At 44.0% G+C, this 235,504-nt stretch overlaps 2 protein-coding genes and 1 long non-coding RNA gene across 15 annotated transcripts; 2 read left to right on the forward strand and 1 right to left on the reverse strand.

Annotated features, from left to right (window-relative positions):
• The first annotated feature begins 42,838 nt into the window (after nt 1-42,838).
• NUAK2 (NUAK family kinase 2) lies at nt 42,839-61,940 on the forward strand. Its single transcript, XM_083745581.1, has 7 exons — nt 42,839-43,149; nt 50,636-50,756; nt 52,479-52,630; nt 55,347-55,412; nt 57,565-57,684; nt 58,191-58,323; nt 58,735-61,940. The coding sequence occupies exons 1-7, from the start codon at nt 42,940-42,942 to the stop codon at nt 59,889-59,891; spliced, it is 1,959 nt and encodes a 652-aa protein (XP_083601707.1). The 5' UTR covers nt 42,839-42,939; the 3' UTR covers nt 59,892-61,940.
• A 31,493-nt stretch (nt 61,941-93,433) lies between these two features.
• Nucleotides 93,434-108,133, forward strand: LOC310847664. Its single transcript, XR_014565953.1, has 4 exons — nt 93,434-93,637; nt 94,428-94,512; nt 105,111-105,344; nt 108,023-108,133. It is a non-coding gene; the product is annotated as an uncharacterized lncRNA (long non-coding RNA).
• Nucleotides 108,134-135,613: 27,480 nt separating this feature from the next.
• On the reverse strand, nt 135,614-230,887 carry TMCC2 (transmembrane and coiled-coil domain family 2). 13 transcript variants are annotated; one of them, XM_083745481.1, is made up of 7 exons: nt 173,361-173,678; nt 165,590-165,732; nt 153,826-154,042; nt 153,462-153,542; nt 149,960-150,894; nt 141,515-141,650; nt 135,614-140,298 (listed from the first exon to the last, which is right to left on the reverse strand). In XM_083745481.1, the coding sequence occupies exons 4-7, from the start codon at nt 153,480-153,482 to the stop codon at nt 139,987-139,989; spliced, it is 1,404 nt and encodes a 467-aa protein (XP_083601607.1). In that variant the 5' UTR covers nt 153,483-153,542; nt 153,826-154,042; nt 165,590-165,732; nt 173,361-173,678; the 3' UTR covers nt 135,614-139,986. The 13 variants fall into 13 exon arrangements, with proteins under 13 accessions (XP_083601607.1, XP_083601610.1, XP_083601605.1 ...); XM_083745484.1 differs by lacking the exons at nt 153,462-153,542; nt 153,826-154,042; nt 165,590-165,732; nt 173,361-173,678 and adding exons at nt 207,194-207,715; nt 228,677-228,895; nt 229,285-230,887; XM_083745479.1 differs by lacking the exons at nt 153,462-153,542; nt 153,826-154,042; nt 165,590-165,732; nt 173,361-173,678 and adding exons at nt 207,194-207,715; nt 228,677-228,898; nt 229,285-230,886.
• Nucleotides 230,888-235,504: the final 4,617 nt, after the last annotated feature.

The raw sequence follows: 235,504 nt of genomic DNA on the forward strand, positions 1-235,504 counted from the left end.
TTTTGGCAGTTTCTCTTTCCGTGCCAACTCTTCATTTCACTTTAGTAAGCGATTGTGTGAACTTCTGGCTTGCTGCTTTCGGAACCCCTTTCCTCCTCTCAGGCAAGAGGGTGAAAACTTTGGGAAATGGTTCCCCCAACCAGTTTCTCTTTGCCAGTACCATGGGGAGGGGGAGGGGTTGTGGGTGTAGGGTGGGACAACTGTTTCACCCTCTTGCCCCATCCATACTTCAGCTTAATGTGGATTGTGAGCCCCTTTTCCCTTCCTAAATCCTCAGATTCCCTATGCTTTGAAAATCTTCGTAGGAGAACCACATCTTTGGATCCAGGAAATCTTGGGAACTGGATCTGGCTGGTAGGCCAGATTCTTACCTCTCCCAAATGCTGTGAATCAATTTACAGATTAGTGGGGTCACCCACCTGTCAATCAACTGCTGCTGCTGTTTTATTAAGCCATTTGCCAGCTGACTGCAGAAGAGAGTAGCGGAATAAGAGTAGCTTCAAATAGTTACAACCCCTAGTCTCTATAATGCAGAAGCTACATCCCATCCTGCAGGTGATAACACTGGTCTAGTGTGCTTACTTCTGCCAAAATTACACACTTGGAACTCCCACTAGTTTCAAATGTAAAAATAATCACATGCTTAAATCTTGCATTGAAATAAATGGGACTTATAAGTGCTTAACTGTGTTTGAATTGTGCCATGTATGATAATGGGGACCAGATGCATATGTACCCCAGGGAGTACACATAGCCGAGAAGTAAGTTAACAAAAAAATGTGTTGTGTAACCATATCATTGGCACAGGGGAAAAACCTTCATGCTTTCCCAAGTGGCAGCATTCAGTCTTCTTATCATGTTGTACATGTAATAGTAAAGTCACTTGGTCTAGAAGGAAAATAGGATTTAGCACACTGCAGTCTCAGCCCATGTTGTTCAGAACAAGTTGCGGAGGTGAAAGGGGTGGAGGAAGCTGCGCGGTGGCTTAGCAAGAACCGATCTGGAGTGTAAATGGTCTAAGCCTCTTGCCGCCTTTAGAATGCTGTTGCTTTTAATCCGTGTTTCTAATATGGCAGGAGCTGTAGTGAGAGCTTCTGATGTGGCATACAAAGGCCGGCTTTCCTCTGGTGCACTGATAGAACCATCTGTGCTAATCCTCTGCCCATCCTGAACTGGCAGGTGATGCAAATGCTGGCAGCGAATACCTCTGAAAAACCTATTCCCGTGGCACAGAACTCCCCAGCAAGCAAGCCATCCCTCTGCTTTCCTGCTGCGATTCAATAGCACCCCAAACAGAGGGAGAGATGGGAGGAAATATCAGATATACTTATCTTGGAGAAAGAAGATTAAAGGATGCTTTGTACAGAAGAAAATTTCCCTACCAAAATGTTGGAGGGGTGTGTGAATATTAGCGGTTTGTATCCAATGTTAATCCTACACAGGGTATACCCACTGAAATGAATTGAAACAACTAACTTAGGCCCATTAATTTAAATGGATCTACCCTGAGTATGTTGGACACAACTCAGTGTGAGAATATTGTGTTTTTTTATACTGCACATGCACATGTTGGTTGCACTATGATCCTGCTATATTTCTGCAGTCTGCTGAAGGTACCAACTAAGACCTTAACAGATTTTAGCTGTGGATAAACTGATGATGCCCCACATAGCCCCATTTGCTTCAGAGAGCAGTGAAGCACCACCAGGGTTTTCTAGGACCAACTCCTAAACTAGTCTGTTTCCTGTTACCCGCAGGTGTGATAAAGGATACTGTTCTGTCTTGAAGTAAGATTCAACAGACAATCCAGCCATGGCTGAGGGGAGGGGGACGTTGTTCTGTGCCTGAGGCAGGAACAGGTATTGAGTGAGCGGTGCAAATAAGGCATTGTTTCAGCCCTTCAGCTACTCATTAGCTGTGCTTTGTATAGTTACTCAGCTGACCCTCCACACAAAGACTACTCTGAGATTGTCTCCTGTTCCATAATGTACCTTTTGGCTATAGGTGAGTGGCACTGGAGCGTTGCCTATTGGGCTGTACAGAAATGTAGTAGACAAACAAACAAACAGACTATGCAATACTCCCCATCCCCCAAAGGTAAATTAAAATTATGGAAGCAAGATGGAGCAGTAATTCTAGGCAATAGCAGAGGAAAATTGCAGATGGCGGATTTGGCCTCAACAAGGAGATCGAAAAGCCTATCATGGGACGACAACTTGCATAGTTGGGCTGGAAAGAGAAACCTTCCCAAGTCTGGAGGAACTGACTCAAGGCTTGCAAGACTCTAAATATTGCTGTAAGTTTGAGGAATTAGAATTTCTATATTGCAAGCTACTAGTTTAGTAGAGGGATGGGGAACATTTGCATATCCTCCAACATTTCTCTAATGAAATCCTATTCCATAATAATAATTTTATTATTTGTACCCCCCCCACACACATCTTACTGGGTTGCCCCAACCACTCTGGGCAGCTTCCAACATACAGTGGTACCTTGGGTTACATACGCTTCAGGTTACATACACTTCAGGTTACACACTCCACTAAGCCAGAACTTTGCTTCAGGATAAGAACAGAAATTGGGCTCTGGCGGCGCCGCAGCAGCAGGAGGCCCCATTAGCTAAAGTGGTGCTTCAGGTTAAGAACAGTTTCAGGTTAAGAACGGACCTCCGAAACAAATTAAGTACTTAACCCGAGGTAAGGTAAAGGTAAAGGTACCCCTGCCCGTACGGGCCAGTCTTGACAGACTCTGGGGTTGTGCGCCCATCTCACTCAAGAGGCCAGGGGCCAGCGCTGTCCGCAGACACTTCCGGGTCACGTGGCCAGCGTGACAAAGCTGCATCTGGCGAGCCAGATCTGCACACGGAAACGCCATTTACCTTCCCGCTGGTAAGCGGTCCCTATTTATCTACTTGCACCCGGAGGTGCTTTCGAACTGCTAGGTTGGCAGGCGCTGGGACCGAGCAGCGGGAGCGCACCCCGCCGCAGGGATTCGAACCGCCGACCTTTCGATCGGCAAGTCCTAGGCGCTGAGGCTTTAACCCACAGCGCCACCTGCGTCCCTAACCCGAGGTACCATTGTATATAAAAACACAACAAAACATTAAGCATTAAAAAACTTCCCTATATAAGGCTGCCTTCAGATGTCTTCGAAAGGTTGTATAGTTCCTTAACGCCTTGGCTTGGGGGTCGCATAACTCCATACGCTCCAACATTTATCTGATGGAAATAGGGACATCCTAAGGGAACCAGCATGAGTTTGACCAAACTGCGGGAGGCAGTGGAGGACAGAGGTGCCTGGCGTTCTCTGGTCCATGGGGTCACAAAGAGTCGGACACGACTAAACGACTAAACAACAACAAAGGGAAAGCGGGACATTCAGGATCAAATCAGAAACAGGGATGGTTTCTGCAAATCCAGGACTGTCCCTGGAAAATAGGGACATTTGCCCTGCTCCCCAAGATGTTGCTGAGCTCCAACTCTCATCAGCCCCAGGCAACTTGGCCAACAGTCAGGGATGATGGGAGTTGTAGTCCAGGAACATCAGGCCCTCCAGCCCTGTTTCAGTGCCTCCTCATTTCTATTGCAGCTTTATAGCCTGAACTTCACAATTGCTAAAGAAACAAATACATAAACTAACCAGAACCCAAATGGAGATTTTTCATTGTCCCCCACCCCCCACCCCAAATTCAGACTGGTAGCTAAAAATATCCAGGGCTGTAAGAAACTAATGTGTCTCTGAGGTGGCATTCTTGTGAAGCTCTGAGGACATCTTGTGGAGTTTCTCGCAAACAACAACTGAAAGCTTAGTTCAGGATATTTGCAGTTCAAGCAACGGTGGATAACTAGGAGCCCCCCCTGCATCCCTTAATCAGAAGTGGACAGTAGGACTCAATCCAGTTCCAGAGTGAAGAATCCAGTCTTCACCTGGAGATTTGATAGCTTTGACTAAGTTAGAATTGCCTTCCCATGTAATTTTCCTGTGATACATGGTGGATCCGTTTCATTGTTATTTATTAGCAAAATAACCATCATTATGAGAATCATAGAACTGTAGAGTTGGAAGGGACCCTGAGGCTAAGTCAGGAATATGCAGCTACCCCATAGGGGGATCAAACCTGCAAACTTGACATTGTCAGCACTAGGCTCTAATCAACTGAGTTCTCTAGGCTGTCAGCAGCATTTAATCTCTACAACAACCCTGTCAGGTAGGTTAGGCCGAGGGATTGGCCCAAGGTAACCCAGTGAGCTTCATGGCTGAGCGGGGGTTTGAACCCTAGTCTCCCAGGTCCTAGTCCAGCACTCTAACTGCTACACCATCCTGGCACCAGGATCAGCAACTCATGGGGTGGAGGCAGAGCCAGTGATGTCCAACCAGCAATGGCAGGATTGTGGTCACTGGGAAGGAGCAGGGCAGCAGTGAAGGTCAGTGGCGTAGCGTGGGGGGTGCAGGGGGGGCCGGTCGCACCGGTCGCAACATCTGGGGGTTAGGGTTAGGGGGCGCAAATCCACGGGTTAGGGGGCACAAATTACTTGCCTTGCAAAGAGACTGAAGGTACATTCTTTCACCTTTGGTGGACGTGCCCAAGGATTAAGACTTTCTGGGAGATGATCTATAATAAAATGAAAAAGGTATTTAAATATACCTTTCTGAAGAAACCAGAGGCCTTTCTCCTGGGCATGGTCGGCCAATTGGTGCCAAAGAAGGATAGAATTTTCTTTATGTATGCTACAACAGCAGCAAGAATACTTATTGCAAAGTACTGGAAGACACAAGATCTACCCACCTGGGAAGAATGTCAGATGAAGGTGATGGACTATATGGAACTGGCAGAAATGACCGGCAGAATCCGAGACCAGGGAGAAGAGTCGGTGGAGGAAGATTTGAAGAAATTTAAAGACTATTTACAGAAACATTGTAAAATTAATGAATGTTAGAAGGATGTGGGAATGAACTTATGTGGTTTTAGCAGAAATGCCATAAAGGATTAGGAAAAAACAGACTGTTACCGTAATTGGTGAAAGGAGGGAAAGTAAAGTTACATTATATTAAGATAAATTACAGGACAAAAATTGGAAAAGATGGAAAGGATTTGCTGAAATAGTTAACTGAACTAGAATACAAAAAAGGGAGGTGTGAGGAGGTCAAGGAAATAAGCAAATGAAAGATAAGTTATGGGAAGATTCGCCGTGTTTTTGTTTTTTTTAATGGATTTTATTTTTCTGTTTTCTTTTTCTTTTTCTTTCTCCCCCCCCCCCCTTATTGTGATGTGTTGTATTGTATTTGTTTAATATGGTGTTTTTACTTTTTCTTTTTGTAACCTTTAAAACCTTAATAAATATTATTTTTTTAAAAAAAGATCTTCAGCCAACTTTAGCCTTTTATGTAGAAATGCACAACAACTTGCAAAGAAGTATTGCCATTTAAATGTGATATAGGAATCCCACTGAAGTACAGGAAAGAATTATCCAGCCTCTGCTTGATGATCTTCCTCAGCCTCTGACTTTCACCATGCTAAACTGTCACAAACTTGAAAGCCTTGTTATCGCCTCATTCAGTTACCAGAGCAAGAAGATTCCATCAACTTCCACAATGTACCAGTTGATTATATCACACCAGCTCTGGGGGGGAAAGCCCCCCGGAGCTGGACTTCTCTACATACTCCCTCCACTACACTGTCTATATCCCGCTTGGACTACTGTAATGCGCTCTATGTGGGGCTACGTTTGAAGGCTACCCAGAAACTACAATTAATCCAGAATGCAGCAGCTAGACTGGTGACTGGGAGCAGCTGCTGAGACCATATAACACTGCTCTTGAAAGACCTACGTTGGCTCCCAGTATGTTTCTGAGCACAATTCAAAGTGTTGGTGATGACCTTTAAAGCCCTAAACAGCCTTGGCCCAGTACACCTGAAGGAGCGTCTCCACCCCCATCATTCAGCCCAGACACTGAGGTCCAGCTCCGAGAGCCTTCTGGCAGTTACCTTACTTTGAGAAGCAAAGTTACAGGGAACCAGGCAGAGGGCCTTCTCAGCAGTGGCACCCGCCCTGTGGAACCTGTGGATTCCTGTGGAATCCCTCCCATCAGATGTCAAGTGAATAAACAACTACCTGACTTTTAGAAGACATCTGAAGGCAGCCCTGTTTAGAGAAGTTTTTAATGTTTGATGTTTTATTGTGTTTTTAATATTCTGTTGGAAGCAGCCCAGAGTAGCTGGGGAAACCCAGCCAGATGGGTGGGGAATAAACAAATAAAATAATAATAATAATAATAATAATAATAATGATAATAATAATAATAATAATAATAATCCCTACCCAATCAATGCTGTGTTGTTTTTCAATATCCAGTGCTTGTGGACTAGCACTAAGTTGCTAGTCCTCTTGGAGCTCATGACTGCCTAAAGAAGCAGACTGTGGCAGCATTAATTTCTAACTGCTTCTGTGGAGCACATGCTCTAATTGGGAATCCAGAAGGTGAAGTGACAGGAGTAAGTAGACAGTGGGCTGAGAAAACAGGACCTGATTTCCCTTTTATAAATAAGTTTTCTGACATACCAAATCCCCATGAGCATCAGTTAGCTTGATGAGAGCTGCTTTAATTGGGTTTTCCAGCTCAGTCAGTCCAACAAACCAACTGAGACACTGAAACAGCCAGTGGAAGCAGAAGTTAGCTTTGCTAGTTTCCATCTCCTGAACCACAATTCAGAGCAAGGGGGAAAGTATCACGGTCTGTTTGTTTTTGCCACCAAAAAATAAAATAAAATAAATCTCCACAGTGTGCTGCTGCAGCTGGTATATCTGTCTGATCTTAACCCAACACCTCAGATGGATAAAGGGCAAAAGAGGTTTGCTCTGCAACTGGCAACATCATTATTCATTATTAATTCCCCACCTGTTCTGCTTTGGTTTAAATCAACTGACAGCAGACATGGCCTCTGTTTTCACACCTGGTGTGACATGCTCTCAGACATTTAATCTACTGGAGATTTTAGAGAGCCATCTCCTTAAGCACCAGAAAAGATGTCTTCGTAGCAGCAGGATAAAAAAAGGATGCTGCAGTCCTTTAGGTTTAGGCGTCTCAAAAGTATAGGACAGGACACCTGGAGTTGATCCTTGAGGTCCTTCAAAGGAGTAGGCAGATTTCAGGCCTGTTTCATTTTTTTTCTAGAACCCCAAGATCCATCAACCTGAGCCAGGTGCAAAATAATGGCTCAGGCAGGTGAACATGTACTAAAGTTGGAAGAGCAGGATGCCTCTGAGCACATGCTCAGCCCAGGAATTTGTGATCCATACTAAGACCAAGTCCGATCAAGCAAAAACCCACTATTCATCTGCAACCTAATTTAGGGGGAAAGCTTTTTAGTGGCTGTGATCTTTAGACAACTAGAAGTCGGAAACCGTGGTTGGTCTCTTGCGATTCATCCAGAGATGCAGTTCCTGATCGCCCTACAGCCCACTTTGGACTTGAATGATACATCCTATCTTGATAATTCTCTGAATGAAACCAAAGGAAATTAAAATTCTATCACATTAATGTGCCTTAAGCTTTTCTAAAGTGCCAAGAAACATGAGTGCTCAGAATGAAAGGATATTGCCAACACCACACCTTATAGCACCCCTTGAATGAGCATCAGTTTCAGAGGAGCTTTGGTTTGTCTGTGGACCAGAGACAGGGAATCCCCGGGCCTCCAGTTGCTGGGGGTTTTTTGGTCCTCCAGTTGTTTGACTCCATCAGCCCAGCCTGCGTGGCAAATGGTTGGGAATTATTGGAGTTACATCCAACTGGATATATCTGGAAGGCATCAGGTTCTCCATCCTTGCCCAAGACAATTACGTATTCTCAAAGGTTGCAATCCTAAACATAGTTACTTGGCACCTAGTCCTCAGTGGGACTTTCCATCTGAGAACTCAGTGGGATTTCCCTCCTGAGAAAATTTCCATAGGACTGAGCTGTATGTTCTGAGCAGGCACAGTTTTTGCTTATCACAAGAGGAATGATGAGCTTCTAAGCTGTGCTGGTCACAAGCAGAATCAAAGGGAAGGGGAGGGAAATGTCAACTAATTATTCAAGCTGAAAAGGTCTGTGAGGTAGCAAGAAGGAAATGGCAGCAGTGTTTGCAAAAGGACAGTGGATTAGGGCTGGTGCTGGGTGCTTGGGCTTCTAATTTGCTAAGTCGTATGTGAAACTAATTAGATGCCTTCTCTAAACATATCCTGGGAAGATCTGTGGATTGCCTCTCCCAGGTCAACAACAGCTTACCAGTTGGGAACACGGTGGACTCATTTCCCTGGCATTTTGTCACTGGGTGAATTAAATGCATGTTAGTTTCAGTGGATTTGTTAACACGAATGAACAAACATTGAATAACCCTGGATGGCACCAAGGAGTAGGGGGTGGAAGAAACATTCATTATCCATTTTCTCAGGAAGGAGTTTTGAAAAGATGCAGATGAGACAGTGTTCTCCCTGAATCACAATCCAAGAGTCTGGAGAGATTGTTAGCTGTTAGGCATTCCAGACTGTATGCAACTGAATAATAAGGAAGAACACTGAGAGAGGACTATTGCCGTCAGTTGTCAATTATGAGTTTTCCAGGGACCTCTTGTTGGCCACACGTGAAGCAGCATGTTTGACAGAACAGGCCTTTATTCAGATTCAACAGAATTCTTCTTCAGTTCTTATGAAAGTGGATGTGAGGCAAAGATTCACTGTATTCATAACAAGGCCAGTTCACACATCTGTGATAATATGGCTACATTCACACTGTACATTTAAAGCACCATTATACCAATTTAAATAATCATGGCTTTCCCCCCTGAAGAATCTTGGGAACTGTACTTTATTAAGGGTGCTGAAAAGTTATTAAAGGTAAAGGTACCCCTGCCCGTACGGGCCAGTCTTGACAGACTCTGGGGTTGTGCGCCCATCTCACTCAAGAGGCCAGGGGCCAGCGCTGTCCGGAGACACTTCCGGGTCACGTGGCCAGCGTGACATCGCTGCTCTGGCGAGCCAGAGCCGCACACGGAAACGCCGTTTACCTTCCCGCTGGTAAGCGGTCCCTATTTATCTACTTGCACCCGGAGGTGCTTTCGAACTGCTAGGTTGGCAGGCGCTGGGACCGAGCAGCGGGAGCGCACCCCGCCGCAGGGATTCGAACCGTCGACCTTTCGATCGGCAAGTCCTAGGCGCTGAGGCTTTAGCCCACAGCGCCACCTGCGTCCCACGAAAAGTTATTAGGAGACCTCTATTCTCCTCACAGAGCTACAATTTCCAGGGTGGTTTAAAAAAAAGTGTTTGCTCTTCACAGGGAACTCTGGGAATCGTAGCTCTGTGAGGTGAATGGTCTCCTAACAACTCTTAGCACACTTAAGAGCACCCAACAGCTTCTAGAATTCTTTGGGGGAAACCATGACTGTTCAAAGTGGTACCATAGTGCTTTAAATCTATGTTATGAATGTGGCTTAAGAGGGACTCTAGGCTGAACCTGAAATCAACTTGATGTGTGCATGGCAGAACAGACAGATGAGGGAGGTTCAAAAAGTGGTCAACTTATCACAGACTCGTGATAAGAGGGTGGAGGGTAGGGAGTTGAGTAATGCCAGATGATTCTTTGAGTAAAGCCAGAGGTTTTTTGTTTGTTTTTAGAAAAGTTAGCAGCAGCATTTTTACCTAATGTACATGTTTGGAGGAACTATGGAGCCCACACACTAAGGCAGGGCCAGCCAGCTCAAGACACTTGGCTGCCTGGGGTGAGAAATAAGATGGCACCTCACTGCAATCCATGTATAAAAGCCAACCATGCTAGTCAACTGACAAAGCAAAATGGTGGCAGTAGACATTGTTCTCATACCTACTTCCTGTGTGGCCCTGCCAGGGAATTTTTTTCAGCTGGAATTCACTGGAACTCAGTTCTGGCATCTCTCAGGTGGGCACCATTGCCCTTATAATAGAACAAAGGAGGTGTTCGTGGTGAGTTCCGGCACCTTTTTCTAGAGAAAAATAGGCTAGATGTCAGATTTCCATTTTTTAAAAACAACATTGGCAATCCTGCCTCTGTCGTGCCCATTTTTATTTCATATATGATGCAATAGGTTGCTGTGTTAATACTGTGTTGCCTTGGCTGATAAGACATTATTAGTTTTTTTTTAAAATAACGGTTCTGCTTAGCAAAACTGTTATTTTGTCATCTTCCTTCCCACACCCCAGAAGAGCAAAGCATCTCTTCTCATCCATTTCTATTTATCTGCACATAATGAAATGCTTCCCTTTGTCCTGAAAGGACCTTGTCCCCAGGAGGACGCAACCTCGGCGCCAGTGACTCTTCTCATTAGCACCAAGCTACAGTCCTGACAATGGGACCCGTCTGCTGGCATGAAGCTCCAGGGTGCCATTCTCCCTTTACTTGCATCAGTGCAGGGTCTGTCAGCATCATCAGGGCTGCACACTCCGCATTCAGGAGAGGAAAACCCAGGTCTCCTGATGGAATGCCAAGGCAGAAGAACGCAGGCTGGATTCTCCTCTTGTTGAAAAATTAGAGAAGTATTCAAGAAGTTCCAAAAACCAACAACCCAGAGTCACAGCGCATTCCCCCTAAGCTAGGGGAAAAGCCAGCCTCCCTCTCTTTTTGAAATGCAAATGACAGATTGAAAGACAAATTGAATGCTGAATCAGACACCCTCCCCCTTTTTTTGCCCTTCTCTCACACTCATTCTCTCTCCCTTACTTACATCCACTGTGTTTATTATATTAAATTAAATGGACATCCATCCACTTAAATAAAAAAGCACAGTAAATTTTAAAATAGAAAAAGAAAGAAAGAAAACCTGTCTGGGGAAGGAGAGATGGTTTCGTTTGTAGTGATTTGGTTTGGTTTTATTTGCAGTTTAATTTCTGTGGGGATTTCCCTCTCCATTTTGTTAGTCTATATTGTGCAATTAATTGTCAGCATTTGCAGATAGGATTTGTGGTAAAGTGCTACAAGGATCAGAACTTTGTTAAGGTGGAGTGCACCTCCAGGGGTATTAGCAGCATATGCAGAAAGAGCAGGCTACCAAAGTTCTCCTGGTCTGTCCATCAAGGAACAGCCTTCCCAGCCTTCTAATGAGACTGAATCCCAAGAGATTTATCTCTTTCCCCTCAAGAGCTTGGCTGGCTCTGTGGCTTTCTTATTAACATTAGTTTTGCAAGGAGAGAGGTAGATTGATCCGAAAGAGGTTCACACCATGTTATTTACTGAGATGTGCAGGGCAAAGCCTGAGCTCCGCAAGTTATAAATAGCTGCAAATGCCTCTGGCAGAGCAATCCTGATGCTTGATGAATGCTAACTAGAGGACAGAGAAATCCAATTGCACCTCTTGGGTAGAAGGACATATGCAATGCCATCACAGGATGCTTGTGTGCATTGTGCAAAAATGCCCAATTTCCAGTGCTGCAGGTATGCATTGAGTCTGAGGAAGCACAGGGAGAAAAGTCTGCTCACACATACTGTTTTTCTCTCATTCAGATCTTCTACAGAATCTTCTTCCTTGGAAAGGGTAATAGTCCCTCATCACATTTATTAGGGAAACCAAGTGTATCTACTTTCTGATCATTCTGTGTTTATGCCCAAGAAATATTCCAGGCGTTTCCACACTTTTCCTATCCAAGGCTGACTCAAGACGAACTGTTCATTAATCAATGTGTGGGAGATGTAATTAATACATTGCTGAGAGAGCTGACAGCAACTTAAATTGCAGCAACAGTTCATCAAGCACCTGTGACTCAGCTCTTCACTTGCTGCTATGGTGGTTGGTCGGGTTCAATACAGGGCAAAGCTCTTTTGCTGTTGCATAGCTACATAACTTCACTCAGAAGGATGAAGTAGTGAGAGAAGCTTTGCAGGCAAATGTCAAACAGATGAAGCTGCTTGTGGCAGCTGGTCACTACTGGTCCTCATGGGGCACCAGTGCAGCTAAGGATAGGTGGAGCCAACACCTTCTGGTTTTCTTCCCTCCACCCTTCTCCCTTGGACACTTTTGCAATGCAGCAGTACAGCTCCTTAGCATCTAACAGTGCGACTCTAACCTTGTCTTCTCAGAAGGAAATCCCACTGAGTTTAGTAAGTTTGAATCTGCATGAAGGGGTGAGCTCCTGTTGCTTCGTCCCAGCTTCTGCCAAACTAGCAGTTTGAAAGCACGCTATTGTAAGTAGATAAAGAGGTACCACTGCAGCGGGAAGGTAAATGGCATTTCCATGTGCTCTGGCACTCATCACGGTCCTCCGTGCACCAGTAACGCCGGCTCCCTCAGCCTGAAAAGCAAGATGAGCGCTGCACCCCATAGTCACCTTTGACTGGACTTAACCATCCAGGGATCCTTTACCTTACCTTTTACTCCAGTGTAAGTGGGGTTAGAGTTGCAGTCGAAGTAAACTGGACCATGGCTTGTTTGCTTTGGTTGCCTGCTGACCCACTTGGTTCTGCGCTGCAGCGAAAGGTGTGTGGCCTCTAACTGTTCTCATTTTCTTTCCATCCCTCCTCCCTTGCAGATGTACAGTGGACAGTTAAACAAGTCACAAAGTGCTTCCCAGAACTCTTCTTTAGGATGTTTATTAATGTATTAATTTATTAAATTTCCTCAAGGTGGCATACATGTTTCCTGGGAGGGCATGAACACCTCTGCGTAAGCCAATGCTTTGGCCAGTGAGCATGCACAAATGACATTGACTATGGGGAAGGTAAAAAACCCCCCACCAAAAACCCACTGACTATCTGATGTGAACATTCACAGAAATGAATCAAGCATGGACCAGCATCAGTTAATCTATGGTAGTGTGGACAGACAGTGGATTTGTGTTGGGCAGAACTGGAGTAAGACTCTTCCATGCAGAGAGGCAGAACTGAATATTTTTCTTGCTATGGCATTTTCAAGCCAAGAAAAAAATTTCACCTGTTAACCGGATTGCTGTGATTTATGTCTGTGTTAAAGATGCAGCTGCCAGAACATAAAAGTGGCACGTCTGGCAGCAGGGCATGATGTCACTTTGCAATCTTCCATTTGCTACTATTCCTGCTGTCTTGTGGAGAACTTTGCAGCTGCAATTCTGTCCTGGGTTTGAAGGACACCACCCCTTTCTCCTTCTGCCCTCCTGTTTTCTCCAGGCCTAGTGCTAGTTTTTGACTCTGCTGTGTGCTTCAGCACAGATCATGGTAGTGTGTTCACTCAAAGGAGACAGGAATGTGGTGAAGCCATCAGATGTGTTGAAAACTAGGGAGAACTGGTGTCAGTTGCCACTGTGCTGGACAGGTGCAAATTGCACCTCTTTGAAGAGAAGAAGTTCCCTCTGCTATACATAAGAGGAGGGGGGGGGGAATCAAGAATCCACAGTTGGTCAGTGTCTTTATTACACCCATAAATTGCCGCCAAATAGCGAGGAAGCTTTTCACTTCTCTGAAGTTCTTCATCAGGTTAAGAGAATGGGGAAAGGCAGGGGTGGGTGGGAGGAAAAAGTTGTGGGTGTTAAAGTAATAAAGTCCGTACTGGCATCAGTCTTAAGAAGGAGTGTGGGAAGAAGGAGCAGACTTAATAGATTAGGTGCTATGTTGGTTTCGGGTTACACCTAGGGTTGCTGTGATGGGAAAAAAAGACACAACGGTTAATTCCTCATTTAAAAAAAATATAAAATCCAGCAGCCCTGTAGCTCTAGATAAAAAGCCCACACTAATCTTCAATGTGTGTGGGCTGTGTCTGGCGTTCTTTGTGCTGCCGGGTTCCTTTGTCCAAACCCCAGCATGAATGGCAAGATGAATCTGCCAAGATGAATCTAGTTTCTATCTAAGAGATGTATGTGCTTTGGCACAAGTATCCCATTTACAGTACTGCATTATTAGAATATTTATTATATGGAAATTACGTATTGATAGAGCCATGGAGTCAAGTCATAAAGATGGCTTTCATTAAAATGATTAAAACAAAACGAAGCAGAACATGAAAACTAAGTTCTTAATTTACACAGGGGGCAGAATGGTGGTGACCTGAGAGGGCCCAAGAGACAAAAATCTGTTCAGAAAGATTTATTTTACAGAAGAGCAGTGAATGCATTTCAGCTTATGAAAAATATGAGTGTCAATATATGAGTATAATAGCAAATATAGATCAAGTACGTTATACATGGATAAATCTCAGGGAATGGTCACAAGTAGGTTTGCCTGAGTAAAGCAGCAGATCTTTAAAATGGATCAACTCTTTTTAATGTACAGTGGTACTTCTAGTTACGAACTTGATTCATCCCAGAGGTCTGTTCTTAACCTGAAACTGTTCTTAACTAGAGGCATGCTTTCGCTAATGGGGCCTCTTGCTGCCTCTGCATCGCCGGCACATGATTTCCGTTCTCATCCTGGGGCAAAGTTCTCAACCTGAGGTAACTCTTCCAGGTTAGTGGAGTTTGTAACTGAAGCATTTGTAACCCAGACATTTGTAACTCGAGGTACCACTGTACAGTGGTACCTTGGGTTAAGTACTTAATTCGTTCCGGAGGTCCATTCTTAACCTGAAACTGTTCTTAACCTGAAGCACCACTTTAGCTAATGGGGCCTCCCGCTGCTGCCGCACCACCGGAGCATGATTTCTGTTCTCATCCTGAAGCAAAGTTCTTAACCTGAAGCACTATTTCTGGGTTAGCGGTTTCTGGGTTAGCGGAGTCTGTAACCTGAAGCATATGTAACCCGAGGTACCACTGTATATGGCTTTTTAAGTGTACAACTGCTAGAAAATCAGTAGGAGAAGCTTTTTTCCTCACTCTAGCTGTGTCAGAAACTGGTTTGCCTGCTTATTTACTGTTGGGCAGCTGGAGTAACTGTTCTGTTTGCCTTTAAAAAAAGAAAAAGGTACCAGCCCTAGCAGCATGAATTTGCATCTGACACTGTTACAGTGTGATCAGAAGGTGTGTTCCTCCCAAGATAGGCAACATAAAGTGTGGTGTAGTGAAAACAAAAAAAATTCCTTCCAGTAGCACCTTAAAGACCAACTAAGTCAGTTCTTGGTATGAGCTTTCGTGTGCATGCACACTTCTTCAGATACAGTGGTGTAGTGGTTAGAGTGCTGGACTGGCTAGGGAGGGGGCACCCCGGATTCAAATTCCTGCTCAGATATGAAGCTCATTGTGTGTGACCTTGGGGTACTATTCAACTACGTTTTCTCAGAGTATACCCATTGAAATCAACAAACAACTAATTTAGGGGCATTAATTTCAATGGCTATACAACTAAGTAAAACACAGTTGAATGCCACCCTCGGAGTCTGGACCAGTCTCTACCTCAAGGACTGCTTAATCCCTTATATCCCTGCCCACTCACTCACTGAGGTCTTCTGGGGAACAGCTGTTTGTGGATGCAGGACTCGTATCTACGAAGAGCTGTGCATTTATACTGTGGGTTCAATTTCCACTTGAGGCCAGGCATCTCCCCTCCCCACCGAACTTTCAGTGCCTGCTGAATGCTTTCTTGTTCCAGCAGCATTTTAATTATAGTTTTAACTGGTTTTAAATTTTTGGTATTGTACGTTTGTAAACTGCTTAGAGACTCCTGTAGTTAAAGTGGTACATGAACTGTTTCAATAAATAAATAATATCTCAAACTAACCTACCGTACAGAAGTCTTCTGGGGATAAAAGAGGGGTGAGTACAAACACTGCCCTGAAGAGGAGGGAAATCAACCAAATAGAAAATAAAGGAATAACCAGAGACATCCAATGAAAGCATCCCCTTTCTCCCACCCAGTAGGATCCCAGTGCCTTATAACAGGGGTATGTCCAGCAAAAACCCAGCAGCTGAGTTCCTTCTGCTACCTCATCTTTGTGGATGCTGACAAAAGCGAAGCATCATTGGCTGAATTTCTGCTAGTCCTACGGCTGTTAAATGCAACAGCAGGAATCCTTGGGGAGCACCCAGAAAAGGAGCAAGGAAGGTTCAGGATGACATGGCCAAAGGCCAGACTCTTAGGCAACTTGTAGACATGAGTTCAGCAAGCAAGGTGGGTGGGCACCAGGGATAGGGTTTTTTGCCTGGAAATTAGAGAATGAAAGGAAAGACTGAAAAATGAGACAAAAGAGAGGAAAGATCAGAGGCTGCAAACCACAGGAATGTTGCTGGATTAAGGAATGTGTCAAAATGTTTCCCTCAATAAACTTATATGAAGGGTAAGCCACTGGCAGCAAATTGGCAACGCGATCAAAAGTTGTCTTTAAAGAGCTGGGGACGGGGAGGTGGGGTCTGTAATCAAGGTCTGTAAGGAACTGCAGTGATATGTTTTTATAAAGAACAATGCATTAGGAGAGGAGGTGAGCAAACTATTTATCCTGCCCCCCCAGCTTGCTAAAGAATGCTGCTGTTTATCTCACAGCAGTTCCTCCCCCCCCCCATACAAAGCTATCCACTACAAAAATAAATAAGGCCACAGTCTCAGTATGCTCTTTGTGGAATGCAGAGTTGTTGTTTATGCTGTAGTACTCTGGGTGTCCACAGCAGCTGTCTCTGGAAACATGGGCTAGCCAGGGGGGTGCAGAAAGGGCAGCTGCCCCCACCAGTAGAAGTAAATAAATAGAAATACCTAACTAACTAACCGGGACGCAGGTGGCGCTGTGGGTTAAAGCCTCAGCGCCTAGGACTTGCCGACTGAAAGGTCGGCGGTTCGAATCCCTGCGGCGGGGTGCGCTCCCGCTGCTCGGTCCCAGCGCCTGCCAACCTAGCAGTTCGAAAGCACCTCCGGGTGCAAGTAGATAAATAGGGACCGCTTACCAGCGGGAAGGTAAACGGCGTTTCCGTGTGCAGCTCTGGCTTGCCAGATGCAGCTTTGTCACGCTGGCCACGTGACCCGGAAGTGTCTCCGGACAGCGCTGGCCCCTGGCCTCTTAAGTGAGATGGGCGCACAACCCCAGAGTCTGTCAAGACTGGCCCGTACGGGCAGGGGTACCTTTACCTTTACCTTTAACTAACTGACCAATTGTGTTGCAGATAACTTGGTTCTGCCCCCCAAAACATAATGTCTGCCCCCCGCAAAAAAAATCCTGGCTATGCCCATGTCTGAAAAGGACCCTAACATGGAGAAAGGCAATATTGAAGTCATGAAGGAAGACTTGCTATCATTCTGATATCTTGGGTGGATATGGGACTTTGTTACCTAGGGAAGGTGAGGCCCCAATGAAGCCCCTACAGTTATTGCACCCTTGTCTGTCTTGTTGGCAACTGGGGCTCACATTGGGTGAGATTCCTCCATGGTTCATGGGGCATTTGAAGTGCCACTCCCTTAAGATAGGCTCACGGGAGTGAGGGGGTGGAATACCAATATTTCCAGCACAGCATTTTGCATTTATAACTAATATAGCTAATATGTACACACACCTTACTTAGAAATGCAGGTACTTTCTATTTTGTACTACAGTATTGTCTAATTCTAATTCAAAGATCTAATATGCTTCCTCCACTTACTTCCTTACCTAAATTTTACAAATCTGTAAGTTCAGCCATGGGCAGTGTGCTTCATATAGTTTAAGCCAACCATCAATAACATATTATTAAAGGTAAAGGGACCCCTGACAATTACGGTAAGTCCAGTCAGGAACGACTCTGGGGTTGCGGCACTCATCTCGCTTTACAGGCTGAGGGAGCTGGCGTTTGTCCGCTTCCGCAGACAGTTTTTCCGGGTCATGTGGCCAGCATGACTAAGCTGCTTCTGGCGAAACCAGAGCAGCGCACGGAAATGCCGTTTACCTTCCTGCCGCAGTGGTACCTATTTATCTACTTGCACTTTGATGTGCTTTCGAACTGCTAGGTTGGCAGGAGCAGGGACCGAGCAACGGGAGCTCACCCCGTTGCAGGGATTTGAACCGCTGACCTTTCAATCGGCAAGTCCAAGCGGCACAGTGGTTTAACCCACAGTGCTACCCACGCCCTAACATATTATTAGTCTTAAATATTAACTCTTGATTAAGTTAACTGCATTTTTTAAAGTGCTCATATCCCCACTTTTTAAAAACACCATCCATAATTGGGAATACAGAAATTCTCAAGAATTTCCCCTTCCAAATTGATGGCAGATTTCTCTCTGGCATTAATACTAATTTACAAACAAAGTAGCATTAAGTGTTGTATAGGTCGCTTGTGTACAAAGTGCTGGAGAGCTTAAGCATCCATCTTTGCAGTAGGTCCTCTTCAGTAGGTCCTTAATGCTGCCATGTTTGCAGAGGGGGAACTGATAAGAGTAACTTTCCTGAAGCCAATGGATATTCCTCCTGGCTATTCTTCCATCCTGAGGTTTCCACCTTCCTCTCCCCACCACTTGCAGGGTTCTGACAACTTTTAACAATTGCATGGCCATCAACACTGCCCAGCATGGTAGAGCAGCACTGGGAAATGCTTTTTTTCCTTGTAGGATGAATACTCCGACTGTATTTTTTTAGCAGAACAAAAAGTACTGACAGTAACGGAAAAGAAGTATCATTCTGCAGGGAGCCATTAGCAGAGAAGATGGGAGCTGTAAATGCTTAGGAGAGGTCTTATGCAAAGACCTAATCCCAGCATGAAGCATTCTCTTGGGGTATATCACCAACCAATGATACTGGTACGGCCACATCAACTTCAGTGCCATGATGTCACTGACATGAGTGACCCTGGAATTACCTCCACAATGTTGTTTTTGAGAGTTGTGTAACAGTCGTATCTTTCGTAGGAGATTTTCTGTGACCTGTGCTAAGTAGTAGCGTACCTGGTCCCTGCTAACTTCAAAGTAAAAACGTACTCTTTGATCCTACCTCTATAAATCTGACAGGGTCAATTTATATGGAGGGCCAGCGCTGAGAGGCTGTGTGGTCTAGCAGACAGAGCATTGGATTTGGGGTTCAGGTTCCCTTGAACTCTGTGGGTGGCCTTTGACAAATCACACCCGCACAACCTCAGTTCCATATCTGGAAAAGAGGAGAGATATAACATACTTTTTCTGCCTGTATATTATGAAGGAAGGGAAAAAATGTCATGTGGTTTCCACCTCCTCTTCAAAGACCTTCCAGATGAATACTAAATACCCAGAGTGGCATCAGTTCTCCTTGCTCCCTGCACCAGCTTGACCTCAGTTCTGCATGGCACCCAGTTGGGTTAAAAAGGAGAGTGCAGAATTTGGAAAAAGCTTAGAAAAGGGCAACCCAAATGAGCCAGGGAATGGAGCAACTCCCTATCAGGAAAAGTTACAGCACTTAGGGGTTTTTAGTTTAGAGAAAAGAAAAGTAAGAGGCAATATGATAGATGTATGCACAATTAGGCATGGTATGAAGAGAGTAGGTTAAGAAGCATTTTTCTCCCTCTCTCATAACACTGGAACTCAGGCACGTCTAATGAAACTGAATGTTGGAAAATTCAGGACGGATGAACAAAAGTACTTCTTCACACAGCACATAGTTAAACTATGGAACTCACTGCCACATGAAGCAGTGATGGCCATAAACTTTAAAATAGAGTTGTTTTATTTCATAAAATTTATACACCGCTTAGTTGTAAACAACAACAACCCTCAAAGTGGTTTACAAAAAGCAAGAGGATAAAACAAATTTAAAAGAGGATTAGACAAATTCTTAGAGGACAAGGCAATCATTGACTCCTACCCCTGATGACTATGTCTGACTTCCAGTGTTGGAGACAGGATGCTCCTGAATACCAGTTGTTGGAAATTCAAGAGGGAAAAATGCTCTTGTGTTTGGATTCTGTTTGTGGGCGTCTCAAAGCATCTGGCTGGCTAATACAAGAAGAGCAAGATACTGAACTCAGTGATCTAGAAGGGTCTTCCTATGTTCTTAGGTTTCCTCTTGCTTCTCTGGCTACCTGACACAGTTGTAAAGCTGGTATATCCTTGGGTCTAGTCTTCTTTGCTACCTGTAAAACCTGCAGTTGGCACTGATTGAAAATGAAGACAAGTCACTTTGGTAGTTTCTCGAAGTAGAGGGTACTGTTAGATGTGGATATGGGAGACCCAAGATCTAATCCTTTAAGAAAGCTGACTGGGTGTACTTGCTGCCCCTTAGAGTTGTGCTTGTTTTTTGCTTGTTAAATTCAATAGGGAGAGATAAGTTGTTATATATTTTCAATAAACCATTAACAAAAACAGAGCCAGCATGCAACCCAGCCAGAGGAACTGTTTGCAAATATTTTCACAAAGAGGATTTGCTTTCCTCTGAAATTCTGTCTAGTATTTTTCCACCGAGGGATTCTAAGATCTTACTTGGAAGTTTAGAAGTGTCTGCAATCTCCAAGAAACACCACAGCACAACTGAGTTGGGGAGGAAGATTAGATGGGGTGAGATAACAAAGCAGAATTTGTGAAGGACAAGACCAGCCAGACCATTCTCTTTAGTGGCACTGAATAAATCCACTGGGATTTGCTGTCTGCATACTTTCTTGCCTCCCAGATACTAAACAAGAGTTCTTCTATTTTATTGTAATGGTCATATTAAAAAGGATATTCTACTGTCCCATTGCTTCTAATATTTTTTCAACACCAAATTAAAACCGTCCTTTTCTCTGGGGCATATGATGGTATATCCTGTTCTGATTGCAATGCCTTAATTGAAGATTTGTGATTTGGATAACATGTAGTACTGTTATAAAGTTGTGTTGTGTTTTTGTTTTTAAAATATGTATGTTTTTAAATTGCTGTGAGTCACTGAGAGACCGTCTGGTTTTGGGTAACTAGCAACTGCAATGAATAATAATAATATTAGGAGAACAAATTTGCTGTTAGTACTTCAGGGCATCCATTTTATATACATAGGGGTGGGGTGGCTTGAGTTTTCACTGAACTCCCACCTGACTTGGTTAAAGTGGGCAGGAAGAGACACGTACAGAGAGATTATGAAATTTAATCAAAACACTTCATGCATGTTCATTTCTGAACCTAACCAGGAAAACATTACGGACACCTGCAAAGAGTTATAATCGACTTGCATCCAAGGTTGCCACATTTGTTATGCCCAGAGGCTCTGTGCCTTAGCAGCTACGTTACAGGCATAATTCAACAGGTGATACTTGCAGTGATGGAAAGAAACTGCACTGGTTGATTTCTGCCTACCATTAAGGCAAAGAGCCTTTGACCACTGAAACAAATGGCAATCTTGTTTTCCTCACTGACCATTGATCTGCTCAGCAGACAAGGGACCACTGGCAGATCAGCAGGGTCTGTACAATTCCCATGGCTGGTTTTCCGCTTGCCTCACTCTCTTACCAGTGAAAATTTGCTCTTTAGTGCTAAATCGGAGCAAACAATCCAGAGAGAACCAAAATTGCCATTTGTTCCAACTGAGTGCTAAAGAGTGGTTTTCCCTGGGGGAAAGCAGAGGGATAAAATGAAGTGTGGATGAGCCCAGAGTTCACCTTTCCTGGTCTATATAAAGGTTTGCATCCTTGAAGTTCTTCTAGCTCCTTTCCTTTATGAATCACAGATAATATGGACAGCAGAGGGCACCAGAGCTCTGAAACGAACAGGAAAACCAGAAACCTCAGGTCTGTGTGTAATTTTCAGACAATTCTCCTGCATCTTAATGGCCTTTGCCAGTATTTCTTTGTCTCACATTCAAGAGTGTGGGATTCATGTGGTCTACGACCCTCAAAAACAGATGAATACTGAGAATACCATCACTACTCTCATATATGCTAAAAGAAGAATAAGTGTAGTCGTTTATGGCTCCCACCTGGTTAAAGTGACTGCCGTGATCCAAGTTTACACAGCAGCTTGCTGTGGTGCCACACACACTTGACACGGAAGTTCATCCCAGCAAATTCAGCCAAACTTAACAGTAAACATATTTAAGGTCAAGTTGCAAGAAACACTTGGCAGGGTTCCATTGTTAATTTTTAAAAAGAGGCAAGTGGCTAAAGCCTGTCTGATTTAGGAACTCCAACTCTTACTTTCAGATCTGGGATTGCTCAACAGGGAAGCAAAGTTACTCTGCACATGTTCAGAGCTGCTGCCATTTATTCTGGGACCAACCCTAGGCGGGAAAACCACTTGATGGCCCATGGCTCAGATTAAGGATGCTTCTAGTTGAGTGTCTCTTGGAGGACTGATGTCCCTCATACATGCAAGCTTTTCATAGTCTCCACATGGCATCATTTAAACTGAGGCTGGATGACCATCGGTCTTGGATGCTTTAGTTGAGATTTCTAGATGACCCTCAGTGACCCTTCCAGCTCTACAATTCTATAATTCCATGATCAGCCTCAAAATGTCGGTCCACATTTTTCCTCATCCAGATTTACCCTCCCCATGGAACCCCACTCCTTTTTAAACAACCTCACCATTCTGTTGCTAGTTTTACAGTATATAAATGACATGTTTGTGACATTAAGCCCCAGGCTGGAAGCAACCGAAGTCCCAGCAGTATTTAATTATAGCAGTGTTAATTGCCTTTGTTCATGAAGCTCTGAGTTCCAGGCCTTTATCTCAAGCACAAGGAAGGAAAGAAACATCCAAGGTACACTATCGAAGTGTACAGCATGTATATTTGTTAATGTTCAGATCATTCCGTAGAATGGTTGGTTGGTTGGTTACCATTCTACCATTCCGTAGAATGGTTTAGTTGGTTTACCATGAAGTAATACCTAGGTGGCTCTACTTGGCAAAAGACAGCATTTTTGCTAGATCTTCCTTGCTTCTTCTGCTTAGGAATCTCATGGAAGAGGACAAAGGATGTAGGGTCTGGCGATAGAGTGAGGCAGAAAAACCAGGGGAACAGGCAAGGGACCAAACTAGACATGATGCTAAATGGCTCATTAGAAACCACATTTAAATAACTGGATAGCAGGTGTGCATGGGGGGGGGGGGTAAGAAGATGCTCATTAGGACTGCAGCATGTGAGGAGAGGCATTTAACCCTTCACTCCCCAACCACAATTCTGATGAAAACTGGTACCTACTGTCTACATGCAACACAGATGCTCTGCGACTGAACTATATCTAGCCCTTCCCACGGAGGTCTGTAGTGTCACAACGGCATCCATTATGGTCCCTACTGCTCTTTATGGAGGGAGGGTTACTCATATAACACCCATTTCTCAGAAGGGAAAAGTAAGGCACAAAACAGGGAAATGACATTCACAAAAAGGAGTGGGTGCCTTGAGGCCCGTTACAGAGGCCTTTTCTGAAACAGAGAAGATGACATGAATGGTTGTTGCAGCCATCGCACAACCTGTCACCTGCTTGTGATCTCTAAGGAAATGAGCTTGGAGTCCTATTGCAAGCCCACAAGCAGCATGTGGAGTATATTTTTCAACAGTGGATCTGAGAACTTTTCCATCTTTGAGAGCGATACTTGATGGATCTCACTGCCCAAGGCGACAAGAGAAAACATAAACCAGGCAATTTAAGCCGGTGATCAAACCAGCTCTGTTTCATAGGGTCTTTGATCGTAATTACCAATTGTGGCAGAGTTCTTTACCTTTTGCTGAGGGTGATGGGAAACTGCTTGTCAGGATGAAACATTACAATGAAGCCGTCTGTCTGCCAAAAAAATATGTTTGGCTCCTTCTGAAAACTTGGCCTCAAAGTCCCAGGACATGATAAAGAGATAGATTGCACTGTCTACGTGTGCTTCTGCAGAGACACAGTACACCTCATATGTGCATTGCAATCATGCCACATTATCTTGTCTGTCTATGCATACAACTGTATGTATGGATGTATATTTCTGCACGCTGACAGCTACCTGCGTAATATTCCATATCTACGTACATGAACGAAGTTATATCCCACGCTCCATAGATAAAGTTACCTGTGTTTCTGAATTACATTTGCACTGAAATATATAATGCACTTTGTGCCTGATTGCATTTTCAAACCTGTGTTTACTTTTACAGAATACACATATTTTTCATTTGTTAATTAAGAGCCAGTGTGGCATAAAGGTTAGAGTGTTGGACTATGACCTGGGAGACCAGGGTTCGAATCCCCACTCAGCCAGGAAGATCACTGGGTGAGCTTGGACCATTCATCATCTCTCAGCCTAGCCTACCTCACAGGGTTGCTGTGAAGATGAAATGGGGAGGGGGAGAACCACGTACGTACACCACCTTAAGCTCCTTGGAGTAAAAAAGTGTATATAAATGTAACAAATAAATAAAATAAGTAAATTAAATACCTCTTTGAAATAAAAATATGTAGTTGATCATATATCCGGTCTTTCCCTTTCCTAATTTACCCAATCCTTTCTCATAAAGCTGGGGGCTCCCTTTGAGAGTCTTTCCAGTCTCCCAGAGCTCCACCCCAGGATGCCCAAATTCCACAAAGGCACCCTTAACTAAATTAACAAATAGGTAAACAAGAGAGGAGTGAAAGAACGAAGGGGGGATGAAAAGGGTGGGATTTTCTGAGATTCTCCATCAGTTTCCTCAGGTAATCAGAAATTGCCCACACATTCAATCACCAAAGAATGTCAGGGAAGCCCTATCAGATGCCTTCAGGCTTATCAGACTTTCTCTTCATATTGTATCACTTTTTTCATTGGCTACAAGGTTCAAGAGGTCACAAGACCAGTGATCTATGTCTGGTCCAACTCAGGCCTTCCATTTTGGCAAGATCAGCCCCTTGGCAGCCAGCAAGGTGCTATCTGATTTCATCTCAGTCCCTATATGAGAGGAATATATTGTCCAGTATTAGGGTAGAACTTCAGATCAGTGAATGTTTATATTTCGACCCATAGATCCAAAAGGCAACTGGCAAGCCTACCACGCAAAGCAAATATCCGTCTGCGTGCACTTATTCAAGTAAGGTTCCATTTAGCTCAGTATGACTTACTTCTGAGTCAACATGCAAAGGACCGAGCCATGTGCGTTCAGTGGTACACCACTACAGTTGTGCTTCAGGAGTGAAAGAGCATACATTTGTTTGCATGTAGGAATGACCATGCATGTTATGCACAAGATGTATACGAACGTGGGTGTGTTGCACAGTGACTTAGGATGGATTATCAGTGCCCAGGCCAGCGCAGAGTGGGTAGAGGCAAATGGACAGAGTACACATGCACATTCAACTGCCTAGGAGAGGCATGTCCAAAGTCCAGCTCGGAGGCCTAATCGGGCCCGCCAGTCTATTTAATCCGGCAGTATATGTCCTGTGGTAAAATCCTTAAAAAAGCTCAGCAACTTCAATCCCCCCCCCAAAAAAGCTCAACAACTTGGTCGACCCTCACACATGTTCACTTCATCGAATCACCCAGGAGATTGCAGCCACAGAGATAAGAAAAGAGTTGTTCCTTTGTCTGGAGAGGTCACTTCTTGGTTCACATAGAGAAACTGTTTTCATTGGAGCCCAGCAACGGAAGTGCATAGCTGTATTGAGGCAGCACTGAGAGTTGAAATTTTGTGCCTGGGGCGACCGCCTCCATGGCCCCCACATGCTATACCACTGGTGTTGCACACTTACTCTGACTGGTGGTTATATTTCAAATAAAATAAACCCTTTGTGCAAGTCTTTTGGGCTTCAGTTTTCTCAGTTAGCATGTGGCCACACGGAAGCCACTCCACCCTCATTTTCAGAGTTGTCCACAAGGGAACATAAGGAGTGTTTGCAGGAGGGGAACAAGTAACTCTCTCTCTCCCACCACACTGTGAACACACCAAACTCTCAAGTCTGCCATGTCAGGGCTGGCCCACCCATGAGGCAAGGTGAGGCAACTGTTTCAGGTGGCAGAATCCACAGGAGTAACAGATCTTTGTTTCTCCCTTGTTGCTAGTGTAGATCTTCATTCACCCATTCATCTCTGGCATGGGAGTGGATTATGTGGTTCATCTCAGGTGCCAAAATGTCTTGGGCCAGCCCTGGGTGCTGTAGTCCAAGAACATGCAGAGGGCAACGTGTTGGTTACCCCTGCAGTTAGTCAACCTGTACAGACCGATCCCTTGGAATGGGTTGTACAGTCTGGATGTACTGCCCAGGCATATGCCCTCCCCAAAATAAGCACCATGCAGATGTGTCATTAGTGAAGCACCAGAGTTAAAGCTATGAGGCAGCACTTCAAAGGCTTACCATGCTTGGGTCTGGCCTTTCCTCTGGTAAAAAAAATTGGGGGGGGGGGTGCTGAGCGGGGAACAAGGGACAGTTCACAAAATAAGGAATCAGTTTGGGGTTTCCATTCTGAAGAACTGCAGCTGCAGTGCCTGGGGTTTGATGCAAAACCTGGTTTCTTTTAGCTCATCACTTGAAGGAGACAGGGGAGCTGTAAAATTTGATTAGGCAAACACAATTAGAGCCTAAACAGGCTCCAAATATTAATCTCAGCACAGCCAAGTCAAGAAGCAACTTGTCATTGGTAATTGCATCCAAAGACTCCATTTTCAAGAGCTGGTTTGTTATTCTGACTGCACCAGTCGCACTGGGCCTGGGAGCAGATGGTACCAGATGGAGTGTTTGTTTGTTTTTCTACCTCAGTCTGCCAGTGTAACCCATCCCTAATGGGACACAGGTGCTGCCCCTTTGAAGTTTCATTTTATATAACTACCAGAATTAGCTATTCCATTTTTATTATAGCCTAGTTGCCTCAAAAGAAAGGAATTTTGCCAGGGATTTAGATCAGGCAGTGGTTCCTGCTTTGGAGAAGAGAGGGTTGTCCTCCCCCCGCCCCCGGGCTGAAGAACTCAGTTCTGGAATCCAGAAGAAACAGACATGGGTACCCCACCCAGACCTTAAAAGAAAAAAAGACAAAAACAATGGAGATCAGTGCGCAGTTCGCAGACCCATAATGTATACAGAGAGCACTCAATACTCATCTTGCTTCAGGGTGGTCAAGGCATCCTGAGCATGACTAACTTTATGCATCATTCCGTGCAGACAAAGAGGTGTCTCCTTAGGAGGGAGTCTTGATCGAGATCACATGCTGCAGTCGCTCACTGTGCTGCTTCCATGTGGCAGAAACCAGAAAGATTGCCACAGTCACACATCACTTCCCTGACACCCCTCAAGCTTCAGGTCCATCTAGCCCAATGATGTCTGTAGTAGCTGGCAATAATTCTTCCGATCTCAAGCAGGACCCATTCATAGCATCTCCCAAGATCTTTATGGCTGGCAATGCCAGGGATTGAACTCAGACTTGCCCCATGCAATGCATGTTCTCTGTCACCGAACTATAATCCCCCCAGTATGACTGGTTTACTCCCTTTTCAACTAAATCAGTCTGTGTGAGATCTACACAGCACACAGCCCTTTATTAATCAAACATTGTACATTTTCAAAATGGCACAAACATGAAAGGGGAGGGGAAATTATGTTGCTGATTACGCAAAACATCATAGACAACCTCCAGTAGGTGCCCACGACACCTACGCAGTCTAGAGTGAATAACTGCATTTTCCCAGCTGCACAATGTCATGCTTTGAGTACTGGGGAAGTGCGATAACCCCCAGAACAATGACGCAAGAGATGTGCAAATGAGGAACCAGTGTGCATGTATTGCATGAGGAAAGGCACAGTTGAAAGTTGAATCCTTTCTTCCTCTTTCTATTTCCTGTGTGCAGAATGACAAGGTTTGCCCTCCAGCAAAGGTAATGACTCTGTCCTGTAGGTCTAGGGAAGCACAGCTTACACAGAGGCAAACTGTCAAAAGAATCTAGCACACAGAATGGAGGAGGGATGAGCTTTCTGAATCGGTCCAGCCTGCTTACCTGCCCTGAAAATCTAGCCAGAAGGGGCAGCACAGAAAATGATGGAGGATGCTCAGTGCAGACCCATAATGCAGCCTCAGTGGGTCCACTGGATCTGAAGCTGACCCCATTGCAATCACATGGTGGCATTGGGTTTGATCCAGGGTGGTGCAGTGATTTGCCTGCCTCCCACATTATTATCCCAGATGCCATTCCATTAAGCCCTGCCAGGTAGAAGCCAGGATTTAGATTGTGTCTGTAAGGCTGCAATCCTATGCACACTATTGACATGGTGTCCCAATGAGCACAGAGAGTCTTACTTCGCTTTGCAATCCTTTGCATGCGTACCCAGAAATAAGTCCTAGGTGGAATCTACACACATATAAAAAAAACATTATGAAAATGCTTTTTTAAAAAGTGTTTTTAAAAATACATTGAAGTTTCCATAAGGCTCCCCATCCTCATCGAGTGTCACATTATTATTGTTGTTGCACTTAAAATATACTTAAAACATTTTATTTTCAGCTGTATAGCTGAGTCCCTAATCATCTCAGTTTGCTTCCAAGTAAGTGCACTCAGTATTGTGCTAAGTGACAACTGGAATGTGTGAAACAGCCGCCACTGATCTCTACAGGCAGAGTCATCACCTCGGACAACAACATTTACATTTCCCAGATTCGTTAAAAGAAAGAAACACAGATCTTCAGTCAAATATTGTTCAAGGAAGCCCTCATCTCTTCTGAGACCCAACTCTGCTAAGCTGGTTGTTGGATGAGATGTCAGACTGAGGCATAATTGACTTTAATTAGTTTTCATACCAGATAGTAACACTCCTTGCCTACAGCTTAAAAAAATAAAATCAAACAAGGTGTGAAATTCACCCTTCCTTTGAAGAACAGGGACAATAGCAAATAATCTAATCCTGCCAGTTTCAGTGATAAATAAAAAAAGGGGGAGGCAAGCACATTAGCACCATTAGGGAAAGCATTAGGAGAGTAATTTATGGTCTAGGAGATGTCATGATTGCTAACCCTTGTTGCAGAAGAATTTCACCATAGTCGTCTGTCCGTGAAGCCATTTCTAATCAGTCTTGCTGAATTCTTTTTATCCGTTTGTTATGGACAAAAGATTCTGTGACTAATGGACAGGTTGAATGTAATGTGATTACTCCGTTCCCCGGGTTCAGGTATTTATAAAAGCTCTGTTATTATTGTTGTTATGCCTGAATACTTTGTCGGGGTGGGGGCAGTGAGAGCAAAACCATTCTTGGAGGCCATATTGGTGATGGCAAGCACAGTTCCACCCTCTGCTCTGTGTTGCCTTCCACTCTGTTATAAAAAATAAAATAATACATAGACTTGCTCACTGAGATTTCTTTCTTGATGCACGGCTCCCGTCCACTCTAAGTCCCCTCTCACACAAACAGTCTTCAGGCAAGATCTTAACAAAGTTATAAATGTAAAGGCAAGCTGCTGCCTGCCACTCTCTCTGTCTGGTTTTTTCCTCTCTCTTTGAGCATGGCTGCTCTGCTCTCTGAATGGGCAAAAGGTAAAGACTGAGGAACCTCTCAGCTAACAACAACCAAGGAAGGCTGGTGTGGTGCAGCAATACTGCAGGGCTGACTTTCTGACACCCGTGACACTGCTGCTGTGGGCCAGGACAGTGAGAACTAGCAATGCATAGAGATAGAGGGATTGAATGCATTTTTATGCCTCTTTTCATTCAAATGAATCCTGAAGTGGCTTCCAAACAATAGCTATTGCTATCACCACCGCTGCACATAGGCAGGCAGAGATAAATTTGCAGGGCAGTCCTCTACATGCCTTCTCAGAAGTCACTCCCATTGAGTTCAGTTAAGCTTCCTATCCCAGTTAAGTGGGATAGAGGCCTGCAATCTCTCAGCCTAACCAGAGCTGTTAAGTGGAAATGTATGTAAATACAATATTTTCTCATTGCTGAGCTATGAAAAAGCTGATCCAGAAGCAGAAAGATTAGTGAGCCAGCAAGGAAAGTGCCCAGATGCTAATCTCCCCGCAAAATGAAAAAGATGAAAGAGTCTTGGGGCACTTTATTTTTTTTAAAAAATAATTTTTATTAAGATTTTCCAAATTAAAACAAATTAAATCCAATTTATACACTTCTTCCAATAACCAGGACTTCCCCCTCCCCCCCTCTTGTGTTCCAAATCTTCTAAATAAACAATTAAATTCAACAAGTTCTTATCCCCAAATTACACTCATCGTCAATAACCCAATTTTTTCAAATTCCCATCCCCTAAGATCTGTCTTCCCTTCCACGAGTTCCCCCCTTTCAGATATAATGCAGATGAAAAGAAAATACAAAAAGAAAGAAAAAATAATTTTACAGCCTTTGGATTCCAAATTTCCCTCCCCTCTTTCCCTGTTGCATTCCTTATATCCCTTCAATTCTAATATCTTCCTGGTGTTCCCACATTTCACTAAACCCATATCTCTCTGATTATTTACCAGTCATTTTTAATCACAAGTGTCCAGTCTTAGAAGGAGTCTATCTCAAAAAGGGGCTCATTTCTTCTATCCAGATTTTTGTATCCAGGAGTAAGAACTCCAATTTTATTTCCATAAGCTTGTCAAATCTGGATATCCCAAATGTCCCCACTTCCAGTTCTGTCCAGTTCTTGTTGTTTCCTTATTCTTGTCGGTCACTCTCCTCCTTTTTGTTTCCCTGTTCTCCCGCAGAAAGGTTCTTTTTCCAAAAGCTTCTAATTCCTCTGCAGAGGCTTGTTATTCAGGAGCAAAACATTACGTCATGTCCCTTTCATTTTCCAACAGATAAATCCATTGTTTCTTGTAGTATGTAGACCTCTGTAGACAAAATAATGTCCCATTTCTGCAGTTTCCCAGGAGGTTGAAAGTTCTGTTCAACTGTTCAAGTTTCCTAGCAAAAACACATGCAATATCCCTCAGCTCCTCTAGATGGATTACAGTAACTGAGTTCCCTTCCAGATCACATCCACCAGTCCAAATAGCTTGTTAATCCTTATTTGAAACAATTTGTATCCAATTTATATCCAAATGTAACTGGCAAAGTCCTCAAAACACCGTCTCTATTTTGTTCTTCCGTTTTGACAGCTCTTTGACAGCTGTCAAAACCTCCATTACTCTTCTCCAGGTATTCTCGCAGATCGCTCCAGGGATTCGGGGGGGGGGGGTTGCTTTTTAATGCAAATTCTCCTTTTCTCCTCCAGCTCAAACTTATAGTTTTCCCTCGCGAAGTTGTTAGTTCATCAAGATAGGGTTACACTCGATCTTAGTTGTCAAGTCCTTTGTTTTGTCTTTTCTACAATAAAGGGGGGGCTGACTTCCTTTTTCCACCTCCCCCGTTCGCATCAAATTTTAAAAATTTATCCCTCTTTTTAATCCATAGTCCAATTACTCACGGGTTTTTCTTTTGGATCCAAATTTTCAATAGAAGAAGCTAGCGCTCTCCACCGAATGGCATGCGGCTTCGCTCGGCAGGGGAAGCGGCGGACTCAAAGCACCACCCCCCCCCAGGCGCCCGTTCCTTAGCCTTTAAAAAGGCTCTTTCGCGGGCCGGGGAGGGGCGCAAAGGTGCCAGCCGAGTCACCATGTCCATGGGGCTCCGTGCCCATGGCTTTTGAGGGTCCCCGCGTCGCCGGCGCGGTAGAACCCAACCCCTGCCGAGCCGGCTCCCTCCGGAGCACGAAGGGAGCCCGCCATTCGGCGATGGCGCCAACCCGGAAGTCGAGTCTTGGGGCACTTTAAAGGCTAACAAATGTATTATGGCATCAACTTTTGTGGACTGGAGTACACTTTATCAGATGGAACAAGGCCCATGATGCTCTGCAGATGTACAGCCAAACCCTTTGCATCTTTATGCAGAAGCAAGTCCAGCTGTGTTCAGTGGGGCTTATTCCTAGATAGGTGTGGAATGGATCACAGCTTTTAAATGTTGTGGAAGAGAGTGTGTAAGGCACCACTGGCATTATGCATTTATTTATTTATGCATAAAAGATAGGTACTGTAAAGGTAAAAGATAAGGTAAAGGACCCCAGACGGTTAAGTCCAGTCAAAGGCGATGATGGGGTGTGGTGCTCATCTCGCTTCAGGCCGAGAGAGCCAGTGTTTATCTGGAGACAGCTTTCCAGGTCATGACTAAACCGCTTCTGGTGCAACAGAACACCGTGATGGAAGCCAGAGTGCATGTAAATGCTGTTTACCTTCCTGCAAGGTAAAAATTAAAATCAGAGACCACCAGCTAACTATTATGGAAAGATTACCTGCATAAAACTGGTGCATAAAAGAGTTTTTAGCAAAGTTATAGATGCTGGAATAGAAGGTGTACATCTGTAACATTTTGGTTGGCCTTATAAAAAGATTGCCCTGATACGGATTTTGGAATTATCACTATTGACTCCTAATGACGCAATTCAATGCTTCTCCAATCTGCCATTCTGCTAGCACAGCGTTGCAGGGTGAGGCCCTGGGCCCCACAGTCACCACATTTTAAACAGCCAGTGGCCATGCCCCCCAGGCAACCCAATTGGTCGGCCAGGGGGAACGACGTGGCTGGGTGCCCTAGTGATGTGAGCAGCATCCTTCTGCCCACTGCTGGGTCACCACAAGGTCCTAAAGCCCCTCCCGCAATGCAGTTCCCCAGAAAAGGGGAACTGTCATCCCAAAACAGAGCTTCTGGGGAGGTGCTAAACCCCCCCTCCACCCCCATCCAGTATGAGCAGCAGGGCTAAAGATGTGGCCGCAACTCCATCACGCCTTGTCACTGCTCAGCTGGAGTTTGGATTGGTCTGCCAATTCATACAATCAAATATGCTGATAAATTCTAGTTCAGCAATTTTACACAGAGATCTTCCTTGATTGGTGCCATCCAGGTCAGCAGCTATGAGCCCGGGATGTTCTTCCACTGTTTTTTGACCATTGCCATCTTTTAATGTCAAATGAATGTTCACGTATTGTTGACCTCTTTGTCCCATGGTCACTGTATTAATCTAGTGTGCATTTGAGCTTTACACAGAAGTGTCACAGACTGTTCCTCCTGCTTTGAGTTTACCATTTCCCCTTGCTATGTCCCAGTTGCAACACTTTATGTTGCAAAAGAACCCTTGGTTTGTTTTCTAAAAGGAAGGAGATAAAATTAACAATGACCTCATCCATTTCCACATTTCTGTATATATTTAGACATCTTATCTTGGGCCAAACTACAGTGGTAGGTATTTACATCTGAAATGCATTAAAAGCAGGGTGCCAACCCCTGTAGGCCTGGAGGAGGAATGCAACTCTTTTCTCCCCTACTGTGGTGCTGAGGAAAACCCCTCTTCTGGTGCTAGGACTTGATTCAGCAGAAAACCCATTAGCACCAATGGGGAATCCCCCCTCCCACTCCAAGCAAATAATAGCTTCAGAAACACAGCAGGGGAGAAAAGGGGGTTAAATTCCTCCCCCATGGCTGCTCTGATTTTATTATCAGTCCTCTCAGCTGATACTAATCACACCACAAAACAAACAAACAACAACCTTTTAGGCTGGGTGCAGAGGCTGCATTTAATGTAATGTCAAGCATACTAGTTTCCTCCTTGAAATTCATGGTAAGAGTGGTCATTTCCCCCTTCAGTATTTTTCTCCTACGCCAGCGTGTGCTGGCATCTGTCCTCAGATACCACTATTGCCCTGTAGGGCTGAGATCACCTGGAAGCACAACTATGAATATATAGGAATGACACCCACAGCAATGTATTGGAGCTGGCAGTAATTCCCATGGTGAGTCAAGGCCATTTAGCTATGTCTCCCAACAATGGGCAACAATAAATACTTCTAAGGACAGAGAAGACACAATGCAGCTCTGTTTACTTTTAGCTTCCTGCGTTCAGAAATGTTGAGGGACCTTGGAATGTCTTACACAACCGGAAACTGAGACACCACCCCCTGCCTAGCTGTCCCCTCTATCCTTGCGAACTATTCCATTCTTCCTCTATTTATCACCCAGATAAAGCCTGGCAAATAGATGCTCTGCTTCGGCTACAACATTCTTGGGATGTTTTTTCCCCCAAGGCTAAGCTAGACGATTGCATCATGTTGACAGGGAGCTGCAAATGTTTTGGGGAAGTTTGATTAGTGTGAAGTGTTTATAAAATGATCATAGAATCTGCCCCTGTGTTTGCCTGGCTGCATCTTCTGAGACAGGAAACCCTGTTTGAATAAAGGAAGAAGAATGATGCATACATGACCCCTCCAATGCTTTCTATTCAGTTGGCTTTCAACCAATCTCTTATGGCTACTGGCTAGCAGCTCCTTCTTCTGCATTTGTGGCTGCTTTGCTATGAGGCCATGTTCAAGGTACTTGTGTCAATTCACAAATCCCTAATTTATTTTTTTTAATGGGCACAAAGTCCCTTAAGGGGCATCCGATTCCTTATATTCCACCTCCACCACTGAGGTCCTCTGGTGTGGCATTTCTGGTGGTTCCCCACTAGGGACTTACAGTGGCAAACCTACATTTTGGGGGGCCCTGAAGTTTGAGCTGTTATGGGGGCTCCTTTGCAACTAGCAATGTGGCCTGAGTAACCACTGTTACCTTCTTCCATGGAGTTGTTCCGTAACAGATCATACCATTAAAAAATAAAAATTAACCACTACATTCCAGCTTTTGCTTAAAGGTGCTGTACCATGACACTCCATTTTTACATCTTCTGTTCTGCTGACTCTCAAGCTTGTTGTGTAACTCAAATTGGGTCGACTATTTTTTAAGCTTTTATTTTTTTTAATTTTAATTGCTTTTAATTTGTAAGCAATGTAAAGTTCCTCTGGGGTCTCTCCGGGATTAAGGGTCCTGAATCTTAAGCTTCATTCGTTTCATAGTAGATCTGTCACTGGGAACCTAGTCTCTATTGATGAGTACATGGCCTTGAGGAAATAACAATCCCCCTTCTCACAGTTTACTGCTAATATCTACTTAGCATCTATTGCCTTCTGAATAGTTGAGAAGATTATTTATTCACATATAAAAGCAAGCTAACAAATAAGGAAAGGGAAGGAGGTGGCTTACAAACCTAGGGCATTTTACATACTAAGGCTGCAATACTAACCCCACTTACCTGGGAGTAAGCTCCCACTGAATTTGCAAATGCTTACTTCTGAGTAGACCTGGTTAGGATTGCCCTGTAATCTGATACTCATTTTTGGTATCAGGAGAGGTTTTTTCCCCACACACCTTTCACAAGGAAATGTGTTAAGAGCTGATACTCATTAACAAGTTGAGATAAACAAGGTGCCTTTCATGCAGAACTAGTAGCTAGTATGTGTAAAACTCACTGCAGATGATCTGAAGGCAAAACTAAGTAAAGCAGGTTGGGGGTGGGGAGGCCATTACACAGGGAAGGAGAAAGGGGGAATGACACAAAATTAGATGATCAGGGCATATTAAGAGTTAAAACAGAGAGCATTCTTCTTCATTCCTTGCATTCCCTCAGCCAGTGACCCCCCTCACTATTATAAAGCCCCCAAATTGCTCTTGATAAGCATGAAGGGCCATAGAGCAAGATGAAGTGTTAGTTACTGTCTGACATTTCCCATCATTTTGTGAATTTGAAGTAGATCCTGAGGATTCTGTTTCCTTGGTGGTGAAAGCAAATAGTTCTTGATAATGGAGTGGTCTATAGGCACATTAGTCGTCCCCCTCAAAGGCAGGGTGGGTGGGTGGAGGGGAAAGCAGCTGCCCAGAGGGAGGAAAACCTAAACCTTTGGTTTCTTATTCCATCTCATGCCCTTCTGTTTTATATTTCCGTGCTTGATCTTTCTTATCAAACGGCTTCCTGCAAAAGATCAAATGCAAACGGCAACCATAGAATGTGACATGGAATGTCTTGTGACCACATCAAAGGGAATAATTAAAAAGTTGTGTTGGAGGCTTAGGAGCTCATCATGGTACATTGGCCATGAAGCATAAAAACACTCAGCAAAAGGTGAGACGTTAAAATTTCATAACTTGAGTATTACACAGCAATAACTTAACAGTGTGTGTGTGCCTGTGTGTGTGTGTGCAGACTGAGCCCAGTGTTTCTGAGGAGCAACATGATAATGATAAGAGGATGCCTGCTGCATCAGACCAAAGATCTGTGGACCCCAAGGTTATGCTTCCATCCACAGCAAACAAGATGCATCTAGAAGGAAGATGCTCACACACAAGGAATATAATGGCAACAGCTATCCCATGTGGTGTGTCCTCAGCATCTGGTGCTTAATGCTGGAGACCTGGAATCCACTGTTCAGTAGACAATCCCCATCATCAGCCCTTAGGAGTCATGCTATGATCTCAGTTGAGATCTCAGAGTGAGAGGACTCAACTGGCAACACAGGAAGTTGCCATTAATTGGAAACATCAAAGTGCAGAGATGCATACCTGCAGTAATCCCTACTGATAGTATGTTGTTCCATGAATTGATTAGTCTTCCTCATTTGACCCCAACTACAAGGCTAATGTGGGACTGTGGGTTAAACCACAGAGCCTAGGACTTGCTGATCAGAAGCTCGACGGTTCAAATCTCAAATCCACGCGATGGGGTGAGCTCCTGTTGCTTGGTCCCTGCTCCTGCCAACCTAGCAGTTCGAAAGCACATCAAAGTGCAAGTAGATAAATAGGTACCGCTTCGGCGGGAAGGTAAACGGTGTTTCCATGCACTGCTCTGGTTCACCAGAAGCGGCTTAGTCATGCTGGCCACATGACCCGGAAGCTGTACGCCGGCTCCCTCAGCCAGTAAAGCGAGATGAGCGCTGCAACCCCAGAGTCGGTCACGACTGGACCTAATGGTCAGGGGTCCCTTTACCTTTACAAGGCTAATGAGATCATCCTGCGATGGGTTCAGCTCTTTGGTAGACATTACCTGTCAGCCCCTAGGAGCCCTTCCATCTTCTGAGTTGAATTTATTTTTTATTTAAAATATTTTTTATTAACAATTTTTTATTTGAATCACAATGCCAATAAAACAATACAATATAACATCTCTTAACATAGATCTTTTCACTTCTTTGGACTCCCTCGCATCTCCCGCTCCTGCGTTCCTGTTTATAATTTTATTCAGCAAATTTATCCCCTTATTTCTAATCATCATATCTAATTTTCCAATGTTATATCTCTAATTTTGACTATCATTTTATTCAAGTCTTAAAAAATTTAAATATAACCAACATATTCCAAAATTTTTATCTTTTCTTAAATTTATCTTATCTTCATAATTCACTTCCTTCAACTCGATGGTGCCAAATTGTTTATACTCTAGCATCCTTCTTAACATTCATACAATTTACAATATTTTTGTAAATAAATCTTAAATTTCTTCCAATCTTCTTCCACCGTCTCCTCTCCCAGGTCTCGGATTCTGCCGGTCATCTCAGCCAGTTCCATGTAGTCTATCAGTTGCATCTGCCATTCTTCCAGTGTGGGTAGATCTTGTGTTTTCCAATGCCTAGCGACAAGTATCCGTGCTGCTGTTGTTGCATACATAAAAAATGTTCGGTCCTTCTTTAACACATTCTGGCCGACAATACCCAAAACGAAGGCCTCTGGTTTCTTAAGGAAGGTATACTTAAATACCTTTTTCAACTCATTATATATTTCCCAGAAAGCCTTCACTCTAGGGCAGGTCCACCAGAGGTGAAAGAATGTTCCTTCATTTTCCTTACACTTCCAACATTTGTTATCAGACAAGTGGTATATTTTTGCAAGTTTGACTGGGGTCATATACCATCTATATATCATTTTCATAACATTTTCTTTCAAAGCATTACATGCAGTAAACTTCAACCTTCTGAGTTGAATTTATTGAAGGCATTTATTTATTTAGTGTATGAGTTGCCTGAAGCAAAGCAAGTGATGTCCATTGTAAAACAGACAAAACTGAAACATAACATACAGTTTGATTGGAAAGCCACAAATCAATAAAACCAACCCAGCAGCAGTACAACAACAAAAGCCAACCATAAAAATCGATAGGCACAAATTAAATCCCAGCAATCAATCCATTTAGCACAAAAACAAAACTCAGCCCCACTGCAAAAGATAAAACTAGCCAGATTGCCATTATTCTGCAGATATTAAAATAGTACCGGCCATGTTAAATAATATTGAAAGATGTTAAGAGGCTTGGGGACCAAAAAAGTGTTTGCCTTGGACCAAGAAGACAGAAAAGTAGGTGCATTCCGCCAATGTGGCATTCATAGGTGTATATGTGGCTAGAGTGTGGTGCCCAAGGGGTGAAATTAGGCTAATAGAACTGGTTGCAGTGTGTGCTTGGCCACAGTGTGCTCTGCAGTGCCACAACAACTTCTTCAGCTTGCAAATTTGCCCATGGGCCTTAAAAGGTCAGCAAGTGCTTTAGGTGTGTGAGAAACCTACCTGGAAAAGGAAGAAACATTTATCAATCCATCAATCCATCAATTTATTACCCATCCTTCACCATAAGGTTCCATCGACTGCCATCAACTGGACACATCTAAGTGTGATACTGGATTCCCACAGTAATCCCTGATAAGATGGTCTCCTCTGAGTGTATTAGTCTTCAGTCTTCCAAGAACTCATTAGTCCTTGAGTGACCCCAGCTACATGGTTGATGGTCACTGGTTCATCCTGTGATGTCTGTATACGCAGCAGCAGCAGCGAAAAATTCTGCCTCCACAAATTTGGCACATTAAACAGCCATCATTTTGGATATTCCTGCCATGTACTCAGAGGGCAAGCCCGAACACCAGCTTCTTCCAATAAATGTCCCTTGTTCTCAATATTAGTTGTATCTGATTTACAAATAAATTATTTTTGCTTGGCAAACTGAAGTGGAAGCAGCAATGGCCTGGCTTCCTGGCTCTGCATCAGTTTAGTAACTCTAAAGCCTCCTTTGGAAACGTGGCCTCTCTGTGAATGAGGCTCTAGTATTTGTGGGTTCAGATAAGGATAGGGACACGGCATTCAGCTTTCTGAGTCGCTAGGCACAATTAGGTAGCTGGATAACTGCATGCCCTCATTTGGGTAAACAAGTAAGGCATGCACTGAGCTGTGAATGGCAGCATTGCAAGCACAAAAGGAGTAGTTGGGTTCCGCCATGGAATCTTGGATAAGACACGCTATTGACCTCTTCCTGTATATATACTGTATGCCTATCTCAAAACTGTCCTGTTTGGTAATAGCATCAGAAAGAGAGAGAGAGAGAGAGAGAGAGAGAGAGAGAGAGAGAGAGAGAGAGAGAATGCAGTCGGTAGAGCATGAGACTCTTAATATCAGGGTCATGGGTTCAAGCCCTATGTTGGGCAAAAGATTTCTGCATTGCGGGGGATTGGACTAGACCTCCATGGTCCTTTCCAGCTCTACAGTTCTATGATAATATAGCTACTGTATGGTGTGTGTATGTGAATATTTGCAACTTGGATGATTAACAATGTAATCACTCTTCCCAGCCAATTTGGGTTATGCTCTGCACTGTGGAACTCAGCATCTAATCTGCAGCCTTGTTCCCTATTATGCCTTTTCAAGCAAATGGCTCCTTGAGTTAGTTCTCTCTCTGTGTGTTTTTAAGCATTCAGTCCAGAGATGCTTCCATCCAGACTGCCACTACTGTATTTTCAAGTGGCATTCAATCACATACCAACACCAGATTTAGGGCGCAGAGCCAAGGGGGCACATGATGATGGTGGTGGTGATATCTCTATTTATATGGGTACCTACAGAGATGATCCACAAAAAAGCAACTGTATCAAAAAGAATTATTGTGAGAATAAGAAATATTGGGGTGGGGGCGACCAAATTTGGTTTTCACTCAGGGCGCCATATTACCAAAGTCCACCTCTGCACATACCAGAGAAATCAGGTTGCCCCATTAAAGTTTATTTGTCAGTCTTGTGCAACAAACTCGCTTCCCGAAAATATCAGACTTTTTGCAATGTGGAAAATGACGAGAAAATTCACTGGAAAGTGTTGAATAACACTTGCTTGACACACTGTTGCCTGACCTACCCACAAATGTATCAACATGAATGCTAAAAACTAGCTGTCGTGGCTTAACCTTTCTGTAAACAAATGAATAAGCATGTCATCTGGAAGCAGCCTTAATGGGAGAGTCATTGACAAGGAATGCACAAAGACTCCAACAATTGTGGTCACTGATCCTTATCTCCAGATTCACTGGATTTGGGCTTTTATGTTGCTTCAAGTATTCTTAAGGTATTCAAGTGGGATTTTTTAAAATGAGCATTGCAAAGCATGCACATCATTAAACTTAAGATATGCTTGATCATCTTGTTACTTCTTAGATGTTCAGGATAGCAAGCTGCTACCTTTCTGCTTCCCTCCCATGAGCAAAGACTAGCTATAGTGGAGAAGATTAGGCATCCAATGTGTGTTGAGATTGAATTTCAGAGGCACAAGTTTTGCTTGCCAGCATGGAAGACCTCATGGACTCAAGTACAGTACACACACAAATTACCGTAGTTTGTTCAAAGATAGGTTCTTATAAGCAAAGCTCAATACCTGGCCTCAGGAGAGAAATAAATTTCCCTGTGATCTTCAGATGAAGGGCTGTATGGAAATTTAATTAATTAATATTTCTCGGTCTAACCTAGTTGACAGGGTTATCATGAGGATAAAATGAGATATGGTTATGGTAAGGTTCCCTTTCAGCTTTGGAGGCCCTGAGAGTGGGCAGAAAATAAAACAATATGGAAGATGTAGTTTTTTCTGTTGCAGAAAAGATACATGCACCACGTGTCTTCAAATTTCTGTTGATTTCTTGGTGCTGGGTGGATTGCTTCAACATAATGGAGTTATGTAGGAGTAACCTGCCAACAAGATATTGGAGAGCCTCGACATTTTTAAAAAATAAAAATGAGGCTACTTTTCTCTCTTTCTCATAAGAATTTTTAGATAACTAAACATTTGCAAGTCTTAGTGGGCTCCGAATATTATATGCAAGTAGTTGTCGATGATGATTATATTGTTGCCTGCATTTACAAAACATTTGTCATGTAAGAATTGCAATGATGCCAACTCAATACTGAATTATTATTATTATTATTATTATTAATCCTGTAATGCTACAAGTGACCTTATTCAAACCGCACTAGACACTGAATTGATTGAATTAATCTTATATTCAGCTGTGATCTGCCTTGATTGTATTAGTGTGTTTCCCTGGTATGTGTCATTGCTGCCCAAGTGCTTTGAAGTTCTGGGAAAATCCAGGTCTGTATGAGTAATTCTGTAGTTATCTTTTTCTTCAATCAATGTGATGACCTCACATGCCAAAGTCAGGCTGAAGCTTTTGTTTTGACTGCTGTTGGAACTTTCCTCTCTAAGATCTGAAACCACAATGTGGCAGTCATTCCAACTATTATTAAGTTCCATAAAAAGTGGAGGGGGGTATTTCAACCTATATGAGGGTTTTTTTTTCAGATGCAAAAACAACTCTGTAAGAGTTTTTATTATTTAGATTTTCTAAAAATGTACCCATTGCCCAGTAGCTTCTGAGTGTATATTCAGAGGGGTTTTTGTTTTGTTTTGTTTTTTAAGGCATAGATGATTGCTAATACAAATAAGAAAATACAGCAATGGGAGTGCTACAAAGAATTACAACAAGACCTGCAGCAACCTTTCTACATCCCAGCAAATACTATTTTTTAAAAAATCAAAACCCCCCACAGTTGAGTCAAAATAGAGGTTGTGTATTAATTTTGCATAATATGTATAGCCCAGCAGGTTTTTATTGAACCACAGGAAAACAATCCACTGCTAAAGGACAATTCAAATATTAAGGCTACATCCTATGCACACTTATCTTCAAGTAAGCCCAGACTTACTTCTGAGTAGGTATGCATAGGATTGGCTGTATATATAGATTGCAGAATAAAACAGGATGTTTCGCATTAATTTTGCTTTAGGGTTTTTGTAGCAACGAATATATTCACCATTTGCTTTCGCATCATTTCCTTAGCATATGTCTTCTGGTTATTGTTCTAAATACACTGGAAGTCTTAGAGCAATGGTGGGGAGCCTTTGGCCCTCCAAATGTTGTTGTGGACTCCGGTTCCCATCAGCCCCCACCAGCATGGCTAATGGTGAGGAATGATAGGACATATAATCCCAAATCATCCTGAGGGCTACAAGTTTTAAACATTGTTTCCTTGGAAATAACTATTTACTGCGTTCATTGGGAATAGTGTCCTAGTGAAGTAGGGGGCTTTCAAACAACCTGTTTATTGAGCGTTCATTCTGATTTGTTTGCAGGACGGTTAGATGATGTTGCATCAAAGGAAGTGTTATCGCACTTCCCAGTGTATTCTCCTTCACTTTCCTTATCACAGAAAGTTGCTATTGATCTCGTTTGTTTCTCAAGAACTCCCAATCACCTATAATTACACAACGTGAATTAGCAAGTATGCGATTGAATCCCACTTGAAAACAGGGACAGTCTGGGAGTGACCTTAACGCTTTTTCTGTGTAAGCAAATTGGGATGAAAAGAAGTCTGCAAGGGACCGATGTATGACATTCACTGTTGATGGGGAAATAAGTATATAAGTATATACCTCACAGAGCTGGTGTGAGGAGGATGGGAGAGGCAACATCTATGCTTTTTGATAAAAAGGCAACAAATAAAACGCATTTTTTTTCTGACGTGGTCCCGAGGTGCTAAAACGAGGATGTTTGTGGAGTGCTGAGAGTCTAGTAATGATTTTGTAGGATGCAGTTATTTTCAAGATTCCCGCCTCTTGCTTGCTGCTGGAAACGCGCTTTCAAACAGCTATGCTAAGGCTGGCTTTTCAGAGACCCAACCCCCGCCGTGTGGCTCAGTTTCTGTAATTTTAACTTGTCTCCATAGAACCGATCGCGTCTTCTTGGCTTTCTTTGTCTTGGAAGACAAAGCCCGACCACAGGATGCACGTCCTTCCTCGGAAGTCAGCTCCAACGGAGGTCCATATAGCTCTGCTCCCACGCAGATGCGCCTGGCGAAGCATCCTTGAGATTTCTCTGACAACACAAGGCTTCGTGTCTCTCCCCCCCCCCCCCCCCGCTTTCTCTCCCCCACCGCCATGGACACCTTGCGAAATAGGTTGGCCACGTGGGCCGCCGCAGCCAATGGCTGCAAGGGGGCGGTCCGGCAGCGGGCAGGTTTGTAGCATTTATTGGCTCGGCGCTGGCCGGCCGGCTCCAGCGGCGCTTGCAGTCTGCCGATCGCTCTCTCTCCGTCTCCCTCGCTCTCTCCGCCTGCTTTCGTTTGTCACCTGCGCCGGAGGGGGCGATGGATCGCGCCTGGCCCTCCGATCCCCCGGCGGCCTCCGCCGCGCTAAGGGACGGGCTCCTGCCGTCGCCCAAGCCCCCGGCGAAGAAGCAGGCGGTGAAGCGGCACTACCACAAGCACAACCTCCGGCATCGCTACGAGTTCCTGGAGACCCTGGGCAAAGGCACCTACGGCAAGGTGAAGAAGGCGCGGGAGAGATCCGGCAAGCTGGTAAGGAGAGAGAGGGGGAAGCGTGTGCGTGTGCATGTGTGAGTGTGCGGACCCGCTTTATGCCAGTATGCCGGGAACTTTCAGGCTAAGGTGCCTATTGCGCTGCGTGCACATTTCCGCCAAAGCTTCTCGGCCATCATCGGCCAGTTATTGGTTCTTTGGGTGCCAGGCAGGATTCTGACCCTGTGCCAACTCCTTGGGGCGGAGGTCCCAGCAGCCCCCCATAAAATATTTGAAGGGGCCAGGCACCCCCAAAGTTGATTTGGCACTGACATTCAAATAGGGTGCGCGCGCGCCACATCTGGTGATCGATTATGTGGGGTGGGGCTTATCTGCCCCCCGTCAAATATTTTATTCAGGTTGGCCCCCGTGGTTGGGGCTGCTGCAAACCCGAACGCGCTTACACGGAAGTCAGGCCCCTTGAACGCCTTGCTTGCTCCTAATCCTGTATAGGATCGCGCTGTTGATAGGTCTCCTCCTTTGCAAGGTGTCAGGACAGGGTTGCCCCGAACAAGTTCCTTTGCTTGTCTGAATAGAATCCTCCCTCACCCCCCGCGGTGCCGCAGTTTGTTTGTTTTTTCTCCCAGAAGGATTCCCCGGGAAGATCTCCCTTGAATCTTCCCGCTGTTTGTGCCACCATCAGCACTGCTGTTCCTTTTCAGTTTAGCAGCGAGGTGGCTGGCAGCGGCAGGACTCCCTCGGCCAAATTCTCCTGCCTCAAAGCCCTTTCTCCCGCTGGCTGCCTCTGCAGCAAGGGCGGCGTTCTTGTCCTCCAGGTTTTAAGCCGGCAACTGGGACCCCCTTTGGCTTTCTGTATGGCGAGATGCCTGGCAGCGGCTCTATGGTATTTGCGCATCTGATGCCATAAAGGTTGGCAGATTCTCCCTGGGAGATCACAGAAGACTTCATCCTCTACAGCGCAGGGTTGCCTGCTGCAGACAGTAAAGGCTGAGGGGCGATTGGTGCTGCAGGAAAGCGCTTTCCAAGAGCGGGGAAGGGGGGGGGCGAGGGGGCTGCAGGGTTTGCTGGTGCCCGGGGCAGCTTCGAGATCCTTGGAAAAAATGTGCGCATTCTCTTTCTCTCACCCACCTACCCCCAGCATAGAAATAGATTGCATAATGAATGTCAGTTATCTTGTGCCAGAGTGCGTTTTTTTTTTTAAAAAAAACTGCAATTCAGATGAGCCTTGTAACTAGCTCTGCAATCTGAGTCTATGCAGATTTACTCAAAAATAAATTTGACTGGTTTTTAATGGGACTTACTCTAAGCTAATGGCACATGGGTTGGCAGCCTTCACAAATCTAAAGTTGCAGGGAAGGGGAGGTGTGCAAAGAGAAAGAGGTTGGTTGGGTGGCCGTGTGAGACAGGGATTCTCCCCCCCCCCCTTGTGGCAAAGGCCTCCTGGTTCCAAATTAGTGATGCAAACAGTGAAGGTAAAGCGAATTAATCCTAATCTGAGTTAATAAACTAAATTGGCAAACTGTGGAACAGGCCTGTGCAAGTTAATGGTGGCCTTGCAAAACTTCGCTTTCCTGGTGTGAATCATTCTGGCTGGTGAGGAACAGAGTGGTAGGATTAAGGGCAATTACATCCTACTGAGCCAGGGTGGTGAAAATTTCACCTCTTCTGCAAGACTGCCTTAAGTAGCTTTCTTTTGTGGTGACAATGGCAAGGCATTTATAGCAGCAGTTTCCTTGCAAGGCTGAGCTTTGGTGGTAGCCAAAATGCCCTTGTAAAATGGGAGGACAAGTGGTTTGGGGGCCCCTTTTGGCAATGACACTCTTTCCCCCTCCCTTAAAAGTAGAGGACAAAGCTAGCCAATCCTCTGCTGCTATATTTAGTTCTCCTCTCTCCTCTGCTGTTATTGATCTGACATGAATTGCCTGTCACTGCCACTGTTTGCCTTTGTGGCTGGCCTCATTTGAAATGGGGAAAGTCGACTTTCATTGGCTGGAGTTTGCAGGCAGGCAGGCAGGGAGGGAATCTCTGCAGAATCTAGGAAGGGACCCAAAGCTCTCAGGGTCTCTCTCTCCCAATTTGACCTTAATGTGCTGGCGTAAATTAGTATTTCTGGGGAAAGTGCATCAGTGTCTGTGTGAACACAATTAAAATTAGCCCAAAGGCTGTTAGGGACTGTGTTCTTAATAGCAGTACTTCCAGGTTCTGAACATGGGCACCTAAGCAGCTAGCCTGTTCGAAACCTACTGCACAATGACTGTGGTCTCTCTACAAAACCCCTGTAGGAGAAGGCGTGTCTATGCAGGCCTTGGCAAAGCCCTGGATTTTGGGAATAAATTAATCTGGTGGCATGATCATCTTGGCCCATTAGTGAGCAGTGTTGATGTGGGTGGTGGATAAACAGCTCCCAGTCATGCTGACTGAAATGGCAGTTTTGTTTCCTTGTGAAAGGGGAATTTGCATGTTGACTTTTGGGTATTGTAGAAGGAAAGAATAAATATTACTGCATTAGTGGGCTTGGCCTTTTTCTGCAGTGCTGAGTTGCTCAAACATGCAAACAAAAATTGCAGGTAGTCTGGCGCAACCCGATGCCTCTTTTGTTTCGCATCATATCCAGCCTAATCTAATGAATTGTGCCTATCCCACCCCTATCCCATCTGCTATTAAAACCAAGAACTGTTTAGTTGCGACTCTTGCATTGCATTGGACTAGATGACCTTTGGGATCCCTTGCAACTCTACAGTTCTATGATTGTATTTTTCTGTAAGTATGTCTGGCACTGTCTTCTTGGGCAATACCAGCATTGCTCTCCAGATGCTACTAATATCAAACGGTGCAGCTCCTCTCCTAATTTCAATGTAAAACCCCAATTTCATTCTGTTTATTCCATTTCCACATGAATGAAAATTGAGATGTATGTGATAACCGGTGCCTCTGTGTAGAAGACGCAAGAGTCACCATATCTCAGGGAATCATCTTGATCACCTGCTTTTGCTGACATCTAGGCCTGCTTAGGCTTCAAATGCATCCAAGCAAATCTTGCTCTGTGATGTTGTGGATCAAAGGAAGTAAATCCTGAGTCAGCTGTAGAGGAGTGCACATTTTAAATGAACTGATATTGTGTCAGACGTACTGTGACTGAAGAAACCAATGAACTTTTAATGCAGGCACCTTTCTATGTAAGTACCCTACCAGGTACTTAATATATTTATTTGCAAACAAGGCTCATATCAGGCCTTATGAAATTACTGGTTTATTTGCTTACACAGAGATTATGAGCAGCCTTCTTTTCTATCTGGAGCTTCATGTGAAACTGCAGACCAGATGAAAGTGATGAGCTGAATTGGTTTCTACACCTGTTTGCCATTCTGCGTCTGCCTAAATGCTGGAGAGTAGCTTTTAGCTTTTGGCTTTCCGCCAAATCAAACAGGAAGCCTGCTGTTTCTATAGACTTTGCTAGCAAAATGTGATACATGGACTCCTAGTCCTGTGCTGTGCAGACAAAGGGGGAGGGTGGTGTGCCTAAAAATGGAAAGTCTCTCTCTCTCTCTCTCTCCCCCCACCCCACACCCCCAGTATCTTGGGAATATTGTGGGGTAGCTGTTAGTCTACTGGTCTGTGGCAGCAAAAACAGGGAGCTTGTGGCACTTTTGACACTCACTCTCTGCCAGTAGGATATAATTCATTGCTTTCTGGGACTAGGGCAGTGAGCAGAATCTGGAACTGGTTTTGGAACCACCTGACAGACTTTCATTACCTGTCGGGAGACCTCTTCCTCTCCAAAACCATAATTAAAACCGGATTTGAAATGGGCTTTAAAGCCAAATTATAACAATCAAGCAGAACTGACTGGGGATATACGTGGTCTGCCTACAATCATAGTGCACTATATACAGTGGTTAAGCCTCGCAAAAGATGTGCCTAGTCTAACTGGTCTCTGAAAGGGTGTGAGGCTAGTAGTCTAATGGAGACTTTCTCAAAGTCTCTTGCTTTCCGAGTGCATTATGAACAGGGGCAGGGGAATTTCTTATGGGTCTAGAATCATGTTCTGATCTTCATTGCTGCCATCTAATAAGAATCCTGCTTAGCTCCTGACCCCCCCATCAAATGTCATCCTCAGTGAAGAAGAAAAATCAGTGAGATGGATAAAAAGTTGCTATTTTTTGCATCCCTTCAATTTGTACACTTTATTGTCAGTTATATATGTGAGTTTCTACAGAAATGATAACATTTCTAACACAGGACCAGGCTGAAGGCCATGGGTAGCCACAGAAAGCACAGATCCGGTTACTCTTTTTTAGCAAAATTAGGAGCTTTCACATAATTTCAGCTTCTAATATGTCCCTTCAGGGATCTCTAGGATGAAAAGTTTCAGAAAATCAATAATGCAAGCCTGGATTGTTGTTGATACTAATTTGGGGCCGGATTATCAACATTCATACATCACACATTGAGTGTGTTAGTTGCAGCTTTAATCACTTCAGAAACTCACACTTGAGCCTGTGTGCTGGAGGGGCAGCCAGGCAGGTGCACAAAGGCCTGCATGTGCTAACACATGTGAGCACACTTTGATTTGTGTGGCTGTTGCCCTTTATTAATTTATAGTACTTTTATATCACTTTTTGCCATACAGTGGTCCCAAAGTGGAGCTATTAAAAGGCTGGCTCTTCTCTTCCCAAATGAGCTCAGTCTGGCCTCCAAGCTGTGGTCCTTTAATTGTCAGGCAGCACTCTTAATTTCTGGGAAGGCAAGGCAGGCGGCTCTTGGGTAGCTGTGCCCAAATCCTTAGGGCAGTTCAGACCAGACTAGATGCCAGGCATTCTGGGTACATGCCTCTGGGTCAGTGAATAATGGAGCAATGGGGATTCTCAATAGTGGGGGGTTCCTGAGGGGAGGGGTGGAATGGATGAGTACCCTTGTAAAATCAGTAGGCTGCATCTTTGTCTGTTGACCAAAAAAGGGCTTTGCGTTGTCCAACAGTTGTGCACATTCCAGAAGGGAGGCCAGGTGATAAGGCGCTGAGGCCGAAAGGGTTAAAGATTAACCCCCTGAACCAAGGCCACTTAGGGAAAGTGACTTGAGCTCAAACACACCATCTGTATTGCTTCCAACATTATTTACACCTCCTATTTATTTGGTTCCCCCATTCAACCTTGCTGGTTGGTAGGCAATGCATTTAGCAGATAAGTCTTAACTGGATGTGGGCGTGATGCTCCCTACTTGTAACTGTAATGCCAAGTGTAGGTTGGATGTTGACCTATGTGACAACTCTGGATTAAGTAATTCCTATTGCAAGAAAACTGTAGGCTACCCCCTGCCTCCAGGCACCTCTCCCTATATTATTCATTTTTCTTTTATGTCATTGATTGATCTATACATCTCTCTTGCACAGAAGAACCTGCTTTGAACTTCCCTGATCATTTTTGCAAGAAATGATTCATGATGTGCACATTGAGCTCACATAATTGGTTTATCTTTTGGGGATACAATTCCTTAACTTCAAAAAGCTGCAACAAACTCATAAGTGGAGAGGTGGTGATGAAATAGGTATTGCTAAACAACACACTGCTGTGGCAATATTGCCCAGTGACCCTACATATGGAGAGCAGTCAGCATTGGTGGGTAAATATTGGGTTAACAAATTGGGACTTGCACCACTTACATTTCTCTGAAAATATTCTTGTTAGGATAGTTTTTGTGATTATTACACTGTGATTGAGGGCAACTTTTATTTTCCTAAAAGTGCAGTGGGAAAGGCCACCATCTTGGATTCTTGTTTGGCTCGCTTTGGAGCTAATTTGAAGCTTGAGAACAAACCGTTTAGAATTGTATATGACTGCTAAAATCATGGGATTTTTTGAATAGGAAGTGCACATGAATCTGATTTCTTGGAACCCAAGCTAACTTTCTAACTAGCAACTGGACCATCTCTTGATTCTGTTGCCCTTACTCAGGCCTCCAAGGCCAGACCTCTTTGCTGCCGGAGCAAACAGGGGATAGCTTGGTACCCCATCCTTTGAACTACTTAAATCAGGGGTAGGCAACCTAAGGGCCGTGGGCCAGATCCAGCCCAATCGCCTTCTCAATCCAGCCCACCGTTGATCCGGGAATCAGCATGTTTTTACATGAGTAGAATGTGTCCTTTTATTTAAAATGCACCTCTGGGTTATTTGTGGGGCATAGGAATGTGTTCCTTCAAACCCCCCCCCCCAAATATAGTCTGGCCCACCACGTGGTCTGAGGGACGGCCCACGGCTTAAAAAAGGTTGCTGACCCCTGACTTAAATGCACAGTGCCGCCCTCTATCTGTTAGTGGTAATAGTGAATTGTGCGTTGATGGTGGTTGCATGGGAGAGAGCTCTAACACTTCACTGCTTTTGGGATGCAAGGCCAGGCCTCCCTTTCCTTGTTGTTGCTGGGAGGCTTAGTATTATGTGTCCTCCAGGATCCTTTTACAGGATTAATGCTGTTCCGCATTCTTGTCTGATAGAAGAAAGGAGGTTGTGCTGGATTCCCTTGTAAATTCAACCCAAGGAGTCCATTGTCTTCACAATCCCTTTGAAAGAGGATTAGCTGCATCTATTCTCTGGTCCTCTCACTTTCCCTCTCTCCTCCCCTTCATTTCCTTGTGGAGGAATTTTCATAATAAAGAAATCTGAGCAAACTTTGGAAGGTTTCCTCCTGCCGGTTCAAATTTCCACCATTTTGGATTGCTGGTTGTATTGGTGGGGGGTGGGGGGTGGGCGGAGTTCTGTGTTTACTAGTACTTCTTTTCCACAAAAGAGAACATTATCTGGAACTCATGGCTTCTCTTCCATTTCTTTCTTTCTTTATAAATTTGAGCGACTTATTCTCAGTCTAATATAACAGAGAACTGTTCCTAAGGGCATCAAGTAAAGCTATTGATATTAAGTCATGTTCACTGGTCACATTCCATACAGTGATGTATCCTAACTGCAGAAGCTCTTAGCCTGAAACATATGATGCCTGTGTGTATAGCCCCTGCCTTTAAAAAGAACAAAGCAGGTGTATGTTGAAAAGAACATGATAAACTTCAGTGCAACTTTGATTCAAATAGAATAGGATTGTCTTAATCACTAGCCTTGAACCAAAGTGTTTCTAGAGTCAGTGTTCCCCAAGAGTGTCTCTTTAGTTAGCCAATCAGGTTGCATGCCTCCCATCATGCATTTCTTCAGTTGTCAGTATAAACATGTGAGCTTCCAAATACTGAGCCAATTCTTAACTCCATATGGTACTTTAAAGCTTCAGATTCTTAGTAGCTGATGCTGTCATGCACATTTACTGGATTTTTATTATATTAGCAAGTAAGAATTTGTAACCCATCATTTTGTTGTGTCGATGCCTCATGTCCACCAATATGGATCATTTTTAATAGATATTACCCCTGTGACACAGAGCTTGTAGCTGGTCTATTTCCAATCACGAACACACTGGTATGTTGTATTTCCATCAGCAAGGAAGGAGATGACTTATTGGCTAACCATTTTTCAAACTCCCTGTTTTCCAGGTTGCCATCAAATCTATCCGGAAAGACAAAATAAAGGATGAGCAGGATCTTGTCCATATCCGGAGAGAGATTGAAATAATGTCGTCTCTCAATCACCCCCACATCATTGCTGTCCATGAAGGTAAGAACATTTAACACACTGCCCCTCTTCAGGTACAGGTACCACTGTATATCCGTATAATATTGGCGCCAGCTTCCTTTTCATTATTTTTCAGATGTCTGACTTTTCAGAAAGGGGTCAGGCTGAACTCAAGAAGTTGTAGCTCCAACCAGATATACATGGAGAGACCCATATATAATCAATTCTGATGTCGTTAAATATGATATGCATAGGGCATGATTTCCATTTACTATAGGTATCAAAAGTGTGCTAAAATGTTTCTGTAATTTTTAGGAGGCTGTCTGCAAAACTAATTGGGGGGGGGGGGCAAAAAGCTCTTTTCACTCAGCAGTACTGGTTGCTGTTTCTTCTGGTTCCCATTCTAATGTACAAGTAAATGCCATTTTTCGTCAACTCCACAATGTTGCAAGGGTTGAAACTCTCTGTGGCTTCTACCGGAGGCACAAATGGATGACTCAGTAGTAGCAGCAGCAGCACACAGATCTAGAGGGTAAAAGTTCCCCTCCTACACCCTTTCGTACTTTCTTCCTTGTTTTTGTGTACAAAACAACTTGTAGTGGCGGCACAGTCTCTATTTTTTTAAAAAAGGAATATCAGCCAGCTCCTATTATTTCCAGCTTTGAGAGTAGGGATTCCTGCAAAGTTGTTCTTAGAACTCTGTGAAATGCCATGAAAGGTGTGTGTTCTAACCTGGAGCCTGGCTCCAGGTATTGCACATTTATTGTTGGCATATGGCAGATACGTGCAGTATTGTAAATACTGGTAACGGTGAGAGTTCTTAAGGCACCGTGTTGCTAAATATAGCAGAAGGGTTGGCATTTCACAAGGCTCTGTGTGTTTGTACAGCCTGTGCCATTTGGTCCATAGCTCTTACTTTAACCCCAAAATGACTTGAACGGTGTGTTAAATTGTGATAGGAAAAACCTGACCTTAAGCTACTAACTGGTAAAATGCATTAGACTTGAATGAAATGTGCCTGTTTGTTAAACAGGCAGGTGTGCCATCTTAGAATTTATATGAATGTACTCTTTAAAATAGGGACGTGGGTGGCACTGTGGGTAAAACCTCAGTGCCTAGGACTTGCCGGTCGTATGGTCGGCGGTTCGAATCCCCGCGGCGGGGTGAGCTCCCGTCTTTCGGTCCCAGCTCCTGCCCACCTAGCAGTTCGAAAGCACCCCTAAGTGCAAGTAGATAAATAGGTACCACTTTATAGCGGGAAGGTAAACGGCGTTTCCGTGTGCTGCGCTGGTGCTGGCTCGCCAGAGCAGCTTCGTCACACTGGCCACGTGACCCGGAAGTGTCTGCGGACAGCGCTGCCTCCTGGCCTCTTAAGTGAGATGAGCGCAGAACCCTAGAGTCGGACATGACTGGCCCATACGCTGCATTTGCCTTGCATGAAGATGGCATAGGAAGCATCCAGCGGAGATGCTGGAATAGTGAACTGAAATGGTAACCTAGAGCACCCAACTTCATGAGCCTGATTTGGAAGGGATGCAAGTCAGGATAGGAAAGGAACGGGGTTCTTGGTCTAGAACTTCCATCATCCCTAACCACTGATCACCTTGGTTGGAGCTGATGAGAACTGGGAATCCAACAACATCAAGAGGAGCAGAAGTTTAGATAGGAACTAAAGCCACAGACTTGTCATCAAGATTGTTTGGCTTAGACATCTTGGATTCTTTGTGATTCATCTTAATGCCGTTCCTGTTCTTCTTCATGTAGTATTTGAAAACAGCAGCAAGATTGTCATTGTGATGGAGTATGCCAGCAAGGGAGACCTCTACGATTACATCAGTGAGCGCCAGAGATTAACTGAGCAGGAAGCCCGACATTTCTTCAGGCAGGTGGTGTCTGCTATCTACTACTGTCACAAGGTGAGTCAAATTGGATGACTTAAAGTCTTGGTGCACCTTCTCATGTCTGTGCTGTTTATCCAGCAGTTACTTAAGACACTTTGAAAGTCGAGAAGCGTAGGAGTCTTGAGACTCCGTTCAAATATCACCAGGAGTTGCCCCCTTGTCTTCATTGATCTCCCCAATGGTGTGATCCACAAGTTCTGCTTACCATGTTATAGCAAAAAAAGAGGGCTCATTCTCTTGCTTCTTGCTTTCCTTGTATCTGTTGACTCATCCACAGTGCCAATTTAGCACTAAAGCACAGACTGTCTGTGGAAAAGCAGCAAGGTAAAGGCAGAACTGCTCTGACCTGTGCCTAGAAACCATGGGGCAAGCGGAAAACCACTCTGACCCATAGAAGAAGAGTTTGGATTTGATATCCCGCGTTATCACTACCCTAAGGAGTCTCAAAGCGGCTAACATTCTCCTTTCCCTTCCTCCCCACAACAAACACTCTGTGAGGTGAGTGGGGCTGAGAGACTTCAGAGAAGTGTGACCGGCCCAAGGTCACCCAGCAGCTGCATGTGGAGGAGCGGAGACGCGAACCCGGTTCCCCAGATTACAAGACTACCACTCTTAACCACTACACCACACTGGCACCACATGTTTGTGGATCTGTATTGGTCTACAGGGAACACACAGTGTGCAATATATTTGCATCACCATGCAGCAGCATGCTTCAAGCACGGATCATACAATATGTTATGAATGAACTGTTATAAAACAGTTGCAGATATAAAGGTTAGTTTTTATTGGCAGTCATAGGAATTTTGATGTTAACGAGGACATAAACATTGGAGGGCTACCTTCCTCCTTAAAGGAAAGACGTGACAGGGGAGGGCTATTAGACCCTTGTCCTGCTGTACATAGTGGGCCAGTTTGAGCAATACTGCCCATGCCAAGGCATGGTGCCCCTGGGACAAGTCATCTGAATTATAGTGTACACACATAGGCCCAAACTGCATGCTCAGTTTCCACAAAGGGTTTTATGCGCACAGGCTGTGTAGTTTGGATGTGTTCTATGTGTAGTATTGGATTGGACATGTACTGTGTTCTGTGCAGAGGTGATAAGTTGTTGGGAGACAAGCAAAGCTGCATATTTCCTCAGGGTGTTTTGTGTACTGCTAAGGCACTGTTTTCCTAATGAGGTTAGTCACAGTAGTATTGTCAACGTCAACCTTGCACTTGGGGGAACACCCATAGCTGTCACACTGGATTTAATACTAAAAATGTAAAGCATTCTGGCTTGCATTTTCACTCTTACTTGAAGCGAAAGGGTCCCTGTGAAGCGACAAACTCAGTTGTGCTGATCTGTATGGGGAATGCGAACAAACCTCTTTCTACCTGCTGTGTCATCAGTTTTTTTTATAGTTTTAAATCTTGACTGTTAAGGAAACAGATGCCGATAGTATTGCATCACTGAATGTTTAGAGACAGAGCTCATTAGATTTCATTGACTCTTGAAAGTCTGGATTTGGTTAATTTTATTTTTGCCACTTGCACAGTGTATACCAAAAATGGTAAGCTCATATGCTAAACTGGAAAGCAGCTAATCTCATTTATTCTACCTTCAAAATGTGTTCCTGTGATCTGCTGAAGTTTTGAGGCAGACAAAAAAACTTAAGTTGATAGATTCAGCTTGTATAAAGCACTTGTAATATATACTCAGGCAATAAATGTCTAGAATTCCTGGCTTGCTCCTACTTTGCATGTTTTGTTTTTGTTGCAGAATGTGGGGAGGAATGTAGAGATGCAGTTTTGGAACTCTCTCTTTCTTTTGGGAAGGAATTTTGGGATTCTAGGAATGTTAAAGGCCAGAGGACAAAAATGGGCTTGCGTGGTACATAGGAAGGTGTGATCAGAGAACATAATTGCAATTTGTCATGGCATTACCTAAACTCCACATTGCAATAATATGGACTAGGAGCCTGACTTCTTTCTACTTTGCTCGTGAAATTGTTAAATAATCAGGCAATGATAGCAATTGAATGTGATGGGTCCATCATATGATTTCAGGTACATGGCAGATAGTGGTACCAAACATTGGTCAGATAATAGGCAACATGTGGATGGCCATGAGCATGATGCATCTTGAATGCAAAGGAGAGAGTTTGTGCTTGTATCTGAGAAATGACACTAGCAAACCTGACGTTCTTTCACCCACCATCTTGTTTCGGAGATGGGGAAACAAGAATAGCAACATGAAACACTTGGTTAAAGAGGTCCTTTGTAGACATTTAGAGCTTTTGTCATTGTTTAGTGCAATTGGAGCTTTCATTTGTTGTGATCCTACTTATTTTCATGGACTTGCGATTATGAAAACATGGCTCTCAGGTTTGTATGCAAGCACATTCTCTTATGGAAAGTTCTCTAGTTGTGTAGAAGAGCACTACGACAGTAGAATAAAGTGGAAGGTTCTCAATTTGAACCTAATTGTTGGGCCAAACATTTGCTGGAAACCCTTGTTAGAACTTTCTCTCCTGTATTCCTAGCGGGTGTGTATATTGTGTCTCTCACTTTAGTTTCCTGTCTGGCTGCTTTGGGCTTTTTGCCCTTAAGAAAAAAACCAACAGTCTGTTAAACACACTGCTAGCATCTCTATAGATGGACAGAATTAGTAGAGGCAGACTTCTAGCATGCTTTGGCTTCCACCAGAAAAAACAAACCTAAACTCTCCTTTTCCCTCTCTCAACAGAATGGAATTGTTCATAGAGATCTGAAGCTAGAAAACATCCTTCTGGATGCTAACGGCAACATCAAGGTAAGTGGAGCTATTCAAGTTGTCAGTAGCTTGCAACATGTGATGTTCAAATGCCTGTGAGGACATTATTTGCACCTTTAAAGTCAAGGTTGCTTTCAGATAATAGCAAAATATACAGAAAAAGAGGACTTCGAAAGTGCAATAGAACGCTAATGACAAAATTAAAATCAATGCAAGAGAGAAAGGGGGTGGGAATCTAACGAACGTTGTAGCCGGTGAATATGCTTTACATTTGCATTGTGGAGTTGGAACCTGGAGTCTTAATGTTTGGGCAGCCACAACGCCCTTCATCCTTGATCATTGACCAGGCTGGCAGGATGTGATGTGACTTGGAGTCCAACAACATCTGCATTTGGAGGGCAGATTTGGAGTCCAACAATATCTGGAGGGCAAGGATGGTTCAGACCATGTTGTCTGTGGGTGGTTCTCATTTCCAAACTGGCACCTGCTACTGTTGGATGCCAGGGTTGCAAAGGGGAAAGGTGAGCCTTGCTATTTCTTGTAACTGTGGAAAACAAGAAAATGCTGTCCTCCAAATCCTTGATATTTGTTGGGGACCAGGATCCTTTAACCAGGAAGACGAAGGAGCTATAAATAGCAGCAGTTACCAGAATACCAGGGCATATCTCCCATGATAAACATGCAGCTATTCCGTGTAATCCAAATAGTGACTCATGGCAAGTTAGGGATAAGGGGGAAGTTTTTTGTGGCTTACAAGCAAGGAGGAAATGCCTGTTTCCAAGATAATTAGACCACATATTTCAGTTGTCAGGCTTAAGAATAATCCAACAGAGTTTATCCTAGTTCTGTGCAAAAGGATAATACCTAGAGCTGTCCTGCTATGGAATAATAAGAAAGTAAAATTCCCAGGCACCTTTTGAGCAACAGATGGCCAAGTAGGAAACTTCTCTGATAATTGAAAGAAGCAATGTTGACTATTCACACTCAGTGGAAGGATAAATCTTACACCAAAGGTAGCCAATATGTGGCCCTCCAGATATCATAAAATCATAGATTTGTAGAGTTGGAAGGGTCAATGAGCTCATCTTGTCTCAACCTTCTGCAATGCAGGAATCTTTTGCCCAGTGTGGGGCTTGAAACCATAAGAGTCTGAGCCTCCACCAGCACAGCCATTGGTTAGGGATGACTGAGTTTGCAGTCCACCAGCAGACAGTACATAAGGGCAGCACCTTGGGCTATCCTTTTCTTTATGCAGAGAAAAGAAATCCGTTGTAATAGCTTTAAAACTGCGATGGTCTTACTGGACCGCCAGGCATCTGCTATGATAATGGTACATCAACTAATTCCCATAGGCGCTTATGTAGCCAAACCCTTCTGTAGGGGAGCTATTGGGTCTGGGTTCACAGAGGTGATGGGGGATGCATGAAGATGACACTGCCTCAAGACTTGTGGTGTCAGCCCACTGAGTTTCCTACCTTTCATAATGCAGCAAGAGGAACTGGTAGGAAAATGTGGTATCCCAGAACTGTTAAAATCCAGGGGGCTGCAACTCCTCATACATTGCAAGGATAAGGAAACAAGGGCCCCAAAGTTCTGCTTAATGGCATAAACCATGTACTCTTTCACCCAGAGAGTTTTTCCTCCTTAAAAAAAAAGAGCCAGTCAACTGTTAACATAATGGAGATTTTTGTGCAGTTAATAATAAACAAAGACCTCCCATGGTCTATGTTGCCTGAACAATAGGCCGTTCCGCAACTGTGAACCTGGAAACATGTTCTGTACCTTCTGGCTGATATGATTGGCTGTGGGGCTGGATAAACAAAGGTATTAAAAATGTGTTATCAGCAGATGCTTGCAGCTGTGGCACAAGCGCAAGACTGGTAGAGCTCAGCTGCTCAGTCCTTCAAGCCCTGGTACATTCCTGATGAAGCACTTCTGCTTTTAGTCTAGGAACTGAATGTGCTTTTAGGGCTTCCACCTTTTCCCCAGAAGGCTCCTGAACAAGTGCATGGCAGGCAGAAATTCAACTGGTGCAGCTGTGATCCAGTTCACAGCTAATGAAGCTGTGGGTTCAGATTTCAAATCTTAATTCAGGCCAGCAATATTTTTAATAGACACAATGCAGGTTATGGTAGTGGTCTTCTACCAACAACAGTGCTAACCTGTGACCTTATTTCCGTCCCACCCCTAGATTGCAGACTTTGGCCTCTCCAATGTCTTCCAACAAGACAGGTTCCTCCAGACCTTCTGTGGGAGCCCCCTCTATGCATCCCCTGAGATCGTCAATGGAAGGCCTTACAAAGGACCTGAGGTAAGAGGGCTGCTTATAAAACAAACTCCAGACCAAACCATTCTCTCAGGCCAGTCCCTCATGGGCTGGCAGTTATGTACCCCCTAGTCTGGGTTTCTCTCTCATCTTCTGCCTTCCTTCAGGGCACAGAAGCCTTAGGCAACCCCAGGGAAGGTGAGGCTTCCCCTTCTTAGACCACTGATGGTTCTGTCCATGTGCTCCCAGGCCTGAGGTTCCTTGTCTCATTTCCTTGGCAAATAAGATGATATTGTCTACATGGCACATAGTTGATATGTCTTTGCCTAGCAATTAAAGCAGCCTGCTCCATCCAACATCTGCTCCGTCCAACATATGAGCCCTCCGTGTGTTTGGAGCTATAACTTCTGTCAGCCCCAGCCAGCATGGTTGGGGATGAAGGGAGCTGTAGTCCAGTGACACCCAGAAGGCTGAATTAAAGCAGTAGCAATGAGCAACACAGTCCTTATTCTTTTCAGCTGCTGATGCTGCTGTCTCTTCTGTTTCTTCAGGTTGACAGCTGGTCCCTTGGAGTGCTCCTCTATATTTTGATTCATGGCGCAATGCCTTTTGATGGTCAAGACTACAAGACTCTGGTCAAGCAAATCTCAAGTGGTGACTATAGAGAGCCCACCAAGCTATCGGGTGAGTGGAAAGGGCAGTTCTGCATTCTGCCATTTTGATATTGTTTTATGAAAGTGTGGATTACACATCATGTGCCTCTGTGTGTAGTTAACACAAACAACATGTAGCACATAGCAGCCAGTGCATGCAACTGTCCCTGTTTATTAAATAAAATACGTAGTCATGAACATAAGGAGAGCCTGCTGGATCAGGTCCATGACCCATCTTAGTCCAGCATCCTGCTCTCACGGTGCAGCTAGATGTCATGGCTTTTGAATATCTGTTAAACAGGCCAAGCCATTGGCTGAAATAGAGGTGGAGAGGTCAGAGTCTTCGCTTACTGGAAGCACACACAGAGATTCTGGGGAAAGGAGATTTAAAATGGAACATGGCCCTTACCTGTATATCTGATGTGGTTTCTTTGTCCTTCAGAGGCCTGCGGCTTGATCCGGTGGATGCTGATGGTGAACCCAGAGCGCCGAGCCACCATCGAAGACATTGCCAGCCACTGGTGGGTGAACTGGGGCTACAAGGTGCCCATTGGGGAGCAGGAGTCCTTGCGTGAGAACGAATCTCCATTGGCCACGGTGGCAGAGTGGCTGCGCCGCTCCTCCAGGCCCCTCTTTGAGAACGGCTCCAAGGTCCGCTGCTTCTTCAAGCAGCACATCCCTGGCGTCACGCTGGAGAGGCAGCGCTCGCTGAAGAAGTCTAAGAAGGAGAACGACGTCTCCCACGCTCTGCAGGAGACAGGACCCGTTCCCGAGAACCCATCCAAATCTATCCTCAAGAGACCCAAAGGCATCTTGAAGAAGAGGAATTCCTGTGAGAAGACCCAGGCCCCCCCTCCCACTCCTCCTCTAGTGATTGCGCCTCCTGTGGACACAAGGAAGGAGGGCAATACTGGAACTGCCCTTGACTTGACTTGCGTCTTGTCATCCAAGGCTTTGAGCTGCAAGAACGAAGATGTTGCAGCCACCCCTACCGCACCCAAGAAGGGAATCCTGAAGAAGCCCCCAAAGAGAGAGTCTGGCTATTACTCCTCCCCAGAGCGCAGTGAATCAGTGGATGTCTTGGACTCTAGCATGGACCTCGATGCCAATGTCTTTTCTGGTGATGCCTCCTCTGCATCCTCACCTCAGAGCTCCAGTTATGACCATCACACCAGGAGGAAAGGCATCCTGAAACATAATGGCAAGTATTCTTCCAGCAGCACCGAGTCAGACAGCGTGCCTGCCAAGGTCTTCTCCCCTTTTACAGAAGTCGCCTTGCCCAAGCTGCCCCTGACCTGCCGTAGTCGCCCATCCAGTGCGGTGAGCGAGGACAGTATCCTTTCCACAGAGTCCTTTGACCAGCTTGACTTGCCTGATCGGGTGCTTGGGAGTGGAGGCATCCCGATGCGAGCATCTGTCTCTGCGGATGACCTCCTGCAGCTGGAGGAGGAGGGAGAGGCGGGAGGTCGGCGGCTCCGCCGCTGGACAGTAACTCGTTGCCAAAACCCTCTGGCAGATAGCTGCTTCTCCCTGGTGGACTGCGACAACGTCACCGAGGTCTACAAGCGGGCTGTGGCCATCAGCATGAAACTCAGCTGAGGGGGCCACGGGAAGACTTTGCGCTAAACAATGCACACATCTGCAGCGATGTCTCGCAGTGGCTCTGGCTCGGAAGGAACGGAGTTGTCCAAACAATTTGCACTTCCTTTTGAGGTGGGACGAGAGAACTTTCCTCAGACTTTGTCTTCTCCTCCCCCAACAGGGTTAGAAGTGCAACCGGCTAGAAGTATTTATTTGTTGCATACGCTTTGGAATGTAAAGAGAACACTCAAGGTTTTAACAATGGCTTGTTCTGGGTCAACAGGGTACGGGAGTGTGTTTGGAGGGAGAAGAAGGTATGTTGGTAGGAAGTTTGTGGATATGGGATGGATCTGTAAGGGCAGTGTAGTGGGGCTGGAGTATTAGGGGAGAAACAGGGAGGCATCTGTTAAGTGCAGGGCAATGGGTTAAAAAAATAAATCAATCTCTGCCTTCTCACAGTGAGTTGAAATCCTAAATGGTGGAGTCCTGTAACACTCCCTTGAATACTTTCATCTTCTCCAAACAGACCCTGATGATCATCCTTTTGATCTTAGTGACTGGGATGGTTATTTTATTTGCACTGTGCTTCTTTAATTGCACAAAGATCATAACTGAGGTAGAAACTCCAGAAGGGCAACAATGATATGGCAAGGCAATAGGAAAGGAATAGCTCTTGAGCTGCAAAAAACTAGGTTTCTGGCCCCTTGGAGAGTATCTGCACTACAATCACAAAAAAGGGTGACTTTCTATATCCTGATATTCTCAGCCCTAAAAAAGTGGGGAGGGGGCAAGGGCTTGCTAATGTGATTCTGAGCATCCTCCATAAAATCAAGACTGTCTTTAGAAAAGCCTTGGTGGTTGAACTAAAAGCATGCAACCGTGGTGTAAGTAGGATGTCAGCTGTTGAGAACTCACCACAGTAACAGCACACAGGACCTCAGAAAGATTCCTCACCATCCTTCCTGCTTTGGTTTATTTATTCATTTGAGCAGACTAGAATATTTTGATTCTTAATTATAGATTCTAAAAATAAAATAAAATAATGCAAGATGGCTAAAGGTGTATCTCTATCCTTTGTGTACCTTTCCTCTCTGCACCTCCTGAGAGAGAGATTGCAATTTTGAGAAAGTCAGTTTGACAACACCTGTGACCATTACAGCAGTCATTGTGTATCTCAGGAGATTGGCCTGCCCTTATTTTTGGGAAAAGATATTGACAGAAATGTGAATCAAATCAGAACTGGGCACTGGGGCACATGACATCTGAATGCTAAATGGAAGCCTTTACTGGAATGGGAGCAAATGAGAGCGTTTAAAAGAATAGGCACATCAGGCATTAGAGAAAGTGGGCATCTTGTCCATGATAAACACGTGTGCCTTTTAAATACAAAAGTATGAACTGTGGCTCTGAGCATTAGATAAGTAAACTTACGCAGTTTAATGGAAGAAAGCCTTCTGGTGTCCTTCATTTCTCAATAGACTCTTATACCCCCTAAAATTCCTCTCTAGAGGTCTGGGGGCCCCGCCTGAATAATGTGGGGTGAGGCTGTGGGCAGAGGACTGGAAACTTTCTTTTTATGAACTCCTTGGAAGTTAACTTATCTCAGCCTATGTATGTTTGCCCGGATAGCTGTTACCTAATGGGGATTTTGCTGTTGCCAAGTATTTCAAAACACTGCTTTTCTGAGCAATGCAAGCTACTTGATGAAATGTTTTTGTTTCTTTTAATGGTTAAAGATGGTATTTTGTGTGTGTCTGTGTTTTGTTGTTTTTTTTTTTTTAAAAGTAACTGGTGACTTTATAATATCTAGCAGGAAAGTGATCTCCAGAACATTTCTATCTTGTAACCCTTTTGGATTCCAAATAACCTGTTGCACTATCTTGCCATGTCTTCTCTGGTTGGTCTTCCAACTCTGTTTGCTTTGATTATTATTTTTGCCATCCAGAGAAGTTAATTAATACAAAAAAAGCAAAATGAGACTTGAACTCTCTGGTCTATGCAGCTCTCCTTTTTGCAAGCTGATGGCAAACAATGGTTATGCAAAAAGAATAAAGGAAAAGGAACCAATTGTTGGATGCGTCAGTTGTCGTCATTGCCACTTCACTGGTTGGCCTGCCAAATGGTTAAAAGGCTGCTCCCCACCCACTCTTCTCTACTGGTCTCTTTCACATTCTCTGAAGACTGATCTTCTGAGATCTTCTGAAGCTAGTCACATCAAAATACTCTCTAGGCAAGACCACAAACTCATTTGGCCATCAATCAGGACATACTGTGAGCCCCTGGTTTCCATATGGGCAATTATGACCATTAGAAGGTAAAAGTGGGTTTTTCATACCTCATCGCAACCCCAACTGATTATAAAACATAGATTACTTATTACAGTTTTATCCCACTTCTTCTTATGAGGGGCATGCTAGCACCCAATAATTCCTGTTGAGGCAGAGGAGAGCACTGTATTGCAAATGGTTGGATATTAGAGCCCAGGATTCTTGCATTAAGCACTCCAGCCCCTGCACCTCACTGCCTCTCAGCAGTGAGAAACAACTCATTCATGTTAAGTAATTACACAGGCTATAAAGGTCTATTCTTTTTATTACTTTCAATTATATCTTGCCTTTCGTCCCCAGTAAAGGTAAAAGGTAAAGGACCCTTGGATGGTTAAGTCCAGTCAAAAGGTGGTGGCGCTCATCTCACTTTTCAGGCCAAGGGAGCCGACGTTTGTCCACAGACAGCTTTCCGGGTCATGTGGCCAGCAAGACTTCTGGCGCAACAGAACACTGTGACGGAAACCAGAGCGCACAGAAATGCTGTTTACCTTCCTACCACAGCAGTACCTATTTATCTACTTGCACTGACATGCTTCTGAACTGCTAGGTTGGCAGGAGCTGGGACAGAGCAACCATTGCAGGGATTTGAACCACTGACATTCTGATCAGCAAGCCCAAGAGGCTCTGTGGTTTAGACCACAGCTCATGGTTCTGGGAGGTGGGGCAGCCTCCAAGTCTTATGGCTGGCTCAAAGTTACCCAACGAGCTTCACGGCTGAGCACAAATTGAAGCCTAGTTCTCCCAGGTTCTAGTCCAACACTAACCACTACACCATAAAATGCAGGAAAGATGTTTGTACAATTTCAAACACACCCTCCCAATTTCTTTTGCCAAAAGGCTTGCACAGAAGCTGGAAGTCTTCAACAGTCTTACTGGATGCTATTGGTGTAACACATGAAGCTTTCAAAGAGTCTTTGTTCATCTAGTCCAGTATTGCCACTCAGCCCCTGGAGAACCACTGCCAGTCAAAGGCAGTGATCTCCACCCTGCCCCACACCTGCTGCCTGATCCTGCTAGCTAGAGATACCAGGGACTGAACATTGGGATGGGGCTTTTTGTGTGCAAGTGTTCCCTGCTGCTAGGCTTTGTACAGTTCCTCTGAAGTGGGGAGGTGGGATAAAACGGACATGGAACTGCACAATTTGGGGGAATCCCTTCCAAAAAAATAGGTAAAGGTAAAGGTACCCCTGACCATTAGGTCCAGTCATGGCCGACTCTGGGGTTGCAGCACTCATCTCGCTTTATTGGCTGAGGGAGCCGGCGTACAGCTTCTGGGTCATGTGGCCAGCATGATTAAGCCGCTTCTGGCGAACCAGAGTAGCACACGGAAACGCCGTTTACCTTCCCAGGTTGGCAGGAGCAGGGACCGAGCAACAGGAGCTCACCCCATTGCAGGGATTCAAACCGCCAACCTTCTGATTGGCAAGTCCTAGGCTCTGTGGTTTAACACACAGCGCCACCCACATCCCTTCCCAAAAAATAATATTCAGTAAATGGAAGTCTGAATTGCCCTATGCACTCAAGAGGTTAATGTTGCAGAGGATTCAGGATAATCTTGGGCTCATCCTCACTGCCCTGCTGCATTTTCCCCAGGGAAACCTGCAGTTTAGTGCTGAATTGGGGGGGGGGGAATTGCAATTGGGTGTTCCATGGATTGCCACTTGTTCCAAATCAGAGCTAGACCACTGGTTTTTCCAGGGGAAAGTGACAGGGCAAAGGCCAAACTGCTTGAACATGTCCCTTCGTCTTGGCTGTAAATGAGGGTAGGTGGTCATCAGCTCAACTAGTGCCTTCTAGGCAGGAAGGAAGCAAAGGTTAATGAGGAAATTATGGGTATTGCCTTCTATCCGTTGAGCAGCTCATGATACAGGGGCATATACTGTGACCTGGTCATTGCCTCGAGGGACACTAAATTGTTGTAGGGAGAATCTTGTCTGGGAAAAATAATTGCAGGGGTGGAGCAGGAGAAAACCAGGAAGCTACTGAGCTTGCTGATGAAGCAATTCCTGTGCTGCAGAAGCAGGTGGGGGAGACTATGCCTGATAACCATCAAACCCCACATTGACCTCCCCATTGGCAAAGGTTTGGCCATCCCACTGATACTTGCCAAAGTGCACTTTATCATGAAAGAAAGTATTAAAATATATCCATAGTTTGTTATTTCTTGCAGTGCTTGTTTAACCATATTTTTTTAGACTAAATATTTATAGCTTAATCCTGCAGTGAGATAATTGGTGATCTTACATTCTCCCTCTCTCATGAAAAAACCTGATTACATTTATAAGTACAATAAATCTTTCAACAAAATTAAGTGTTCATAGGGGTGTTCGTACATTCTTGCAGGGATACAGTGGTACCTTGGGTTAAGAACTTAATTCGTTCTGGAGGTCCATTCTTAACCTGAAACTGTTCTTAACCTGAAGCACCACTTTAGCTAATGGGGCCTCCCGCTGCTGCCCGCACTGTTGTTGCACGATTTCAGTTCTCATTTTGAAGCAAAGTTCTTAACCCGAGGTACTATTTCTGGGTTAGTGGAGTCTGTAACCAGAAACGTCTGTAACCTGAAGCGTCTGTAACCTGAGGTACCATTGTGCCTGAAATAATGATTCTGCAACAGGCAGAAATGCAACTTGCAGTTAAGATGTATGAAATTTTGATGCTGCTGAAGATTTAAGGTCCAAAATTCATGCAGCAGTAAATCGATGGACTTGTGTGTTGCCATATTAAAAGCTGTTCTAGAGAGCCAACTCCTAGGGGTTTAGGTCACTTTGCCCCCTAGTAAAATATTTGAGGGGGCTGGGGCCCCTAAAGTAAATGGCATTGCCATTCAAATAGTGTGTGCGCGCGTCTGTTTGCCACATTATGTGGGGTGGGGCTTACCTGTGCCCCCCAATATTTTATTCAAGTTGGCACCCCTGTTCTAGAGCATCACCTTTCAAGAGAATTTGACTACCCCTTTCCAATTATATGCAATTTCTAACCACGAGGCAATTAACACCTTAGTAATTAAGGTCACATCCATACCATACATTTAAAGCACACTGAATCATGGGAACTGTAGTTTGCCCTTACAAAGCCGCAGTTCCTAGCACTCTTAATAAACAGCAATTCCTCATATTTTGGGGAAGGGAAGCCATGTATTTAGAATGGTGTGAATGTGATCTATGTCTTTGTACAACTATTTAGAGTTTACATCCTTAAAAAGAGCAGCATGAGTGAGGCATCTTGAATTTACACTAACAGCATTTAATACCAAGGAATCACAATTAGAGAAAGCATTTCTAACTTGCTATTCCTCACAATGGGCGGGGTTCAATAACAAAACAGCCATCACCATTTCAGAAATGCAGTGATACAAATAAATATATCTAGAGCAGAAAATATACAAACCAGCACAGAATATGACTCATGATGGGCACTCGGAAACTACCATACTTACCAAATGCCAGGTTAATTATCCTTTACTTTCTACCAAGCACAATTTCCTAAAACAAATTCAAACTAGTACTTAAGGTTACTGTCTGGGAACCTATTTAAAGCACAGTATTTTCTCCCTGTAGCACTGCCACTTGCATGAAGCAAACCCTTTTGTGGCATAACAAAAATGGTATCTTTTTTTCCAGCGTTCAGATTGGTCAGCTAAAAATGGAATTGAATGGTGCTGCATCTTGCAAAAATCTGGTTTGAGAATAGTTTACAAAACTTGGATAGCAGCATGCCAGAAGACCTGGAAATTATGTTAAAAGCCCGAACTCCAAAGTCTAAATGTGTAAACAAAACACACACACACCATAGGTCATTGCTGTTGCTATGTTAGATTTAAGTTAGGTTTTAACATTGATTTCTATTTTAATGCTAGTCTAATTTCAAAAAATAATAATAGACAAGCACAGTACTGAACGGACAGGTCCAAAATATCTGTTCTTGGGGAACTTGCCTTCAGAAATGGTCTCGAAGGCCTTTTCAAGTTGATTAATGGAGCATAGTGTTTAGAATTGCTCATTATGTATACAAGCACCTCCAGCAGTAATTGCATTGTATTTGCACTAGAAATACCTCCAGGTGTTCTTGGACTCGGACTCCCATCAGCACCAGCCAGCACAGCCAATTATCAGGCATGATGGAAGCTGTAGTCTTAATAACTGGTAGACCAGATGTTTCCTGTCCCTGATGTATTATTTATTTATTTATTTGATTGATTGATTGATTGATTGATTGATAGATAGATATACTGTCCTCCATCATAGATCCCAAGGAGGTTCACAGAATAACAGACAGGATAAAAAACAAGTAAATAAGTAAGGCAAAGCAGCAAAACAATAACAGGTACATTTAAAAGGCTGTAGAATATTAATCAGCCCAAGACCTTTGGTGCAGCTTGATTTCCCCATAGCCATCAGTGTCTATGCATTTACATCAGTTGCTCTCTTACTTTCTGCTGGAAATAATTGTATTTCAGTATTTCCCACAAGCAATGACTGAGGCCCTGAACAAAAGGGTGTTGGTGAACTGTTCATATAGAAAGAACTCATATAACACACCACAGAAATTGCAGCATTTCTGAGCTCATTTACCCCGTACAAAGTATCTCCATACCATTCCTTTAGCTTCTGTGGGAGAAAGACAGCCAGATTGTAACTAAGCTGCTGATTTTCTAAATATCTGACCATTAGACCCGGTGATGACAAGAGCCAAACTTTGGTACAATTAGAGGACAGTTGCTGGAAATAGGGATGGCTTTTATGGTAGCCTGTGAAAGCTGACACCTCTGTCCTTTTGGGGGTGGTAGTGATTTGTGGGTATTGTATCTCTGAGGTACTGCTGTGAAGAAATGAACGTTTCCACACATCCCCTCCTGCCTTCTTCCTCTGCTCCTTTATTCTGTGGCTTCCAGTATTGTCCCCAAGTGTGTTTTATTACACAGTAAAAGCACTGTAACATGCGCTCCCATTTCCACTTGGGTTAATAAAAACTTACAGATTCCATCTCCTTACCCCCACCTTGGACTGCTAAACAGAGAATGAAATGAAAGTAATGAATGCCAGGAATTCTCTCTTTCCCCTTCCCGATTCAGATGACATTAACGAGGGCAATGTGCAGCTTGCTCCCCTGCAGAGAATTCTACGCATGCTTCCAGGTCCATTAAGAAAACTCAGGAACACTCTTAAAGCTTTTTTTTTTTTTTTGAGGACATGCTGATTAACAAGGGCAAAGTCCCAACAAACCTTGAGATTTCAATGCGGAATTTGGAAGAGGAGGCGACAACTTGCCAACCTTTTGCAAACTGGCAGCTGGCAGCGGCTGATGGAAGGAGCATAAATCGCAGGAGTTCTGTTCCCTCACTCCACAGACTTTCCTCTAGCCTGTGCGTGTTGGCACACTTGCACCTCAATGACCTTGGCGGGCCTGGCAGGCATTTGACAATAGACCTTCAAGGTGACAGATGATAAGCAGCAGTAGCAGGATAAGGCAGGGGAGCAGGTGGCTCAACCCTAGCATCTCTTCTGCACTTTTTTGTGCAAACAGTCCATTTTAAATGGCCCAGAGGGTCCCAGGTTCAATCTCTGGCACCTCCAGGTAGGGCTGGGAGAGACTTTCTGTCTGAAACCCTGGAGACGCACTGCCAGACACTGCCAGCACTGAACTAGATGGGCCAATGGCCTGACTAACGATAAGGCAGGGTTAAACCACAGAGCCTAGGACCTGCTGATCAGAAGATTGATGGTTCGAATCCCTGCGACAGGGTGAGCTCCCATTGCTCGGTCCTTGCTCCTGCCAACCTAGCAGTTCGAAAGCACGTCAAAGTGCAAGTAGATAAATAGGTACTGCTCTGGTGGGAAGGTAAATGGCGTTTCCATGTGCTGCTCTGGTTCGCCAGAAGTGGCTTAGTCATGCTGGCCACATGACCTGGAAGCTGTACGCCGGCTCCCTCAGCCAATAAAGTGAGATGAGCGTCGCAACCCCAGGGTCAGCCACGACTGGACCTAATGGTCAGGGGTCCCTTTACCCTTTACCTTTAAAGGAAGTTGGGGACATGACACATGTTTCTAAGCACACAGCATCATCTTTGACTGGGGCTATATGCACAGCTGGCATGTGGGGCTCTGTAACACACGCAGGCACAAGAGGCCACATGCAGATCACAAAGCCAACAGAGCCTTCTATTGGTTACCTTGAGAAACAAACCACTGGAAATTGAGGTTTGCGTAGTTAAAGTGCTCTGTTCGCTCTAGCTTTTGCAGTTAGGAAAGCGATGGGGAAATTAATTTGAAAAGTGAATGATTAATATCCTGCAGGATGAACGCAATATGAAAATCAGGATCAATGCAAGTTGAATGGTCGTTGTTGTATATAACCTCCTCACAAATAAACCACAATGAATGCTCACTGATATAATGTAACCACTCTGGAAACTTTGGGCAAGCAAATCAGGATGAATCCACAACATGTAGGTCGTAAGAACATAAGAAGGCCCTGTTGGATCAGGCCAATGGTCCATCAAATCCAGCATCCTGTTCCATCAAATCCAGTGGCCTAGATGCCCGTGGGAAACTGGCAAGCAGGACCTGAGCACAAGAGCCCTCTCACATCCTGTGGTTTCCAGCAACTGCTATTCAGAAGCCTTGCAGCCTTATACCATGGAGGCAGAGCATAGCTATCATGGCTAGTAGCCTCCATCTCCATAAATGTGCCCATTTCTCTTTTAAAGCCATCCAATATGATGGCCATCAAGGCCTCCTATAGGAATGAGTTCCATAGACTAACTATGCACTGCATGCAGAAGTACTTTATTAGGCTTTATTCAGCCAGATTGGATGCCCACTTCATTGGGGGCCATCTGGATGAGCCCTACAACTTCCATCACTCCAGTTATCCTGGCTGGTGCTAATGAAGTCCAACAACATCTGGAGGCAAGTCACAGTTTCTCCACCAGGCCCTGAGTTAAGGCCCTTGTTACTGTCCTATACCCCTCATTATCAAAATGAACATCTTCCCCACTGATGAAGAATTAAAAAGTTAAGACTCTTGGAATCTTGGCTCTAGTTTCTTCCTCACTGGTAAAAGGGGGGAAAATAAACAAAATTGCAGAGAGAGGCCTGCAAAGTAGAACCAGGTGCAACTTTTTCAATAGGAACGGGAGAGAAAGGAGCTCTTTTGGAGTCTGTATCTATTCCAGACCCCATCCTGCCTCCCAAATCCCGAGCTTCTGTTTTGAAAAGGGAACTGATTGAGCACACGGCTTTAGCAGGTGTTGTTTCTGCTGGGAGAGCTTGTCTGGCTGCTGGCCTGCCACTTTCATCTCACAGAGGAATGTTAATAGGATGGAGCCCTGGCCTCAGCAAAGTGTCAACCTTCAATACAGGGAATGTGCTTGCTGGCCCCATTGCATGCTGCAGGATTAGGGGGCATCCTCTCAGATAATAAATATTTTCTGCCTGATCTTCTCCATGTGGCTTTGAACTCTCAACATCATCCAGACGCCCGCCCCTACCCTCCACCCCTTGCTTTATTCCCAAGACAACCGTTTCACTTATGCTGCAGAGGAATCTCTGGATGCACAAATTGGTCAAAGCTTCAAGCAGGTCATGAGCTCCTTAACTTCTCAAGATACTGTACATGCTCCAATTGCACCAATGGGAAAAGCACTGCACTGTACAAAATATTTTACTCTGGAAATATTGCACAGTTCCTGGATGGTGCCAGCAATTCAATACTGTATATGGTTTTGTTTTGTTTTTAAAGTCTTTATTTGTAACATTTTTACTCTCCTCATCAAAGATAGAGATACTGTATGAAATGGAACAAAATTTGGGACTCTGTACCATTCTGTACCATTCTTGGTTAGTGTCATCACAAATAGGGGAAATAACTCATTCAAAGTAATCGATAGATGGTATTTGCCTCCCCATGCTCCGTAGGGGACTATCGCAGACTAATACTCCACTACGCTGGAGTGAGGGACGCAGGTGGCGCTGTGGGTTAAAGCCTCAGCGCCTAGGACTTGCCGATCAAAAGGTCGGCGGTTCGAATCCCTGCGGCGGGGTGCGCTCCTGCTGCTCGGTCCCAGCGCCTGCCAACCTAGCAGTTCGAAAGCACCTCCGGGTGCAAGTAGATAAATAGGGACCGCTTACCAGCGGGAAGGTAAACGGCGTTTCCGTGAGCAGCGATGTCACGCTGGCCACGTGACCCGGAAGTGTCTCCGGACAGCGCTGGCCCCTGGCCTCTTAAGTGAGATGGGCGCACAACCCCAGAGTCTGGCAAGACTGGCCCGTACGGGCAGGGGTACCTTTACCTTTACCTTTACGCTGGAGTGGGTGCAGGGATTTGAGCACATAGTTATTTTAAAAGAAAGAAAGAAAGAAAGAAAGAAAGAAAGAAAGAAAGAAAGAAAGAAAGAAAGAAAGATGGAGAAATGGTGAGTTCATACCATCCAATTTCTCTTGTAGATGCAAAACTATTCATGAATATATTATCGAAGGAATTGAACCGTATGATTCCCCAGTATACACATATAGATCAGATAGAGTATATTTGGAAAAGATCAGTTACCAGCTCCATCAGATGGATATTAAATACCATATACCATGATGGGGGTGGAGACCACCCAAATCGATCATCATGTTTGATGCTTAAAAGACATTTGGCAATGTAGGAATCTCAGAAAGTAATCAACAGATGATGTATATAGTTTTAATTCTATCAATGTTTCATTTTTTAAATTATTGTTCTCTCTCTGTTTTTAATAGTTCTTATTTTTATCTGTGAGCTGCCTGGAGTCCCACCAGGGAGAAAGGCAGGGTATTGTTGTTGCTGTTGTTGTTATTGTTATCAGGCTTCAGTCCGTGTAGGTGACCAGTTCAGATCTGCAAATAGATGCGGTCACAATGCCACATGGTTTTGTGTCTGCATTGTTTGTTTGGAAAAGGGATAGTAAGGAGGCAGGCTAATTCACCATCAACATAGATGGTGACTGATTAGTGCCAGCTAATATCATTTAAATTGTGCCCCTTGTTCCCCCTACCCCACAACTGTGCTGTTTCTTTCTCTTTAGGTGAACAGGATTGGTGTTTAGGCCCAGCATCTGTTGTCATGGGAACAGATCCTCCTTCCCTCCTGCCAGAGCTCATTTGCAACCCTCTGCATGCCCCCAAGCACAATGGAAGAGAGCTGGTGTGGCAAAGAAAGTGCAGCTTTGTTTCTCTTTGGGGAGGGAAAGGAACATTTTTTTGTAATAATTCTGCAGACTAGTTAACTGAAGGAGAAATGTATTTGTGTGGATTTCAGGGAGGAGTTCATTTGCAGGGAGTGATCGGGTGGGGATTTTCCTGGAGGAGGAGCAATGTGGAAAATGAGCACGTAAAGAGGGAAAACTAAACAGGGGAAATGTTTTTAGTACAGGTGAGGCACCAGAGTGGTAATTCAGTGTTTGGTTGTTGCAGTAGAACATAAGGAGACCTCGGCTGGGGTCAGACCAAAGTCAGAAAAACTTAGAGTTGGAAGGGGAGATGTTGAGCTGAGCTTAAACGGCTGCCGCGTATTGAAAAAGAGAGGAGAGAGGGAGACAGTGTTAAGGTTGAGAGTGAAGAGGACAAGACCTGAACAGTGGGCTTCTAATTCTTCAACCCTATAATATTTATTATCTGTATTTTTTCAGTCTAGCTGGGATCTAGTTTGGCAACAGCACTGCAAACTTTAAATAAGCATTAAATAGTAGGGAGGGTGTTTAAACAAGACCTTCTTTCTTATGGAGTTGTTTTTAAGATGGATAGCTTTTCTGCATCTGCCAAATTTTATACTGTTGTTTTATTTGTTTTGATTGTCCAAAGCTTTTAAACAATAAATAGTACCGCTATTGCAAGATTTTCTTGTATTGTATAAAATTCCTTTCAAATTTAATACCGAACTACCCAAAAAATGCTTCCAGAGTCCTTCCATATGATTGGCACCCCGCTGGGATAAAGGGTTCCACCTCTTCCTTTTCCTGTTTAAAAGATCTGCTACCCTCCAATGTTTCATAGATGAAAATAGAGAAATTCCTGATGCTATTTGCTTATCAGGTGCCTCAGACAAGTGTTGCCAACCTTTTCAGGCCCATGGGCACGTTTAGATTTTTTTAGTGACTTCTGTAGGAAAACATCTCTAGTCACGTCCAGTAGAATTAATCTGAGCCTTGAAAAGCACATAGATTATCACTCTTCCAACTTCCTCAACTCTTTGTACTTTTCAAGGTAGAAAAAGGACTCCTGACCTCAGGAATTATGACCTTCACCAGTGCATGACCAAAGAGACTGTGAGGTGAGGGGGTGCTCAGTGGTTTCCTGGGTGCTAGGAGAAGACCTCAAGGGTAAAATTGCACACAAGGATGTCAAGTTGATGATCCCCAACCTAGGATATCTGAAACCAACTCCATGACAACTCAGAGCAGGGCCTTTTTCATAATGGCACCTGACTTGTGAAATTCTGTCTTGGTATGCATTAGACAGGAAATACATTTTTTTGTATTTCCAGTACTTGCTGAATACTTTTTTACTTTGGCAAGCCATTCCTAAAGGGTGATCCAAGCTCTGCTACTTATCAACTTTTGGGTTTTAAAAATGTATTCTATTTTTTTTTTTTATAAATATTTTTTATTAAGTTTTCCATAGTAATACATATTTAACAAATGATACCTTTGTTAACATCTTTTCATTCTGTCATAGACTCCCTCACGCCTCCCGCTTCCACTTGCACATTTAAAAATAAAATTTTTCAAAACAAATTATTAAATGTTCACAAACTCAATAATTTTGTTTAAACTCAAAATATAACTTATAAAATATGATTTAGTGATAGACAATTATCTTTGATCTGGCAACCTTGTTAGCATTCAACCAAATTACAATGCTTTTGTAAGTAAATCTTAAATTTCTTCCAGTCTTCTTCACTCCTTTCTTCTCCCTGGTCGCGGATTCTGCCTGTCATCTCGGCTAGTTGCATATAGTCCATCAGCTGCATCTGCCATTCTTCCAGCGTGGGTAGATCTTGGGTTTTCCAATTCTTAGCGATGAGTATCCTTGCCGCCGTTGTAGCATACATGAAAAATGTTCTATCTTTCTTTAACACATACTGGCCGACCATACCCAGAAGGAAGGCCTCTGGTTTCTTGATAAAGGTATACTTAAACACCTTTTTTAACTCATTGTATATCATTTCCCAAAAGGCCTTCACTTTAGGGCAAGTCCACCAGAGGTGAAAGAATGTTCCTTCATTTTCCTTACATTTCCAACATTTATTCTCAGACGAATGGTATATTTTGGCCAGTTTCACTGGGGTCATGTACCACCTATATATCATTTTCATTACATTTTCCTTCAGTGCATTACATGCAGTGAAGTTCAGCCCGGTGGTCCACAACCTTTCCCAGTCCTCAAACATAATATTATGCCCAACATCCTGTGCCCACTTTATCATAGCCGATTTCACCGTTTCGTCTTGTGTATTCCATTTCAGCAGCAAGTTATACATTTTTGACAATACCTTCGTCTTAGGTTCTAACAGTTCTGTTTCCAATTTCGATTTCTCCACCTGGAATCCTAACTTTTTATCATTCTTGAAAATTTCTTGAATCTGAGCATAATGTAGCCAGTCTCGCACTTTACCTTTCATTTTTTCCAAACTCTGCAGTTTCCAATTATTTCCATCTTTTTCTATTATTTCCCAATATTTCGGCCATCTGGCCTCCATATTGGGTCTTTTTAAGGCCTTAGCCTCCAGAGGGGACAGCCACCTCGGTGTTTTGTTCTCTAGTAAGTCTTTGTATTTAGTCCAAACATTAAATATTGCTTTTCTGACAATATGGTTCTTGAAAACCTTATAAATCTTAGCCTTGTCGTACCATAGGTATGCATGCCACCCAAATGCGTTGTTAAAACCTTCCAAATCTAACACGTCCGTGTCCTCAAGAAGTAGCCAATCTTTAAGCCAGCAGAAAGCTGCGGCTTCATAGTACAGTTTTAAGTCTGGCAGGGCAAAGCCCCCTCTTTCTTTTGCGTCTGTTAATATCTTATACTTAATTCTGGGCTTTTTGCCCTGCCAGACAAATTTGGAGATATCTTTTTGCCACTTCCGGAAGCACTCCGTTTTGTCAACAATCTGCAGTGTCTGAAATAAAAACAACATTTTTGGCAATACATTCATCTTGATGGCAGCTATTCGTCCTAACAAGGAAAGTTTTAGTTTTGACCAGCTATCCAAGTCCCTCTTAATTTCAGACCAGCATTTTTCATAATTGTCTTTAAACAGACTCAAATTTTTAGCTGTAATGTTTACCCCTAGGTATTTCACTTTCTTAACCACAGTCAACTCTGTCTCTCTCTGAAACCGTTCCGACTCAGTGTCCGTCAGGTTTTTCCCCAACACCTTAGTTTTTTGCTTGTTTAGTTTGAATCCAGCCACTCGACCAAAGTCATGAATCAGTTGTAAAACTCTTTTCGTACTAGATTCTGGCTCCTGTAGTGTTAAAACTAGATCATCTGCAAAGGCTTTAAGCTTGTATTGTTTCATTCCGACCTGAATCCCTTCCACCCGCTGGTCCCCTCTAATCATGTTCAGGAGCACTTCCAGGACTGAAATAAACAGTAACGGGGAGATCGGGCAGCCTTGTCGTGTCCCTTTCTCAATTTTAAACTCTTCTGTAACCACATTGTTAACTATCAATTTTGCTTTCTGTTCTGAATATATTGCATCAATCCCATTTTCAAACCCCCGCCCCACTCCCATTTCTTTTAAATTCCCCTTCATAAACTTCCAGGAAATGTTGTCAAAGGCCTTCTCCGCATCTATGAAGATTAAAACTGCTCTTGTGTTTATGTTTGTTTGTAAGAGTTCCAATATGTCTATAATATTCCTAGTGTTGGCATACATATGTCTACCTGGGAGAAAGCCTGCCTGGTCCTTATGAATTACTTTGTTTAAAACCCTCTTGAATCTACTTGCCAAAACATCTGCAAATATTTTGTAATCCACATTCAAAAGGGAGATGGGGCGGTAGTTCTTGAGTTGGTTCTTTTCAGTTTCCGATTTTGGTATCAATGTGATAAAAGCCTCCTTCCACGATTCCGGCGCCTTCTTTCCCTCCATGATTTCATTGCTGACCTCCATTAGTGGTTGTATCAAATAGTCTTTCAATGTCTTATAATACTTGGAGGTCAGCCCGTCAGGTCCTGGCGATTTGCCCTGTTTCATATTCTGGATGGCCTGCTCAATCTCCTGTCGTGTTATCTTGCCGTTTAAAATTGTTCTATTTTCTTCTGAGAGTTTTGCTAGTCCATTTGATGCCAAGAATCGTTTAATCTCGGTTTCGTCTTGTGGCCCTTGGGTATATAATTTTTTAAAGTATCTCTGGAAGCACTTTCTAATCTCTCCGGGGTTCTGGATATTCCTTCCTTCTATCTCTAAATTTGTCACTGTATTTAACTTTTGTCGCCTCTTCAACTGCCAGGCTAGCAGTTTTCCACATTTATCTGCCGATTCAAAAGTTTTTTGTCTCATTAACTTAATTTTCCATTCTATTTCCTGGTTTATCAATGTTGAATATTGTGCTTGATGAAGTTTGATTTCTCTTAGAATCGGCTGGGATTTTGGATTAGATCTTAACTTCTTCTCTAATTCCTTAATTCTTTCCAAAATTTTATCTTTCTTTTCGTTTTGCTTTCTTTTCTTTATCGTATTCTGTTGTATCAGCAACCCCCTCATTACAGCCTTGCTCGCGTCCCAGATAGTTCTTTTTTCAATTGTAGTATTCATATTAATCTCAAAATAGTCCTTTAGTGCTTTTTGGGCCTTCTTGATAATCTCTTGGTCTCTAAACAGGCCATCATTCATCTTCCATCTGAAGGAACCTGTTGAAGTCAATATCATATCCATTCTCAGGGCATTGTGGTCAGAGCATGTCCTTGGGCATATTTCCACCTTTCTGATCTTTGGAGCCAGGCCTCTAGTTATCCATATTTGGTCGATTCTTGTCCATGTCATCTGGGCCTCAGAGAAAAATGTTCCTTCCCTTCCCAAGGGGTTTCTCACTCTCCAAATGTCAATCCAGTCCATATTGTCTGTCATTTCAAAGAAAGTCTTTGGTAATCTTCCGTTTTTAGTAACATTTTGATTCTGTGACTTATCCATGTTTGTTGAAGCAACTCCATTCATATCTCCCATCATGATGATGTTGTCATAGTCCAGATAGTCCAGCATAGTCTCATGCAATTTCTTGTAAAATTCCGATTTTCCTTCGTTTGGGGCATAAATTCCTAATATCAAAATTTTTTCGCCTTGGAACTGTATTTCTATTGCTAGGATTCTGCCATGTTCATCTTTAAACAGAAATTTAGGTGACAGGCTCTCTTTTGCATAAATCACCACACCTCTTTTTTTGACATTGTCCGAAGATATAAATTCCTGACCAAGTCTCTTGTTTATTAGCACTTTTCTGTGGAGCCTAGTCACATGTGTTTCTTGTAGGCAAATAATGTCCAATTGTTCCTTTCTTAATATGTGAAAAATTTTTTTCCTTTTTTCTGGGATGTTACAGCCATTTATATTCCAACTCAAAAGTTGCAGAGACATCCTGAAAAAATCTGGTTATTCTTGCTGTGGGAGTGCTTTATTTTCCGAGTTTTCAGGATCTGAGGGTGCTGTTCCCCCTGAAGGTTCAGGCCCTGAAGGCAGTCCAAGTCCTTTGTGAAGATCCTCTCCGTGTGCCGCCAAAAATTTGTCTCTGTCCTCTAATGTTCTGATTTTAATCTTTCTCCCTCTAAAAGTAAACGATATTCCTTGAGGGAACTCCCACCTGAAGATAATCGAATTGCTCCTTAACAGTTTTGCTAGTTCCTGGTATTCTGCTCTGAGATCTAATAGCTGTTTAGGAATATCTTTGTAAATTTCAATTCTTCTGTCCAAAATGTCCAGTGACTTCCCGTAGTGCAGGCCCAAAATCTTGTCCCTTTCCTCCTTTGATCTCAATATTATCAGGCAATCTCTGGGTTTCTCTTTTCTTATAAGCCTTCCAAGTCTAAAAGCAGATACAATTTTAAAATCTTCTTCTTGTAAATTCCAAAACTTGGAAAATTCTTTAGTTAAAAATTCGACTAGGTTGCCTTCTTCCACTTCTGGTAATGAACGTATCCTCAAGTTGGCCTCCCTGTTCCGAAGTTCTGTCATAGAAAAGTAGATCTGATGTTCCCCTACTTGTTTGCTGAGTGGTCTCACTTCTTTTTCAAGCTGGCCCACTCTTTGGCTGGTCTCCTCAGCCAATTTCCGATTTTCACCTACAGCCTCTTTTAGTTCTCCAATAGATTGAGCATTCTGTGCAACTTGTCCAGTTAGTCTGTTCAGGCTTTCTGTGTTTTGGTCAATTTTTGCTGTTTGCTGATCAACTTTTTTGTCCAGAGCCTCCAATTTTTCAAAGATCTTTTCCAAAATAGAGCCACTTCCTCCTGTGGCCATTTCTTCCAATTGCGGTTCCTCAGTCTCCCCCTCCCCTGACTGAAGAAGGGAGGCCGCTTCTGCCTCAGGAGGTAAAGTAGAAGGTAAAGTAGGCACAGATGATCTACGCTGCGAGACTGCAGATAACGTTAGAGTAGCTTGTTTTGTTCTTCCCCCTTTTTTTCTTGTTCCACTCATTCCAGAGCTATCTATAAGCCAAGGTCAACTTTGAATGTTCCCATGAGAAAGCAACAACCCAGATGTTCACATTCAAACAGGAGGCCGGGAAAGAGAAAGTAAATTAAAGTCACTGCTTTAATTCCCAATACCTCTAGGGGGAGCTTATAATGTCTTTAGGGAGAGAGATATCCAAATCAAATCAAATCAAATCAATAAGTACAGTTCAATGTCCAAAGATCTCCACAATATAAATTTTGGCAGAGTTAGGGCTTAAAAACCCATCAATATTTCCATCAGTGCTTAGACAGCCAAAGTTTCAAAGTTACCAGTTCAAGCTCAGAATGTTTCAAAGTTCTGAATCTAAGTATCCAGCTTTGCAGGCTGACAGCCACTTACCCAGGCAAAACCCGCGCCTGGGTTCTTTCTTTTAATTGTATCCAAAAGCCAGACAGAAGAGAGGTGTCTTTGTTTCCATATAGGTCCAATAAAAAGTAGCAAATTTTAGTCCTTAATCCACCCAATGCGATAGTTAAATAGATGCCAGATCTGTCAGTTTGAAAATTGGCTCTTTGTCTCCACTCCTCCTGCTCTTTGCTTTCAAGTTCAGTGTTAGCGGAAGACGGACTTCCTGTTTATCGTCAATCCGCTTTCAGCCAATTTCAGGGTTTTCGGGGTGTTAAAAGTATAAGTCCCATTTACTCACGAATTTCTTCCTTTCCAGTTTTAGCAGTCACAAGAAGAAAGGTCAGCGCTCACCGGCAACGGCTCCGCGGCTTCACTCCGCCGATTGCGGAACGACCCTCAGCGCCGCAGCCTCCTCCGCGATCCGGAGCCCCTTACGGGGTTCCTTCAACGTTTTGGGGGCTGCGCCTGGCGCCCGCCGGGTCCCAAGACTGCAGGCTTCTGCTGCCTGCAGTTTTCCGATGTGGGTCTCCGCTTCGCCGTAGCGGACGACCCGTTCTCGGACGGAGCTCCCTTCCCAGTTAGGAAAGGGCAGCCATTACCCTTCGCGCCGCCTCCGGAAGTCTTAAAAATGTATTCTATATCATTTATATTGTAAAGACATTTTTGTTCATCATTTTAAAATTTATGAATGTAAAACAATTTGAATAAATCTTGTAAGTAAATAAATGAATAAAATTTAAATGCCAAGAAAGTAATTGTTCTTTTGCCTTCAATTATCAAAAATCCATTGGTAATGTTCCCCCAATAATGTAAATGTAAAAATTATTTTGACAGTCGACAGCATTTGGCGTCAACAAAGTATCTCCTAACCTTCTTGCATCCAGTGAATATAAAGCTATCGTATAGGTGACACTGGCCAGGAACCAACTAATTTTGAAATAACCTGACTGACTTCCTAGGAAAATCTGAAATGTAAGTGCAATCTTGCTGCAGCGTCTGTCACCCCACCAGTTGTTCAAATGTCCAATCTGCCTCGAAATGCATTAACTGACCCTGGGCAAATCACCAGTATGAGAACCAAAACCATTATTTGAAATTTGCACTTCTCTGAATTTTGCAGTGCATCCAAGTAACGGGTACAAAAATGATTATATTACATTAAAATGTGCCTAATGCATGTATTAGTATAAATGTGTTAAAAAATGCATATATTAGCAAAAAAAAGTGTTAAAATGCATGTATTGGTAAAAATGGCATACACAGCTGCATTGCATGATGGAAAAACCGATTTGCAAAAATATATTCTTTGGGGGGGAAAGGCATTCAAAAACGTGTGTATGAGGCAAAACCCACACTAAAATGCTGGTGGATTTTCAATGAGGTTTTTTTTTGAAAAAATGAAAAGAAATAAATCTCAGATTGATGTGGAAAGGTTGAGAACGAAATGTAAGTTTGGAAAAATTGGAAACTGGGAGAAACCATAATTGAGAGATTTCCCCACCACCACCCCTAACTGACTCTCCCATTTCCACACCTCTGTCTTTTAGGCCAACCATCACACATACTGGGCAGAAGCTCAAGAATCCTGCAACCTGCCCAATGTCCCAGCTCTCCCTTGGGTTTCCAAGCCAGCTTTGTGCCACAGAAAAGGTGTTTCCTGGCCAACCTTGGGTGGTTTCCAGTGACCTGGTGCTAACCTCAGGGACGGGCCTTTAGCCTGAGTCTAGAGAGTGTGGCTGAGTGCGCAGCTGGGAACAAAGAGTGTCTGCGGTTTCTCTTTACTCTCTCTCAGAAGGAGGAAGGAGAGGAGGGCAGGGCGGGAATGTTATGGCTGGGGTCTGGCTGCCTTGCTCTGCCTCTGCTCTTGGCAAACATTTCATTGTATTGTTGAGGGGCCGCAAAACCACCATGACATGCCTGTGAAACCAAATGGGCCAGTGGAGAGAAAAGAGGGACATTTTTCTTCCCTGAATACAAATTGTTAGCAGCTGGCTCAGAAATGGGTAATAAATACCAGGCAGGCCACAACTCTCAGGGAGTCTCTGAGCAGGGAGGGTTTTGTACTGAAAAGAGCTGGCTTAGCCTAACAAGAAATACTTCTCCTTGGTTTTCAGCTGTAAGCAACAATGCGGCCAACTTCTATTTCTAATTATATACCTTGGCCTAGTTCTGGAGTCGCTCCTCTGAGATTTCTTCAGGGCAACACATCTGTATGAACATGCCTCCTTCTCCTCCTAGTTTGGCAATTTAGTGCAAATTGTATGTTTGGAGAAGTACCCCCAAAATGAAATTCAACATGGTACATGAGACCCCTGTGTTATCCTACAATGGGTTACGCAGACAATTGTGTGGCCACTTTCGTGTTGCTGAAAGAGAAGAAATGCCCCACCATTTTGGACAGCTGACAGAGGCACATTTAGATGCACACTGTGAGATGCTGTGATTTAGACAGAACTACAGTGTGGCTCAAGATAACAGGGAACAAGACTGTGACCACAGGCCACCTGTGTAGCTGCTCAAACTGCTGTCCAGGTACTCACCATTGAGAGGATACTCTAAGCCCCCTGCTGCTCTCCCTTCTGATGGTTTAGAATAGAAGGTGAAAGGCGGCAGCTGGGGGGGGGGACGGGGGACGGGACGACGACACCAAAGTCTACCCCTGCCTGATACCCTTATTTCTTTGTGTAGCCACACCTCAGCTCTACTAAGATCATTCTACACTCGCCTACTTCTTCCCAACTTGTCTTGCATCTTAAGGCTTTTCTCTACATAGCTTGTGCTCCCTCTCCAATCTCCTCAGAAAAAATAAACCCAAGAGAAGGAGGGGGGAACCTGCCTGTTCAGCAAAATTAGGGTTCTTTTTAATAGCACAATAGCACTGGCTTTTCAAGAAAGGTCTGCTACTTTTTAATCCTGTTATGTTCATGCATCAGTGAAGGTAAAGTGTGCCTGCTACTATGGGAACATGCACGTATAATTTGTGCACGCAACATGCACATGTAAAGGGATACCGGCAATCAAACAACAACAAAAATGGTATGTCTGTAGCCAGGACTGCTATGAATGATTCTACATGTTTTTACTATATAGCCAATAGATGCTGATGGTAGAACGTTGTTTAGAATGCAATTGTTACCTGAAGCAGATGTTGCATTCCAGGTGTATATTAATGGATTCTTATGTTCCCCTCTTTTTGCTTACTTGGCTGACACACCTGACCAGTTTTGGCAGAAATCTGTTATCAGAAGAAAAATATCTGTTTGCAGAACAAGTTTTAGAGAAGGGGAAGTTCAGTCCCTTGCTTGGGACACTTCCAAGTGCTTACACTAGGGATGCACAGCATATTAGATTGTACAGGTACTCTGTGGCTGAGATCTAAAGAACTGTGCAAAATTCTTTGCATGCCCAAGAAAGGATCAGGCTTGTATTTTTCAAACAACACTCCTCAAATGCAATATTGCAGATAATTTTTGAAACTGATAGGACTTTCAAAAGCATTTTGTGATAAGGCAAGGATGCTCCGCTGTTCAAAGTAAAAGTAAATAAGAAAATTCTGTAGGCCTGCCCACACTCTTAAGCTCTTTGGATCTTGAATAACAGAATCATAGATTTGTAGAGCTGGAAGGGACCCTGAGGAACATCTAGTCCAACCCCCGGCATTGCAGGAATATGCAGCTGTCCCATATGGGGGCTGAACTTGCAACCTTAGCATTATCAGCACCATGCTCTGACCAACTGAGCTATGCCCTACGGCTTGCACATACTAGGAGACTGTGTACAGAAGCAAATTTATCTGAAAACATCTCAGGTTGGCTACTAAACCTATGGTTATCATTCACCCCTCCTGAGTCCTATTGCTGTTGTGGGTAGTGAGCCTGCATCCTGCTCCTGGTCTTGCTCCTGGGACCAGCACTGCCATGTTCCACACTGCCGCTACCATCACACAGCATTGTGGCCTTCCTTTCATTTGCTGTCACCAATCCACCCTGCCTCTTCATCTCCTTCCAGGCCAATTGGAAAGAGAACAGGAAGATAAAGCAGTGCAGTGGCAGTAAAGGAGACAGGATGACACAAAGCAACATGACTTCCCTTCTCTCCTTCCTCATGACTGGAGGCCAAGGGTTTGGACAACTTTATGGGAGAAGATGAAGAGTCCAAGTCCTGAAATCATCAAGACAACACCTGAGAACTGGCAAGGCTAAGGAGGCCAATGCAGACACAGTAGAAGGGAATCAAATGCACCGAGGTTAGTTCCAGAAGACCTGTATATATTGAGCATTCATCCTAATTTTTCTGCACAAAGTTTGCAGGGAGGTTCAGTGATGCCAACTACTTACTGAGCATTCATTTGGATTTGTTTCTGGGATTAGATTATTTTGTGCCAAGCAAATATTATCCCATACTTTTCAGTGCACTTTCTTATCACAAAAGACAGGGGTTGTTTTGGCACGCGGTATGGGCTTGTTGTACAAGAGCTCCAAACAGACTTTAATTGCACAATCTCCATTTGCCAACATGTGATTGAATCCCACCCGAAAATATCGACAGTCTTGAAGTTCCCTGAATGAATGCATTTTGAGCGGGCAGAGAAGTTGCATGGGCAAGTCTAGAGCTGACTTTGGTTTAAGTAACTGGGAGCAGAACTTGGCTTCCTATCATGTTGTTTACTAGACTATGGCACCTTTGATGACTGGCAGGAGACAAATGACAGGATATCTCACTGTTGGCAAAATCCAGCCTTACACTTTTTGGAGCTGATCTTAAAGAGAGTTTAAGAAACAGACAAGAATCAACAAAGCTAATTACACTTGACTCAACTGAACTCTGGAATCACTCACTGGAGATCTTAACAGGGTAAATGGAAGTCTGACTTCCTCTCCCTCTCTCTCCCACCCTCCTCTCTAAACACACACGTCTGTGTAAAATAATAATAATAATAATAATAATAATAATAATAATAATAATAATAATAGTTGTTGTTGTTGTTATTATAATTTATTAAATTTCAATACCTCCCGTCACCTGAGGATCACAGGGTGGTTTACAATGTAAAAACATACATATAAACCATAGTAGCAAACAAAAACAATGACTCCCCCTACACAGTTTAAAAGACCATAGCTAGTTTAATTAGCCAAAGGCTTGGGAGAAGAGGGATGCTTTTGCCTGGTGCCTAAAGGTATGTAGTGAAGGTGCTCGGTGAGCCTCCCTGGGGAAAGCATTCCACAAATGCAGTGCCACCACAAAAAATACCCTTTCTCATGTTAGCGCCCTCCTGACCTGTTGTGAAAGAGGCACATGAAGGAAGTCCTTAGGTGATGACTGCAGGGTCCAGATCTCTGCCTATGGTGAGAGGCAGTCCTTGAGGTATTGCAGTCCTGAGCTGAATCCTATAACTGTATGACCAGGGCAGTTAAACCCAATTGTTCTGAAATCCATTCTCAGGCAATCCTTGAGCTTGCTTTGCTTGATTCATGAGGGCAAGACTGCAATCCAATGCCCACTTATTTCCGAGTAAGCTCTGCTGAGATCCATGGCACAATGTTCAAAATAACTCTACACCCAACTGGGCTGCATTCAACACAGAAGGATTAATGCAGAATAAAGACAGGAATCAGCCTGATAGGTATGAATTGTGTGGTGAATAGATGGACCTATGCTCCTTTCTCTGTCAGTTGAGAGTGCTGGGTTAGTATGAATCCATCATGATTTGCAAGACCAATGCTTTATTATGGTCCTGATTGCTACTTTCATGATAGTACATTCCCCAGTCTGGATGCAGTGGGTACTTAAACCCATGACCCCCAACTCAGAAAGTGATGTAGTGAATCCTGGTTCTGTTTATTGCTGCTGAGCTTAAAGCCACACAGAACTTTCCAAAAGCCTTTCACTCTACATTTCCCCGCTTAAGACACATCTGCTGGAGATAAAAGAGGGGAAAACTGAGCAAATACAATTAAATGTGTGAGATCGCAACATTCTCCATCTGATCCTTGGAGACGGCTCTTTCACTCGGTGGCAACAGTTTCCGGTACTTCCCCTCCTCCCTCTCCACCCCCATTGCTTTCTGATCCCTGGCTGAAGCACACTCTGCAAGAAGGGCTGCATTCACTCGGTGACTATTATTAATGAGTCCCTTTTATCTCTTCCCAAAGATACCCCAGTCCAATCCAGTGCTTTAATAGAAGGTTAGGGCCAGATCCCCAAGCACCAAGAAAAGCCTTCGGCTCGATTTCCTTTCAGTAGACATGAAAGTCTTGCTTCATTCATGGTCGGCTTACTTCACTTCAGCAAAGCTTATACCAAGAACAAACTTAGTTGGTTTCTAAGGTGCTACTGGACAATTTTTTATATATGTTTCACTTCAGCAGTTTTGCAGAAGGTGCTCAATGTCGTTGGGAATCAAACTCTGCATCTTGGCAAAAAGTACTAAGCACTCTTTTAAAATGTGTTGTGATGTTTGAATGGGTGAAACACACCTTCGCGGGAGAAGACTGTCCACACACAAAAACCTCGCAAAATCTGGATGTTAGTTAATTCCTGGAAAATGATGGCAATGGTTTTCTCTTTGGAAATAATCTTCCCCTCCTTCCTTTCCTATCCTCTTCCTCTATATTTCAGCATTTCTCTGTCTTTCTGTTTTTGCAACAAGACTGTGCTGAATAATAAACTTGTTGTGATTTAACACAAAATGTCTTTTATGGCCTAGGAAAGAATAAGAAGAAAAACAGCATTCCTGGTGCAAACTTGGGTGATGCAATGGAGGAAACAAAAGAGAGGCAAGGCAGAGAAAAACAGCTGAAACACCAAACAATCTCAGTAAAATAGTGCGCTTCCTAGAGCTCATTTGCTAAGGAGGCAGGATACTCTCCTGTGCTGCTTGTTCCCTTGAGTGACTATGGAAGTACTATAATCTTCAGGTAGGACCAGGTAGGTTGTGGGTGTTTTCTGCAACATGTCATTGATGCAATTGTAGTGTGTTGGTGATGGGTTTATACTGGACCGCCATACACCAGTCTGCTTCATTGCCTGTTCTGTGATGCTTCCACAATGTGAACACATCATTACCGTCTCCTTTGCACTATAGGGCAACAAAATCAGGACAAAAAAGAAAGAAAGCCCTGAAACATTTGTGGGATTTATTCATTGACTATTTTCAGTCCCAGAGTGGTGAGCCATATAAAAAGGTTAAAACAGAGAAACAGCAATATACAAAAATATATAGATAGGACCAATAAGCAACCAGTTAACATAAGACAAACAAGCAAAATTACAATGAGGACGAAATTTCCAATTTAATCAATACCTAGATGAAAACAAATACAGCACAATCAGACAGATTAAGCAACCAACAGTCTTAGGAACAGTATGAAAAGTTTCAGAATTTCAGCAGGCAGTTATGGGGCAAGCACTGATTGGAAGCAAAGCAATACGTCTAACCTCATGACTTTTGCAGATGCAGACAATACTGAAAGTGGGGCTGTGTATCTAGATCCCATCATGAGCACAAATAATCATGGATGCTCTACAAAAAGGATGACGGGAGGGGCCCTTAGGGCGCGGACCTTACCATTAACACAAAGTGAATCTTGTGACACCTCAAAAGCTTTACGTATTGTGGAACACTGGGAACTCCAGACCACTTGTTCCTTTCGCAAGAGTCCTTGAAATGTGTAAACAGCCCGCAGGATGCTTGCTGCTAGAAATAGCAAATTAGGATGATTACTCACAAATTTCTCTGCTCAAGGATAGGCACTCCAGCCAACTTTAAGCAGCATGCTGGGTAGAGAGGATCTGCCTAAGGACTTCCTTCAAGATTGGAGCCCTACCTTTCAAACAGATCCTGGCAAGCAGCTTCCAGTCTAGACAAATTTCCCCTAAGGATGGGTACTTGGGTGTGTGTGTGAATCAGTGCCTTCTGAGAAGTGAATAATTGGGATCCACAACAAAACATTTGTTTTATTTTACCAAATCTTTATAAAGAACTAACATAAAAAATTCAGTGTGGTGTGCAACAGGTTTAAAAATGAAGTCTAAAATACAGTCATACCTTGGAAGTCGAACGGAATCTGTTCCAGAAGTACGTTCAACTTCCAAAACGTTCAAAAACCAAATCGTGGCTTCTGATTGGCTGCAGGAAGCTCGGGCAGCCAATTGGAAGCCACGGAAGCCACGTCACACGTTCAAGTTCCAAAAGAACGTTCACAAATTGAAACAGTCACTTCCGGGTTTGTGGCATTTGGGAGCCAAAACGTCTGAGGTCAGGGGCATTTGGGATCCAAGGTATGACTGTACTATCACTAGAACAATAAGGATAAAATGCAAACATATGTAGATCAGCAGAATCAGACAAACACTAGGCTGCATTAGTGCTCCCCATTGCAGTGTGGAGTGCTCCTGTTCCAGATTCCAGCAAGCCAGCCATGCCCTTTTCCAAAGGACTCTGTTACATTTCTCAGGCACCTCCTCCTCCTGGTTCTCAATTTCTTCCCAACCAGCAGCCAGTCTATCACTGAGCATGCTCAGTCCTCACTGGGGCTGCTTTGTGGCTCATTCCCCTGTTAGTTCCACCCTTAGAGAACTTTTGGTACTTCTGCAAACTTTGAGGTTTCTCTAAGCCTACTAATAACTTCTCTCATGTGTGTGAATGGTTCTGTTTGGGCTACATAAGGATCCACAGCCAGACAATGAGTTCACTATTAGCATTATAGGAATGAACTAAAATGCCAGACCCTCCAAATGTCCCTATTTTCCATGAATGTCCCTGATTTAGAGAAACCGTCCCAGTTTCTGATTTGATCCCAGAATGTTCCAGTTTTCCTTAGGATGTCCCTATTTTCATCGGAGAAATGTTGGAGGGTATGGGAGTTAGCCACCCCCGAGCCATCTGAAGGCAATCCTGTATAGGGATGTTTTTTAAAATGTTTACTGTTTTATAATGTTTTATATACAGTGCTACCTCAGGTTACAAACACCTCAGGTTACAAATACCTCAGGTTACAGACTCTGTTAACCCAGAAGTAGTACCTTGGGTTAAGAACTTTACCTCAGAATGAGAACAGAAATTGCGCACCTGCAGCACGGCGGCAGTGGGAGGCCCCATTAGCTAAAGTGGTACCTCAGGTTAAGAACGGTTTCAGATTAAGAACGGACCTCTAGAACAAATTAAGTTCATAACCAGAGGTACCACTGTATGTTGGAAGCTGCCTGGAGTGCCTGGGGCAACCCAGTAAGATGTGTGGGGCATAAATAGTAAAATTTTCATTATGGAATGGGTTGTCCCTATTTTCATTGGAGAAATGTTGGCAGGTATGAAATGTAAATGTTTGTATAGTAAGGATCTGCTGGAAAGGAAGTGTTTTACCTTAAGGTACCAAGAAGGTACCAAGAGCTGGACCATAAAGAAGGCTGATCGCTGAAGAATTGATGCTTTTGAATTATGGTGCTGGAGGAGACTCTTGAGAGTCCCATGGACTGCAAGAAGATCAAACCTCTCCATTCTTAAGGAAATCAGCTCACCGAGTGCTCACTGGAAGGACAGATTGTGAAGCTGAGGCTCCAATACTTTGGCCACCTCATGAGAAGAGAAGACTCCCTGGAAAAGACCCTGATGTTGGGAAAGATGGAGGGCACAAGGAGAAGGGGACGACAGAGGACGAGATGGTTGGACGGTGTTCTCGAAGCTACAAACATGAGTCTGACCAAACTGCAGGAGACAGTGGAAGACAGAAGTGCCTGGCGTGCTCTGGTCCATGGGGTCACGAAGAGTCGGACACGACTAAACAACAACAACAACCAAGAAGAAGCCCAAGTAATATGTTTGCCATGTAGAGTGTGAACCATGAAAAGATCCTCCCCAAAAGAAAACAGAAAGGGAGGGGAATTAAAACACTGGCACAGATAGAGCCCCATTCAGGATGTGAGTAAATGAAATCAACTGGAGTTAAACTGTTTACCCTCTAGTAGTGGGCTTAATTTCTAAAAAAGAAAGAGATGCCAGGTCTAAAGACAGATCCCTCTGATCTGGATGCCCAGATTAAGGCTCTATACATGTTAACTCATTCATAGCACAAAAATGTAGTTTTTCCTCAATCAGGAATCATTCATGCTCATCCTCAGCATGCTGTTTTCAATCTAGATTGATTCTAGATCCTGCCATCCACAAGAGTGGGTGTGGTTACTTGGTACACATTTGAAAATCCTCCTCTTGATTAGGTTATCAACACCTTTCCCTCCCTGCACATGTCCCAGGCGATTGGAGGAAGAAGTGGTGATTGCAATCTTGGGAGACACCCACCCACAACATCTTCAGATAGGTGTGTCAATACACCCTCCCTCCATTGCTGGGACAGTCTACCAAATGGATGCACTGTAGGGTAATGCAGAGTCAATCTGTAATAAGCTTTTGTTTTTGGAACTCACCAGTTTCTCAAGACGTGCTGGGAGGAGAGGGATATGCAGCAAATCTGCATTGTGTGTGGACTATGCAGAAAACCATGTACTGAGTCTTCATTGATTCTAAAGTAAAATGGCATGTGTAGGCATCTTATATCTAATCCCTGATGTATGAGGACTCTCTGAAGTAACTCAGTGGCGAGAAAAAGAACTATACACCTGCCCAGGGCCACTTACTTCACATATTAAAGAGCAGTCCAAACATTAAAAACAGATGCTGGGGCTGAGCTCTGGAACATAAATTAAGCCTTACCTAGTTATGGTATTGTCAGGGGGTGCTATGAAGCCAGAGATATGTGTTTTATGGAGCTATATTTTTTTACAGTTACATTCCCTAATAATGACAGACATCTGGCAGCAACCCTAGAAAGGACAAGAGAGCTGAAAATAAGTCTGGTTAGGTTCCTAGTGTGAGTTGGACAGAGGAAGAAAGGTGGCTGGTTGCTCCCTGAAGGAAATGAAGACGACTCAAAACAGTATGGGGCAGCACAGGAGAATGATGCTGGACTTTGGATTCCGGAAACATGACAGTTTCTCCTCAGCCACAGACTCACTGAGAGAGCTAAATTGCATCTCAGCCTTTTGGGCCTTTGGTCTTCCATTTTAGATCAGTCCATTTCAGTTCTCCAAACTGTGAATTATAAAGACTATACATTGATGATGATGATAAGAAAAGCCAGCATTCAGGGCCTGCAGTTGTCAACCAGATGTCGATGGGAAGCCCAGAATCTGAATGTAAAAGCATTCCCCTAATCTGTAATTTCCAGCAAATGGCATTCAGAGGCTGAGAGGATGGGTGTGATTATAATAATGGAAAGTGGTGAAGTGTGTGTTTATAATTCCTATTTTGAAGAACTGAAGTGAAACTGCCCAAATGCCTGATTTCAAAGGTAAGACCTAACATATGATGTCGCCACCGCCATCTCAATAGCACCCCTCAGAAAGGTTCTGTGTAGAGATGGACAAATCTGTCAAATTCAGTTTCTCTTAGTTCATCATTTTCCCCATATTGAGTTCAAGTCTCCACATTTCTGCATCAATTTGTGATTAAGTCCTCATGAAAACTCTTCATCACTTTAGTGTACATTTCTCCTAAAATACATCTTTGCATGCAGTTCTGCGCAACACAGAGATTCTTGTGAGCAATTTTCCCTAATGCATTTTTGCATTCCCCCAATAATATGCATTTCATGCACACTTTCCCCTAACATTTGTGTCGTTTTTGGTTGGTCAACTGCATTGCAAAATTCAGAGAAAGGAGACTTTGGAAGGAAGCTGTGTTGTGTGTAGATCTGCATTAAAATGGAGATTCCACTGAATTTCTCCCCTACCCCTTAATTTAAAGGCTGTAAACCAGAGTTGAGTACCAATGTGGCTTTGCACAATGTCTAAATCAAAAACTTGTTGAGCAAGCAGGGTGGAAATGGGGAACAGTGGTCCACCAACCACTCTTGTCATCATTTTGCAGTGCATGAGAACAGAGGGCACATCTAACAGAGAAGGGGAGAGCGAGAGCGAGAGCAGTTTTGAGCCATGGACTCCTGATGACATTCTGACCTCACGTGCAGCAGCTATAAACAGGGCCATGTGTGAGCAAGTTAAAAAACATATACAGCTATGTGACTTGCCCATCATCTCTGCTGTTTGTATAACAACAAAGATTTTCCACTGAGTTCATAGTTTTCTTTTTTCCTCTTTTGTGGCAGAACTTTTGTAGGGAACTCCACCCCTCGGTTGACGGCAGCTGCCACAAAAATGGCACAGCACAGAAAGGCACCACTAGAAAGCATACTTGGTTCCTGTGGCTGGGAAAATTTCACCCAGGCTGCTCCATTCCATTAAAGTAGTCATCTTGGTCTATGAGAAAGACAGGCTGATTAAGATCTCTTTTCCAAGGTCACTGAGAGCAAGACAATGGGAGCTCCCAGCACATTGCACCCAGGGTTCATGGAGGAGAAGTAGCCATATCTATTTGTTTTAATTTCTAGTCTGTCTCATCTTGAAAGCTGAGCCCAGGTAGAAGTTCAGTCCTAAAAACCCAATGCAAGTTTACCCAGAAATATGTTCCACTAGGGTCAATGGGGTTTACTCCTAGGCAAGTCAGTATAGGATTGCAGCCTGAATGGGGTTCACCATCAGCTTTAAACTGCATTTTCAAGCAATCTAACTCAGGGACACCTGAACAGAGATGAATGTGTGTCTGTGTGTTTCTATGTATATTGTAATATGTGGGTTAATGGGGTCTCCACCACGGTATAAACTTATGGGCCCAAGCTTTGCCTTGATTTCCGGTGCAGAGCTCCTGCTTGAAACACATAGGATACATACAGTGCAATCCCATACGTAGCCACTCGGAAGTGATTCCCACTGAGTTTGGTGAGACTTACTTCCACCCAAATAAGTGGCTATAGGGTTGCTGCCTTAATTCCCTAATAAATAATTGACATTTCCTTTATCCTCCTCAGTAGCCGCTGGTGAGTTGATGCAGGTGGGGTACCACTGCTCTCCTGGCTTCCCAACACTGCGGGTCGCTAGTGTTTCCTGAGAGGGAGAGGCACAGAGAGCTTGGGGGTGATGCTGAGTTGTGTGGTAGTGGAAGTGGCGGGTTGGCTCGCCTGCCATGCACTGCACCAAGCTCCCCATGTCTCGCCTCTTCCTCTTTGGAAATGGCAGCAACCCACTGTGTTGGAAAAGCTGGGAGAATCGCAGTGTCCCACCTGCACTGCACTGCACTGCACTGCACTGCACTGCCTTATCAACTGATCCTGATTGCCCTGTCAAGGAGAAGATGCCTTGCTTCTCCTTGCCCACCCCTTGCCCACTCTCCCATCCTGTTACCAGCAGTGGAGGCTAGACTATTGTGACAAATGGGGCACTGCACCCACCTCAGTCTGCTCCCAGCCAGCTCCCAAATGCTTGCCTTCTTACCCACACATTCAGTCTAGGGAGAAGTCATGGCTATGAGCTTCCTGATGCTTAATCTATGTGTTGCCCTTGTACAGCACAGCAGGGAGGAGGATGGGAACAAAATGAGTATTAGCAGGCTCAGTCTGTCATTGCCTCTGACTCTATCTCCCATTGGCTTCCCTGCTTTCCACCCTACCTGTCTGGATGTGTACCAGCCCTACTGGTTAACAGTCATGAGTAAAGAGTGAGTAATCTCTGAGACTGCAGGATGTAGGCTGGATGAGCAGTTGAGGGGAGTGTGTGTTGAGAGAAAGAGAAAGATGCCATCAGCCTACTGGCCATATATCTGTATATTCTGGCTTAGTATTTTCATGTAGGAATGTCATAATAATGGACAAAGGGGCCTGTCATGGACTGGTTGGGCACAGAGGAATGATGAGAGGAACCAACTGGGGAACCCCCAAGGGAAGAAGGCTCAGAGCCTGAGGATTGATGGTGGGATGATGATGGGTGGTCAGAAGGAGAAGAGAAAGGAAACTGGGAGGAGGAGGTATCAGAAACTGAAGAGGTAACAGGGCTTAGTGAGCTGGGAGAGTCTGTGGTAGACAGAAGCCCAGAATCAGAGGCAGAAGCTGAAGCAGGGGAGGAGGGTGGTCAAGAGGCAGAGATGAGTCAGGCTGGTGTCTCCCCCTCCTGCTGCTACAAACGTATCTCCCCACTGGTCTCCCAGAACCATAAGAGGCATGAAAAGGGCGAAGGAGAGGTTGGCTGCACACAAGTATAGTCTTTGCTTGCTTGGGACAGCTGTGGGGAGGCAGGAACTTTCAGTCTCAGCAACTGATCCATGGGGCAAGACCTACAAGGGATGAGCTGCTGTGCTCATTAGGCCTGACACTTCACCAATCCTGTGCAGATTGTGTTCTTGCTAATAAAAAGGTAACTCCCACCTCACCTGTTTAACTCTTACCTGCCAGAAAGGGCAAGAACCCATCTTTCAACTGGTTGCTTTATATACTCCTAAATACCTTTTCCAGAGTCTAGATTATGTTGAAAGCTCTTTCTGAGCGCTTCACACTTCAGGCTTGAATTTGGGGGTCTAACTAGCACAGACTCCCCCAAACCTGGTGCCTTCCAGATGTTTTGGACTCCAACTCCCATCAGCCCCAAGGATAGGTCTTGTAGTCTAAAACTTCTGGAGGGCACCAGATTTGCGGAAGGCTAAACTACCAGGTCACTCTAGATGAGGCATTTCCATGCAAAAATAAAATATGCCAAGTGGTAAGCTCAACATGATGGACTGGCGATGATTCAATGCCTGGGTGGAGTCAGCCTGAATTTACCAGGACTCTGCAATCACAGGAAGGACAGGAAAGAACAGATTTCTCCAACAATAACAATACCATCACTGCTAACACACCACAATGTTTTAAAAATAATCCATGCTGCAATGGGGAGGACATAGTATTAGTCACATGTTTTAATTATATGCTTTCCAACTCCATCCACCTCTGGTCTTCTCTAAACTGTGTGATAAGAATATTATGGGACACCTTGCAGCAAAAGGTTGGAAGGCTGAGGCTTCCCTTTTACTCCACAGTTGAGCTGAAATAGCAACATAACAGTGCGTAAGGTTAGTGGGAACAGAATATACACCTTGTGCCCTTGTTTTCAGCAGCCTTTATCTCCCATTGTATTTTGGAGATGCACTGCTGAACATGTTGATCTCAGTGGGAAATACTTATGAGGATGCAGGTTCATAAGGATACTGTTTTGATGCTTGAGGTGAAATGGGATGTGCTGCCTTTTCTTGACCTGCTGCTGCTGCTGCTGCTGCCACTTCTCCACACACCCTACAATTTTGGGTGAGATCTCACCCAATTTGGGTGATTTCAGACATGATATTAACCCAAGTCAGCACTGATATCGAAGGCACTTCTGCGCTGGTGATGAAGTTAGTAGGACATTCCCAGGGCTGCTACCTTGGGGTCTTCTGACACAGTGAGATACGCAGAATGACCATCTCTAGAAGAGGTAAGTGAACTTACCTGTTCTATGCCGTTTATGTCATAGTTCATTGGGAGCCTGGTTTCGCACTGGAGACCCAGGTGGAATATGGCAGAGATATTTGGCTCTGCCACAGATTCCTCAATGCAAACATAGTCATGCCACTTTCACCCCCTTTTTTCTCATCATTTCTTTCAACTTTAAAATGGGCACTGCAACCCTTTCTGCTACTGCCTGCCGGCTTTCACACCACAATCTCAGACTTTGAGATATGCGACTGCACCAGCCAGAACCTCAGCCAGTATGTCTAGACACTAGAGTGTCATCAGTAATAGTTTAAAATATAGACTTAAGCAAGCACTTTCTCTTACCAGCCTTGCTGAAGGAAACATGCCTGGTCCTTGTAATTTTCAAAACCTCACAATTTGATGTGAGGCTCAAAGAGAGAGGGAAAAGGCTACAATCCAATACTCACCTGCTTGGGAATAACCCCTGCTGCTGCTGAACTTAATGAGACTTACTTCTGAGTAGGTATGTATAGGATTGTGCCATAATGTGAAACAGAGTGGCATCTGTATCCCTTTTGATAATCCCACTCATTATTGTGCTTGACTCAGGAGGAGAATTTCCAGACGGAGAAACAAGTTTGTGTGTGAGAGAGTAGCCTTCAGTTGCCCTGGGCAAATGGCAGGAAGGTGAATCATCTACTTTTGATGAGATATATGCCTTTTGAATACTAGATCCTGCATTAATCTTAGGTATTTGTGCCTTTTCGTTTCTTTTCTGCTTGGTGTTGCTACATGTGTCTGGATGACAGAGAAATGGAGAGATCAGGGAGGGGTCAGCCAGAGTGCTCTTTCTCCTTCCTTGCACGTGTTTATGGATGACAGAGAAATGTAGAGGTCAGTGTGTATGTTTGTTTTGGATGTGTGGTCTATTGAAAACAGTCAGCTGACCATTTGGGGGGGGCTTGTCTGGAAACCGGTGGGGCAGGAGTGATCTCTTACACGTTGCCAAAAAAGACAGAAAATGCACAACCAAAACAGTGGATAAAAGAGAGCAATATTTGCATACAACTTGCAGATGCTAATTGATATAACACAATCTGGGATAGCTCAGTTGGTAGAGCGTGAGACTCTTAATCTTAGGGTTGTTGGTTTGAGTCCCACATTGGGCAAAAAGATTCCTTCATTGCAGGCAGTTAGACTAAATGACCGTTGTGATCCCTTCCAACTCTACAATTTTATGATTCTATGATTAATTAGCTAATTGTGTAGATGCAAATTTAGATATGATTTCTACAACTTAATTAGATAAGCATACCAGCATAACAGGGAAGACTGTTACCAGATGATCTATGGGCCTGCTCAGTTAGCTGCTTAGGTGCAAAGTGTTAATAGGCCATTTCAAATTCCTGCCGCTGCCCCAACAGAGACTTGGACTGCACAGTCCTTCAAAGAGAGGACTACCCTCCAACAGCTCTTCAGGTAAAGGTGTGTAAAAGTAGGCCACTCAGGGATGGGGGCAGAGAGGTAATGGGCGACTGCCCAGAGTCAAATTCCAAGCTTCTGTATGAAAAGCACACAGCTGCCTCAAATAACTGCTAAGTGAAAGTTAGTGCCAGCTGCTCAGATGGCAAGGGAGCTAAATGCCAGCTGCCCAGTCAGGTGATGCTGACCTCCCTTTGTGTCATTCAGTAAGCTCACGAAATGTTACGTGCGTTCGTTTAATCACAAATACGCTTATCTGAACTTTACTTCGTGCTGGCATGCCAGGAATGGCTGAGTCAAGGTGAGCTGCATTCTGCAAGCCTGCTTTGTTTTTGCTGTGAACCATGATTTCTATATAGCTTTGGTAGGCTCAATATATTTCTTCAGGTTTCACTTTATGTAACCCCAACTGGAGGCAGTGGGGGGGGGGGAACCTTTGATCCTTGTAGCGAAGTACAAACTTCACCGCGTCACAATAAAACAAAAACCATGCTGTGAGCTTCTAGGCCAGAGGTAGACAACATGGTGCCCTCTGGGTGCTTTTGGTATTCCAGCTTCCCTCAGTTCCAGCCAGCAGGGCCAAGAGCCAGGGCTGATTGGAGCTGGAGTTCAGCAACGTCTGGAGAGCATCATGTTGGTTAGCTCAAGGCTGTGGGTGGATGCTGAGACAGCTTCTGGTTGGGTAGGTTCTCCTTCCCTGGAGGTATCTAAGCAAAAGCTTGATGGCTATCTGTCTGGGATGACTGAGCTACTGGACCTTCATGGTGCCCTCCAGCTGCAAAACTCTATGGTTCTGCTATTCTTTAGACAGGCCATCACTCCCATCTGCCTGCTTCAGGCTGTGCTGCTTCAGAACACTAAAGAATCATAGGATCATAGAATTGTAGGGTTGGAAGGGACAGAATTGTGCTCCATGTACCTGTATATCTCATGTGTGAGAACAGCCTTTGCCTCCAGTTTTTTGCTGGGAAGTAAGGTAACAAGAGATTTCATATGCTTTCAAATAAATCACCTCTTTCCTCTTGGATGGTGCGCATGGGAGAATCTCCATCTTTCACCAGTGCATCATGCCTATTCAGTGCCATTTGTTGGCTCAGTATCTTGTTATGGCGCCAAAATATTCCTCTCCAAACTTGGATCATGTAACTTACTCGGCACCCTATGTCCACTTATCTGGGATTGGGAGCAAGCCCCATTGAACTGGAGAGGATTGGGGCTGTGAAAATGTGAATTGGCATAAATAAACAATCACTCTCTGGAGGTTCCCCAGGTGGGTGGGGGTGGGAGTGATACTGAGCAAATTGCTCCATGTCACATGAATTCTGCATTTTGCACTGGGTTGATTTTTGGCTAAATCTGGAGACAAACTGTATATCAAAGATACCGGTGTGTTAATTTGACAGAGAAAAACAATAAGGATGGGGGTGAGAATGGGACAGAGATGTGAGGTGTTGCTTCCAACGTGGTGGGGTTTTTTTTATTTGTTTAAAGTAGTTTTCAATATTCCTTCTTTGATTATTGACTTCCTTTGTAGATCTCAGGATGGAAAATTTCCCGCTTTGAATATTCTTTGACTACTGACAGCATGTCACTTAAGTTCCACACTGCTGAGAAAGGATGTAACAGAGCAAGAAAAGGCTTTGATCATCTTCCCAGGGCAGGGCAGAATGTTGAAAGCAATCTAGCAAGAGCCTTTTGCTTCCAGGATCCAGGGCGGCATATAAATGCTTCAACAAACAATTTGTGTGAGCAAGGCTCAGACACTGATATCTGACCTCAAGGCTTCATTGCATATTGCATTGATCATAGCTATTTAGATAGGTGTTTCAGAGATAGCATACCTGGCAGATCAACATATAAATGTCAATAGAACCATAAGCTGCTTGTTGTTGATTATTAGGCAACATGTGGTTGCAAGTCCCTGCAAGCAAGTCTTGTGAGTTCAGAAACTGTGGAGTATGGAAATAACCATCCAAATTTGCCTCCTCTAGAAGAGGATGACATTCCATTTTTAGTAACAGGATAAGCCAGACTGGTAATTAAAACTAGAATGAACCGAATGGTTACATTTAGGTGATCAGCCACTGTCCTCCATTTCCCCCTTGCTGCCACAGTGGTCAATGGCATAAGTCTTTTTCTTAAAAAAAATACTCATAGAACTTTAGGTAGTTTCACCCTAAAAATGCAAATCATTGAGTTCCAGTACAATCCATCTTATTTGGGGCTGTTTGTAAGGTCTCCATCCTAGATCTTTGGAGATTTTTTTAAAAAACAGATTTGATACATAGCCAGACCTGGGAAATGAATCATAGAATTGCTGAGTTGGAAAGGACCCTGAGGATCATCTAGTCCAGCCCCCTGCAATGCTGGAATATGCAGCTGTCCCATATGGGGACTGAACATATAAATTGTCATCACTATGCTCTAACCAGCTGAACTATCCAGAAGACTGGTCCTCTTCTGTGTAGCTGGTCTAGGCTGCCTAGATTTTTCACAGGTCCCGTATAGCATATCGTGTCAGGCTATAAAGGTCTTCTTTCAGTTTCCTTCTATACCTTTTAGATGACATTGCCAATTTCTAATTTCTGGGACTTGACAAGATAAACAAAGAGCCGCCACCCCACTCTATTTCTGCACACCAAAATGAGGGGGTTCCTCTTTGGGCTCCCAGTACGTTTCCGAGCACGATTCAAAGTGTTGGTGCTGACCTTTAGAGCCCTAAACGGCCTCGGTCCTGTATACCTGAAGGAGCGTCTCCACCCCCATCGTTCAGCCCGGACTCTGAGATCCAGCGCCGAGGGCCTTCTGGCGGTTCCCTCATTGCGAGAAGTGAGGCTACAGGGAACCAGACAGAGGGCCTTCTCGGTAGCGGCGCCCGCCCTGTGGAACGCCCTCCCATCAGATGTCAAAGAGATAAAGAATTACCTGACGTTCAGAAGACATCTTAAGGCAGCCCTGTTCAGGGAAGTTTTTAATATGTAATGCTGTACGGTTTTTAACACTGATTGGGAGCCGCCCAGAGTGGCTGGGGAAAACTCAGCCAGATGGGCGGGGTATAAATAATAAATTATTATTATTATTATTATTATTGGGATGGAAACCTGCCTTAAAAGCATCAAGGATGGGTTGCATAAGAGGAGCCGGACAGAATGAAAAGCCACAGTTGCCTTGCTTTCCACTTCACTGGGGTATTTAAGGTTACTGCATCGCTCAGCAGGTTGTGGTATGGCCCTGGTGATTGCAAGGAGCAAAGCACCAGTCTCTCGGCCCCATCTTTTGTATACAATACGCACAGGATTCACAAATATTTATTGAGGAGGGGAGGCCAACCAGCTGCAATTCTGTTTGCGGAACAGATACCTAGGATGCTCACTAACCTCATTCCCTACAGCTCCAGGCTGCCAGCTGCTCTCACCTGGCAAAAGGAGACATGAATTGACTTAACCACAGGATGTGTGCCACACCCATGCATGGTCTCTTTGGCAAGGTAGCCAGTGTGAGCCCAGCCATCTGCAAGGGCCTGAAGCTGACTTTGTCATGTCTCGAGATGGCCCCCTCAGAGGATACAGAGAGGCATGAGCAAGAGGCCCGGTGCTTTGCAGACATGCATGACCACAGCGTGTCCTGAGGAGGCAGTTCCACGCACAAATAACAACAGCAGTAGCTTTGCCTTTCATGAAGCAGTGCAGATTTTGTGTACCTTATGAAGCGGTGGAATAAATGCTACCAGTGACAAACTAGCATTGTTTCCTTTTTAAAAAACAGTTTCCCCATGTTTCCAGGTTGTGGACAGAAACAGTGCAACATTGTTTTGGTGGCTAAGCTTGTGGCATGAACTAGAGATTTGGGGGACAGCTAGTCTTTAATCTTGGCCCTAAGGTTGCCCTTTCTCAACCCACAAATCCATGGTGCAGCCTGGTGTGAGCCCTCTTGACAGTGGTGGACTTTGGTCTTTCAGGTTTCAGTGACACCTGATGCAAGGCCAAAATTCAGTGCCCCCCCACTTCCATTCTGTATGTGCACTACACCATTATTATTGGGAAATTGTTGGGTTGTCTTTGTCTTTGTTTTTAATCATCTATTTTGTGTGTGTTTTTATATTGTATTTTTATGTTGTGAACTGCCCTAATATCTATGGGGATAGGGCAATATACAAATTTAATAATAATAGTTGCAATGCCCCCCCCCCCCCGCTCAGTGCCCTGTGGGGGAACCAATTGCACTACCCCTGCTCTCTATCACTAGCAAAGTGTCATCTACGGTATTGTTTTATTTAAAAAAAAACACCACACATATAAAAGGACCCAGTAATGCTCTTGCTTTTTGCAGTTATACATCTCACTGTATGTTCAACATCATTGCTACTTTATTTTAAAAGGGGAATTGCACAACCATACACCCACGTCTGTTAACTAAATTTGGAAAAGTTTCACAAGGTCAGTGAGGTCACCTGGGCAGAGAGTCTCCAAGGAGCAAGCATTGCATGCAATGGTTTGAGTCATTGGTTTATCATGCCTTGATCTCTAGACTGGTCACCTGAGCTGAGAGGTGGTCTGCCGGCGGACTAGACTTGCATCCATCATTGCTCAATTGTGGGATTTCTGGACTTCCTGATTCCGTTTTCATGCTTTAGCACTGTGACTGGCATTTCGACTGGTGGGTTGCGTGAGTGACTTATAACTGGCTTGCAAACAATCATAAAATGGGTCATATGTGTGAGACTGCGATCATTTATTGGAAAAAAGAGTTTTTTGGGGGTGGTGAAGTCTTCATAATGACAGAAATAAGTATTTTCATGGTGTCATAGATCAGCTGTATGCGGAAGGAGAGAGAAGGAATAGTTAAAAAAAATACACATCCCACGTTAAAGTTGGGATTAAAGGTGGATCCTTCTGAAAAATGGAAGACCACTGTTCTGTCACAGGGATGGGAAGATGTGGCCCTCCAGATTTTGTTGAAGTACAGCTTCCATCATCCCTGACCATTGACCATTCTGATTGGGGCTGATGAGAGTTGTAATCAAAAACATCTGGGAGCTCGGGAAGGTTGCTCTAGCATCTTCTCATAATAGCACACATGGACACCCAATCAGTGAGTTATTGGACACCTGAACTTACCCTCCCCAGTGTGGTGTAGTGGTTAGGAGCGGTAGTCTTGTAATCTGGGGAACCGGGTTCGAATCTCCGCTCCTCCACATGCAGCTGCTGGGTGACCTTGGGCTAGTCACACTTCAAAGAAGTCTCTCAGCCCCGCTCACCTCACAGAGTGTTTGTTGTGGGGGAGGAAGGGAAAGGAGAATGTTAGCCGCTTTGAGACTCCTGAAGGGGAGTGAAAGGCGGGATATCAAATCCAAACTCTTCTTCTTCTTCTTCTTCTCCCCGCTGTTGTGAAAGTATTTTAGAAGGTCTGTCACCTTGTGAGGGCTGCTGGGAATACAGACAGTGTGCTGGCATATTCCAGGCATCCTGGTAATGTTTATCTTTTTTTATTGGCCTTTCTCCTGATAACAGAATGAGGAAATGCACTCTCTCTTTTAAATATGTTTTTCATTGAGTTTCAATATGCTGTGGCAAACAAAGTAGTAAAAAGAACGAAAGGAATCATAACAACAAACCCCCAACTCCTGCCTCCAAAATGAGCAGCTGACACCATCATCAATGGAAATGCATTGCACCCCAATTGATCATGTGAATGTGAAGGATGTGAAGCTGTGGTGTGGCCAGCTGAAAAGGTTGTAAAAGGGGAACATATTTCCATAAAGCCATCAGAGTCCTGATTGACATTCAAAGCTCTCACACATTGAATGAGCTTTCCCATTAATTCTGCTGTCCATAGGGAAAATCATAGCTTTTCCAGGTTTTTCCAGTTTGGCACCAGCAGTTGCTGTGTAGGCAAAAGAAGAAACACTAAAAAATTATTTGAACTGTAAATCCTTTTGGTCATTATGGAAAATAGTCAGTAAAGCCAACTGAGGTGTACATCAGATTTTTTTGTTGTGTAATGAGACTTATTTCATTAAAGACTTTCATCTGAAATGTCCGTATCTTATTGCAGATCCACCATATTTGGAATACAGTCCCAACTTCACTACATTGGCTCCAAGAGAGAGGGGAAGTTGATGGGTAAATGACACCGTTATGGCGTCAGATGCCACTGATGAAAAGTTTGAAGGTGTTTCAACTATTTTTGTAGAAACATAGCATAGGCATTTTGCCCCCCATATTGCTTCCTGAAGTTAGATTGGCTTCAACCAGAGCCAGGGCCTTTTCAACTCTGGCTCCGGCCTGGTGGAACGCTCTGCCTCATGAGACCAGGGCCCTGCAGGATCTGATTTCTTTCCGCAGGGCCTGTAAGACAGAGTTGTTCCGCCTGGCCTTTGGCTTGGAGCCAATTTGATTCCCTCTCTCTCTCTCTCTTTTTTCCCCCCTTTCTTTTCCTTCTCCTCCTGTGATGAGGCTACATGTTAATATTTTAATGTTCCATTATTTTAATGTTGTATTTTATTTTTGTTTTTAAGTTGTAACCATTCATCTTGTTTTTATTATTGCTTGTAAGCCGCTCTGAGCCCGGCCTTGGCTGGGGAGGGCGGGGTATAAATAAAAAATTATTATTATTATTATTATTATTATTATTATTATTATTATTATTATGTGGGTCCCCATGTCCATTTCCTAATGGAAGGGGGAGTGGCTGATCTTTTGGTCCCAACATGAATGATGCTAATATAATAAGCCTTCATTCATATTTAGAAACTATCCTATTCCCAAAACTTAGATAGGGTTACAAAAATAGCTATAGTTTTACATATTTCAAAAAAAGGGGGGGACTTGACTCTGTTGATTGAAATGCTCACAATATTAAAAAAAAATAATCTGCTGTGTAACCCCATAAAAGTTAAAATTATCCAGCAGTCGTCCAAGCAGTGATAAAAGTGGGTTGCGTGTTTTGACAGCACATTCATAACATTTTGTTGGCATTCAAAGCTTAGTTATGAATCTCCCCCTGCCCCTCCTGGAATTTCATAAGACTTTGCTGGTACTTGCTTGCATAGCGCTCTTATGAGCCACACTGTCGATTAAATGAATAACAGGATCTGGCATCATAATAAACCAGGCACAAATGTGCATCTCTCCCTCTTGTCCTGGTGCCACAGTTACCTTCAGATATGCAGAAGCCAAACAAGCTGGGATAGCTCAGTTGGCAGAATGCGAGACTCTTAATTTCATGGTCGTGGTTTAAGCCAACATTCGGTAAAAGATTCCTGTATTGTTGGGGGCTGGACTAGATGATCCTCATGGTCCCTTCCAATTCTATGATTCTAAGATCAGTTACATTGCTGTCTTGGAGAGATGGCAAAGGAGAAGGGAGACCAGGTCCACCAAGCTGTCCAGGAGTTCTTCTTGCTAAGAATAGATGGATTGCTTCCTCCAGCTGCCATGGGGCAGGTTCCTGCTTGTGTTGCTGCAGGATGTGGGGGGGAAATCCTGATAATAGACAGCTCACTCCTGGAGGGTAGGGTCAAAGGGTGTGGAATTATAAAAATTCAGCACTAAAGCTATGAAACTAGGCAACTTTACAATATTTTTGACATTTTTTCTTTTAACGGCTTGCTGTGTTTATAAAAGTAAAAAATAAAAATATTCCATGACTCGGTAGTTTTCTTCACGAGCTTTCAGTATAAATGCCAGCTTCATTCGTGCCCATTTGCAGCCATGAGTCCGCTTATATCACAGTACAGTGGTACCTCGGTTTTCGAACGTAATCCATTCTGGAAGACTGTTCAAGTTCTGAAACATTCAAAAACCAAAAACTCAATAGCCGACAGCCAGGCCTCAGGATCTTGCACTCAGCGGAAGTCACGTGGCATGTTCGACTTCCAAGGCGTGTTTACTTCCAGGTTTATGGCGTTCAAAAACCAAAATGTTCATCAGTGGAGATGTTCAAAAACCAAGGTATCTCTGTGTTCTTAAGACTCGGGGAAGGGCTAATATTGTCATGGGTGGAAGTTCTGCGTCATTTCTCTTCACTTCACTTCTCTGAACCCTATGACTGAAGGCTCCGAAAGAGGAAAATAACTTTGCATACATTTCCCTAAAAATGCAGATGGAAAGAAAGCGTCTGCCTTTGGGGCATGCAGAGACAGCAGGCGACACACCCCTGCAGCCCTGATCAGGCTTACTCAGGATCTGTCCCCATGAACACCCCTGCTATTCTGAGCCCTGTTCCAGAGCATAAACTGAATGAAGATGAGCTGATGGGAATCATTGTGTTCAGTTTCGTTTACAATTTTCATATCCTGGCTCGGCATTGAAACAGCAGCCAAGGGTTCTTTTAGGTGGAGGTTTATTGTGAAATTGGTGCTGCTCATGCATGCAAGGTAGTGTTGGCGGTTGTTTTGCACTGTCCACATGATCCTATAGTTCTCAGAATGCTTTTGCTGATGCAGCAGTGCTGTCTTATGAACCCCCCATAGCCTTGATCTCCACTCTCAATACCCTGCTTTTCTTGCCAGTGCTTTCACTTGCTGTTTTTCTCCTTCTTTCCAGTACTTTGCACCCTGTCAACAGGAACAAACCCTTGCCAGTCGATTCCCTTTGATCCTCAGAATAAACCCTTGATACTCTTATCTTTATTGAGCACGAAACATTCCGGGCAATGCCCTTCCTTATCCCAGAGCTCCTTCTCGGGTTTCTGTAAATATGCTATGAAATTATTGTATTTGACCTGAAGCACAGAAGGAACCTGAATCTTCCTGGGTCTGTTTCTAAAGCTTACAGAAGTCATTGCTATCATTTCAGATGATAAACAAGCTCTGATGCCTTAAATCGGAGATACAGCGTCTAAAGTTCAGTAGGTTCTTGGCTCATTTGGGTCTCAGACTAAACTTGTTGCGAGGATAAGATCCTTTCATCCTTATCTTCTCCTCAGAAGTGTGTTGCTATTTGCAGCCTGTTGTGGACAAATGCAGATGACCAAGTCTATTTTAAATTCTTCCTGCTACTAAATTTCCCTCCAAGAGCATCACACCTATATGCCACTCGCTGTACCTACACTAGCCATGTTGGCTGTGCTCTGCCTCCACAACTAGAGGCAGCAAAGCTTCTGAATACCTGCTGCTGGAAGCCACAGTAGGGGAGAGGGCCCTTCTGCTCAGGTTCTGTCTTCAACAGTCACTGTCTCCACTGGCTTCAAAAACCACTGTACAATAGGAATCTCATACCCAAAATAATGCAGAAGTCACCATACAGTGAGCTTCCACCTCCTCTTTCCTCCCTGAAGGTATATTGCAACTTGTTGAACAAGCAACACATAAAACCAGAGATCAGAGGTGAGATCCCTCCACATGCTCAGATTGCTATGTCTTTCCCATAGAACAGCCATGAGGGTGGGGGTTGTAATTAGGACCAGGGCCATGGCATAGATCAGGTGTGCAGAATCTTAGGTCCATCAGGTGTTGCTGAATTACAATTCCCATCATCCCTTGCTTCCTAGGGCTGTTGAGAGTTGTAGTTCAGCAACCTCCAGAGGGTGCACTCTTTTTGGCACAGGCTAAAAACATTTTTGTTTAGACAAGCCTAGTCAGATGCTTAAAAAGTCGATGCTAGACTCCTTCATTTTTTTGTCTATTCCAGTTTTAACTTTTTTAAAGGTTTTAATTATCGTTAAGATTTTTTTTGATGATTTTATTGTTTTGTCTTTTTTATTAAGCTACTTTGTAGGGGGGGTTACAATGAAGCAGTATATAAATTTTATGAAATAAACAATACATCTGCGTATAAATATTTTTTTTAGTGTTATTGTTTTAATTATGTTTTGTGCCTTTCTCTGAGATATATATGTGGAAGGTGGTTAAAAAAAATAACAATAGCAACAATAACAAACAATAACAATAATGAGCATGACAATAAATCTGGAGACATGGCTCAAACCATCAGAACCCCACCCCCACCCCATTTGCTGTACATATGGCACACGCATGAAGAGGGCTAGTGTGTTCTTTTGTTTTCCAGAAAGCTGCTTTATATGGTGCCAAGTCCACGTGGCACAGTCTGGTCTACACTGGCTAACAGTGGCACTTTGTTGTTTCGGGGAAATTCCCCATCCCTATCTGGGGAACCCGGGGATTGAATTTAGGACTTTCTGTATGCAAAGCAGATGCTCTGCCATTGAGCTATGGCCCTTCTCGGGAGCAGTATCCCTCAGTGAGTTGACCTGCTGGATCCGATCAGAGAACCATCTATTCAGTATCCTTTCCTCACATGGCCAAGCAGATGCCTTTGGAAGGCCCGCAAGTAGAATCTGGAAATTGTAGTTCTGTGAGGGGAATAGGGGTCTCCTAACAGCTCTCAGGACTCTTAACAAACTGCAGTTCCTTTCCAGAATTCTTTGGGGGAAGCTGTAGCTGTTTAAAGTGGTATCAGTGCCAGTGTGGTGTAGTATTTAAGAGCGGTAGACTCGTAATCTGGGGAACCGGGTTCACGTCTCTGCTCCTCCACATGCAGCTGCTGGGTGACCTTGGGCCAGTCACACTTCTTTGAAGTCTCTCAGCCCCACTCACCTCACAGAGTGTTTGTTGTGGGGGAGGAAGGGAAAGGAGAATGTTAGCCGCTTTGAGACTCCTTCGGGTAGTGATAAAGCGGGATATCAAATCAAATCCAAACTCTATCGTTGTGCTTTATAGGTGTGGTGTGAATGTGGCCAAAGTTACAGCTGATTTGGGTGGGGGAGAGGGATTAAAATACTTTGCAAAAAGAGAAAAAAAATTCCAGGCCTGGATTCCTGCTGTAGGCAATTGGAACAGGCAGAGGCCAAAGCAGTGGTGGACTTTAGTAATACGGCGCCCTGAGTGAGGACAAAATTTGGTGCCCCCCTCCCCGTTTCTTATTTTCACAATAATTCCATTTTAAGTTTTAAAATTATTTTGCATCCCCTCAGCTTGGCACCCTGTGCAGTGGAGCTGTCCACACTTCCCTAAATCCAGTGTTAGCCAAAGATTAGCCATGCATTATGGAAAGTGTACTGAAATTTCCAATACAGGACAAGGAAACAAAAAGAGACTGGCAGTGGCTTTCTAGCGGAAGTTGTGTTGCCACTTCAGCCTTCAGTGTTTAGGGAACTGTCCGTGCCTGCACCATGGGAAGAAGGCATAAATAACCCTCCTCAGTTTCACTTCCCTGTCCAAGGTCTCCCAAAAGTCAGCCTCAATCCTTGTTCACCCCAGCTAACCAGTTGATTTTTCTTTCCTCATCACTTTTGCTTTTAATCCCTTTTAAGACCGTAAACATCAAAGCTGTCTCCATAGCCTTTGCTTTCTCAATGGAACTAAATGGCTCACTACATGATCCTTGGTTTCAGCCAGGAAAATACTAAAGTGCCTCATGCTGCATTAGACTGTTGGGTGTGCCTAGCTCAAGATGTTGGACAATGACTGGTAGTAGATCTCCAAGATTTCAGGCGGGATTGTCTCCCAGCCCTACCTGGAGATGCCAGGGACTGGACCTAGCACCTTCTGCATGCACAACAGCTGTTCTGCCTCTGAGCCACAGACCTTTCGTTCACCTTGATGCAAATCCAGCCAAGCATCTTGGCTGGTTTCTCGCCCTCTCCTGGAGGGCAGGGGATGAGACTGGGTGTGGAGGAAGATTTTGGAGCAGGTGTCTAGGGAACTTCTTGGCTGGTTCCTGGCCCTTGTAATCTTCAACTGGCATATTGCGGAAGGGCTCACAGGTTTGAGGCTGGCACATCACCCCAGGCATTTGAATAAACAGGCAGAACAATGACTGGCTTCGCTTCGCTAGGCCAGGCAACCATCTCCCGACTTGCTGTAGCATGAAGGGCACTCCCTACCCCAATTTCATGAGCCTCTTAGAAGGACAAGTTGAGGCTGCACATTTGGCTAGACCACAGAACAACACCAGCTTGTTGAAGGAGCAGAGGCAGGTGCCTTGAACTGAGCTTTTGGGTTCAGGATTCTTTATTCTAATGTTGACTGTGTACACACCATACATTTAAAGCACAGGCACCCCACTAACCCTGGGAAGTATAGTTTCCCCTCACAGAACTACAGTTCCCAGCACCCTCCGCAACTCACATTCCCAGGATTCTTGGGGCAGAGAGTCATGTGCTTTAGATGCATGGTGTGTACACAGCCTGACAGTGGCTCTTCAAGGACTTCCCCATGACTTGCTACACGATTTCCTTTTATTGGCTATAATTCCTATGAGGTAGGCCGTAATCCCCATGTTAAAAGTGAGGAATTGAGGACTCAGCTAGACTGGTAAAGAAAAAGCTATTTATATGAGTTGTATATGCGATATAACTTCGTGCCACCGGATGGTGATGTGGAGTCCTGTTTTTCTCTACCTGTTTTCCCTGTTTAAATTTACAATGCTTTAAACTGAAACACTTATTTGATGTGTCTAGATCCAGCCTGAGTGAGTGTGTGTGTGTGTGTCTATATGAGAGAGACAGACTGACTGAACTGACTGAAGAACACTTTGCCAAAGCAGCAAAATGAACTCAGATCAAAAGTAGAACTTGGAAACACCAGTCCAGGTATAGCTCTGAAATTCACCTGATTCAGATACCCTACTGAAGCTGAGCAAAAAGCTATCCAGTACCTGACTGAGAGACCTACTGGGATCGCCATGTATACCACCATAAGAATATAACATAAGGACATAACAAGACCCTGCTGGGTCAGGCCAAGAGCCCATCTAGTCCAACATCCTGTTCTCATGGTGGCAGACTAGATGAACTGGAGCAAAATGCAGGATGAAAAAGGCAATGCATGAGGCATCTGCATGAGCATCCTTGTGTGGCTAGAGCAGAGAGATATCTAGAGTTGTGCTTCATCCCATGCTCCCATTTTCTCCCATTCCAGTATTAAAGACTTTTTTCTTAATTGCTTTCACATTTCCAGTATCCATCCTGCTTGGCTTCAAGAGCACACAGAGGTAAAAATAATAATAAACAGCTGTCACTGTAATCTTAGATAAGAGGCAAAGAGCTCGCAGGTCAAGCAGCATCACCATGACTCCTGCATTCCTGATCCCTTTCCAGTGAGTGTTTAGCTTGAGTAGAGCTGGCTTCTGTCTCCCATCCTTCCGTCTCATTCAGACCTGATTCAGCCTCTGCACGGACACTTCCTTTCGGCACAGAGCTTGCTCAATTTCCCCTACATCACTTGACACGCAGAGTGGGGGACTTGTGGCTGAAGCAGAACATCTGACTTGTGCCAGCGATGACTTTGCATGTATCAGAGGCGCAGGGAGATGGCCGTTTCCTGTGGTCCTAGTTCAGCACTGTGAGGCAAAACTTGTCTGGGGCAGGAGGTGCTTTGGGAAAGGGCTGGCGCCATGCCCATCTCAAGGCAGCAAGATGGGATTAGAGGCTTCTGACAACCTCGGAGGATCAGAGGAACCTGAAGGGCCTCCCCATATGGACTGCTTGATCTGGAGCACTGAGAGCAGCAGTATTCAAGCCCACTTTGGCCTCTGCTTGACATGAGCCTGGTCCAGTCCTTGACACTGGGCGGTAGCCAACTCTAGTCCTACTCAGAGTACACACTCCAACATTTCTTCAATGAAAATAGGGATGTCTTTTTCCATACTACTGCTACTACTAATAATAATAATCTGACTGGGTTGCTTCAGCTGCTCTGGGCTGCTTCCAACGTATATAATAAGACATTAAACATTAAAAACAACTTCCCTATACAGGGCTGCCTTCAGATTTCTTCTAAAATTTGTATAGTTACTTATCTCCTTAGCTCAAGGGTCACATAGCTCCATACCCTTCATCATTTCTCCGATGAAAATAGGGACATCCTCCTAAGGAAAAGCACGACATTCCAGGGTCAAATCAGAAACCGGGACAGCTTCTGTAAATCTGGGACTGTCCCTGGAAAATAAGGACATTATGTCTGTAAAGTTCATTGGATCGACCTCTTAAGTTGCAAGCTGAAATGTAAGAAGCACTCAGACCTACTGCAATTTTTTAAAAAGCTAAAATGGCTGTTCCGCTATTTTTTGAGACTATAAACTCTAACAGTTAGTTTCATCTCAAGTCTTAATTGGTACTCACTGGACCCTACTAGCTATGATAGTTATGTTCTTCCTCCACTGGTACAGGCATTATGCCTCCAAATAAAAGTTGTTGGGAATCACAACTGAGGAGACGGCTCTTGCTCTCATGCCCAGCTTGTCAGAGGCATCCCACAGGCATCTTCCCACAGACATCTTGAAAACAGGATGCTGAACTAATGGGCCGGTGTCCTGATCCAGCAGGCTTGCCATATATTCTTGTGTTCTTAGGCCCTTGGGAGGCATTTAGTAAGTTCACCCTGGGAACTGGGGTCTCCAGAATCTAAAAACAGATCCTGGCATGGGGCGTGGAAGCTTGCCAACCATCTGCACAGAAAGGCCAGGTCCACAGCAATGCCGCAGACCCACATGGGAAGGGGGTTTGGGTTTTTCTCAGCTGCTCAAAGCCCCAGCCACACACGAGCCTTTTTTAGCAGCCGCTGTGTGAGTAAGATAATATTTCAATTGGACCTCAGAGTCAGAAAGAACATGACCGGTCTGAGAGAAAGCGCCCACACCTTTTGCAGGTTGGGTCAGGGAAAGGTTTGTAAGGTGTGCTCCCCGACTTGGCCATCACATTGCTCAGCACTGGCAGGCTAAATTTCCTTGGGCAGCTTCTCCCCAGGGCTGGTCCTACCATTAAGTAGACTGAGGCAGTGGACTGGCTTCAGGCGGCAGATGCTGGGAGGACCAGAGTGGTAGTGAAGTGTTGGAGGACAGTGTTGTGTGTGTTGTGCAACCTGACCTGAACTTCCTAAGCTGGCCCAGCAGCCTCAGGTGCAGTTGGTTAGTTATTTGTTGCGTTTATATCCCATGTTTTTCTCCAAGGAGCTCAAGGTAGAACACATGGTTCTCTTCCCTCCTCATTTAATCCCCACAACAGCCCCGTCCTGTGAGATGGATTAGGCTGAGAGGCAGTGACTAACCCAAAGACTCCCAGTGAGCTTCATGGCCAAGTGGGGATTTGACCCCTGGTCTCCCGGGTCTTAGTCCGATACTCTAACCACAACACCAGCTCTTTCAGCTGAGGCTGCCAGTGCTGAAGTCATATTCAGTCATTGGTCTGGTCACCTTTCTCTATGTTCTGTATGTGCAACTACAGAGCATACTGTCTTGCCCCTCTCCAGACAGCCAAGTGTCTTAGGCTGGTCCTGCTTCTCCCTGCTGCAAAGCAGTTAAAAGGAACGCTGCTCCCTTTGAAAGCTAAGGACAGGCAAAACTCACAGTGCTACCAGGCAGGGCACGAGGGGGTTAATGCTGTCCCGATGGCAGCAGAAGGGTTCCTAACAGCTGGCACATGCAGGAATTTGCCTTTTCAAAAGGTAGAATGGCAGCAGCTCCCTACCCACCAAGCGAGGGAAGACATGACAGATGCGCTCTGACTTGCCTTTTGTGCTGGGGGATTGGCTTAGGGATTTGCAGATGGTCCCCGCTTAATGCCCCTGAAAACCCTCCTGTAATCACCAGCATCTGCCTTGGACAGATATAAGGCACATTATTCTCTTCTAGCCACCTACAATAGAGGCAGGGTGGAAGAGGCTTTGAGATGCAACACACACACACACACACACAAACATATACACCGAATCCTGGTTCCTGCCATCCCTTTTGTGAGCTGGAGCTAGAAGCTGCCAGATTCAAAGCAGCCGGGTACTGAAAGCTCCTAGTGTGACCTCCTTCCTGTTTCTCCCCAGCCATCTTGTCCAGCCCCTGCATCATTTGCTGGATAGCATAACATAAACACAATACAACCCCCATGCTAGCCTTGAAGAGGGAGTGTACACAGATCTCTGCCTGTTGACCATAACAGATCTGGGGAGGCCACATTCACACTCAAACTTAATCTGGCTTCTTTTTGGTTGCTGTGTTTACATGTTGCTTATAATTAATCTGCATCGAGTTGACTGCTCCTTCCCACCTTAGAAGTACATCTTCTGCCCACACATGTTGAGTAATTTTAGGATAATTGGGCTGTCTGTGAGGAGAATATGTGGGGTGGGGTGTTTCTTTTATCATCTCTTTAGGTTCATTTTATTTTAAAGAGGGCTTTAGGTACAACCAAGACTCTATGCAGCAATGGAATACATAGATATCTATCTCCATGCTTGGAGCATTTGACCACTTCGGAACAATGTGCCTTCTGCTCCCTTTGTGGGAACCCCCTCCTGCCTCCCTTTCCTCCTCCTCTTCCTCAGCACAGCCCAGACCTGCCTCGGAAAGGTCTTTCATTCCATTCTTACCAGAGCCACTAAAAGCAAACAAAGCATCTGCTCCTGACCTTGGGAAGGAATGTGGGCTTTCGTCTCAGGGAGGAGTGAATTGCAGCGGCCACCCAAGGCATTCTGGAATGCTGCTGGCTTCTCCCTTTGTGTGGTTTTTGTTCCCCCTTTGCCAATTCTGCAGGTGTGAACATGAGGTGTGGGCAAAGAGAGGAAAAGGCAGAAACAGAGGAATAAAAAAGCCCAGACTTCATAGACTGGGAATGCAAAGCATGGGGGCTATTTGGATTGTTATGGTTATCATTCATCCCCTTTCTGTGGGTGAAGTTGCATTGGGGGTATTTCACAGAGGTAACCTGAGCAAACTCAGTATGGGGGAAGCCAGGAACAGGAAGAGGGCAGGGACTTTCCCAACTGGAGATCAGTTTTCTATCCAGACTGGAGAGGTGAAATTTTGGAGCTGCTGACATATTCCTGTTCATTTGAACATGTCATTGGTGAAATCATGCACTATCTGACCATAAACTGTGTAATCACATGGCACCTGTCTTGTGTAACCAGATGACTTTGGTCACCGCTAGGGTTGCCATATTCTGAAGAGCAAAAAAGAGGACACATTTGCCAACTTCTACTTTTAACTATGGATCACTATGATGACTCTCATTTTTACATACCCATGAAAAAGAGGACATGTCCTGGCAAAAGAGGACATTTGGCAACCCTCACCCGACACCTTATTAAGGTTCCTCTAGACAACCTATTTATTGAGCAATCATCCTATTCGTTTGCACAAAGCTCACACGGCGCTTAGACAGGATCTACATCCCCACCATACATCTGAAGCACCAATATACCACTTCAACAGTCCTGGCTTCCCCCAAATAATCATGGGAAGGAAACTGTAGTTTGTTAAGGGTGCTGAGAGGAGACTCAGAGCTATGATTTCCAGAGTGGATTATCAATCAAACCCTCTTTCCAACTCTGACAGCTAACCCATAATGTTACAATGCTTCCAGTACTGGACCTCATTGGCACGAAAATCATGTGACATTATTTACAGCAGTCACTGCCAGGTATGGGGCAACTTCAGTGGATGAGTGCCAAGTTGCATCGCACATGTTTACAGTGGGCACTCAGTGGCAAGAAGGCGAAACATAAACTGCCTTGGCACACTTTTAAATAGAACTCATTTCTTGAGAGTGCGCCTGTGAAGACATGGGCTATAATGCTGGTGAAGAATCTGGACCACTACCAGAACTGGAGAGCAGAGGGAGAACACCAATCATCTAAATCAAAAGCAGCATCAAAACAAATAAACAAGAAAACAGATCTTTCTTTTTAAGGAAAGAGAACGCTGAACATTGGGCAAAACATGTGTCACCTTGAAAGATTGGTTTCCATAACAAAAATTTAACATCATGAAAAATGGGCATGGTGCTAATTATTATATGATCTCCTTTCAAAGAAGCAGATCAGTGTAGCAGCTGCAATGTCCTCACTTCACAAATGTTAGTCTTCTAATGCAACCCACAAAGCTAGGAATCGGGTGGCGCTGTGGATCCAGCCTCCCAGCCACAACGTCCATGGTGCACCAGCAGGAAGTTAGCTCCATGGATGCATCTGCGTTGCCTGAGCTCACCGCTTCCCTGCCCCCCCCACTACAACATCCTAGTAAGCAACCATTACATTGCTGCAAAAAGGCTGGCTCCATGGCACTACCACCACACTGGCCACTTCTGGGTAAAACCTCCGCTCTCTGTTATTATATGGAACAGCAGCAGATGGCAAGGTGGGCCTGCCTGAGCTCACCTGACCTGCCTTCAGCTGAGTTGCTTCTGCATACTGAGACAGAGAGGGTGAAGGATGAGGTTGTCGTAGTGTGAAAGTACTGGGGGAGCCAATTCAGTGCTCCTGCTGGTACAGTTGCACCATGCTGACCTCGCCAGTGCCTCCTCTCCCCAGCTCATCATGCAGCAGCAACTCAGCTGGAAGGAGGTCAGGTGAGAGGCAGATCCACACCATGTCATCTGCTACTGACAAAGGGGCACTTTGTAGAACATGGGTAAGAAGCCTGCGACTCTCCAAATAGTATTCAGCTCTGACTCCCATCAGCCCTGGCTAGCATGGCCTATGGTGAGGAACAATAGGTGATATAGTCCACCAAATCTGGAGGCCCATGAGTTCCCCACTGTTGTAGATGGAGTAATGATGTTCTGCTTCCACCCACTTTATTACATGAGGTATTTTTGGAGCACCTGACATAGGGTAAGGTAGTTGTCACTAATATACAGAAAGCAGTGGAGGTGACCTGTTTTTCACAATCCCTCTTTGATTTCTGCCTTGGAAAGTCTGCCCCAAAGAATCAGGTGATGCATTCCTCAAAAAGCTTATGGCAAAGTGCTTCTCATTTCATTTTAGTGGAATTACTCCAGGTTACATAGTTTGTAGTTTACAACCTCATCACTTGTCCAGAGTAACACAGAAAATGGAGTGCCGACAGGGCATCCATCATAGGGTTACCAAAAGTCCCTGGCAGCATAACTCTTTGATCATCCTTTCTCCTCCTCAGGTATGTTGGCCTGGTAACTTAATTAGCTTTCCATCTTCCAGGAAACATCCCCACCTTTCTTTGTTCACTGCATAACTTCAGACTAATTCCGAAAATAAGTGTATCATAATGTATTTCTTGAGACCAACTAAAAGGTCACAAAGAAGTGAGCAAAACTTCAAGTTCCCCAAAACCATGCAAAAGTAAGTGGGGGGGGGAGTGGGGAGGCTATAGCTGCACAAGATAGGGGGAAAGTCCTAGTTTTCAGACTGCACTTGTCTTAAAATAGAATGAGGGAAGTGCTGAGCAAACTAAAATTGAGTGAGTCTATACTTGGTGCAAAAAGATCTCAGTCTGTGCTAAAGAGTTACAGGGACAAGCTCCAGGGCTGCTCTCACTTTGAACATAATCCATTCCGGAAGACCAATCAGGCTCTGAAACATTCGAAAACCGAAAACCCAATACAGAAGCCTTAATACAGAAAACTAAATATGGAGAAATTTGAGATGGAAGCTGCATGACATGTTCAACTTCCGAGGCGTGTTCAAAAACTGAAGCATTTACTTTCGGGTTACGGAGACGTTCGAAAACCGAGGTACCACTGTACCAGCAATCAGTCAGATCTGCCTCTCAGACTAATCAGAACACCTGGTGTCTTGTGAGGCAGAAAGCAAAAGTAAAGAAAAATGTGGTAGTCTTTATAATAGCAAAACCAGAGAATAGTATTGTTTTCCTTATTTGTTTGTTACATTCAGGAGCTAAAGGTGGCCTCTCCCTCTCTCCCATCTTGTCCTCACAACCCCCCTGTGACATAGATTAAGCTGAGAGAGACAGTGACTAGCTCAGTGTCATGCAATGAGCTACATGGCCATGCAGGGATTCAAACCCTTGTCTCCCAGGTCAAACCCAGAGTTTTCCAAACTTTTCATGTTGGTGACACACTTTTTAGACATGCTTCATTTCATGACACAGTAATTCAGTTTTACTAGCAAACCAGAGGTTAAACTAACCCTTTTCGAGCGTTCGTGTGACACACCTACACACTGCAGCCGACACACTAATACATCAGGACACAGTTTGGAAAGCTCTCCTCTAAGCACCACACCAAATTGACTCTCTCCATAGGCACTACACCACCAAGTCAATAGAAGCCAAATTGAGCAGCAAGGCTCATTATTTGTCTGTTATGGACCCCAAAGCAAAGAGACACTTTGGACAGATTCTGGAGAGGGTTTTTCCCCAGTGCAGAGACTCGTTAATTGCTTGAAGAGTCGCATGCCCATGCTGCATACCTGGCTTTGGGAGATTTGCACTTCCCCGGGCCAACTGATTGCTCTGTAAACTACATTCCCATTTTGGAAACTGTTCCAGTCAATTGCAGGCATCAAATGACAGTTTCAGCAAGACAAATGGGTTAAGGCAATAAACCTCTGAGCTTGTGCCAGCAGCCGCTGCAAGCTTACTAAATTCTTAATAGTCTTGTTTTGCATTCCAAGCACTGAAAGAATTTCAGGAGAAGGAAGTTCTCTTTGGAACACATCCAGGCACCATGCGCTTGGAAATTCATGGTCCAATCCTGTTATTTCCTAACTCTGGTGTTCTCCACCCACCCTTGCTGCTTGGTCATGCCCACCTTTACTTCACAACCTGACCATAAGCGAGTTCAGTTGCATGGTAAAATCCAGGCCTGTCAACTAGACCATTTTCCAGACAAGGGGTTATCAATGTTTTTAGGCCAGTGGGAACTTTGAGGAAGGACCACAAAATGGTATGGGAATGTATCATGCCAAAAGCGTGGGAAAAGTTACTTACATCCACCACTGCCACAGTCACTCCCAGAGAAAAGGTCTTTGCACCTCTGATCTGTTCACAACAGATGGGAGCTTAGGAAGTCCCTTAGTGCCCCCCCCATACACACACACACACACACACACACACACACACAAACACACAGATTAGATGATAGAGAGATAGATAGATGATAGATGATGATAGATAGATGATAGATAGATGATAGATAGATAGATAGATAGATAGATAGATGATAGATAGATAGATAGATAGATAGATAGATAGATAGATAGATGATAGATAGATAGATAGAGATAGATAGATGATAGATAGATAGATAGATAGATAGATAGATAGATAGATAGATAGATAGATAGAGATAGATAGATAGATAGATAGATAGATAGATAGATAGATAGATAGATATAGATAGATAGATAGATAGATAGATGATAGATAGATAGATAGATAGATAGATAGATAGATAGATAGATAGATGATAGATAGATAGATAGAGATAGATAGATAGATGATAGATAGATATAGATAGATAGATAGATAGATAGATGATAGATAGATAGATAGAGATAGATAGATAGATGATAGATAGATATAGATAGAGAGATAGATAGATAGATAGATGATAGATAGATGATAGATAGATAGATAGATAGATAGATAGATAGATAGATAGATGATAGATAGATAGATGATAGATGATAGATAGATAGATAGATAGATGATAGATAGATAGAGATAGATAGATAGATAGATAGATAGATAGATAGATAGATAGATAGATAGATAGATGATAGATAGATAGATGATAGATGATAGATAGATAGATAGATAGATAGATAGATAGATAGATAGATAGATAGATAGATGATAGATAGATAGAGATAGATAGATAGATAGATAGATAGATAGATAGATAGATAGATAGATAGATAGATGATAGATGATAGATATTTGTGGAGGCTGCCCCCCCCCCAATTTGATGGGCATTGCCATTCAAATGGTGGGTGTGCACTGTGTCTTATGATCAATTATGCAGGGCGGGACTCACCTGGCACCCCCAATATTTTATTCAAGTTGACACCCCTGGATGGGAGAGTGGGCATCCAACCCCGGCATCCATGAAATTGGTCATGTTTAAAGGGGGACGTTCAAGGTAGGAGAGGCCAAGCCAGGGCAGGCAGGTAGAGCAAACAGTCTCGTGTGCATTGTGGATTCTGGAGGGGACTTTTGCTGAGATCTTTCACAGGCACCATAGGTGATGCTGGTAGGCACATTGGCAATCCCAGGTCCAGGCAATTGGGTCGGCAGCTAACAGCAAAGCAGCTGGCCATCCTTGTTGTAAAGTGCCTTGTCTATTGATGGTAATGTATATAAATAAATGAATTATCTGTCTTGCTTTGGCCACCTCAGGTGAGTCACTAGGCTGCTGTGGTCCTTGTAATGCCCTCTTTTGGCAGTGACTCCTTTTCCATCAGAAAATGTTTCCTCCAGACCCTTTGACCTGAAGGGTAGCTGGATATTTCTCAGTCAAAATCCACCCCCCTCCAGACATGGAATGCAAAGTATGTTATCCTTAGTACCGGGTCTTTCTTTATACAGACTAAGTACCCTCTAGACAAAGCTGGGGAAGCAGGCAGGACCTGAAGGAGGCAGGAGTATTACTGGCATCTGGGACACAATGGTTGACTGACTTCCGTTTGCAAGCTGCTGCAGGAGAAAGAAAAACTCCACTCTCTGGTAGGCTCCTTTGGTTGTTCCTTGTCCCATGAATCTCAGGAGGTTACAGCAAAATCAACACAGCAATGTGGCACCTTAATGATGAACAAGTTTATTGTGGAATAATCATGGACTCTAGTCCAAAAAAAGCTTCATACCATAATGAATTTGTTATGTTTTTAGGATGTCACAATACTCTTTGGCTATGTATACGTTAGTGCAGGGGTCAGCAAACTTTTTCAGCAGGGGGCCGGTCCACTGTCCCTCAGACCTTGTGGGGGGCTGGACTATATTTTGAAGAAAAAATATGAATGAATTCCTATGCCCCACAAATAACCCAGAGATGCATTTTAAATAAAAGCCCACATTCTACTCATGTAAAAACACCAGGCAGGCCCCACAAATAACCCAGAGATGCATCTTAAATAAAATGACACATTCTACTCATATAAAAACACGCTGATTCCTGGACCATCCATGGGCCAGATTGAGAAGGTGATTGGGCCAGATCTGGCCCCCGGGCCTTAGTTTGCCTATCCATGTGTTAGCTGCATAGAGCGCAGTTAGTTTTCCCCCTTCCAACATGCCTCCTCTGTCCGCTGCACTTTAAGGCACATTTGGACATTGCTATGCATGCCAGAGAGGGGACAGGGATGTTTTAACCAGATGCACATTACATGATTTGTTTCTCCATGCCTGCAATGCTCCCCCTCATTTCCAAGGAAGCTGTCATATGCGCATGGATGCCTGAAATGTACACACCTCAGCTTAACTGTGCCTTGTACAGTATTTTCAAACTGGATGGGAGCTGTTTGGGGGAAATCAAACAGCAGCATGTCTCAAAAAACTGCAGGATAGCTACTGTATGAATTGTGACTAATGTCATGTATACTCAGCTTCATACTCCAGTGTACAGTGAAATTTTAAGCAGCATCTTGCCCTTACTCTTTTTAATAATAATTATAATAATAATTTATTTGTATCCTGCACATCTGACTGTGTTGCCCCAGCTGCTCTGGGCTGCTTCCAACATACATTAAACATTAAAAAGCTTAATGTGCTGTCTTCAGATGTCTTCTAAAATTTGTATACTTACCTATCACCTTGGCAGGGGGTGATATAACTCCATGCCCTCCAAGGTTTCTCTGATGAAAATAGGGACATCCTAAGGAAGAGTGGGACGTTCCAGGATCAAATCAGAAACTGGGACGGCTTCTGTAAATCCAGGACTGCCCCTGGAAAATAGGGACACTTGGAGGGGTTGAGTTTCCCACCAGTCAAGAATTTACTTTCTGCCTAGGAGGGCTAGAAATTTCAGAATGAAAGCTGAGAGTCTGTGTTCCTTGAAGGCATGGCCCATGGTGCAATTGCACCCTTATAATCCAATTGTACCACTATAATCCAATAATGTCCTCCACCTTCTGCTTTTGGGCTGGTTTTTACTCCACAGAAGTACTGTATGTTGGTGATGACAGACAAATAGTTCCCCAACACTGTGTCAACACCTACCTAGTAATTGGCTTGCCCTTGCTGAGAACTAAATAGCAGTTGCTTATCTTACAGTTTGACCTAATTCCAGTCTGGAAAACTGAGAGCCTCACCTTATCAAGATGAATTGTAGGTGCCCTCACCTACATTAAAAGCACTTATCTTGCATTTAACAGCTTTGCTGCCCTGAAGCGAATTTACATAAACAAAACATCTTCCCAGAACACAGCCTAAGTATGGGAGGACACAACTGCCAGCATTCAGCTAAGCCTTGAAGGAGTATATCAACTCTGTTGCCCCTCCACCCCATGGTAACATACCACAGGGCCACACCCCAGTGTACAGATCCTTGCTATGGATTTAAACAGCCTTTACCACCCCCTGAAGTGCTTTGGGACAAATTCCAAAAGAGCAATCTACTGTAGCAAAATGAATAAAGTATCCTGAGACATCTTCAAGAGTAATAAATTGCTTATGGTACTAACTTTCTGGATGAAACAATGCTTCCTTTGAAGCTGTGTGAGATCTCTGTATGTAGGAATCACCATTAAATTATGTCCTAATAACTGACTTGCCTGGCAAGGCCCTGGGCCCTGCAGTTCCCACAGAAATAAACACACAGACATGAATATGTTGGGTTAATGGGATAAATAAGGCCACAACTTTATTGGTTACAGATGTGAACAGTTTGGCTTAGGCAATTGGGTGAAGCAAGACTATAACCTGACTCCTGCCCATCTACAGGAAGTCTCAAAGGGTCAAAAGAAGGGGAGCCCCATGATGTACATCAAGTAAGCACCCCCAGGGTCACCAATGGGGTCATGGCATGGCCCTAGCCCACACCCAGGCTTCGGACAGGAACAACACCCCCGGATCCCTTTAACGGGATACCCTTAATGTGGAGGGGCAGGCCGTTGGCAACAACTGCCCCTCCCATGACAAGGCTTACCCAATGCCTAACCAGACAAGGTTGTGACGACTGCTACTAGGTAGGCGAAAACCAAATAGCTGGTGCCAATTTGCCAAGTGGAAAAATTCCTACCCAGCCCCAACAACCAGGCGACCGACATTAGTCACAGCAAGGCCATAGTCAAGCAACACAAGAAAAGAGGGTATGTGGGCTGGGAGATCTGATGGAGGAGACGAGTGGCGGCTGCCCACCCAGCCGCGCCGCAGTTTAAACGGCCCATGACCATGCCCCCTGGCCAACCCGATTGGTCAGCCGGGGGGCGTGACATGGCTGGGTGCCTTAGTGATGTGGGCAGCATCCCTCCGCTCACTACTGGGTCACTGCAAGGTCCTAAAGCCCCTCCCGCAATGCAGCCCCCCAGAAAAGGGGAACTGTCTATGAAAGCAACACCCACGGTAAAAGCTTTGTTAGATGCAAAGTCTCAAATCCTGTGCAGGTGTGAGCCTCCTCTTCAAGGCCTATCGAATTATATTTCGTGAAATTTACGGATAAATGATACATTCTTGCCTTGCCAAACCTTGCCTTGTACCAGGGGCTCTTATAATCATTTAGGTTTCATAGGCATCAAGATGCTTAAAAGATGCCTCCGTCTCTACTGTGTTAGAAGAAAGGTTCAAAGAATATCAAGGTCTCCCACCCCACAATTCACATTGCATTTCAGAAAGTGAGCACTAGCTATTAATTTGTGGCATATACATTACCCCTTGCACATTGTGCACATTCTGCTGAACCAAAAACGTGCTTTTGTGAAAGCAAAACAGAACAGGTTAGCTTGGCCTCATGGAGGAGTGTGTCCAACATGCTTAGCTATGGTAAGCCAGAGCTGCCTGCATTTCAGGTGACACCCCCCGGCAAGGCTGGAACTGGTTTTGTAGCATGACTCCTGTTATATGGCACATTTCTGAGAGTGTGGGCTTAATGCTCTTGACATGAGTTACTAAGCAGAGCACAGCCAGCTTTGGCTAAGCTCATCTGTTGCTTGTGGGAGCTGATAGAGAACTAATTGAGGTCTCTATAGAAAGCTGGATTGGAGCACGCTGGGTCTCATGAAAAACCTTGGACATGACTTCTCCAGGCCCTTTACTCATGCAAACCAAAGGGGAGGATGCAACTAATGAGCCCCAACAACAGAAGTTTGCATAAGGACTTCTGCTCGCACCACAGAGCTTCCCATCTCCTCCCCCTAAATGCTCACAAAATTGGCTTGCGGGGTGTTCCAGATAACCCCTGGAACAGCCTGCAGGAGGAGAAGAGGGCATATAGTTCCAACCAGCAAGCACGGGCCCAGCAGAGAGGTTTTGTGTGCAGGTGTTGCATGCAACATGTTATTGACACATAGTGCATTACTAGTGGATTTATGCTGGATTATCCACACATCATTCTCTGATATTAATTCTACTGCCGTGCTTCCATGATGCTATGGCATTATTGCATTCTGATTCAGAATAAGGCAGACAAACTGACCACCTTTATGCAGCTTTATGCAGACGTTCCATATTTATTTGAGTATATATTATGTACTGGAAGAATATATGCTGGAAATATATATTATGTACTGGAAGAACAAGTTCTGAGACAATGCAGCCTTATACTTTGTTAGGAACTATTTGATGGGAAGTTAGTGTTGAATACTGTATCCTGCAGAATAAAATGAATACTAATAATATTAATTATATTTATTTAATCTGAGAACACAGTTTGAGTTTTCTTTGTGCAGAATATTGTACAGTTCCATAACAACTGTTAGGATAATTCATGGATAGTTAGAACTCATAGCCTCTTTAGGGCACAGCCAGTCCTTCTGAGTACAGGCAACAAAGAATTCAAAACTGAGCTTTCTAGATACAGGCATAATGCAAATAACTTATTATTATGCTTATTTTCTAAAGGGCTGTCCCATGGAAGATGGAGCAAGCTTGTTTTCTCCTGCTTTGGAGGGTAGGACATAAACCAATGAATTCAAGTTAGAAGAAGGAAGATTCTTACTAAACATCAGGAAGAACATTCTGCGAGGAAGAATTGTTCAACCATGGAGTGGACTTCCTCAGAAAGGAAGTCCATCCTTGGAGGTTTTTAAGTAGAGGTTGAATGGCCATCTATCATGGATGCTTTAGTTGTGATTCCTGCATTGCAGCGGATTGGACTAGAGTTGGGGTCCGTTCCAGTTCTACAATTCTTTGACTCTGTGATTCTATTATTCAGGAGAATAACCCCCAGCCCTATGAACATCACCCACCTTCATATAAGACAATGGGCACACTTGTTTACAAACTGTTAAAATCCAAAAATATCAAAACCTTCCACAAAGTATGTTTGATGCTCTGTTGTCTATGGTGCCTTTTGGATATAACTGTGCTTCAATTACTAATGGTTTTTTTTTGGGGGGGAGGCAGGGGTATGTGTGAATATTGTCAGCTCAAAATGCCTCTCTTTCCCAGTGATTTTTCATTATAACTTGTGAAAACATTAACTTATTCATTCACTTCACCCATGCCCCCAATTGCCTTTAATGATGTCATCATGAAATCAAATTTGATTGTCTGCGTGGTGTTGTGACACTGTCCTGTTTATTGCGTGACCCATGATGGGGGTCAGGTCAGCCATCTGATTATTCCAGAAGAGAAGAAAGCAGTGACAACCCAATGTATCAACAGCAAGGAGGAAATGATGTCAAATAAAGCGATAAAAGTGAACCAGGATGGGAAGATTCCAAGGCTGAGGATGAATTATTACAGTGTAAATCTACCTGATCTACTTGAAAAGCAAATCTGCAGAATATCTGGTGCAGTTTTAGAGTAAGAGATGAACTGCACTGTGACAACCACCTCCTACTTTATTTTACCTTAGGAGACTCGTGGAAGAGGAAGAGGAAGAATTAAACCCAGAGAAGAAGCAGGGATATCACAAACTGTACAGCTCTCCTTCATCCTGACTGTTCTCCACATTTCCCCGGCCTTCTGGCTCCTCTCCTGCTATCTTCCCAGAGCTCTCTCCATTGTGTTGAGAGACCCTGGAATGTGCCTTTCCCATTGAGCTCCTCTTGAATGCTCCTGCTTCCACCAAACTGTTTTGGGGGGGGCCCAGGGAGGAAAAGGTCCCTGGGAAACTGCTGTGTAAACCCCTCTGCTAGCACCCCTGCAAAGCTCTCCGCAGCGGGTGAGGAGCATAGGCCGCCCTCCTGTCCGACCCTCCCTCGGGGATTTGCATTCTTAGCCAGCTGCAATTGTCAGCCACTGCTGTCGCAAAGAAGGGGCTGGGCTCTGTTGTGGCTTTTCCAGCCACCTTGGAGCCTCGAGGCCAAATGCCCAAGCGTGAAAGAAGGTGTCTTTGTGTGTGTGTGTGTGTGTGTGTGTGTGTGTGTGTGTGTAGCCCCAGCATTGCTGAATGGGCTGGGCTGACTGGGACCTTGTAGGGCATCCTTGCCCCCACCTTCCCATTCAGTGGCATGGTGAGGGAGCCTTGCCTGCCACTTCCCAGCAGCCCCTGCTTCCTTGCTGAGAGAGCCTGGCCCCTGTCACTCTGACTTATCCCTCTTTCAATAGAGCAATGGGCACCCAGCTGCAGCTATTACATAAGGCGCAATTAGCGAAGGCAGGCCTGAATAGCATTAAGGAATTCCACCCTGGGTGACGTAAAAGCCTCCCTTCTCCTCGTGCCGCAAAGACAAAGGGGGAGGGGGGCGCTGTGTTATGAGCCAGGGTGTCCCGCTGAGCCTATTCCAGCCACTGGGAATGCAAGTCATTAAGAAGGCCCAAGACCCAGGAGGAGAAGGGATTGCTCTTGGGGAGGGGAGGGGGCAGTGGAATCAGAACAATAAGCAAGGACACCAGCTTTTCAAGGGCGCAGGAGGCTCCCTCCTGCTCTTCATTGTACGCCCAGTCAGATCCCGTCTCCTGTGTGTGCCATCTGCTCAATGCCCATCTGTGAGACATCACAGGGGAGGGTTAACAGACAGGTGCCCACGTCACCAAAGGCTCTTTTTTTAAACAAACTCTATTGAAAAGTTTTAAAACAATTGCAAGCATCAAGTGTTGTCATCCAGTGTTGTATGGAGTCATCCACAGGGCATCAAAGCAGACTTGGAAAGTCTTTCACATTATAAATTAACCTCACATCCACAGGGTGTACTTCAGTCGAAGATTCAAGATAATTTCTCCATAGTGGCTGCTGTGATTGAGAAAGAAGGGAGATTACTATGCTATTGTTAATAAATGATATGAATTGAGGCCATACAGAGTCAAACCCATCTTTCTTTGTTATTCCTCTTATCACATTTTGAGACTTCTACAGTGACCCGTTTCTCAAACTAAGGCCTTCTCACAACACATCTCCTCAAAAATTCTCTCTTTCTCTTGTTAGGTGTCAACCAAAGAAATTGGAAATGCTTCAGCGTGTTTGAAGTGGAATGATGCTGCTTTAAATCTATAGTGCAGATGGAGCCTAAGACTTTAGCTCACTCGCTTGTACAAATATACCGAAATTCATGCAGGTAATATCCTCTCCAATTGCTCACCAGGAAGTAAAGAAACTTTAATTTAGCTACTAGTACAAGCAGAGACATCACCTTGCCGACAAAGGTCCGTATAGTTAAAGCTGTGGTTTTCCCAGTAGTGATGTATGGAAGTGAGAGCTGGACCATAAAGAAGGCTGACTGCCGAAGAATTGATGCTTTGAATTATGGTAATGGAGGAGACTCTTGAGAGTCCCATGGACTGCAAGAAGATCCAACCTCTCCATTCTGAAGGAAATCAGCCCCGAGTGCTCACTGGAAGGACAGATTGTGAAGCTGAGGCTCCAGTATTTTGGCCACCTCATGAGAAGAGAAGACTCCCTGGAAAAGACCCTGATGTTGGGAAAGATGGAGGGCACAAGGAGAAGGGGACGACAGAAGATGAGATGGTTGGACAGTGTTCTCGAAGCTACAAACATGAGCCTGACCAAACTGCGAGAGGCAGTGGAAGACAGAAGTGCCTGGCGTGCTCTGGTCCATGGGATCACGAAGAGTCGGACACGACTAAATGACTAAACAACAACAACTAATGTTGTGAGGCTGCTCTGCAAAATTGTCACCCCCCCAAAAAAAAAATTATAGTCCTTCACCCCTGCCTACAGGCCTGTCGGAGGCTTATTGGCAGAGACCATCACATCATATTACATAGCAGACATCACTGATAACTGTAGCACCCTTTCTTTAAACATAATGGATGCCACTTATTTTAGGCACATCTTAAAAATACTCTTTATTGTGAATGTTGGGAAATCTACAACAACCTTATTTAGGCCTTGCTTGACGCAAGCAATCACTGATGTTCTGTATTATGCTTCAGTTGCTACCTGTTGCTCCTGAAGTAAGGTGAGCTACCAATTCACACCACACCTATATTTATAATTATGCCCAGAAGCAGTAACCTGGCAAATCTGGTTACCCAATGACCCATGTGGAAGTTACTGCTTTTACTATGCAGTAAGCAAACACACAGTTACGCAGAACCTGCCCTCATTTGCCAACCTGCATTGTTACATAAACCAAGACAAAGTCTTCTCCCCTCTCCTCTTAAGGAATGCTGGGGGAAGTCCTGCACATATACCAGGAACAAAGCTTTCGTCACTGGTCACTCAGAGAGAAAGGTGAGCCTGGAGGAAGGCAAAGTCTGTTTCTTCCTGGTTGTCACTGAACAATGGGCCCAGAACTGAATTGCCCACACTTTGGGTAAGTGTTTCATCAGATTCTCTTTCTGAGTAAGTGTGCATTGGATGGGTCTGCAAGCATGGATGGGATTTGTCAGCAAGAGTTGCATTGCACAAAAAGTAAGCATTTCCTTTCCTCTGGGCCTTGCAGGAGTCCAACTACCCTTCCTCCATATCTGCAGGTGAGATTGCTAGATCCTTGCCCAGAGATGACGTCTACCTCTAAACCAGGAATGAGGAACTCGTCGTCCACCAGTTGCAACTGATCTACAACTCCATAAACCTCTGGACCATGCTAGCTAGTACTGATGGGAGTTGAACATTATTAGATGGACCACAGGTTCCTCACCTCTCTTTAAGCAATCCAGGGCAGTAGGACAGAAGAAAACTGTTGCCCTTTGTTTCAGTTCTGCCTCGCAAAGTTTCAAGGCCTAGGCACTGCTCATCTGTACAGGATTCAATTTTTAATTATTGTGCACTTGAAAAAAAATCACTCTTCAGTACAAGTGCTAACAAATCCAAAAGTGTACAGATGTGAAACTTCAGGAAGGAGTTTCTGAGCCAGAACGTTGGTTGACAGTCTGACAGTTGACTAGGTAGGCCTCACTGGAAGTATTTCACTTCCTCTGATAATAGGCGCTTGGGAATATGGACTACTAGATTAACTGAACCGATAAGTAAAAATGTCCACCAAGGCAAAGCCTACGTTGAACTGCTGCTGAGTTTCCACCAGAGGGAGCTTCACATCCATAATGTGGTATCATGAAGGTGGAGGGCTTGCTCAGCAAATCATTCTGCAATCCTTTGCAAATTTCCTTTAATAAAGCTGATCCACTTGCTGTTGTGAACATCTGTAATTTCTCTGTAACTAAATCATGATTTATTATACCTGAATGTCTCTAGTAGTGCAGGTGAGTGGATGTGAATAATTTTAATGGGCTACTAAGCTCACATTAATACAGTGGTACCTCTGGTTACGTACTTAATTCGTTCTGGAGGTCTGTTCTTAACCTGAAACTGTTCTTAACCTGAAGCACCACTTTAGCTAATGGGGCCTCCTGCTGCCGCCACACCGCCGCCGTGCGATTTTTGTTTTCATCCTGAAGCAAAGTTCTTAACCCGAGGTACTATTTCTGGGTTAGCGGAGTCTGTAACCTGAAGCGTATGTAACCTGAAGCGTATGTAACCCGAGGTACCACTGTATGCAGGTTTCAGGACTCGAGAAGCATCCTCCTCCATTTTCAAAGTGGGAAAATCAGAGACAAAAATTGAGTGTGTCCAAAAGATCAAAGTGAGACAGTCAAACTCATGGGGACAAGATTATTTTCATTGTTGACCGTAACACATTGGAAATCTCCCCTTTCCTGTATTGTATTGTGGTGTTTTTTCACTCTTTTGTTTTTGTTTTCTTTCTTCTTTTGTCTTTAAATTTTCTCTTTTCTTCTTTTTCTGTAATCTTTAAAAGCAATAAATATTATTTTTTTAAAAAACGAAATCTCCCCTTTCTTTTCCCCCCAAAGACTTTAAAAAATAGGATAAGAATTTCAGCCCAGAACCGTCAGAACAATGTGGCATCATTGATTGAATGCTGTCCAATAGGACTATCAACATACAATTTTCAGAACAGAGTTTGCTATTTACCTGAGCGTGCTGGAATCCAAGGCCCATCGCTCCCAGTACTACTCATTCTGTCAAGATCCTCCTACCCAAGAATTCCACAAATTATCTCATCTCAATTATTGCATCCCAAGCATAGATGAGTGGAGAGGGAGGGGACACTTTACCCAGACCTGGAGGTCCAAGGGACCCTGGCCTGGATTGACATGTGCCCCATCTTGTGATCAGTGATGTGGGCTGGCTTTTATCTGCCCCCTTCCCCATATTTTATTCAAGTTGGTACACCAGTGTGGTGTAGTGGTTAAGAGTGGTAGACTCATAATCTGGTGAACCAGGTTTGCGTCTCCGCTCCTCCACATGCAGCACATGCACATGGGTGACTTTGGGCTAGTCACACTTCTCTGAAGTCTCTCAGCCCCACTCACCTCACAGAGTGTTTGTTGTGGGGGAGGAAGGGAAAGGAGAATGTTAGCCGCTTTGAGACTCCTTCCGGTAGTGATAAAGCGGGATATCAAATCCAAACTCTTCTTCTTCTCCTTCTACCCTTGTTTCCAAGGCCTGTGAAATGGTGAAGACAGTTGAGGGACTGGAGAAGGAGGGAAAATTAGGGGGCTGGGGCTGCATGCCATGGGGTTAAAGCAACACACCTGTTTGCCTTATATGGGCAGGTTTTTGGTAGGTGCCCACGTGACAAAGAAGGCAGGGTTCTTGAAGCTTCCATAGTTCTGCAGAATGTTCCCCTGTTCTGCATGATGATTAAAGGTGCAGGAGCCCTTGGGGAAAGGACCACAACTCAGAGGGAGGGCTTTGCATGCTGAAGGTCTCAGGTTTGATCCCTGGCATCTCCAGGTAGGGCTAGAATTGTGCTCAGTCTGAAACCCTGCAGAGCTCTGACAGGCAATGCAGAGACAATAGGGAGCAAGGTGTGGCAACTTCCTTGGTGCTATGTTCTGTTTTTCACCAGCCCACCCGACACCCACCTAGGTTTCCCACCCAACTGGTTTGTTCCTGTTTCACAAGACTGTTGTGAGGCGATACACAATAATGGCTGCAAAGCAGTTTTCAAAATTAAGGTATAGCGTGTCCAAAGGCCAGTTCAGAAAATAAAAGACAACTAATAAAAATTAAACCGCAAGAACAGAAAAGAATGCAATTAAATGCTAGAACAAAAATGCACAGTGTCAGGTTTGCGAAGATTTGAGGACAGTCACCATGTTGAAAATTGGAAAAAGGGCGGCCTCTAGCGGACAACATTGAAATTAGTTTGCAACTTTGAAAAGGCTTATAAAAATGCCAGAAAGTAAGGCTCCTCCTTATACCAGATTAGCCATCCTGGTTGTTTTGCATTGCCCTGGCTCCTTATATCGCACTTTACAATGTAAACATTAGGTTTGAGTCTGAGAGAGGTCTAACTGAGTCCAGTTTCCAGATCAGTAGAAGAAAACTGCTTAAAAACTAAATGGAAGCAAATAAGGTTTGCTGTGTTTTTAACCATACAAAGGCCAAGCGAAGTTTCTCCTTTTGGTACAGCAGACTAATGCTAGCCCTGGGGGTGGGCTTTGGTCTGACCCAGCCAGGGTCTTGCTGTGTTCTTACAATAACCTCTGGCATGCCTACTTTTCTGGAACCTGTGTGCAACAACTACCCTGCTCCCTAGTGGTAGAAAACATCAATGAATCAAGGCCAAACTGTCTTTCTCCTTGTTTCAGTACTTTAGCAAAGGTGTGTAGGGGGTATTACTCACTAATCACCATCTTAAATTGGAACCATTTCAGTTTATACAGCACTTTGTAGCAGAAGCACCATTTGTCAGAACTTTCTGGAGTAAAGTAACCCTAGAGGTGTCCTTGAAAAGTCAGGCAACTTTTCTGCTATGTCATTTCAGAAAGTTGGACATACTAGCTGAAGTCCCAGCTGGGCGACAGCTCTACCGACAGCTATTTGTTTTTACAAATAGGAGATGTGTACAAACAGGCTGCATCTGATCCTTGAAAAAAGTGTGCCCATACCCTAGGGCAACTCTAGGCCTTTGTGTCCCTTTTCTGTATACAGTGGTACCTCGAGTTACAAATGCCTCAGGTTACAAACTCCGCTAACCTGGAAGAGTTACCTTGAGTTGAAAACTTTGCCCCAGGATGAGAATGGAAATCGTGTGCTGGTGGTGCAGCGGCAACAAGAGGCCCCATTAGCGAAAGCACACTTCTAGTGAAGAATAGTTTCAGGTTCAGAATGGACCTCCAGAATGAACTAAGTCCATAACTAGAGGTACCACTGTATGGCGTTTCATACCTGTGTAAGAAAATATGCACCTAAATCAAATAAATAATGCTTGTGCATTCACCTCCTTAAGTGTACCGAAAGACACTTAAGGATGTTTGTTTCCTGACACATGTATGAAACCATAAACCTGAACCAGTCATAAGATATTGAATGCTGAATGCACAGATAAGGCAGGGTTCCCATCACAACAAAGCCTGTAAGTGCTTACAAGAGTGGTTCAGACCTTCATGCAAAAGTTGCCAATGGAGGCGATGGGGCCAATACACATGGTGACTTTCAGGGCAGGCTGACATGCACATCCCCTCCCCACTTTTCCCCTCCACATTGTCAGTAAGAATGCCTGAAAAGGGCTCTGGATTCAAATAATTTAGATTAGAATGGGGCCCTGGAGGTCATCTATAGCCATGGCAGTCCAACTTTTCATACAAAGTAGACTGCCATAGTACAGTGGTACCTCTGGATGCGAACAGGATCCGTTGCGGAGCTCCGTTCACATCCTGAAAGGAACGTAAGATGCTACTGTGTGTCTGCGGGTCGCGTTTCGCCGCTTCTGCGCATGCGCGTGATGTCATTTTGAGCGTCTGCGCATGCGCAAGCGGCGAAATCTGGAAGTAACACATTACGTTACTTCTGGGTCGCCGTGGAGTGCAACCTGAAAACGCTCAACCTGAAGCGTATTCATCCCGAGGCATGACTGTACTTTGACATGGAACCCATGAGCCACACACTGCCTTGTTATGTGGAGGGGGGAGCAAGGCCAAAATTTGACACTCCCTCCCTACTTCCCAGCCCTCATGCTGCCTTTCCAAAGCCAGGTAAATGAGGCACTGGGCTTTGGGAAGGAGGCACGAGGTTCTGGCAGGATCCTAGAGCCCTCCCACCTCCTTCCCAAAGCTGGGAAAGTGCTAACTAGGCATTGGGAAGGAAGCTGGAAGACTCCACAATACTGTCAATCTTCACAACTCCTCCCCAAAGCCTAGTACTTGGCTTACTCGGCTTTGGGAAGGCTGGTGTGTGTGTCAAATGTTGCCAAGGGCCGACAAGAAAGACCTTGGGGGCCACATGCAGCCCTTGGGCTGTGCATTGGACCACCCTGAATTCTACACTAGCTCACCTATCCCTCCATGCAAGTTCTCGCAACTCTTTTAAAAGCACTTTGGGAGTCTGATATTAAAACACACCATTTCCAGATTGATTATTTGCATCTTATTTGGCAGCAAAATGTGCCGCCCCCACACCTGCCAACTCTCTGTGATAGATTTTGGGCTGCAGTCCAGCGCACATGTGAATAAGCCTCACTGAACATCTGAGTAAATGGAGCCACAAAACAGGATCTCTGCACTGGCTGAGAAGTAGCTTTCTTCTATGTAGGTCTTGGCCGTCCAAAGTCGTAACTTGAGAATAATTTCATCACTTGCTATTTTCTCAACCAGCAGGAGCCGTGTGCATGCTGGAAAAGATGCCAGATCTGGATTGTTTATGGCTCTGCGAGGTCAGTGCTGCTGACACACAGTTAATGCTTATCTTTCTTTCTTCCCAAGTATGTGAAAGGCTGAAGCACATATTGTATGTTCAATATTTAAAGTAGAAGCAAAAGCATAAATCAGTAAGAAGACCCAGCTTTTTGTCCTCAGGTTTGGGCACCAGGTTGGGAAAGGTGGCTTTGGGCTCACTATACTTCCAGCTCTTTCCTCAATTGATTTGAAATCAATAAAAGGTTCTATTACTGTGCTGTTTTGGCTTTGTACACCACTCTTTTTGCTTTCCTATCAAATACCACCTGAATTATTGCCCTGTAATGATTATTTCTTAGATCAGTCAGGTTTGGATGAGCCAATAAGCCACATTCAGTGTTTTGAGATTGAGTTTACATAAGCCTTGGCTCAGGGGCTCCCCCTTTTCCTCAAGCACAGTTGCAAGGAAAAACCCATAAACTTTCACTTCCATTTTAGATTATCCACAGTTTACTAGGTTGTCCAAACCCAACAAACTGTGGTTAATCTTTAGCCATAGTTAGCTGACACAAGCCAACTTCAAACCAAAGTTTTAAAAGTAGGCTTGATCCAAAAAGCCATGATTAAGAATGAACAGGTTAGGGCTCTGACATAAGGATAAAAAAGGTAAAGGGACCCCTGACCATTAGGTCCAGTCGTGACCGACTCTGGGGTTGTGGCGCTCATCTCGCTTTACTGGCCGAGGGAGCCGGCGTACAGCTTCTGGGTCATGTGACCAGCATGACTAAGCCGCTTCTGGCAAACCAGAGCAGCGCATGGAAACACTGTTTATCTTCCTGCTGGAGCGGTACCTATTTATCTACTTCCACTTTGATGACATAAGGATAAACTGCAGCTGATCTAAAAATGGAAGCAGAAATGTTTGCTCTCCTCTTCTCAGCCATGCCTAAGGAGACAGGAAGAGGAGTTGGTGAGCACGAGGTTTGCTACAGCTTGTCTCTATAACATGTTACACAGGAACTGAGCCTATGAAATGCTGTCCATGATGGGACAAAGTTTGCGATGTTCCATGAAGAGACAAACACAGATTTTCCTGGTGCTTTCTGCTGACCAGGCTAGCCAACTTGCTGTGGAAAATCACAGCCTCAAAATGTACTTTCAAAAGGAAAGAATGAATGCTGGACAGGGGAACAGGTCAGATTCCTGCGAAGTCCATGTGTACAAATGATTGCCTTGTGCTCCTGCTTTGCAGCAGAAGCCGCTTTCCAAACATGGAGGGTTTGAGTTCCCTGTGCTGCTGTTATTCTTAGCTCTGTAAACTCAGGAGCTAAACAAAACTTTGAAGTGGTATCTTCCATATCACGCCCAGCTTCAAGGAGAGACCCTCCCACGACTGTTGTGAATCACAACTGATTCACATGATTGCCTCAAAAACCTGTGCAGCCGTTGTTGGACTCAGTATATTTAGTTACTACCATCTCAGAAACTTCCATTTTAATAAGATTAGCTGTTAATGGTGTCACAGTAGCGTTGGTGGCAAAATCATTTTGAGATTTTTAATCTGCACTGAATCATGTGCAGATCTTCTGTTGGACTTTTAACTGCTGTTTAAAATTCCTTTTTTTGCTTTAAAATATATGTTGCAACCTAGCCTTACCTGAAAGACAGTCACCAGCTAAACATCAAAGAGATACAGAACAAATAAAATGAAATAACCATGTCTGGAAACACAGTGACTGGGCGTGTTGAGCAAGCCCGTTGGAGATTCCCCATGTATGACAACACAACATAGTCTCCATTTGCACTTTTTCCATCTAGCCATGGATCAGGGGACTGGAGCAATAAAGGGCAAACTCCAGTGTGTCCTCTTTGGTCTTGGGCAGCTCTCTTGCATTTCAGTAGGGCTTGTGGAGAACTTCCTGATAGATGGTGACTGGCAACCACATCCTATGCTGGGGCTGGGGAACCTTAGACCCTCCAGGTGTGGCTTGATCAAGAGAACCAGGAAAGAGGACAAACCAGGGCACCAATCTGCATAAATGTGGCATGCCGTAATTTTTATGTACAGGCTCATATTGAAAACTTAGTACTACAGGCAGCGACCATTTTAGGCACGTCCAGTTGACATCACCTTGCCAACAAAGGTCTGTATGGTTAAAGCTATGGTTTTCCCAGTAGTGATGTATGGAAGTGAGAGCTGGACCATAAAGAAGGCTGATCGCTGAAGAATTGATGCTTTTGAATTATGGTGCTGGAGGAGACTCTTGAGAGTCTCATGGACTGCAAGAAGATCAAACCTCTCCATTCTTAAGGAAATCAGCTCACCGAGTGCTCACTGGAAGGACAGATCCTGAAACTGAGGCTCCAATACTTTGGCCACCTCATGAGAAGAGAAGACTCCCTGGAGAAGACCCTCATGTTGGGAAAGATGGAGGGCACAAGGAGAACGGGGCGACAGAGGATGAGATGGTTGGACAGTGTTCTCGAAGTTACCAGCATGAGTTTGACCAAACTGTGGGAGGCAGTGGAAGACAGGAGTGCCTGGCATGCTCTGGTCCATGGGGTCACGAAGAGTCAGACATGACTAAATGACTAAACAACAACAATTGATGCATGACTGCTGATGTGCAGGTCCTTTTGGACTCAGAAAAGGGTGGAACAGGGGCAGAACAGGGCACAGCACTCCATCAATGTGCACAATCACCTGGAACACAACCCTCACACAAATTGGGTGTTGCCTGTATAGTTAAAATAGAAATGCAGTACATTGCACCACAGACACCAGATGAATTGTGAGCATGTTCAGTATGCTGGTCAGGAGCTGCTGTTGACAGGCAACTTCCAGTCTCCTGCTCTCCCTGTGTATGGTTCTTTATCTTTACACCAGACCTGGATAGCATTCAAATGGAGGGCAATTTCAAAATTAGGGGTTGTCCTCTGTAGAACAGGACACATGGTCACTCCTGTTTGAGCTCCAACTCCCAGCCAGCAGGGCCAATGTTCAGAGATGGTGGGAGCAACATCTGAAGGGCCACAGCTTTCCAGCCCATATACTAAGCAGTGGCTGGATATCCTGCTAGGATAAAGGTAAAGGTACCCCTGCCCGTACGGGCCAGTCTTGACAGACTCTGGGGTTGTGCGCCCATCTCACTCAAGAGGCCAGGGGCCAGCGCTGTCCGGAGACACTTCCGGGTCACGTGGCCAGCGTGACATCGCTGCTCTGGTGAGCCAGAGCCGCACACGGAAACGCCGTTTACCTTCCCGCTGGTAAGCGGTCCCTATTTATCTACTTGCACCCGGAGGTGCTTTCGAACTGCTAGGTTGGCAGGCGCTGGGACCGAGCAGCGGGAGCGCACCCCGCCGCAGGGATTCAAACCGCCGACCTTTCGATCGGCAAGTCCTAGGCGCTGAGGCTTTAACCCACAGCGCCACCTGCGTCCCATCCTGCTAGGATACGGGCCATTTAAAAAATAAAAAAAATTAAAAAATCATGCTTTCTGATGAGCAGCTGGCACTGCAGGTGCTATAGCTCCATACTGGCCTCACCAGTGTTGTTGAGAATGGTATTCTAAGCTCATGCTTGTAAATTAATTGAATTAATATGATCAGTAGTTTTGAAGGTATCTAGAGCATGCAACCAGCCTTGTCTCCAAAGCCTATAAGCTGCCTAGAGCCATTCATGTCCAAGTCACTGCTCTTCTTTGGGCTTGTATTTCAGAATGATATATAATGTCCTACTAGGTCAAATGAACAGTGAAATCTAACCTGAGCATTAGGAAAGCCTATCACTTTCTGGTGCCTTATAAATAGGCCAGACTCCTATTGCAGCTAAACGCCAGCCCTAACCCCAATTTTCCCAACCTCCTTGAAAGAAGCTGGCCTTACCAAAGGCTCCCATTAATCTTCTGTGCTATTGTATTCAATTTATTTTCAGAGATATATGAAGGCTCATCAGTGGGACTGACAAGGGAAATGTGTGGCTTCCTGTACCCCAGCCATTAATGTAAAATGAAGGAATTCAATGCATCTGGGTGTGAGGAAGTTGGTCATTCTTCAGAAATTGCAAAGAGTTGATTCCTTCTGGACAAGTGAGAAGGCTGTTGGGGAATGAGTAGCGGGGACAGACAGATCAAAGGGCAGGTGTTTACCAAGAGCGGGCAGCTAGGGTGCAGATTTGCACTGGGAGCATTGATCAGGTTAGAAATACCAGGAAAATCTCTCTCAGCACAATCATATGCATGACTAAGTCTCATTGCATTAGGGAGGGATGAATCAGTCCTATTTCTGGCTGGTGTCAATTTCACACACATTTCTCTGCAAGGCCCTCCTGTTCGTGAATTAGTCTCTGATTTAAAGTCCATGTGAAAATTCATATTTAAATACGTATTTAATCTCAATGTATGTCTAGGTGTGCACATGCTGGTAGTTTTTTTATTTTTTTAATAGCAGGGAACTGTATTGCAAAATGTTGCATTTTGGCAGTATCATCACAGAAGCCTAGAATCCACAGGCCTGCCCTCACTGTCTGCATGTTAGTGGCAAAGTAGACTCTTGCCATCCATCATCTGATAGAATGCACCTCTCTGAATAGCTGCTGCTGCTTCACTGTGCCACTGCAGGAGTTAAGAATAAAGGACTTTTCTTATGCCAGTGTTTTAAAATTCTTTATTTGAAAAAAAAAAAAGAATGGAAAAATATAGTGAAATGAAATCAGAGCTTCCTTTGAATGGGCTTCCCAATGGAAAACAAACATAATATCAAGGGGTAAGGGGCAGGACAAGATTCAAGCATACGTAATAAATACAGTCAAACAGTATAAGAAGAGGGTTATGCCATGGAGCGGGCTTGGGTGCCCTCTGTGACAGAAGACCACAAACCTTGCTGATTCAAGCCTGTCACGAGGGCTAGAAACTTAGCACTCTAAAACCTTATGGAACCTCTAGCACCCAATTCACAAGGAACACCTTTCATGCCAAACTATATGATTGCAACAATCATGTGAAAATGCCAACCACAATTTTCCATTCACAAGTTCATTGGATAAATCAAGCCCTCCTTCTGCTAGGGCAGCGCCGCAAGTGACAACATCGCCCTATCAAGTATCAAATGTTGCTTTAACTAATCCATTACATTTATATGGATACGATAGGCGTGGCCAATGGCATCAAACAGTCCTAAACTAATTTCGATTTAGGCTTCCCATGAAAACACAGTATGTGGCCACATGCCACACCTATTCTCAATAAGGCAGGAGGGGTGGGACAAAGATACTATATCAGTTGAATTTAGATCAGTAAATAAATCATGCAGTCATGATTCTAAGGCCACAAAGGACTATTGCAATTGTTTGCTTCTGGTGCACACAAGCATGGGAAAATGTAGCTGTTCTTACACCAGTCAACGTTCGCAAGGACTATTCAATTGATTACATCAAAACACAAGCGTCTGGTGTTTTGTGTGTGTGTGTGTGTGTAACCCATGAACATAAATAGGCCAGTAATAAAAACAAAAATCCTAGCTGACTATGCTCTCCTCTTGCTCTGCAAAGCTTGCATGGGAACCCTCATCTAGCCCCATTTATATGTTTTAGAAGCTGAGCACAACAGCATCCTCTTTAGCTCTCCACTGCAAGACTAACCTGCTGCAGCAAGATGCATCTCTTATTCATTACTTGGTGACAGGGACTGGGTCAGGAATTGTGCAAGGTCAGAACTAAAGAGGAAAGCACAAATCCTGCACCTCAGTTACACTTTCACTGTGGATTTTGGCCAAAATCTGTTTCATTTTATATTCTGGAACAGTTTTGTGTTTGTTATTGAACGCTCTTTTCCAACTCATACAACATTCATCCTGACATCATTAAATAAATTATCCATGCACATTGCACTAGAAAACCAGCTCCTCCTATAACTGGGCAGGGAAGCGAAATTGATTTTCTGACTCGTGAAAATATACAAAATAAATAGCTTTATACAAGAAAAGTTGAGAGCCTTCACATCTCCTGGGGTTATTAAAGGCAGATCACAAATGTTACTTACATATGATGGAATTTTGACATCAGAGGCTTTCTTAGCAAAGAGGGGGATACATTCCAGAGGTTCTGCCTCAAGCCACCATTCCATTTTAGGTGCCAGGGCGAGTAACATGTAGGCTCTCAAGAGCCAAGATCAGGTGTTTGGGTTGGAAAACCTGTCACCTAGACTATGATTATGCCTTATGGACAGCATCCTCAAACAGAGAAGCAAAAATAAAATAAAAATGTTTCATGTAATAATGAGCAGATCTGCAGGCAGAACCAGAATAAAGGGAGTAGATAACCACTCTGCCAGGCTATTTTTCATTTAACAGTCATAAGAAGGAACATTTCAGCAGATGAAGCTGTTCTTGTTGTAGTGTCACTGGGGTGGGAGCTGACCTGCCAAAATTCTCTCTTCTTGTCCTGTACTGTAATTGACAGCTCTTGGATCCTAAGATCTTACACCACAGCCATTGGCCATAGATGAAAGCATCATAAAGTGCATATCCTCATGGGTTTGAGCAATATCAGAAGAGATCAGATATTGTATCGTAACGAAACACATTCCTTTTCTCTTTCTACAAAACCGTTTGGCATCCGCCCAAAGTTCTCACCGAAGCAAAACTTGCGCAAGCTTGACCTTAATCACATCTAAGGCTAAATTTACACATGCAACAGAATGAGGTGGTGAAGTCCTGTGAAGTACAGCAGATTGTATAACTTAGGCTGCAGGTGAATCACGTTTTTGAAAACTCTTGCAAGCAGAAACCTAGCAAGGCATAGAAGGGAGCCTCTTCTAGACAGCCTTCTGTCTGCTATCCTGAGTTTCTGCTTTCAGGAATGTTGTTTTTAACATAAACAAGCAATCAGAAATATAACCCTACACTTAGACACACCACCCATGACACTGAGTTGAGAAGAGGCCATTCCACCACCTTAAGACTCTGCCACTTCACTTTGCGACACGTATAAATCAAGCTTGAGTTTTGTACCGGAAACCTTGATTCTAGTCCATTGATTACACACTATCTTTACTGCAAGGGGGGGGGGCATCATCTGTGGCACTTTTAAATTCAGCCTACAGCCTCTCCTTCTTTCCCCACCCCCATTATTTTTCAATTAGTCTTAGAAGTTTTTTTTAAAAAATTACATCCACATGCAACTGAGACTCCCTCCCCCCAAAGCCTAATTGTCATGTGGGGGGTATTTGTGGGAGGTGACAACTGGGGAGTGAAGGCTTAAATCTTACTCTCTCTGTCCTCCCCCATAGATTTTTTTTGTGGAAGGAGGGCAGGATGAGAGAGGAGAGAAAAGGGAGCAGGAGAGAATGGAGAGTCTATGTATGTAGGGGGAGTGTGGATGAAAGAGAGGAAGTGTGGGGTAAATGGGGGGGTTGATAGAGGGCAAGTGGGTGCAAACGTGGGGGGTGACTGCAGGCCTAACTAGAATTTACCTTGGGGAGGGAGAGAGTCTCTACCCATGACTTACAGCTTCCCTTAAATAACCACCTGAATTCAACTTACAATCAGCTTCTCTTTTGCCAGCAACAGCAATTATATTTCTGCAGATATTATATTAATAACTCCTCACCCAGATCATTTCATCTTAAACCTTTTAAAATGTGCTTTAAAACATGCCATACAGTTTTGCTGTAAAATAAAATGCTTCGGACAATAGCAGGTGTGAATAAATAAGCAGTTGAAATAGACATTGTAGAAATATGTCAGGAGCTTAAGAGAAGTGATCAGTTAGTTGCTTTTTCTTCTTTTGTGAGGAAACCTCCACTAAGGGCCTGATACTGCATACGATGGCTGCTTCTTTGTCTGCTTTAAAAGAACTACAATAATGTACTATTAATAGAATCGCTTCAATATGAAGATGGAGGATTGTCTCTTGGAGCAAGTAATGAGCAAAATTTCTACTGGTGAAATTTGATGAAGCATTGCCAAATTCAAATAGAGACACACTAATTTTGCATGGACTATTCAACCATTTTAAAACCACGTTCTATTTTCTCTAGGTACACAGGAGATGTGAAGGCAGCTGAATTTTCACACAATACTCGATTTAGAAAAAGGAACCCATCTGTAAATCAATAAATTAACACATACACACGCACACATACACATTTGCAAAGATTGTAAGATTTGCAGGTGCACTGTCAGAATTTCTCATTTAGTCCCTGAAGATATCAAACAAAAGCAAAAATAAATAAATAAAACAAAGCCAACAAAAATGCTGAACTTGCACCAGAGTGGTAGATTCTTTCCCCCCTTTGATCTTGTCTCCACTGGGCAAAACTGAACAGGTGAAATAACCCAACCAAATCCATAATCACATCAAGTCCATCATAAGAAAGATGCTCAGGTGCGCTTCTGGCACATCAGCTGTTCTGCAGGAATGGAAAGTAAAGTAGCCATGTGACTTGGATAAACTGGTGTGATATGTACATCATTCTGCTCCATGAAATCTGTGCATGTTTCTAAGGGGCATCAGTTTTAAGAGAAAGAAAAAAGTTCATCTTCAGTGTTGAACCGTTGTCTTCATATGTAGAAATAAGCCTTTTATCATCCTTCTCAGGTAGAAAAACACCCCGCAAAAAACGCTTTCTGGAGATTGGCATTCTGCAGCTCTGCACACAAAGCTTTGCAGTCGCCCTCACTTCCTTTGTTTGCTTTGAAAGAAAAGGCTAAGGTGTTGCAGCTAAAGATTCTTCCGGACTTCATTAGCTTTCCCACAACCCCTTGCAAAGGCATCCTGGAAGAGGGACTTACTCGGCCTCTCACAAACTCAGATGCAGCTACACTCCCTACGGCTGAGAGATGGTGTTGGATGTGAATAAAGTTGGCTGTGCAGGGGAAGAGCGAGTGAGGATTACATACTCTGTATAGACAAAGGAACTGAGTTGGAAGGTCTCCTCGTTCTCTCTCTCTCTCTCTACATGAAAAAAACCCCGAAACACCCTGCAGCCCCAATACCTAGCTGCCAGGAGAATCAGCTAGGGAGCAGCACGTGTTCCAGAAGATAAGTGATGGAGTCCCAGTGCTTCCAGAGGAGGAAGAGAAAAAGCACTAGCAGGGTGGTGCTCAGGAGACGCATGCGGGTCTTCATCAAGGGCGTGATGAAACTGGCAATGGTGGAGACAAAGACCAGCAGCACAGCCATCAAGGCCAATATGACGTTGATGAATTTGCCTAGCAGGGCCCGGGCATTGGCATTCTCCACGCCTTCCAGCTGCACCACCTGTTGCTGCTGCTGCTGAAGTTCCAGCTTGGTGACACGAGTCAGGCAGGATTCCACAGCCTCCTGCAGGGGAAAGAGAAAAAGGACCAGTGTTAGCTTAGCTGAGGGATGAGGGATCGCAGCTGTGTTAGAACATCTGCACTGCATGCTGAGAGTACCAGCTTCAATCCCAGACACGTCCAGGAAGCTGACAAGGTGAAAGATACTCTCTTCTGAGATCCTGGAGAAGGGCTATGAGTTGGAGCAAACAATAACTAGCCTAGATGGACATACAGTGTGACTTATTATATGGCAGATTCCAAGGTTCCTATGAAAGCTGTGGCACATCTACTGAGCTTGAGCCCTTCTATGATCTAGGGACAAGAGGGAACGGATTGCAGACTAGCAACCTAAAGCTAAGATCCATAGACAAATTCTCAGTTCTTCAGATGCAAGTCTCATTCCTCTCCTCCTGCCTCTTTTCAGTTCTCTAGACTTATCAGTACCAAACATCTATGCTCAGAGAATGATTTGAAGGAATATACCACAGTTCTAGTGTTGCAGGTCCGGTCCTGAGCTCTGCCTGTATAGCAGATCACCTAGAATTTGTATTTACCGTATTTTTTGCACCATAGGATGCACTTTTTCCCTCCTAAAAAGCAAGGGGAAATGTGTGTGCGTCCTATGGAGCGAATGCAGGCTTTCGCTGAAGCCTGGAGAGTGAGAGGGGTCGGTGCGAACATGCTTCGGGAACACATCCGCAGTGTGGGGACTCTTGCAGGAGTTCCCCGCAGGGCTCCCCACGCTGCGGATAGCAGCCTGCCGCCCAGTGGGTGGGGCGCCCTGAAGCAGAGCGCCCCTCGTGCCGGGCAGACATCCGCAGCGTGCGGAGCCCTGCAGGAGTTCCCTGCAGGGCTCCCCATGCTGAGGACAGCAGCCTGCTGCCTGGTGGGTGGGGCCCACTGAAGCAGAGCGCCCCGCGCGCCAGGCAGACATCAGCCAGCCCCACAAGCAGGGATAGCAGGGATGCGCAGCGCCACTATCCCGCTGTTCCTCGACCTGGTTTGGTTTCCCTGACCTGCTTTTGGGGGGGGGGGAATAAAGGGAATTTTTTTTCCCTTTATTCCCCCCCCCCAAAAAAAAACTAGGTGTGTCCTATGTTCCGGTGCATCCAATCGTGCGAAATATACGGTATATGTACGCCGTTCTATGTTTTTAGGAGGGAGACTGAATATGTGGAAAGAATAGGGAGGGGAAGATGTCAGGCCAGCTGCACAAGCATTCCTATGCATTCCCATACCTGAATGTCTCTGGCCCTCTCATAGGACTGGTAAGCCACCTTCTCCTCCATGCTGGCCAGCTCCTGTTTGAGATTGGTCATTTCATTCTGGTGGAGCTCCGTCAGGTCATTCAGCTGCTCTTCCAAGCGTTCATATCTGTGTAGCAGGAGAGGGAGAAACACATGCAGTGGGTGAGAATTTGGAGCCGGAGAAGTCAGGGAAGCTCATTGTATTCAGGTGTGGGTATGAGCTTTGGGGGCTTATAATGCTGGTGTCAAAGAAAACATGAACTTTTCAAATCCCTTAATTTTTCCTCTGGCTGAAATTTCCTTAACCTCCTACACCAATGCTTCCCAGTTCCCAAACTCCCCTCTCCCCTCAAGACTCACCAGCTAGAATTAGCAGAGGCATCCAGGAAGTAGGAACGAGGGATCTCTGTCTATTCCCCTCCTGAGTAGCAATGACAGCAGTGCTACATCTCTCATGGACCATCAAACCTTTCAAGTTCCAGAGAGATAGGCGAGAAGAGACAGAGTTCACTTCTCCCATTTTCTCATGTGCCTCTGCTACTGGCTGATAAATCCTCAAGGAGAAGAGGGAGGGAAGGATGTTCTGAGTTCATTGGCGATGAACTTGCCAGTGCTAATGAAAACACCAGCCCACAAACAACACTCAACTTTAACTTTCCTTGGAGCTGAACAACCAGTTAAGAACACCAACAGTTGACTAAATAATATCCTGCTTTTCAGCCTTGACAGGTTCACAAAGATTATTAGAATGCACTTAGATATAGATTATGTATGCCAGAGTCTTTTTGTCCTTAGCAGCTGATGTAACAACCCATGTTCCAGTCTCTTCCCTCTCGAGTAAAAAGCCAGCAGGAGCTATAGATGGTCTCAGGGGATGGCGGAAGGTAATGCCAGTCCACAGAAGCAGCCGCTCCAGGGAGTACTCTACATGATGAAAGCATTTAATGATCTATTTTCTCTACTTTCCAAGAGACCGGATTTCTTCTTATATCCCTATGAAACGTCCCTGCCTCATTCCTTCAGGATGTTGCTATATCCTTGACAGTCAAGCAGAATAGAAAGGGAAGTGTCATTTCACTGTGAACAGTTAAACCACTGTGGAAGCAAACTCACTGCAACTGCAACCCAATTATAGCCCCTTCCCTGGGACTGTCTGAGGTGAGATTTGCACAATGCTGGTTGGCCAACCCTTGTGTTAGATCAGAAAACAGCCTCCGCAGAGCAAGGCTGTGCCCCGGGATGACTGGCTGTCATCTGTACAAGCAGGAGCAGCTGGCAGGGAAAGTAGGGCAGAGTAGCCTACCCAATGCCACTTACCTCTACCACTTACCCAAGTGGGGGAGGTAGGCAGTGGGCAGCTCAGTGTGGGTGCAGAAACAGGTGCATCAGATTGGCTCAGCTGCTGTGCCTGCAATGGGCTCCTCACTGCCTCGTCTTTCCCTCTACTGGGAGCCAATAGTGATACGTGGCACTGGCAATCTTTCTCCTCCTCCTCCACTTAAATTTTAAGTGCAACCCCCCCCCAAAAATGGGGGGGTCCTTTAGCAAGTAAAAAGGAACCTTCTGGCACTCTATGTGTTATGGCATCAGTCTTTGTAGACTGGAATATATATGTCTGCATGGATTCAGAGGAAAGAAAATGTAAACAATAGCATCAAATGGACAGGAAACATGAAAGTGCACTCTGGACAATTCTATATATAAAGCTTAAATGAATAAGCACAGTGATATCTGGCCACTCAAAATAGGAAGTAACTGAAAATAACAGATAAATGTGTTTGTGGGAGGGGGCATTACTGGTTCATGTTTCTTCTTCTTCTTGATTTTTATAAAGTATTTTGTACTTTTATATTGTACTTTTATGTTGCAAACTACCCTGAGATCCTATCAGCAGCCAGTCCAGTTGAATTCTGTACATGGAATGTGGGAGTGGAAGATGAAGTCCTGCTCCTCACCTAAAGCAGCAAAACATCTTGGGCTACCCCTGGATCCTCACGGAAAACTATGCTTCAAAACATGTTCCCATTTCCACCGCTTAACCTTATATAGCATTAAACCAAGCCAGTGACTTGTCTATTGCACTGAAATAGAAAATAAAAGAAAAACAAACAGCAGAACTCAAAAGCAAATGGCAAGTTAAAAATAGCAACAAAAAAAGGAACTGAATAAAATCATTGTTCTTCATAATAACTTTTCTTTAGAATACTGAGCAGAACTATGAAATACAAGGGAGGGGCAACCGCTTGGTGGTAGAGCATATGCTTTGTCCAGTCCCTCACATCTCCAGGATTGGAGGGGGTTGGGAGGGGCAAAGATCAGGTGGCATGGGATGCTGCTAGCCAGAGGAAATACTGGAATCAATGGACATACAGTCTGGCCTAGGGCAAGAAGGTAGCTTCCTACATTCCTGCAACAGAGGAAGATGTCGACAAGGAATTGGATTGTGTTTCATATTTGGCTGTCAGACAGCTGTGAGAAGAACCAATTTGATAGTGGATGCCCCTCTGAAGAGCTATTGTGATGATTACTTCTGGGTAAACCAGCCAAAGGGCTACATGTCCTGAATGTTACATTGATACTCACGGAACCATATCCCATCACCTCATTTTATTGAGGAGGCCATCTAAGAAGACATCAGATTGCATTGAACATTTTGTTAGGCTTATTGTCCCAAGTGCAACTAAATGATTACTTGCTATGCTTTTTTTCTTAACATCTCGTCCGTTTGCCCCATGCAGTATGCTTTAAGGCAGCCTTCCCCATCCAGGGAACCTCAAAATATTTTGGACTACAACTCCTGTCATCCTCAGTTGGTGGTGGCCAAATTTCTATCAGTGGTTCTATCATTTGAAAGCAGAGGGCATCAATCCTACACATGGTGTTTGTCACAAACAGCAACCTGCAGCTCCCCTGCTGAATATGAGACCCTTTATAAAGGGCTTTCAGGCAGCCCCCTCCTCTCTTCTTTGAGCTGCTGAAAATCAGAGGCTCAAACCAGATTGCTGGACTGCTTAAAACTGTGCAGGATTTAACCCCTACCATCAGCTGATGAGTGGGGATTAAATCTTGCTGCTTTGGCTGCAGGAGCCTGTTCTGTCCTGGAAACAGGTGTGTGCAGTCAGTATGAGATTTAACCCTGCCTTCTCAACCACCAGTTGCCACCAGTGATATCAGCTGATGGGTAGATGGACATGGTTTAACTACCTGAAGCAAGGAGGACTGTTTCTAGGGCACTGCCTAAGGTTATGTGCTCTTTTATATATACATGAGTTGTCTTCAGCACAATCCAATGCATCTGGAGAGAACCAGGTTGATGCAGGCTGCTCTAAGCTGCAATCGTGTGCTGCTGATAGAGTTCTGGTTTCCAATAAGTTTCATATAGATCAGGGGTCAGCAAGGTTTATCTTGCCTGGGCCGGATTGGTCCCACGGAGATCTCTCCGTGGGCCAGATCGCGTATGTGTGTGAGTGTGCATGCCTACGATTTTCAGCGTCTGCACGTGCGCTGGCGCGATTTTCAGCGCCACGGAAGCAAGTCCCTGTGCTGTGCCGGTTTAGTGCAGCACACAAGCGGGCGGCTCAGTTTGGGGGCGGCTCGTGGGCCAGTCAAACGACCTCCACAGGCCGTTTCCGGCCCATGGGCCTTAGGTTGCTGAACCCTGATATAGATGGTTTTAATGTTGCTTTTTAGAACTGTTATTTTGTACTTAAGGTTTCAGAGGTTTTATTATTATGCTATACACCACCCAACTCCATTAGTTATTGAGGAACTAATAAGGATTTTACTGGCCTTATTATGCCTTTGTTACTCACATTTTATTGTGTTATTTTCTTTTGGTAAACAAAGCAGGAAATATGTTTGAAGTGTTGTATAAAAAAAACTTAGAACAGATAGATAGATGATAGATATAGATAGATAGATAGATAGATAGATAGATAGATAGATAGATAGAGATAGATAGATGATAGATAGATAGATGATAGATAGATAGATAGATAGATAGATGATAGATAGATAGATAGATAGATAGATAGATAGATAGATAGATAGATAGATAGATATAGATGATAGATACATAGATAGATAGATAGATAGATAGATAGATAGATAGATGATAGATAGATAGATAGATAGATAGATAGATAGATAGATAGATGATAGATAGATAGATAGATGATAGATAGATAGATGATAGGTAGATAGATAGATGATAGATAGATAGATAGATGATAGATAGATAGATAGATGATAGATAGATAGATGATAGATAGATATAGATAGATAGATATAGATAGATAGATAGATAGATGATAGATAGTAGATTGAAGATAGATAGATAATAGATAGATAGATAGATAGATAGATAGATAGATAGATAGATGATAGATAGATAGATGATAGATAGATAGATAGATAGATAGATAGATGATAGATGATAGATAGATAGATAGATAGATAGATAGATAGATAGATAGATGATAGATAGATGATAGATAGATAGATAGATAGATAGATAGATAGATAGATAGATAGATGATAGATAGATAGATGATAGATAGATAGATAGATAGATAGATAGATAGATAGATAGATAGATGATAGATAGATAGATGATAGATAGATAGATAGATAGATAGATAGATAGATAGATAGATAGATAGATGATAGATAGATAGATGATAGATAGATAGATAGATAGATAGATAGATAGATAGATAGATAGATGATAGATAGATAGATGATAGATAGATAGATAGATAGATAGATAGATAGATAGATAGATGATAGATAGATAGATAGATAGATAGATAGATAGATAGATAGATAGATATAGATAGATAGATGATAGATAGATAAAGAAATAAGTCCCAATGAATTTAGTGGAGCTGATTTCCTAATAAATGTCATTCAACTTTGGGGGTGAGGAAGAGATAAGGAAGAAAGTCATGGGGCTTAAAGAAAAAAATATTTCAGGTCTAACGTATTTTAGAATAATTCTTTCCCTGGAAGGCATGTTTTGAACAGCAATTTCTATCAAGTGGATAACCTATTCTATAATAGCTACTGTAGTGTAGGTGTGAGGGAACCTTTGGCCCTCCAGATGTTGCTGAATTACAGCTTCTATCAATGCCAGCAAGCAGTGCCAATGGGCAGGGGTGGTAGTTGTACGTCAGCAACATCTGGAGGCCAACGGTTCCGCACACCTGCATTAGTGGTTTATGCATTTGGTGGAAGCTGCCATTGAAAATGTAGCTTGGACGAAGGATTATTTCAGAACTTGTCAGGCCTGAAATAAATATCTCCCTCTCTGGAGCACCTGCAGTTCCTTCCTCTTTTCTTCCCACCTCTTTCCTGGTTTGGTGGTCACTATTCAATTGCAATCTAAAGGTTTTTCTCAGCCCTTCAAATGGGATACATGTGGGTGAGTGGAAAACAAATGAGAAGGGGGGTGTCTCTTCTGAAAAAAGCCTGCCTTTGGGAACAATGAGTTTTGTTTCCATCCCTGCTGTCACTGATAATTGCCTTCCAGGATATTTTGAGATATTTTCCAGCTTCTGGGGGAAAAAACCCAAACAGCAGGGGGTGGGGAGCATCAAACACCAGGGTAGGACAAAATGGACATCCAAAATAAATGAGGACACAGATAAGAACTTCAAACAATCAAACAGGCATCTAGTGAATGCATGTGGGGAGAGGAGGGTTTGTGGTGATGAGCCCTCCCTGACCTACTCACTGGACTAGTGTTCTTCAGCTTTGGGTCCCCAGATGTTGGGCTACAAGCTCTCAGCATCCCCAGCTAACTTAGCCAATAGTCAGGGTTGATGGGAGATGTAGTCTAATAAATACGAGGAATCTGAGGTTGAGGAACACTGCACTAGAGTGTCTGTACAATCTCTATGAATATACAAAGGGAACACAAGTGTGGTATGGGGCCCTGCACAGCCCCAACTGCATGCAGGAAAATTGTAAGCATACACTTTGTATGCACATGAAGATTGTAAGGTCCAGCGAACTGAGGTAGGATTTGCCACTGCAACTTTGCTTTCCCTAGGCCCGTTCACTGTATGCACAGTTGATTGCGTGAAACGCACTGTGTACACACTGAAGGCTTATCCACACTTACCTTTCTTCGACTCTTTCCAGGCATGGTCTGCAATCTAAAGCTTTGTGTCCGAGCACCATTTTTCTTTTCTTTTTTGCTGCAGAGCTTCCTGTGTGAAAACTTGCTCTTTAAAGCTCAGTTGTAACAAACATCAACCTGCGGTAAACCTGAATTGCTGTTTGCTCCAATTTGGCTTTAAAGAGCAGGTTTTCACGGGAAAAGCTCAGGGCAAAATAAAAATACAAATTCATCGGACACGTAATGTTAAAGTGTGGACATCTGCCTGGAAATAGTGAGGCAAAAGGTAAGTGTGATCTTCAGCAGTAGGATTGGACCAATGTGGAAAACTGATGCATACAGCAACCTGCCTGCAGATTTGTTATGGTCATCTGGGATGAGTGCATGCAGCCTTGGCTGATCCTAATAGGAAACTGGCCCTGTGAGACACTTCTCAGAAAATTGGGAGATGCTTCACTGAGAAAGCACTCACAGAGACTGTGTGCAATTTATTCTATGGTGACTGGACTATGTAGGAAGATGCCTTATACAAAGTCTGGCTATATGTCCATTTACTCCAGAATTGTCTACTCTGGCTGGCAGCAGCTCACCAAGGACTCACGGTCTTCCCCCGCTCTGCTACTTAGTAGAGATACCAGAGATTGACCTTGGAACCTTCTGCCTGCAAGGCAAGTGCTCAGTCACTGACCTACATCATCTCCCCAAAAGTCCAACCACCCTCCTTCTCCTCTCCATGCCCCAGCACAATTGTCTGGGCTTTGAAACAGAGACCTCTGACACTGAGGAAGAGCCATACCCCTAGACCAGGGATGCAGAATGAGTGGTTCCATAGATGTTGCTCGAGTACCTTTTTCATCATCCCTCGCCATTGGCTAAGGTGGCTGGAAGTAATGGGAGCTGGAGTCCAGCAACATCTGGGAGGACCACGGTTTCTCCACCCCCGCCCTAACCAGCCCTAGACATGAGAGCTGGTTGGGACCATAAGCCTGCAAGAGACTTCTGCTCCCCACATCTATGAGAACCATAAACATAGCAACTGCATGCAAGTGTCATCCCAGGACTGAGCCTATGACCCTTCTCTCACAAAAAAATGGAAACATAATTCTTTCCTCACAGCCTACAATTTTAATGAAGCCCATGGGCAAAAGAGTTCTTGGTCCTTATTTTTCCACCGGTGGAAGAGAAGCAAGAAGCTGGCACTGAGCATTCAGCCAGGAATGCATTTCCTCTTGTGTCTTATAAATAGAAGCAGTTAATAGTGCAATATCTTTCTTCTTGAGGAGAACTTACAGTACAGGAAATTCCAGCAGACATCTTCAAAGCTAGTGACAGCTAGGCAGGATTTAAATCATGATTTAAATCACCAGGAAGGAGGACTTATTTGAATCACTTATTTAAAATTCAACTCCCCCCCCATTTGAAATTCAGACATTTCCTGAACAAGCACGCATACTCATGGTTGCTATAGCAATTAAGGCATATTGGTTTGCAACTAAATGGGAGCCTAAATTCAACTAAAGAACATAAATCCAAAAGCTTTGGCCTTCCACCGCAAAATTATTATTGGCTTAGAAAAAAAGGAGACAAATTTCTGTTTGGCTCTCTCTCTATGTAAACATGCAAAGATAACAAGGAAAATTACTTTCTTGAAGGATAACAAGTGTTATCACATGCATATAATTGTGTTAGGTGTTATCTACTGTTGTTTCTATACGGTTTCTGGTGCTAGGTTGTTGTTTGGTTTGTCTTATCCTGTAAGTTGCCACTTTGGATTTATAAAGAAAAGTGGATAGCTATTTTTAAAAATAAAGAAATACATACTGTTCTCAGTGGAGCTTACTTCCAGGTAATTGTGCACAGGACTGTGGCCAAAGCAAACAGAACTTTGCAGGAGAAAGAAATAGCAGTATCTGGAGGAAATTAGGAAATGGAAAGCAAATGTCCATGCTGCATGGCTGGTTCTGATATCCCAGAATCCTTTGTGGCTGCTAAATAACTGACTGGATTGAGGTGATAGGCTGAATTCCTCCCTCATTGCCTTATGCTTTGTAGCATCTCATCTCCCCTTCTCTGCCAGAGCCTCTTCTAAAAGGAAATTCACTGTCAATTTGTTTCTTTGCATAGGAACATAAAGCCTAATTACATTATTTGCCAGCATCTTCATCTATTGTACCCCACAGCATGACCCTTCAAGAGCCACAACATAAAGACTGGCCAGCATGCCCAGTTCCACAAGTCAACGACAATTAAATATGGTGGCTAAGTGTGACAGTTTCCCACTGGGAATTAACAGCAGCACACCCAACAAGTCTTACCTATAACGCTCTTCCTGTAAGCACTGAGTCATATACGTATAGTCTCGCTGCAGCTGGGCCTTGAGGTCTTCCATGGAGTCCTCAAGGTGGGACTGAATGTCCTTAATCTCCCTCAGTTCTTCTATGATGGTCTCAAAATTATAGTGGTGACTGTCCAAGGTGTTAGACTTGGGACTGCCCAAGCCACCAGCACCCGCCCCCGAGTTGCTACCTGCTGCTGAGCCAGAAGTGGCACTGGAGCACTCATCGTCACTGCCGTATTTGGGACTAGAAACCAAAGTGGCACTGCCACTCAGAGTCCGTGAGGCCTCCTCAGGGTGCCCATCTTCCAGCGTGTCCTTCAAGTGGGCAATGTTATCCGCGCTGCCAAATTTGTTGCGGATCAAGCTTGCAAACTCTCGGGGTTTGGAGACCACAGCTGTGTGGGTGGCTTGAGAAAGGCCTGAGAGTCCACCTTTGACACCCTCCACCACTCCGCCTCCAAAGCCACTGATGCTGGAGCGGACATTGGCCCCTACGTCCTTGAGGCCCTGGTGCATGTCCCGGAAGACGTCTTTGGGCTGTCGAGAGGGCCCATTTTGTTCAATCTCCTTTAGCTTTTTGTGATAATGTTCAAGCTTCTTGTGCAACTGCGCGATGGTCTGGGCTGACTTCTGGTTCTTCTTCTCAAAGACCTGTTTGATACGAGAGGCCTGCTGCTTGTCGGCGTTGTTAGCTAGCTTCAGGTACTCAGCCACATTGTCATCTCGGGCCTCTTGCTCAACCCTGATCTGCTCGGTGATCTTGAGGATCTTCTGGTGCAGGTGGTCAATGGCAGCCTTTGTCCTCTGCGGGTCTGGGTTGCCATCTGGAACGTCAAGGCAGAAGTTGCCATCAGCATCACCGTGGCTTGTATTGGAAGGCAGGCTGATTTGGCTCACATCCCCTTTATCCAACTGTGGGAGAGGAGAAAGAGCACAGAAAGAGACTTGAGTTAAAAGGCTCTGTTAAAGACAACACATGATGGCATGAGAGAGAGGAATGGTGATGTACTACCAAAAACTGCTAGAAGAAAAAGATATGAGAACTCAGGTGATGGTCACCATATCACAGAGTTTTAACTGATCATCCAGCTTTCAATTACCAATTCATTGGTAAAATGGATTTAAATATGCCTGCTACCAAACTCTCAATACAGATGCCATTTTGAAGTTATCTGACGGAAGGGCATATCCTGAATTCTATCATATTTCCCTTTTTCATGCATTTGGAAATACAGTGGTACCTCGGGTTAAGTACTTAATTCATTCCGGAGGTCTGTTCTTAACCTGAAACTGTTCTCAACCTGAAGCACCACTTTAGCTAATGGGGCCTCCTGCTGCCACCGCACCGCCGGAGCACGATTTCTGTTCTCATCCTGAAGCAAAGTTCTTAACCTGAAGCACTATTTCTGGGTTAGCGGAGTCTGTAACCTGAAGCGTATATAACCTGAAGCATATGTAACCCGAGGTACCACTGTATGGAATATAGAATATTTTTGTATTACAGCAAGACAACAGAGCCATATGGCTTTTTAAAAAAGAGTAAAACTAGTTCAAATCCCATCTGAATTATTGAAGATTCAGGTAAAAACAACAACCCATTTTTTCAGTTTCAGACTTCCATCCTCAGTTGTCTGTGGTTCCTACTGATGGAAGGAATGGAACAGTGGTCTTACAGTGGAATGTCTGTTATCTTTGTATACAAAATCTGGAAGCCTTAATGGGAAACAGGGAACATTTTTTCAGTCTGTAGTCTCATTCCCTTGGGAGTAATCTGTCAGGAGACGCATGCTGGTGGTGGGCAGGGCCTGAGCAAAATCTAAGCATGGCACCCCCCCTTTCTTCCTCTCCTTCTGCCACCCCATTTCCCTCATTTCCCCAGCATGAACTTAGGCTAAGGGCTACATGTACCCTTCTGCATACAGGTTGTCCACCCTGCCTTAAGGACTTTCATAGTATATTTCCACTGATGTTGTGTTGATAAATTTGTGAATTGTGTCCTTGACTTATTTTTCCTCCTCGGGGCATCGGAACAAAACAGAACTCAGGAATCCTGACTCATGGCCCTTTGAGAATCAGCCTATCATACCACTTGAGTAAGGGAAATGAGAAAGCACAGGCAAGAGCCAAACTTTGTACCGTGTCATAAGTAGAGGTGAAAGGACCAGAGAGCACCTTAGGATATTCTTCAGGGTTTGGTTAATAATGCTCCCCAGTCTCCTGATTTTGCTCAGCAGAAATGTAACTCTGCAGGCCATCCCCTGAGACTAGAATGACAGAAAGCTGATAATTACATATGGGCTGTAGTTAATGGGTTTTGTAAAGCCTGCTTAACATTGGCCTGATGTTCTTAGGAAGCTGCTTCAGAATCCAGGAACTCTGCCCAATTGCCAGAATAAAGCCCCTAAAGCATATTTGTCTCCCATTTGTAACAAAGGACACTACCAAATACTTGCCCCTCACTGAGTTTTCTATGCAAAATATTATGCAGATTGAAGTGGTGCATCAGAGGCATGGGACTTGCAGTTTGGAGATGGCAAAAGTTAAATGTATTCTGTAGACTCTGTGTAAGTAATTTTCATACTGCTTTCATGGAAGAGCCTCTGGTGCCCATGAACCATTGTTACTAGACTACAGTGACAGAAAGGCTTTCAACGTAGAAGAAGTGGAGACTTAACTCATAAATGTTTTGTCCACAACAGCAGTCCCAGCCATCCCAGATTTGTTCCTACAGACAAATGCAATGTCTGGTTTGCCTGATCAGAGATATATACAGTCCAGTATACCTGAAGGAACATCTGCACCCCTATCACTCAGCCCAGACACTGAGGTCCTCCTCCAAGGGTCTTCTGCTAGTTCCCTCACTGCAAGAAGGGAAGTTACAGGGAACCAGGCAGAGGGCCTTCTTGGTAGTGGCACCCGCACTGTGGAACACCCTCCCTTCAGATGTCAAGGAGTTAAAGAACTATACAACTTTTAGAAGACACCTGAAGGCAGCCCTGTATCAGGAGGTTTTTAAATGCTTGATGCTTTATTATGTTTTACATATATTCTGTAGAAGACGTGGGTGGCGCTGTGGGTTAAACCACAGAGCCTAGGGCTTGCCGGTCAGAAGGTCAGCGGTTTGAATCCCCATGTCGGAGTGAGCTCCCGTTGCTCAGTCCCTGCTGCTGCCAACCTAGCAGTTTGAAAGCACGCAGTGCAAATAGACAAATAGGTACTGCTTCAGCAGGAAGGTAAGCGGCATTTCCGTGCACTGCTCTGGTTTGCCAGAAGTGGCTTAGTTATGATGGCCACATGATCTGGAAGCTATACACTGGCTCCCTCGGTCAGTAAAGCGAGATGAGTGCCACAACCCCAGAGTCGTCCACAACTGGACCTAACGGCCAGGGGTTCCTTTGCCCTTATATATTCTGTAAGCCACCCAGAGTGGCTGAGGAAACCCAGCCAGGTGGGTGGGGTATAAATAATAAAGTTCTTACTATTATTATTATAGCCATCATCTGTTCCCATTATCATGGTGTCATGGTTGCAGCAAACACAACAGATGTGTCTCATGACACCTTAAAGACAAAGAAAGTTATTACAACATAAGTTTTCATGAACTAGAGTCTACTTCATCATGTAAGTTTTGTTTAGGTGCTCAAAATGAATGGTTGGACGGGAGATCGAGATCACACCAGATGTTTTGGACTACAACTCCCATCAAACAAAGAGCAAAGGCTTCTCTAGTTTTTCTCCTTACAAAGTTTTCTACCCAGCTTGAGGACCAGCACAGCTGAACCCCAGGAGCTATTTCATTCAGACATATGATAACTGCAGTTTAATGGCAGATATTATACCTGCCTATAAAAATCTTCCTGAGTTGTAAACTGAAGTAGTACAATTCAGTGCCTTTTCAATTCTCATAATTTTTCAGCATAGTAACAAAAGGACTTCATCCGTTTTGCCTTCAAAAGATGTGGCAGCTGAAATTCATATCCAAATCAAAACAAGCCTTGACAGGCGTGGGGCTGAATGGAGATTACTGATGTTTGCCATGAAGGAGTTTGACTCTGTTTTCCTTAAATAAATCAGATTATATTATACATACATATCTGCTTTTCTTAAATAAATTATATATATATGCATACACACAGAGGATTAAACAACAACTATGAATGGATAGGCACTGCCTAATATACTTCTACAGACTACAACGTCTCCCTTTCCAAATGATATAATACTGTGCAGGAGTAGCTTAAAAAATGAGGCAATGTTAGGAGTCGTATTACAGAAGGTACTGTACTAGACATAACAGAATAGAACAAAGTTCTACTCCCTTTGCTTCCAGTCAAAATATTCTTCGAAAGAAACGTGTAATTTCACCAGAACTAAAAGTGAAAGTTGTTAGTAACACCCACAATAACCATTTTCAGACAAGTTGCTTTAAGTGGGAAAACAGAACCCCAAATTTAGCATCCCTATATTAGAATGATGTTGCAGCTGTGGTATGTTAGTTTTCCATAAAATGGGAGGCACTACGTTAAAATACCTGTCCAAGGTCACAGTATCTGGACCACTGCAGATCCCCACTCCACTACTGGTGCTGGGAAAGCAAGGAGGTGGTTAAATAAGGACTGTGCCAGGTCTTGGACTCAGCTTAAGGGGCCCATTTATCATCCATGCACCTGGGCGGCTGCCCAATTTTGCTTGGTACTGGCACTAGCCACAACCCTGTTTCCTTACTTCTAAACCAATGACTTAGTATACATTCAACACTGATTCCACTGTGTATTCATCATGAGGTTAGCCTTCCTATCTCACTGTATTACTCCCACTTTCATGCAGGAGTGAAATAGCTCTTACGCTATTTCTTCAAGTGTTGAAGTTCCAGCTCAAAACTTATGAAAGCTAAAAATCCTGTTGATTCTACAGAGGTATCTCATACAGCTGTGCCCCAAGAAAGGCACCAATCATTGTACCATACCTTCCAGTGTTCATCTGGTTCCAGCACTCTCTTCTTTCTCATAGTAGTCTAAGCTTCACTGCTGAGCAAAGGAAGATCCTTGGCAAAGGAAAAACCATGAGGGAAGCACCGACAAAGCTATCCAGAAGCTGCCGGAGTCTTGCCCAGGCTACTGTTATCTTTCTGCTTCAGACATCCTACTGATCTGTTTTGCTGGGTGACAGAGGCAAGCAGGCAGGGAAAACACAACCCACACACATCATTCAGGGCAGCCACAAACTTGCCTCAACCTTATAAGATCAGCACTTTTTTGGAGGAAAAAAAAAACAAGGAACTGCAGACTTTACAAACACTGACCAATGGCCTATTCTTAGCTCCTGAGCTGCTCCGGGGGCTTTCCAGGACCCAGAACACAGTGAGGAGTTTCTCCTTCTCTCTTATCGACTCAGAGGAATTGAACTGAAACCTTCAAGATATAGATTCTTTTTTTTTTTTAAGAACTATTTTGTGTACGGTCAAGATAAAAGCAAGCCTGGTGAAGCTGAAAGAGGAAACCAAGTCAATTTATTAGAGAAGTTGCTCAACTTCTGTTTCCATGAAGTGTGCAATTATTGCAAAGACTACGTCACTCAGTTCCCCTTTTTTTTAAGTAAGGCAGGGCAAAACCCATGTGGAGATGGAGAAACCGCTACTAGGAAACAACAGAGGAGGAACAAACCCAAGGCACCCCTTTTGGATGTATTCTAGAAAATAGTTCTTAGACATGGTAGTAAATATGTTTGCAGAAAACTTACCAACAGGGGCTTTCTTTAGGGTTAACTGTCAGAAGCTGAATGGTCAGCCGTTGATATAAAGTAGGGAATCTGCAACCCTTTAGATCAGTGTGTTTCTTTGGTGGTGAGAAAGGTTGGGGTTGGCCTAAGGTGTGGTTGTTTTTTTGTGATTGGCTGTGATGATCTTTGTTTTCATGTGTGAGTGGGGTGGGTGGGTGTTTTGGTCCCCAGATGTTGTTGGACTACAACTCCCATCATCCCTGAGCTCTGGCCTTGCTAGCTAGGGGTGATGGGTTTTGTAGTTCAACAACATCTGGCAACCCACAGGTTGAGAAAGGCTGCTTTAGATGCTGCTGGACTCCAACTCCCGTCTTCACTGAATGTTGGCCACGCTGACTGAGCCCGATGGGCACTGGAAGTCCAACAGTATATGAAATATCACAGGCTCCCCACCCATTGTAAACTTATCCAGCCTCACCCCAAAATTAAGACTGAGTACAACTTCCATTCAACTCAATTAGATATTAGGTAAAACTATTTCTCTATCATCAACTAAGGTAGGGACATCAAAACAGGAGATTGGATATCCCAACATTTGTGGAGATGGGTCTTGGATCGTGAGGAGATTATCGGTACTGTGGGAAAGGCTCTTTTAACTCTTTCCCAATGTGTCATTTCCCCTATTTAAATGTTCCTCCCATCCTCAAAGCTGGTATTAGCACTACAGTGGGAAGAAAGAGAGACATGATGTGGGTACCTTCCCCTTTTCCACTTTAGAACTACTAGCAGCTTCATGAGTGGTTATTTTTGATGGGGGGGGGGAAGGGTAGATGGAAAACAGTTAATCATCTCCTACCTACCCTAATGTTGCTGTTCCAATCAGTATCAGAATTTGCAGCATCTTTTAAAATGGGGAGCAAAAGAGATCTAATCATGGCTCTCCTGCAACATGTCTGTTTTGGCCTTCAAAACAAAACAAAAAATTCCTTCCAGTAGCACCTTAAGGAATTTTTTTTTGTTTTGACTATGGCAGACCAACACGGCTACCTATCTGTAACTTGGCCTTCAAAAGTCACAGCAACGCTGGCAGGCTGTCTTGTGAATCAGACTTGCACAAGAGGTAATTTCAAGTTCCAAAGCCAAGATAGGTTTTTTGTTTTTGTTTTAAGGAACCTGTGTTGGCAGCCTCTTCCTGATTTTATGCTAAACTCCTTTATAGAAGAAGCTGAAAATAGGACATAGGTAAGTATGATTCAAGGAGATAGAGGTAGGGGAAAGCATTGCTGTCCCCAGAGCTCTACTCGATAAATTATATCAGATTCCCAAATAGCCAACACCAACTGTGCAGATACAATAGAAGGAAGTGTGGCAATGTGACAATCAAAACTCCTGATTATCAAAAATGAACCTGTCCCTCTGCGGCACAACTGCTTACATAACTTTCTGGAACACAAGAAACATGTTTCTAATCCCAGGCCTGTGCCAAGGTCAGGTTCAGAATTATTGGTGAAACTAGGCTTTAGGAATTAGAAATGCAGGCAACCCCCAGTTTCCGTGGGGTTTGCATTCAGGCTCATTGTGTGTGATGGTGGAGCATGTCCTGCCACACCTCATTCCACCCTATTTTCTTGCCTCTTCTGGGTTCACGGTGATGTGTGCATGTGCACTATCACGCGAGTGTTTAACACGTGCAAAATGATTATTGCCTGTACTGTACACCTCCACTTCCCTCGTCCTGTCCAACTGACTTTAACCCAGTTGTAGCATGCGTGACAGTGACCAGTCTGGGTCAAAACAAAACCAGGTGCACTCTTCTGAAGTTATCCATGCACTGATAACATCTCATTCAGGCTATTGCAACTCACTGTACCTGCAGCAGCACAATTGTTCACTGGGGTGAGTCATACAAAGCATCTAAACGTTAGTTCTGGCATAACTACATTGGTTACTAGGTCATTTCTGAGCAAAATGTTAAGTGCTAATTTAAACCTACAAACCCCTGAATGTCTTAGGACCAGGGTACCAAAAGGACTGTTTCTCTACCTTAAATCTGCCAAGTCATTAAGACCAACCTCAGAATTTTTAATTGACCAACTAGCTGCTATCTCTCATATATATATATATATATATATATATATATATATATATATATATGGACTGTATTCAACCAAGTCCTACTCAGGGTAGACCAATTAAAATTAATAAAGCTATATTAGTCATAGCCATTAACTTCAGTGGGTCTACTCTGAGTAGGACCAGCACTAAATATCACCTTGTGTGTATATACAGTATATGGTGGAATTCAGCACTATGCTATTAAAACATTCTGTCTGTGCAAGCATAACAGCTTATCAGATGGATCAATTCCCTGCTCCCCTCGTACATTGCTCTGAAGTTCTCTCGATGCCCCCTCAAGGCCAATTTTGGGAGCATGCAGGGGAGCAGGAGGGAGACCCTATTGTGGAAGTACAAATTCTTGTATAGGACTTCTGTTGATGGGGTTCAGTGTGGGGTAGTGGTTAAAATGACAGACTAGGATCTGGGAGACCAGGGTTCAAATCTGGGTGACCTTGGGTCAGACACTGCCTCTCAGCCTAACCTGGAAGCTACAAAGTCTGGAAGCTACAAGCATGCAGAGCTGCTCCATAAAATAGCAAGCCTTCAAGACTGGCAGGGGTCTAATGCCCCAATTGCACACCTATTCTCCCCTTGCATGAAGCACCAAAGAAGGTGAGTGGCAGAACAGGTGGTTTATCATATGCCACCTTGTCCAAGGGCACACCCACGCTGTACATTTAAAGCACTCTTATAGCACTTTAACTGTAGCTAGTTAAGGGTGGTGCAAATTATAACTCTGTGTGGGGTCTCCTAACAACTTTCAGCACCTTCAACAAGTTATGGAGTCTTTGTGGGAAGCCACAATTGTTGAAAGAGGTTTCTTGAAAGTTATTTGCCTAAGGGTGTCAAAACACAAGATACAAAATGGAGGTTCCCCATCAAGGGTCAAATTTTCCCTACAGAATATGTGAAATGCCCCAATAACATCAATGTAGGGTGGAACTACATGTTACACTTTTGTTTTACAAAATGCAAGCAATGAAACTGCCATTTAAATGGACAGGAGGAAATTTTCCAAGTCCTTTCCTATTGAGGCTATTTTCCTGCCCCAAATCCCCTCTCTCCACTGCTTTTACTCCCACTGTGCAAAAGATAGGAAATTATCTTCTTTCATAACAGGGATAAAAGCAGCTAGGGGCTGGGGAAGATCTTTGATGGGGGAATTACCTGACAGAAAAGAGTTAAGAAACTGCTAGCCTTTTGTGATGGTCTTCTGTTTCATTTTTTTTAACCCAGTCCCCAAAATGACTCACAGAACTACATGTCATAGTGACCACAGCATAGAGAGGACCAAATTCTGGGTTAGCATAGCAACCAGCACAGTGTGCTTTTTATATTGTGTTACGGAGCATAAAAGCTACCTCAAAAGAAAAAGAATACTATCAACATAGGAAAGAGGGAGAAAGTAATTGTTTGAAGGAAGGAAGAGCATGACTGACCAAGTGCTTTGAATATCAATACACAAATTAGTGACAAGACCTTGGAAACAGCCAAAAATACATTTCCCTTGCCTACTATGTAGACAAAAGTCCCACAGGGAGGTTATATGCTTCCTCAATTAATGCACACAAAAGAAGCAATTTCCTCAGCCTGACTGGATAATGATATTGAAGGGGCACAGAATGTCTGAAATCTCAGCAGGAGCCTTGTGTGATCCTGGAGCAAGCCATCTCTGAGAGAAGGGTTGCACTCAAAAGGCAGGCAGTGTGACAAGAGGAGGCAAGCAATCTTGCTGACAGTAGCAGTGAGGTCATAGTGCCTGAGGAAAACCAAGCCAACTTGAGTGATTGACTGAAACAGAGGTAATTTTCAGAGGGGCAGCCATGTCAGTCTGTTGCAGAAAAAACAATGACCGCTCCCCGCTTAAAACGGGGGGCGCCCTTTGCGTGGACGCGTGCAGCCCCTAGATCTGGAGCGGCTTCAACAGCATAGGCTTGGTTTGCCTTCCCTCAGGTGGGATACCTGGAGGTCTCCGCCTACCTCAGTCAGTCGTCCAATCCCACCTGGGGGAAGTGTTGCCAAGGAGACCAGGCCAGGTACGGGAGGGATTACCTGCCCACACAATAGAGGGAGGATCTTACCTGGGAATCCTCACTTGGCTCCAGAGCTTCTGGAGGGTTGCACCCGACATTGATTCTACTCAAAGAAGATGCACTGGACCAAATGAACACAACCAACTTAGGTCGGTTAATTTCAGTGGATATACTCCAAGTAGCACCAGCATTGGACACAACCCAGTGTGTCTCGTGGCACCTTATGAATCAACAAGTTTTCATTATGTCATATGCTTTCATGCACTAGAGCACTATTTCCCAAAACGTCTCCCACCCCAGACCATTTGAAAAGTTGCTGCAGGTCTTGGCAGACTGCTGGATGATTTTTCTGCCCCTTGTTGAAACTGTAACGCTCCGTTAGACGTGACATGATTTTTAATTGTATTTTTTAGTACCGGTACTTCCTTTATTTCTTATATATTGCATTTGATTGTATTACAGGTGAATTCCACAGAATTTAGTCTGTAATACAAATACCAACATATGAGAGATAAAAGCAATAAAATACAATTAAAAATCAATATAAATATTTAATACGGTGGATGTGCCTTCTCCCATCTTCAACTATAAATCCACGGACACTTCACAGACCACTTGAATCAAGCTTGTAAACCATGGGTGGGGACTGAGCATAGATGAAACAATTGGGGTTTAAGAGGGAAAAGGTGGAGCAGAGGCTGCAGAAAACAAACAGAGCGAGAAATGGGATGAAGCATGGAATAAGAGAGAAATGGGGTTTGGAAGGAGATAGTTCAGAGGGGGAAAGAAGTGGAAAGGAAGAAAAACAAAGAAGCAATATGAAATCCTAAGGTGAAAAGAGTGACATGAGATTGCGCATGTAAGGGGAGCATGTATATAGTTGCGTGGTACGTATAGATGTTTGGGAGAAGGGTTGGTGGGTTGCCCATAACTTTTCTGTGTGGTGGTGGGGACTGGCTGCCATTGCCATTAAACACCACAAGATGGAATGCTGCAGAGCACTTTACTTTGGAGGAGGAGGAGAGCTTCACCCAGCCTTCAGCGCAGAGGTTACAGGAGCGCTGAGGCAGCTTTTTCAACTGCCTTGATCCTACAAGGTGCTAAGCGCCTTTAGCTCCCTGTTAACGTCAGGAGGAGGTTAGGGCACTCTCAGCACTCTAGGCTGCCTGTGTAAATGCCTTTGGGCAAAGTCAATCTATACAGTCCAAGAGAACCTTTTCTTTCCCACTTAGGCAGCAGAGTTCAGGAACCCAGCTGGCTTGAGTGAGCCAGGCTCTCTTGACTCTGATGGGGGCCCTGCAGCCTGATTTTCCAGAGGAGGAAGCATGTGTGGGTGTGTAGCGGGTGTCTCATGCCTTATAAAGCTATAGGAACTTCCTCTCCCAGGCTCTTTGGACAAAATTAAAAACCCAGGAAAGCCTTGGCTGCCTAAAGGTGATGAATACTGGGTTCATTTTGAACACAGGAATGCACACTGGATGTGGAAATGGAAACATTAGTTACATAATCAGACTAAAGGGAATAGTACTAAAACCACAGCAGGGTAATGGGATTTTCAGGATAAAGCTCTTTTAAACTTTCAGGGATCAGCCACAAACTGGGTAGTGCTACAGATTTTCTATTTTCAGACAATAACAAATGTTTTTGTACTAGAGTATGCTGCTACTACTTGCACAGCTCACCAACCTCACATAACCCACACCCTCCTGAGCCCCATATGACCAAAGAGGGCACTTAGAAACTATCACGTCAAAGGCAATTTAAACCAGATTACCCCTGTCCAGGGGAAATCTGACGTTAAGGAATGCACCCATGCTCAGAGTAGCATTACAACAGCAAGCAAATTATCCCAGTTTGAATGGTCAATGCGGCAAACCTGTCCAACAGCAAACATATTAGCAGATTCAGACAATATACAGGCAACTCCCCATTTGCGGGAGTTCAAGGCAAATGCGACTGTGACTACACGCATTCCCACATCCGGAAGTGGCACAAATAGGGGCAAAAATGGTCCTAAAAGAGCGTGGAAATGCATCGTGCATCGTGCCTCGGAATGTAACCCCCATGTAAATGGGGAGTTGCCTGCATCAGATTAAAAAGGTAAAGGGACCCCTGATCATGAGGTCCAGTCATGGCCGACTCTTTGCATGCTACCATCAACGCTCGTTTCCAACAGGAAGGAACCTCATCATTTCCTGCATCTGGACCATATCATAAGCCTTCAATCTTTATGTCCTAAACCTACCTGAGTGGAATACTTCATTTGCAAATGCAAAGTCATGTCAAACCTCCTACAGCAAATCAATCTGTTTTATTGTTTTCAGCAACAAAAGGATAATTGGGATGCCAGAAACGCTTAAGGGCAAAGTGTTTAATAAACCCCAGCAAACCTGAAATGTCTGTGCAATAGATTTGACATAACAAGTAGCCAAATAAAATGAACTAAAATCCCTGTACGGAGGGAAAGCTTTGCAGTTGTTCAATCATAATTAAAGTTCTCTTCCACAGAAAGCCAGTGGGCTCCTTTGGATATGTAGGAGGAAAAGCAGGATTTAAAGCTGGTGTGGTGGAAATAGGGTGGCCACTTACACATCAGTAATAATAAAAAAGAAGACAAAAGAGGTCACAGTTCTGCATAAAATTTCTGTGTACTAATTTATATGTCTAGATATGAATTTAGAAATAAGTACTACAATTTTAAAAGAAACCGAGTACATCTCAGCATAGTCAGGCCTACATTCTGTCTTTTCATGGTTTGCTGCTGCCTGTAACTCAGCACATCAAAACATAGAACATCAAAACTCCCCCAATTCCTGGGGGCTGCATAAATACTGCAGCATGAGCAGGGGCGTAGCTAGGTGCTCCAGCACCTGGAGCGGCGGGGGTGGGGTGATCTTCCCACAGGGGGTGGATGGGGTGCTGCGGCAATCTGCACATGAGGGCACCACGGCGATCTGCGCAGCAGTGGAGAAAGCTGCTTGGGCGCCTCAGGCGCACCGCCCATAGCAGTGGGGCGCACCACAGGGCCTCCAGAGTCTGCCTGCCTCCTCCCACTCAGCCTCCCTACAGCTGGGGGGAGTGACAAAATGCCGGGCGGCACTCACTGCAGAGCCTGCACGTGCCCAAGCCACTGCATCTCTCCCAGGATTGTGAAAGACGCGTGGCTCGGGTGCACACAGGTGAGTGCCGCCCGGCATTTTGTCACCCCCCTGGGCGGGCCACACCTACCGCACCCCCATTCCTCCGCCACTGAGCATGAGCTAGAGTGGTGCTGTCTCATACTTGGATTAGACTTATGGAACACTTGCCCAAAAGGTTGGCCATGACCCTGCATTAGTCCATGGCGTTTCAATATATTTTCTTTTCTACCTGAAAGATGCAATAGCCCAGTACTCTGGAATTGGCCCTTTTTGCACTCAAGGAGACGTGCAGAAAGAGGACCAAAGGGTGTTACTGTGGATGAAGTCAAATACACACCTGTTCCCTTCAAAAGTACTATGCGGATGAGCATTAAGCTGATGATCCAGCAGCAATGCCTGCTTGTAAACATCCATTTGCACCAACAGCCTGATGTCATCAGAAACAACAGAGCCGGGAGTCTACAGACACAACCTCCATCTTAAGCAAATGGACTGGTAGGAGAGAAATCTAAACAGCAAACAAAACTCTAGCACAAATCCAGTTTCCTTGAGCTGAGAGGCAGCCAAACTGAGGAGAACTTTGTTTAGAGACGCTCTTTATCTGAAGAGCTGAACAGCCCCAAGTCTTATTTCCATATAAAGAACCACAAGAAAGAGTTGGGGACCTTGAAATCAGCACCTGGACAGCAGACTGAGCAGTCACTCAGGTCACAAGTCTTTCTATGTAAATTTCTATGTAAATTCCAATGATTATTTTTTAATTGGCATCCGTACACATCAATTAGCATATCCCAATTTTATGTAGATCAGTTTCATCTCTTTTGGGTGGTAGGAGGCCACCTTAAATGAGCAGCTTCACAGAAGGAGAAAACACACTATGTGTTCAGTTCTATGTACTGAATGTGGCCAGTGAGCCATATTCTGCAACGGCAGTGCCAGCCCTCTGTAAGCTGGGTAATGGAAAGTCTATGCTGAATAAAATTCAGCTCAGTGATAACCAGTTTGCTCAGAAACAGGGCAGAGGAAGAAAAGGGCTAAGCAACCTATGCTCAAAATAGTAAGCACAAAGCATGTTTTCCTAGACACTGCCAATTACAAGAAAAAGGAGCTCTATTGGCTTGCTCAGAACACTGAGGTCTTTTGGAAGGAGGCGGAGGAAACTTGGCCTAAATTCATCGGAGTTTTGAAAATTTCAGTCCTAAGTGTCTAAAATAAGCTAAGGGTCACCTTACAAATGCACACCGGTGTGTATGTGTGTGTTAAAATTCAATTTGATCTGCAGACTGACAGTGCTAGAACAGAACACTGTCTGGAATGGGCACAACTTTCTCCTAAAGACCTGAGCTGACACAACCTCTTGAGCAAAAATGACAAAGTTGTTTCATTTAAACATAGCAGCTGCCAAGCCACCTCACATTTAGTAAGGTAAGCAGGAGAACTGTGCTGCAGCGGGAACAGCAGCCTACTTTTGCAAAAACAAACAAACAAAAAAACAAAAAACCCCGAGAAAGCGATTTCCTAAAATTCAAGAACACAATCAGAATAAATATGAAAATCTGCACATTCCAACCACCTCCATCGCTATGATATTCTTCCCCACAAAAGGGGAAGCAGAGCATCACAACTGTATTCTATCCAAAACCATAAGAACATAAGAAACCTTCTGTAGCAAGGCCAAGAGGTCAATCTAGGCCAGCATCCGCCACAGTGATCAAGCAGACACTTATAGGAAGACTGCAAGAAAGACGTGAGCTCAAAAGTGTTCTCCCCACTTGTGTCCCCCAGCAACCAGTATTCAGCGGCTGGAGGTACTACACAGCCACCATGGCTACCAGCCACTGATAGCCTTCTCCTTTTTGGGAAAAGGGTGCAAAGTTCCAGGGTGGGAGAGGATCCTGCAGCGAACAGACCTAAAACAGGGGCGGATAAACTGTAGTCCACCAAATGTTGCTGGGCTCCCATTAGACGCAGCCAATATATCCAATAGTCAGAGATGACGGGAGTTGAAGATCAGCAACATCTGGAACATCAAAAACCTTCCAGCAGCAGAGGTTTAGCACTGCAACCACTCAAAATGTTTCTGCTTATCATGGAAGAGGCAGAGAGACAGGGACCATACGGGAGCTTCTGGCAACAGCACCTCCTACTTCTTCTGCCCTCTTCTCCAGCTGGCTGGTTTTAGGAGATACAGTATGATAAGGAATCCTGCAGTCTAGTAGAACCAGTATAAACCCAGTAGATTCATCACCCCACTCAAGGTGCCCCCAAATGTCCTGCAACCAGGACAGGCCCCACCATTTAGGCATAGTAAGGCATCTGCCTCAGGTGGTAAAGACTTGGAGGACAGAACTGTGTTTGCCGCCCAGTTTGCCCTGCACTCTGTAAGCGACCTGCTGCCCTCTGTTGTGGTGGAGGCAGCCAGCACTCAAGTTCAATTCAACTGCCAATCTGATCAGCTTCTGTTCATGGACCTGGGGTGGGAGAGAAATCTTGTCCATCCTAGGGAGCGAGACATATTGGGCTGGTCCTGCATGCTACCATCTGCCCTCCGATGAGCCCATGCTCCTGAAAATGCAGAAGAAAGAAGGCTGTACTTACAAAGACTCCTAATAAAGAGTTGAGCAGCAATATCTTTTTCCCAGGGCAGGGGTCAGATTCAGAAGGGTGCATTTCTGGCATGAGCAGCAGCGTTGGTAACGAGCCCGGCTGTGTGATCCTTCCACAGGGAAATTCTCCTCCTCCTGTCATGAGTTGAGTTAAGGATTGGAGGGCTGGGTACTGGTGGGAGCATATGAACCACGGATGGGGGGGGGGATGGAAGAGAGGAAGGCATGTGCGTTTCGGCTGCTCGCTGGGGAACTGAAGCTTCTGAATCAGCAGCCAAGTACAACAAGGCCTGGCTAGTGCCACGGAGAACAGAGTGAACCCGGAGGCAGAAGGAACATGCAAGATGCAGGGGGAAGCTTTTCTGTCTCCTTGGTGCTTGCTTCCCGCACCGCCCCCCTCCTCCCCAAAGCATTCAGAGAACAAACACTACCAATCAGCCCTGTTTGAATAAGCAGTGTGCTCTTTGAAGAGAGCAATTCAGAAGAAAATCCTGTGGTACAGAACAAGTTAGCCACAAAAGAGATCTTATGGCAGATCCCTTCTGCCATGCCAATTTCATCAACAAGCCGGGGCCTACCAAGCACTCAATGCTCATGACAGCAACAGATTATCTGGCCTTGTGCATCCACGGACAACAAAAAATGACTAACAATTAAATCCTAAGCATGTTTACTCAAAGGTAAATTACGCTGAGCTCAAGAGGCCTTAAAGGTAAAGGTAAAGGTACCCCTGCCCGTACGGGCCAGTCTTGACAGACTCTGGGGTTGTGCGCCCATCTCACTTAAGAGGCCAGGGGCCAGCGCTGTCCGGAGACACTTCCGGGTCACGTGGCCAGCATGACAAAGCTGCATCTGGCGAGCCAGAGCCGCACACGGAAACGCCGTTTACCTTCCCGCTGGTAAGCGGTCCCTATTTATCTACTTGCACCCGGAGGTGCTTTCGAACTGCTAGGTTGGCAGGCGCTGGGACCGAGCAGTGGGAGCGCACCCCGCCGCAGGGATTCGAACCGCCGACCTTTCGATCGGCAAGTCCTAGGCGCTGAGGCTTTAACCCACAGCGCCACCTGCGTCCCCTACTCCCTACTAAATGTGTTTAAGACTGTAGTGTCAGGTGCTTTATGAAGTCTGTTAAGTCTCCTGCTTTTGAGAGTGAAACTTTTCCTTGGTCAGAGCTTCATATGAGCACAGGCTCCTGCAAATCTGTTTTGGGTGCTAGTATCAGGCCCCGTGATAGGACACCCCCATGTAGAACTGTCCAAGAAGCTTGTCTGGAAACTGCAACTAGGCTCCTGTAGGAAGTGGCTGACTGCGAACATATTCTGAAGGAACTGCACTGGCTGTCATTACACCACTGAAACCACTTTAAAGATTTGATACTTGTTCAAAGCTTTATACACAAATGGGGACCTGGATACTTGAGAGAAGACCTGTTCTCCCATAGGCCAACCTGTTTATTAGGTGGCTATCTCCCATTCATTGCACGTGGACTAAATTCAAAGGCCTTTGAACTAGAGTATGCAAAGCTTAAAAACTGATCAAGCATGAAAGCTTCCTATCAGGAAGTAGAGTCTCCAAACAGGTTAGCATTTTGACACCTATAGGTAGATTTGAACACCAGCCTCTCCCATCTGTTTTCTGATTTATAAATATATCTCTGCAGCTTCCCACAGATTGTTCTTCTGTTGCGCTCATTCTGGGAGTTTTTCTTGTGGGATTACATCTTGCCATAAAAATGCAAGGTTGCAATGCGGAAGGCACAGATTCAACAAAACTGTATGCGAAGAAGAAAGGAGTGACCTTGAGCAGGCTATTTTAATTAGTCTCTTAGTTCTTCATTAGGAGAATGGAAACAACATTCTCTTCCCATGCTGATTGTGAAATATGCATCTTGGTAGGTAGCCATACAGCTCCTAGCATAATGGAACACCTCAGTGTTGCTGCAGTGCAAAACACCACTAATAACGGCAGAAGGATAAAAGGCAGCATTCATAGCATGGTTTCTTATTGTCACTGTACTTTCTGTATAGTTTCAATACAATTTTTTATTTTTTCAAGTTTTTATAGGCTTTGAGGGCGGTAGAAACTCTTTGATGAAAAAAAGATGGAAGTCAAATCTTGAAGCGATTTGTTAAGAATAGCCTGCTAAATCAAGCCAATGGCCAATCTAGCCCAGCATCCCTGCTCTCACAGTAGCCAAGCAGAAGCCTATGGGAAGCCCACAAGCAGGACTTGAGCACAACAGCACTCTGCCCACCTGTGATACTCATCAACTGGCAAGCAGAGTGGAGATAAAACACAGCCATCGTGCCTAACAGCCACCAGTAACCAGATCCTCCATGAATTTGTCTAATCCTCTTTTAAAGCCATCTAGGTTGGTGGCCATCACTGTCTGCTATGGGAGCAAGTTCCACAATTTATGCACTGTGTGAATAAGTACTTTATTTTATCTGTCCTGCATCTAGCATAGTATTATGAGAAACTTTTCTCTCTCCAATTCCTCCATGCTATGCATAATTTTTATAAACTTTTATCATGTCACCTCTTACTCACCATTTCTCTAAACTAAAAAGTCTCAGATGCAGTAAGCCAGCCTTTCTCAACCTGTGAGTCCCCAAATGTTGTTGAACTAAAACTCCCATCACCCGTAAGCTTTCCTCATAGGGAAGTTGCTCCATCCTCTTGATCATTAAAATGCCCCTTAAACAATGGTAGTTTAAAACAGGGTAATTACATGGCTTAATTCAGCAAAAAAACACACCAAAATCCTGTGGTTTTTTAAGGGATGTTTTAACAAATGGCCCCAGATTTGACTTTAGTTTTGTATGCTTTTTTAAAACAAAAACAAAAACCCAGCAATTGAGTACAAAACTTGGGTTTGGGGCACAGATGTTATGGTTAAACAGAGGCTGCCATCCTATTCAATGGGAATCATTCATAATGTTGAGCACAATATTGCTTACTTCTGAGTAAGCATGCAGGACTGCACTGTTCAACAAATAGCTCTGTGGTGAAAAAACATTGACTCACCTCTGCAAATTTACCACCATCCAGTAAGCAGGCGGATTTGCTGCTCTCTGGTTGGAATCCAGGAGACGGCTATTTAAGGACTTTCATTTGCTAGGGAAAGTTCCAAAAGTTTCATGATCACTGCTGGGGTCCAACCCAGTGCTGTTATGGATGACAGCACATGCCTGGGCCTGCTGGCAACTCAACAAAGCTTGCTTTGAAGAGAGTTAGGTTACAGAGTGACTGCAACAGGTTGAAATGTCACTGCATACTCTCTCTGAAATTCTTATCTGCAGCCTAATTATCTCAGTTAATTAAGGATGCTGCCAGACAGCTTCCTGTGGTTTGGCGCCATAATACAGAAATGGGAGCACATGATATTGTCACTCGGCATGGGAAGCCACTCTGTACTCTGCTTGGCCCATGCTGGTTGCATGCAAACTGATAAATGTGAACAAGAAATGCTGGATATCTGAAGATCTGTCAGGATATGGTCAGTCAAGCCTTGTATCACCTCCACCCATCCACAGCTAATGGATTCAACCTCATTCACTTATTCACTCCCTATTTCCAACAATCAGAGGTACAGTGATATCCTGGTGGCCCAATTCTAGCAGTACAATCATGGCGGCCTGTCATGGCACCTTCAAGACTGGTAGTGAAGGCACACAACTCTTAACAGCAGCAAGGCTCTTCCAGAAGCCCTCTCACTGTTTTCAGTCTAAATATACCTCCCTTCCTCCTGAAACACCCCAGATTTATATATGTGGAGCAGACATGTAAAAAGCAGCATTTATCTGTCACCATCTCATCTTGTTTGGCCCTACTTCAGACACCCAAGATCAGTTCATAAGTACAAAAATAAGGCAAAAACAAAGCAAAGTTGTCAAGAAAGCCGGAAAGGCTACCCACACATATTATGAGATACCTTGTGTACACGTCTGCTGTAGCTGTTCAGAGGTATTGCATAATGACAGCTTTCACAAGAATTGAAATTATGAAATGGCAACATGAGGGTGCTACCAGATGGGACACTGAGAGCCAGAGATCAGGTTTAATAACACATTTCAAAGCTATTTAGTCACAGTCAAAAAGAGAGTCAGGGAGAAAAGTCCCCAAGAACAACCTTCTCTCAGTTTTTCACTACCAACCAACTGCATTGTTTCTTGTAACACCACTAGCACTGTTACTTTTAACCAGCCTTACAAATAACTTGCCAGTGCACACTTTTCTATGCTCACCTGTGCATGCATACCAGTATAAGCCATTGATAAAGCACATCTACAGCCTGGGAGATGGGGGGAGGGCGCAAAATCAATTTATATTTTAAAAATCTCCCTATTTGCTCACCTGGTGGCAATTCTGACTCGCCACAGGTGAGCAAGTGACTGCCTATTTACAAGCTTGCTTTTAGTTGTATGCCTGTCTAGCTCATGTGTGTGAAAGGGTAACTAATCTAGAGTATATATTCTTGCTAAAGAGAGATAAATGCTGCCTCCTACCACAATCCTTTAGTCTCCAATTTTGGTCATAAGCTGGTTTCTACAAACCCCTGAACTGAAGAAATGAATCCTGAAGCTGCCACTGGTGGTCAACCTTCCTCTTTCTTCTTGTGGAGACTAGGCTTTTGATCAACATATCCAAGAACAGCCAGCATTTTGAGATTACTGTTTTTAATCTATAATTCATCCATTTCCTACTCCATTTGCATCTACTGATCCCACATGGAAGAACACAGAAAGGATTTACCAGAAGGTCATAGGAATCCATATCTTGCTCGGGCTTTTTCTTGCACAATTTATAGGGATTCTTTATTCCAGTATAACAGCTGCAAAATGTGACCAGGGTTCCCCCCCCCCCAGAACAGAGGCAGCCAACAAGGTGCCCTCCAGATGTTGGACTCCAATCCCCATCATTCCTGACAATTCACCATGCTAGCTGAGGCTGAGGGGAGATGAAGGGTACCATGTTCCTATGGCTGCTTTGAAAGCACTCTTGCCCACATTTAACCGACGCCCAACTGCAACCTCCTCACATTCTCCAAGTTGAAGAGACTTTTAAAGGGGAGTGGTAATATAAGATGTAAAGGCTGCATTATATTCATTACATCTGGTCCTCCTGTTTGCAAAAATACACACCAAGTATACACATCTGTAAATAAGTTCTCACCGCTCCCAAGCTCTCACAAATTAAAAACAATAAACTAACATAAAACCAGCTCCCTGACTCTTTTTGCCCCCTTGTACATCAGTGACAATTTTACCACCACCATCCAAAGAACCAGTGTTTCACTTAAGTTTAAAAACTTAAAAACTCTAGAATTCCTGACTAACAGACCTAGAGCTCTTCCCATGCATTCAGCTGAACTTGGAAAAAGAATTAAACCTACAATGTGTGAAGTCCTCCACCAAATTAAGAATACACATCTGGCTGACCACTGTGAAAACAGGATGATTGGCCTGATCCAGCAGGTGCTTCCTATGTTCTTACAACCTTAAGAGTCAAAGTCTGTATTATTTCTGACCAAATCATACATGACATGCTTTATTTATCAAACCAGCCTCAGTACAAAATTTAAAAAAACCAACTCCTTTGCTCTAGATGAGGTCCAAATTAAAGGGGGGGGGTTCAGATTTGAAGAAGTGTTGAAGTTAGGGTGGCCAAGGGAAGGAGGAGATCAGACTCCTGCACCTTTAACAGATGTGCAGAAGAAATTTCAGCATCACACACAATACACCTGGTGAAATCCTCCCATCTACACAACTATTAAAGGTGCAGAGTCCTGCTTTCTTTTGCATCTGGCCACCCTACTTGGAGCTGAGTTCAGCAGGACTTGTGAGTGTCCAGATCAGGGGTGGGGACTCTGTGGCTCTCCATATGTTTCTGACTCCAAATAACATCTAGTCCAGCCAGCAAAGTTAGTGGTGAGGGATGATGGGATTTGTAATCCAACAAAATCTGGTTGGCCACAGGATTACTAGTACAATTCCAAGCATGCTTATGGCATCAAAGGAATTGGTTAGGAAAGTCTTACTCCATTTTTTTCCATTGGGCACTATATGACATGCGGTTCAGTCCCGCTGACTTCACTGCTTTCTGTACCAACAAAGGCAAAGAGGGAGGAAAGAAACAGGAAAACTGCATTTTCTAAAGTTTGATTTTGTTTATATTTTTCAAATGGCTTTAGAGCTGGCACAGCATAGGGAGCTGGAAACTCCCTCATTTCAATGTCACGCAGTCACTAGGTAACTCACAGTGCAATCTTCTACTCAATGTCTACTCAAAAGCATGAATTCAGTGGGGCTTATTCCCAGGTTACTGGGTACAGAACTGTAGCTCCAACGTACTTGGTAGCCAGCCCCATTCAGTTATGTGGGGTTTACTTCTGAGCAGACATGCAGAGGATTGTACTCAGCCTCAGTCTCCACCACCCCCACTCATTCACTCTGCTTCTCCATCTGTTATATGGGGATAATACTGCTAGACTACCTCACAGGGTTGCTGTAAAGATTACTGGAATATGATGCTTTATGGCTGCTGGGAGGTGTGGTTTTTTTCTTTTTTCATCCCACTCGGCCTTATATCTTTTACCTTTTGAAGGAGATCTTTGTACTGAGTGTACAGTGGTGATAAAAAAAATCTATGTACACATAGGGAAAAAAGACCATTCAATGGATATAATGCACCTTGCAATTTTGAAATGCACTAAATAAAGTAGTAGTAGTAGTAGTAGTAGGGACGCAGGTGGCGCTGTGGGTTAAAGCCTCAGCGCCTAGGACTTGCCGATCGAAAGGTCGGCGGTTCGAATCCCTGCGGCGGGGTGCGCTCCCGCTGCTCGGTCCCAGCGCCTGCCAACCTAGCAGTTCGAAAGCACCTCCGGGTGCAAGTAGATAAATAGGGACCGCTTACCAGCAGGAAGGTAAACGGCGTTTCCGTGTGCGGCTCTGGCTCGCCAGATGCAGCTTTGTCACGCTGGCCACGTGACCCGGAAGTGTCTCCGGACAGCGCTGGCCCCTGGCCTCTTAAGTGAGATGGGCGCACAACCCCAGAGTCTGTCAAGACTGGCCCGTACGGGCAGGGGTACCTTTACCTTAGTAGTAGTAGTAGTAGTAGTAGTAACAGCATGTATTAAATGTAAAAACAACCACTTCCATCAACCTAGGGATGTGTTTCTGCACAGAGAAATAAATTAGTGGAATGTTCCTAATTTTTTTCTTCCTTTGCTTCTGTGCTCAGTCCTTCTGCATTAAGGAACCAGAGGTCTTACCTAAGGAAGGAGAGCTCATGTTACTACGATTCCATCCATTGAATTCAGGGCTGTGTTAACTCTCTTGGCAAAGGATTCATTCAGGAAAAGAGTAACCCTCTTCATTAATAAAACACTGAACATTTTACAGCTTTACTATAAAGCATTATTGTTAACTGTGATTACTGTATAACATTAATATACCTGGGTCAACATCCAAAACTGAGAAACAAATGCCTTCTGTGAGCTAACACACCCAGGTGACCTGAAACTAAATGAACCCCAAAGATTAGAAGCAATCAGAAAATGGGATAGTAAGACTTCTAGGAAGCGTGTCCATACACCTGCTTACAAAAATTGCATTCCAATCACATACCTACTCACCATTAAGGAAAGCCTGGGAAATCCCCTCTACCTTACACAGAGAGCGCGAAAATCAAGAGATCACAGTAATGTAGGAAAACATAACATCCCATCTCCATGCTATACATCTAGAAAACACAAAGGATACTCTGGAAGCCAATCGCCTCTGCTGAGAAGCCAATCTTGATCTCCAGCTTCCTTTGACCAAAAGGTCACTGTGCTAGGTCAGTTCTATTTGTTCCTCAAAACGTCTCCCAAGGATAGTCCTTTGCCTTTACCATTGTCTTTCTTTCCAGCCAGAAAATACTCCTCTAGTTTACTTGCTTTGGTCTCTGAAGAGTTTCTCTGGAACCGTCCAAACTCTCCAGCTCTCCGAGGCAGTTTTTCATGCCCCAGACAGTTGTCGACTCTCTAAGTAACCCAATCTTTAAAAGGGCAAAGGGAGGCAAAGTCCCGAAACTGAACACGGTCAGAGGCCAGCTGGCATGGAGGAAGGAGTCATAGCTGCTGCACCCAAGTCCCAGCCAACAGGAAAATGCCTTGTCAGAAGTGACAAACTTGGACAGACCTTCTGGAGTGATGGGTCCCAGTCAGAAGAGCAGGCAGCTCACTGATGGCATGCCAGGATTCGCAAAGATTAGAAGCACCCAGTCCTTGAAAAGTTCTGGAACCACTCTCATCTTTTTCTATTTAAAACATATTATGTGTTTTTTGTGGGGTAGACTGCATTGCTTGAGCCTCCTTCTAATTCCTGGATCCAGCATAGATTCAATTCCAGGAATAGCCAGGCTAATAATAATAATAATAATAATAATAATAATAATAATAATTTATTATTTATACCCCGCCCATCTGGCTGGGCCTCCCCAGCCACTCTGGGCGGCTTCCATAAAATCCAAAAATACAGTAAAATATCACACGTTAAAAACTTCCCTGAACAGGGCTGCCTTAAGATGTCTTCTGAATGTCAGGTAGTTGTTTATCGCTTTGACATCTGCTGGAAGGGCGTTCCACAGGGTGGGCGCCACTACCGAGAAGGCCCTCTGCCTGGTTCCCTGTAGCTTTGCTTCTCGCAATGAGGGAACCGCCAGAAGGCCCTCGGCGCTAGACCTCAGCGTCCGGGCAGAATGATGGGGGTGGAGACGCTCCTTCAGGTATACTGGACCGAGGCCGTTTAGGGCTTTAAAGGTCAGCACCAACACTTTGAATTGTGCTCGGAAACATACTGGGAGCCAATGTAGGTCTTTCAAGACCGGTGTTATATGGTCTCGGCGGCCGCTCCCAGTCACCAGTCTAGCTGCCGCATTCTGGATTAGTTGTAGCTTCCGAGTCACCTTCAAAGGTAGCCCCACGTAGAGTGCATTGCAGTAGTCCAAGCGGGAGATAACCAGAGCATGCACCACTCTGGCGAGACAGTCCGCAGGCAGATAGGGTCTCAGCCTACGTACCAGATGGAGCTGGTAAACAGCTGTCCTGGACACAGATTTGACCTGTGCCTCCATGGACAGCTGTGAGTCCAAAATGACTCCCAGGCTGTGCACCTGGTCCTTCAGGGGCACAGTTACCCCATTCAGGACCAGGGAATCCTCCACACCTGCCCGCCTCCTGTCCCCCAGAAACAGTACTTCTGTCTTGTCAGGATTCAACCTCAATCTGTTAGCCGCCATCCATCCTCCAAGCGCCTCCAGACACTCACACAGGACCTTCACTGCCCTCACTGGTTCTGATTTAAAAGAGAGGTAGAGCTGGGTATCATCTGCATACTGATGAACACCCAGCCCAAACCTCCTGATGATCTCTCCCAGCAGCTGCATGTAAATGTTGAAAAGCATGGGGGAGAGGACAGAACCCTGAGGCACCCCACAAGTGAGAGCCCAGGGGTCTGAACACTCATCCCCCACCACCACTTTCTGAACACGGCCCAGGAGGAAGGAGCGGAACCACTGTAGGACAGTGCCCCCAGCTCCCAGCCTCTCAAGACGGTCCAGAAGGATGTTATGGTCGATGGTATCAAACGCCGCTGAGAGATCCAGCAGAACTAGGAAACAGCTCTCACCTTTGTCCCTAGCCCGCCGGAGATCATCAACCAGTGCGACCAAGGCAGTTTCAGTCCCATGATGAGGCCTGAATCCCGACTGAAAGGGATCCAAATGGTCCGCTTCTTCCAGGCGTAACTGGAGTTGTTCGGCAACCGCTCGCTCTATCACCTTGCCCAAGAATGGAAGATTTGAGACTGGGCGATAGTTGGCCATTGTGGCCGCATCTAAAGATGGTTTTTTAAGAAGCGGTTTAATAACCGCCTCTTTCAGTGGGTCTGGGAAGGCTCCCTCACAGAGGGAAGCATTCACCACCCCACGAAGCCCATCGCCCAGTCCTTCCCGGCTAGCTTTTATAAGCCAGGATGGGCAAGGATCCAGGAGACAGGTGGTTGGTTTCACTCGTCCAAGCAGCCTGTCCACATCCTCGGAGGTAACAGATTGGAACTGATCCCACTCAACTTGACTAGACAGAACTCTAGCACTCTCCCGCCCCGGCCCTGCTCCCACGGTGGAGTCTACTTCTTCCCGAATCTGAGCGATTTTATCTGCAAAAAATTTTGCAAAATCATTGCAGGAGAATATGTGGCCCTTACTGGGCCCCGATGTTACAGGTGGTTCCGCTAAATTGTGAACAAACTGAAAAAGTCTCCTGCTGCTGTTTTCTGCAGATGCAATAGAGGCGGTGAAGAAATTCTTCTTCGCCGTCGCTATCGCCACTTGGTAGGCTCGACATTGAGCTCTAACCTGTGTCCGGTCAGATTCGGAATGAGTTATCTGCCACCGGCGCTCTAGCCATCTCAACGATTGTTTCATTGCCCTCAGATCCGTGGAAAACCACGGGGCTCTCCGGGCTCCATGCAATCGGAGAGGGCGCTTCGGAGCCAAACAGTGAATAGCCCTGGTTAACTCCGCATTCCAGCGGGCCACCAGGGAATCAGCTGAAAGGCCATCAACATGGGATAAAGCATCCCCTACCACTCTCTGGAAACCATTTGGATCCATTAAGTGGCGGGGGCGGACCATCCGAATTGGTCCCACCTCCCTGCAGAGGGGATGGGTCGCAGAGAAGTCCAGTTGCACTAGGCTAGCTTCCTAGTGAGGGAATGGTCCTCTAAGTATGGGCCATTAAGGTAACGAAGGAAGTGGCTTTGTGCCAGACAGCAAATGGGTAGGCCCCCCACCCGCCCTCAATTCCCTGGTAGTTAGAAAGACAAAGGCCAGAGTTGACTTATGTGATCTAAAAGGTGGAAGTGGGAAGGCTGCAGGCTGGGCAGCTGGGAGACAGAGCCATGCCTGATTTATGCTGGAATCCAAGGCTGTGGCCTACAGGAAAAGCAAAATCCTCTTTGGGTGTTGATGCTGTGACCATCTCCACCGTAGGCTCAGGTTGAATATATCTGTAAATAAACCATATTTCATAAAGAGACACCACAGTCTCTGCTGTGCATCATTCCAAAAGAAACACGAACCCTGGGTTCTGGAACCCCTGGAATCTCGCACCGCTTGGAGACTGGGGTGGCGTGCAACAATATAGATGCACACACCATCAACCACCACTACCTCAGATTTCCACATCAATCACTATAAGGAATAGACCATAATTCAATATATGGCACTATGGAAAACTAGGAATCAATAACATGTCCATCTTAATGAGGCACCAAATTTGGAGTGAAACCATAGAGGCAAAGGAATAGTTCTACTTCCTAGAGTTTCTGATATCTAAGTATTACGATTAAAATAGCCATCCCCAAGTTGGTGTCCTCCAGATGTTTTGGATTCCAGCTCCCATCACCTTTGGCCTGCATGGCCTATGGCCAGGGAGCATAACAACTGCAGTCCTAAATGTCTGGAAGGTATCAGCTTGAGCAAGGCTGGATTAAAAGGACATCTATTTCAAGACACTGTCACAGATAGGGAAGTTTTGAGCGAAATGGAAAGCCTGAGAAAATGCTTAGCAGATGGGCAGCCAAATGCCTTGTGCTCCAAGGAACCCAAAGAAGCCAGGAGTTCTATGGCCAACTGCTGATTTCATTTGTACAAGAACTCGGGTGGCGGGAGAGACACAGAACATGACTTTTCATGTTTCAGTTCTAGCTGAGGCTACATAAACATAGTAAGGGTAAATGACGGCTATAGGCAAAGCAAATAACAGAGGAAGTAGAAGGAACAGACACTGTATTATTTATTTATGCATTTATATATATGATTTCTATCCTGCTTTCCTTATACAGGACTTCGCATATAGACTTGGTTGGCACGAACAAAAGAGTGCAACATGATCATACACTCTCCTGCTTTCTCTGACCAAAATAAAACAGCATGCTTCACCCTAGAGGCGATGCGATTGTATTTCATTGCTGGATGACAGGAGACATGTATGTGAAGCATGGTGGAAAGAAAGCCACACGCAAAATCAGGCCAGCTTTTCTTCCCTATGAGGTAACTTAGATGACATACACCCACCCAGCTGTAGAGTTTTAAATCTGGCCCATTGCCATCAAGCCACGCAGGCTTCAAGCAATTCTCTAACTGAGGCCCTGGAATGTCTAAAGCATGATGACGATGCTTTAAGGAAAGGGAGCAGGCAGGGCACAGCTGCTGCTGTCATATTTGCTAGAGCAACTTTACACTGTAGCCAAGAGAGCCAGGGTTAACTCTGAGAACAAACTCAAGCATTTCAGAATGAACCAGCTAAATGACACATTAAATGTCTGAATGCATTGAGCATTTGTGTATGTGGTTTTTTTCGGGGGGGGGGGATGGATCAGGATAGGGACCATCATGAACAGGGAGGTAGAGTTTAACCCTTTCTTCCTGTGCTATGGTTGCAATTAAAACTGCCCCCCATCTCTCCTTTAGCAAGCTACAGTCCCAATCCTCGTCCCCTCTGTGTTATTATTAATTAATTAAGTAAGTAACAAAACAGATAACATGAAATGCATTGACTTATTCCACACATCATCAAGTTTGGACCTTCTAAACTCAGAGAGCTCTTCCCCACCCGGCAGTGTGTACATGACAATTGCAGAGTTAGATTCCTATCACCAGACCAAAAGCAGTGGCTTCTATACTGCAATTTCAAAGCACACAATACCAGGCACTTGCTAGTGAGGGCCTAGGGTGGGTTGACAATGGAGCTCTATCTTTGAGCCCAACCCTCACACTAAGCAGAAGCAGAGGGAAGATTATACCTTTTCTAGCAATTAAGTGACATCCTACAAGATTACATTTTTTTAAAGAGCCATTGTTTTAGAGCATGAACTTTGAACATAATGTTAGGGTGGTATATCTGTGTGACAGCTAAATGGAAGGATGTCACAAACCTAATTCCAATGCTCCCCCTGCCGAAGGAGTATCTGTGACTTTCAAACTGACAAGCCTCAGGTCCTTCTGTATACTGTTGCTTCCTGGTCATAATGAACTAAAGCAGGCTTTCTTCTCAGATCCAGAAGCTTCGCTCTAGGTAACACAGCACTCTGAAAGTGCAATTGCTGGTCACCAACCTTCTCCATTCCGAAAGAGTAATCAAGATAGCTACTCAAGATGTGTAGAACCTTTTATAGAGGTAACACCACTACAGACCTTTACTGAAAGAACAAATTCAATGAACAGCTTATGAAATATGAACTATCTGTTGCCAGCCAGGAATCAATCTCAGTCTCACACAGAATCAGGAAAAAGGCATGATGCAGGAAGTGTAAATGCAAACCAGCTACACCACAATATTTGGCAGAACAGCAGTTTTCCCGGTACATCTCATGTACCAGAGTAAAAATATGCCATAAGGGATCTTTGACAACCAGCTCTTATGAAGAAACACAAACAATGGGCATTATAACAACAATCCTTAATTGAACCTATGGAATCTGGATAATCTACAACTGATCTAAATCCAGAGTCTCTAGAGACTGCACGTGGTGTGTACAGTCCATGTGTGTGCAATGGGTAAAGTACAAGAACCAAACTAGGAAGAATGCATTCAGATCCCTGATGGTTCTAAAATTAGCCTACCCCCAATGGTTGCTATGATGATAAACTTGAGTAGCTGCATGAATTTATTTACATATATGCATTTTATTTTTAAAAAATAAAAATAAAGCCACCCTATATTCAAAAATTAATCACACCATGATATACAAGACTTGAAAATGCAGAATAAAATATAATAAACAATGCAATACAATTCAGATGAATAAAAACATTCAACCAGTTTGAAACACCGTAATCTAAAATGCCTGGCAAAACAAACAAACAAGGCATTAACCTGGTGTCAAAAAACAAAAACAAATGTTGGCACCTTCTCTCTTGGGAGGACAAGCCCATAGTGGTGGTGCCACCACAGAGAAGTCCTCTCTATTATGCATTTGTAATGTGCTTCTCCTAAAGAGGAAACATGGAGAAGGGTCTCTTTTAATTACCGTATTTTTCGTCCCATAGGACGCTCCGTCCCATAGGACGCACCTAGTTTTTTGGGGGGGAAATAAAGGAAAAAAAATTTCCCTTTATTTCCCCCCCAAAAGCAGGTCGGGGAAACCAAACCAGGTCGAGGAAGGGCGCTGCACCTCCCTGAGCTTGTGGGGCTGGCCGATGTCTGCCTCAGGCGGCAGGCTGCTATCCGCAGCGTGGGGAGCCCTGCGGGGAACCCCTGCAGGGCTCCCCACACTGCGGATGTCTGTCCGGCGCGCGGGGCGCTCTGCTTCAGGGCGCCCCACCCGCTGGGAGGCAGGCTGCTATCTGCAGCGTGGGGAGCCCTGCGGGGAACCCCTGCAGGACTCCCCACGCTGCGGATGTCTGTCCGGCGCGCGGGGTGCTCTGCTTCAGGGCGCCCCACCCGCCGGGAGGCAGGCTGCTATCTGCAGCGTGGGGAGCCCTGCAGGGAACCCCTGCAGGACTCCCCACGCTGCGGATGTCTGTCCGGCGCGCGGGGCGCTCTGCTTCAGGGCGCCCCGCCCGCCGGGTGGCAGGCTGCTATCCGCAGCGTGGGGAACCCTGCGGGGAACCCCTGCAGGACTCCCCACGCTGCGGATGTCTGTCCGGCGCGCGGAGCGCTCTGCTTCAGGGTGCCCGACGCTCCGGGAAGCAGGCTGCTATCCGCAGCCTAGACAGCCCTGCTGGACCTCCTGCAGGGCTGCCCGGGCTGCGGATGCGCTCCCGAAGCGCCGGGCGCTCTGCTTTCAGGGCGCCCGACGCTCCGGGAAGCAGGCTGCTATCCGCAGCCTAGACATCCCTGCCTGACCTCCTGCAGGGCTGCCCAGGCTGCGGATGTCTTCCTGAAGCCTGGAGAGCGAGAGGGGTCGGTGCGCACCCACCCCTCTCGCTCTCCAAGCTTCAGCGAAAGCCTGCATTCGCCCCATAGGACGCACCCAGATTTCCCCTTCATTTTTGGAGGGGAAAAAGTGCGTCTTATGGGGCGAAAAATACGGTATCTTAATGCACAGGCGAGCTGATATGGGAGGAGGTGCTCTCCCTCAGATATTTGGAGCCCAAGCCCTTTGAAGATAAACACCGGAATTTCACTCAGTAGTGAACTGGAAGCCAATGTAGTTTGTTATGAACTGACATTAATACATCTCCTGGGTAAACCAGCCAGAATTTTAGCAGCCAGACTGGAGCTTCTGAACCATTTTCAAGATACCTATCATGTGCTTATTGCAATCCAATCTGGAGGATCACTGTGGCCAGGCTATCCCTATGCAGGAAAGGCCGCAGCTGACAAACAAGCAGAAACTGGTAAAAAGTGCTTGAGGTCACTGAGGCCATTTGGGTCTCAGCTGTCAATATTGGATCAAAGAACACCCCAAGTGCCTTGTCCTAAGCTCCTAAGAAGGAAAGGCAGTATAGAAATGTAATAACCAAACAAACAAACAAACAAACAAACAAAGCTGTGGGAATGGGAGATCTTCAAACAGGTTATGGGGAGCTCTTACTGTTACTAGTATATATAGATGGGCTCTGTCCAGTGTGGACAACAGTGAGCTAGATGGATCTGACACAACATAAGGCACATTCCTGTGTTTGTCTGATCAACATGGCTGCAAACAGCCAAAGATGAAACTAAATAAGTGTTTGGATTTGTTCGGGGGGGGGGGCACTGTACCCCACAAATCCTAATTACACAGTGATTTGTGTGCACATGTTTGTTTTAGAAATATGTTGGCCAAGTTCTGATTTAATGAGTCCCAGCATGTCTTCTGCTACTAGAAGAAGAAATTGGAATAAACTTAAAGAACCAGCAAAGCTACTGCAGTACCCAAGCCACACAGAGAATGTCACTAGTCTAAATCCAGATTTGAGGAGGGAGAGAAATATCACAATTAATTTATCATTACTCATCATACCATATCATACTGTGGAAATCATTTACAGAGATTGCTGAGATGAGCATTAGTGAAGTAGATTGACTATGATGGTGATGATTTATTCAATTTATTAACTGCTTTTTTATAGAAGGGAAAGGGCCACAGCCCAGGTAGGACATCTGAGTTGCATACAAAAGGTCCCAGGTTCAATCCCTGTCATTTCCATTTAAAGTTGGGAGAGACTCTGGTCTGAAACTCTGGAGAAGCCACTGCCACTAATTGTGGACAATATTGGGACAGCTGGACCAAAAGTCTGACTTAATATAAGACTGCTTCCTATGTTCCTATGAAAAAAGAGAGTCTCATAGTGACTTACATTGTAAAAATGCAAAGATACTATAAAATAGCCCAAAGCAATAAAAAAATACATTGTCCACCCACCAGCAATCAATAATCAGATTAGATGGAGGGCAGGGACATCAGTGGCTGAAGGACATAATAGCTAGCAATGGAGCCTCCACATTCAGAGGCAGTTTGCTGATAATTACCCAATGCTAGGAGCAAAGAATAAGGATAGCTCCTGCAGACTTGCCCTGTTTGCAAGCTTCCTTTGTCCATATGAGAGGCTCTAGTCGGGGACAGAATGCTGTGCTAGGGATCTTTGTTCTGGCACAGTACAGCAATTATATTTGTACAGATACTGCCCTATTTATCAGAATCGCCTTAAAACTCTCATCAATGGATTCAAGAGGTTCCTGGAACGCTGTAGCACAGAGCACTTTACATTAGAAGGTTTCCAGTGTGCCATATCTGTTTGAGCAGGAGCAAAAGAAAGGTTTTTATCTAGGACATGAAGGCACAGATCTCCCGCTGGAGCCAGGCAAATACTGTAAATAGATCAGCACAGCTGCTCTGCCTCCTCCACCCGCATGAGAGTACAGTCAGCCTGCTTCATCACAGGTGCAACCATCCTACACTCCCAGCACATACCCAAAACACACACTTCCCACTCTCTCTCGCTGGGTTGCAAAAATCACAGCAAGAGGCCAATCTGCCTCCATTTCAACTGTCCCACCACCTCTAGAGCTCTGTATTTGCTGGCAAACACGGCTGGGGGTGCGTTGTGCTTTAGAAGTGACATTGGATTCACACTGAATTGTTTTTGTTAAAAACGAAAAAAAATAATGCTGCAACAAGCGTCTTCCACTGTTGATGCTACAAGCTTCTGACCCTGGATTTCAAACAATGTATCCTTATGCTATTGAATTTCAAACTGAGAGCGATCAGTTACCTCTTTGTTCCACCTTTCAACAGCCTGCTCCATTGTTGCCTATCAGGCACCCCTCCCCTCTCTCCCGTCATTCACATTCCAAAGGTAGAACAATGCACTTCAAAGCCTCCAACTTGGGGGAGGAAGTCCGGGTTGGATGTCCAGACTGAATGCTCACCTGGGTATGAACCATCTCGTGGAATCAGGCAGGGGGTACAATCCCAGGTGACCTTCTGCCCCTCTCTCCTGTGGCACCATGTACAAATCCTGCTTGGGGTCCCAGCGTGCAGCAGCCCTTCTTGGCAAGGCGGAGGGTTGGAAGGTAAAATATTACTTCAGCCATGCAGGAAGGCTCCAACCCTACAGAACCCTTCCATTCTGCTTTAATCCGACAGCGCCTGCAAACCATCCTGCTTGAGCGACAGCCAGTGGGGATTAAGGCCTGCGGGTGGAACACCAATCATTCCCATCCCTCCCACCTCCCCCTGCGGCTGCTCAGCGAGATGGGTGATTCCAGTCTCAGTAATCCCCTTCTGTCTCACTCTCTTCCAGGGAAGTCTGGCAGGTCACCAAAGGGGAGATTAGTGAGATAATGAAAATGCCCCCCTTGGAGCACTCCTACCTCCATTGCTGGGGTCTGCACAGCACCATCACCCTCTCCAGGCGAGGCAGATGCTTCAGTCACCCAGCAGTGGTTTGATGCGCGGATGGGAAATCTGTATTCCCCACCACCATGCAAATCCTTCTTGCAAGGCTGCAGCATCACCAGCTGGCTTCAGACAGAAATGCTGTGCTACCTTCTCTCACTACAAAGAAAACAGCCTCATCAGCAAGACAGCTGATGCTGAAACTCGCATCTTCCTGCTCCTCCTCCTCCTCCTTGGCAGTGTGCATTATCGTACAAGCATGAAACCCACCCTATGTGCAAGAACGTCCAAAGGAAGAAATGCATTAACACAGGATTTGTGCCTTATTGTCCAAGTGTAGGTATCAGGCACTCTGAGATACAAGATAACTGATTTCACAGACTCGTGATCTGAGCTGCTGCAGGTTAATCCTATGCTCCACATCCTGCTTGCACATCATTTGTGGAAGTGGTAATAGCAATGTATCCTTAATTAAATACTAATGCTAATTAATTAAACACCCATGCTAATTAAATAATTAAATTCTAATTGTGCGCTAAATCTCAAATGGCAGATCCCATAATAAAATTGTAGTTGATTTCAATACAATGGAAAATCTACATTGAGAACTATTGTACTGCAAAAAGCTGGACACAGTGTTTCTTAAATAAAATAAATGTTGCTGTGAAAATAATAACCCATCTTAGTATTTATATAGTGCCATCAATGCACAAGGTGTTTTGCATAAGCAAAAAAGATCGGTCTCTGCCCCAACATACAACATAAATGATTTAAATAAATGACAGGGAGATACATGGCTAACAAACAAAAATATATCATAGTAGGGCATTTAATGTCTTTTTTTAGACCAACTTAAATGTTGCAAAATAGGGAACAAGCTTTCAAGTTCTTACTGTGGTTTGAGGGGGATTACGGATTGACTCAGCTACTTATGTTTTTATGTTATAAACAACAGAGAGAGAGCTAACTGGGGATGAAGTTTTTCCTTAGAATCAAGCCTTTTCTTTTCTTAAAATCAAGTGGAACAGACTCCCTCGGAAGGTGGTAGACACTCCTTCACTGGAGGTTTTTAAGGAGAGGTAGGATGGCCACCTGTCATGGATGCTTTAGTTGAGATTCCTGCATTGCAGGGGGTTGGACTAGATGACCCTTGGGGTCCCTTCCAACTGTTCAGTTCTATGATTCCATGATGTAATTTTTATGACATAAATAAATACTTCCATTCCATGCTCTCTCTTTCCCTCTCCCTCCCCGTATTTCTCCACTTTCTGGATCATCACTGCACTTTTGCGGGTTCAATCCCCGTATGGGACACCTGAATATTCCTGCATTGCAGGGAGGTGAACGAAATGATCCTCAGGGTATTTCCCAACCCTATGATTCTATCTAATACTACTTAACCCTGTTCAATCTCACTACCTTGCTTTCAGACCTGTCCCTTTCTCCTATGCATCTACAGATACAAGCCTTTTCCTTACTTATGCTGGCTAAAAGGCTAAAAGGTATGGCCCTGCATTTCCCCCAAATAAACAGTACTCATGGTAATAACAGTCATGCTAGTTGTCATGGAATCTCTCATATCAACTAACCCCATGTTGAACTCAAATTGAAACAGGAAGCTTAATCTGCAGTAATTAGCAGCAAACATGTCAGATGGCAAGATCTGGCAGTCATATTATACATGCAACACAATCCCTCCATATTTACTCAGAACTAAGTCTCACTCTGTGCCATAGACATATTCAAAAGTATGTGCAGGGTTGCAGGCTAGGGAACTCTAAAAACTAACAGACTTTGCCAAGTTTCAGTGGAAATATGGACTGGCAGCTCTTTTCACACTTCCTGTTGGGGGGGGAATAAGCTTGCAAAGCTCTGGATGGGGTAAGGGAAAGGGCTATACCACTTGCAGTGAATTTCACGCCAAGCAGCCTGGAAGCTGTGGTCCTGGATATGCTTAGTCCAGGGTAAAAGGAAAAGAAGGCAAAAAAGGGGTAGCAATCAGGAGAATACGGCAGATATCAGAAGAGTAGCTGTGTTGCCACAAAACAACAAAGAGCCTTGTGGCACCTTAAAACCCCACACTGGGCAAAAGATTCCTGCATTGCAGAGGATTGGACTAGATGACCCTCATAATGCCTTCCAACTTTACAATTTTATGGCATATCCATTTGGGCCTGGTTCTTGTTTTGCATTTCCTTTCCCTTTGAACACACACCTCTACATTCCCTCCTTTTCCACCAGCAACACCATCTGTATTATACTTCATGCATCTGATGAAGTATGCTGTGATCCACTAAGTCTATTACACTGGTCCCTCGGTTTAAGAACAGCTCTGTTTATGAACGATTCAGTTTACGAACTCCGCAAAACTGGAAGTAGTGTCCCAGTTTGCAAACTTTACCTTGGTCTAAGAACGGAATCCAAATGGTGGCAGGGCCCCGACGGCAGGAGGCCTCATTAGGGAAAGCGTGCCTTGGTTTAAGAACAGTTTCGGTTTAAAAACGGACTTTCCAGAATGGATTAAGTTTGTAAACCAAGGTACCACTGTAGGTTTTAAGGTGCCTCAAGACTCGTTTGTTCTTCTGGCTGGTTTGATCATTCTGGATGGTGGGGGAAGGGGGCCTTGGGGATCAGAGCCCACCCTCCCTTTCGCCACTGATATATTCATACTATCTCATTAAGGGCCTCAGCACCAAATCAGGCTCCTGCTGCAGCAATATTATACTGTATAGGAAACTCCTTGTGTGGTGGTTACATTAGGCTGCCATGATATACACACTTTAATAGGAGTATTTTAGGGAAGGTGGAAGATTCAATTTGGTTTTAATCTAAAAGCAAAGCTGCCTAACTCACACAAATTTCTTAAATAACACAATTTCTGAAACAATACACAAACTCTGTTTTCCTTTTCCTTGGCCATCCTAGTCTGAAGTTAAGTGTGTTTTCCTGTGTATATTCCATCTGAGAAGCTTATAGATCCACTGGAATAAATTCCACAATGAGAGCTTCCGGATTTCTTAATCTCACCCTGTTATTCCAAGGGACATAAAAAGATTAATATGCCTTGAAGCAGTTCCTGAAATAATTAAATACTGGGTTGATTTACTCAGCAGTCCAATCAATCATCTGATTCCAGAATGTCTCCTGCCCAGCATGATTTTTGTGAAATTCTAACTTTGTATCATTTTATTTTGCTGCCAGCAGAGGGAGATCTGGATTAGCAGAAGTGGAGCAGAAGAATGGAGTTGTCTGGGGCGTCTTGGGATAGAGTGGCCTTGGAAAGGAGATGGTGAGTCAAAACTGTGTTTGACATGGCAGACAGCAGAGACTTAATTGCACGTATCAATAGCAATGAAAAGCTCTTGCTGATGCAGAGCAATTATATAAGAGATAAATAATCTAGCTCTTACGCTTAAGATATTATGCAATGAACTCCCAATTTTTCTGTTCTGTTATCACTAGGTTTTATCTGGTGTGTTCTTACTATTTTACAAATATTCAGCACATACGAGTCCCTACAGACCTTCACAAAGGATAAAAAGATCTGGATTAACATTCTGTTTGTAACTAAAATGTTAGTAAATCATAAATCCATTTATCTAGAAATAGACTACCTGATTCTTTTTCATCATAGAACTTAGCTAAAGGTATGCATTTAAACAAACCATCACCTGGTGCTCTTCAGATGCTTTGGGCTACAACTTCCATCAGTCCTAGCTAGTCCACAATCCCCCCCCCCCCAATTTAATGCCTGTTTAATCTATATTTTTTCCTTTCTTGCAGAAATTGACTAGAAGTTTGTTTTTGTTTTCTAATGTTACCAACAACTTGTTTGCCATCTCATTGACCAGTTACAATATTAAGCCCCCATTTGGAAGCACCATTTGTGTGCATGCACTTAAATTCAAAAGGAGACCTTGCTGACATACAACTGAGCACGTGTACAACTCCCCTCTCCACGCATTCGCTCCTCATGAGGATGTTGGAAGAACATATCCTTAGAGCATCTGACACAACTTTAAAAAACATTCTCCCATAATGTTTTAACTTTCAAACAGGCTGCACATAAGTGCTATTTATTGCCACCAAGGTCCTTACAAAGCCAATATTTTATTCTGTGATCCGCCCTAAGATCTCTGGGTATAGGGCGGTATATAAATTCAATAAATAAAATAAAGATTATGTTGCCACATACATTTTGTTAGATTTTTTCTCTAAATGCCTTCTATAAGTAGATAGGCAAAGTCTCTCATGTGCCGCTCTACAGAATTAGACAGAAGCTTTATGCTGCTCTGTTATGCCTGTGTATTTTGAAGGTCCTCAAACTTTAACACTGTGGGACAGTTGAGTCTTGAAATTAAAGTGGGAGAAAGGCAGGATGATTCTTGATAAAACCCCCAAGACCCACCCTGCCTCCTCCTAATTTTACCCAGATCATACCTTGCTCCCCCTTCCCTTCAATAAAAGAGTAGCTAAGGAAGCTATCACAAAATATAAGGGGGGCTGAGTTTTGCTGCTCCTGTTTTTTGAGCACTGTCCACCAATTAAATTATGACTTTGTTCAGAACTTACTTGTCAGTCCTGTCCCTTAAGCCAGAACTTTCTCAGCAATTAGCCCCTGCTGCTACACTGTTGGTAGGGAAACTGAGAAACCCCTACCCCATGTGCTCAAAGAATGTCGGAATGTGTGTGTCACATGGCTACAAGGCTGCTCCTGCCCCTCCATGCCCAGCTATTGACTTGCTCAGAAACCACACACCCTACTAGTTGTGCATTCACTACGTATGAGAATAAGAAGGTGCCCTATGTAAGTGGAGGCTCTACCATCCAAGGGGAGATCCTGGGTCACTCAGGATCTCCCTTGATGGTTGAGCTTTACATGTGTATGTTGATAAGTGTACACAACCCTTTTTCAAGCATACTAATCAGAAGGTCGGCGGTTCAATTCCCCGCGACAGGGTGAGCTCCCATTGCTCGGTCCCTGCTCCTGCCAACCTAGCAGTTCAAAAGCACGTCAAAGTGTAAATAGATAACTAGGTACCGCTCTGGCGGGAAGGCAAACGGCACTTCCATGTGCTGCTCTGGTTCGCCAGAAGCGGCTTAGTCATGCTGGCCACATGACCCGGAAGCTGTCTGCGGACAAACACCACCTCCCTCGGCCTATAGAGCGAGATGAGCGCGCAACCCCAGAGTCGGTCACGACTGGACCTAATGGTCAGGGGTCCCTTTACCTTTTTAAGAGAGGAAGAGGCATGACCATAGGTGTGTCAGCAGCAGGGACAGGCCTACCCTTCTTATTTGGTGATTACTCAGAGCCAAGTAAGATTGTCTTCCATGAACACGGTCTTAAAGTGTGTCCATAGGTGACTGTGGAGACCAGTTCTGGGAACATAGGTTTCCAGGCAAGAGTTGATCATGGTGAGGGTTTGCCAAACGTGCCTTCCTCTTAGCACATTTCTCCCTTTCGTCCTGAGTTCGAGCTTCTTCAAAGTCCACGACACATTTGGTAAAGGCTGTTCTCCAACTGGAGTGCTTCACAACACACACACCCTGTCACACATTCTTTTAATGAGTGCAAGGGGATCATTTGGATCCCCTTACCCATTGTTGGTAGCCTCGCAGCTCATCTGAAATGTCCCCAGACCCATTGACAGGTCCCAGCACACCTTCTGGAAATTCTCCATGGACCCTTCGCTTGAGCCCCGTCTACTGATCTCTTCACCTGAATGAAGGCTGTAATAAGGAGGCACTGGAACCATTCATTAAAATGTGAGTGAATCGGTTCCAGAAAGCAGCCAAGGCAGATGATTAATGCCATAAGGAAATAATCCTACAGTGAAGCACCAGTTTCCTTTATTGAACTGGTAAGTGATTTTACTTACTCGGCCCAAAGCAACACAATTATGAAGGGCTTTAAAATAAATGAAGTCAAGTTGTGTGTGTGTGTTCTTAAGTATAGTAAGCAAAGTTGTTGCTTTAAAAAAATGCTGTGTCATCATTGTTTTTCAATTGTCTAAAAGCACCAAACCATTTTAATTATATTGAAAAGTTCTTGATTGTAGGGGATTTCTCCTAACTAAAAGCTATCAACTTTAGACTGATTTGAAGTTCTAACGTGATACGGGTTCCACTCACAGCAGACCTACAATCTCAGACAGCGTCTCCTCGACATTCACCTTTGTGCCAGTAGCTATTATTTTGGTAACACTGCAAAAAGCTACAAATCAGGAAAAGATACAGCCATAAGATCAAAGCTTCTCATGACCTACTTGCAAGGCTGAGAAAATGCACTGGCTATTCCCATTGTCCAGATAACAGACACCAGAGATTTAATTAAATGGACAGCAGCTGGTTTCAGATTGTCACATATTTGGCTTCAATTAGCTATAGTCTCAAACATCACAGAACGTAGCCCAATTGGGACAGGTGTTGGGAAGGTTCCAAAAGAGTCCCACAGGGAGAACAAGGAAACTAGAGTCCATGAAAGGAAAATGTTGTTAAAGCAACTGTGCCAAGCAATACTTTGGGCTTTCAACATACATGCTATTATTAACTGTATTATTTCAAAAATTAACTAATATGGGACTCAGACACCACATACCCACTACCAGTAATAACAACTGGTAGAAATGAACAAAGGCCGTGAAGGCCAAACACAAGGAAACATGTAGAGATCAAGGAATGGTCAAACAATAATTTCACATGCATACAAGTGCAAAATCAAATATTATTATTATTACCCAGTGCCCACTGGAAAGCTTGCAGTTATTAAAAAAAGTTTCCAAAACGCAATGGGTCATGTTGCCAATGCATATTCCTTCTTTACTGCTAAAAGTTCTGAGGCAACAGGATGCAATGAGCCCCAAACATGGGCCAACAAAATGATATGATTCCATCTACTCTGTGGATAGGTCTACACAACAACTGCTCTGTCCCATCCATCTTATAGCAGTGACCATCACTGCTGCAGCTTCTGTGGCATTCTGCCCAAGCAAACCAGGACAAAACAGAATAGCTCTGTCCTGCTTGTCTTAAAAAGCAAAAGGAAATCTCCTTGTCTCTGAACATAACAAAACTATCCAGAGCTAGGCTCTCTTGATCAGTTTGTGAGCTTGAAAACAAGACACCCTTGGAATACTCCTCCTTTGACTCATACATGCTTTCCCTATACTAAAGCCACAGCTCCCATTACCAGCTCCAGTGGAACCCCTGCATGTTGTTGTTGTTGTTGTTTAGTCGTTTAGTCGTGTCCAACTCTTCGTGACCCCATGGACCAGAGAACGCCAGGCACCTCTGTCCTCCACTGCCTCCCGCAGTTTGGTTAAACTCATGCTGGTAACCTCGAAAACACTATCCAACCATCTCGTCCTCTGTCGCCCCCTTCTCCTTGTGCCCTCCATCTTTCCCAACATCAAGGTCTTTTCCAGGGAGTCTTCTCTTCTCATGAGGTGGCCAAAGTATTGGAGCCTCAGCTTCACAATCTGTCCTTCCAGTGAGCACTCAGGGTTGATTTCCTTCCTCTCTATCATGGCCCCTCTCACTCACCTTTTCTCTAAATATACATGCCCCAAATGTTGCAGTCTTTCCTTATAGATGATCCATCCCCTTGATCATGTTGGCTGTACTTTTCCAAACATTTGCTGCTAACGAAGGAGACTTGGTGCTGTCATAAAATGACAAGACCCAGGTTCCTGGAGTTGAAGCCATTATAATTAAACTGGATTGCATTTGCAAAAGAGCTAGAGCTAAGGGGATATCTGTTTATTATGTTTTGAGTCTGCTTTTGGGAGAATTATTGTCTCGGAGAGTGGCTCACATCAATACAGAAAAAAGGGGGGAGATGCCAAGAGAAAAAGACAAAAGGAATGGAGGAACAATGTAGATGAAGGAGAGCAGTCCTTTCAGGCCAAAACAAAATCCTAAGCAATTCAAATTTATATCCATTTTGGGCAGGGCTGATCTTACCTTGTTGCTGTTCTTGCTTGAATAGCAGCTAATGACTCGTGTTCCTTTGGCTGATGGATGGGGCCAAGGTTTCCTTTTCCCTTTGGTTCTACAGTTCCGGGGCAAGGAGGTGGGAAGCAAGCTTGCTGCAGCTGCTCCTTTTGTGGCTGATGGATGGGGTCAAGTTGGCCTCCCCTTTGCCACGATGTGGTTCCTGAGAGGTAAGGCAGGAGGAGCAGGCCTCTCCACCCCCTGGCCTTTGGGCACCTGGCCAATAGCAGGGGCCAGAACATGCTGCCCTCCAGCTCTGCAATCGCATGGTAACTTCATCAGTGACTGGATTAATATATGCTTGATGATTTTCCTTGATCACTTCCTGATTTGTGCTCCTCCTGCATTTATTAATAGGCTTGCATGAAATCAACAAGCTTGTTTCATGAGACATACACGCTTAGTGCTAAATGCAAGCTCCCAACGTTTTGTGAACAGCTTTGACTTTCACGCCCTAAAAGCACACCGGCAAATGACCCCTCCTAGAAATCATGCCCCATGTCCCTAAGAGGCCATTTGTTCTGGAGGCTTAAGTTTAAGTGCCAGCAGGTGGATGAAAGCTGTAAGAGGCACATGTAAGAAATCCCTCTCAGGGAAAGAGAAAAAGGTAGAGTCAGATACCTTTACTGTTGCAACCTCTTCACGGTTGGCTAGGTCAGCCAAGATCACTGCATGCTGCACAGAGAATGGGAAGCATAGTCCTTCAAGTGCAGCACAGAGGAGGAGTAGAGGAATAACACAGCCATTTCTTTATGGCATCAAGAGACTAATCGGAGTCATTCAAACTGTTATACGGTACATGGGTGTGTATGTTTTAGAATGCTCTTTGGTTCATAGGTTTGGACATTTGATGTATTGTTAAAACGCACAGTGTGCATATACAAGCACATGTGCAAGAATGCATGAGTATGCATATGTATGTATGGTTTTTACAGCATTAATTAGGCCACACTGCTGCTGGGGTTGGAATGGCACTAGAGTCACTGAGATGTCAGGACATAACCTCCATTTGTACACACACGTGGTTCTCAAATGAGCCCATTCATCCATGCATGTGTGCGCACACACAAAAACATACATAATAGGAATCACTGAACAAAGAAGGCGGCTTTTGTTTCACGGGACATGGAAAAAATATATGACACAGTACAGGTTAGTGTTACTGTCTTTTCAGAACAAACTGTGGTGTTGTTGTTTTTCCATTGCTCTAAGAAGGCCCCTCAGCAACAAAACCCTTAACTTTCATTCCTGTGGCATGCTTAATTATTCATTGTGTGGTGGTTATGTTCATTTAAGCTTTCTTACCAATGCTTTTGCTTAATGCACACAATTTGGCACTGTCGCAATGGGAGGAATTAGACTCTCCAAGCACCCTTTAGTGTCAAGTCAGTTTCTGGCAGATCATGAAGAGCAGCAGTACAAACCTGTTGACTAGACAAAGGCTTATCTGCACGCACCTAAATTAATCTTGTCAAAACCACACGTAAACTCAATTAAGATTAACTAGCACTATTTAAAGCACAAATGTTTAGTAAACTCAGATTAATTTTTTCCATGTTAGGACTTCTGTTTTGCTATATTCCTTTCTTAGGGGATTCATTTCACCCTTCTTTTGTGGAATTCGAGTTAGCATTAGTTTGACCCATTCAGTTATGGTATTCAATAAAGTTTGTGTTTTTATGATTGCCTTTCCGGAAGAGAATTTTCATGATTAATTCAGTATCTTTCATTAGTCTGCTTGACTGTATCCACCCAGCGCTTCATATTCCACCTGCAATTCTACAATTTTATTTATCGACATACATTGCTTTGGCCCTGAAGAGTGATTAAATAACTGGAAATAAGTGTATGTGATACAGGAATATTACAATCACTCTAATGGCAAGCAAGCCCTGACCTTTAAACTCTCATGTTAACTACAGTATATATATATATATATATTTAATGGGGCACCAGTTTTGTCTCAGCTTTTAGAAAACTAAAACATAAATGCATGCTAACAAGTAGGAGAACAAGATATTGTCTTTAATACTAGAGCCTTTTGAGTAAGTCTCTGTTTATAAACATCCTACTATTCTATTAACAGGTGTATAACAGAACAAAAAGAACCATCAAAACATAGACTTGCCAGTTTTTTCTAGTACAGGTCCTGTGTTGTCAGGAGGACACATGCCCTAAATTTTTGCTTATGATGCAGAGCTATTCAAGATACACAGGGCCTAAGCGATGAAAATGGTGGCAATCCTACTCTGCACTGAAGATAAAGAGGGCCCACTTTATAATCTCAGCTAAAGCCACTTCACACAATCCATTTTTAATCTTTTACCTAGTTGCTGGCTGCTTTCCCGGCCCAATTCAAGGTGCTCACATCAGTGTTTAAAGCCATAAAGGATTTAGCCCCTCAAATATCTGAAAGACTGCCTCCTTTCCTAACGCCCTCTCACGTGCTAAGATCAGCAAAGGGGGCAGGAAAGGACATTCTCTGTGGCAGCCATTAAGCTGTGCAATTCCTTCCCCTCAGAGGTGAGTCTGTCACCTTCATTGCATAGTTCCTGCTATTTGCTGAGGGCACACCTCTTTATCCTGGACACTTGAACTATATATATATATTTGCACCCACTTTATTCTTGTAACAGTGATTTGTCTTAAATGGTTTTTGATATGGCATTTTAAATTGCTGTTACCAGTGCTTTTTTTAAAAAAAATAATGTTTAGGGGTACTCTCATTTTGACTCAAGAAAATCGCCATTTTATAGTTCAAATTGGGGGGAAATACAGTAAATGGACAAAGATTCACAAAATGTTTAGGGGTATGTGTACCCCATGAAAAAAAAAAACAACACTGGCTGTAACCCACTGTGGAACCTTGTGGTGAAGTGTAGGTAAGAAATCAAATAAATGCCAAGTAATTCTTATTGCTTTGCCAAAAAGAGAGAGAAAGAAATTGAATGAATGATAATTTGTTTATTTTTAAATTTTGAAAAAATATATGTCCTGCCCTTTGGTATTCTACTCTCAGGGCAGCTATCAGTTAACAAATAGAAAAATACAGCTTATCAAAATAAGAAATGAAAGACATTAGAACAGCAAAATAAAACCGTTTCAAAAGGCTGAGAGTAGGAGGAACATTCTGAAGATGGGGTGCCAATAGTGATGTGAGGTGAGAATATTCTCTGCTAGAAAATTCTCTGGAGAATATTCTCCACAAACGTTGAATTTTCAATTTCAAGTTTGGTGCAAAAAAAAAAATCAAAGAATGTGAATTCACTGCATTGCCCCATTGAATAAAAGTATTTGCACAGTTTTTGGTCGCCATCCGAACAAGTTTACCCATGAATAAACATGTATATTAACTAATTGTATCATTTTCGATGCATTAAAATTATATCATTTTTCAATGCATTAAAACGAATATTCTCCTACTTTAAATGAAAATTCTCTAAGTTCTCATTAATCAAAAATATTCTCTAAAAGATTATTCTTGAGAATTTAACATCACTAGGTGCCACAGCCGAGAAGGCCCTCTTTATGCCTGACTAGGTTAGGACACCCACAGAGGGCGCCCCAACAATGACCTAAGTGTAGGGGCATGTTTGTGTGGGGAAAGGTGTTCTTCCACTACCCAGGGCTCTAAAAGGTAAGCACCAGCACTTTAAATTGATTTCAGAAACAGACTGTGCAGGTGTTTTAAAAAAATTAGCAAGGCAATTTCCCTTGAGCCACTCCCAGTTCAGAGTCTAGTAATTGTATATTTTGTACTAACTGTAGTCTCCAAGATGTAATGTACATGTACTACACATTATAGCCATCTACTCTGGAAATTACCAAAGTGTGACGAACTGTGGTCAGGAGGGGTCACAGCTAGGACACCACTTGGTGAAAAACACTTCGTGTAACAGAAGCCATTTGGATATCTGTTGGGAAAAAAGGATCAGTCCTTTAGACAGCAAGCACGATTATTTGGGGAAACGGCAACCCCACCCAAAACAGAGTGAGCACCAGATCTATGTCAGACAAGCCGCTAACCAAAAGCATTTCTGCCTTGTCACAAATGAGAAGCAGCTTCTCATCTGCGGTCCTGTATTCCAACCCAGCACTTCCTCTGCCTCACTCACCTGAAAAGGAGAAGTTGAGCATGGTGTTGTCAGCCTTTTGGTTAACACTTCATTTCAGAACTCCAAATGACCTCACTATGTGGTTTCATGTAGATATTGAAGAGCATGAGAGCCATGGTGGAACCTTGTCAAAAGCCCATAGCAGGAAAGCAACGGTTCTGAGCAATAGTTTCTTGTAGACAAAACAAGTTGACTCTTAAATGGGATTTTGGAATACTGAACCAAATAATGATGATTTTCTGCATTACATCCAAATCCTAACCCATACCCTGAGTACTATTTGAAAACTGTACTGAATTCCAGTGTGGTAAATTGTGGTTTCATAAGCTTGGTTCAATGCCCCCAAATCCACAAGAAAAAAAATTAACACATGTTGATTTCAGCTGATTTAAAAACAAAACAAAAATGGCAGTTCTCAATCTTGCCATATGGCTGGGTTTGTCTCAATTTAGTTTAATAGTTAAAGGACACAATTCTGACTCCTACTCCCTGCCCCAGTGGGACTTTGCATGCTCAGGTGTCATGAGCTCACTGCCCCATGGGACACTGCAATCCAAAAAACCACTTATAACAACATTATAGGGTTCAAATTAGGCCACAACTTTATTGATTATAGGTGCAACGGGTGTGGCATAGGCACTGGGTCAACCAATATCAGCCAACCTGCCTGCTAGATGATCAACCAAGGGATCAAACCAATATCGAGGAGGCCCTATGGCATACACCAAATAGGAGCCACCTCTCCAGGATTGACAACTCGAATAGTGCTATGAGTCTAGCCTCCACTTGAGCATCTGGACAGAAGCACCTCCTCCAGGATCCATTTAGTGGGTTGCCCCATTCCCTTGGAGGGGCAGGCAAGGGCTTATAACCTCCCCTCCGACCATGACTAGGTTTTACCCAATGTCTTCTCCGCCAAAGTTGTGACAATTGTTACGAGGCAGGAGAAACCCGCCAGGGTCAGTAGGGTCAATAGACTTGGTGGGAATATTCCTCATTGGCTCCAAATATGGTGAGCAACTTTGTCCAAAGCAAGGTCAGATCCAACCTACCCACCAAAGTACCACCACAGCCCTGACATACACAGCAATTGAAGCAATGTGGGGGCAGGAGGTTTTCACCCAATGCTGATATGCAACAGCTGTGACACCAACTTGGGATCCAACAAATCCAGGGTTGGCTCAATCCTATTCCTCCTTACACTTGGAATGCCCCATTTGGGAGCTTTCTTCTTGCCCATGCTAGCAGAGATACCACCATGGACTATCCACATGCCTACTCAGCAGTCAGTAGGAAGCTGGCTGAGAAGAGTGGACGAATCCTTCCACCTAATCCAAACACACACACACCAGCCCAGTGTAATGAGGGCTTGGACTATCTTCCAAACCATTAAAATATGTAGTGGTGAAACTAAAAGGTAAGGTAAAGGATCCCTGGGTGGTTAAGTCCTGTCAAAGGTGACTATGGGGTGTGACACTCATCTTGCTTTCTGGCTGAGGGAGCCAGTGTTTATCCACAGACAGCTTTCCGGGCCATGTGGCCAGCATGACTAAACTGCTTCTGGCACAACGGAACACAGTGATGGAAACCAGAGCACACAGAAACGCCATTTACCTTCCTGCCGCAGCGGTACCTATTTATTTACTTGCACTGGGATGCAGGTGGTGCTGTGGTCTAAACCACTGAGCCTCTTGGGCTTGCCCATCAGAAGGTCGGTGGTTCAAATTCACATGATGGGGTGAGCTCCCATTGCTCTGCCCCAGCTTCTGCCAACCTAGCAGTTTGAAATTGGTGAAATTATTACCAGAGTGTCATAAGAATGATACCTGGCAAGTCTGCAATGAAACCCCTGAAGAAAAACATCATTACTGCCCTCACAATGCACCAGGGCAAAGGAAAGAAACAATTACCAATTAAAATTCTTGACTATAACAGAAAAATTTACTGCGGCAATACATAATCAAATGTACTTGCAGACATGATGCTGCCCAAAGGTAAAGTATAAACAATGCTCTACAGGAAGCCCAAACCAATCTCAGTGTGGATCTCCCATCAAATTCCACAAACAACAATATAGCTTCCATGCTGTTCTTTCTTTGCAATTTCTGTGAGTACAAAATTCTATCTCCAAGTTGGTGAAAAATTCAGGACCTTTTCCTAAAAAAATCAGAAAGGGCCATTGCCACAGGCACAATAACAGCAGTTCGTAGGTGTGTGCTGTTTAAGCCAACAATAACAACTAGGCTTTTACTTGGGTCCTTATGGTTGGGTGCATTATGTGCTTGTGCATGTCTGCTGTTGCTACGTGCCAAACGGCAATTGAAATAAGAGAAGAAAAATGCCAATGCCGCTTTTCCATTGCCTGCTCATCACGCAACAAAAGGATCGAGATAACATTTCATTCTTTAGAGTAACGCAGAAAGACATTCATTTCAGCCGCTCAAGGGGCAATTGTGGTTTGTCATGATCCATCTGTCTCTCTCCTCTGGATCCTTTTCTTCTGAATCTATAAATCAGGATGCCAGGAGGTCGCTGTGATGCTGAATGGTATCAGCGTGGAACAGGAGCCTGTCACCCGAGACCTTTCGTTTCCTTTCAAGCAAGAAAAGCTCTGTTGGTGGTACCCATCATACAGGGCACCTCAGTCGCAGCAGGCATAAAAGCCTTTGGAACGGGAGCCAAGAGGCTATTTCCTCCTTGTTTTTCAGGGCCTAAATAGGCTTTTGCTGAAATTAATGTAAGTATGGGGTAAATGTTTTCAATTTCAATTTGTAGAAAGCTTTAAAAATAAATAAATCTTGGGCTAACTTTAAAAGTATCCTGCTTTTGAACAGTTAGTTGTTTTTAAAGAAATAAATATTCAATATGTGGTTTAGGATATCCTTCTGCTTCAGACCCAAATGTCAGCCTCAGATGTTGAAACTGAAATCTGTAGTGGCTTCCACATTTCGTTTTCAGTTATGAAATTAAATTGGGACCAAATAAAGCAAGCCCTGTCACTTCTACCACTAATCAAATGGTTTCCGTGAGCTTTTAATGATTGGTTGGAGAAAACTTTGCCAAGGCCACAGAGGGTGCAGAGAGGCTACCACAGGACAGCTTGGTGCATATGAGCCCTAGAGTTGCTAGAGCTGGGGAAAACAACTGCTTGTTGCAGAGCCTCACAGCCTGATTGCCTGCAGAGTTTCGTTTGTTAAATGTGTTTTTACAAGACTTTGGAATCTGCTCTGCATTGCAGCTTACAAACATGTGAATGTGGCTAAACAGATGCTTATACAATGGGAAACTTGCTTGTTTGAATCTTGTCAGATTTAGGCTTAGGACCCCCCCCCCCCATTTACTGCAGAAACAACCCTGAGCTCACAGTCAGCAGAGACCTATAGACAGCTATATCTCCCTGACTGGTGTCTAAAAACATGGTACACCCAACTACAAATATGGACATCCCATTCACACAACAACAGGTGCACACCTAAAGATGTAATATAGATGACTGTATGGAAGCTGCATACTGGCAGCCTTCCTAATGAAGTTTGTTTGTTTGAAGTGTATTATCTCATTTATTTTGTTATTTATTTATTTATTTGTATTTATTTATTTATTTATTTTCAAGTTCAATAAGTTTATTGTGCTAGCCAAAGGTTATTACAAAACCATGCAAACACAAACGATATAAAACAAAACTTCTGCTTAAACAACCAGAAACATGTTATCGCAAGCAAGACTATAAATGAAGAGCCTTCACAACAACATACAGTGCAATTATTATTATTATTATTAATTAAATTTGTATACTGCCCTTCATCTGAAGATCACAGGACAGTTCACAACATCAAAATACAAAATGAAAACACAAAATACATAATAAAAAAAGCAAGAGCAAAGCAAGCCAATTATCACAGGGTCCGGGTCAGTTCATATGAGAAGAGCTGGTCCTTGATGTATTGCAAGCAATGCCACCCATCCCTAACTTGGACTGCCGTTCCAGAATGATACCATGGTAGATGGTACTGAAAGCCACTGAGAAGTCAAGAAGAATTAAGAGGGACACATTTCCTCTGTTTCTCTCCCAACACAGGTAATCAGATGGGGCGAACAAAGCAGTTTCTGTCCCCAAACTGGGCTGAATCCCCAGATGAAATGGTTCTAGTGAATCAGTTTCCTCCCAAAACGCCTGAATCTGGTTCATAACTACCCGCTCAAGAACCTTGCCCAAAAATTTCATTGTAGACTTCTGAATCTCCCTTACAATTTACTGCTATTCAGGATTTTTATTTTCAAATGTATAGCCTGCCTCATCCTTTATATTAGGGCTAGGCAACCTTTTGTTCTGCTGAGAGCCACATTCCCTCTAGAGTAATCCATTGGGGGCCATGTTCCAATAGTTGATGGAGCCATATCTGATGATGAGCAGAGACAACAGTGCTCCGGATGAACTAATCTAGAACAAAGTCTCCCCCACCCACTGGATTTCAATCTTCACCTCAGATTAGAATTCTCAATCCTATGCAGATCTCTCAGAAGTAAGCCCTGCTGGGTTTGATGGGGTTATTGTCAGATAAATATACACAGGGATTGGGAGGAGTTGCTTGTTTTTAAGTAGAACAGACCAAGATAGCTACTGTTCCAGAGAGAGAGAGAGAGAGAGAGAGCACAGATGCCTACCAATTTGTTCCCAGTCAACTGGAGAAAAGCTTATTTTCATCCAGGGGAAAAGTTAAATACTGCCCCTTGTGGTAGTTTCCACTGCTCTTGTTAAGTTAACAGCAACTACTTTCTCGATTGGCTTTATCAGCTCTTCTTTTGTTAGCTTGCCCTCAGCTCTTGGACTCAGGTGAGATAAACATGAAAGCCAGCATGTCTAAACAATTCTAATAAGCCAAGGCTTCCAGAAGGTCAGGCTGATAGAAGTTTGGAAGTATTTGGCATCTGCAGCAGAAGCTACAAAAAAAAAAAAAGCCCATCCTGATGAAAGCAGGATGGGCTGCAGTTCAATGGCCTTTTCAGCTTTGAAGGCATAAAAAGAAAAGCCCCAATTCAGTTCCCAGCATCTCCAGAGAAAAGATCTCAGGCATGGGAAAGGTAAGGTGTAAGAAGGACCTGCTAGATGGGGCCGATGCTCCATCTAGTCCAGCATTCTGTTCTCACAATAGCCAACTAGATGCCTATGGGAGCTCTCTCCTCACTTGCGAGTCCCAGCACTCAGCATTCAGAGGTTCAGAGGCTTCAGCCATAACGTCAGTGGCTGATGCAAGACACTGCTGGCTGGGAGCAGCCTCTTTAATGCTGCTCTGCCATAACCTTATGGTACAGAGTTTGCGTCACTCCACCCTTCAGCTGATGCTCAAGAGCAGCTGTCCAACTGCAGCAGCGAGTGCACACCGTCAAATTCCTCCAGATGGTTCACATGATGACCACATGTAGAAAGATGAGAATGTGAAGAGAGCTGTTGGCTATTCCTGTGTGGCTGCTGGAAAAAGAAAGGTCACAAGGAAAGATGCTGGCTCACTACTTGGGGTCCACATCACTGTATCATGTACAGCAGCCTTCCCCAACTTGGTGCCCCCCTATGTTTTGGACTACTAATGCAGTCCCCCAACAGCATGGCTGTGCTGGCTGGGAGTTGTGGTCCAAAACATCTGGAGGGCACCAGACTGGGGGAGGTCGAGACAGTTGAAGTGGACAAAAAAATAATAATCAGCATGGCTCAGTTTCAGTCTCTCTGTGAGCAACATGCAAAAGCAATTGTGCAATTAATTCCAAATAACAGACATTTGCAATTTAAGGTCTCTTTCCTTGTCTAACTAGCTCCCTTGGCTAAGTTCAGTACTGAATAACTTTGGCTCAATGCAGCCGGGAATCTCAACATGCAGAAATGATGGGACTATGTTTTAGAGGGTCAGGACCATAGCTCAGTGGTATATTTTTATTACACTGGGGCCAGTCACTGCCTCTCAGCCTCACCTCCCTCACAGGACTGTTGTAAGGTTAAAATGAGGAGAACTATACATGCCACCTTGAGCTCCTTGGAAAAAAGGTAGAATATAAATGTAATCAGTCAGTCAGTCAACCTAGCAAGTACCAAATACTTCCACAATTGCTCTGCATAGAGGATAGACCATAAGTCATTGAGGGGAAGGGAATATCCCTCCATAGGTCATTAAAAAGCACCCATGGGCCTATAAGCCTGTACAAAGCACTGTAACCATGACAAGACACTACTGGAACACAGGAGCATCACACATTAAGTCTCTGAGCCTGTCTGGAATGCCTGCCTAATGCATCAATAGCAATCAGCGGCAGCGGCAGCGGCAGCAACAACAGTAATAATCCTGGTGTGTGTGTTTCTCTCTGCCAGGCAACTGGCTTTCCAACTTTAAAGCAATCAGCTAAAATTGCAGCTCTCACTTATCTCTAACCCTCCCAGGCAAATAAGCAAGCTGGCACCCTTGATGTCATTCCAAGCTCAGATTCATTTTGGCAGGAGCCTGCAGCTCTCCAGTCCCGATACTCACTCTCTCAGTCTACAGGGAGACACAGCTGTTGGTTTTGTAAGATACAAAGCAAGAGAGAATTGAGGATCAAGACTTTATCGGTTCTATTTCTGACACTGAGAAGGGATATGTTCTCTGGCAGCCCAAAGAGGGGCGGGGGAAAGGTATCAGGATACCTCTGCTAAACAATTTGGAGGATGTTGTCTTCGGAGAAGGGGGACTTAAAACCTGGGATCCCATAGTTAGTGAGAGAAACATCCAGAGAAGCCCCTTATCATTTTGAAATGACAGCGCTCATAGTCAAAGACAGAAGGAATAAGGGAGCTGCCAAATGGAGAAGGTAGCTGCCTGCAAGATGGCTAGCTTGCTGGCCAAAATCAATTTTTTTTAAAAAAAGAAACCTTAAAACTGTACCACTTGGCATTAACTTTGTTCCAATGATCCAATACCTTTGGCAGGCTGAAAAAGAAAACCCCTGAGTATTCCACCCACTGTCCTTACTAACAAGTCACAATGAAGTACTGATGGCTGTGTGATCTGCTCTCACCCAAGGCATCTACTTTTCGGCCTATTTATGAAAAGGTAGTTCCCCTGCCACCTATGAAATATTGTCTCTCATTTGATTGTGTGTGGGTGCATTTGTGCATGCGCACACATCAGTACACATGTGATTGTACCTCTTTTGCACAGTGCAGGTGCTATAACTATGTAGATATGTTCAAAACAATGAGAAAGGTTTAAGCGTATGTCAAGTAAGCATATAAGCAGCAGCCAGTTACCCCACCATACACTAATGTGTACAGACACCCACACATACACACAAGAAATTTATACACTATAAATCAGAGTGAGCAGCAGAAGGGGATTTGGGATGCCAGAGGAGTGTTTGGGGGGGTGAGGCACTCTTGATACTGCCATCATTTTAAAAAAGAAGCCAAGTCTCAACAGCAGAGTTCTCATATGTCACAGGTACAGCAACAGGACCCAGACTTCAAAATGGGCTAAAAATAATGTGAGGGATTGGAATTCACCCAACACTATCCCAGACCCCCTTCAATGTACATTTCCATCTGGCAAATGTGCAAGGGGCAATGCCTGCATGATCTTCCAAGGAACGTTCAAGATCCTGTCTTATGAGAAGCTGCTGTATCCATGGCCTCCACTTTGATTACTACTTGCAGTTGCTTGATAGGAAATGTTTTCTACAGAGCAACAAATACTGCATGTACAGAACGACAAGAAAATACCAAGACTTCAGTATGGAATTAGCCTGATCCTGCTGACCCCAAAGGAACCAGGCAATTTATTGTTCTCCTAGCGGAAAGGTCTTAGCAGCTGCAAAAGCCCTTACTTAGGATTTGCAAAGCTCCTCACAAACTCCCCCAAATCCCCTCACTGAAAATATTCACAGTCACATCCGCCACCTTCATTTCACCCAGAGACGTGCCCAGACATCTTCCAGGCACCCAAAACAACACGTTTGCTCAGTAAAGATGGGCTGCTTACGCAGCATTAAAATTCAGCTCACAGGTATGGGTAATTGCTGTTTCATATCTCTCAGTGTTGTTCTGGCCAAAAGAGAAACTTTGCAAAGATGCTCGGGATAGCTAGGCTTTATGGCTGTCGAGCCCATGCAGAAGTTAGAGGGGGACTCAGCCAGGTACACTTTTCCCTGGGATTTGGAGGACCAAGCTAATTGGGGGGCCCTGCCAGGGACTGGGTGCCTTTTTGTTTGAGTTTATGACTTTATTCTAACAAGACTCCAACTCTGGATCTCAGGAAAGCTGTGCATGGCCTGGTGGTTAAGCTTGTCCCATTGGAATCCTTGTCGCATTGGAAGTTCTCAACTAACTCCATGACAAGAGCTCAGCTCCAAGCTCTAAGCCCCAGAGCAAGACCTCGTCTAACCAGATTCTCAGTAAGGTCATGCGCAACATTATTTAATACTGTGATTCTTAGGCAGGAAGATAAGGACCGGAGATAATTTTGCTACTGTTAGAAATGGTAAACATTTTGAGATTTCTGTTCCTGAACCTGCAGAAAAAATTTGGAGTCTTCGTCTTATGCACATAAAACGGGACAATAATGGGACAAGAAAGATCTAGGGCTTTCTGGTGCACTCTGTTTTAGGGGGTTTGTCTTTTGGTACCAGGTTACATATCACAATGGGCTGACGCGATACACTGTTAATTCAGTTAATTCTGTAATTGGATATTTTAAATATTTTTACTTTATTTTAATCATAGCGTTCAGTGGTAGTGGTAATGTTGTCAACATCTATATAATGGGGGGAGTTAATTAGAGCAGTGCCAAATGTTTCATGATTACTGGCTTGGAAACTGCTTTCACAGGGACAGAAAAAATCCTGCAAATGGTTCAAATATTCAGTTTTTAAAAATCCTGTGCCTTCCATTGTTTCTGCTACTGCTTCATAGTTATCCCCGCCCCTCAAAAAAGTCATATGGGCAATCACAGCCAATCAGGGATCACATAATGAGAGGGATGATGCGGCAGCACTATTCAGCCAATCAGTTTTAACTACATGAAATCATCACTAAGGCAAAATGAAGATGATCCAGAGGGAGAGCAAAGCATCCTGAATTTGTGAGCTTGCAGCAATCACAAAAAAACCTGCTGAAAGAATCAGAATCAGGCACTACCTGCAACAACAGCTGTCAAGGCCAGGCAGAAAACTTTTGAGATCTCCGTGTATGTGTGTGCGTGCGCGCGTGTGTGTGTTTGTGCAGGGGTCAGTAAACTTTTTCAGCAGGGGACCGGACCAATGTCCCTCAGACCTTGTGGGGGGCATACTATATTTTGGGGGGGGGGATGAACGAATTCCTATGCCCCACAAATAACCCAGAGATGCATTTTAAATAAAAGCACTCATTCTACTCATGTAAAAACACACTGATTCCCATCCGCAGATTGAATTTCGAAGGCGATTGGGCCGGATCCAGCCCCCAGGCCTTAGTTTGCCTACCCATGGTATAGAACAACTCCTAAAGTTGTTGCTCCCACTCCAAGTTGGTCTTGACTTGAATTTTCATTAAATGACTATATTCTGAAAACCCACAGTGGATGATGAAGATTTCATGGACTTACTGGATAGCGTTCTAGCTCATCAAATGGCAGCATGGCTGACCATGATGCCAACTAGTGAGGTCATTCATAAAGGCAAGCCTACTGCAAGCAAGGAAGGAAGCATAATGCTAAAAATAGACAACATGAAAACCAGCAAGTAGGAAACAGTGTAGGACATGCAATGTTGCCACACCCATAGATTAAGCAGTTGCCCTGATGTCTGACATTAACAGTGTAGTCACAATGTGCTACAAGAGTGTGCAGTCTGTGATAGCTGCAACCTTCCTGATAACGGCCAACCCATTCTATGAGGAAATACAGAAACAGGCTCACATAAATGAATGTCCATGCATTACAATGCCCTCCACCACGTAGAAAGCTAGGTATCATGGAGGATTCTAGTTTACCCTTCACCCTAACATGCTATTTTTCTTTGTGCAAGGAATTAGCATTAAATGGTGCAGTCTAGATATAGGGCAACTGCCTAGGCTCAGAATCCAAGTAAACTGTTCACCATTCTCAGCTGTTGATTTTTTATTCAATGAAGGTGAGAATCTGCATTCAGGGACTCACTGTCATAGCAGCCTTGGTGCCAGGATGGAGAATCTGTGGCCCTCTAGAATTCAATGTTTCTCAAACTTGGGTCTGCAACTGTTGTTGGACTACAACTCTCATCATCCCTGACCATTGACCACACCGACTGGGGCTGATGGGAGATGGAATGCAACAACATCTGGAGGGCCAAATGGCCCCCAGCCCTGTGTTAGTGGAATACTGAATAATCAACATAGAAATCTAAAATTCTGTGGTCACAATAAGTGTGAATTTTGCAGGGAGAGGTCTGAAGTGCTATGCAGGCTAGAATCCAGTCTTATTTAGATAATCTACAGTAGGCACAGGCAGAAGGTAGATTGGGATCTACTGGTAGTTTTCTAGGTGATCTGTAGTAGATTGAGAAAAAACATTTATGACTCCCAACTGTTTAACAACAAATCAACTTTTCCTACCTCAATTGGGCTGCTGCAATGAAAACCGCTAATAAGCAAAAGTGGATTTTGCCCTAAAGGACTGTGAGCTCAATTCAGATCTGGTACCAAAAATAAATTCCTAATCTCAGGAGGCGCTCAGAGGCATAGAATTCCAACTATGTCTTTTGCAGCTGGTTCTGACTAGTAAATTGTGGGGTTTGGCTAAAAAACAAAGCTCATCCTACAACCCTGAACTCTGTCCACCCTAATCTAGGGAATGACAGAACTTTTCACACTCTGTTAATGAAAGGACAGGCAAGCAGACATATGGAGATAATTGGCAATACCATAATAATTTCAGAAGGCTAATTTGTAGCAATGCTGGCCAAGCTCAGCTAACTAAGGTTTAGCCTTTTGATATGAATTCCACCCGATTTGTTTTAGGTGCATCTGATGGATGCTGCATCTCTCTTTAGCATGGAGGTGCTTCTGGTGATAAATTTTATTTAGTTTTCATTTAAACCTGGACCTATGTAATTTGCACTTGCTGAAACAACATGAAAACCAAAACACCACCATCCATCAAAATTTGCGGTTTTCCAAAGTATGTCATGCAGCCCTCCAGCCAAGAAACATATACAAAATGCATTCTATGAGGTAAAATTGCCCAGCAAAAATGGGTATATTAGGCAAAACTGCACACACAAAAATGTGTATGTTTGGAGAAATTCACACTAAAATGCTGCTGAATTTTCATGAAGACAAAAAAAAATATCACAAACTGATGTGGAAGTGTGAACTAAAAATTAGAAAAATGAAAACCCAAAGAACCTGAAATTGACAGATTCACCCATTCCTATGTGCTTCTCACAAACCCCACAGGTGGCACCAAGCAACCCTGCCAAGTTGCTTTACCTTGTTAGATAAAGACAGATGTTGAAACTCATTGGATTCCAGGGCCTTGAATTCCCTATCAAAGAGGCGGGCAACAGGAACATAGAATACTATGAAGTGAAATGGGTTTCCCAGTTACTGGACACCTCATACTTCTGGACCTTCAGTCTTACCTTGTCAGCAAGGCAGTCAGACTCTTCCGCCAGGAGGTATACGGTCCCACCCTCGGCCATAAGGAGAGCAGTGTCAGTGGTGGATGAAGATCTTGGCCGGCCTTGGTGTTGGTGCAGTATTGCTGTCAGGCTGCTATCTTGGGGGGCCTTGCGGACAAGGTGCGGGCTGATTTTCTGGGGTTCCAGGGAGCCACTCTTGGCTCGCCGACTGCCGCTGTGCAAGCTAGTCCCCCTCTTGATGGAAGGACGGGAGCGGATCTGCTGCAACACCCTGTTGAAGGCAGTGGGCCGAGCCGGAAGATCGTGGAGAGACATGGCATAGGAGACACGGTGCATCTCAGGGGAACGTTCTTTTTCGTCTGGGGAGTCGTGGTCAGACATGCCATGGTGCTGGTGCTGCTGCTGCTGCTGTGATGACTCCTGGGAGTTATGGTGCTCCCGTTCCCGGGACCGTCTGCGGCTATGGAAAAGATGCTTAAGGCCATGGCCAAACATAGATCCCTCAGACAGCTGTTGTATCTTCTGCATGGAGAAGAGAGACAAAAGCATTGGAAGCACAGGGGCTACACAGGGCTTCTCTTACATAACACAGACGGCACAGAACAGATGGAAAAATTAGCTCGCAATATTGCCATAATCCTGCAGCTGTATCTTCTGTTGTTACGAACTGGTGTAGCGTTTTTGAAGTCCAGGCTCACCCACACATAACAATCTGGAGTACAATATTTTGCATTTCATGACCATGAACCTAGGAATCCAGCACTCTCAGTATTGATTAACCCCTAGGGTTCCACCACCACCACTGTATGTTGAACTATCACAATTCACCACCAGTGCACACTTATACACACTTACTGCTCCCCCATGCCTCCCAAAAGATCCTACGTCAGCTAGAATCCAGCAAGAACCATTGTCAGAGCACTTTTGCCAGGGCAGGAGGCAATGGATGTGAGCAATGTGGGGTAATGATTACAATGATTATACAATACCAAGCGACTGGAAGGCTGAGAAATCACAGTGATACCATTTAATAGCACAGTGACAATTGTGATAATGTCGTGTGTGCCCCCCCCTGACATATTTCTTAAAGGGTGGAAAAGGGTGCTAAACATCAGGATTATTCATCATTCCTAGGCAACAATAAAAGCCTGGCATAGTATGCTCTATCCATTGTCACAACTGGATGTTTTAAAGGAGATCACTATATTGCATTAAGATCTGCAGCAGAGGTCGGGAAGTTTTGTGGCCCTCCAAATGTTGCTGGGCTGCAACTCCCACTATCCCCGAACACTGGCCATGCTAGCAGGGGCTAATGGGAGTACAGCATCATTTGCAGGGCCACAGGTTCTTTGTCCCTGATCTGCACCCTAACTGTAACTGGTATGGCAGGTGTCCTATGGTCGTTGCCACACTTTTTGCTGACAACTCTTCAATTTGCAAAAGCATTCTCCATATCAGGTGCTTTTCTTCCTGGCCTTTTAAATATGCTTTAACAAGATATACTCCCTCCCAACTGAACCTGCCAGCTATCGATATTAACTCCTGCCCATTTGTCCTGCAAACTCTGCTTTAAGGGTTGGCACAAGCTTTTGCCAAAGTCACAGCTTCACTAGACGGAGGGAGACAGAGAAGAACATCTAGAAGAGAGCCGGATACTCTGCTGCTTTTGCCAAACCACAAGGCAAGCTATGGTTACAGTTACTCAAGTCAAGCCTAACCAGATGCATCTTATAGGAGCTATGGGCAATGTAACCAAATTTCATGTGTAAGTGCAAAAGCAAACCATAGCTTCCTTCATTAAATCACCATTGAAAACTGAATAGGAGATTTTCCTTTCTTCAGAGTTTATGTGGCTTTAGCAGCTAAAAGTCTTGGTTGTGGCCCGCTCGGGTTTCCTCCATAATCCAAGTAATATGAGGCAGGAAAGAATGCCAGAACAAGGGACAAAATGCTGGTCTTACATCCTGGATAGCCAATGTGGTGTCCTGCAGATGTTGTTGGACTGCAGCTCCCATCATCCCTGACCATCGGACTGGCTGAGGCTGATGGGAGTTGTGGCCTAACAACATCTTGAGAGAATCAAATTTGGCTATTACAGTCATACCTCGGGATGAATACACTTCTGGTTAGGCAAATTCGAGTTGCGCTCCATGGGGACCCCGAAGTAATGGAGCGCATTACTTCCAGGTTTCGCCGTGCACGCATGCGCAGACCATCAAAATGATGTCACGCGCATGCGCAAAAGCGCCGAAAAGTGACCTGCAGATGCGCAGACACGGGTTACGTTCGCTTCGGGATGCGAAAGGGGCTCCGGAATGGATCACGTTCGCATCCCGAGGAACCATTGTACTGTATTAAAATATAGGCTACAAAAGTCCAAGGCATTTATCGCCTATGCAGTAAAAATGTATATATGTGTGGGTGTGGGTACCATATCTTGCAACATATCAAAGCAATTAAATAACAGATTGTCCCCCAGAAAGACTGCTGGGTGGCAACTTGTGTCAGTTGCCATTTCAAATGAGCTTGTTGCTATTTTTGGAGCAGAGGACAAATTTCCCACCACATCATCCCATATCTGTGAGTGTTTAATGCACATGGCAAAGAAGTGGATCTGTGGAAGAAAAGTATGTGGTGGAGCCTGCTCGCAGCCTGCAACTCCCTGAACCTGGCCTGCTTCGAATCCATTCATTAGTCTGTGGTGCTTATGGGGCATGGTTTGGTTATGCATGGAATGTAGATAAAAGTTTTTCCTATGTATTGATCAAGGATCCCTAGGCGATGAAATAAAAGGTATTTCCAATCCATGTTACATGTTGTCCATGGCCATAAAAGAAAGGATTTAGCTAATGTTAATGGATGCAAACATAGTTAAAGATTATTATTTTTCATGAATACACTATGTGGGAAATTTTCTAATTTCATTTGTATTCATCTCTAATTATGGGATCAGATCTTCTAAAGGATGACAACAAGGACATTCTGTACATTCTCTTCTCCCAGGAGAACATGGTATTTGGCCATACATTACTTCTTATCTTGTTTTATTTTTTTTGCAGAAAGATTAACCTGTAATGCTCTTTCATTATTAATAAACCAGACTGAGCTTGGTTATGTGAAATCATTAATATGTAACAAGCCCAACAATGCTGAGTTCTTTTGAAAAACCTGACAAACGGTGACCCTACAGGAGCTGCAGTTTGAAGAGCATTTAGAAAAGTGACCTAAACAGCCCACTGACAAGGAGTCTGCATCAGCACTCTGATCTAATTAAATTAATGATTTTGTATTGGGAAAACAGCTGAAGACTCAGAAGTCCACTGCTGGTGCAAGAATAGCAGCTGACCTGAGACCAGGGCTTTCTTGTGGGATCAGGGCCACCATGCAGGTGAATCTTGGCATGAGAAGTGCAAGCTTCCATCACATTCCATCAAAGCAAACAGAATGAAGCCAAGGCAGGAGTCCCTGAAGCAGAAGCAACTGGGCCCAATTCTAATAAAAGAGCAGCATATTCACCTCCAAGGATCTCACACTCAGTGCAGCCTATGCACTGGTTAAAAAAACTCTTGGAGAGATGTCAGGCTCCAGGCTAGAGGCCTTCCCTTTCAAAGCCTTTTAAACCACAGAGCCTAGGGCTTGCCAATCAGAAGGTCGGCAGTTCGAATCCCCGTGACGGGGTGAGCTCCCATTGCTCGGTCCCTGCTCCTGCCAACCTAGCAGTTCAAAAGCACATCACAGTGCAAGTAGATAAATAGGTACCATTCCAGCAGGAAGGTAAACGGCATTTCTGTGCATAGCTTTGGTTCACAGAAGTGGCTTAGTCATGCTGGCCACATGACCTGGAAGCTGTATGCCGGCTCCCTCGGCCAGTAAAGCGAGATGAGCGTCGCAACCCCAGAGTCCGCCACAACTGGACTTAACAGTCAGGGGTCCCTTTACCTTTACTAATTTTCAGAAGGGGGGTGGATTTAGATGTCAAGGCACTGTTGAAGAAAATTGCTCCTCTGGTTGTCACCTTGCTTTTTCAAGGCTTGTGTGCTCCATGTCACAACATGGGCACGACATGGGGCAAGCGGTAGGGAACAAATATCTAATAAATCCAAAGCAGACCACAGAGGATCTTCAGCCCACCTGTGTTTTGGTTTGCCTATGAATGCAAAACTCATCTTGCCACACAGCTATCCACCATATAGCAGATCAGACTATTGGTCCATCTTGCCTAGTAATGCTTATTCTGGCTGGCAGTAGCTCTCCACGGTCTCAGACAGAGGACTTTTCTAATGACCAGCTACGTGGTCCTCCTAACTAGACATGTTAAGGACTTAGTCTGGGTCAGTCCTTTCTGCATGGTCCCAACCAGGGAATTCCTCTCTCAGGAACCTCTCCCTCCTTGGAACTTTTTTTTGGGGGGGAGCTTATCTATTTGTTAACAAAAGCATTTATACAAAACATCAGTAGGGCAATCATTAAAATGACTGGCTAATCAAGAGGCATTTTAAACAACTGAATAGGCCTGTCTGCTTTTTTAAAAGTCTTCAAGAGATGCCTGAAAGCCAAAAGTGAGAATGCCTGCCAAATGTCTGAAGGAGGAGTATTCCACAGCAGGGAACTAGTGACACTACATGCCTGATAGCCACTTGAGGCCAGTTGGGCTTCTGGAACACACGACACAACTAACAGCACTCCTCTGGATTTCTGCTGGGAAATAAGGGCTCAGGAAGTGCTTAAGAGCCTGGACTCGTTTTTCAGCCCTTTGTATACCAACACAAGAACCTTGAACCTTCCATGCATTTCGCATTCTCTATGCCTGAACCCTAGTTTGAGCTCCACTGAAGTATCAGAGAAGGGGCAAAAACATTCATTTCCCAGACATCAACTTGATCTCATGGTTCCTCGAAGCCTCACATCAGTACCCCATGGTTTAATCAAAAGTGAAGAACATTTAATGTGTATTAAATTTATAGTTCTGTATAGTTCTGCAAACTAGCCTCAAGTCAACTCCCACCAGTACCCAAATCATTAAGCCTCCTTTCATCTCATTAAAAGTTAGTAATAATTTACTAGCCACTAAAGTTGCACAGGGGAAGGGCAAAGAGGCTCAAGCTTTTCTCATCAGCCAATTGACTTTAAGAATCAGAACATCTTACCAATTTTCACCTGTGAAAAGGATTACCAGAAAGAAAAGGGGAAAAACCCTACTGTATTGAATTGCTGCTTTGGGCCATCATGATTTAAAGTTTATTCTATTTATAGAGTCTCTATGGAAACGGAGCGCACGTAAGGTAGAAAAGAACTATAAAACCCACAGATTTCTGCATCATGGTACAGAATGGATTTAGATTCTTCGTTTGCCCTTTAAAAAAAGGCTCATGGGAACCAAAATGCCTGGTTCCCACATTTTAAAAATAACCATTAAAAAAAACATTTTTTTTAAAAAAAAGAGGCTGGGGACCGGGAAGGAAAAATAGGCTATTTTCACAGCATCACACCATGCCTTGCGTTCTCTCCATGTTTCCTTTTGGGAGAAAATGGACAGATGACAACTGACATAACCAGACCATGCAAATGTACGCTGGCAAATTATTCTGATCTATGGATTTCTCAAAAGAAAGTAAGAAAAGCCCTGCACAGTCAGGCCAAATGTCTACCAAACCTAACATCCTGTGTGTCCTACTTCACAGAGGAGAGTCTTCTTTTTGAAACAGTCCTCTGTTTGAAGGGCTATCTGGTCCAAGGCTGACATTTCCCAAGCAGGTAATTTCCGCATTAGATTTGAGCTTTCACACAATGTAAAAGCCACTCCCAAAAAACTAACGGAATATAGCGCATGTTTAGCCTTCATTTCTGTGCTATTTGATTCCAGGAAAAAATCCATGTGCAGCCCCCTTAGCCTAGAAAACTGTGGTAGTAAAGTGATGGAATTTGGAACAGTATACCAGCATACAGTTATTTCCTGCTGTTTTTATGTGGAAACAGAATCAGGCACATGTGGAGCATTGCCCAATAACATCTATTGCAGTGTCAAGCCACGCCCACTGGGGCAACATGTCAGTCAAAAAAACCCCCACTTCCATAGCATAACAGGTACTGCAGTGTGAAAGGGACGTCAGAAAATAGGACATAAGTCCTAGCATTATAATCAGGAAAACTAGTGCCAGATTCCCTAATCCAAATGCACCCAAAGTCCAGTTATCTTCCTCCATAAAAAGAGAGAGGAGCAGGAGCCTTGAAGCTGCTCACTGACAACACATAGACAGCAAAACTGAGTAGGCACGAAGAGGGCATTGGCTTTAGTCTTATCTACCATAGTGAGAAATCCAATCATAGAACTGTAGAGTTGGAAGGGATCCCAAGGGCCATCTAGTCCAACCCCTTGCAATGCAAGAATCTTTTTGCCCAACGTAGGACTCGAACCCACAACCCTGAGATATATAGTATTTCTGTTTAAATGATGGTCATTTTTTCCACATTTGCACATACATATAAATAGGGGGTTGTATGCAGATCTGTGACCTCTTTTTTCCTTTCTCTGTTGTCATGAGTGGTTGTCCTACTGCTTCCCAAAGTGGCCAGCTACCGTATTTTTCGCCCTATAGGATACACTTTTCCCCCTCCAAAAATGAAGGGGAAATGTGTGTGCGTCCTATGGGACGAATGCAGTCTTTCGCTGAAGCCTGGAGAGGGAGAGGGGCCGGTGCGCACCGACCCCTCTTGCTCTCCAGGGTTCAGGAACCTATCCCCCCAGCCCGGCAAGCTCCGGGAGCTTTATTCCCCCCCCCCCAAAAAAAGTGCGTCCTATGGGCCGGTGCATCCTATAGGGCGAAAAATACAGTAACTATTACTCAGAAGCTCATAGGTAGACCACGAAAGCAGCAGGCCTCCCCTGATGTTTGTTCCCAGCAACTGATATTTCATGGCATACTGCTTCTGAACCTAGAGGGTCTGGGAGATCAGCAGAGCAGCACCAGAACCTGCCTATTGGTTCCAGTGGCGTGGTGGCTAAGGTGTTGGACTAGGATCTGGGAGACCAAGGTTCAAATCCCCACTCAACCACGAAGCTCACTGGGTGACCTTGGGCCAGTCATTGCCTCTCAGCAGAATTTAATTTACAGGGTGGTTGTAAGGATAAAATGGGGAGGGAGAAAGTCATGCATGGTCACCTTGAAGCTCCTTGAAGGAAAAGTGGGAATATAAATGTAATAGGTATAGAAATAAATAAAAGACCTGCTCTTCGCCAGAACATACATAAGTGCAATACCGTTGGTTGAATCTAATACAGTCACTGCATGAATGGAACAGATTTAGAGGAATAGTGGAGAGGAGAGTAAGAGGAAGTCCAACTGCATGATCCAAAGTTGCTTTGCGAGTGCAATGACTTTGTTGGATGCAACCTAATTAAAGCAATGATTTAAAATAAAATAAAAACCACCACCCATCACCTCAAAACAATAATTACATGCCACACATTACAAGGAGGACATGATAATGATAGTATGCCTCTGAATCTCATGCGGCAAGAGTGCTATTGCACAAAGAACTTACTTATGGGCCTCCCAGAAGCATCTGTTTAGCCACTGTGAGAACAGAGGGCAGGACTAGATAGGCTTTTGACCTGATCTAGCAGAGCACTTTTATGTGTTAATATAATTAACCCCAAGCCTTGATATATAATAAAACTGCATCCTATTCAATCATGAGTGAGTCAATAACAGCCTTCAAAGCATGAAACGTGACTCAATTTCCAAACAATGCAAATGAAAATTTTAGACAAATTACCAATGTGTACTGCTAGTGACAAAAGTGTAGGAGTCTGTTTCCGTGTACTGCACACATATACAGAGATATTTTACATATATGTAGAGGCAGACACCTAAACCTTCTGTCCCTTTGGATAATCTAATTTATTGTTCTGGCTAAATAACTGACCTAATTAAAAATAATAATTGTAAAATGGACTTCAAGGTACATATTTAAATGTGTTTTTATTGGAACAGCTTGCAGGGCTTGCTCTCAAGGCCCAAACTCATGACAACTTTTGACACGGTAAAGTCACCGTGAAGTGATCTTATGGCAGCAATTTCATGGTTTATGTGTCTACACTCTCATGTAACAACAGTAAATAATTATAATGGCAAAGCAGAAAAAATTCAAAAGGCAGAATTTGACCCAACCTAGTAAATACTGATTTTTACCACTGGGGGGCAGACAAACAAAATATTGTATTTATGACATGAAACCAACATTGGTAAATAATGATAAAGATGGTGGTGGTGGTGGTGTTTGCTCTGGGTAATTACCACATCAAAAGAAAGATTCCGGCCATAGATACAACCTTCAGTTCAAAAAAATCACTGTTTCAGTAAGCCCCTCCCCCATGACTTAAAGGTGAAAGCACTTTGCCGTTCCTGTACAAACGAGAGTCTTGGTTGAAAAGAAATGAAGTGTGTGTGTGTGTTTATTATTAAATTAATAACCCATCTTTCACCCCAAAGCTGTCCTTTTTTCCTTTTTTTTATCTCAACAACAACCCTATGAGGTAGATCAGTAGAGATAGAGGTAGAGATTGTGGTTGGTCCAAAGACACACAGCAAGTTTCATGACTGGATGGAGATTTGAACCCTGGCCTCCCAACTTCTAGTCCAGCACTTTAACCACTACACCACACTGGGCCCAAATGTAGCTAACGTGAGTCCTAGATAAGTCCCACCGAACCCAATGCGACAAGTCAGTTGCAACTAACTCAAGACCCACTGCTTCCAATGGAACTTAGTCAAGACAAGTGGGACCTGTCACAAAATGTTTCATTGTGGATTGCTCCTGTTCAAAGTGCCAGCCAGCTAGCCAGCCATGTCTTCATCTTCTTCCAGGATACTCCATTACACCAACAACTAAGTTTTCCAGTTCTCTCCCCAACAGATAGCATTAGCATTCTATGCCCCCTGAACACGATAAATTCTCACTGGGCTTTGGGGGAGGGTTGCTCCCTTGTTTCCCCCCCTGAACCTACTGATACCTCCTTTTTGTGCACAGGTGATGTCATCTGGGCACTCACTGTTGAAGTATTATTATTATTATTATTGGAATCATCCAACATTTGCTTTGCAAATGGCAGATGGCTGGCATAGAATGACTGTTGCTCAAATCCAAGACAGACAGAAGCTAAAGTGAAGTAATGCTTCACTTGTCTGAGAATATTATCTTATTCAGCAAACCCATTCCGCCAGGGAAAGGGCTCTAGCCTTCACAGCAGGGCTCCCTCTTCTCCTCCTGCTGCACGCCCCCTACACCTCACCCAAATCTCCTCTGGAGGGTAGAGAGGCACCACACCATAGCTGCAAGCTGCAGAACCATGAAAGCACACATACACACAACTGCCCATGTAATTCAATGTGGGAAAGGATGTGTATCACCACCAGCTAGGAATGGCAAGCCTATTCCAGTTTGTATGTTCTCTTGTTGGTTATTGCTTCTCATGGATAACGCCTCCATTTGGCTTGAAGTCTACACGCTGGTGCCTGCTTTGGACCAGTGTGATACATTTAATAAGGTAAAGGGACCCCTGACCATTAGGTCCAGTCGTGGCCGACTCTGGGGTTGTGGTGCTCATCTCGCTTTATTGGCCGAGGGAGCCAGCGTACAGCTTCCGGGTCATGTGGCCAGCATGGCTAAGCCACTTCTGCCGAACCAGAGCAGCGCATGGAAACATCGTTTACCTTCCCGCCGGAGCGGTACCTATTTATCTACTTGCACTTTGACGTGCTTTTGAACTGCTAGGTGGGCAGGAGCAGGGACCGAGCAACAGGAGCTCATCCCATCGCAGGGATTCGAACCACCAACCTTCTGATCGGCAAGTCCTAGGCTCCGTGGTTTAACCCACAGCACCACCTGCATCCCTTACACATCACCACAAAAAGAAGAAATGATTAATCAAAAAAGAGGACATAGATCTGAATAAAATTTCCATAAGCTTATTTATATGCCTAGATGCAACGAACACTACAATTTAAACAGTAATGCAATACATTTCACCATAGTGGGGTAGACTGTGAGCAGATGACCTGTGTGCTTGCTCAGTCGACCCTCCATGTGCTCACTGTAGATGGGGAACTTCAGGGCCTCTGCTCGCTCTCCATGCAGTGATTCTCTTTCTTTAAGCCAGACTTCAGGCCAACTGAACAGTTTATAACCAGTATGAGGTTGGCTACAGTTCTTGAAGCAAAATCAAATGTGACCTGAAATGGTGCATGTGTCTGCGCTCGCACGCATGCTTTCCTTTACCCTCCTTAAATGTCACCTCAAACAGAAATGAAAGAAACTGCACACATCTGCCATCTGAAGTCCTGAGGAATTGTGACCTTTATATCTAATTAATTTACTTGTTTAACTCACACAAATCCACTTGGAAAAACTGGTTCTTCAAGATCCATGTGCTATTCCTCCTGAAAGGTTATTAAACATCACTGAACATTTACATGTCTCGAAATCCCACATACAGGTTTAGCAAAGTATTGTTTAAGGATTATTTATGTAATGTAATTTTTGCCCACATGATCTCACGAAAGTGACCCCAAGGCAGGGTGTAGTAAAATATTAAACCATAACATGAATATAAAAGACCATCAAACTAGCATCTGGTACAACACAGTATCATAATCGTGATTATGGCACAATTCTGTGTGAGCACCACAACAAGTGCAGGAGGCAAAAAGAAAGAGTTGCCAGCAAGCATGAAGTGTTGCAAAGGGTCCACTTACAAACACTGTGTTATCATAAGGGCGGCATAATGATAAAGTTAACATTTAGCATAAGTTATAGAGCACATCACTCCATGCACCAAATGTTTGAGCATGCAAGAAAAGGACTGAAACCCACAATAGCAAACCAGACAGTGGCTGATAAATGATTTTACAGGGCGGTCACTAATCATGTCATTCCAGAGCCCAAGCTGGTACTGTTCATGCTGCCTGACAGCAAATATATTCAGGTAACCCGTAGGGGACTTGGCTCACCTTGACAATGACCTTCTAAGACTGAAAGGCAATAGCTTATTCTCCCGCAGGACACACATTTCAAGCATACTATGCAAGAGCTCTGACACTGGACATACTAATCTTCACGGGTAAAAAAGGGCAAATGTCAAATCCACCCACTCCAGCTATCCCACAAGGCGAGACGTTAATGTCTCCTGACAGAAGTAGGCTTCTAATCTTCAGAGACGTCGAACCCTGAAACAGTCTCTCCAGAATGGTGCCAGAGACAAAGACGGTAAATGGTTTTAAAACTAAGCTGAACACAGTTAACTATAGGTATTCAATACTGCATTTTAATTTAGAGTTATCCAAGTACCATTCTGGGGATGATTTTCCTTTGCTATCCCTTCAGGTTTTGAAGTGCACAGCGAAGCAAGGAAAGGAGATCACCTATTAGGTTAGGAAATTTGTTTGCACATTTGTGCCAAATTCACAATATATTTGCAAGTTGATGGACTGCTGATAATTAACATAACTGGCACATTATTTTAACCAACATGGCAGATGTCAAATTGCAGATGGTGAAAAGACTGCATTTCTGCAACATTCTATTCCAAAATCAAACCACTCAAATGTGAAAAAGGTTAAGTCAGCTTCTGCAAAATCTTTGTGGAAACTGAAAATGTATAATGATACATTGAGTTCCCTTTTAGTCCACTGCAAGCCCTTCAGCATTTTAGTTTTTACCATCTGGTTTATAATGTTTATTGCTGCAACAATAGGACTAGAAACTTGCTACTTTTGTTTCCAAATGGAAGTTGGGCTTCTTGTGGGGTGCAAAACAAAATACTTATATATGTAATTATGTTGAAAAGCTTTGGCTCCAGGCCAAGGAGCAACAACACATTTGTGGATCCTTGTTATTTGGCTCCTAGTTCCGGATTCTAGTCTTCCTGCTATGCAGTGTTGAACCTTGCTTGAACTTCCTGTGATGTTGACATTGGACTCTTGCATGATTCGGTCATGTTTGAACCTAGACTAAATCTCTGTGTTTGAGCTTAATGTGTTTGAAACATACTGCATCTGCAACCCTGCCCTCATTGGTGAGTCCTTTGGGGAAGGTTCGTATCTCCTGCAATTGGGACCCTAGCACCTGAGGGCATTTCCTGGAGCATGACATCCTGCTTCACCGCCATCCCAACAAAAATCCCACCCCCGCTCGCCAATGCTTCTATTAGGCCCAGAAAAAAGCTTCCATTGGTACCAATGGGACTTGCTAATGGTGCATTTAGCATCCTGTCTAATGTGGCTCTCAGTTCCCACCTTAACAGTGTCAGGAAGCAGGGTGAACAGCTATACTGCTACTATGCTGGAGAGTTGTCTGAGCCCATGATTTAACTGCAGGGGAGATTTTCCCAGCACCTTACAATGCAAAACATTCATAGTTATGTAAAAGAACAGGACCTATACAGTCACGCTTAGATAAGGAAAGCAACGCTGTTCTCACTCTGGGCTTGGAGGGAGCCTGACTTGCACTTCACCAAGGACTAAATTATATTCTGTTACACTCAGCAAAATGTGCAAGAGAAGAATACACCCAAAACACAGCAAAAAATCTGCTAGCTTAAAACATTCAGGTCTTCATTTATTACAAAGACAGAATGCCTGTAAACACAAGAAAAAGAAAAATGAGAGAGTTAAAGGGTTCTGGGAGAGTATATATAACGAAATGAAGAAAATTCTGAGATACACCTTTGTTAAAAAACCAGAGGCCTTTTTGTTGGGATTGGTAGGAAGGGAGATAAAGAGGGAAGATTACAAGCTGTTCCAGTACGCAACAACGGCAGCAAGAGTCTTATTGGCTAAAAACTGGAAATCAGAGGGTCTACCGACAATCGAGGATTGGAGATCAAAACTATTAGAATATGCGGAGATGGATAGGATGACAGGGAAAATCAGATATTTAAAGGATCAGAGGTTTACTAAAGATTGGGAAAATTTCACGAACTATCTGGAAGATCTAAGCGATGGACAGATAACTCTAGTGGGTTTTAAAGGAGCTCTGTAAAAAGTAAAGGGTACTGTCTAAAGAGAAACGGGAGAACTAGGATGAATAATGGCATTACAAACTAAGAACTGCGAAATTACAAAAAAGATTAGTATGGATGATTTGTGGAAAGGTTGAAGGAAGTCACATTTAAAAATCTGTGAAAGTAATAATTGAATCTGTATATCTTAATTTTGTATTTTGAATTATGTAAACTAATAAAAATCATGCATTGAAGAAAAAAAGAAGAAAAATGAGAGCCAAGGCTGTCATTTACTAAGTTTTCACTCAGAAGACTGCACTAAATCTTTATAAAGAAAAAATACAGTGATGGTTGGTGTGTTAAAGTTTGGACAGTGACTGCATAAGGCAGAGGTAGGGAGCCAGTCTCCCTCCAAATGTTTCTGGAATACAACTCTATTTCTGACCATTGGAAGTGAGGAGAGCATTGGGTCCCAACCTGTGCCACCCCGCCAGCTGCTACTGCAGAAGGTCCCATGTACAACCTCTGGCATTTCCTATTCAAGCAGATCAGAGAGCAGGTGGCAAGAAAGGCTCTAGTGTGAGATGCTGGGGGAATGATGCTGGTGGCCAGAGGAGACAGTGCTGGGCTGGATAGATGGACAGTCTGGCCTGGTATAAGGCAGCTTCCTATGAAAATTAAGATGGTCACTGCCACTGGGCAGCAGCCAAGAGGAAGGAGGACCATAACAGAAGGAAACACAAGGTTACAGAGACTCAGGGGCTGCTATGTCAACAGGAGCCTGCAGCCCACAACCAAACTTCAGGAAGTCCACAACCAAACATCATGCAACCCATCCAGCTCTTCAGAGTAATGGAAGCGGGTGAGGAAGCAGAGAGAGATGGGGTGACACAGAGGAAGATCAAGGGATAACAGAGAGAGTAATGCAATATTGTGCACTTCTACTACTTTTGGCTGCCGCTCCACTCTCCATCAGATGTGTGCCCACCTGCAGTTCTAACTCCTGGTTGCCTTTTCCAATGAGTTAAATGGACCTTCATAGGAAAAAGGTCCTCCATCTTTTCTTTAAACTATCCCCACTCCTAGCAAAATTAGCAGGCATGTAAAAATGGGAATATTTGTTTGCTTTCTAGAAGCACTTTGCCTCAAGCTGGCAACAAAAGTTCACTTTGTGGAATCACTCAATGCTTCATGCCCAGATCTTCACTCTAAGGATTCTGCAAGGTGCATATTTTTAGTTGCAGAAATCCCAAATGAACTTGTGGCCTGCTATTAGCAATGTGTTTTTAATCTCTGGGAGATGCTACTGGGAAAAATTGGGATATGTCACTACATCTGGGAGAAGGTTGCCAAAAAATTATATTGACAGCAGATCAGTAAAAGCTTGGCCAGCAGTTAGAAACCAATTCTCAATTCTCCCTTTAGTAAAGTGAAGGGGTTTGCATTTATTTATGACACTGAATTTATTATGAACTCAGGCATCCTGTTGCTGAGCTTATAACTGTTGCCCATCCAATCTTAGGCAGAATTAGGTCATCCATCTGCTGTTGTGTCTTGCCAGGACTTTTTCCTAGTCCACCTCTGCTCTAAAAGGCTTGCTCATCACCAGATGATTTGAACTTTTATTTGGATAAAGGTATGTACGCAACCCTGCACTCTCTCCTCCCCAATCACAGGAGAACAGATTCTTTCCTGCTAAGGATCCAGCAGAACAATTAAAGTCTGAATGTTTTGCAACAAAGAGGGTGCATATTTTTACAACAGCACCTTTGTTATTAAATTAACAGATCAAACCCAGCTTTAACCAAGGAGCTATTGATACAATGCTGAAATAAAGAGATCTATGAATGAAGGTCCAGGTTCAGTTCCCGATATGTCAGTTAAAAGGGCACCCTGGGCAGAATTTAACAAAAGGAGTTGTATGAATGAGCCTCCGTGGGATTCCACTTTTGGAGAAAATGGATGCATGAATAGTCCCATGCTTCTGCTTTCCAGTGCAAAGTTTAATATGCTGAAAGCAGACCTATGCATCTCTTGAATGCTGACACGTGGATTTTAAGTGCTTTGCTGGTCATGAGCTTTTGGCAAATGCCTGATCCTGCCACCCCCTGGAGCTGGCTGCATGGAGGGAGACTTGTCAGTCCTGTCCACTTCTGCAGCACATGCATCTCAAAATGCAAGCTACAACTTGCGGCAGAAAGTAGGAATGCAGACTTACTTGTTCACTCTCATCATTGTGAGCTGTAAAACAGGGATGGGGAACCTATGGCCCTCCAAATGTTGCTGGAGTGCCATCACCATCATCACTGACCTTTGAAGCTGAACAACATCTGGAGAGGCATGGTTTCTCCATCCCTGTTATAAAGTGTTAAACAGCCGTGTGTCAGACTTCTTTCCATTCTTTCCCACTGTTACCTATTCTGATCCAAGTGGTTCCCAAACTTTCTCCCCCACAGACCACTTGAAAGATGCAGAATAACCACTTAACGATTTTTCTGCCTATTGTAGCATTTATAATCCACCATGCTAAATGCTGCATGGTTTTTAAGTGTATTCTTATTGCTTGTTTTATTTCTTATGTTGTATTACGGTTTGAATTAATTAAAAACCAATATGGATATTCAGTGTAATGGATGTGCTCTCTCCCATCTTCAACCACAAATCTACTGACATGGACCACCTGAGTGAAGCTCTTGGACCACTGGTGATCTATGGGCTGTGGTCTGAGAACCCCTGAAATAGATGATAAATAACATGGGCAACAAGACAGTACCCTGTGGGACACAGGGGGACAGAGCAGAAGTCCCACAATGCACCCTCTGGTTGAAGTATTGAAGGTAGGAGTCAAACCACCGAAACTTGCCCCCCCCCCACCCAATGTCCCAATCAAGTGAGCCCCTCCAGATGGATACCATAGTGAATGGTATTAAAAGTCACCAATCTGGTCTAGGAGAATCAACAGGGTAGCATTCCTCCTGCCTCTCAATAAAGTTAATCAGTAAGACCAACCAAGGCTGTTTCAGTATCAAATTCAAGCCTCAAACTAGATGGAAATGAGTCCAGATGATTGGCTTCATACAGATATGTATTCAGCTAGCCATTCACCATCCTCTCTGTTACCTTGCCTATGAAAGGAACATTCACAACTGGGTAGTAGTTATCCAATATCTCAAGTTCAGAAACTTCAAATTTATATACAAATTTGATGATGATGATGATGATGATGATATCTGCCCAGGAGAGTAATTCTGAGAAAAATCATACAAAGGTCCAGTGATAAATCTTTAGGATACACATATCACACATGTAAAAAGGGACTACATCTAATCCAAGCACTGTAACTCCTGCCTTGGTAACATTTCTACCTACTAACTGGTTTATCAACCAGTTACTAGGATTAATGCTGTGCTGGGATAGTATACCAACTATTCGCTCAAGGTGTTAGATTATTATTGGAAGAAGTTCTGTGCTTAATACTTTGTGAAGTATTGATTATAAGAGTTGTATTAACATAGGAGAGAATAAAGCGTTAAAAGGGCATTTTGTATTTGTCTGCTCTCGGAGCTATAGAAAGGAGACTACAGGTGATAACTGGCTGCTTTATAACGTCTATGTTTGGTTTGGTTGAAGGATTCATTTCAACTATATACAAAATCTTGCTTGAAGCTTCCTCAGGAGGTTTTAGGGCAGCACTACTAGTTCCACTGCCAAGCCTATGGCACACTGTACGGGGTTGCAACTCTGACGCAGTGAACTGAGCAAAACAGAAGGTGAGGGGTGGGGGGAGCGCTGAATTTTGGCCTCACACAGGGCGCCACTGAAAACTGAAATACCAAAGTATGCCCCTGGCTTCATTTAAGTGCAATCTAGATCAATAAACTTGGTGAGAGCAGAATTAGGATATGGTAACCAATGATGAAATTTGGAGGAAAAACTAGTCCAAAGCTACCGGTACCTTAAAGTCCTTATCTGTGCAAATTAGGAAGCTGTATTTGAAGTTGGTCCATGGGTGGTACTTAATTTATTTATTTCATAAAATTGACTGGAAACCAAAACCTCAACAAAGTATACAAAAAGATAAAACAAAACAAAAAAACTTTTGAACAATATTTTAAAACATACAAATAGTTAAAATCATAAAACAGATTAAAATTTACAACTTTGTGAGCATCTGGGTAGGGTTGTCTAAACAAGAATGTTTTCAGCATGCGCCAAAGAAAATACAGTGAAGGTACTTGCTTGATATCAAAAGACAGAGTTCCAAAATGTCAAGACAGTTCTCTTTTGTGTGTGAGATTTGTCCCCTCTGTGTTAGAAGGGGTGTGGAATTATAGGCTCCTATCAACACCTGTGGTGGAACTGCCCCAAATTTGGGGGCAGTTTGGGGGGGGGGTGACAGGTTTTGCTGAAATTGTTCTCCTTACTGATCAGCTGGTCCCATTATCTCCATAGCTACCTTTCTAAAATGTTTTTAGATATTACAAATCAGGAACTCATCACACAATTCTTGGTAGGTCCTCTGCTACCAGAATTACATTTTGGAAAACTTTTAATTTATGCAATCTTTCTTTTTTGTATAGTAAAGTAGGACACTTAACCCTACTGGGGGGTGAGGAGTAACACGAATTTAAGGTAGCCAGAGGACAAAGCACACATGGTGCATTTTTCACAATACAGTATGGTTCTATCTCTTATACAAACAAAACAGAATATAACCAACTCGTTCTTCGAGTGTATTCAAGTATTTGGTTACGACATATAACCCTAGTCTCAGCCAGGGAGATAATTATTTATTATTATATTTACATATGTCTTTGCTTTTCTTACTCTGCTCTGTATTGTAAAATATATTGCTTATTTATTGTTTTATGTTTGCTTGAAATAAAAATGCAAACAGCATTCCTTTTTAGTTCCATCAGGCATTTGAACCATGAAATTATGAAAAATTGCAAAATCAAATATAATCAATATTCAGTCATTAATAGATTGGCTACCCTGATATTAAAAATTGGGCCTGGGTGAATGGCTGCGCTTTTGGTAATTCAGCTCTTCTTTTTAGCTTGTGTAAACTAACACAGTTCTTCTGAAGACAATGAGTTACAGCCATCTGTGTTTCCTGCTTCACGACATTATTGTTTCATACTATAAAATGGAGAACCCAGATGCTTCTTCATTTTTGCAAAGCATGGCAAAAAAAAAAAGAAAGGAAAAGGAAAACACCACACATACTAAGTGCAATTATTGCTAAGTGCTAATTGTTATTACTGACCATTATGTTATCAACGGAGGAGAACATTTTTTCATGCATTAGCATAAAATGGGTTTCTGAAAAAACACACCCATTTTGGTCTCTTATCTTGTTCTTTTCAAGAAAAAGGGATAATAAATAATTAGCATTCCATATCCCTTCTGGTCATAGTTTGTTCCGTGTTCCAGTTAAATACTGGAATTGGAAGGAAATTGTTCCTTTTGTTTTTCTTTGATGCCACTGCTATTCCTAGTACATTAAGTCTAGCACACCACTATTTGAAATTTCCTGATACTCCCTAAAATGCCATTTGTGCCTCTCCCCTTCCAAGAAGCAATAAAAGGTCTGCAGTGAAACTTACTCCTCTACAGCAGCGCACTCTAATCTATATATTCCATCACCTGTGGATGCTCTTGCTCTCTGGACTTAGTACAGCCAAAGAAAAAGCATCCCAGGGGAGTGAGCAGGGGCCATTTTCTGACTGTAAATGTCTTTAATCCTATAAGAGGAGATGAACATTCCTTGTTGATCTCCTTAGTGGCTGCTGCAATGGGTGACTGCTGTGTATTCAACAGGTTATGTTCAGGGCACTAAGTCCTGCTTCAGCATGCTCAACAAAGACCCACTGTAGCCAAATTGCTTCAGTTGCTGCAGCCTGAATAGTAAGAGAGGCCTCTACTGATCAGCCTAACACAAGGAGAATTACACTGACGCAAACTGTGGTAAGTGTGGTTGTATTATATTAAGCAGGACTGACATTATACAGGTCAATCTATTTGCCCCTCCTGTCCACAGCTCTGGCTGGCAGTGGCTCTCTAGGGTCTCAGGGAGAGAGGCCTTTCCCATTACCTGCTGCTTGATCCTTTTAACTGCAGGTGCAAGGAACTGAACCAGGGGCTTTCTGCACCCAAAGCAGGTGTTCTGCCCTTGCATCCAATTTGGAAGCTGCAGCTAGTGCAAAATGTAGCTGCTAGAAGGCTCAAGGGGGAATTCACCTCTGCACGTGTTACAACGGTGATGCAAAGTCTGCACTGGCTGGCTATTAGCTACCAAGCCAGGTTCATGATTTTGCTGTTCACATTTTAAAGCCCTAAATGATTTGGGATCAGTGGGCTTAGCGAACTGTTTTCCGTGGTACAGACCAAGTCAAAATTTAAGTGTCTCCAAGGAAACCTTGCTGGTTGTTCTACAACCAACAAATTGTCACCTGGTGACAACATGGAAGAGGGCTTTCTCAGTGGTCACACTCACACTTTCTCCAGAGGCAGCAGTAACTAGTTTTAAACATTTTTTAAATACAAATATGTTTACCCAAACTTTCCTGGACTTTGTTACCTAATTTTGCAACTTTCTACTTTTTATGCACAGTTTAGTTTTACCTATGAGATATAGTTTTAGTCAGCTACTTAAAAGTTCTATTCAATTGTTGTATATTTATATGTATTTCTGTTGATTTTTGAAAGTTATATTTTAAGTGAACAACTTGAAGACTACTTTTTCCATTAAACATTTGATCACTAAATAAATAGGCAATTCTTCCTATTGCCTTCCAAGCTGCCTCTGTAGAATTATTTCTATTAGAACAGCAGCAAGGATCTCCTGTTGAGGTCAAGCGAAAAGGAGCTTGCTGCCATGCAATTTTAGGAAAAAGTCCACAGATATTACAATCATATCTAAGATCAGCCTTCACTGATGCCTTCCAGATGTTTTGGACTACAACTCTCATAAACACCAGTCAACATACGTAGTCCAAAATACTTGGAGGTTACCTAGCTGGTGAAGGTTGCCTAACATTGTGACATAATAGTGACCAAACCAAAAAGCAACAGGAGCAATTTTCTTCCACTATATAAATGTTTTTTTCCTGCTTGGTTGTCTGGAGGGGAGTCTTACTTTCCAAAGGTGACTAAATCACTATGTAGAAGTCTACAAAAACATAGTATTAGAACTTCCACTTGAGTGTAACCTTTTGCACTCTTTGTCTATACACTTAAAACTGCTTTACCAAACAGGTTAATAAATATCACTCTATTTTTACAGAAGCAAAGTGACTCAACAGCACACACACGAGGAGGCAGCTGTGAATGCTGGGAAATTCCTGAACCGCAAGCCAATAAACCATTCATACAGATTATATTCATCACACAACGCTTAACGCATAGTACTGCTCAGAAGAGCTGTTTTGCATAATGTGTCTGTGTCATAGCTGTGTATAAAAGTTCTATTTTATCACTGATAAAGATTTCTTCAGATGCATTTTGCAACCACATAAAGATTTACATGGCTACATTGTAAGGGAAAAGGAAGCTTTGAATTGTATCGTGCAATGGATATATATAAGTGTTGGTTCACCCCAATGGCCCATTAAGATCCAGCATCGTACCTGTGACCATGTACAATATTAAAGGTTTGGGAGAAACCAAAGAACAAGATACAACCATTATCACAGAACGAATGATTTCCCGACACTCACACTTGGCTTCTAGCAAGCCTGAGACGAAGCTGCATGCCGGAACCATTTTGGCAAAGAAATAAACATGTGAAATGTCCCTGTTATGCTATTGGCTGTTACGACACCTAACGGTATTATGCCAAAGGCATACAACTGGGCATAAACTGAAACACACAGAGAACAAATAACAGTAAGCCATAGTTCTTATGGAACAGCCACTGGGCAAAATCTGAAACTAGATACTATTAAGAGCGCAATCAAATGTGCTAGATACTATTAAGAGCACAATATGTCAACCAAAGAATAAGCCCAACTGAATTCAACAGGACTCACTTCTAGGCCTGGAGTCCAAATGCATTTATAATAAAAATGATTGTGCAACACAGGTGTTCAAAAAAATCGTTGAATCTGATTGAATCAACACTGTCTGCACCAGTGCTGGGGTGCATTACAAAAAAAATTATCTGTATAACAGGAACATGGCAAAGATGACTTAAAGGTGGACCAATATTATTTATATGAGTGTAAGGAATTCTCACACCAGGAACTTGCCAGGCAAGTTGGCTAGTGTTACCATTTGGTAAACATTGGGTTGACTGACATGCCTTCAAAAAGACAGCTCATAAATGCGACACCTGTAATATTTTTGCAGCTGTCAATAATTTAAACGTCTGCCAGTTGGAAACTGGAATGTGCGTTCCAAGCAGCAATAAAACAAAACAAAGGAAAATATGCCTTCTCTTCTTTTTCTTTCAAAAGGGAGATAGGCCTACCAAAGCTTACCTTTAAATCAGGAGGCTTACTCCGGGTAACAGGATGGGGCGGAGGGTTTGGATTGGAGGCAGCCAAATCTGACAGGGCGGCAGCTGAATCCCCAGCCTTGGCATCCATGGTGGACAGGACAGGGGCATCTTCAGCCCCAGCAGAGTCTTCGTCTGATTGCTGCAGCTCATCCGATTTGCACCTCTTCATGCTGGGTGAGAGGTCGGGCTTGCCTTTCTGCTTCTTGAAAGCATTTACAGATGAAAAACAGGGGGAAAGAGATGGGGAAGGGGGAGAGAGAGAGAGAGAGGAGAGAAGAGGACCAGACATGCTTGATCACCACTGAAGACTGAAGTTCATTTCACCTGTGAGATGCAGGGAGCCAGACAGGCCATAGGGAGGAGCTGGGGAGAAGATGCCTCCATCCAAACTCACTGCATTGGGTAGAAGCAGGAGTGGAACCACCACCATTACCAGTAGCACCACTACCCCCTCCCCCAAATTAAAACTTTGGCTGCAGCCACATCTGCAAAAGGCAGTGGCTGGAATTTGATGGGGCGCGTGTGCAGATGCCATGGATTGATACTCACCCCCTCCCTCCTTCTCTCCCTCCTGGCAATGCTACTCACTGTTTAGGAAAGCAAACGAGCGCCTCGGCTCTCCGCGCCGCCTTGCAGGGCTGCAAATTCCCATCCGATGAGTGCATGTCTTCTCCCTTTCATTCAATGTCCAGGACAGCTGCTCTCTGTCTGCCTTGCTATCTCCCAGCCAGCCAGCCGCCGGCCGACCCACCCTCTCCCTCTCTCACTCTGAGAACCCACTTTACGCCGCTCCTGCCCAGGCTCAAGAGCAAATCCCTCAGCCTAACCCACCCATCTAAGCCAGCCGGCTTGATAGTCTGACTGACAGCCGGGCAGGGCCAATCAGAGCCCGAGCCCGATCTGGAGAGCGGCAGGAGGCAGACCCCGCCGGGCACTTTCCAGGCTTGGTTGGCCGGTGCCCCTCCGCTTTCCCCGCCTCGCCCCCGTGCCGGCCCCCGCCCGCTTCCCGGGAGCTGTCGATGGGGGAATGGTGCTGCACAGGGCTGCGGCTTTGCAGTGCAGGCAGCCGCCGTCCTCGCAGCGTTGCGGAGGCTGGGAGTGGGGCGGGGGGGGGGGGAAGCCGGTGGTTGTATTGGCGAGGCGCTTCCGCCGTGCGTAGGGACTCCTCGGAGGACCCCCGCCCGGCGCTGCTTGTGGGAACGTGGCGAACGGTCTCCGTGATGCATCAGGAGGAGGAGAAGCGCCACCTCTCCCATTGCCATGGGAACTCCTCCCACCACCTCGCTCCTGGCCGGGGGCTGGTTTTGCCTTTAATCCGTCAGCAGGTTCCACCCAAGGACTACGCTGCAGCTTCATCAACTTGATTTCCTTCCTACTATTATTATTATTACAATTGCCATTATTACCGTTGTTGTTGTGTCTGTGCCTTTCTGATACGCAGACATCATCGATGTTTTCGATTCCCGAGGACACACAGATTCCAAGTGTTTTCTCTTTCTCCCCCCTTTCTTTTCTTCTTCGTCTTTTCCTCCTTTAGGAAAGGATGGAAGCCTATTTGCTAAACTTGTTTTTCAGCCTTACACAGGCCTCTAACTCGCACTCTTTCATTTTGTCTGGAGACTGCCGCTTTCGACATCTCTTTCTTTCTCTGTCAGACTGCGATGTACCAGAATCTGTGCAGAACAGAGACTCGTCCCCCAGACTTTGTCAAAACCACACAATATTTGGCCTTTGCAAAAGGAAAAAAAGGAAAATCTTATTTGTACCCTGTGCTCACCCCCACCAACAAGAAGCTCAAGGCAGCATACATGGGTTTCCTCCCACTAGTGGACAAGGGTGGATATTCCTTTCTTTAAAAGCTGGGCAGTCTGTGATGTATTGTAGCCTCTCTATGATGTACTTCCTACAATCTCCCACTTTGTCTTTGATCCAGCCTATACAATCCTAAAAGAAAAATGTAATATGCAAAGGAGGCCTAAAATAAGAAAGCAGGTGGCCACTGTCAACAATATGTGACTCGGTGTTCTGTCTGTAAGTAACATCCTCTTGGAATTATGTTACCCTTTCATTTGCCTCTTTGTTATTTGACATATATCGGTGTTTGTTGGTGTATATAATTTGAAACACAATGATACTCCATTTCCATATTGTTATACATTTGTAGGACATCAAAGGCCACATCTGAATCCAGTGATGAGAAAGGCATTTGCTGCTTCGGCAACAAGATCCTTGGGTACCAGGCAGTCTTGTTCTGCTCCTAAGAATGATGATAACCTTTGCTGACCCTAAATTTGTGAATTGCTATAACTATAGGTCTGCCTTTTAAAATGCTCACAAGCTTTGTGATCCAGGCAGAAAATGGTAGCATGCTATAATCAATAACTTCAGACTATCGTTTGAGGCTGATGATGAGTTCAGAACAGAAGACCAAGTCTAGTACTCCCACACTATCTTTTTAATCTTGTTTAAGCCCTATGGGCTGCTGTGCTAAACTACACATTCTAGAAAAATGCAATATAATTCAATGAAGTAAGTTTAGAGTAGGTGGCTTGAGAACCACAGCCTTGATTATGTGATGAGCCACTGTGCAGAACTGGGGTGAAGGGCATTTATGATGTGGCATTGGCAATAAATGCCATTTCCTTGCAGAGTTGTGACCCACCATGGTATGTAATTGCATAATTAGCTGTTCAGGTCACCACACCACTGTAGTAGTTCAATACTAATGCTACACTGAAAACAGCCATTTTGACCAAATATGGTATAGTGGCATTTTGACCACTGCAAAGTCAAATGTGTTAGTGTAAACTTATTTATCCAAGGTTTGGAAAAATAGACATTTATTATAGGAGTGTAACTGAAAAGAAAAATAGCAGGATGGACTTGCCGCACTCGCTAATCAAATACAATACATCTATGGCTCTGCCCAGTGCAGTCACTCTCGCCATCCCTGCATCAGAATGTCTGGCTATCTCTGATCTGCGTATGTGAGGCTTCCACCCTTATTGTAGTCCATACAGGAAGATAGACTGCTAATATTTTCAGAAGATCCAAACCTTCACCATGAAAACCATTAAATGCTAAATCCATGGGATCCTAGTTCTGTAAATATGTGCATGTATTTATTTTTATTTATTTTTCAATGGTACTGTGCCATATTGGCTCCACAGAACCAACCACACACAAAAACCTAGTGCATAAATAATTTAAATCAGACTGCTTTGATATTAGTCCCATGAAAGTCATTGAAACAAATTTAATTGGTCTGTGAACGGCCATCACTGTAAAGTGATTCAATCAAGGCTGGTCCCACCACACACCAAGGCTGTTTCAGAAGAGAATCAAAAGAGATAAAGGGAGGAATGTCTGGATGGGGTAGCAAAACATTTTGCAATTAAAAAATGTATTTTTATTATCATTATTATTAGATTGTATTTGGCTGCCCATCAATATAAGTGCCTAGGCAGTGTGCAAAATGCAATATATTAAAATAAAATAATTAAAAATATATCAGTAAAAATGACATAAAAGCAGCAGAGACAGAGTAAAACATTTTACAACTCAGTTGGCACAATGACAATGCAATGGAGAATATATTCTTTGGTGCCTTCACAGCCACTACGTAGGCCCAATGATAAGCCCTCACCAACATTTTGTTGCACTCGACTAGAGTTTTCCTTCACTCACATTTAAGCCATCTTCTAGCTTGTTTCCTTGTCTAAGCACTGGAGTATATCAGGGAGCCAAGTGGGCTCCATGAAGCAGGAGAGGGTGCTTAGCAGCGATCATATCAATGGCCTGAGCCATCCAAATGTTCCAGCAGTCGGCCAGGGCTTCAGCAGGAGCGTCAGTCATATCAGCTGGGAAATTCTCAGCTTATCTTACTTATTTTTCCCCTGAAGTGGAAGTCCAAGTGCTTTTGGCAGCAATTTGATCGGGGGGAAACTAATTAAGGGCTTCATATCATCCTGTGGCCATAATATGAGGTTTCAGTGCTTTCACATAAATTGATTGATTCACTGAGAAAACTGCTTCAACAGACCACAGAATGACCTGTTTCATCCAAAGGAAAGAGCTCTGATGAAAATGAACCGCGATGGATACATAAGCTCCTCTCATCTTATTTTAAAGCATTTCCTGTTTCTGAGTAGTGCAACTTATGTCAGCACAGAACAGATGTGTTCTAGTAGGTGGTCTCATTGGCTTGACTATTTCTGTAAAGAGTTATTTTTACATGCATAGCTCTAATATAGCTTTATAAGCATATTCATTAGTCTGCATGAAGGCTGAAGCCTTAATGTGCCTGCTGCATAATTCACTTTTAAATTTAAGGCATTGAGACAGCAGGGTACTTTACCAGGTTGCTAGAGATAACCTCCTATGAAAGGGCCTTGGGGACATTCACTTCATTAAATTTAATACAAAAGGCTCCTGCTTGGAGCTCCTTAGCATTGATTTTGTTATACAGGAAAAATCTAGGGCAATTGTACAGGCAAGTGTCGATAATACCTGGCCTCCTGTTTTGTTTTGTTTTTCTGGAGTGCTTGACCTCACCTACATCCATGTTTGCCAGTGATAAACTATTTTCATATCCCATAAAACTGATCTAAGGTGCCCCACTGAGGATTAACTAGTTGTTATTAATCTAAATGATCAGCTATGGGGAAGAAGTAGGGTGTTATAGAATGTGATTTTACCCTCTCCCAGCCCTATGACCAAATACATCTGAGGGCAATATCACTCAACAGAACATTCCCTCTCAGATCATGCAGCTGTCCCAGTAGGTAAAACCCATTTAGATCCCTCATCTATTTCGGCATACCGATTTTCTTTCAATCTCCATACATATAAAGATTCAGGGAAGGAGAAAGAAAAGTCACACAGATAGTGTTTCTTAAGTTTATATTATGTAATCATTTGGGAACTGCCAAATTCGTTCCCTATACTGTAGCAGGGTTTCCTAAACTTGTGTCTCCAGCTGTTTTGGGGCTACAATTCCCATCATCCCTGACCATTGGTCTGGTTAGCTAAGGATGATGGGAATTGTAGTCCAACAACAGTTGGAGACCCAAGTTTGGGAAACCCTGTAGGTATGCAAACAATATCCAGTTGGATTCCTTTCCTACATGCCATAAATTTAACAAGAGGAACAGATGGGCAAATGAGACACATCTGCCACCAAGAGAGTCTAGGGATTGCAAGCATGTCTGTTTTCAAGAGGACACGTACCTACGGAGTCTTAGCTAAACAGCTCCAAACCCTGCATGCCCTTGGGTGAAACACTCTGAGGTCCAAACAAGAGCTCTCAATTCAACAGAGAGTTAAGCACTTACTGGTATACAGTGAATCTTAAGCATACTTACTCGGAGATAAGTCCCTCTGAGTTCAATAGGAATTACTACTAAATGTGTTTTGGATTTAAATCTTAAATCAATGGGCCCAAGTGTTCTTAACTTGTGTTGTGTTTTAAATGGTTTTATTCAGTACCTTCATATGATAGCTTTCCAGACTGAAGCAAAATTCTACCCATTGTCAGCTCTTTAGGTCTCAGAGAAAAAAAATATGTGCTTTTAGATTATAACGAAAGATGGCAGACTACCTAAAACTTTTTTTGAAATGACTGACAATGTGGACTTAATTGACATATGGAGGGTTAAGAACCCCCTAGGAAAAGAAGGAACTTTCTTTTCTGAAGCTCATCTGACATGGACACGAATCGACCAAATATGGATAACTAGAGCAGTGTTTCCCAACCTTGTGCCTCCAGATGTTTTTGGCCTACAACTCCCATCATCCCTGACCACTGGTCTTGCTAGCTAGGGATGATGGGAGTTGTAGGCCAAAAACATCTGGAGGCACAAGGTTGGGAAACACTGAACTAGAGGACTGGCACCCAAGACTAGAAAGGTGGAAATCTGCCCAAAAACCTGCTCCGACCATAACGCTTTGAAAATGGAACTGAGACTAAATACAACCGGATCCTTTAGATGGAAAATGAATGACACCTTACTAAGGGATGAGAAGATTGTTAAGAAGGCCCAAAAAACTTTAAAGGACTATTTTGAGATAAATTTAAATACCACTGTGGAAAAAAGAACAATCTGGGACGCAAGTAAAGCAGTCATGAGAGGGTTTCTAATACAACAAAATACGATCAAGAAAAAGTTCTGGAATGAAAAGAAGGAGAAGATATTGGAAAAAATAAGAGATGGAGAGAAAAAATTAAGATCCAAGCCCAAGTCGAAGGAAGTGCTGAGAGAAGTGAAATTTTTCCAAGCACAATATTTGAAATTGATAAATCAAGAGGTGGAATGGAAAATTAAACAAATGAAACAAAGATCTTTTGAATCAGCAAATAAGTGTGGGAAACTGCTAGCATGGCAGTTGAAAAAGAGACAAAAACTCAATACAGTTACAAATCTAGAGGGAGGGAGAATGGTTCAGAAGGGAGAATGGTTCAGAAACCCGAGGAAATTAGAAAGTGCTTCCAGAGATATTTCAAAGAACTTTATTCACAAGGGCCGCAGAAAGATTCGGAGGTGGATCAATTTCTTAAAACTAACGGATTACAGAAAATACCTCAGGAAATGAGAACAACCCTGAATAGTAATATCACACAGCAAGAAATTGAAAGTGCCATTCAGAACCTTCAATTAGGCAAATCTCCAGGCCCCGATGGACTTACCTCCAAATATTATAAGGTTTTGAAGGACTATTTGATATAACCTTTGTTGGAGGTCTGTAACCAGATTATGGAGGGGAGGAAGGCACCGGAAACGTGGAAAGAAGCTTTCATCACATTGATACC

Source organism: Podarcis gaigeae, assembly GCF_964106915.1.
Source record: "Podarcis gaigeae genome assembly, chromosome: 6".
NCBI lineage: Eukaryota > Metazoa > Chordata > Lepidosauria > Squamata > Lacertidae > Podarcis > Podarcis gaigeae.

What these genes read in the sequence shown, in the direction of transcription:
- NUAK2 (XM_083745581.1), top strand. Translation starts at nt 42,940, where the DNA reads ATGGATCGCGCCTGGCCCTCCGATCCCCCGGCGGCCTCCGCCGCGCTA. An exon ending in ATGCTAACGGCAACATCAAG is followed by an intron (nt 55,413 to 57,564) that starts GTAAGTGGAGCT and finishes TCCCACCCCTAG; the next exon opens with ATTGCAGACTTTGGCCTCTC. An exon ending in GGCCTTACAAAGGACCTGAG is followed by an intron (nt 57,685 to 58,190) that starts GTAAGAGGGCTG and finishes CTGTTTCTTCAG; the next exon opens with GTTGACAGCTGGTCCCTTGG.
- TMCC2 (XM_083745484.1), bottom strand. Translation starts at nt 228,865, where the DNA reads ATGAAGAGGTGCAAATCGGATGAGCTGCAGCAATCAGACGAAGACTCT. An exon ending in CTGACTGCCTTGCTGACAAG is followed by an intron (nt 150,895 to 207,193) that starts GTAAGACTGAAG and finishes CCTCTCCCACAG; the next exon opens with TTGGATAAAGGGGATGTGAG. An exon ending in TTACAGGAAGAGCGTTATAG is followed by an intron (nt 141,651 to 149,959) that starts GTAAGACTTGTT and finishes CCTGCTACACAG; the next exon opens with ATATGAACGCTTGGAAGAGC.